At 47.8% G+C, this 288,358-nt stretch overlaps 2 protein-coding genes across 9 annotated transcripts; one reads left to right on the top strand and one right to left on the bottom strand.

The window, feature by feature from the left end:
• Positions 1-22,284: 22,284 nt before the first annotated feature.
• Positions 22,285-87,688, top strand: CMKLR1 (chemerin chemokine-like receptor 1). Of its 7 annotated transcripts, XM_037878964.2 has the most exons (5): positions 48,120-48,452; positions 58,599-58,778; positions 80,082-80,189; positions 84,226-84,310; positions 85,250-87,688. In XM_037878964.2, exon 5 carries the CDS (start codon positions 85,253-85,255, stop codon positions 86,327-86,329), a length of 1,077 nt encoding a protein of 358 aa, XP_037734892.1. In that variant the 5' UTR covers positions 48,120-48,452; positions 58,599-58,778; positions 80,082-80,189; positions 84,226-84,310; positions 85,250-85,252; the 3' UTR covers positions 86,330-87,688. The 7 variants fall into 7 exon arrangements, with proteins under 7 accessions (XP_043385550.1, XP_037734892.1, XP_027676563.1 ...); XM_027820762.3 differs by lacking the exon at positions 80,082-80,189; XM_043529615.1 differs by lacking the exons at positions 48,120-48,452; positions 58,599-58,778; positions 80,082-80,189 and adding an exon at positions 22,285-22,704.
• A 62,579-nt stretch (positions 87,689-150,267) lies between these two features.
• On the bottom strand, positions 150,268-283,689 carry WSCD2 (WSC domain containing 2). 2 transcript variants are annotated; one of them, XM_007058326.4, is made up of 9 exons: positions 283,068-283,689; positions 228,072-229,154; positions 207,888-208,002; positions 203,640-203,824; positions 189,220-189,341; positions 184,768-184,942; positions 173,826-173,990; positions 164,494-164,694; positions 150,268-153,793 (listed from the first exon to the last, which is right to left on the bottom strand). In XM_007058326.4, the coding sequence occupies exons 2-9, from the start codon at positions 228,451-228,453 to the stop codon at positions 153,441-153,443; spliced, it is 1,698 nt and encodes a 565-aa protein (XP_007058388.2). In that variant the 5' UTR covers positions 228,454-229,154; positions 283,068-283,689; the 3' UTR covers positions 150,268-153,440. The 2 variants fall into 2 exon arrangements, with proteins under 2 accessions (XP_007058388.2, XP_037734817.1); XM_037878889.2 differs by lacking the exon at positions 283,068-283,689 and adding an exon at positions 280,499-280,655.
• Positions 283,690-288,358: the final 4,669 nt, after the last annotated feature.

Below are 288,358 nucleotides of genomic sequence, written 5' to 3'. Positions count from 1 at the left end.
ATTCCCAGGTGACCTCTGAAGCGCAGTGTAAAGGATAAGCACATATTAAGCTTCAGCAATTTTGCAGACAACACAAGCCATTAAAGGGAGATCAGTATCATAATTCACACACAACCAAGCAGCGTTAAAATAATGGCTCTGGACTGAGCCACTTGAAAGGCAGGAGATTCGCAGGCAAGGAAGAAAATTGTTCCTTAAACTACCCCATCTTGCATCCATTTTTTTGTCAGGCTGATCCTTGCCCTGGATAAATTCGGAGGAGACATCAGCTCTGTGCTACGTTGGTTATGAAATAGGGAAAAAATTTCCTGTGAGAGACTAGAAATCTAATCTGCACCCTAGAGAAATGATTTTTGGATAGAGCTGTCTGCCTTTGAAAGAATTACCATATACCAGGCCAATTATTCAAATCTGATCTGCTACCTTATAGATCTGATTAATGTCAAAATACCTGATTCTGGCTTGGGCTTTCATAGTATAATTGTCTATTCTGAATTCCTCTATTATACTGTCGTTCAGGTGAAAATGTTTGAGGCACCTTAACGATTGAGGCCCCAACCAGCCCCCCAGAAAGAAATATTATATATGGCTTTTTGAAAGTGAATAGATGATTTGATTTCTTTTTGCAGCTTGTTTGTTTCAGGGAAGGCTTGCTTCTGTCTTGTGTAACTTGGCAGGGTAGCCGGAGGCTTGTGCAATGGGATTTTGTCAACTGAATGACTAGAGCAGGGACCTGGGAAACGGGACTCCTGGGTTCTGGGCCAAGGTCTAGCACTGACGCACCATGAGGCATTGGAGAAGTCACTTAGGCCCAAATTTTCAAAATATCTGGATCCCCAACTTTAGACACCTACCATAGAAGCTAATTGTAGGTGCTGAGTTTTGAGAACTCCAATGAAAGCCGAGAGCTGCATGTGCTTAGTACCTCTGAAAATCAGGCCCCGGATATCTACACTTGGGCAACCAACATGGAGGTGTTAAAAGCTGCGCAGCGAGGAAGCCAGTTTGCAGTGTAACAACAACTTTATTGAACCTACCTATTTATGAGCAATCTCCTGTTCCTATATGCCAATAGATGGCATTCTTCATGTGTACAACTATCTCTATGTCCATGCACAAATGCACACACATATTCTACTTTTTATCCAGAGCTCTTGCACGAAAGCTTATGCTCAAATAAATTTGTTGGGTCTCTAAGGTGCCACAAGTCCTCCTTTTCTTTTTGCGGATACAGACTAACACGGCTGCTACTCTGAAACCTGACAAAATTTGAGTTTATTTTTTTAAATCTGGGCCTTAATCTTTCTGGCTTCAGTTTCTCTCTCTCTAAAATGGGCCTTTCGACATTTTCATGTTGCCCAGCCTTTGGGAAGGACCCTTGAATGAAAGGTTCAAAGAGGCATTAGGATTTTGTACTTGCCTATCCTCTGATATGGTAGACTGTCAAATAACATCACAGATGAGAAGACCAAAGATGAATGTCATGCTGTACAGTTGTAGAATGTACTCTGAGAGCTGCCAGCCATAAAAAGTGCCTGAGGAAAAAGGTTTATGATAATAAATTCCTGTAACAAAAGACTTAGTGATACATCAAATCTCTGAATATTTATGGGCAATTGTTACATGGGTTTTCTACAGATTCATAGGGATGTCCCAAGGTGGAAAAGTAATTTTATATTCACCATTAATCTTGCACAACAAAACACATGGAGGGGACCCTGTTGGGAATTCACATTAATTCATTGTGGCATTAGAAAAGAATCCGTGACTCATTAGAAAGGAGCTGAAATCTGTTGTGCTGTGTATTCTCATTTTGTTCTTTTGTTTTACCACATGGTAGGCCAACAATATGAAGCCATGTACGGAGGCAGCATTCTCTGTCCCTTGAAACTTGAACTCTTGCCTAAAGCGTCATCAGCAGAACAGAGTATTCAGAAGGGCCTGGACAGGAATCGGATAGAAGGTTAAGAGGGTTGTGTTATATTGAAAAAGAAGTCTGATGGGCAGGCTAGCTGTCTGCTATGTAAATGGACTATAGAGAGAGAGAAGAGGACTTGATTCTTCTCATTAGTCAGTAGGGATGGAGCAAGATGGTGTCATGGATTTTAGCTACTGCAGATAAAATTGAAGTTAATTATTAGGAAAGATGTTCAAACAATGTCCCACACGTCTGGAAATTCTTCTTCTCTTATTCTCCACAAAGTCTTTCTACAATCAGTCATCCCAGGGCTTGCCTTGTCTTTGTCTCTTTTTGGATTGTAAACTCCTCTAGGCAGCAAGCTGGTTTCCCACAGAGCTGGCCGAGATTTTGTTTTTCCATCAAAACATTTTTTTCAATGGCAAATGGCTTTTTTACACACATGTAAACATTTGTAGAGAGTATTCATTGCTGTTGTAACTGTCCGCAGTAGTTTTTTGTTGTTTGGTTTTGTCTTTTATGGAAAAAAACAAAAGTGTTTGGGTTTAAAAAAGTGCAGTTTGGTTTCTAAAAAAACCAAATTATTTTTACTGAAAATATTTTTCAAAATCTGTTTTCTTTTCAGGGGTGTGTGTGTGTGGTGTGGGGGGAGTCTTTGTTTGTTTGTTTTAATGTTTTGACTAAAACCTGAAATGTTTTTGGAGGATCATGGTTTTTTTACAGAAAATTTTCAAAATTACCCACAAAAAACTATGACATTTTTTCCCCCACTAGCTTTAGTCAAAGGCCCCAGTTTTGTGTGTACATGTCACCAGGACTGGTTTGCAAGACTGAGAGCTCTTTGAATGACTGCTCCTAATAAAACGTACAAATACCCCTTTCTCACTTGACAGTGCGTGGTTTGCAGGCATCCTTGCCTATCTGTACCTAGACTGGGGTTGTATTTTAGACACTCATGTCTGAAGATACAGACAGTGGCACCGGTGTGGGTTTCTTTGAATTAAGGTGAATTTCCATCTCTCTGGCTGAAAAAAGTGGAGCCAAACAGGATGTGGGAGTGAGAAAGGGAGAAGAAAGCAACAAACGAAAAACAGGGACAAGCTGCAGGTGTTCAGAATGTAGCTACTGTTCAGACAAAGGCAATTTGTATCCCTGTGAAATACTGTGAACATTTGGTTTATGAGGGTGAACAGTTGGATACCTGAATTACTTATAAGGAGCTCTCTGAGTCACAAATGTAAGTGGGTAATTCAGTCCTTTGGAGCTTATAAATAGAGTTTAACTACTGTTTGTGATCTCAGGGGCCGGAGTTCTTAAATAGAAGATATTTACCCAGTAAACAGGGAATTGCTGAACTGCCATATTTCAAAACAATTAGGATGACTGGCAAAGAAGCAAACATCCTCCAGGTTGAGAGAGTCAGGGCAGTCAGCTTATAGGGGATCTTCTGGCCACATTAATTTCTAGCCATTTGATCATCCTTGTGATGCAAATAAGAATAAAGTGTGTAAAGATGAGACACTGTGTTTAGCTGCCTGCAGGGGGTGGAAATATTTAGGAGGGATGAAAGACAAGGACACGGTTTCAAGACCTTTTAAACCCCCAGGTTCAGTATCAAATCAAAAAGTGTCCAGCAGTAAAAGCGGTTGCCTTGTTGGTAGGGCTGTCAAGCGATTAAAAAAAATGAATCGCGATTAATTGCACTGTTAATAATAGAATACCATGTATTTAAATATTTTGGATGTTTTCTACATTTTCAAATATATTGATTTCAATTACAACACAGAATACAAAGTGCACAGTGCTCACTTTCTATTTATTTTTTATTACAAATATCTGCAGTGTAAAAAACAAAAGAAATAGTATTTTTCAATTCACCTCATACAAGTACTGTAGTGCAATCTCTTTATCGTGAAAGTTGAACTTAGAAATGTAGAATTATGTACAAAAAATAACTGCATTCAAAAATAAAACAATGTAAAACTTTAGAGCCCACAAGTCCACTCAGTCCTACTTCTTGTTCAGCCAATCACTCAGACAAACAAGTTTGGTTACATTTGCAGGCGATAATGCTGCCTGCTTCTTGTTCACAATGTCACCTGAAAGTGAGAACAGGCGTTCGCATGGCACTGTTGTAGCCGGCATCGCAAGATATTTACGTGCCAGATGTGCTAAAGATTCATATGTCCCTTCATGGTTTAACCACCATTCCAGGGGACATGCATCCATGCTGATGATGGTTTCTGCTTTATAATGATCCACAGCAGTGAGGGCCGATGCATATTCATTTTCATCATCTTGAGTCAGATGCCACCAGAAGAAGGTTGATTTTCTTTTTTGGTGGTTTGGGTCCTGTAGTTTCCTCATCGGAGTCTTGCTCTTTTAAGACTTCTGAAAGCATGCTCCACACCTCATCCCTCTCAGATTTTGGAAGGCACTTCTGATTCTTAAACCTTGGGTCAAGTGCTATAGCTATCTTTAGAAGTCTCACGTTGGTACCTTCTTTGTGTTTTGTCAAATCCGCAATGAAAGTGTTCTTAAAATGAACAACATGTGCTGAGTCATCATCAGAGACTGCTATAACATGAAATATATGGCAGAAAATAGAGCCGGAGACATACAATTCTCCCTCAAGGAGTTTAGTCACAAATTTAATTAACGCATTATTTTTTAATGAGTGTCATCAGCATGGAAATATGTCCTCTGGAATGGTGGCCGAAGCATGAAGGGGCATATGAATGTTTAGCATATCTGGCATGTAAATACCTTGCGATGCTGTTTACAAAAGTGCCATGCGAACTCCTGTTCTCACTTTCTAGTGACATTGTAAACAAGGGGGGGAGGGATAGCTCAGTAGTTTGAGCATTGGCCTGCTAAACCCAGGGTTGTGAGTTCAAAATTTGAGGGGGCCATTTAGGTTGACCCCCTGAGGTCCCTTCCAACCCTGATATTCTGTGATTCTAAGAAGCAGGCAGCATTATCTCCTGCAAATGTAAACAAACTTATTTGTCTTAGCAATTGGCTGAATGAGAAGGAGGACTGAGTGGACTTGTAGGCTCTAAAGTTTTGCATTGTTTTGTTTTTGAGTGCAGTTATGTAACAAAAAAAATTCTACATTTGTAAGTTGCACTTTCATGATAAAGAGATTGCATTACAGTACTTGTATGAGGTGAATTGAAAAATACTATTTCTCTAAGGTGCCACAAGTACTCCTGTTCTTTCTGTGGATACAGATTAACACGGCTGCTACTCTGAAAACTATTTCTTTTGTGTATCATTTTTACAGTGCAAATATTTGTAATCAAATATAATAATATAAAGTGAGCACTATACATTTTGTATTCTTATGTTGTAATTTAAATAAATATACTTGAAAAAGTAGAAAAACATCCAAAATATTTAATACATTTCAAACGGTATTCTATTGTTTAACAGTACGATTGAAACGGCGATTAATCACGATTAATTTTTTTGAGTTAATCGTGTGAGTGAACTGCGATTAATCGAGAGCCCTACTTGTTGGTTGAGAATGTTGCTGATCCCTGTGTTTGTTGTGACTGGAACACTGTTAAATAGTATTGTGGCAATTGCGTGTGTCCTGGCTAGACACACTGTGTGGGGTGATGTAGGATTGAAGAGGTAAGAGATGGAACAGATCTACTAAATCATTCAATCCATCCCCTGGCTGGGTGAGCTATAAAACGCTGCTCTAGGATGTGTCAGGTATTAAATGGATACTACACTGCTGGCCCTCTGTACAGGGGTGAATTTCATCAGAGCTTCACCGCTACGGAAATCGAAAGCCAAGCTTGTTTCACGATCAGTGAGGAGGACAACACTTTGCTCAGAGGAGAATGACAGATGGTCCCACTGGTGCTGATCAAGGCCACGCTCTCCAGAAACACGGAGCAACCATGCAGGGACTGACAAAGGCAAATAAAGCGCAAGAGAGATTTTGCTGAGTGATATATGTGATCATTTCCAAAAAGCACAAACCAAAGAGCCAGTGCAAAGCAAAAGAAACAAATATGGGGCACACTTTCTATTAAGGTTCCATTTATAGCGGTTAACAAAGAATTAATTGACATTTTAATAAATAGGTAACAAATTATCAATAGGTTGCTTTTATCTGAGGTTATAACCATCCATAATGCGTTCTATTGATCTGTTTATAATACTTAGTACTCACATTTGTAACAGGCTTACAACATCTGTTACTCATGATTAATTCTTTACGAATTGAACTTTAATATACATTGTGACTCATGAGAGTGCTGTGACACACAAAACCTTTCTGCAGACTGACAGCTAGGCAAATGGTTTCCCTAGCTTAGGCTCTGATTGAGGGCAATGATAGCTGGATCAGGTCTCTACTGCATGGAAAACCTTTTATTTCTATTTTGATGGGATTTCAGTTTCCTTTGTTTCTACTTTTAGCAGTTTGAAAGGAAGCTGCATGGACACATTTTGTTCTCACTCTCACCAGGTCACTTGGAGCTGAATCCCCATTTCGCTAATTTCACTGGCTTTGCAAATACCTATGGCTTGAATTAAAGTTAAATCAGCCTCCTGCTGCAGGGTCAGTCATTCTGCATTCCTCCCAGGAGCCTCTCTTTTGCTAAAGAGTCCCCGAATTCATAATCTTTAAGACACACACACACACATAATCAATCAATCACTATCTTGCTCAGTGATATTTCCTCTGCAGTTCCATTTATCCCTGATCTGCAACAAGTCCTCTTTGTTTTCTTCCTCCTCCTATGGAAAAGCATCTTACACTTGCTCTGCTGCTGGGCTCTTTATATGGGGATTTAGATTCACCGGCATTTCAGGTGCTTTCACTGGAGCTCCCTTGAAGATGAGAAATTTTGGTTAATCTTATGTATTTTCCCCCCTGCAAGGTTTCATTGCCAGTCAGTCAGCTTGGAGGGAATAACAGCTTCAGCTTTGGTTCAGTGTAACTGCCGACACAATGCAATGGCTACGAAGCACTCAGGATTGGAAATAAGACCCACCACTGATTAAATACATGAACATCCAGCCCAGTCTGAAGTGACGCAGGCTTCTAGAAACATTTATTTCACACTGGGCATGCTCACAGTCTTAACACAGGAATGACCAATGGCACTCACTCACTAACATCACATCATCTCATTAGCATAACCACACTCATACTATTACATCATCTCTTTAGCTTGTCCACACCCAAATCCATATAAACTCATTAGCATATTCATTAGATCTGGGCAGGAAACTGTCGTCCCATCCAGTGGGAATATTTGAGATTTTGAAAAATTTTCTCATCCCAAACCAAGACAAAAAGTCGTAATCTCAAAAAAGCCCAATAAACTACTACTAATAAAAAAGGAATAAAAAAATAAAATGCCCTCTGGGCCAACCAAAATGTTTCATTTTGCTTATTTTGAAATGTTTTGTTGAGATGTCAACTTTTCCCTTTCCCCTTCCACTTTTTTCAGTGTAAATTAAGTCAGATTTCAAAACAAAAAGTCATTCTCAAAATGAAAACCCACCACTCTTTGTTTCAAAAAAGCCAAACAAGACAGTGTGACCATTTCAAAAAAAAAAAATCAACTTTTTTTGACTTAGGAAATTCATTAACAACTGATGATTTCCCACAAACGGTCTCGGTTTTGGTGAATAGGCATTTTTGGGAAGAAAAAACACTCAGTCCAAATTTTCCCCACCCACTCTAATGTTCATTGCAACACTGGGAGCATCCTCTCTCTTCCTCCAGTTCCTGGGGAGACTACACTTCCCCCACTGCATTGGCCATCTGGAGAGAGAGGAGTGTGTGCATTAGGCCGCTGTGCTATGAGCCATGGCGTGAGCCTGGCAGTGACGGTGGTGCTGAAGCATTTTATAAACAAGCTACATTTTCAGCACCCGAACTACAGTGAGAATTAATAAGTTGTCTGTCTTGTCTTGTCTTGACATTTTACTTTCTAGTGTAGGTGGTTTTACAAAAATCAATTGCGGTGCAGTACATTTTATGCTGCGTGGTCTCTCTGACATGTTTATTTTTAGCCGAGCATCCCACTGCCTTAAAAACGCTACAGTATTCAGACAAACTCCAGTGCAGTGTTGCTGTGAGCTGTTGAGATGGCTGCTGTGTTCAATCCTGGAGGTGGCTGCATTTTGACATCTGGAAAGCACTCTCGGAACCGTTCTAATTCGAGACGTACATGTTATTATCATCCTCGATAATTCATCTCATGTTTGACTACCTTTTTCACTAAAATGGTTCTTAAAATATTTCTAGTAGTGATAGGCTAAAATGGTTTGAAAAACGTGGACTATTTCTGCATGTAGTGTTTTCAGAGGCTGTCAGATAATAACCATCACTTGCAGTTATATATCATTTCAAAGGACTCTAAAGCAGTGTGTAAATTTTATGGAGAAATAATTCACCACTGCATTGCAGCTACCACTAGGATAGAACACAGCAGCCGGTTAACAGCAGACAGCAACACTACACAATACTGCAAGTCAGAAAGGAAAGAAGAACCCTGCATTCAATTGCAACTACAGCATGTAATCACCCAGAGAGGCTTTGTCCAGGGCACTTAGTCTAACAGACCTATTTTTTAAAAAAGGGTGCTATGGGATCTTTAATGACTAAGTGACAAGGGAGATTTCAGTTTACATCTTTCCTGAGAGGCCATCCCAAAATGCCCTCTACCTCCTCAATGAGTCACTGATCTCACGATGACACTTCCTGAATCACTAACTCCATTCCCTGCAGCACCTAGGTTTTCCACTGAAGGTCTCCCAGCCAACTACTGACCAGGATTTGGCCCTATTTAGTGATGCAATGCAAACCTGTAGACCTGCCAACTTTCCATTGACTTCAATGGGTTTTGGATTAGGCCCTGGTTGCTCTATAATAAGGGCTGAACATATATATTGGCAAATGCAAGGAGGGGAAAATAACAGTCTAGCAGTGAAAGAAGTGAGCCATTACCTAGATTTATAATGTATAACACTCTTAAACTTTAAAGCATGCCTTGTGCTCAGTCTTACCTTTAGTACAGCACCATGTATACGTCTAGCTGGAAGTACATTAAAAATTGCAAGCTAGATAGTCTCATCTCCTGAACGGGGATCATTTATTCTGAAGCGTCTCCAGGAGTTTTTGATTTATTGGGAATGGATCAGCTGTGTTCTTAATACAGCTTATGGTTGTGCCATTAAATTTCCAGAGATTAAAAACACGATGGAAAATATAAATTACATACGGGCTTGAAATAGATGTCCCATGGTGCCCATGCTAACAGCGGTTCCTATGGAATGTTCATAAAACACCACCTGGTGATTACAATCGCTTTCTCCTTGAAACGATACCAGAATTTTCCAGAGATAGGAAGTTTGCCAGTGCAGCCTTAATGGATTAGGGAGGAAAGGGCTCTTGGTCGATTAAAAAAAGAAAGCTGTCAGGGGTAGTGATGGCCTTAGAAGAGGAAAAAAAGAATCTTATTTCTACAGCAATCTGCACAGCTTGGCCTTAGTCTGAGTTGCTCAGGGGGAAAAAAGAACGTTTTTATACCACATTCTTCTCTGCTGCGGCTTTGCAGCAGGCTTTGGGTAGCTCATGGTGCATCCAGGCTGTTGGTCACTGGTAAAATAGAGTTCTGGGTGGAAAAGAAATAACGGGTCAGTTCCTCAGATGAGGTAAAGGAGCCTAGCTCCATTGACTTTGATGGAATTACATTGATTGACAAAAGCTGAAGGTTTCAGCCAGATCAGTTGTTTTAATTGTGCCCATTTACCATTTGGTGAAAGGATTCGGGCATGCTCAGTTTTGAAAAGTGGTGCCTGTATAGATCTAATATGTGTCCACATTAGCATTAGAGCTGTCCACAGAGTATTTATTGAACTAAACATTCGATGCATTTTTGCTTTTGTTTGGTTTGTGAATCGCCAAATGTGTGGATCAATAATTCATATATTCGATAATCACAAGCATTAGTGGAATAGTACAGAGGAATCCATTCCAGCCTGTAGCGAGCTGATGATCTGGTCACTACAACATTTGGCATGCCCAATGTTTAGCTAGTCCCCTGGTGGTATTTCAGCTCACTGGTTGGATGACTGAAACATTTTAAACAGGATGACAACCAATGGACAATATTGTCTCCTTGTACTTCCCCGTCTGTCTGTGTCCAGCTGTTGTCTCTTGTCTTGCACTTGAGGCAGGGACTGTCTTTTGGTTTTGTGTTTGTACAGTGCCCAGCACATTGGGGTCCTGGTCCATGACCTACATGCTACAGTCATATAAACAATAATGACAAGGAACAGCAAATAGCAAATAACACACTTCCAGTCCAAACCAGGGACACTTTGAGGTTCATTTATACTTTTAATAAATCCTTGAGGTCATCCGGACCATCGTGAGTACTGAATGGTGCGACCCAATGAATAATAGTGAATCAAATTTGAGTCAGGTCTTCATGCTTCCATTCATGAATGAATCTTCTTTATCATGGGACAAGGCCTGTACATAAAATGTAATTTCAAAAGAAACAACCAGCGTGGCTTCTGTACCTCCAGATATGTGAATGGTGTTGCAGTGGCTCTGTGTCTGGGAATGGCCATTTCATTCACACGTTCCAGCACTGGCTGCACGTTTGATGACACGGGTCCAAAACAGCAGAGCACATAAATGTTCCCATTGAAACCAATGGGACTGCTCAAGTGCTTGAAGTTAAGGAAGTGCGTAAGGGCTTGCCTGGATCGGGGCCAGAGTTGTGAACTGGGAGCTTCTCCCTTTGAAAAGCGGGACTATGTAATGAAAATGCCATCTGCTTGCTAGTGTAATGTGGGGACACCGGCCGAGCCCCTATGAGAACAAGGGCACTTTTGCATCAGTTGCTTCTGAAGTGCGGAGGGGTGTTTCTCTCTGTATGAATAAGGAAAAGATTCTAACATAAACAGAGAGGAAACTCTCAGGAGCCGCCGGCCTCAGTGGAGCCGGACTGGGCCTTTATTGTAAAGAAACAACGTGTGTTCCCTTTAATGTTTAAAGACTTAGCAGGTGCGTGCGTTGCCTTGCAAACAGGCTCTTTGGACCAGGGAGATACCCAGCAGAGGCTACAGTCACAACCTGAGGCAGGCTGTCAGCTCTTTTCTCATTGATCAACAGCTCGGGCTGGGGAAAACACAGACAACAGCACCAGAATAACCCCGGCCAACAAAACACTGCTCTGATCTCGCATGACACGAGCATGAAAGAGGAACTCTGCGGAGAGCAAAGAAAACGGCCAATTCAGTTTTTGGTGTCTCTGAGCAGAAACTACAGCTCAGTTTGTGAGCTGGGTGTTCGGGGCCTGATCCTGTGAGGCACTGAGGGCCCTGCATTAGGTCTGTACCGAGCTGTTCCATGGCTGATTACCAGCCATCTCCTCATGATCATTTGTTTTTGTTGCCTGGGTGCTGAAGCCAAGTTATGGTGAAGTACTCGTTCCCGACACGGGCATGAATCTGCTGAAACAGTAGACTGAGTCCATTCACTTCCCACCCCCATGTGCTCTACCCCATCTCTGCATAACTGCTGCCCGCCACTCCCCCAAACTTCAGTCTTCCTACAGGTGTCACAGGGTGTATGTGTGGCTGATTTGTGTTTGCTTTTGATTTAACTTGTAAGCTCGATGGACAACCCGTGAACCTAAGAGAGGCAAGAGGCAGGCTAGGGCCTGTTCTATTCTGGTTCTTATACTGTGCCCATCACTGTGGTATCGGGGCACCTTTAGGCAGTGCATTAAGTTAATGGAAGTTATACCTTTCTTTGGGCCCACATTGTGCATGCTGCCCCATCACAGTAAGGACCCTTATTTTCCTCATGAGGAAACTCTCCCCTAGCGTTCCAGCTGGGAGCAGGTTTTGGCCCCCAGAAGAGGCTGCATTTCCCCAGGGGACCCTTAGGCATCAAGAACCATCCCCCATACAGAGGCCTGGTAACTCTGAGTTGGCTCTGACCCCCAGCAGCCCACCACACAGCAAGGATCCATTGAGACAGAGCTAATAGGGACACTGCCCTGACCGGGCCGTCCCCGAACCAACAATGACCTGGGAGAGGGAGGTCTCTGGAAAAGATCCTGCAGTAATATGGCTATTAGAGATATCTGGGGGGGTGGGGGGGGGGGAGGAGGAGCATTCCCCCCAGCACTGTCTACTGTCCTGCCTGCTTTTCGCCCCAGCCAACCCAGTCTCCATCGCCTCTCCCTGCCTCTGCAGAGCAGCCTCTGCAGGGTGTGGAGGGGGATGGAGATTGCACCCTGGAGGTGGGAGATCCTCCATGTGCAGGACCCAGAGGAAGGATGTGATGTACATCTCCTTCTGGGTCACCTCAGCCTTGGACTCCCTGCCTCCCGGTCACAGGCTGGGGTAGGCGGGGCGTCTAAGGGAGCGTGTGGCCCTCTAATGTACCCACTGCCCCTGGATTCAGCCCCATGTTGTCATCTGTGGTTGTGTAGCACCAAGCGCACTGCCAGACCTCAGGAAATAACACCAGCCTGTGAGTGGGGAGAGAGCCATCAGAAATGCCAACCAGACAGAAGGCGTGGGGAGCCGTTCAGGGTCTGATCTAAAGCCCACCGGAAAGATTCTTCGAGACTTCCCTGGGCTTTGGATGAGGGTCCCAAAGCTGGGTGTGTTACATCTTCTGGAGAAACTTGTAAGACATTCTCCTTGTCTGGTAAGACGTAGGTCCAAGCCCCACTTCCTACAGGCGTGTATGTCCCATTAACATCTGTGGGAATTCAGCAGAATGATGGTGGCAGGGGGGAGTGAAGAAAGGACACCAGACCTTGTATTCAGACGGTGTATTCTTCACCTTGACTTTCCTCTGTGCTGATACATGCTGCATGGTTCAGAGAATGACCTAAGATTTCCAGAGGTACAGCGGGTGAGGCGATAGCCTCCACTCTTCATAAATTCAAGGCAAGGTGATGGTCTATTTCCAATCTGCCTGAGGAATCTGAGGACAAGAAACAAGTTACTGGAGAATGCTGAAAGGGATGACCTGTTCTGAAGTTAAAAAGTAACAGAACAGAAGGGGTCTGTGGGCAGCAAGCCTTTGTTCTTTCCGGGCTGGTCCTGCTGGGGCACTTGACAGCTACCTCACAGATCAGGAGAGGGCCCCTAGATCCCCAGTGTCTGAGTGTCGATCCCATCCGTGTGATGGCTCCATGCTTACAGGCAGCAAAGGAGCAGAAGTGACTCTCCGCCCCGCCCCTCGTTTCACTCGTTCTCAGACACGAGTTGCATTTCCTCACCCCTGCTCTGTTCCAGGAGCGTCCGCCGTCCAGCGTGGACAGCCAGGCAGTACAGGACGCAGTGACACACCGTTAGAAACGCCATCTTTTGAATGAGCTACCCTGGAGCCTCTATTATCTATCCCTGGTCACGGAGCAGAATGGGGGGAGTAAAAGAGACCCCCCCTCCCCCCCCCCAGCACACATTGAAACAGTTAGATACAAGCCAGATATCCCAGCCAGGACCGTAGCTGTCGATAAAAGAGGGCTGAATGGCCAGAGACAAGCATTACTCTTGTTGTGTGTGTGATGGTTGCTTTATTTTTTACTGCATCCCTAGTATCTAACTCACTGCTTTGCAAAGCCTTTGGGATGCTCTGAAAGCAGAAGGTGCTATATAACCAAACACTGATATAGTAGCTTTAAAGTTCTCTTTTTTTGCATTGCATTATAAACCAAAGAAGTGTTTACCTGCTATTTATGACTGCGTTTCTCCTATTCAAAGGCAGTATTCTCTGCCAGTGTAAAACCCTGACTACAGATGCAAATTCAGCTGCGGCCTGAATTAATTGCATAGCATAAAAACTCGACTTCAGGGAAGGTTTATGTACCTATTATTAATACAAGAGACGAGGAAACCATCTCTTCCTCTGTGAGAGGAGCGCATGCGGTTTTCAGGCCATGTTTTCCTCGCCTTCAGGCCATTCTTTTCATGTCCACTCCAGGGGTCTTTCAAGTTGTTGCTGAATCTCCGGCTGTTTCTGAAAACACTAGAATACCTAGCACAAAAACAGAACGTCATGGTGCAAACATTAGCTGATGTTAATCCGCCAGCAGGTGGATAAGACCAACCTGCGTGAATTTATAGTCATTGTCAATCTTCCAACCACTAGAGGGTGATACCATCAGTCTCACATGGGACTCTGAACAAATATTCCAGTTACAAAATGGCTCTATTTACTTTGACTATATCATTTTTAATGTCTTTTCCTCTATCGTTCTTTAATGGACACGGGACAGGACCTGAAAACAGGACCTTTGTGTTTCCTCTGGTTATACCTCACCAGCAGCCATGATGACCCCAGAGTCATTTCCAAAGCAGCAAGTTCATGCTGGCCTCCAGGAGCAAAAAATACAGAGCCTGTCTGGTATCTCGGCAGACTGGTGTCCTAGAAGAGTGTGTCCTCCAGGCCTGCCAGATCCAGCGACTGTTTCCGGTGGACAGGCGAGCAGCATCTAGGAGGCATGGCCACCTGAAATGCAGGGGGATAAGCCTTCAACCACAACACCTCCTAGTGGCCACGTTGTGTCCAGGTGACATTTTAGTCGTCCAATGCTGGAGCCTATATGGGAGTTTTGCCACTGACTTCAATAGAACCAGGATCTCACCTGAGGTGTTTTCACCTGTTTGTTAGTCTTTGTATGTCCCGCCGGTGCCTGGCCCAAATGGGGCTGGGATTACTACAGGGTAGGGGGAGCAGTTTGCTCTGTGTTGATTCCTGTGATTGAGCTGGGGGTAGCCCTAAGGAGTTTGGAAGGAAGTCACATAAAGCCCTCATTGACTACAGAACGTTACTGGACCACTGGCTGCAGGGAGGCCCCATTCTGAAGAGCACCAGCTCCTCAGACAGTTCTTGCCCTGCCTCATAGAATCTCAGGGTTGGAAGGGACCTCAGGAGGTCATCTAGTCCAACCCCCTGCTCAAAGCAGGACCAATCCCCAATTTTTGCCCCAGATCCCTAAATGGCTCCCTCAAGGATTGAACTCACAACCCTGGGTTTAGCAGGCTAATGCTCAAACCACTGAGCTATCCCTCCCCCACTTGTAACCCTCCAGGCTGTGAGTTTGACTCTGCGGGAGTGGGAAGGGTCTGTCTGTTCTCATGGGCTGCAGTTGAATTAACAGGGCAAAATTAAGCAATTCAATTGTTCCTGATAAATTTGCATACGTTTCCGTTGATGGCTCCAGCCAGTGCTTAATTTGTAATGAAAGAGATGCCAGGGCTCAAGAAATTGCTGGGGTGCAAGCAATTTTTTTTACATAGCTGATGCAGCAGGCCCAGGGGTGCCGGGGCTCCGAACTGCCAGGCCCGGAGGTGTCAGGGCTGAGCCCTGGCACAAATTAAGACTGGCTCCAGCCTTCAGCAGGGATAGCTTTTGGCTGAGGACAGATTGTTTAAGGGAGTCTGCTTTGCACCTAGGTGGATGGTCCGGTGATGGGGGATGAGCTGCTAATTACTTGTATAATCAGTGCCTAAGGAAAGAGCTGAATTCTAGAACTAAGCTGCTTTGGAAAGAAATGGGTCTGTCACGTGGCAGCCTTAACGGTTGCTTGCTGCTGCATCCATAGGACGGTGGGAGCAACAGATGCCTCGTAGCAGCCTACGCAGGCTTGTTCTGTGCAGTACATTTGTTGAGCACAGAAGAATTCAGGGCCTTGCCGGTCCGTTTTCCATTGCAGTAGAAACCAGTGATGCAGAATCAGGTTATTTTCGTTGCGTCATTTATTCATTTACAGAAAGTCCTGCTCTGTCAACAGAGGGGGTGACAAGAAACATGCTGGCAACTCCGTTTGCAGAAACCTCAGGTACCTGTCCTCCGAAGCCACCTGCCTTGTGGTCTCTCAAAAGTATCTCTGCTTAACACAGGATAGGGTAACCAGGTGTGTGGACACCCCTCTGCTGGTGTAAGAGCGGCTTCTCTCGGTGTAGCTTAAACCCTTTCTCAGTGACATAAGTTAAACCAGGAGAAGCGCGTCCACACAGAGATTTGTGGTGGTATACGACTATATTGGATTAAATCCACACCTTTACTTGTCCTGGTGTAAGAAGCCCACAGTCTCCTCTTCCTTCCCAACCCCTAATTTTTTACCGCCTTGCCCAAGGAGGCCCGCCAAGCCTCCCAGGCCTGGAAAGATGACCCTAGGCTGTTACCCCTCTCTGTACACAGCTGCTCTGCAAAACAAGGGACGTGCAGAGCTTTACTTGCGAGAGGAGCGAGGGTGCTGCTCTGGTGGGGCAGCTCTAGCCAGGCTGGCCGTTGGTTGCGTTTTGAGCCGGACAGTGCTGGTGCTTTGTCCCCTGTCTAGCCCTGGTCTAAAAGCGGACGGGGTTTTGTCCGGTATCACGCATGAAGGACGCCATTTTGCAGAGCGGGCCGCTCAATCTCTGCCAACGGGACCTCGTCCTGCCCGCGGGCGCGGGGCAGCGAGGGCTGCAAAATGGCATCTTCCGGGCAGCCTGAGCGCCACGCACTGTACGTGTGAAGTCATGCCGGAGGGGGAGGGGCAGCCGGCTCAGCAAAATGGCGTCCTCCACGTAGCATAGCCCCACATGCATGTGCCAACGGGGCTGAGGTCACACAGGTGGGAGTGGGGACAACCAAAGGGACGTCCTGTATTCAGGGGATGCGTCACTGGCCGCCCTCTCTCTAACTCTTTCTATGGGGAGTTTCAGCTTGGGAACCTATAGATCAGTGACCTTTCAATGGCACCTTCCAGCGTAACGGTAGGGCCTCCTCTGCTTACATCTGTTACGTGCAACGTGGTTCTCATCATGTCCCTTGGGAGATGCCTGCACAGTCCAGTTCCTTCTATTCACTCCCTGCAGACATATATCATATCCCTGTTACTCATCCCTCGGCTAACATAGAGAGAGATGGTTCTTTTCATCTTCCCTGCGCCTTATCCCCACTTCCCATGATCCTCAAGCACACCTCTCATCCAGGAATCCCTGATGGCATCGAAATGAAATCTCACTCCACGCTGCCTAGCGTTTACCCTATCGCCTGCCTGGTTTTGGTGAGCTCAGTGTAGTTCTTAGTCCTTGTGAAGAGTTGACCAGGTACCAGTAGCGTTCCTGAGCAGACACTAGAGCAGCTTGACAAGGAATTGTGTGAACTATGTGGCCAGCTGGACTGAGATCCGAGCTGGGAGCCAGGAAAGGCCAAACTCGAATCCCGGCACTGGTATATGTCGCTGCTTCCTCAGCTGCACAATGGGGACAGAAATAAGGGGGTTGTGAGTGTTTCCATAGCACTTGGCAAGCTGTATAAATGCGAAGCTTTGTTATTAGCCGTGGGTTAATGGTTCTCTTCACACCCGTGGGGCTGAAGCATTGAGATTGGTGTTTCTCTGAGAGATCTGCTGTATAGAATTAGCCAGTCAGCACTAATGGGAATTCAGAAGATGGAGCGGGGAGAGCAGGCCATGGGGGTTGAGTCTAGGAGAATCTGCCCCTCCAGTGCTGTTCATTTGTATTCTTCTAACCCTCTCCTGAGATGTCCCACTTTCCTGTTTGCCTTTTTTTTATTGCTGCCATAAATTGGGATGAAGCTTTCAAGGATTTTTCTTCAGTAACCTCTAAAATGCTTTTCCCAGTCAGTAAACCGCACGACTTAATAGTCACTCTTGCTTTGGGTTGGTTAGCTCCCAATTTTCTCCTATCTGTCGTGCTAAGATTAAGTGCAGAACAAGTTTAGACTGAACATTAAATCTCACCAAATGAGGGTAAATCCATCCTCATCATCGTAGCCTCTCGTTATACTCCACACCTGAACATAGCCATCATATGAACAACATACCCCCATAGCTCAATGCCTGTACTTTGACCCGTTAACCTTTTACCCCCAATTGGGGAGATTGCAGGGTATGTATTCCTTACGCCACCCGTTCCTAAACCGAATTTTGCACCCCTTGATAATCTGTACCTTATTCCCTGATAACCAGAAACTTCTATGCGTAAACTCTGTACCGTTTTCTTTTTACTTCAACATCATCTTAATAAAATTATTAAATCTGATGCATCCTGGCAGAGGGATAGATTTGGTAATCTAATAGGGCTCTTCACTCTACTGGCTATGATCCTGTTTCGTTTTTGTCAGTGTGAAACTCCATTCTCGGTTCACACCAGTCCAGGCACTTTAAAAACCATCCAAGTCCCCTTAGGCAACGTCAACAAACAACGGCATTCCGTGCTTGACATTGATCATCCAAAATCATTAAACGTATGGCCGGAATGGGCCAGACTCTTCCCAACAGAAATGTTCTTGCCATGTGCTCATTCCGGAATGTAACAAACTAGTGTAGCTTCTCAGCAATGCTTCTGAATTAGAGACAGTCACCACATAAAGTGTATAATGTACTCTGTGTGTGTGTGTGTGTGTGTGTGTGTGTGTACACAACGTTGCCTGAGGTCAGACGGACTCTAGTATTGTTGCACAGAAGCTGCAGGACAATAAAGAATCTGCCAGCTAATGGGATTTTATGCAGTGTAGTCGTACGTGTATCCCAGGATATTAGAGAGACAAGGTGGGTGAGGTAAGATCTTTTATTGGACCAACGTCTGTTGGTGAGAGAGACAAAGTGTGAGCTTGGTGTGTCTCGAAAGCTTGTCTGTCTCACCAACAGAAGTTGGTCCGATAAAAAATATTACCTCCCCCACCTTGTCTATCTAATGGGATTATCTTTTAACACAAGTGTTGGAGACCAGTGCTTTCAGGGTTGAAAGCCATATCCCCATGCCCTGTGTGCGGTGACTCGCTCTTGATCATGGTATCTGTTCATGACATGGAAGTTTGACATTGACACTCCAGCATGATCCACACTCCTGTGTATGCGCCAATATATGCATGCAGGTGTGAGTATTGTTAAGAAAGTATTATAATTTCTAGAATGCAACGGTCTGTGTCCTGATTGAAATTTCTCCTTCATTTTCAGTCTGTGACTGTCCCCTCAGACATTCACCATGGCAAGAGGCCAGGTCTGTGTATTAACATGCATTATGAATGTCTTAAATAAAATGCAGAGAAAGCCCTGTTGATTTGATGAAAACTGTTAACTTATTAAAAAAACAACAACTCTTGTCAGCATTTGATCTTTATTTGATCCAAGATGGTGCTAAATTTCCCTCAGTTTCCGTTGCTTGCTGAGATGAAGCTGCATGTTAAACAGTGTTGGCTGCTTATTTAGAAACTGATTTCTCAATATTAATGAAAAATTCCTAGGTCAGCTTCCTTCAGAATCTTTAGAGCTGATTTCTCCTCTCTCTCAAAATTGAACTGTGCAAGGTGGGGTTTCCCATGGTATGCTAATACCAATTAATAAATAATAATAATAATTAATAATCATTCTGTAGTGAGTAAAATCCACTCGCATGACTGTCTCTTTGGTGCATTGCTCAGTACAGAGTTAATCACGCACACTGGTGTATTTGTGTTCATTCCTGAGACAGTGTGTAATTCATACCAACCACAAACAAAACAGTTGTGCTGGCCTGAGAAGCTGTATGAGTATTTCGAATACTCTGTGAAGAATGTGTTTACAGATGGGCTGGAGAAGAGAAAAATCCACTTGCTGCTTCCCCCAAACTGGAAATGAACTGGAACCAACCTCTGAGTGATATTTACAAAAGTTCAGGCCCTAATGCTTCAGAAGGGACGAGTGATTTGGGGCACCTCCTTGTTGGTGTCTAACCTGAGACACTTTAGAGGGTTCTGATTTTCAGAGGTCGGGTGCTTGGCACCTTCTGACAGTCAGGTCCCTTTAAGATATCACAAGCTGGGCACCCAAAATTACTTTTTTTAGTTACTTTTGAAAACTTAGGCCCAGGAAAATATCTTCCCTGCTCTAGTGTCACGTTCACCTCTTCCCCTGCATTACCTGGTGCTGGCTGAGACAGGAAGCAGAAGCAGTCAAACGCCAGAAGAAGGGCTACATCCCATGGCATTTCTGGCCCAACCTGAAATGAACAGTAGCAGAACTCTCTGGACTGATACTGTTCTAGGTGTGTTAACCTGCTGCCTTGACCCCGACTGTTTACTGGAGTTTGCTTTTTGTGGATGGGTCCATTTTTAAAGGAGTTGACTATTGGTGAAAGATGCTAGATGAACTCACAGACGTGGTGGATTGAAGTCCTTTTCTTATGTGCAAAACAAGCATGAGCATACTTCCCTCCTGTCAAGGTTCCTTTCCCATTCTGAACGCTAGGGTACAGATGTGGGGACCTGCATGAAAACCGCCTAAGCTTACTTTTACCAGCTTAGGTTAAAACTTCCCCAAGGTACGAACTATTTTACCCTTTGCCCTTGGACATTCGCTGCCACCACCAAATGTCTAACACTGGTATTATTATTATTAGGAAAGAGTTTGTTTGGAAACGTCTTTCCCCCCAAAATCCTCCCAAATCTTACCCCCTTTTTTCTGGGGAAGGTTTGATAAAAATCCTCACCAATTTGCATAGGTGACCACAGACCCAAACCCTTGGATCTTAAGAACAATGAAAAAAGCATTCAGTTTCTTAAAAGAAGAATTTTCATAGAAGAAAAAGTAAAAAAGAATCACCTCTGTAAAATCAGGATGGTAAATACCTTACAGGGTAATTAGATTCAAAACATAGAGAATCCATCTGGGCAAAACCTTAAGTTACAAAAAGACACAAAAACAGGAACATCCATTCCATTCAGCACAGCTTATTTTCTCAGCCATTTAAACAAACAGACTCTAACGCATATCTAGCTAGATTACTTACTAAGTTCTAAGACTCCATTCCTGTTCTGTCCCCAGCAAAAGCATCACACAGACAGACCCAGACCCTTTGTTTCTCCCCCCCTCCAGCTTTGAAAGTATCTTGTCTCCTCATTGGTCATTGTGGTCAGGTGCCAGCGAGGTTATCCTAGCTTCGTAACCCTTTACAGGTGAAAGGGTTTTTCCTCTGGCCAGGAGGGATTTTAAAGGTGTTTACCCTTCCCTTTATATTTATGACACCTCCCACGCCCCCCTTGACCTGGAGGAGGTGAGAAATTCATTCTGTCTCCAGGCCTATTTTAAGCATTTGCTGAGGCTGCTAACTAGAGGACCACCTATCCACTGGGAAACAGACCCAGAACTATCAAGCCCCTGCACGTATGCCACCAAAGAGCTGTCAGATGGCAAGGATTTACTGTCACTGCTGAGGATTTCACCCACGGACCTAGAGATTGAAAGGTTCTATACCCCTTATCAATCTCATAGGCCACCTCTTTGGGCCTACTTGGCCCACTACATTTGACTCCTAGCCTGATAATACAAGGAGAAACCAGAGCATTAGAAGGGCCCTAGAATCTTCCTCTCAATCAGTAAATTCGACATGTCTCCTCAGATCCCATCCCGTTTTGCTGGCTCTCCACTTTGCAGTGTGGTTTGCAAGCCTCCAAATGCAGCCGATTCAGCACAGACTGCCTTGCTAATGAACTTCATTAAAGACTGCAAAAGTAGAAGTTGTCCAAATGCTGAATAAAGCTTTTCTCCCCCCTCCAAGTCCTTAAAACTGGCATGTCTGAATCCCAGTGAAGGTGAGTCGTTTATGCTATCTCTCCTCCGCAGTTCTCCAAGCAAGGTAAAGGACGTGAATCTCAAAATCACGCTCGTCACTTATATGCTATCAGAGCACAGCATTTAAATATTTCTTTTTAATTAGATTCCTGCTTTTCCAGCAACACGGTGAAGTTTTTTCCAGGTCTCCAGCACTGTTAATTAACTGAGATTCAGAGTTCGCAGCACCCATGGAAGCCAAAATAAGTGCCAGGCACCTGGGAGTCTGTTTTGGGCACAGTTTGTCTCATGTCAGAGCTTTATTTGCACAAGAGAGGGAATGAATTCAGTATTTATTAGGCAATAAGATCCAGAGTTGGACTAGATAAAATGGGGTGGGTGGAACGAGAGTTGTCCTGAAATTTACACCCCATAATTCAACCAGAGCCTTTTATGAAATTTGGAAAACTTTTGTTCTGTTTACGGCAGTGAAATGTCTCTGAAGCAATGACAGAAGGCATCTGCCAAAGCCTATTTCCTAGCAGAAGTTAGACTTTAATTGGTGGCTTAGCACAGGGAACTGTTTCATAGCAATGGCAACAAAACATGCCATTTGCCTATTAGAATTGGCCATTTGTGCAGGTTTCACCATATTTGGGTGTGTCTTCATTGCAGAGTTGACCAGGGTGGGTGGCACCCAGGTGAGCCTCGCCTGGGTGTGAGCAGTCCTCCTCAGTTCGCTGGGTCCTCACTGGGGCTGAGCTCACCCAGGTGTGTTGTTAGGACTTCTGGCGGCATATCCCATGGTTCCCTGTGCTGTGGTGAGCTGAGCCGCTCTAGGATTCTGTCCCAGTGAATTGTGGAAGAACTTGTCTGTCCTGCTGGGCATGCAGGGGGAATTGTGGGAAGGCCTTGGAGGACGATCAGAACTCCAGTAGTTTATTTGGTGTCCTCATGGCAAAGTGGGTGAACAATCAGCCCGAGTGAAACCAGCACTGGGGGTTTAGCCTATAGCCTCAGATGAGCCAGCTCAGATGGAAAGCACCACCGCAGTCAGATGAGAAGACTGTGTGTGTGGACAGGAAGGGAGTGAGGGGCTACACCTGGCTAAGAACCTGAGTTAACTGCCATGAAGACCTATCCTTTGAGTGCATCTATTCTTTGGCTGAAAAATATCTCCAGAAAGGCAATTCACAGCTGAACTCTGTTTTTGTCAAATTCCCTGCCCAGGTAGGTGACACTTCAGAAAAGTATCCAAACAGAACTTTGCAACCTTCCCATGATTTTGCATATTCTAACAGCAGTGTTTATGACATGCTGGCTCTCAGATTGTGATGGTCACAGTCAGGAAAAATGCATTCGTCTGGTTCCAGTTCAGTGGGACATATTCAGGGTGCAGGGTGTCTGCAGTGAAAAAGCCTAGCAAAATGAGATTTCCATGTGCTTCTGCAGCTGCCTGGAGATATCTGTCTGTGTGAGAGACAGAGTGAATCTGAGTCATAATATAGCCAATGTTATCAGTGAAAAAAGTAAGGAACCTTTGATTTGTAGCTACTTCTGTGCCAGTATATAGAAAACAAACCCAGGCTTCTCACACAAAGCACACAAAGCGCACTGAATTCATAGACTGTGAGAAACAGAGTCCTTGCAAAGGATGGTAAGGTCAGAACATCCCAGGGTTGGTAGTGAGAGGGTTGGTACTGGGATTTAGCAGGCAGTGAGGTGTTTGGGGGTCAATAGAGATCTCTGGAGGGGAAGCAGCCCTAGCGTGTTGAGAACAAATGTAAAACAGCCTTTGTAAAGGCTCAAATTAGCCTTATTTTTAATTGGTAATAGAGAAACAATGGGCTGGTGCAAGGGTGGGCAGAGAGTGACCTTTATAATTGGATCACCTGGAAGCGATTGAAAGAGGAACTAGATAAGAGGGACCTTGTGTGGAAGGGGAATATTTTGTAACAGACACCAGGCCCTTTATAAGAAGGGTGGTAAAGCAAACCAGGAGCTACGGAGAGCTGGGCAGTTAGCTGTAGGTGGGAGGTGACAGCTGTGGGGAATGATTGCTTAGGGCCTGCGAGGTCATGTGCTGACAGCTGAAATTAGAAAAGCACCAGGGCTGTGCAGTGCATTCAGCTCGCTCACTCTCTGCTACTCCTGCTGGTCTCAGCTTTTGTTGCAAAGCTCTTAGAAGAGAACTTAGTGCAGCTACCCCCTCCACATGTGCTGAGCTGTGTGTGTGCTCTGAAAGCCAGGGTGTCTAGCCGTATTGTTTGGTTCTCATTTATTTTGCTGCACATGTTGCAGGTGGGGAGGGAATGTAAAGTCCACAGTGAATAAAGAACAGGGAAATGGGAGTCACTCTGCCACTGACACGATGTGTGACCTTGGGAAAGTCGTGCCCCCCCCCCAATTCCCACAACGGTGACTGGGAGATAGTAACTAAGCCTCAGAAAATGTTGACTTTGTGTTGAAAAACTAAGCACCCCAAAATTGAAAAATTTTGACCCAAACTTTAGCGATTTCTGTTTGGAAATGCCACCGTGGTGCCTCCTGAGAGCAGTAATTTGAGGCTTCGCAACTCCATGCTACTGTGTGGGCCAGGTTCCCCAGCTGAACTACATCTCCCATGATGCACCATGGCATGCCTGTAAAGCCCTCTGAGATCCTCTAATGGGTGGGATTAGAGGAGAGTAGAGTGCTACCATTGCCTTAACACTGGTTCTCAGGCCTGCCACTCACCCTGCTCCCCAGCTGGGGTTTGAAGCTTGGTCTCCTCCTGCCAGTTCACAGCAGCGGAAGAGAGGCGATGCTCTTTCCCCACGGCTGCTTTTAGCGCCATGAATAGCACCGCTCTTGAGCAGGTTTCCCTTCCCCACCCAGTGCTCGTGTGCGGAGATTCACAATTGCTGTGTCACACTGGCTCCAGTGACGCAATTTCTCTTTCGGACACCACTTCATTGGCCGAATTGTCTTCAACCACGTAGACTCTACAGCCCAGTCCTACACCGTGCAGGAGGCACTGCACCGTGAAGACCCAAGCACATCACATTAATACGGCGATAGCCACCCACAGGATAGACGGCATCTAGGACTGAAGCTTGGTTTTGGCAATGACGGCAGAACCCCAGACATCCTTGCATGGAGCCCTAGTCAGTTTCCTTGTTTGGTTTCTATTTATAGGCCATGGATTGCACCAAGTTCTAAGGGTTTTTCCTGTAGTTCACATCTTTTACTGTCAAACCAGTAAAAGATGTGAAGCAAACTGTCTCTCTGTCATCCCGCGTGTGGGATTTTGAGGTTTTTTTTGCAATCGTTTTCTGTTTCCATTTGGATCTCAAGGCACTAATGGAATATGTCCCTTTCTTGCCATAGGGCTATGAAGCTAAGAAAATGCCTGGCTTTTTCAGTGGAGTGCACTGGGGACAGATAAAGGTTTGACAGACTGGTGGGCATGACAGACGGTCCTGGGGTAGGAGTCCTGCAGAGTCTACCAGGGGCCAGTGGCAGGTGACCTGCCGTGGGATAAGAACTGGAACACAAAGGAACTTGGGCAAGGACAGACTCTTGTTGCTCAGGCAGAACCTGGGTTTGGGGTGCAGTGTTCCTGGGAATTCTGGGAGGTCCGACCCTTACAGGCAGGGGCCCCTGGAAATGCCACTTGCGGGAGGTGTCCGAGGTGGAGCATTGCCCGGAACATAACCTGGATCCACCTTCTCCCAGAGAGAGGAAGTATAAAGAGCTAGCAAAGAGGTTTGTCTTCTTTAACTGGGGGATGCAGAGCAGACCTGAGGTATCTCTGAGGGTTGCAATAGGGGGTGCTGTGGAGAAAGGCTAGATATGCTGGGGAAACTCTCCTCATCCTGTGCCTTGGATTGCAAGCTCTTTGGGGCAGGGACCGTCTTTTTGTTCTGTGTCTATATAGCGCCTCACACACTGGGGTCCTGGGTCTGGTGGGTGCTACAGTATTACAAATCAGTCATAATGATGAGGATGAATGAGGAGGTAAAAGGCAGCCGTGTGAACTGACTTTCTCCAACGTGTTGCCTATTTGGCCCGAGCCGTTAGTTAATATTCAGGGTCTTGTGAGCTTGTTTTCATTATCTGTGACTAAAGTGGGGCGACTCGTGAGCCGCTCACAAGCAATTTGCAAAGCAAGATGGAGGTGTAGTGAATCACTCACTCTGGTTTAATCGTTCCGTTCTGACCTCAAACCAACGTCACTGAAACGAGAGGCGAGGGAACACCTATTAACCAGCGGCGTGCCATGACACTATTAGTAAGGCACGCAACTGCTCGCTTGCGTGCCGCAGGTGGTCCAAAATGGCGTCCTCCATGAGGTGTCATGTTGTGTGGAGGTTGCCGTTTTGTTTTAGAAAATGGCTTCCTCCATAGGGGCTGGATGGAATCGGCCCGCAGGCTGCCATTTGGACAATGCCTAGCCAGTGGGGTGTGCAATGCACACCTAGACGGCATGCCACTGCTATGAACTCATCTTGTCGGTCTCCCGGTGGCATGGACAGGGTTGTTCTGCCCCACTGCTTATGTCCAGGTCACTTTGAAATGTCCCAAGTGTTGGGGTTTTAGCTATTTCCCTTGGGGGGTGATAATTTCGTGATCTAGTAGCTCACACAGGGATGTTGTTTTTCCTGCTCTTCACCCTGCCTTTCCCCTTGTTTAAGTTAATTCCAAGAGGAAAAACAACGCAGGTTTCTGAACAGTGGTCTATTGTCCTTCCCCCGGTCCTGATGGAGAGGAGCTCCATGCAGTCTGTACACACCAGGCATACAGAACGTACACAGCCACATGGCTTGCTGCACGTTTGCCATAGGCCGTCTTTGCCAAAGGGGTTATTTGAATGAGACGCTCAGCCGAGCTGGCTGCCGCCGAGTTTGGCGGTGTGAATAAATGGCTGCGAGCTGTATAATTCGCCACCTCTCCTGCATCAGCACCGAGCCCACTGCAGGGTATAGTAAATGCTTAGTTATCAGATTGTAGCAATGTTTTCAGTACTAATCTAGCATTAACATTAATTGCCGTTAAGTGGCCATTAGTTCAGCGTTCCACATGTTCCAAGAGCCATTCCAGCGAGCCAGGGAGTTCACCAGCATGGAGAATGGGAAACGCAAACAACCTGTTTCTTTCTCATGCAAATAGAGAGCTGGGGGGAAAAAATTCTCTTGCAGACAATGACTGTTGCCTGCTGTTTCCTGGCCGGGACTTGGCCAAAGAACCAGGGATGGGATACAGCTGTACTGGTGGCTTTGAGCTCATGATGGTTTGAGATGGGCGGGGGGTGTTGGGACTGGGACCTCGGATGATGATGGCGATTTCAGCAAAGGACCCAGCCAAGATCAGGGCCCTACTGTGCGAGGTGCTGTCCACAAATGTAGTGAGAGCTGGGACCTGCCTCCAGACAGCTTACGCTCTAGGTAGAGGGACAAGGGGTAGGAGAAAGTGTTCTGTAACGCACACGCAGAGTGCCCTGGATAATGGTTTGCAAAGGCCACATTAGTGCCACCGTTTTATCTGCTTGTTGAGTAACTAAAAACGTTGCCGGTAAGGCACTTAGAGAGGCTGTTTCTTGAGCGTCGGGTTGTATGTGTAGTTTCAGGTATATAAAAAGCACTGATTTATGCTAAAATCCTTACATGTGTACGTGGCCTTGTCTGAAGCCGATCAATGTGCCACTAAGACTAACAGTCACCGGCACTCTGATCCCTTGAGGTGTCCTTGGGGGTGGGTGGGGATCACTGAATGAAGCCTTTGTTAAAATTCTGCTCCAAAATCGAAAGGAACATTGCGGCAATTTTCTTGTCTTTTTGGATGCGGCTAAACCAGCCCTGCCAGGGATGATGCATCTTGGAACTCCTCAGTATCCTTTTGCCTTTGGAATGGATCAGATGGCACCAAATATCAGCTGTTTTCAAAAAATGATCCAGGATCCATCCATCCCTCCGGCTTGCAAAGTGACCACCCACCCTGCACCTGGCTTGACTCACACAGCCTGGACGGGGTGCTCTGCTAGCAACCCCCCCGGTACGGGCTTTCCGAAACAAAGCGTAAACATCTCCAGGAAATACCTCTGCACAACAGTTTGCCAGGTGGATTTGACTCCACGGTCACAAGAATCTTTTTGTTTGTTTGTTTGTCCTTTCTCCACCCGTCTCTCTGCGAGCAGCTAGATCTTGGGCTGGATCATGGGTAAGGGTGGAAACTTTTTGGTGGTGCCCCTTGTTATAATGTTGGCAGCATGTCACTGAGCTGAACACATCCCCAGGTGCTGGCTTCTTGGTGAGGTTTCTGTTATTTCTTGCTACACTGGCTGTGCAAAGACAAGGAGACTTTTATCTTCATAGTATTACTGCCCTTTCCAGCCAGAACCTGGGAGTGCAGAGGTCCATGGAAAATAGAGAATACGACTAAAAAGTGAATTGAAAATGTCCAGATCTGCAGAAAGCTTTGGGTCCTGGGCTTGATTCTAATTTTGGGTGGAGGTTCAGGTTGGTTGTGGGTGTATCCTGATTTGCCTCTTCTTTTCTCCGCATGTAGGCGAGAAAAGGGCGTTAGTGAATCGTGTTGAAAGTTCCCCCAGCAACGGGAAAGCTCCTGCATTTCTTCCACAATAAGAGCATGACATCTGCTTAGCGATGACTCAGGCTGTTTTTCATCCCAGAAAAAGTACCCACACGAGAATGTGCTCCTGCCAGGAGACGGAGGAGGAAAGAGAGGAAAGTAATGGGACAGGGCAAACAGCCTGCCTTAGATAGGACAAGGCTAATCAGGAATTAGGGCCTGGTGCGTTTGTTCCTTTAATTCCCACATAATGGACCAAGGACATGAGGAGACTCAAAGGAACATTGTCAGCATCATTAAAGGTGATTCCAGTTACCGGAGGCGGTGTGATAATTGCATGAGATAAATTACAGCTGGATAAACCTACAGGTTCACATTATATGCATCTAGAGAAAACAGAGAGTGCTCATTCATGGGTAAACCAGAAAAGTAGCCCACTGTGAAAGTGGGGAGGCTTTTCCAATCATGTCTTAAGAAAAAGGCATCCCCTTGCTGAAGGGATAAGCAGCCCTGAAGACTGGAAGCCACCTGTGGCTTATTCCTGGGACAGCCGTAACGTTGCTGCCTCTTTTGCCTCCCCCGTTGGTGGCCCTGCCGGTCAGGCTGCCAGCATGGGAGGCGTAAGTCAACGTGCCTGCTGCAATGTGACTCAGTGCTGTCCTGCAGGGATCCCACCCACGGTCAGGTAGTGCGGCCCTCCAAGCTCCTTCATTCCTTGGCCTGGGTGGAGGAGTCTAACCCCAGGGCCAATGGCGGTGGGGGGTTCACTTGTTCATGAGGTGCAGCTCACTCTGGCCCCGATCCAGCCCACCATGCATGAATAGTCATGCTGGCATCCGTGGGGGGCTGCTCACATGTTGAGAGTTCAATGTGCGCTTAGGTGCTGGGCTGGATCAGGGCCAGAGGGCTCAGTGCCTCGCTGGATTGAGCCCTGGGAGCTGCAGCGAGATGGCCTCTCACTTCACAGAGCCATCAGAAGGCTGCCATGGGGTGGAGACTGGCCTCCGCTGGGTTCGAATCAGGACCATCTGCTCTCCTGCTTTGTGCGCAACTGAAATAGGGACACTCGTCCATTAGCGGGTCGATCCTGCAAGGTGCTGGGTTCCGGCCTTGGTACAGCATCTCTTGTAAGCATTTTAGACACAACAAATCCTGCATCTTGTCAGGGGGTTAGACGAGCTGGGCCTTATGGTCCCTTCTAGCTCTATGGTTCTGTGATTCTATGTGACTAGCTCCGTTGATGTCAATAACAGCACATCAGACCCAAAGGCAGTTTTACTGAGATCACCCCCCAATCTCAAACACCGCACTTTCGCTGGCAATTTGGTCCATGAACCACTGTGCAGAAACTCGGAGGCTCCCGACGATATTTTTTCCCCCAGTGAGTGGAATGGATGTCAAGCAGTTCCTTTGAAAGCCCACGTTAGACAAGTCTTTCCACATCACCTCTAACGCAACGTGACTGGAGCACCAGACCTTTAAATGTCAGACAGAGACAGTGTGACACAGCTTAGAAACAAGGCAGGTTTCTTTGGAGAAATCAGACCCACAACGATCCTTCCCCGTTGGGAAATACTTGCTCTCGACTGTGCCAATCTCTGTATGTCAGATTAAGGAAATGCCCCCAGCGTCAAAGGGAGGCTGGTAGGTAATCCTGCCGCTGAATTTTGAGGTGTTCTGTCCCAGGTTACAAGGCAGGTTTGAGTAATACACTGAGAAATTGGTAGTAAGATAAAACAAACAAAACCCAAGTCAACAGCCTAGCTTCTCTGATGAATGCATCCAGTTTGGCCGGTGCTCAATCACCCACAGTAGAGAAGGAATCTTGTGTAGAATCTGGGATTGATCAACTGACTCTGCAGAAATAACTAGAGCTTGTCCGGGATTCTTCAATGAATGTTTTTTGGGTTTTTTTCTTTTTGGAAAACGCTGATTTGTTGAAACTGAAATTTTTCTCGGGAAAGAGTTTCAATGGATTCCTGAGTTTGAAGAAATGTTGGGAAAAAATTTGAAATTGTTGAAGTGAAATGTTCTGGCAGTGTCTAGTTCAGAGTGACCTATCGGTTTATAAATGTAAGCTAACTTTGTGGGGGAGGGAATTGAAATGGTTGGAATGATCAGAATAAAACGTTCCGATGAACCCAAACCTATTTATTTTCGGTTCATGAACATTTTCAAGATTTTGATTTTTCATCCCATTTTGGGATCGGACATTTTTTTACAATCTCAAAAGTTTTTGAAGGATGGGAAAAGTCTCCCTCCCGGCTCTAGAAATAACAGTCGTCAGCAAGGATTTCTCTGCAGGAACAAATCTGTATCAGCAGAAATTGAACAACAGCCACAGTCAGCAAAACAAGCACATGGCAAAACTTCCCAACAGCCTGGTTGCTTTATCCAGACCTCAGAACTTGGGTGTGGAATCTTTGCCTTCCTGTAGGCACTTTTCCCCTTCTGTCTCAGCTCCGCTTTTCCTTCCCTGCCACAGCCCTCTCCCCGGGCTGTTTTACGCCTTTTAAGGCAGGAGCGGGTGACCACCCCACTACAGGCTGCCCCTTGCTGGGGCTTGAATATGCCTATGGCAAGGGCAGCTCTAGTCTGGGTTCAGGGGTGCAATTGCACCCACAGAAGTCAGGCCCAGACCAGTGTGGGCTGGGAGCACTTGAGCAGCCAGGCCAAACTTGAGCCGGGGCCCTGTGCCTCTGTCGTGACAGCCCGGCCAAATGGGAGTGAGTAGCATTGCAACCCGGCACGTGGGGTCGCAGCGCCACTCAGGTTTGTGCCCATCATTGATAGGGCAGGGAGTGACCCGCCTGCCCCGCTGGGACCAGAACTGCTGGCCTCCCCATGCCAGACCCAAGGCAAACCACCAGGCTGAGAGCCTGGAGGCAGGACCAGGTTGGAGGTACCACTACCACTGGGAGCTCAGCGAGTGGCTCCCAGCTGCACACAGGGCAGTGACCCCACAGCCTGGGCCCTCTCTGATGCCCCCCACAGGGAGGACAGTGACCCCATAGGCCTGGCCCTCTCTGACCTCCCTCATTCTCTCCTGAGTCCCCCCAGCCCCATGGAGAGGGCAGCAACCCATAGTGCATGCATTGCACCAGGAGGCTGCATCCGCCCCTGGCCCATGGACTCTGCTAGGCTTCTTGATTGAGGAAAAACCATCAGTGCTGATATCTCCCAAATGTCCCCACCTTGTGGCCCCAAAATGAGCCATTGCTCACAGCAAACCATGCAGGTCATCTTTCCTGTCTCCCCTGCTGGACATTTAAATGATAATCACTGGGCAGCTGTATTTACCCCTCACTGGGAGGAATGGGGCAGTCCAGGCCCCTCAGAGTTATTGTTCCAAGCTAAGATTCTGGAGGCAAAGGTAGTCGCTTCAGAGGGGTGCAGGTACGGTGTATGGGCAAGGACTGGCTGTTTCTAAGCTCTGATGGGGTTCACGACTTCATCGCAGAGCAAATTTAAACCAAACTGCTAGACAGAAATGTTTCCAAATGATTGAATTCACTGAACCAAAGTTTCATTTTTCCCTGATTAACTGAAGCTTAGAAAATAGTTCATAAGAATGGATAATAGAAGGATTAATTTGCTAAACCAAAAGTCAGTCGAACCTTCCATTCACTTATCCAGATCAAGATTATAGGGTTAAGATCAACACGTGTACCAGTGTCCGTGCTGCATCCCATTAGGTATCAATAACTGTCAATGCTGAATAAATGCCTAACTCGGGAATTTGCAATCAAACAAGGAATATTGGGACTCAGGTCTAGGTGCTGACACCATAACTAATTACGACTTTTGAAATGCCGAGGGTCTGCATGCACAATGCTCAGCACCTACCACTCCAGCTGAAGACCTCTGGAAGTCCAGCCAAAACTGGCCATTCAAAAATGGAGGCTCCCAAATTTAGTGGATTACCCATCATTATTAATACATGTTTATGCTTCATCCTTCCCATTCTCTTAACCCATGCAAACTTTCATTCATCACCATCATCTTTTAACATCTTACTGCATGTTTGCTTGGTGATAGTACAACGCACACAACAACCGAAGCTTGTCCAACTGCACGCATACCTGTTTGGCTGAGCAAACATGGAGGGAAGATGTGTACATCAAGGACAACTGCCTTCCACCTGTGCTCTGCAGTGAATACGTCTTTCTGTAGCTCACACGGTTTGGTCTTCTGAGCTGTTGTATTATTCAACTCCCTAGAAAGCACTTTGGATTACATTGTTTATGAGAGATGCAATACAGAATAAAGCTGCCTTCTATTAAAAGGTGGCTTTCACTTTAAGTCACATCCTGGAAATAGAGGAGCGGTTTTGACTGGGGTTTTTTTTCTGTCTCTCTCTCTGTTTTGTAACAGTTTTTAATCTCAGAGATGTCTGAACATCTTGTTCGAATGAAAAGCATATCAGCTGTTAGCACTGCTCAGACATGGTGGTAGCAGCCAGGACAGGAAACAGTGAAGACAAGTATAAAGTTGTGGGCCATTAATCTCAATCCTTTGAAATGTGAAAGCACCTCAATCCTTAGACTGAATATGGCAACGGAGCAATTGCTTCAGCTCTGGAAAAAGCCACTGCCAGAGTTTGGAAACAGAAAGCATCGGAGAGGATCAAAACCAGGAGCTAGCAGATTAGGCCAGGGTTAGGGTGTATTACAAGGCTGCCCACTTTTAACCTGCAGGAAAGCAAGAGCATCCGTGGCTGGCAATTGGATACAGGTCAGACTGAGTTCGCAAAAATGCAGGCAGCTCAAAGCCTGGGCCCTTGGGCTATTTATTATGAGCCATATGTGAGCTGAAGAGTTCAGGCTGTGTTCTGACCAGAGGCTGTTCAAAAGTAACGTTGAATTGACCGGAGACCGGTAGAAAGTGCCCCAACCCCTTGCGGACACATTCTCCTTTCCGGCTGCAGCTGTCATGCACAGCTACAGACTTCCAGGCGGGCCCTTTGCTTTGTTCAGCTGCAAAAGCGTTGAGCTGGGGGGCCTGATTCTCATTTATGCTACGGCCCCTTTGCACTGTTCTTGCAGGGTAAAGGGGTCTTTGAATGGGTATAAATGGCTTTTACATCCACTTTAAGGCCCCATTACACACTCGAGTGGTGTAAAAGGGTCTTAGTGTAAATGAAAATAAGTGATAGAGAAATTCAAAAGGTTCACAGTGATGAGATGTGGAATAAGCAACCCAGAATGGTGAAGCAGATTGGGAGGCCGTTTTAAAGAACAATCATCAGGGGCGACTTCTCAGGAGAAGTAGGATGGGGTTTGCTGACTCTGCTTTGCACCGACTAACGTCTAACCTTTGCCCCATTGCCATAAGCTGGCTCTGATCTCGGCGCTGCCGTGTGCCCATTGAGGCACCCGCAGAGCTGTGCAAAAAGTATTATTGGCCAACCTCATCTGAATGAAAGCCAAGAACTCCCTCGGACAGTCCTTGCAACCCCTTTTGTGCTCCTTCTGGGCATGTTTATAGGAGGGCACTTTTGGCCACAAAAATGTTCATGGAAAGAGAAAGTCTCATGAATGCTTGTCCAAATAGGTATTTTAAGAAAGGGATACACACGAGTATTCATTCCACAAGTGTGCACATGGCGGGTTTGGAGGCAAAACAAGCTGAGGAGAAGAAACCTTAGGGTTAGGTGGCCAGTCACACAGCATCAGTAGCAAACATTCGGAGCATTAGTCCTGGTGAATGCAAGAAATCTGTAAGCTGAAACGTGAATATGTATTCATATTGCAATAGCACCCAAAGGTTCCCTACAGGAACTGAAACTATACTGGGCATGGGATTGTACAAACATATAAGGGAAAGCTGGCCCCTCCCCCAAAGATCTTACAATCTACAGAATCTCCTTTTCATAAAAAGTTTTGATAATTATTAGCAATGAATACAGCTGTAAAAATCTCAGCTAGGAGGAAAAGTGGCTAAACTGGTCGACTAAGTTGTTCCTCTGTGAATAGCTCTCGCACTCCAGTCATGCTGGCAGCTAATAAGCAAAATAATTTGGTTAATTAGACAACAGAATCTCAGGAACATTTGGGTGAACTGAGTTTAGAGATTTCACGACTTCACCCAGTGGCATCCAGTGGGTCTGTTCATCCAGACTCAGGGCGGGCTGGAGCGTTAAGCCCGTTAGTGACCCCGAAAGAAAAGCGCCATCTGCTGAGCTTCCATCACCACCAACTAAGAAGTGGCCTACCCTGTTACCAAGTACCGTCATCGTTGCATCTCTTGATAAAACCCTGCGGCATTGAACCAGTATTGATTCAGCCTACAAACCCTCACCGGCACCATTGCCTATAACACCCTGGCTGTTTTGGGGAGGTCTCTTATACATGGCCAGGCCTGGCCCTCTGCAGATCACAGACCGACTCAACCTGGTGCTAGTTATTCCTGTGGAAATTATTCTTTACAATAAAAAAGAAAAGTGTCCCCGTCTCCGGTCAAACATTCTAGATTCAGATTCTCATGTCAATGGCATTTAGTCTTCACTCTATTGCTAAACATAAGAGTTACTGAGCTCTGCAAGGGGCTCTAACTCTTCATGCAAATCTCATGCTCTAGATTTATCATAACTTCTAGGGCAGGACTATCCGCAAGTGCTGTTTGGCTTTCCATGATACGACTGTATCCATTTTTGCATGCCTAGGCCCTGATCCTGTGCTCGTTGAAGTCAATGGAATGGCTCTTATTGACTCCTGTGGCCACTGGCTCAGGCCTTAAACCACACCTTTGGTGTTCAGAGGAACGCAAAAGCCTGGAATGCCAGCATATTGACCTCTGCAAAGACACCATGGTGGGCAACAACCTCTGTGTGAAATAGACCTCAGTCAGCCTTCGTCAACCAAGACCAGAGTCAGACTTTTCAAATTACATTGGACTTGGCTGAATGTGGTTTTTTGGTTTCTTCCGAGTAAGGAATTAGACTGGTTTACATTTCCTCCCACTTCTCTCAAATTTCAGAGTTTTATCGGTGGCTGGAGCATAAAAAAACCAGCATCTAAAAGTAGCCTTGTCATGTGCAGAAATATTGCCAGTTTTAGATCTTGGATTCCTTGTGGCATTTACTGTTCTGAAAGCGAATGGAACTTCCATATCTCAGGATTGTTCAGGTCTTTCCAGGGCTGAAACATTTCCGTCCCCTCTCGCAAAATGCAGAAAAGGTTTTATTAGCCTGAACAACCTGCTTGCCTTCCGCCCTTTATGTTGCATCCTTCTGGCTCCCCTCCAGTTTTCCTATCAGCCTGCCAGATGTCTTTCCTTGCTGATCGGAACAGAACTTTAAAATTCAGTACATTTGCCACCAAGAGTCAATGTCTGATCCAAGAGAGAGTTCACAATAGCTGCCTATGACTTGAAGCACATGGAAGACTGCGAAGAGGTAAAAGAAGATCTCACAGAACTGGGTCACTGGGCAACAAAATGGCAGATGAAATGTAATGTTGATAAATGCAAAGTAATGCACACTGGACAACATAATCCCAACTAGACATATAAAATGTGGGGGTCTAAATTAGCTGTTACCACTCAAGAAAGAGATCTTGGAGAACTGTGGATAGTTCTCTGGAAACATCCACTCAATGTGCAGCGGCAGTCAAAAAAGCGAACAGAATGTTGGGCATCATTAGGAAAGGGATTGATAATAGAACATATCATATTGCTTCTTTATAAATCCGTGGTACACTCACATCTTGAATACTGTGTACAGCTGTGTTACCCCATCTCAGAAAAGATATTGGAATTGGAAAAGGTACAGAAAAGGGCAACAAAAGTGATTAGGGGTCTGGAATAGCTTCCATATGAGGAGAGACTAATAAGTCTGGGACTTTTCAGCTTGGAAAAGAGACGACTAAGGGCATAGGTGCCGGAACTAGGGGTGCTGGGGGTGCTGCAGCACCCACTGGCTTGAAGTGGATTCTATTATAAATAGGGTTTATGGTATGGTTCAATGGCTCACAGCACCACTACTATACAAATTGTGCCAGCACCCCTGACTAAGGGGGATATGACAGAGGTCTGTAAAATCATGACTGGTGTGGAGAAAGTAAATCAGGAAGAGTTATTTACTCCTTCTCATAACACAAGAACTAGGGGTCACCAAATGAAATTAATAGGCTGCAGGTTTAAAACAAACAAAAGGAAGTATTTCTTCACACAACACACAGTCAACCTGTGGAACTCCTTGCCAGGGGATGTTGTTGTGACATTGCACTCCATATGATTTTATGAAAATATGCTAATAAGTTTGAATATAATGTGACTAGAATATGCTTCATGCAAAAAGTATCTTGTAAGGTATCATTGCAAAGCTTATAATCTACTGAGTGTGGTCATCCTATCTGTATAAATGTATCACTCTTGTATCTGAAACTAGAAATATGAAATATAACTCTGAGGTCCTATTATAATTATGCAAAGTGTGGGCCATTAATGGTGGTTTGGAATCTTGATGGCTCCAATCAACTAGGACAATTGACTGTAGATGGCTCTGTTTATTTGTAAGTCTTCCTGTATACGTGTGTGCTAGCAAGTGGGTAATGAAGTCTTACAGTGACATCTGATCATGTCACCTGAACTGCAATCCATCTTTAACCTGGTGCTTTTCCATTTAGAAGGAGGGGTGGGAACCCAGAGAGGGACAAAGGATTCCCACCTTATGCAAAAGATATGTAAGGCGGTGGAACTGAACAAAGTCATGAGAAATCCCCTACTTCCCACCTGAGCTGGAACAAGGACTGTACCGGGGAAAGGATTGGGCCCAGACTAGGAAGGTGTCCAGTCTGTGATAGAAGCTTACTGAAGCATCTCTGAGGGTGAAATTTTATCTGTATTCAGTTTTCTTACTGTACTAGGCTTAGACTTGCGTATTTTATTTTATTTTGCTTGGTAATTCACTTTGTTCTCTCTGTTATTACTTGGAACCACTTAAATCCTACTTTTTGTATTTAATAAAATCACTTTTACTTATTAATTAACCCAGAGTATGTATTAATACCTGGGGGGACACCCAGCTGTGCATATCTCTCTATCAGTGTCATAGAGGGCGAACAATTTATGAGTTTACCCTGTATAAGCTTTATACAGGGTAAAATGGATTTGTTTGGGCCCCATTGAACCCAATATGGCCATTCTTATGAAGGACATGAAGTTAGTTTGCATTTTTTTCCCACTCTAATTCACTTCTTTTCAATTATAGAATCATAGAATTATAGGACTGGAAGGGACCTCAAGAGATTATCTAGTCCAGACCCCTGCACTTATGGCAGGGCTAAGTATTATCTAGACCATTCCTGGCAGGTGTTTGTCTAACCTGCTCTTAAAAATCTCCAATGATGGAGATTCCACAACCTCCCTAGACAATTTATTCTAGTGCTTAATCACCCTGACAGTTAGGAAGTTTTTCCTAATGTCCAATCTAAACTTCCCTTGCTGCAATTTAAGCCCATTGCTTCTTGTCCTAGCCTCAGAGGTTAAGAAGAACAATTTTTGTCCCTCCTCCTTGTAACAATCTTTTATGTACTTGAAAACTGTTCTCATGTCCTCCCTCAGTCTGCTCCAGACTAAACAAACCCAATTTTTTCAATCTTCCCTCATAGGTCATGTTTTCTAGACCTTTAATCATTTTTGTTGCTCTTCTGTGGACTTTCTCCAATTTGTCAACATCCTTCCTGAAATGTGGTTCCCAGAACTAGACACAATACTCCAGCTGAGGCCTAGTCAGCGTGGAGTTGAGTGGAAGAATTACTTCTTGTATCTTGCTTACAACACTTCTGTCTAATACATCCCAGAATGATGTTTGCTTTTTTTGCAACAGCGTTACACAGTTGACTCATATTTAGTTTGTGGTCCACTATGACCCCCAGATCCCTTTTTGCAGTGCTCCTTCCTAGGCAGTCATTTCCCATTTTGTGTTCTACTTTCCCAATTCCCTGAATCTACGTCATCTTCTTAGAAAGTTTGAGATGCAAGTCCTTTCCCTCTGAGATATGCCTTGGCCATCTTCCACAATGAGTTAGGTGAATGTCTACTCAATCACTTCTTACTTCCAGAAACAAACCTCCAATGGGCATTGTGTGTAGCTGATGAATAACTTCACACCTTTCGAGAAAAACGGATTCTTGCCAGTGCTTTGACTGAGGCTGTGATGAGGGTAGGGGACTGATAAATAGATGACCTAATAGCAGTTTTCTATTTTGGTTCTTGCTACTTGAATTTGGAACTGCCTTTAAAGCTAAGAACAATCAGCTTGTTTCTGAGGAGCAGTTTAATTTATGAACTTTCCATTGGCCGGTGCACTGAGTTCTACTTCTATCTAGTCTTATGTGCTGCCAACCTGGGCCAAATGGAGGTGACTGCATCTTGGAAGTAGTCAAAATACAAAGACCATCTGCATTGCTACTTCAGGCTTAAGTTGGTTGTCAGATGGGATCAGGAAGAACTTTGTTTGCCTGGTATTATACTGCGTCATGAAGCACATTGCACATTTTGTGGACTGTACTTTCCATGGACATATCTGTCACTGGCGCCTTCGAGACAGGATATTCCATGAGATGGGCTTGTTGATCTGTTATAAAATGGCAGTTCCTACAACCTCTGCTTTTCCATCTAAATTTGCAGGATCCAGAAGATTTAATCCTTGTACCAGGAGAAATTTTATCAGAAGTTTCTCCCTTAAAATTCAGTCCGCAAGCTTGTGACAATATAACTGCAAATGTAGGGAGCTAAGTAATTTACCAGTGGTGGGTTTGTTGAATTGTAATGCTGGAGGCCCATGGTTTTGAAAAGAGCTGGGAAATCAGTGATGCAAATATTTGATTTTCTTCATGCTCTGACTGAGAGTGAGCTTTGTTTATTAAACCTCATGAATGTGACTCTTAATTAAGTTTCCTCTGTCCCAGTGCCTGACAATGCAACCAGGTCAGGGAGTCAGAGATCCAGGTCTTTAGATACTCAGTTTTTATTCCATCCTTATTCCAGTGAACTCCCATTGAGCAGACACTAAGTTAGGACCTCAGGCTTTTGGTCTATTTAAACCAGAGATAGAAAACCCCTCTTTCGTCAGTTATTTGCCCCTCCCCATTCTGGGAAGGAACCATCCCCTTCATTATATGGTCCCGGGCTTCATTCACCCTTGTTCAAAATGACCCAGATGATGGGGCTTTCAAATGACCCAAGTAACTGGAGGGGGAGTGTTCCACAGTCTGACAGACCTCACTATTAGGAGATTTTCCCCCTTTACATCCAGTCTGGATTTCCTCCTGTTGCTCCTAGCTCAGTGCATTTTCTGATTCCGGAGCACGTCTGTTACTTCTGGGCTGGTTTGTTTCATGTTTGTTCGCTGAGGTTTGCGATCGAGGGATGCTGCTTTTCTTTCATGTTTAGGATGCTTCTTAATCTGGCTGTCCCCTCCAGGTTTGCTTGGGATCCTAGACAGTGGGAGGGGTAGGCAGAATGCTGTGTCGGAGATGGATACTTTAGATGATCCTTTCTCAACCTCCTTCTGCTCCTTGTGACCTTTCTTGTTGTTCTGCTTCACCAATAGCTGCCTCTTTCCATGGCTCCTTAACACTGGCCTCTGTCACTCCTGCCACCCCCGCACAGCGCCCTGCCACCAGGATTTCAATCCTGTAAATTCACCTTTGATGCTTGAGCCCCAGTTCCATAATCATGCTCTAACCCCAAGAAGGTCTTGTTGAGAATGCATGGCCAGAAATACGCCATTGTTAAAACCCAGTAAGGTTTGGGCAAGTGCTTTGGGAAGAGAAAAGAAGAGTTACTCCATGGATCTTCAAGTTGGTTTATTTCCAGCAACAAGAATACATATTCCAACAGAAAACCTCTGTTCAGATACTGCTCAGGCTGCCCCACTAGCACTCAGCAGTCAGGAAATGGCAAAGTTAAGGTTGCACCAGTAACCTTAACTCTGTCCCCTTGTGCACATGTATTACTGTGACAGAGGGCCAGATTCTTCTATACACTAAGGCCCCTTTGCATCACACTAGCAGTAAAAGGGGGCCTTACTATGTTACTGCCAGAGTGGTGTAAAAGGGGCCTTCTTGTAAATGTGAATCTGACCCACAGTCTTTAATTACATGATCACATATTATTTCTTATTTAATACCACAGAAATCATGCAGTCTGTGCTACAACCTTTGATACTCTTTCTGTTCTATTCAGGTTCTATCATGCTCATCACCGTCGTATCTGAACGCCTGCCAGTCATGCTTTAAGTGATGTGTAGCATTTTATGGAGCTGCGTGTACTCTCCATGGGCCAGACAAAGAGAGCCCTGCACCTTACACGATGCACTACAGGTTAAATACAAGCATAAGAGTCATGAAACAAATGAAATGAAAAAAATCAACCTCCTTCTCTCCCTTCCTCCTCCCCCACTAGAAAAGGGAAGAAAGTTACACAGTGAGAGAAAGGGCAGTCACTTTTCTATTCCCCCTCCCCCTATGCTGGGGGAAAAATGAAAAATGTGGAAGTGTTCCCTTCATTGAAACTTTTTAATTTTCTTGTTGAGCCCCCTTCTCTGCCCAATTTTGTGTTCTGAATATTTTTTTTTCAGAAAACTCTCCTCCTATTTCCTGTGCGACTCTGAGGAGTAGCCCCTGCTCTCTTCACTGCAGGGCTGAGCAGGACAGGGTGGGACTGAGCCTTACGTTCTCTTACAGGTTTGGTTGATAAAGGCAACAGCGTTGATGTAATATCCTTGGGCTTCTGTAAGGCGCATGACTTGGTACCGCATGACATTCTGATGAAAAAAACTAAAATGATGTAAATTAACATGGCACACTTTAAATGGATTAAAAACTGGCTAATGGATAGGTCTCCAAATGTAACTGTAGATGGAGAATCATTCTCAAGTGAGTGTTTTTTCTAGAGGGGTCCCACAGGGATCGGTTCTTGGCCCCATGCTATTTAACATTTTTATCACTGACCTGGAAAAGAACATGAAATCACCACAGATAAAGTTTGCAGGTGGCACAAATGTTGGGGAAGTTGTAAGTAATGAAGAGGACAGGTCATTGATACAGAGCGATCTGGATCGCTCGGTAAGCTGGACAAGAGCAAACACAATGTGTTTTGATACAGCTAAATGTAAATGTATACATCTGGGAACAAAGAATATAGGCCATACTTACAGGATGGGGGACTCTATCCCAGGAAGCAGTGATTCTGAAACAAGATTTGGGGTTCCTGGTGACAATCAACTGAACATGAGCTCCCAGTGCTATGTTGTGGCTAAAAAAGCTAATGTGATCCTCTGTAATTGGCACTGGTGCAACTGGTGCTGGAATAATGTGCCCAGTTCTGGTGCCCACAATTCAAGAAGGATGTTGATAAACTGGAGAGGTTCAGAGAAGAGCCACGAGAATGATTAAAGGACTAGAAATCCTGCCTTATAGTGATAGAATCAAGGAGCTCAATCTATTTAGTTTAACAAAGAGAAGGCTAAGGGGTGACTTGATCACAGTCTGTATGTACCTACATGGAGAACAAATATTTGGTAATGAGCTCTTCAGTCTAGCAGAGAGAAACTTATTCCAATAGCTGGAAGGGGCAGCTGGACAAATTCAGCCTGAAAATAAGGCATACATTTTTAACAGTGAGGGCAATTAGCCATTGGAACATTTTGCCAAGAGTCGTGGTGGATTCTCCATCACTTGCAATTGTTAAGTCATGATGGAACATTTTTCCAAAAACATTTGCTCTAGGAATTTTTTGGGGAAACTCTCTGGCCTGTGTTATCTGGGAGGTCAGGCTAGACCATGTGTTACCTGGGTGGCAGGGCAGTGGCAGCCCGGACCCCAACCCTGGGCCCCTGTCGCATGGGCTGGCTGTCTGCCCGCCTGCCCTGGACCCCTGCAATGCGGGTACCCTGGACCTCATGGGGCCGGACCTTGTGGGGCTGGGCAGCTGCCCTGGACCCCTCAGGGCCAGCCAGCAGCCTTGGACCCTGGACCCAGAGCCCGGAGCTCGTGGGGCCAGGTGGCTGCTCCGGACCTGGAGCTCGCAGCGGCGACTGGGAGCCCTGGACCCCAGACTCCCGCCACGCAGGGCAGGCTGGCAGGCCCGACCCTGACCCTGCCATGCTAGGCAGTGGGGCAGCCCTGACCCCTCCATGCCGGACAGCTGGGAACCTGGTGGACCCGAGTACGCAGGCCAGCCTTTAGCACACAGCTGAGCTGGGCCGCAGCTGTGTGCTAATTGGGCCACGGGTTGAGAACCACTGAGCTAGAGAATCACACTAGCCCCTTTTGGCCTTGGAATCTATGAATCTACTACCTTGCAGACCGAGTGAGGGCTGCAGCAATCCAGCCCCTAGGGGCAGGATGCAGGTGAGGCAGTCCAAGGTGCATGACTAATGCAATTTATCACATGGCTGCCCTGTACAAATCATTGAGTTAGCTCTCCTACCACTGCTACCAGTGCCCTTCCTCCCCCAGCCCCTCCACCAGTTGTTTGCTCCCTTCTTCTCTGTTTAGATTGTGAAGCCTGATCTATATGTAAGCAGAGTCAGGGTGGGCTCTACCCTGACATCTGGTGGCGAGTCATGGTAGGTTGTGGAGAAGAACTTCAGGGGCTGATCTCATTTGCATAGGCACACCCACCCTGCCTAGATGGTCACTTTGGCTGCTGTAGGAGCCCCAGTTTCTCTGTTATGGGGCAGGAATAAACTGTTGTTATCCTGATTATGTGAATCAAGGACAGTGGAACTGTACTTGGCCTTTTGTTATGATGGAGGGACTCACCATCAACTAAGCAGCACTCCCTAGGCAAGGGTCATGGGTTCCAAAACCCAGTGAATGGAGAGAGGCTGGGGACAGGTATTAATACTTGGTGGTATGGGCCCCCTGGTGAGGGCATTACATGCTAATTGCACTTTCTCCTCTCTCCACTGTGGAATATCAGAGCTAATTTTGATTCCATTAGGAGCCTAGTTACAGGCTGCTGAGCTGAATTCACTTTGGGCTAATGGTGCACCAGCACTGAGGCTCCCCTACTACAAGCTGAAATCACAGAAGAGCTGAACTGACTAAGAGCTGAAATCACTGAGTGTTGTGTTAAGTAGTGGGGGAGCCTGAAGATATATTGTGGAGCAGAGCAGTTTGTCAGATGCCTGGAGCAGCTCATGGGGGTGGCTGGCAGAGCGGAGCCCCATGGAGAGGTGGGGCAATCAGCTTTGGACCATGTAAGGTGCCCCTTAGCGCCCCCCCCCCATCTCCACCCAGGTTGGGAGTTAAACTCTGCAGATAAACTTTCGAACTCTGGGGCTGCCCTGACCAGGGACAGAGACTTTTGGGTCGTTGGACTTTTGTGACTATGGGTGATTTTGGGTTGCTGGCCTCAAGAACCAAAGGGAAAGGACATGCCCCCATTTGCTTGGGGTGGGTTTTTTGCTCATGGGTTGTGTTATGAATCCTGTTGGTGGTGTTTCCCCAACATAATGCCACATTGTTTCTCTCCTGTTATTAAAAGGCTTTTTGCTACACTCAGACTCTGTACTTGCGAGAGGGGAAGTATTGCCTCTTGGAGGCGCCCAGCGGGGGTGGTATATATTTGTCCCAGGTCACTGGGTGGGGGCTCGAGCCGGTTTTGCATTGTGTTATTGGAATGGAACCCCTAGATACTGAACTTGGCCTTTGTTGCTGCCAACTCTGACGGGCAGAAGGGTTACATATAGATGATGAGTTAATTATATTGAATCCCCAGTTATCACTTTGAGGGTAACAAGTTCTTGTCCCAAGATCAGGCCCAGTATATTTAAATGATTCTATAGTTGGGAACCCCGATGTGCACAGTTGCAACACTCTCACTGTAGGAACTCCTCTATATTTACACATAGTTAATTAATACATTTAGCACAGTCACAACTGCCCCAACTCAGGAAGGTAGATCGAGATACTACAGAATGGATCCATATACTCACAGCATGCCTTGCAGAACAAGCTGAAATAGGAGCCGTCATCTCCCTCATCACCAGTGGCATAATTTTGGCACCTCCCAAGGACTGCATCTCCTTCTCCTACCACCCCTAGGCTGGGATGCAACTCTTATAAGATGTTACGCTGACACCGCTATGTTTGATGCATATTCGGTAGGAGATTTCCCCCTTTTCCTCATTTGTATTTCCTCACCTTACTAAGGTTGGAGTGTCTTTCTTCTATAGATTAGTATATTAATGATCTCAACTTATCACATATGTCAATTCAGCACCATGGCCCCGTTGTGGTTAGGTGTCAGAGGATGTGGCACATGTATTCTTATATATGTCAACTTGTTGCCATGACACTCTTGGGGTTGGATCATGTTCCTGTGGTCAGAAATTTCACACTCTGTTTTCTGCTCCCCAATACTTGGGGTTTCTGTTGGGCTGTTTATCTGCGGAAAGTTTATCTGTTCGAAGTTCGTAGGCCGCAAGCCTTACGGTAACTGCTGAAGCCAATGTCTTACAGGATACGGGCCTGTCGGTTCTTTGCGTTACTGCTGAATATAATAAAAGCAGAATATAATTGTGACGCATGGCCTGAAAGTCTTAAACATCCTGCAGGATGAATGACTCACATTCAACCCTTAAAGTCATGACGGGAAATAATGTTTGTGGTTTTTGCGCATTTACATGTATATGGGTAATGGTCGACAATGAAATCAACAGTCCCTGTCTATGCTGTATTCTGATAATTCAGAGATCAAAAAAAATCCTAGCATTTAAATGAATTGTAAACACGGCATATCTCAGTATTCATCTCTCTTTGAAATGTATAGCAAATCATCTGTGAATGGCGGAGGAACAAGCCAATTGCCTTATGTTAATTCATATAGCTAAGTACTGATGGACCTCCTTCAAAGTCATCCTAATTACCTTTTGTTCCCCGAGGAACTCCAACTTGTCAAAGAGGACATGAAATTGTATAAAGGATCCTTGGGTCCTGATTCTGTTCATCTCAGATCTGCTTAAGCTTCATCAGGGGAAGTCTGAGTTGCAAGATGAGATCCCAGTTATGCTGGTACACCTTGAATATGATATTGGACATTGGACTATAACCTATGAACTATTTCTGAAAGAACTCTTTGAACATAAGAATGGCCATACTGGGTCAGACCAAAGGTCCATCCAGCCCAATATCCTGTCTGCCGACAGAGGCCAATGCCAGGTGCCCCAGGGGGAGTGAACCTAACAGGTAGTGATCAAGTGATCTCTCTCCTGCCATCCATCTCCACCCTCTGACAAACAGAGACTAGGGACACCATTCCTCACCCATCCTGGCTAATAGCCATTAATGGACTTAACCTCCATGAATTTATCCAGTTCTCTTTTAAACCCTGTTATAGTCCTAACCTTCACAACCTCCTAAACTGGGAGGAGAGATAGATACGCTGGAGGTTAGGGATAGGATACAGAGGGACCTAGACAAATTAGAGGATTGGGCCAAAAGAAATCTGATGAGGTTCAACAAGGACAAGTGCAGAGTCCTGCACTTAGGACGGAAGAATCCCATGCACCACTACAGACTAGGGACTGAATGGCTAGGCAGCAGTTCTGCAGAAAAGGACCTAGGGGTTACAGTGGACGAGAAGCTGGATATGAGTCAACAGTGTGCCCTTGTTGCCAAGAAGGCCAATGGCATTTTGGGATGTATAAGTAGGGGCATTGCCAGCAGATCGAGGGACGTAATCATTCCCCTCTATTCGACATTGGTGAGGCCTCATCTGGAGTACTGTGTCCAGTTTTGGGCTCCACACTGCAAGAAGGATGTGGAAAAATTGGAAAGAGTCCAGCGGAGGGCAACAAAAATTATTAGGGGACTGGAACACAAGTCTTATGAGGAGAGGCTGAGGGAACTGGGATTGTTTAGTCTGTGGAAGAGAAGAATGAGGGGTGATTTGATAGCTGCTTTCAACTACCTGAAAGGGGGTTCCAAAGAGGATGGATCTAGACTGTTCTCAGTGGTAGCAGATGACAGAATGAGGAGTAATGGTCTCAAGTTGCAGTGGGGGAGGTTTAGGTTGGATATTAGGAAAAACTTTTTCACTAGGAGGGTGGTGAAAAACTGGAATGCGTTACCTAGGGAGGTGGTGGAATCTCCTTCCCTAGAAGTTTTTAAGGTCAGGCTTGACAAAGCCCTGTCTGGGATGATTTAGTTGGGGATTGGTCCTGCTTTGAGCAGGGGGTTGGACTAGATGACCTCCTGAGGTCCCTTCCAACCCTGATATTCTATGATTCCTCAGGCAAGGAGTTCCACAGGTTGACTGTGCACTGAGTGAAGAAGAACTTCCTTTTTATTTGTTTTAAACCTGCTGCCCATTAATTTCATTTGGTTGCCCCTAGTTCTTATATTATGGGAACAAGTAAATAACTTTTTCTTATTCACTTTCTCCACACTACTCATGATTTTATAGACCTCTATCATATTCCCCCTTAGTCTCCTCTTTTCCAAGCTGAAAAGTCCTAGTCTCTTTAATCTCTCCTCATATGGGACCCGTTCGAAACCCCTAATCATTTTAGTTGCCCTTCTCTGAAACTTTTCTAATGCCAGTATATCTTTTTTGAGATGTGGAGACCACATCTGTATGCAGTATTCAAGATGTGGATGTACCATGGATTTATATAAGGCCAATAAGATATTCTCTGTCTTATTCTCCATCCCTTTTTTTAATGATTCCTAACATCCTGTTTGCAACTACAAAGCTCACCATCTCTGCTATGAATCTGAATCTCAAGAATTGAACTCATGTCTAAATGTATATTGGTCTTTTAACCATACTGTCTCTCTTTTGTTTTTTAATAAAGTTTAGTTTAGTTGATAAGAATTGGCTGTATGCGTGTATTTGGGTAAGATCTGGAATATTCAATAACCTGGGAAGTAATGTGTCTGAGCCTTTGGGATTGGTAGGACCTTTTCTTTTATATGATGAAATAAAATTTTCAGAAATCTTCATCATATTTGACTTGGGTACCTGGATGGAGGCATGAGGCTGGGTCACTTTAAGGGACCTGTATTGTTTTGGACTTCTGAGTAACCAGTGCAGTAATAGAGAAGCTGTTTTATGCTGCCTTGGTACATTTAAGTATTGAATTATCCATCAGCTTTGGGGTTTGTCTGCCCCATTCTTTGCAGTTCACCCTAGTTGAGTGACCTCGGCTGACTCTCCACTGGGACCCCAGTCACAGTAATGCAGAACAGCGAATGTAATAAAGGCAAGATAGCCCACTGGGTTAGAATGGCAAGCGCTCTGTGTTTGTGCAATGCCTTGCAGAATGGATGCTTACTGGGTATGTCCACACTGCATCTGGGAGGATGCAGATGTGCAGATGTTTCGTCTTGGGCTGGAGCTCGGCCTCTCAACCCTGGGGCAGGGAGGAGAAGGGGATGGGTGAGAGCCCGAGCCCCAGTCCGAGTCGCAACGTCAAAGCAAGATCCGCACAGCTATTTTTAGTGCGCGAGTGCAAGCCCCACTCACGCAAGTCTGTGGCGAGAAGCTGGGAGACTTGCTCCCAGCTGCTGTACAGACATGCCTGCGGGTGCCTGGGGGCACTACCATAGTACAAAGGCTAAATAATGACAACCAGAAAAGTCATGTGAGAAAGTCGATCTGAAGGAGGGGTAGCGGAGAAAACTTTTTGAAGTCAGATTTCAAGAGGGGAAGTGACTCAGTGCCTTGGAAAGAGATGGGACAGTTAGGAGACTACCAAAGAGGGGTGGCAGCCTCACACACTGGGATCAGAGATTAATGGCCTAATTCTAGCCAGATTAGAGACGCTGTACACATTCCTCTCCAACCTCGCTCTAATCACATCAGGGGAGGAAGGGGCTGAGGCCTTTGGACCCTATAAGCCACCATCAAACAGAACTCAGAGTATGTCACATTTTTGGCAACAATACATGAGGCCCAGCTGATTTCTGTCTCGGATTGGGTCACCGGCAGGACTCCTGCCAATTTTGCTAGATCACTGTGTTACTTCCAGATGTTGCTTTAAGAGGGAACCCGGCCAAAAACCCCATCCTAAGATTTTGGTGTGGCTTTTTTTCTCTTGCCTTAAGATCAGATCGGAAAGGCACTGCGTGTATGCGTGTGTGTATCCATGTATGTGTATGTCTCTCTGCTGAAGGGCCATGGAATGATTTTCCCCCTGGAGAAGGTACAACATCAGAAGGTGCAAGATAAACCTTAACCGGCTCTTCGCACGGTGCTGCATGGCTTCTCTCCTTCGACGGGCTGAACCTCCCCGGAGCTTCGTTGCAGCCTGAGGGGAGAGCTGATTCCATGTGGCATTCGGTGATGCAGTCGGTGAACCCTGCTTAGTTTGATCCTGTCTTTAATACCCGGCCCAGGCAGTTCAAGGAGAGAGAAGCAGACCCAAGGAGGACAGCGCCAAGCAGAAGGTATCGGTCGTAACTGAAAGATTTTGAAGTTGGACCAAAGGGACAAGGATGGGGTGGACTCAGCTGAGCTGCCCTTCCCACCCTCCTCCCCCCTCTGACTTCCTCTGCAAACCCCATGTCCTCCATTAGATGTGCCAGGGTATTTTACATAACAAATCCTTAAAGAGCTCTTTTACGCCCTTAAACAATTTCACAATAAATTGGTGCCGGCAGCCCAGGGCTCCTGACGCCTAACCCCGCAATCAGCACGGAAACTTGCTGACTGGGACATGGCTATTTTAGGTCGGAAGCTCCACAGGGACCTAATCAAATTGGGGGCGGGTGGGGGGGGGGAGGGAGAATGATTGGGCAGCTGCAATTTGATTTGGAGAGCTGCATGATGAGGAGGAATGATCTAACTGCCTCCCCTGTGCTGGAAGGGTCTGAATGAGCAGGTGCCACGAGGGTGAAAGGAGCAAAGAGGCACCTTTTGGGAGCCTGATGCAATGGCCTGGCCAGTGTGCAGAAGCTAGAGTACAAAATAGGGTGCTCGGATGTGTTACCAGTGGACGGAGGTATTATCCAGCCGTTTATAACATGACGGTGTGTCTGCTGGGGGAGTGTCGGGTTCCCAAGCAAGAGCGGTAAAGGAGATGCTAAGAAACAGTTCAGAGATGCTTAGCAGGGGGTCTTGAGAAAGACACATTATCTTGATTTTGACGTTTTACCCTAAAAGAGGAGAGTAAGAAGTGTCTTGACTAAGGTGTTCACAATATTGAACCCCAGCCGGTGATTCGGTCTAAGCTCCCCTGTAACGTGTGAGCAAGGAACCGGGCCATGAAACGGAAAGGGAGTACATTTATGGTCCGTGCACGACGGCTGGCATGGCCAACCTGTGGGACTCACCGCTACAGCCGGCCATGGAGACGACTGGTGTCAGAACGTGTTTGTAAAGGACTGAATAGGTTTGTGTCTGTTAATAGTATTTGCTGCTACCTGAGTTTGAGCTATGGTGGAAATGTAATTGTGGCTAACGAGTCTGGGCATCTAGATGCTGAGCACCTTCAAAGCCATTCAATAGATCGCCATGCCATAAACCAAGTCCCCCAGGCCATAGCATTGCACCATGGGGCAGGCGTCCTCTGCAGTTGTTTGGCCGTGCTGTGTTCATCCAGCATAAACCTTTGCCGGTGGTGGGGGGTGCGCTCAGATCCCATGGGGCTGGGCGCAGAATAAGAACATGTATAAGATACATGTGAGAGCAGATGCGCCACTGGTCTGGTCTGATGTCATTCCTCTGTTCAGTGAAACAGACAGCGATATTCTAGAGACAAGGTGGGTGAGGTCGTATCTTTTACTGGGCCAACTTCTGTCTGTGAGAGAAAGAAGCTTTCCAGCTTCCCCAGAGCTCTTCTTCAGGGCCGGGAACCTAACACAGATACAACAATGCTGCGAACAGCGATAATTCTGACAGATCTATTTACAGCCTTTTCACAAATGGGTTAAAGACGATCCCTAGGAATCCAAGATTCATCAAAGCAGCAGAGTGAGCAGTTCCACAAATCCACCTCCTGTGAACTCCTCACACTCCTGTCTGTCTCGAGAGGAGCACTCCTTCATCCTCTAATTATTCAGCATGGAATTCAGCTTCCTCACTAGCCTGAACTACCCCCAGGAATTAGCAGAGCAACACCCAGAATTGCTAATGAAGCAGATCATTTGCTCCGCCAGCTAATTTGAGGGACCCCACAGACAGACACTTCCTCCCAGCCTAGGGCCCTCTTCTCCTAGACACACACTTCCTCCAAGAAGATGGACTCTTGTCTTCTTCATACTCTTGCATTCCTTATCGATGAGCCAGCCGAGACCCAGCCAGCTGCTCTGGGCTGTATTGACATCTGCTCTTCTCTTCTGTCTCTAACTTACTGCTGCTGAACTCAGAGCTGGACCCTAATGAACGTGTCTCCGTGTACTCTCATCTACCTGCCTGATGTCTAAGAGGAAGGCAATGTCTTAGGGTAGGGGGACTAGAACATTAGAAAACCAGAAAAGGGGAATGGGAGTGGTTGGGTGAAGAAAGTTTTCAGCCCTTTACCTGAGAAGCAGGTCAGCTTTCAACGGCCAGGTGGTTGCAAGTGAAGGCCAGCCATTTAAGTCTCTGCAAAAGTCTTGAGCAAAATGGTAGCTAGAGGCAACAGGAAGATGTTGACATCATCCTACAGGAAGTCAGTGTATGTTCCTAACTTCCCACAGCAGGTGAAGGTCATTCCACACCTGCTGGTGCTCACTGATTGGGGCATGGAAGTCTCTGTGCTGAGTTCTCGTGTGCCTGTCTATAGATGGAAAAGTCCAATGAGCTCCACGGTCTGCCTAGGGCTTGTTCAGGATTCATTCCCTACTCTCCAGCGTTCTGTCCCATCTAGTTTGAAATGCCCCCAAGGGTTCAGTTGATTGGATCTCACGCCTAAGCTATTCCCTTGTAAATTTAAATGTCACAAGACAACAGTGTGGGTAGATGAGTTTGCTGTGCACCCACTTTGGCATTTCTGTAACCTTCGAGCACAGTCTTGCCAAAATTTTGTTCTCCTTTTTCCAGAAGAAACTCCAAAATTACCGGTCATGTCAGCAACTTTCCTTATGATTTAACTTGGCGTGGTTTTGTAAGAGGCAATTGTGAAAGAATAAACAGGACTGACGCTAGTGAATTGGATTCCTCTTTTCAAGCGCTGGCTCCCTTTGGTTATCTAGGATACGGCTCTGGTGTAAGAAGTCAGATCTTGCTGCGTTCAGCAAGCGCAGGTCCTGTATTGGCAGGAATCTGCCCGGCCCTTGCTAATTGCTGCTTGACTTCTATACCAGTGTCTCATATCGGGTGAAATTCACCCTCTGCGAACGTGACCAGAAGGCTCTGTGCACTGTTCAGGTGGGACTTAGATGAGGCAAAGACATAGTGCAGGCCTTCTGAACGGGAGCGAATTTCATGCACAGCTCTTACATAAATAGTGGTGGACATGAATTACGCAACATGATGCCGCTGATTCTCTCTGGGCTTTTCCCAGTGTCTTTTTCAGTCTCATTGGTTGGTGGCGACGGTTGGTTTGATAGGCAGGAGTATTGGTGTCTGGCTTTCTCTCCATTTGTTTTCAGAATTATTCGCTCCTGCAAGCCACTCCCTTCTGCCTCTGGGTCTCCAAGCCAGGCTCCTCTCCCTCCTCATTTGCAGTAGTTGGCTGATCACAGTGCAATTCCGTTTACAAGGTGTTACACGAAACAAAACTGGGTGGGATCTATTCCCCATCTCCACTTCCGGCAGCAGCCTGGGGTTCCTCGGAGGCCTCCCGGACTTTGCCTTGGGGAGCTGATGAGGCCCAAGGCGCTCACAAGCTGAGATGTCACAGCCGTGAACCTCCAGTGTAAACAGATCGCACACAAACACTCTGAACCCAGGGGCGTGTGGCCATCACACTGCCTACACCATACAGACCCACTCCCACTGCTCTCCGCACAGCCTCCAACTCTGCTGCCTTGAACGTGCTGACTCCCTCGTAGGTGCCACGGCTCCAGGAATTAAAACAAGGTCCTTGAACATAGTCCTTGTAACTCAGCTCCACTGCATTTGCCCACTCCCGCCCCTCCCCATGAGCAACTGAACATAAGAATAAGAACGGCCACACTGGGTCAGACCAAAGGCCCATCTAGCTCAATATCCTGTCTTCCAACAGTCGCCAATGCCAGGTGCCCCAGAGGGAATGAACAGAACAGGGAATCCTCAAGTGATCCATCCCCTGTTGCCCATTCCTAGCTTCTGGCAAGCAGAGGCTAGGGACACCATCACTGCCCATCCTGGCTAATAGCCATTGATGGGCCTATCCTCCATAAATGTATCTAGTTCTTTTTTGAACCCTGTTATAGTCTTGGCCTTCACAACATCCTCTGGCAAGGAGTTCCACAGATTGACTGTGTGTTGTGTGAAGAAATACTTCCTTTTGTTTGTTTTAAACCTGCTGAACAGAGGAATGACATCAGAATGCTGCTCAGTGGGAAATCTTCTATCCCCCGAGGGGAACTATCCCTTCCACCACTAGGTGCTGAGTCCATAGGCAGAAGTCTTTGGGGCACAAATTGTACTATAGAAAGGGCGAGAGGTATGCAGGTCCTGATGCGTGACAGTTGCGGTGTGTTTCTATTACCTCCTGGAGCTATGCACAGGTTGCACATGTTCATGTGCAGATTCTCTTGCTTTGGTTACTTGCTTCTTACTCTCAAAGTTACCCCACCTTTGTCCTGTGTTTGTATTACACTGCCAGTCGAGTGGAGGGACCGTTCTCCAGGCTCTGATCAGAAACATGACCAGCGGCCCTCCTGATTCCTTAGCACTGAGCTTTGGACACAGCGGACACCCTGATTTACGTCCATGAGGAAGCCAAGGCTGGCTAGGGAGTTTCTCTCTCTTCACTGCTAGGAAATCTCAAATGTCCCGGAATTGCTGGCAAGACTTCCGTCACTAATGCAGATCTAGGCGCTGGCTGCAGTCGGAGAAAGTTCCGCGCATGCTATTCCCTTCCACTGCTGTCTTTCGCTCTGCGTTCCTCAGAAGCGGAGACGGGTCCTGGCAGATTTGCCCGGACAGATTCCCTCGTTCCAAAAAGCCCAAGGGACGAAAGAGTGGTTTTGTCAGCCAGCAGCTTTCTGAGTCACTGTTAGCACATCTCAGTCAATCTGCCATCTTGGAATGCTTCCCCCAGGAAGGGCACTTCAAGGAGCTGCTCTCTGGAAAGCTAGTGCAATGTCTGGGAGCCATCCCCTGACCAGATCTTTGGAATAACTAGAGAGAACAGCCACCCAGAGAATCCTCTTCAGGTTTTCCCGGAGCCCTATGGGGCAGGCACAGGGCATTGGTTGTTCGGGAGATAACCCATGCAGTGGAGACATGATTGATAAAATTCATGGTTTCTATAGCTGACTGCCAACCCACCTCAATGTCTTAAGGGACGCCTAATGGGGTGTAACACTTAGTACCCCTGCTTTTATTTGAAATGGAAAATAAAATTAGAAGGGATAAAAGCTCAGTATAACGTCAGATTAACCTGGAGAACTACCTCCCTCCTGATAGTGCTCTGACAAATGTCCTGGTGAAAAATAAAGCAAAGAATTAGGCTCTTTGGAATAAAAATAGCCCTTCAGTTAGGTGCTCAGATACTACGGGGATGAATGCAGTATAAAACCGTAGGTGGCTGGTGTAGTTATACCAGGTAACAAACCCAAGAGCTATTAACCCTCAGACTTCGGGGCAAAGACTGTTCAAGCCCTGGGTCAGGATGTGGATCATGCATCAAGGGAGAATAGTTCAGAATCAGCCAAGGAGGTGAAACTGAGGACTAGGAAAACCTGGCTCCAACGACCTGAGCCGTGGATGTTTTTATCAACCTCGTTTTGATGAGGTGCAAGTCTTGAGAGCTGCCAAGAAAGTAATTATCTTTCCCATTTTCAGCACTGCTTTGGTTTGCATTTGCAGCCCTCACCTGTAAATTGTGCCAAGGCAGCATTATTCCTCTGGTTGTTTTAATCACACTTTAAGATCTTCCCCATGTATCTGCTGGAACAGTCCAGCCCTGTGATGGAAATAGGGCTGGATGATTTAAGGGGAACCCTAATGGGCTTTGAGGATGTTACAATGCCTGGCCTACAGCAGAATGTCTGGGAGGAAGAGCTGTGTGCTGAATGCTAATTAAACAGACACCACTATTGTTGGGAAGGTTTAGGACAAACTCTATTCACTGCATTGCCCAAGAAAGGTTAAATTTGCTTGAATAGGGTCAGATGTGTTCTCCTTCATTTGTCCGTGAAGGAGGAAGGACTGAGGCATGAGACATGAGCGAATGGCTCCTGTGATATGTTCCTCATACACTACATTCAGTAGAAAACAGCATTTTTTTAAAAAATCAGGGAGTCAGATTAACAAACCCAATCTAATTATGACTATTTAAAATGATCAGATTCTTTTCCCTCCCCAGTTATGGAGTGTCAGAGCAGAGGACTGGGAACCAGCACTCCTGGGTTCCTTTCACAAGATCACCCCTGACACATTGTGTGGCCTTGGGCAAGTCACTTAACTGCTCCGTGCCTCAGTTTACCCATCTTTAAAAGAGTTATTATAGTAGTGACCTGCCATCCCAGTGGCACTTTGAGGCTTAACGTTTGGACAGCACTGCAAGTTCCTCTTCATCTCTCTTCTCTTTTCCACTTTTTCTCTCCCTCTCCATTTGTCTTTGTTTCTTTCTATCTTTGTCTTTTTAAAAACATCCATACAGCAGTTGGGGTAGTTTCTTGATACAGTGAAAAAAACACTTTCCTGTATGTTCTTACCACGTTCCTGAGAATCCTGATCAGATGGCACTATATGGGTGGGGACCCTCCCTTTCTGATGTTACCCACAAAATGCACCTTAAGGACACAAAAGAACTCGGATTAAGCTCGGCCCAGCTGCATGCACTCATTGTAGTGTCCACCACTGGGCCAAGATCTCAAAGAGCAGCTTGTCAGAGTTTGGTGCCCTCTGACCCAAACCCGGGACCTACCCTTGGCTTGGCTTGGTTTGAAGACCCAAACTCTGAACCCCAGGCTCAGCCCTATGTGGCTCTGAGCCCCACTTCCTCTTTGGCTCAGCCCCACCATAACTGAAATATGCCTACCATAACTTCACTGTAGCCATGGAGTGCAGGAGCATTGTGGGTAGTCAGATGCAAATGAGCCCACTGAACAAAAACACATTGAACTGCCATGTTTAATGCTTGCTCACACATATAGTGTGGTTCTTTGTCACCGGCTAGTGGCTTGACTATTTAACGATGTTTATGAGTCTGCTGCTGCCTCTCAGCTAACGAACCTGGTCCTTAAACTCAGCCACTTTAATAACACTCCCTAGCTCTTATCTAGCGCTTTTCACCTGTAGTTCTCAAAGAGCTTTACAAAAGAGGTCAGCATCATTATCTCCATTTTACAGATCAGGAAACTGAGGCACAGAGCGGTGAAGTAACTTGCCCACTCTTGCCCAGAAGGCCAATGGCCAAGCCAGGAATAGAAACCAGGTCTCCTGAGTCCAAGTCCAGGGCTCTAGTCCCGAGAGAGTCTTTTACACCTGGAGATCCCAGCAGCAATCCCAGAGATGACTCAGCGGGGGTGTCATTCCAGGGGGTGGAGAACAGCTGCTTCCTTTGCCTTGGTGGGAGGCCTTTTTATTCCATGCATTACTTCAGACCCGCCAATGAGTGGATGCAGCTGGGCAGAGCTCAATCCCACTTCTCTTTTATGGCCCTAAAATACATTTTGTGGGTAACATCAGAAGGGGAGATTATTCCCCACTCCAATAATCCTCCTCCTCCCCCCCCACCACAAAAAGCAGTGAAATAAAAACCAGCTGGTCAGAGAAGGCCGAATGACTGGGGTGAGAAGGTCACCAGATGCAGACAGGCGGCAGACGGAGTCGGCCCGCCCCGGCTCGCAATGCCCTCTGCATTCGTCGCCGCTGAACCTTCTGCTCTGGTTTGGAGGTGAAGCTCCACTGAAAACAACCAGAGTGTGGGGGCTGATGCAGAAACGCACGCCCACGTTTTGCAGGGGCGCCTCGGCTTGCCAAACAGAAGCCTTATTTGGAAAATATAGACCTTGCTCTCAAAGGGATTCTTTGCCTTCACAGCCAGGCCAAGCAGTCCCGGGGGGATTAGCTTCCCCATGCTTTTCACACTAGGGCCCGCTTCTGTCTGTCTCCCATGCCCGCGGTGACGCCCTGGTTGTTCCCCGAGGAATGCCAATGGCTCCAAGCACTGAGCAGACTCCTGCCCAGCCTCTGCAGTTGTGTGGAGAATGCAGTTTTCTCCTTCGAAGAAGGAAGTAACCCGTGTGTCTCTCCGCTTTGGTTGGGAGTGGCGGACAGAGTGCTCTCCTGTCGCTCTGTGAGTGTGACTGGATGGAAGGGGAGCTTTCCACACTTGTGTATCAGACTGCTGGAGAGACCCAGAGCTGTGTGTTACCAGGCCAAACGTCTCCCTCAGCAACAGTGAGCTTTGCTGGCGCTTAGACTGTGTCTCAGCTTCCTGCCGCACCCGGCTGTCGTCTCCTTGAGTCTTTCCTGGCCCGAACCTCACCTAGCAGGTCACAGTTAGTGACCTCAGGCTCCCGAGGTCCTCAGAGATGTTTCTCTGCAATGAAAAGCCTCTACCCCTGTGCATTCCCAGTAGATATTAAGTTTGCTGCTCTGCTGAGTTAGTACATTGCAATTTATTAATTCAACTGGGGTAAACAGACCCTTCCCTTCAAGCACAGCACTGAATTGACTTGCAGGAAAAGTGGAACACTTCCGTAACACTTAAACCATACTCCTTTGTTGCCAAACACAATGGGGTCACAGCTCTGGGAATCCCGGCAGCATGTTATACCTGGCGTTTGGGGTCTGCGTGTATTGGGAGGGGTGGGCGAGAGAGGTGCGTTTTGTTTGTTGTGTGCTCTCCCTTGTTGGTGTGTCAGGGATAGGACCCCACAGGGGATGTGGAGAGCAGAGCTGTATGCAGCCTCGGCCTGGAACGGCAAACGTCCTTAGTCTGAGCTTCGCCGGCATTCACAAACCTCAGCCCCTGCTCGCTGAGTTGGTCTGGGATTGTGTCCCCACTGGGATACCACCCTCTTTTCGGGGTCCCTCCCTCAGTGCCCCCCAAAAGCTCCAGGACTGTAGAGATGAGGAGAGGAGATACTTGCTGAGGAGATGAGGTGGCTGAGAGGAGAAAGGACAGGGTCAATGGCATGGATTCCTTTGGAAGTTCCAGTTAGTGGAGTTATCAGTCTAGGTTACTTATATATCCCCACCACGCCCCTGTGAGGCAGGGCAGTGCTATCATCCCCATTGTACAGATGGTGAAACTGAGGCAGAGAACGTATGACTTGCACAACATCACAGTCTCCTGCATCCAAGGGTCTCTCAGAAAATACCATCTGAGAAGTTTCTTGAGTATCCTGGAAGGAATGGGTCAACCTTCCTCCTGCCTGAGATTTTGGGTGGGGGGCAATGTTCGCTCTCTTGTGAATAGGGCTAGTATTCTTTGTGATCTTTCCATGGGTGGATGGTGCTGTATGTCCAGTTTTGACAGAGGTGGGCTCCATCTGGGTTCTCACTGATTCACCTCCTTAAAAACACCTGCTTCCTTTGCCCAGTAGCTGCTGGGATGCAGTGATGGCCTTCAGAAAAGCATGCGGTAGGACTGTGTATCACAGGAGATGTTCCATTTGGTAGGATAAACAGCATTGGGATGGGGTCTGAGTTTGCTGTTACCACCCAAGAAAGAGATTGTGGAGTCACTGTAGATTGTTCTCTGAAAACAACTGCTCATTATTCAGCAACAGTCAACATTCCTAACAGAATGTTAGGAACTATTGGGAAAGAGACCGAAAATATCATATTGCCACTATCTAAATCCATGGTGCACCCACACCTTGAGTACTGTGCCCGGTTCTGGTCGCCCCATCTCAAAAAGACCAGAGTGGAACTGGAAAAGGTTCTGAGAAAGGCAACAAAGATGATCAAGGGTCTGGAGCGGCTTCCATATGGGGAGAGATTAAAAAGGTTAGGGGTGTTCGGCTTAGAGAATCGTTGACTGAGGGCCGATACGTTCAAATTCTATAAAATGATGAATGGGGTGGAGAAAGTGATTAGCGAAGTGTTATTTACCCTCTCCCACAATACAAAGCCCAGGGCTCACCCAATGAAATTAATAGGCAGCAGGTTTAATACAAACAAGAGGAAGTACTTTTTCATACAACGCACAACTAACCTGTGGAACTCATTGCTGTGTGATGGCCAAAAGTATAACTGGGTTCAAAAAAGAACTGGATAAGTTCAAGGGTGGATCATTCCATAATTGCCGTGTTCTGTGCACTCCCCTCCCAACTCTGGAACCGGCCACTGTCAGAATCCAGATTCTGGACAAGATGGACCATCGTCTGACCCAGTACGGCACGTGTGATGGGATGTTCCCACCCAGCCATGTTCAGAGATGTCACAGTTCTCACCCAGGCACCTATTTTCACTCTTGTGGACAGTTTTTTAAAAATTGAAATAGAGACACCACATCCTATTGCGAAATATCACTTCCTCCTTGTTTTTTCTTTTTCTTTTAGAAAGGAGAAGTGTTGACTTAGCTAAAAATCTATCAACTGTGTGTGCAGAAATTACAGAACCATGAGTCAGTTTCATATGTAACCCTAATTGTTCAGAAGTGCCGGACAGCTGTAATCCTGACTCAATTTGTATGTGGATTTAGAACTCTGAGATTACCCAATTGATCACACTCAGACCAGGTAAATATATCCCTATTTATAATCTAAATTCCTTCCTGATTATTCACAGGATTGCTTCTATCATTGGCTTGCTTGGATAGTGGGTGGGATCTAAGAGGGTACAAAGTGCAACAGTCAAATCCTGGGGAAATGCATTCCTTGCAGAGACTGTGCAGGGAAAGGTTTATGGCATTTGCTGTTACAAAGGGATGACAAGGAAACTCAACAGCATTGGCAGGCGCTGGTACTGCGGTGATGGTTCTGGAATGATTGAGGGGTGTTTTCCCCATCGTCATTGTGAGAATGATTTTGTGGTTAGTCAAGTTTCCCCAACTCAGATTCTTCAGAGAGTCTTTTCATCCTCTCTTTGTTATTCCAGCATCAGGGTCTCATTGTTAATGAATGATTAATTATAGAGGTAAAGTCTAATCCTGATGTGTGGGGATTTACATGCATCTAGTTCTGCAGCAGAAGGCTCCGTGCATGGAGCTAGCACACGGTGCATTGTACAGTCATCGCCTTGCATGTATCTTTCTGCTTGTGTGGGAGAAAGCTAGTTTGCTCACCCTGAAGTTTCTTACAGACTTTCGAAAGCAGGGCATAGAAGAGTCATTCTTTAGAATGAGAGAAGGTGGAGAAACCTCGCCAGAGAAGCTAGATTGGAATAGTTATTCTTTTTGATAGCACTGTCACATCTTCATCGGGGGTGGCTTGGCAGCCTTGGTTAAAGCAAAACCAGACAGGCGCGTGCCTTGGATCAAAAGCCCATCCTCAAAAGTCTCCAGAGCCTTGAGAATGTCCCACAATGTTTATTTTCATTTTCACAAGTGGTCCTGCGAGTTCTTTTGGAAGTTGTGGGACTCTTGAGTGAAAGCCTAACCCCGTGAGCTCTTCAGCCCAGGTTCAGGGCCAAAGTAGTTCAGAAATGCCTCGTTTCAGCTGCCGGATGCTCAGCTGAGCTGAATCTCTACAGCTGGTGAGAGTCACTCATCACAGCGCTGGATCCTTGTCCAGGGGTGATCTGCTTAGTAATTAACACTAATGGAGAAGAGGGATGTGATGATCCCAGACTGAGGCTTGTAACACACACAGTTCTTTGCACTGGATTGGATCTGGATCATGGCATTTTGCCAAAGCCCTGGCTAGGGGGCAGCCTGCAGTCATCTTGACCCAAAAGGGACCCCAGGAAGCCAAATTTCTGCCATAGTTCCGAGGATTGCTTAGACTGCTCCACACCTCGCTGGCCAGCTCTGAAGCCGAGCCTGGAGGTGGGGATGATATGTCCCTCTCTCCTCTCCCAAATCCTGTGGGGGGAATAGCATTTTAGGGGCATGGAAGGAGCAGCCTCTGCATTGCCTTGACAGCCAGGAGGCAAGTGTCCCCGTCCTTGTTTTGGATGATTGGAGAGACTTCTTATGTGCTCCTGCCCCATGCGCTCTAGAGCCAGGGACAGGCAGGCCTGCGGTGACAGTACGTAGCTCTTTGCCTTTCCAAAGCACTCTGTATAGACTTTGGGCGACTCCCAGTTTGCCTGAGTCATAAACCAAAGCAGGACCTCCAGATCTGGCCCCCAATCCTTTCAGATCCTTTCGGAGTGAATTGTAGTGGGGGGAGAACGCCGTAGCTCAGAGACCAGGGATGGCCAGGCAGCAGAAAGCACCGGAGTTCTAGGCCCGGCGAGCGAGTGGTGGGCCCACCCAGCAGAGCCGAGAGGCAGGGCATTGTTTTACCAGCTGCAGAAGGGTGGGGACTAGCGAGAGAACAGCAGAGCTTTTCTTTGCAGTGGTTTGGCAGCGGGAAGCCCCCAGAGCAGCTGAGGAGGCTGCAGGCAGCTGGGAGATGCTCCCGGCTCAACTGAATTTCTCATGACTTGATTGTTCCTGGAGGGCCAGCTCTCATGGGAATTTTTCACCTTGACAAATGGAGTCCCGGGGAGCTATACTGGGTGTCTGCTATAAAGGGAGACATCTCCCTCCCCCGCACCAAACAGTGACAGCCACAGGAATCAGCCCCCAAGCAGCCAAAAATACCACAGAGGATAAAAAGGCCATTTTCTTTTTTCATTTCTTTCTCCTCTGTCTCGGACATCCCTGCATGGTTTGCAACAGACCCTGCTTCCAATGCTCTGCTCGCCTCAGTAGCCAGGGTGCAGTGACGATATTGACTTGTGCTTGGCTCAGCCCCAGGGCAGGACTGAATTCCCCCCGGCTGCCCCTTCCAAATCTCCTGCAAGGCTGAAAGCCTGCGCGTAATTTCTTCGAGAAGCAGACTGGACTCAGTTCGTCACCTAAGCAATGATGTAGATGTGGTCAGGAAAATGGAAGCAGTCTGCATGCTGGTGCCGTTCCTTGCTAGCCTCACTGGAAGAGCTCAGAGGTCTGCACAGGGGCTGAGGCATGGGGGTGGGGGCATGCAGGTAGACAGGGAAAAAAAGGGGTATGTGGGCCGTGAAAATGGAATTGTGCCCACCCTTGCATGCAGCAATCTAAGGGGAGGGTGACTCACTTTGGCATCTACATTGAACTAGCCCATATCCCCGGCCGGCTCTGGCTTGTTACTGCTTCCAGGTGGCATCAGGGTCCGTGCGAGCACATCCGGGTTTGCAGTATCGCCTCCTGATCGCTCAGCGTTGTATACTCTCTTTGCACTGTGTCAATGATGATGCAAGGGACGGGGTGGCGGAGAATCAGGCACTTGCTCATGAACCATCGGGGGGCATTTCCTGACTTCACTGTCTCCAGATGTTCCTGTAAATGTCCTGGGCCAATGAGCCGGTTCGCTAGAGTTTCATAGAATTTGGATTTCATAGAATCTCAGGGTTGGAAGGAACCTCAGGAGGTCATCTAGTCCAACGCCCTGCTCAAAGCAGGGCCAATCCCCAATTTTTGCCCCAGATCCCTAGATGGCCTCCTCAAGGATTGAACTCACAACCCTGGGTTTAGGAAGCTAGTTCTTGGGGAAGCAAACAAGCAGCCACGGCGCTCCAGCACAGTGCCACCAAAGTCAGTCGGCATTTCCAAAGAATCCCTTCAGTGCGCCCGGAGCGCACCAGCGTGGTAGAACGTCACAACAGCTGGGCAGGGGTCTTGGTGAGCCGCGATTCCCAGCGTGACGGAGCCACGACGGTGACCCAGGCTCTATGAGCATTTACACGGTTAGCTCCTGGTCTAGAGGGCTGTCTGTGGGTGCTGCAGCGTTAGAAACCTGTGAGACGCAGAGAGCTCGGTAGGGCTCAAAGGGTTTTGAAATGGGAAATGAACAAGTTGTGGCTGAAATTTAAGAGGTTTGGTCTGGATAAGTTCTTAAAAATTGGCTGGCTTACCCAGACCTTTTTGGTTTAGGATTTTCAGATCAGGATCAAGGATTTTTGTTTTTCTGCAAGCTCTCCAGTGCCTCCTCACTTGGCCCGCGCAGCATGGCCTAATGGCCCTGGCAGTAGATGTTCGTTTCTGCTGTTTCCTAACGAAGCCAGAGGTGCTGCAGAACGAACAGCAGCAGGAAGGCCCAGGTTCACAAGGCCCTTAAGCATGGCCCTGGCTTCGGCCCTGATCCTGCACCCTAGCAGTCAATGGGCGTTTTCTCGCTGACTTTAGTGGGAGCAGGACCGAGCTCTCTGAACCTGTCAGTTGCCTCATCTCATTAACTTCGGTGGTGCAACTTAACGTTAGGCACGTGCTGAAGTACCTTGCGGAATCAGGGCCTGTGGCAAAGTAGCCACCCTAACCTGCCCCCTCCTGACTGGCTGTAGCATTGCAGTGCCTTTTGCCTCAGTTTCCTCCACCTTCTTTTAGCCTATTCCAGATGTAGCAGAGCTCTGGCCCTCCAACCAGGTCACTTTACAGCGTCCTGCCCCTTCCGGGGTCACAGAGCCCTTTATCCAAGTCCAGCACCAATGTATCCAACCCTTCCGCCGGGCTGGGCTCAGCGGGCTGTCACCTCTGCACGGGTGTCAATCTGCTGCTCTTGCTGCTCCCTGGTCCAATCAGTCCCTTCTCCAGGGGCTGGCACGCTCCTCCCTTTCCTCAAGGTTTCCGGCAGGCTCCAGATGGTTCAGGTTCCTACAGACGGGGCACTTCCCACCTGGTCTCCTCTCCCCAACTGAGCTCACGCAGCTCTTGTTGGAGACAGGCCCTGCTATCCCTCAGCTGGGCTTCATTTCTAATTCATCCTGGTCCACTCTCCAGCTTCCCCCCTGGCTGGTTAATTAGTCTACCAGGCCCAAATTCCCCTTTCACAACCTCTGAGGTAATCACTGCATCGTGGGGCCCCAAAGAGTTAACCAGACTTTCTCAGCACCCACAGCTGCTGGAGTTCAGTTCCAGGTTTTTGGAGAAAGGCCCAATTGGTTTAGTCTCACTGAAAAGTTTGCCTGCATCTGGTATTTACTACATCCTTATTTACTTTATGGAGAAAGTAAATAAGGAAGTGTTCTTTATTCCTTCCCATAACACAAGAACTAGGGGTCACCAAATGAAATTAAGAGGCAGCAGGTTTAAAACAAGCAAAGGAAGTATTTCTTCACACAACATACTTTCCGCAGGATGTTGTGAAGGCCAAGACACTAACAGGGTTCAAAAAAGAGCTAGATAAATTCATGAAGGATAGGTCCATCAATGGCTATTAGCCAGGATGGGCAGGGATGGTGTCCCTAGCCTCTGTTTGCCAGGAGCTGGGAATGAGCGACAGGGGATGGATCACTGGACGATTCCCTGTTCTGTTCACTCCCTCTGGGGCACCTGGCACTGGCCACTGTCGGAAGACGGTATACTGGGCTAGATGGACCTTTGGTCTGACCCAGTGTGGCCGTTCTTATGATATATATGCTGATATTTACAGTTATACAGCACTGTAAGTGTGCAGAGCAGCGGACAATAAAATGAGCCCAAAGCTAAAACCCTGCTGCAGAGCAACTAGTGTCTAGCCAGACGAGAAGGTGAAAGAGCCCCAGACAACCACCTGGGATAAAGACAGAACAGACACCTGAGCTGGCAAGTTATGTTATTGGCATTTCACGAGATCCATGGATTGCTGGGGGGCAGGAGGGATTACTTTCTTCTCACTGTAAAACGCTGTCCATTAGGGCATTTGTCCTTGCTCCAAAGCATCAGGCAGTGGCTCCTGGATGTGAAATGATACCAGACTTCTTGGGCCAACGGTTGGATTTAATACGGCGACTCTTTGGTTTTTATGACATTCAGAAATAAAAACTTTGGCAGCAAACCATTACTTGGGGTAGATCTGCAGGAGTTTATTTCTCTCGGAACGGGACTCCGTTAGCTCAGTCACCAGCAGATAGCTGATCCCCGGCTAAGAGGATTCCTCGGACTCCGTATTTTCTAAGCATTGAAGCCTGTAAGCTTGCCTCATAAGCCCTCTCCATCAGCGGGTTGACCCTGCCAGACTCTGAGCACCGTCTGCAGGATTTGGGACTGACCTTAGGTGCATTCGTGAAGGGAGCTGAGTGGCCAGAGTAGCACTAGCTCTGCCCTCCATGTAAATCGCTACAACCTAATTGCAGCAAAGACCACTGGCGTTTGGAAGCAGAGTGGTCGCACCTACTTTCTGCAGCACGTGGTGGGGACTAAAATGACACTACGCTGGGGGGAGAGGCAGATATGCTGGAGGGTCAGGATAGGGTCCAGAGTGACCTTGACAAATGAGAGGATTGGGCCAAAAGAAATCTGATGAGGTTCAACAAGGACAAGTGCAGAGTCCTGCACTTAGGTCGGAAGAATCCCACCCGCCGCTACAGGCTGGGGACCGACTGGCTAAGCGGCAGTTCTGCAGAAAAGGACCTAGGGGTTACAGTGGACGAGAAGCTGGATATGAGTCAACAGTGAGCCCTTGTTGCCAAGAAGGCTAACGGCATATTGGGCTGCATTAGTAGGAGCATTGCCAGCAGATCGACGGAAGTGATTCGTTCCTTCTGTTCGGCACTGGTGAGGCCACATCTGGAGTATTGCGTCCAGTTTTGGGTCCCCCACTACAGAAGAGATGTGGACAAATTGGAGAGAGTCACTAGGAGGCCAGTGAAGCACTGGAATGCGTTACCTAGGGAGGTGGTGAAATCTCCATCCTTAGAACTTTTTAAGGCCCGGCTTGACAAAGCCCTGGCTGGGATGATTTAGTTGGGGTTGGTCCTGCTTTGAGCAGGGGGTTGGACTTTGACCTCCTGAGGTCTCTTCCAACCCTGATCTCTGATTCTTCTGTGAAAAGCAGCAACAATTTGCAGGAGAAAAAAGAGCATTTTATTGGCCTTTTTATTGGCTGCAGAATGCCAGGAGAGCCTAAAATTAATAGCAACCAGTATAAAAAAGAAGAAAAATGATAAAAAAAAGAACTTTTACTATCTCAGAAACAGCCCTAGTCTCTCAGCCTTTCAGCACAGGGCAGACAAAAGCATAAGCATGAATTGCTTCTTTTCCCCCCCAGACTCCCAAGAATTTCCCCTTCTTTTAAAATTAAATCTGTCAAATGAATATGGTGGAAATGGAAGCAAGAAAACAGAATTATGCCTCCATTAAATGGTTATTTTTAATGAGCCAAATGCTCAGCACCTTAATTTGCACTGAAGTCTATAGACCAAATCCAGGGCTCTTTACTCGGTTTTGCCCAAGTCAGAGACTTAGTACAAGCTGAATAAAGAGCTCAGGATTTGGCCCACCAGAAACGTGCCCTTTGAATATGAAGTGTGAGCTATAGGCACATCTGCCATTCATGTCAGTGAGGCTACACTAGGGAGATGATAGTGGGCATTCGAAAGGACTGTCTTTCATAAGGCAAGTGGGAATCCTAGGCCCCAAGGCTTGGAAAGAGTTGTAAAATATGGAGTAAATAAGGGAACACCCAGAGGACAGCTGCCTATGCACATCAGAATGAGAGAAGCTATAGAACTAAAGGCAGTATGGTTCAGAGGTTAGGGTGCTGGGCTAGTTCACTGTGTGGTGTTAGGCAAATCGCTTAAACACTGTGCTTCTGTTTCTCTCTCTGTGGGATGGAGACTGTGATGGTTTGGACTTCCCTTCTGGGATGCCACCTGAGGTACTGGGATTTCACTGAGCCTCTCTTGCTCAACCAGCCAAGGTTCAGTGTCCCTGCTTTGCTGAATTTGGCTCTCCGGCCTCTTGCAGCACACACACAGATAGGGCCAAACCCTGCTGCAGACGCAGACTGAAGTCAGCTCTGTGTGAAAGGACTCCCCCAGCACTCAGGTGCACACCCTTTTTGGGAGATAAACCCAGACTGTCTTGCACTGTATAGAAAAATCTGCACAGCGCAAGCTCATAAAAATCCGCCCTCTTCCTCAATGTGAAGAGGGATGTGCACAAATTCTTGCCCCCCCAGTTAGAAATGACATACACTGGGTTTTAATATAAACAAGAAATAAGTTCATTAACTACAAAGGGTGTATTTTAAGTGGTTCAAGGGATAGCAAACAGACAAAGCAGATTACCTTAGTAAATAAACAAAAACCGCAGATTGATCTTAACACACTAGATAGGCAGGATACAAATTAACAAATTCTCATCCTGAGTGATACAAAGGTGGTGGATTCTTAAGGCACAAGTAGCCTTGGCTTTCCCACGTTTTCTTACACAAGCTAAAGATCTTAGCCTGGGACCATCACTTCCCACAGTTCAGTTTTTGTTCCTCAGGTGATTTCAGGTGCGTTGTTGTAGGGAGAGTGAGGACCCCTCATGTTGTCATTGTCCCTCTTTTATATCTTTCCCCCACTTGCTGGAAAGCTTTTTTGCTGTGACCTGTGTCAAACAGTTCCCATTGTGTAGAGTTATCTCTGAGAGGTTTCTATTGCACACAGTTTCTGGGGTGGTCCTTGTGCTTGTGTGCATTTCTTCAATAAGCCACTAACATTGTTTGGCCTCATCCAGCGTAGCCCATTTGAAATACAGAGACATGGTCAATATTCCCAGCTTCAGATACAGAAATGATACAGGCACACAAATTCGACAAACACATTCAGTAAATTATAACCTTTCCAATGATATCTGACAAGACCCATCTTGCATAAAGTATAACTTAGTTATACCATAGTCCTATCGTAACCACATTTCCATAAAGCATCTGGGGTGTCATGTCACAGAGACAAGGATACTTTCCAAGCATTGGAAAGCCCCTGGAGATTCTTGGAGGGGAAGCACTGGGCAGACATTCTTATGACACCGTTTTAGACTGACGTGTGAGTGAAATGTGGTACCACGCGAACTGTGGGGGCCCAGTTCCACTAGGCATGGGAACCAGCTCTTCACATTGTGTCCGTCTCTGGGACTGCACCAGAATCATTACTTTCTAAAGGACTGGACGCTTCAGCCCACTTCCAGAAGATCCTGGGCTGTAACGTTAGGGTCCAGATTGGGCCCCTCCAAAGTCCAAGGGATGCTCAGAGCCACAGGTTGGGTTCTGGCCCAGCTCTGCCCATTATTTGTCTTCCCATTTGTCTGTGCAGTGCTGGGCTCTGTCTGAAACGAGAAGCCCAGGTCACCACAGTAACCATGAGCATGCTATTTTCAGCCTGAATGGACCCCTCCCCTCCGCGCTCCTCACTCCAAGAGAGAGCCCGGTGTGTAAGAGTCACCTCTGTAGCAGGAACCTCTCTCAGAGCAAAATGGCTGCCCCAGTGTTTAGAAACAGAGACGGCGCAGTGCATGGAAAGCATCGCCGTCTCATAGATGCATGTACGGCCTTTGTTACGCGATCACACCAATGGTTGTTCCCCAACACCGGCTCTCCGTTGTCTACGGCGTGTTGTCAGTTGGTTTGACTGCTAGCCACCGTTTCCCAATGCTCTGGGTCAATAACATCTTGTCTAAAACCTCTTTTGGGGCATATTCCTTTTGCCCGCCTTGTGCCCTGCTCCCCCCTGCTGGTTCACCCTAGGGCAATCGTTTCAATATATGCTGTTCCCAGAATCTACCTGTCCGTCTAGGTGCATCTTCGTCAGGATGGCCTGTCCGGCAATGAGAGGAGATCCCTGACCTGCTCTCTGGACAAAGAATTGCAATGCAGGAAGGGCTGGGAGAGGCTGTCTAACTCTCACGTATTGCCTACTCCTTCCTTAGAATGAGTCCATAGGCTTCTAGCGGTAGGGGCCTGAATGCACAGAGGCGTCACACGCAAGGGACGCTGGGATATTCCAGGATGAATCAGTTCCAGAACGCAGATCCCAGGTGCTGGGACTGTCCCGTCTGGGTCTACCCCTTTGGCAATGACTGATGCAGCGTGGGGATGGACAAGCCATCGCTGAGATTTGGCACCGGCAGCCAAATCTCCCATCCGTGTTGTGTGTGTATTACGGGCACCTGCGTGGGTGAGCTGCCAGAGCTCACGTTGGTGCCTGCATCGTTATTCACCTCCCTGACTTGCTGAAGTCTCCTGGGAGTTTCAACACGTGTTTCTCTCATTGAGCGCTGGACTCTGTCTCCAGGGAGGGAGCGTTACACGTAGCATCCGCGGCGTACCCCATGGCATCACAGCACAGGGCAGAGTTTATTGCACCTGCGATCCGAACCGTGTTTGAGGTTAAACAACAGGGCTATTTCCTCGCAGCTTGTAAGCTCCCCCGAGAGAGGAACACTTGCTCCATCTGTGAGCCTGGCAGTGGGCAGCGCTGCTCACTGACTGGTGTTCATCCAGGGACGTTCAAAACAACCACCAACCCTGACGTCTTTCCAGCTGGCAGACGGGAGGGTTGGGAGGACCGAGAAGTGCTCAGCGGCTGCTGGCTGCGGCTGTACTTGGAGACGGGTGGGGCTGGCTGGTTCTCCCTTCGCTAGCAAGTGTTCCCGGGCAGGGAGCATATGGAGATTTAAAGCCTCCCAAATCAGAGCCAGGCGCAGCGTCAGGACCTGCTCTGCCTAGATAAATTGAACGAGTCCTATTTTGTGCCTCCCTCGTAAATCAGGTCCTCCGTGGGCGAGATGGGCTTTCCAAGGCTGCCTTGTTCATTTATTGTTGATGTTTGCAGAGGCCCGGTTGCTAGTTCCGGAGTGAGTTCGTTGCCACCAGAGCAATCTAATTATGGGTTGGAGTCAGCCGGCCAGGGGGCCAAGAAAGGGCGGCTCTCCAGCTGTTGGGTGGGCCGGCTGAGCAGCCAGGCCGGGTGAGGAGAGCCAGAGCTGCCTTAATCAGAGTCCCCTCTGGGTCCCTGGGGCCTAGGACTAGACGGGGAGCAGCTCTCTGGCAGAGGTGCAGGGAAGGAGACCGAGTGCTGGGTGGGCTGTGAAGAGAACCACAGCACTGAGCTCCTGCAGCTGGAATGTGAGAGAGAAACTGCAGCGGGGGTGAGGGGGTCCTTCTCCTCCCATGCAGCGGCCGCAGCACAGAGGCAGGGGAGCACCTGGCCAGCCTGCGAGCAGGTACGGCTTCAGCACACCTAACCAGCACGCGCCTTTGAGTTGGGTGAAGTCAGAGGAGTGGGACGGTGCTGGGGAAGTGCGGTGGTTCGAACACAGCCTTGCAGACAGGAGCCCAGGGCGCTCTCCTGGATCCTGACACTGGCTCGCTGTGCGAGTTTGGGCAGATCTCAGCATCTCAGTTTCCCCATCTGGAGAAGGGGATGGTGAGACTCACCCCCCGGCTTTGAGGTGCTCAGACCAAAAGGGCTTGATGCAAAGTGCAGTTGTTATTTGTTTGGCTGGCCCAAAGCGCTCATTATCTTCGGTCTTTCCCTCTGCGTTTCTCCTGCCTGCTGGGTCATTTGCGACGGGGGTGGAGACAAGCAGCCATTATTTCAACAGCGTGAAACTAAGAGACTCAGGGGGCCCTAAAGTCTCCACTAACCATGGTGCATTGGAGCCTGATTCTTTCCCATCGCTCTCAGCTCTCTCATCAGCCAATTCCCCCTTCTCCAATGCCCTCCCTTCCATAGGACCATGCTCTCTGCTCCTTGGCCATGAGATTTTCTGCCACTTACCTATCTCTCAGAGGCGGGTGTGTCCCCTGACACCTGTGTGCAATCCCTTGTGGGTCACAGCCCCCAGACTGAGAGCTCACGGCCTAACTGTTATGATTAGCCCCTAGTCCAGCAATTGGGTCTGTGGGAGTGGTCCCTTGTGGGTCCAGTGGGAGGACTAGAGCCTTCGATTTGCTGGTGGTGAGGTGGTGAAATGAAGCAGAACTGGGCAGACATTCAAACTCCACTGGCTCAGTGAGCCTTGAAGGACCAGAGTTTAGATAACACGCGACCCTCAAAGAGTGACAGTCAGGTCTTGTTTTCATACTCAGTATTGATAATTACTGCAATGTGCGACTGGATAAGGGACTGAAACATACAACACTGATGTCAATGCGTCTGAGTGCCCCCAATAAAGCAGCGGCCTGCCCTAAGTTCTTTGCATCCCTCAGACCGGCAAATGTGACCGAAGCAGGTAGGAAACGCTCCCCATCTCTCATTCCTTTGCTTTTAATCTCCTACGTGTTCTTCAGGGGGCTGCACAGTGGCCTCGGAGGACCGTGGCATTGCACAGGGCACCGGAGTGGAATACTCACCAGTCAGTGTTGAGCTCTGAGCCTGGCAGAGGAAATCGGGAGTTGCAGGGTTTAATTAATTCCTGGTTCAGGTACTTCTTGGAAGGGAAATAGCCATTGCCTGCCTGCTGGTCGCTGATGCTGGAGCATCAGGACGGAGCAGTTTGGAAGGCAGGGGGCGGGTGCAGGCAGGGCCCATGTGACAGCCCGGCTGTTTAGGAAGGACCGGTGGACTTTGTTCGTGAAACATTGGCCATTTTCCTACTTGGCCCCGCTGAGCTCCCCTACCACAATGGGCAGGATTTCAAGGGAACATCCTTATTTTCCTCTCTCACTGCCCCTATTTACAGCTGTCAAGCTAGAAATGGGTCTGCCTCAGACCCCCCACCCAAACTTTGGACCTGGACCTCAATATGAACGTTGGAACTCAAGCCACTGGCTGCTTGAACACCAGGACTAAGCACTGTGAGCTTTGGACCCATATCTCCCTAAAGAGGGCACTTATATTGGCCCGGTCACTGCAGTAGCTTAGCTCTGCACAGCACCCCTGTGCATTGGGGAAGACTTACCATCCCCGGGTTCTAGGCAGGGATCTGAGGCACAGAGAACATAAGAATGGCCATACTGGGTCAGACCAAAGGTCCATCCAGCTCAGTATCCTGTCTATTGACGGTGGCCAATGCCAGGTGCCCCAGAGGGAGTGAATCTAACAGGTAATGATCAAGTGATCTCTCTCCTGCCATCCCTCTCCACCCTCTGACAAACAGAAGCTAGGGACACCATTCCTTACCCATCCTGGCTAATAGCCATTAATGGACTTAACCTCCAGGAATTTATCCAGTTCTCTTTTAAATCCTGTTATAGTCCTAGCCTTCACAACCTCCTCAGGCAAGGAGTTCCACAGGTTGACTGTGCGCTGTGTGAAGAACTTCCTTTTATTTGTTTTAAACCTGCTGCCCATTAATTTAATTTGATGGCCCCTAGTTCTTATATTATGGGAACAAGTAAATAACTTTTCCTTATTCACTTTCTCCACACCACTCATGATTTTATAGACCTCTATCATATCCCCCCTTAGTCTCCTCTTTTCCAAGTTATGTAACATAACTCATTAGAACAGTCGATGGGAGAGCCAGGAATTGAGTTCACCTCTCCTAAGTCCCAGCCCAGAGCTCTAAGCACAAGGACATCCTTCCCGTCTCTGGCCTGTCTATTCGATCTATCTTGGGCCCCATGCTGCTCCGTGTCTATTTAGCTATCAATATGCCATTCATGTCCAGAGTGCTGAAGGACCCATCTCTATTTCACTGTTGGCCCAGCCGTCAGAAAGCTGCTCACACACTTCACTTCCAACACAACACAGGGGTGCAGTTAGCTGGAGACTTCACAATTCGATTCTCCTGTGGTCGTTCGACACCGAAGCTGGGAAGGACAGGGACAGTCGCGAAGGTGGAAAACAATGGGAGAAAGAATTTTCCAAACTTTTTGGTGTCTCAGAGAAGGTTCATGTCAAGTTCTGGGCAAAGATTCGGGTCGGTGCTTGTTTGACCCACACCCATTTAGCTCCTGTCTATCCCTTTCCACAGGCCGAGGCCTAGACGCAGTCGGCAATGTGGGACAAAGACCCAAAAGCAAGGGACACATACAAACTATTTCTGACCAAAATGTAAGTTGTTGTGGGGCTCATTCCTTTAGAGTCTCTCATCTCGGCGCCACGGCTCTGCTTCTCAGATGTGTGACGCATGGCTAGAAAGGGTTAAACTTCCTGCAAAATAAATAACCCGCAAAAGACATGTGGGGAGATAATGTTTGTGGTTTTGTGGATTTACATATGTATGAGTAGGGTCCACAATGTAATCAACAGTCCTTGTCTATGCTATATCCCTATAATTCAGAGGTCAAAAGAACATCCTGTCATTTAAATGAATTGTAAACACAGGATATCTCAGTATTCATCTCTCTTTTACATGTATAGCAAATCATCTGTGAATGGTGGAGGAACAAGCAAATTGCCTTATGTTAATTCTATAGCTAAGTACCAGTGATGGACCTCCTTCAAAGTCATCCTAATTACCTTTTGAACTCCAACTTGTCAAAAGACATGAAATTGTATAAAAGATCCTTGGGTCCTGATTCTGTCATCTCAGATCAGCTTAGGCTTCATCAGGGGAAGTTTGAGTCACAAGACTGAGGTCCCAGTTATGCTGGGATGCCCTGAATATGAGATTTGGACATTGGACTATAACCTATGAACTATTTCTGAAAGAACTCTTAGCAACTGCAAAGCTTACCATCTCTGCTCTGAATCTGCTCCCACGTGAATTGAACTCATATCTGTATGTATATTGATCTTTTAACAATACTCTCTCTTTTGCTTTCTAATAAAGTTTAGTTTAGTTAATAAGAATTGGCTGTATTTGAGTAAGATCTGGAATATTCATTAACCTGGGAGGTGATGTGTCCGATCCTTTGGGATTGGTAGGACCTCTTCTTTTATAGGATGAAATAAGATTTTCAGAAACCATCATATTTGACTTAGGTACCTGGATGGAGGCCTGAGGCTGGATCACTTTAAGGGAACTGTGTTGTTTGGACTTCTGAGTAACCAGTGAGGTAATAAAGAAGCTATTTTAGCCTGGCTTGGTAAATCTAAGTATTGGAATGTCCACCGGTTTTGGGGGATTGTCTGCCCCATTCTTTGCAGTTCACCCTAATGGAGTAACCACAGCTGGCTCCCCATTAGGACCCTGGTCACAGTACGGCGGTAATTTTAGGACACCGAATGTGTGTGGCGTTCTGGCCCTACACTAATAGAGGCATCTCCATCCATGCCGCACAGATTCTGCTCGGAGAGCCGGGTTTTATATCCTTGCTTCACTGCTAGGATTACAAACATTCCTTCCATAGAGCCATGATGCTGAGCACATAAATCAGCCATATGCAGGCACTGTGCAGCCTTATCTCTGCTCTGGAAAGGAATGATTTTAGAAAACAAACGGAGTGGCGGGTTGAGTGTATCGGGAAAGATAAACAGGCTTTCTCTGAGAACTGCTTGGTGGCTGGTTCCTGGTGGAGTGAAGGGATGGTGGGAGAAGATGTCACAGAATATAATGTGACCCACTGCTCTTAGGCCGGGTTTCCTAGACCTGGGTGTGAGTTCCATCACTGAGCTCGGGGCTGAGGGACCAGCTCCTGTAGAAAGGAACCTGTCCCCCGGACAAACCTTTCTGAGGGTTGTAACAAATCGGGATGCCCCTATCCCAGGTTATTTGTCCTCGGAGATGGTCCCAAAATAACACCCCCGCCCCAGGTTTAAACACCCTACAGCTTTGGGGGAGAATAAATTCCTACCTGGGTCTGCACTGATGCCAAGCCTTTCCCTCTGTCATGGGTCAAACTGCAGATCTCATCACCCTCTAACTTTGAAGTTGTCCCCTCTTATTTCACATCTTCCCCTGCACTTGTGGGCTCTCTATTTAATATATTCCCTCCCCCCGCCCCTACCCATCTTATCTCTCTGCCCAGCTTCCTGTTTGCAGGCAGGCTTTGCTCAATTCCCCTTTCCAGGCTTAGCTATTAGGAGAGAGATCAACTGGAAGGAAAGGCAGTTGCAGAGTGGAAAGACAGTCTCCAGGGAAGTGGTGGAGGCGACCCTCTCCCTGCAAGGGATAGCGAGAAGGCATTGGCGGGAAGGATGCAGGTGACCTGCCAATTGCATAGGCTGAGGTTAGGTTACCCAAGTGGTCAGTCTTTGATTCATGGCTTCTTCCCTTATGGGAGTTCAGCGTAAAAGGGCCCTGACTTTGCAAGATGCAAGGCTCAACTCTTGAGGCTTTTTCCAGCTAGAGCACTGACATGTGGGGCATGGAGCTGAGCCCAGAAGATGGGCTGAGGAGTAGCCCAAGAGGGGCAGAAGAATCATTTGTTTGTTTGGCCTTTTAGTTAGACTTACCCTGGCAGGGGACCTGGCTGGAGGACAAGGCCCCAGAAGTTGCAGAGTGATGCAGAACCAGAATGGCAGCCAATAGGGGGGCGCTAGAGTAGAAGAACCTCTGCAATGCCTTAAGGGTTTAAGGGGGCGCTCCTGGGTAAGCCCCTCCCAATACCATTAGGCTTAACTTTGAGCATGTGTTTGCATCCCATTCAAATTGAGCATGTATGTAAGTGCTTTCCTGAATAGGGATATTTTCCCAAATCAAGGCCATCGATTCTACAGCCTCAAGAAGTTTGAGTCATTTGGCTGATGGTCATTTAACCCTTGCGAACTTCCATTCCAATATTCCGCAGCAAGGGTTCTTAACACAGTAATAGTGTCAGTGCAACATATTGTTCTTTTACTGCAGTATTTCCCTTAATAAGGGAGCATCTGATCTTTCGGTGCTTCTATATCCCTGAACAATTATCCCTGTCAGAGGTTTGCCTGTTGCTAATATAAACATAACTCCTGTTGTTAATCAACTGCATTGCCAGGGATACGAATAAAAGGAATCATTACAGAGGATGAGATTATTGCTGGAAACTCCGGGTCTGTTGTTTTAACGTATAAATGATATAATTGAAGCATCAATGACAGAAAAGTCTGAGCCAATGGGTGTGAGAGAAGGAGCAACTTCCAGGCCCAAGGCCGACGACAAAACTATTTTCAGGCCCATGTCTGCTCCAGCCATGTCTCCGGCTGTCTTTTATTAATGCTGGCAGAAGCACAGGAGGTTGGCAGGACTCCACTAACCAAATGTTCCCCAAACATCTGTCTGCGATTTCCATTACTCACAGAACTGGACTGGTCCCTCAGCCAATTTCATGTCTGCCAGCAAAACTTGTGAACATGCAAAATCTGGCTCGAACGTCAGTACTCTGTGGGCAGATTTTCCAGTCTGTGGGTGGAAGGCTGGGTCTGTGGCTGGGTTGGATGGAGAGGATTACGGAGAGGAGCCGTGAGATTAGCTCTGTGACACTGCTGGTTATGAGAAAAGGAAAAAAACTGAAGTAGAAGAAATGTCTAACAGGCTCACGAGTGAAGCTCAGGTCGCAAAATACCGCGGGGCTGACCCCAGAGTGCTTTACTCGGTGTTTCCCCAGTATTCAGTCAAGGGCTCCTGCTGAAATCCACAGGAGTTTGTCTAGGTAAGGAACTCAGTCTTGGCACAGCTATCAGGATTTAGCCTGGGGTTAGGGACAGATCCAGACTGTCATTGTCCTCAGCGTCTGTGGATCAGGCCTTTAACTAGCCATGTGCCTTGCTTGAGATCCATCGTTCAATAAAGCACCAGAATTGCGGGGCTGAGGGGACCTGCTGGACTGGCAGCTCTGGAGGTGGAGGGCCTCTCTCTGCAGGACATGCACCGCCAGGCAGCACAAGTTTCTCTCACACCCGTGGGCTGGTGCTTGGCCGGGAAATCAGATTTCGGCTGGGCAAAAATGGGGGTCACCTGTTGGCAGGAAAAACAGACTTTCTCCGTTTCGAAAGCTCAGACTATGGAGACAGCATCGTCGTAAAGGCTCTGGGGAGTGCCCCAAAGCAGCATTTTGCTGTCGGAGAAGAATTTGCCCACACAGCTCAGCCCGGAGTTGCTCTTGCCTTTCCGCAAGCTTTCCCTAAGATGCATGTCAGGAGACGCTGATTGCCCTGAAGGGCGAGTGTGCAGGGCATAGTGGTTTCTCTCCTTCCCCATGGGCAGATCCTGCCCTTACCTTTGCCAGTGTAAATAGGGAGGTGCTCCATTGACTGCAAGGTAGTTGCTCTAGCTATGCAGAGAGTAACTGCACTCTGACCCTCTCCCCTGCTTATAACCAGGGCATCTCTCTCTGCCTGTTCCTGTCGATGCACATTCACCCAGGGATCAGACAAGGTGTGCTGCAGTAGAAGTCTCCCTGGTGAGCTCTCTGCTGCCTTCCACATACCATAGTCATTTGTAACGCACCATCGTACCCTCAGATCCCACAGTCAGACTCCCAGGACTGGCCTTTCTATGCTGCCTGCGTGACGGTCCTTCCAGCTGCATTTACATAGAACAAACTGGAACACCCAAGACCTGTGTGACTAGCAGGGTGTGTGTACCAGGATATACCTTGCATAGTACTTTAAAGGTGGGATCCTGAAATTAAATGTAATAACCCCACTTCCTGCTGCAGCACACCCCCTTGGACCACCTAACCACGGCCAGCACCACCGCCACAAAGGCCCACGGGTCAGCCAGGGCAGCGCAAACCCCAAAAGGCTGATTTAAAAAAAATACCATCACACAACCCAATAGAGGTGTGTGTGTGGAGATCCCATCAACTCGTCTGTGACCTCTTAGTGGTGAATGTCTCATGGACAGGGCTGCGCAAAGGGTCTGGCTTGAACCAGGAGTCCATCCCAAATCAGCACAAACCTACAGTGACCAGCCCTGGTGCATGAAGGTTTGTGAGGAGGTGACACGTGTGTGCGTTTTATTTGTCACCTGTACACCAGGTGTCTGCACCCTGCCGTTCTGTAGCCTGGAATGGCTTGTCATTGCCCACTCAGTGGGTGCCTGGCTTGAACAGAGTGTCTGGTGATGGTCTGCATGCACTAGTAACCCTTGGGAACACAATGGACAAATCCATGGTCTGATTTAGACAGACAAATGGACACACACACAAGTGAAACAAATGAATGAAGCTATGCACAGAGTTTCTGCCCCTGTGTGTGTGTGTGTGTAGACAGAGACACAGACACAAGTTAGATCTCTGTGCAGGCAGCCGGCTAAGACATTTGAAAACACCTACTTATATATTCCAACCTTCACTTAGAATTTTTAGCATCACCTGTTACTTTAGCAGAAGCTCATTGAATGCATCGGCCTAAATCTGTTCACTTCTTTGTATGTGTCTCTCTGGGGCTATCTGATAGCGAAGTGGCTTTTCAGCTGTCGAAGGCTCACTGTTCTCCAGCCTATAGTAATTATTAAATGGCTTTGAACCGCTCCCTGCTGCAAGCTATCATCCTCTGATGCCGAGGACAGAGACATACTGTGCAGTGCCAAATGATGGGGAATGCTTCCGTGATTGCCACTGTAAACGCAGCTATTTAGATAATACGAAAAAAATATTTTCCGGCTAATTTCTTGGATTCTGCCTCCGCTCAGCTCAAGTTTCTACAATCTGCACCAGTTTATATCTAACTCTTTCTCGGGGTGAGCTGTCGAAGGATTTGTCACTAGGCATATGGTTTAAAATGGAGTATACAAACTAGGTATGTGGCTATTTTATTGCAATAACATTTGCGGTTGGAATACACAGTGTACACAGACCCAAGGTGGCCGTCTGTACAGGGGCGAACTTCACCCTATAAGATTAATTTAGAATGCCACACTCCTTGTTGCAAGCAAATTACCAATCAGCACAATGATCCCAGTACAAAGCCTTCCTTTTTCTCCATCTCCCTGTGCCAGTCATGTCACATGTGCACACAGCCATGCCCAAACCAGTGCACCAGCTGAGCCGAATGGGGTGCACCCGTCGAACAGGCTTGACTATGTCAGTCATTCCCACCCGATTGTGCCAGCTACCCCAGTCCAAGGCACTGCCCATCCCAGATGGCGTCAACCAGTCATCCTGGGCTGAGCATTGTGGGAGCATCCTGACCTGGGGTTCCCAGATACCCCTACATGAGCACACCAGCTGTCCCAGTCTGAGTGTGCTAATCTCCCTGGTCTGAATACACAGACAGACCCAGGCTGATTCTGGATCATACACTGCTTCTGCTTTAGACCAGAACAGCAAAGAGCCAGATAATGGTGGCTGCTGGTTTATACTCACATGCTGTTACTCCTTAGATAATCACTTATTCCAAGAATGCTTGCATTACATAGTCACTAGAGATGGTCAACAATTGTCCAGCAATGATTTTTTTGATCGAAAATGACATTTTTGGGTCTAAATGCACCTTTCTTTGGGAAATGTCCATTTCTGACAACTGCAAATTTTCAGTTGTCAAAAAAACAACAACATTTTTGGCTTGCAGTTATACAACAAAGTGCTGAAACATTTTTGCAGAAAATTTTTGACAAAAATGAAAATATTTCCATATTCTTTGAAATTTTTCACAGGAAAAACTCCAATTTCCTGACCAGCTGTAACCACTATCCACTCTAAGAGGATAATCAGCTCATGCTTTATGCCATCAGCTGGTAACTGCATGAGCCAGGGAGTGGTTGCCCCTTTGGCCTGAGTGGTTAGTCAATATGTGGGGCCTTGCAGGGTTGTTTCCATTTGGATGAGGAATCAGTGATGCAAGGCAGGTATTTTCTTTGTGCATTGTTTGTTTTCAAAGAACACACATGAAGTCCTGTTTCTCCGAACATAGTAGAAACAAACAAGAGCAGGCAGTTTCTTTGCTCAGAAATCTCCCAGTCTGACACTCCAGTGAACTCTGTGCCCAAGAAGCTCTATCTCTTTGCTTCCTCTCTGGGTCATGCTCACTACTCCGTCTTCTGTTTCCAGCACCCACAGGCAGCAATCAAATATCCTATCCCCTGAGTTTGCATCAGGGAAATCCCTCAGTCCACATGGCTTAGCTCTGACCTGCCAGGCAGCCTAGTCCTTGGGTGGTAGCATTTATTGTTTGCAGTTGTCTTTACAACATAATGGGGTTTGATTGCTCCTTCTACTGAGCCTGAAGGAAGATCCTTGGACACCCATTGGCCTTAATGAGGTCTGTGACTTCTTTTGAATCCCAGAATCCACTGGTAGCAGCCATTAGCATCTTTCAGCATAGCAGTATCTTTCTCTCCACATATGAAACATTGCAGAACTGACCAGGAGGATATAGGTTTCCTCTTCCTCTGAGAGCATCAGTTAGTTTCCACCAGGCTGGGTCCTGGGGCTGAAAGACTGATTCCATAGGGCTCATCTTACAGATTTTTCAGAAGCCAGTGAGATGCCTTTCCTGGGATATATTCATGCTCACCTCCACCTGCAGTAGCATGGAAGGGATTATCTCCCATTGCTATCTTCATGAGACCAGTCTGACTATGGTCATCACCTGTGCTGAGGGCTGTTATAAGGGGATGGGGATTAATTGTTCTCCACATCCACTGGAAGTAGGACAAGAAGTGATGGGCTTAATCTGCAGCAAGGGAGACTTTCTAATTGTCAGGGTAGTTAAACTCTGGAATAGCTTCTAAGAGGTTGTGGAATCTCCGTCACTGGAGGCTTTTAAGAACAGGGTGAAAAACACCCATCGGGTTTACTTGGTCTTTCCTCAGTGCAGGGGCCTGGACTTGATGACCTCTCCAGGTCCTTTCTAGCCTGAGATTTCTCTCATTCAATGTACATTGTACCAATTCACCCCAGGTGAAAGTCACCCCAGTGCAGAAGACTAGCCACAAGGCCTATGCATGGCTTAGGCCCCACGTACCTGGTGCTGGCTCACTGAGTGTTACTCAGAGTAAATGGAATCTCTCCTATTCCCAGGGAAGCTTTGATTGTCTGACTAGCGAGAGTTTGGGTTTTTTTTTAGTCATTTGCTTTGTACATTCTCCTTTTATTGTCCAAATGTTAATGTCCAATAAAAAGAAAGTAAAAAAGAACCAAATAAACAGAGAATCCCAATAAATAACCCATTAAATATAGCTTTGAAATGTCAAGCTAAATGTCACCTTGGGAACTAGTTGTTCGGAGCAACAATAAAACAGAATTTTTAAATAAAAAAAGACGCGTGTGAGCTCCACGGGAACAAAGTTCTGGTAACATCATAAAACTTCTCCACATGCATTCTCCTAGCTGGGGACTTACACCTCACTATTCAGTGCGGTGTATGAGCACTAATCAGAAGTAAGCTCACCCCAACCAGCAATCTGTCATTTATATTTAAAGATTTCTCCAGCCAATGTGCGACTGCCAAGGAGCTGTTGTAGGAACCTCCGGATCATCAGGTGTGTGTATCACACAAGATGAATTCCCCATCATCACAGAGAGCATTGGGTGAGTTTGATCTGATGGGCCAACCTCAGAAAGGTTCAGGGTTCAGATTCAGCAAAGAAAAGGCCCTAGACATTCTGATGTTTATCAGAACCATCCACCTTTCTGAGGCCTGTGAAATTAGGCTGGAAATCTCACATGAACAGGGACTTTCTGCTACTGGTCAGGCCAGAATTACATCAAGAGTAGCAGTGGTATTTTAAGCGATTGGATGGATCACAGTAGTACAAATGAAAAACAAGTGTATGAGAGAGAGACGGGTAGGAGGAGTTGGTGCGGAGAGTTCAACTGACCACTTCAGAACCATCCTTCTGTTTGGGTTTGGGTTAGCTCTAGAAATGGAGCAGAGTCCATAGGCATCAAACTTTTCCCCTAGTGTTGTGGTCTGGGACTTAGGCAGTTGGACCTAGTGGTCAGAGCAGAAGCTGGGAACCAGGAACTGGAGCTGGAGGTCAGAGCCGGAGGCAGAGTCGGGGTGGGGTGTAAAAGCCCAGGGTCAGAGCCAGAGACAGTAGCCAGGGGTGGGGTGGGGTGGGGGTGTAAAAGCCCAGGGTCAGAGCCAGAGACAGTAGCCAGGGGTGAGGTGTAAAAGCAGGGATCTGGAACAGGGCAGGAACCAGGAAGAGGACTGGAAGGCAGGGTCTAATATAACAGCCGGTCAGGGATTCATCTCATTGCCCAGACAACTTCCTGTGCCTCCTTCTGGCTTAAATAGAGAGTCTGAGCCAATCAGAGAGGCCAGAGGTCTCCTCCAATCAGGAGCTTCGTAGATGGTGCCTGTGTTGAGGTAGGGTCCATCAGCCCACACTCCCTGCTGGGTGGTGGCTGCGGTCTGGGTGCCTGCAGACCCAGATTCGAAACTCAGGATCCCTCAAACCTAGCCAGATCTTCCACCCTTATATTGCGTTCTACACCCTGCTAAAAAAAAAGTACTCCAGACCTGTTCTGTAAGAGTCAGAGATGCTACCGTTTCCCTTAGCGATAAGGCAGTGCCGGGGCTGGGTGTCATGGGGTGCGCAAAGGCGGGTCGGATCATTTGGGGGCCTGTTTGTATGAGGAAGGATGAACCAGGGAAGGCAGCTCCCTGCTCTTTTACTGAAGCCTTCTCCCATAAAACCCTGCAGGGCAAATGAAGCCGGTTTCTGCCATCGAGACCATCTCTGGCTTTGCCTTTCGAAAGGTAACAATGTGAAAATCACTGGCCTATAAAGGGAACTGTTAGAACGGCTCATTAAACAGGAACATTAACAGTCAGCTGTATAACAACCACTTCTGCTGATGTTGTTACTTCCGCTGGATCATCAGCTTTAATTCCTCCTCATGACAATAAAGGGTTCACCAGGGGCAGGCCTCCTTTCAGTTCAGGCCAGTATACAAGCCGTGTCCTAAAATCTCATTTATTACAGTCACTTGGTTGTCTCCCTGCAGAGCGTCACTTTGTCCTGGAGTGAGACTGATACAAGGCAGTGGCTGAGGTGTCATGCAGCAGCGTAAGACCCAATCCAGTGTCGTCACCTGGACTCTGGTTCAGGAAAGCACTTCAAGATGTGCCTAACTCTTGAGGTCAATGGGACTTGAGCGCTGTGCTTAAAGTTAAGCAGGTGCTTAAGGGCTTGTCTACTTCGCGCGGCAATGCACCCTACAGGGTGGGATTTGTAAAGCGCACGCAGGTGTTGCACGTTATGTGGTCCAGGTGCTGCACATTATGCTGGTGTGCACTCAAGGTCCAGCGCACACCACCTTGAAGTGCACTCGGGAGCCTTTAGGAGGGTGGACATGGCTCAATTAATGTGCAACACCTGAGTACGCTTTACAAATCCCACCCCTGGAGGGTGCATCTCCACATCCTGTAGGTAAGTCCTAAGTGCTTTCCTGACCGGGGACCATGAGTAGCTGATGGACAAATGGCCAAACGTTCCTTGGTTCCATCAGCAAATCTCCCATAAATTGAGATTCTCAGGGATGGGCCAAATTCATCGCCCTGGATCCTAAACACTCCCTGACTTGTATTGGGAGTGATGGGGTGTCTCAGAATCTAGCCCTGAGCAGAGCTGAACTGCACAGCGTTGCCGGGATGTTTTCTGAGCGATCAAACTTGGGGAATCTGCAAAGCGAGGCTTAAAAATCTTGTTCTCTCGCCTCATTTTTTTGCTTCTTCCTGCTTCTAGCTGGGCTAGACTAAGAGCAGGGCAGCCTTTCCAGTTGGGTTTTGGAACTCGGGGTCCTTGCAGGGCACAGGGCATGCAGAGCTGAATGACAATTAAAAATAATTAAAATAAAACAAAAGCCAACCAGGCTTTCCCCTCCGGCCCTTTGCGACCAGCATACGCATGAGATGCATCTTCCTCATGAGATAGCGGCTGCAGAGCCAAGGGCAGCATGTAACGACCCTTAGCGCGAACATTGGCGAACACCCTCATTTAGTTCAAGCTTGAGGTGAAGGGCTGGTTCAGTTCTTGCACAAAAGGGGCAGATGATATGTCACTGTATTTTGTGCTTTTATTACTGTTTGTTCTATGTCAATCCAAAGCCAGCTACTCTTTACCTAGGAGAAGAAGATAAAAATCAACAGCTAATACAAAACTCAGGCAAATGGCAAATATTGATTCAAACAGGAACAATTCTTATTGAATTCTGTAAATGAACAGTTGTCTAGTATTATCCTGAGGTATCTAGCTCAGTTTGTCAGACCCAAGAAATTTAGGCAGTTTGGGAAATGTTGAGATGTACAAAAAGACTTATCTGAACCTCCAGACTTATCACTAATTGACAAAGAGATGGGTCCAAGCCCCAAAATTTGCATTTGAATGTAGATTCAGATGTGGAAACTGGCACAGTTCAGAGGTCTTTAGACGGAGTGCTTTGGTTCATCACTCAGTCCTTACACAGGTAAACTTCTGGTGACAGGCGATAGGAATTTTTAACTCAGTAAATGGATGATGTAATCCTATCACACAAGGAGGCTAACGTACTTTCCAGTCCATTAGTAACTAAGGAGGATGTTAAACAATATCATCTAGAGATATATATTTTTAAATTAGCCGGCCTGGATAACTTGCACACAAGAATCCTAAAAGAGCTGGCTGAGGATATCTCTGCCCACTGATGTTATTTTTTAATAAATCTTGGATTACCAGAGAAATTCACCCTCACAAGCTGCCATGTGAGTGATACAATATACAATAGGCTATGTGCATATCCCCTTAATTACACTATCAATGTCTCATTCCTTGCCAGTGTGCAGCAGAGAAGCCAAGTGGTGCTGGTGGTTAGGCAGCAGCAGACAGGACTGATGAGTAAGGTCTTCTATTTACAGTAATGGCATGTAGGAAGTTTCTATCTGAGTAAGACGACTGAGATGTGAGCAGCGTCCATGTGACGACGAAGAATCCAGCCAGCAGAAAAAGATCCACAGGTTTACCAGCCGGGCATGGTGGGGGAAATTGTAGCTGTGGTTGTTCCAGGGGCTCAGAAACAAGATTAAACTTACACTCATTTATCAAGTTTGGAAAATCCTTGATAGAGAGGCTGGAAGCAACAAGAGCTGGAAGGGATGGTAGCAAATGGAACTTTAGGTCAGATACACTAATTAATTAACTAAAAAACACTGCTGTGGCCCCTGTAGCAAGAGTTGCCAGAGGAAATTACTACATGCAAAAATCAGATAAGTTTAACTTCCCCAAACAACCCTTTTAAAATCACAGGTGGCTGTTTGTCTAAAAGGTCTGCATTAGCAATTATTTTGGGGAAGTTCTCCGGCCTGCGTGAGGCAGGGGTCAGACAAGATGATCACAGCAGCCACTTCTGGGCTTGGCATTTCGTAATCATCCCTGTGAGTTTTGTCTGAACCCAACACAAACATGGATTTCCTCCCTTCCAACGCATCTTTCTGAAGGGTGCATGGCCCTAGTTCGATCCCTGTTTTGATATTCTATCTGTGCGCCTGCACGTGCCTCTGAATAGGGAGTGCTTTCAAAGGGAAGAACTGTCCGTGTTGGTCTGGCTAATAAACCCGGTGGGTCTCTTTCCCGTATTGCAGGTGTTTCCAGCTATTCGGTGAGTGGATGAGGCCCCTGCTACAGGGACACTGAGAGTGGAGCTGAAAAAAATACGGGAGTAAATAGGTGAGATTTAATAAACTGCGTACAGGGCGACATTCTAGCCTTAGTCATCCCTGCGCAATGCCACAGAAGTCAGTTGAGAGGCATATTTGCCTGAGAGTAAAATTTGGCCCCAAAATGTGCAATTGAACCAATGCTGAGGAGGAGAAAGAGCAGAGCAATGATATTTTGCACTTATCGGAGGATCTCAAAGCACTTAACAGAGCACCAATTAATTAAGCCTCAGACGCTCCCTTGGGTGGTGGGTGGGTCGTATCAGACCTATTTTGCAACGCGAGGGGCTGATTCCAAACCTTGATGCAATCAAACAGTTTTAGATCATGCCCTGTGGTACCAAATGCAAAATTCTTCACTCGGCCCTACGAGTATAAATCCACAGTAAGGGCTGCAGCTCTCAGTGAAGACGCTACCCACGGGAGAGCTTCTGTCTGCATGGGTATTTCATCTCCCTGAGAGGCAGGAGCTGTGTCGATGGGAGAAGCTAGTGTTTGGACCAATACAGACACTTAAATGCCACGACTTGCAGCCTTTCCTTCATGTCTTTGAGCCAGGATTTGCTCTATTTGACTGACCGGTCCTGGAAGGGCTTGCAGGCAGCCAAAGGCAGGTTTTCCCATAGAAACTGCATGTCAAATGTGTATACAATAGCATCATGTTGGCCCCGTACATGATTTTAACCCCACTTTGTGACACAATAGTGCACATTCTACTCTTAGATACATGCACAGAGTTGCCAGCTTCTGTCCTCACATGCAGGTTTGCAGCTCCCCTGTAGACACATGCATTTAAGGCAGCATGAAGCAATCCATTTACGCGACAAACTAAAGTCTGTGGGACAAATCCTGAATTCTTCACTCCTGTTGATTTGGCCTCGAACAGAAACAAGCAGAGAGATAGTCTATAAAAGAACCGCCTGGTGAAATTGTTGTGATCTGTTTACAGGTAATGGAGAACTACAGTTCCTCTTATGACTACTTGGTGGATTATGATATTTATGATGATGATGATTTGCCCACGGTTAGGGTTAAGCAAGAGCCATCCCATGATGCAAGAGACATTGCTAGAATCCTCTCTGTTGTAATCTACAGCCTCACCTGCCTCCTGGGAATTCTGGGGAATGGCCTAGTCATCACGATCATCACTTTCAAGATGAAAAAGTCCATCAATGCCATTTGGTTTCTCAACCTGGCTGTTGCCGACTTTCTTTTCAACATCTTCCTGCCGCTGAATATCACGTACACTGCCATGAACTACCATTGGGTCTTTGGGGCAGCCATGTGCAAGTTAAACTCCTTCCTCCTCAACCTGAACTTGTACAGCAGCGTGCTGCTGCTGACGACGATCAGCCTTGACCGTTGTGTGTCCGTGGTCTTCCCAGTCTGGGCTCAGAACCATCGAACCACCACTCTGGCATGTTTGATTTGCGTCGTCGACTGGGTGGTTGGTTTGTTCATGAGTTTCCCATCTCTCGTTTTCCGGGACACTGCAACTCACGAAGGCAAGGTGATTTGTTTTAATAACTACTCCTTGTCCAGGAATACGTCTGACCATCTTCAGGGTGTGATGAGACACCAGACTGTAAACATCATCAGGTTTCTGACAGGGTTTGTCATTCCCATCACCATCATCACAGTCTGCTACATGATCATCGTCTTCAAGCTGAAAAAAAACCGGCTCGCCAAATCCAAAAAGCCCTTCAAGATCATTGTCGCCATTATTGTGACCTTCTTCTTGTGCTGGGCCCCCTACCAAGTCCTGAACCTCCTGGAAACACAGCATGACCACATCTCCCATGTGGTATTCATGATTGGGATTCCCATCACCACGGCTCTGGCTGTGGCCAGCAGCTGCATGAATCCCATCCTTTATGTCTTCATGGGCCAGGACTTTAAAAAGTTTAAGGTGACCGTCCTCTCCAGACTAGTGAACGCACTAAGTGAAGAAACCACCCACTCGACTCTCGCTCAGCGGAGCTTCTCAAAGATGTCCTCAATGACTGAAAAAGAGACCGCCCTTCTCTGAGCAATACCTTTGGTACCTGAGGGGCTCACCCAGGATAAACTCCCATCAACTTTTATTTGGATGCAAAAGATAATTGCACTGAGATCTTTGAACATTCTCTAGTGCTTTCAAAATATGGTTGAAGAAGTGTTCCAAGCAGTGCCTGGGTTTTCCCGATCAAATCTGTGCGTCTGCCCACATTAGTCATGTCTGATGACGGGTGCCATGAATCTTCACTATAGATTCTCTGACCCAGATTGTTAAAAAGTGACAGACCATATGCACTCGCAATGCCAGCGCCGGTAGCGCTCCATGTACCTTTTGCTTGCACCTTTTACGCTTTTCTCCTCATGTCTCCTGAACTGCTCAAGAGAAGGACAATACTACCTTAAAGCACCTGGAATCAAAACTGCAGATATGGATTATTATGTCCTAGAGTTTAGAACGCTCTGTGGCCAAAATGCATTTCCATCCATGTGGCTCTTTGACTATTGGACTAGTTAATTCATTTAGTCTTTTGACCAAATCAGATCCTCAAAGATTATACATGCTCACACCTAATAATTGTGTGTTCAAACCCTGCATTAGTGGTGACTGCACATGCAGACTGGTATTTTCATGCACAAATCTCCAATTGCACACGCAATTGCTTAGTCTATGGGCAAATTAGCACCCAAATGTAAAAAATTTTACCTTAAATGACTAGAAGACTGGGTAATGTAGAAGTTTCCAGAGACCAAGGAAATTGAAGAGACCTATCCCAAAGAGAGATAAAAGTGCAGAGAAGAGAAAAACAGATTCCTTCCCACTGAAGTTGGGGAGAAGGTGGAGGAGGCCATGACTTGTAACTCTTAGCTTTGAGGACATCCTTCCAATGCCCACCACTAAGGATAAGATTATGTCACGGAAGTCATGGATTCTGTCACTTTCACAGACTGCCATGACATTTTCCGCGTCAGCCCCAAGGTAGCAGGGGGCCGGAGCTGTCAGCCAGCGGGGGCCCTGGAGCGCCGAGCAGCACCAGGCTGTGAGGGCCCCAGAACTCTCAGCCACTGCAGGTGGCAGGAGGCTCCAGAGGGTGCTGGGAGCACCTGGGGGGCCACCCACAGGTGGTGGGGGCACCCGGAGGGCAGCGAGCAGCAGGGGCCCCTGTCCATGACTTTTACTAAAAATAACCGTGACAAAATCTTCACCTTGCCCATCACACACAGTGGGATCAAAACGTGGTGCTAGTCTAGCTGGGATATATATTGCCTATTATATAAGAAAATGATTATGAATATGTTATGTACAGCGTATGCATATAGCCACTTAACCAACATCTTAAAGGCATATAATATGTTGGTACGAGTATAATAAGTTTTTAAATTGTGTTCTGAACATTCTTTTCTCATCAAGTCCACCTGAAGTCAGAGAGGATACAGAAGAACAAATAAATATCAGACAGAATACTGATAAAAACTTACACTCACATAACACCTGTACTGCAAAGGGATCAGAAAATGTTTCTGCTATACGTACTATGTACCAGGATAACTTCTTCCACTACTACAATGCAGCCACCTCTGGGGTTGAACGTGGCACCGCATGCAAAAACACTACACAACCGTTTCAGACAAGAAGTGAAGAATAACTTGTCTGATTAAAACTGAGCAGGAGCACTTATGGAAAAGTCCTATAGAATCTATAAGGGGTAAAAGTACCAGGGCACTATAGAAATGTAAAAGGGTTATATAGAAATTACTCTAAAGATCTATAATACTTATTCTCTAGCGGAGATATAATTATGGAGGAGAACTAGGTAAGGTCGCACTGAGTTTCCATTCTAGCCTCGACTTTGCCAGCCCTTGACCGCCACATCTACAAAGAGGGGAAATCAGCCTCACAATGGGTGAGTTAGCTCTTCCACCACATCAGAATCGAGTTGGATTTGGCATTCCTGAGTTAGGACGTTTGCTACTAACTTCTCTAGGGGTATGTCTACACTACGAAATTAGGTCGAATTTATAGAAGTCGGTTTTTTAGAAATTGGTTTTATATATTCGAGTGTGTGTGTCCCCACAGAAAATGCTCTAAGTGCATTAAGTGCATTAACTCGGCGGAGTGCTTCCACAGTACCGAGGCAAGCGTCGACTTCCGGAGCGTTGCACTGTGGGTAGCTATCCCACAGTTCCCGCAGTCTCCGCTGCCCATTGGAATTCTGGGTTGAGATCCCAATGCCTGATGGGGCTAAAACATTGTCGCGGGTGGTTCTGGGTCCATATCGTCAGGCCCCCCTTCCCTCCCTCCCTCCGTGAAAGCAAGGGCAGACAATCGTTTCGTGCCTTTTTTCCTGAGTTACCTGTGCAGACGCCATACCACGGCAAGCATGGAGCCTGCTCAGGTAACCGTCACCCTATGTCTCCTGGGTGCTGGCAGACGCGGTACTGCATTGCTACACAGCAGCAGCAACCCATTGCCTTGTGGCAGCAGATGGTACAGTACGACTAGTAGCCGTCATCGTCATGTCCGAGGTGCTCCTGGTCACCTGTGTGAGGTCGATCAGGAGCGCCTGGGCAGACATGGGCGCAGGGACTAAATTTGGAGTGACTTGATCAAGTCATTCTCTTTAGTCCTGCAGTCAGTCCTATTGTACCATCTTCTGCCGAGCAGCCATGAGATGTGGATGGCATGCAGTCCTTCTGCACTGTCTGCTGCCAGCCAAAGATGTAAAAGATAGATGGAGTGTATCAAAACAAGAAATAGACCAGATTTGTTTTGTACTCATTTGCAAAACCCGCCCCCCGTCTAGGGGACTCATTCCTCTAGGTCACACTGTAGTCACTCACTCACAGAGAAGGTGCAGCGAGGTAAATCTAGCCATGTATCAATCAGAGGCCAGACTAACCTCCTTGTTCCAATAAGAACAATAACTTAGGTGCACCATTTCTTATTGGAACCCTCCGTGAAGTCCTGCCTGAAATACTCCTTGATGTAAAGCCACCCCCTTTGTTGATTTTAGCTCCCTGTAAGCCAACCCTGTAAGCCGTGTCGTCAGTCGCCCCTCCCTGCGTCAGAGCAACGGCAAACAATCGTGCATCTGAGTTGAGAGTGCTGTCCAGAGCAGTCACAATGGAGCACTCTGGGATAACTCCCGGAGGCCAATACCGTCGAATTGTGTCCACAGTACCCCAAATTCGACCCGGCAAGGCCGATTTAAGCGCTAATCCACTTGTCAGGGGTGGAGTAAGGAAATCGATTTTAAGAGCCCTTTAAGTCGAAATAAAGGGTTTCATCGTGTGGACAGGTGCAGGTTTACATCGATTTAACGCTGCTAAATTCGACCTAAAGTCCTAGTGTAGACCAGGGCTAGGACTCTCTGCCATAAGGGAACGTTAGGGAGGTAGAATTCCCAAAGTGAGAATTCGGCCAGGACGTCATGGTGCGGCTGGCCAAAGAGCCATGGGATTTTTTTAACGGCCCCTCAGTCTCACGGCTCTCCTGGATGTTAGTTTTAATGGGCATGTTTGCCTCTGGTGCCTGCATTTCTTCTCAGAATGGCATAGCCCGAGAGTGCTGCGAGTCAGACGGTCTGACAGGTTCCTTGGAAATACCCTCCAACGGGTAGATCGGGAGAGAGCTGCCTAGCGTTAGCTAAACAGACAGGTGCAGAGTCTCTTGGTCTTTGCTTCAGAACAGACCCCAGCCGTGGTCCATGCTGTCAGCAAAACCCAGGTTGTTTCTAGCACGCCCAAGTCGGGGGGTTTCCGGTTTCAGCCGGGACCCTGACAAATCACGGCCGGTTCATCTGAGAGTGAAGAAAAGGTTGCCATGGGCCCCTCTCAACAGATCCTGCTGAGTCTTTGGGGCTGGCTCCAGCTCCCATGCTCTCGCTAATCAGCGCCGGGGAATAATTGGATTCTTCACCCACCCCTCTAGGGCTTGGCAAGGCATCTACCGCTGTGGTAGCTTCAGCCCCAGGACAGCAAAGCTTTGAAGCACATAGCGAACTTTAAATATGAGAGTCATTCCCCTGCAGTCAATGGGCTTACCCCTGTGCTCGGAGTTAAGTGCTCTGCTGAATCAGGAAAGAGATCCAGCACCGTGACAATCCGTGACATTTCGGGGTATGCGGGGGGCGGTGATTGGGCTCAGACGCAGCAGCCCAGAAATGGAAAATTCTCAGCAAAATACAGGGAACAATCTTTTTTGCAATTTCTTCTGGGCAAAAATCAATTTGCCTCACAACCAGAGCAAATTCCTTTGTCAAGGCCTGAGGCTCCAAACTGTGGCAGCATCCATCGCCGCTGGGTCTGATGAGTAACTCTGAATGCCTGCAAGGGACGCCCCGTGAAATCAGTGGCGCGCCTCAAGGAGTTTGCCTCTGGACTGGGGAATTGAATGCTGGAGCAGCCTAGATTTACGCAGCCAAACAAGACCCGCAGCAGTGACTCTCAGAGCCTGGGTCAACTGCCGTGAGCTGGCAGGGGCTAAAAACAAGCAGGTTAGCCTTTCGGGCTTGGGCTGAAACCCAGCGAGGGGGAAGAGTCTCGGCGCCTGGGCCCCAGCCCAAGCATCTCCCCTGCTTTTTTAGCCCTGCGGCGTGAGCCCAAGTGGGTTTACCCGGGCCCTGAGACGCATTGCCGCACAGGTGGTTTTGCTGGGTGGAGTTACCCTACGTTTGTCTCACACGGGGTTCTGAGCACGGCCACAAAGAAACCCTCCTAACAGTCCTCCCAGGGATGCAAAGGGTTCCAGGCTGGGAGAAATGCCAGATTTAAAAAAGCATTTTGCTTCACTTTTGCTCTTTTAGGAAAGCCGGTCGCATTGCTGGCTGGGTTCATTTTATCCTGCCCCCTTTACGAGGCAGAATGAGATCACGGTAGTGCAATCATCCAGGCACATTGCCCCATGACCTCTTCAAAGACACAATCAAGATTCTCATCCACGTGGCTTTCACCAGGCTCCAGTAGTGAAATATCTTCCCAGGTACCTCCCCAGCCCTTGCACCCCATCTCCTCACAGGTCACATATCAGGAGTGGTAGCAACAATCTCTCCAGTGTGGTGTGTTAACTCCATTCCAGCTCGATGCCTTTCGATTCAGAGCAAGGCAAAACAAAACTCCTTAATGCTGCCTTTCAGTTGTGCGATACCGAAACAAATTGACCTCCTGACCCCGGCAGTGGGCGGCTTATGTGCAGAGGCCTAGGATTAGATTGTCTCTGCTCCGTGGTGGATCACGAGCCCGGCTCGGAGGGGTTCAGCCCTAAGTGCGGTAGATCAGGGACTCGGCGAATGGAGGGGGAAGAAAAAATAGGAAGACAACCAATGACTTCAGAAGTCATAAACGCCGTGTGAAAATCGATGGGCTGTGTTATTGGCATTGGCAGCCCGTGTAGAGAAGAGAAATCTATCGATCAGGCTCGGCTCAAGCCAGTCGCCGAGCTGCTCTGTTCCGGGGTAAATTTTAATCCATAAATAAAATTAGCTGGAACAACTGCAGTTTAAAAGCTACGTAGGCGCAAACTGAGATCTTCCCAATACCGTAAGGCGCTGTCTGCAGGCAAAAGACGCCTTTCTGAATGACAGCCCAGGGGTTAGCGCCCCTCCCATGCCAAGCTCCCCCCCCCCAGCACAAAAGGGGGATGGGAAGGCAGAGTGGGGGCTGAGGATTTGAGGAGGTCTACTCTCTGCCCTGCCCCCGACATGCCCTAGCTGGGCTGGGGGCACAGCTGGCTCTGCCAACTGGACTCTCTCGGAGAGCTCCAGCCCCTGGGCACAAAGGGGCCAGCACCAAGGAGAGAACCGGACCCAGTATGTGGCTAAAAATACATGTGGCTTTGTTGCACTCACAGAGCGTTTGGGCAGAGCCGCGGTGGCTGAGCAGAGGGGCCTGGGCCATGCCTGGTGAGCTGGCCTGGGGGAGCTGGGATCAATGCACTCTGCATCATGCCTTAAGGCTGGGTAACACCCTAAGCCCCTCTACCAGCAGCAGCATGGTGGCAGAAGGGCCTGGGCAGGGGCCCCAAGCTAGGACTGTGGAGCGCAGTCAGACACCTTGTTAGCACGCAGAGGAATCCAGGTTCCGGGTGCCAGCCTGTAACCACTTCCCCGGCTACAGTGCCTGTTGCTGGGAGCATTCGCTGCAGTGCTAGCAAGGGAGCAGAATGCCGGCCAGCCTCTGTGGCGTGGAATCTGCAGAGACAGGTGGCACCACCGCGGCTGCTCACTTCGGCGTGACATGCTGCGGCTCAGCAGGGCATCCTGCTGGCGCACGGTCGCCCTGGGGCTTGCAAACACAACACGCTTTGCCAGCAGCCCTGTGGTCAGTGGGTGACATCCCCTCCAGGCGTGATTTGAGCAACACCAGCCAGGCAGCTGAGGACGATAGGTGCCCAAAGCCCAATGGCATTGGGCACCAAACTCCCTTTGGCCCCAGTGCACATCCCGTCCCTCCTGCCAGAGATAAATACCCCGCAGCCTGTCACGGGGAGTGAGAACTTAAAATGACATTGTGCATGGCACTTAACAACTACCCACCTACGTTTCAGATTCAAACAAGTTGTCTTTGCTTGTGGTTTCATTGTCAGGGATTAATTGCACACATGCGCCCCATCCCCATCCCTCCTATGTGTGGGGATCGATAGCACAGAGTAGAATGAAGACATATCTCCTGGTAATACGGCAACAGAGTAAGTTTGCAGGATCTGGGCCATGGATCCTCTGCTCCTCTGGGAGAGCAGAACGAACTCCTACCCCTCTCAACGCCCTCAGAAGGCATCAGACACAGTATGAATGGAGCCACTGAGTACGCCAGTGAAGTCACTGCAGTTGTCTCAGCCGGAGTGAGAGATGAAACCGAAATTCCACCAGCTGGGTGCCACCAAAATACCCAGGGCAAATTGGGTAACTTGGATCCACATGGTTTCCCAGTTAATGAGGACCACGTGCTTTGCAGTAGGGATGACAAACCCTGATAAGATTTCGATCCTGGTTGTGTGTTCCCTCCATCCAAGAATGTGTCCAGTTAGCTCAACACTGAGCCTGACCTCCATGCCGGGGTTTCTTCCTTCCTGCCTGTATGCTGGGCTCACCCCAACTCCAGCCCCCCCATGATCCACATTTGGGGAGATGAGGCCGGGGGGCCAGGCCACTTTGCCCCCCTGGTGTCTGCCTCTGAATTGATTCTCAGGAGGGGAAGAATTCCACATGGACAAGCAGTCAGGGGTAAATGGAATTCACCCACTTCTCCTTTGGGGAATACAGCATTTGGTTTAGGGTAGTTTCCCCTCTTCTTTTGTTACCTCTGCAGCTGAGGGATGCATTGTCATTTTGGTGGTTCCCAATTCCACCCCACCCCAGTGTCCCGGGGGTAGTCATAGCCAAGAGGAGTCAGGGGCATGGACCCTGATCCTCAATGGACCTTTGATGATCCAGGTCATAGTTCTTTTTTGCTCCTCTTGGGAGAGTAGAACGAACCCTTCTCCACAGGCTCAGCAAAAGAGAGGTGAAATGCCTGCGGCTTCCCAAGCAGTGGCACCGGCAATCCATGCCTGCCGAAAACTGCTGCATTTGAGATGGGATCGCAGCTTACCCCAGAGACCGTATGAGACGCTGGAGGCTCCGACGGCTCACGCAACGGCGAAGGCCTCGCCCGACTGCTGCTGTGGTGAGCTGAGGAGAGTACGCTGCTCTGTTCCTACGATGTGAATTACAGTCAGCTGAGGGCCAGGATGGGAACACCTAAAGCTTTCGCTTCAAGTGGAGCTGAAAAGCAGGTCCCCAGAGGTGGGGCGAGGACATTTTGCCCCTTATCCTCTCACATTCGGGTTTGTGATATGGTGCAATTGCTGGGGCTCTGTCTGTGTGGCAGGACGAATTATCTGCAGGCGGTGAGGAGTGCACAGTGGTAATTGCCAATCTTTCCCCTTTGCTCTGATGCCAAGAAGGAAAGCGCACACCAGGAGTGTATTGCCACCCTGGCAGTCACTCAAATGGCAAGAGGAGAGAGGGAATGTGTGCCGAGTGGCGAGCCCTGCAGAGAGAGCGGCATCCTATAAACACCCGGCTTGGGTACCGTGACCCACAATGCACCTTTCCAGTAACACTCGACTCAAAACCTCTCCTTCCCTCCCACAACCATGCTGCATGCATATTGGCTGGCCCGGCTTTGTAAGTCAGTCAGTGGTCACAGGACACAGATACAAGGCTGCCAAGCAGGACTCCAGCACGTCATCACTTGAGCTAAGGAAGGATTTCCATCAGTTGCCCGAGGCATTAATGGTGATAACCTCTTTGGGGGCATGCTGCTGGTAGATGCAAATTAAACAATGCTGAGTCAGACCCTAAAATCATAAGACTGGCTTAAAAAGAGCGAGAATTAAAAAACAAAAAAACGAATTACTTTTGGTTTCTTTTCCTTTGCATTCTGGTTGCTGAGCCTTTACAGTCACACTTGAGGTTACTGCAGTTTCTGTGCTTACATAAAGGCTAGAAACCCTTACTATTTCTAAACAAACAAAAGCTGAGCTTCTCACTTACGCAAATACCCCCAGAAGTTGAGACTTTTAAGAAAAACACCAGAAATCACAAGAGTGGCAATCAAATCACGAGAACTGGCAACAATGAGATTAGTTTAGTCACAAAATGTGATTTACCTTTTACATGGTTAGATCAGGGAAAAATACCTGTGGATTCTTTATCAAGCAAACAAAACACCCATAGAAAGTTTTCAAATAATAAATCCCACTTCAAGATTTCTCTCTTTTTTTATCACCCATCAAGTAACTTTCCTGCCAGTTGTGTTACCATTCAGGGAGACTGCATAGCCCATTAATAAATCTTTTAGATAAAAGATGGGCTGAGCCACACTCTCTAGCCAATTTCATGCACAGTTAATTTGGGAGATAATTTATACTTTGGCTTCTTGACTGCTAGCAATGAGCGGAAGCCGGTGACATGCTTATTTATATGTTGATTTCTTTGGATCAGACACAGCTATTAAAGCGATCAGGGAAATCTATGGAAAAAAATCAAGACAGTGATATTTTAAAAATGCAAATCAATGGGCAGATTATTGTTGGGTTAGTGTCCAGGTAGCACGAAGATCATTTGTAAACCACTTGGCCATCTACCATGGTCCCCCGGTGAGAAAATGATAACCTGCCGACAGAAATTTTTAACCTAGAGAATTACCAAGACAATTATTTCCCTGCTATCAAATTCTATTGGATAGTTCCAAAAACATATGCAAAGAAGGAGATTCAATTCTATTGGGTTTTAGATAAATTCCTGTAGAAACCTATCAATTCTGAGGCTGTTCATTTCTATATTATTTTGCATAAGGGGAGGAGTTATGCTTACTGACAAAAGACTGATTGTTGCCTTGGGAGTGAGACATGCTGGGTTCAAATCCTGGAGAAGCTTCCACAAAGCTGCAATGGAGTTGTCCTTTTTTCTGTGCGGCTCAAACAGAATTTCCAGTCTTGATGCAGAAATTCCTGGTGAGGTTCTCTGGCTTGGGCTCTGAAGGTGAGCAGACTGGATGAACAGGAGGACAAGGATGGTCCCTTCTGGCCTAAAAATCTATGAAAATTGATGTATGAAAATCGATGAAGATGAACTATGAACTGCCTGGTTTTGCCCAATTTCTTTTAAAAAAGGCCATTGCCTTAGATCGGGTAAATAAGCAAAGCTCCAGGCGAAATCCAGAGACTAACACCGATTTACTCCCCCTGCGGGTCTGGCTCAAATTGTTCAAACAAATCAACTTTTAAAAAAAAATCCAGTTCTGAGAGAGGTCTAACCAAGAACCTTGCATCCCACCAACCCCACGCTTTGGAGGAGTTTGGATCAGGAGTCAGCACATAGTTCATGTCTCCGTGCCTCAGTTTTCCCCATCAAATGGACATAATGATACGTCTGTCCCTCACAAGGGTGTGGTGATGCTAAAGCTATTAATAATTCAGAGTGAGGGGCCTAAACAGATCTGAGGATCTGGGTCTAAAATACTTTGTTGATTAGACCCACAGAGCAAAGGGGTTTGGCTAAACCTCCAGCCAAGTGTTTCATCTGCATAATCTTGTGAGTGTGGAATTGATAGGGAGCTGGGATGCCATGGCATACACTGATGTAATCAGTTAGATGCTTATCAGAACGATGGAAAGTTCACACCTTGTTATTTATCCGACACCTTGGACAGCGCACTTACAAAGCAATGAGCTAAAATACAATGAAATCAGCAGGTATTAAAACTCAGTGGGAGTTTTGCCTGAGAAAGGCCCTCAGGATCTGATTTTTCCATGATCAGTAATTAATTAACTAGATGTCACAACAACCCCCTGTAAGGTAGGTAAATATTATTACTCTCATTATTCACATGGGGAAACTGAGGTACAGAGCGGCAACGTGATCTGCTCGTAGTCACACAGTGAGTCAGCGGCAGACCTGGGAATAGAATCCAGGAGTTGTGGCTCAGCTCCCCAGCTCCCCCTCAGCTCTAACCATTGGATAAACCAGGTTCAAACTCACGCTCTGCTCGTTGGAGCCCTGGGCGCATGGGACCTCAGCAACGAGCGAGTGTTGAGAGAATGCGGAATTGGTCAGCGCTACACTCGGCTGATGCAGCAACTCATGGTGTCGGACGCCATCAGGTGGTCGAGGGACATCTCCCTAGAACGCATCCCCGGACATAGGCAATACCAGGAGGGATGAGCTGGAGTCCTGATGAGGAGCACAGTGGGGAAAGTAACTGAAATACTTCCCTCATGGATTGTATTTTCTAATGGACAACCTACCCTAAATTCTCAATTACTGAGGGACAATCTTCACTCATTCCTATATTTGCTTGCCATAGCCAACTCTCTCTATAACTTTCCATGAGTGATGTACCCGAATGCTTGGATGCTAACATCTAAATTGTATCGTTAAATTTTTTAAACTTACTTGGGTTATTGCTGATTATGTACTATATATATTGGATTACTTTTAAACCAACCGTTGTACTTTTGAATAATTAAAGCACTATACCAGAGATCAGCAACCTTCGGCACACGGGCTGCCAGGGAAAGCCGCTGGAGCACCAGGCCGGTTTGTTTACCTGCCGCGTCCGCAGGTTCAGCCGATCGCAGCTCCCACTGGCTGTGGTTCGCCGTCCCAGGCCAATGGGGGCTGCGGGAAGAGCGGCCAGTACGACCCTCGGCCCGCGCTGCTTCCCGCAGCCCCCATTGGCCTGGGATGGCGAACCACAGCTGGTGGGAGCTACGATCGGCCGAACCTGCGGACGTGGCAGGTAAACAAACCGGCCTGGCTCTCCAGCGGCTTTCCCTGGCGGGCTACGGGCCAAAGGTTGCCGATCCCTGAGCTATACCCAGATGTACAGACTCTCTTTTCTTAACCTATATATTAGATCATTCTCTTTAATACAATTTGTATACCCGATGAGAGTGTACCATGTGCTGAAGTTGCTGGCTTGAGGGCCACTGCAGTTCTAGCAACCTCCGCAATGATGAATGGTAGCCATGTAGCAAGGTATTAGCTGTGGGACCCTAATGATTTAAAGAGATGAATACATCACAGCCCATACACTCACCGCACTGCACCGGTTTACTAACACGAGCGTCAGAGGGAGGGTCCCACAGGAAAAATAAACACAAAGATTTAATTTCTCATGGAAGATTAGAACAGCTATTGACCTGCCTAGCAGGAACAGCGACCCCAGCAACAGCCATTTCCTAGCTTTACAAATTAATTAGCAGAGATCCGCCGGGCAGGGTTGGTTTCTTTATGAATTATCCCTGAAAGGTGTGGGGCGGGGACGAAGGCACTGTGTTCAACAGAGCAACTCCTGCTCATGGTCTACAGCACAAGGCTGGTTCCAGAAACAAGACGACAGAGTTGCAATTTGTAGTTAGATCTGCTATTTAGACGACTAACTCTTGATGTCACTGTTTGGCAGCTGGAGAAGGTGCCCCCTCCCGAGAAGGTCTTCCTCCCTCTGCTTTAACCTCCCTTGCACTGGTAAAGGGCAAAAGCCAGGAAATGAAGCTGTGGCAATGACCATTGTGTTTATTAAAAAGCCCCCAGGAGTTATTTAAGGCCAATGGCTGTAACATGTTCCATTTCCACTGGGAAGACTTTATATCTTACAGCTGTAGAAAACACCAGACAGATAGCTCCTTTCCCAGGAATTGGGAGCTGTTCACAGACACCTACAGGACCAATATATATTTTTATATTAAAAGAAAAAGTCAATAGGCAGCTGCCTGAAAAGACACTAAGCAATTTACAGGTCTCGTCAGCGGCAGCTCAAGCCAGACCAAGCTGTACACTTGATTCACAAAGCCCGAGTAATTGAGCTGCACTGCCCAGCAGTAGACATGCCGCTGATCATACCAAGTGCTGCAGAGAGAGATTGATTTCCAGCAGATCGTCAGACAGCTCTCTCCCCACCCCCACGCGGCAGAGCTTTTCTAATCCATCGAATGTCTCATTTGCATAATCTTGTTAGTATCAGCTTGGTAGGAAAGTGGGAGACAAGGTGCATCCACCAAAGTTGTCCCTTTCTCATTAGATAGACAGAAAGATACATTCCATGATGTTTCCTGCTTTTGCTCGCCAGAAGAGCATCAGGTGAACATGAGAGTAAGAGCATCCCTGCAAAAACAGGTGTATTACATGAAGATAACAGTCGGGATGTAGAATCCTAGTGGAGACAAGATTCGTGTCATTTTTAGCCTGGATGTGTCCAGGTGACGTGAACCCTATATCCCCACTGGGTCTTGACTAGCTACATCCAGGTAACAACTACTGTCCCCTTGTTTCTCTTAGGATTTTACACCGAGTTAACTGTCTCAATGTAAAAACACACCTTTTTGCAGTGAGGACATAACAGCAAGAAGGGCGGCTGCTGTGCCGGTGTTTTTATCTTGTTTGCTGGAACCAATTGCATTGGGAGATTTCTTCTGTGGGAACTCTTTAGAGATGCAGACTGTGAAACAATGAAGACATGAAATGGCAGAGAAAGGTCAAGCAGAAAACTGCAGCCCGTGGAACTTGGCGACTCCCAGGGAAGCTGCAAACCTCTGCAATCATCAGTTCCAGTGGTTTGTTAATTGTTTAGGAACCTGCAGAACAATGAAAGTAGGCATTCAAATACAGAAGCCCCAGAATGAAATCAAACCAACCAGCCAGGTAAAGGAAGGCCCCGATCCTGCAATCAGGTCCTTCCAGCCAGGCCTTTGCAATCCCTGTGGAACCCAGGAATGTGCAGGATAGATCCGATGGGGGGGTCTAAGGTCCGGCTCCTGCTTCCACTAAAATCAATTGCAAAACTCCCATTGATCTGAATGGTGCAGGCCCTAAATGAAGGACTGTCCAATCCCCTTTGGGTGCCCCCTTTGTCCCAAGTCCTCCTTTAAAGGGAGACAAGGCAATTTAGGAGAGCTAATAGCGAGTACTTGTTTATTCAAGGATTGTTCTGAAATTGCAGCCCTGAAAGTAGCTGTTAATTGACTGTGTCTTACAATGGTAGCTTTGTCCAAGGGCCCTGTGGTAGGTGCCTATCATATAAAGAAATAACACTGAAAGGAGTTATCCACTGAATGCATCCGATGAAGCGAGCTGTAGCTCACGAAAGCTTATGCTCAAATAAATTTGTTAGTCTCTAAGGTGCCACAAATACTGCTTTTCTTTTTGCGGATACAGACTAACATGGCTGCTACTCGGAAAACTGAAAGGAGGGTGTTTTTCCTTTACTCCGTAGGCTGCTGAAATGACAACTAGGACATGAGATGTGCCCATGCCCAGCCACCCTGCTGCCTGCATCCTGGCATTTCTGTTTAGAGCAAAGAGCCAAGTCTCTTCAAGCCTAATTGTTGCAGAAGGTTGTTAATTAGAGCTGGGGTGGAATGTAGTTATAGAGTAATTGGGCTTGTCTACATGTGGAGTTATTCAGGGGTAATTTAATCCACAGCAACAAGACATTCTTGTTCTGCAATGAGCATCCATACATGGAGGTATTCAGGGATAGCTAGTGGGCTTTAAGTTCACATCCTACCCTAATCCAAATTAAACATCCAGTGTAGACAAGCCTGCAATCAGATACATTTACGTGGCCACCTGATTCCGAGCGGAACCCCAAGTGGTTCTGACTGCAGCATCAGGTTAAGAAGCTATTGGGCCATGGTCTGCGGATAAACTACTGCAGGTGAGCAGCTCAGTAGGGTGGTGAGTGGGTAGCCCGTGAGCATAAATGGGGAGTGCAGTGGCTGTGCATGGGGGATTTTGGCTCTGTTAACTGGAGAGAAAGACAAGTGATGGTTTAGGTCTCTGTGTTGCAGCTTGCTACAAAGGGAAATCTTTTCTGTGAGCGCTGAGCAAACTTGCTTTGATCACTAAGGTTCTGCAATGTTCTGGGGGGATAAAGCGCTTTGCAGGCTGGTTTGCAGGTGTTGCTGTGTTAGAGGCTTCCCCCATCAAGACAGTTTGGATTGTAACACAGAGAGGCTCACAACAACAACAAGATTTAGCACTGGGTGCTTCTCATCTGCAGGGAGCTTCGCACATTTAAACTAATTAATCCAAGTGTCACAGACAGCACAGAATCTTCCCAAGGCTCCTTTCTGGCGGGGAGATGAACAATCTCATTTGGTGGATCTGGGTAGAGTCAGCAGGGAGGGAAATCAGGAACATGCTGCTGCTCTGACAATACAGAAAATATGGGATTTAAGACCTGTTGAAGTGGGTGGTGAAATGCCCGGGGGCTTGAGTGGCAAAGGAGCAGTCCCAGAGAGGAAAACACGGTATTCATTGGTATGATTGTGGCAATATGTTTTTAAAGTGTCAATCGATAAAGCATAAAGTCAAGAATTAAAGGGACAGTCTAAGACTGAATCCAGCCCATCGCTTAGGCTGTATGAAAACGAGCTTTAGAAACCTAAGACCCATGGGAAATAGTTCCAGGCACACATAAGAAAAGTCTATTATAATAACAACAGATATTTTCTAAAGCCAAGAGTTGTCCAGCTGCAGCGAAAGGCACCCTGTCTGTGCAACTGACCAGAAACAGAAGGATAGTACAGTATGGGTGAGGACTCAGGAGTCTATTCCCTACCCTGACCCCTGCCACAGACTCCCTGTGACCCTGACCAAGTCACTTAGTCTCTCACTGTGCCTCAGTTCCCCATCTATAAAAATGGCAATAATCCTGTTGTCATCCCCTCCTTCCCCCCATCTTTGCACAGCAGCTTGATGGCTTGGATCCTATGACAGTCCCTGAATTATCATCATCTATGATGTGTTTAATTTCCCTCCCCTCCCCCTATATAGTCCCATATTGCACCTATGGTAAAAATATAACGTTGCTCTTCGTGGCATAGACGGCGTCAAAAGCAAAGGTTCGGTGTCTTACTCCTGCCACCTGTGGGATGCAGGGTTAGACCAAAAAAAGGGATTTTGCTAATTAAGGCCCTTATCCAGGACTCGGGTCTCCTAGCAAGGATTCTGGGGCTGCCCTAGCCCATCAGACCACAGGACTGGCACCTAATTCTTCATTCCCCAGATACTAACTCTGGACTCAGTTGTGCAGGGGTGTGGGAGCCTCTGGCAGGGCTCCTGAGTGTGGCTCTTTGTTACCATCGGCTACAGCGGAGTAGGTGGGAGGGAGCAGGCTGCCGGGCCGGTGAGAACCCTGTGTTCTACATACGCACCGTTAGCTGCTGGCTGGGGGCGAGGCTGTCTCCTGGGAATTGGTGGGATGTTCCCTTCCCATCTCTGTGGCTGGTCCTCATGCCAGGCCCCCACCTGTTCTCACTTTCTCCGAATAGCAGTTCTTTCTCATGCGCTTCCGTCAAGCAGGAATCCCGGGTGGCAGCAGGTCTTAGCCTTTGCATTCCCTGGGTGGCACCTAGACAAGTCTACACTTCCTCTGTTCTCCTCACACCCTCTTTCTTCTCCCCGTCAGTCAGTTCAGGCCTGGGAGTCGGCTCTCCTTGAGAAGCAGCGCATTCATGTTAGTTCGAGCCCTGGCGAGGTGCTGAGCACGTGACGTGTGCTAGGCCTTTCAGCCTGGACGCTGTCTTGGGATTGGGACAAGATCACGCTCGGCTTTTGCCACATCTGGCCCCAGCTTTGTCTATTGCAGCGCGCTGAGGCGAGACCTGCCATTCTGTCCCCTCCGCACCTGGATCGCAGCCTGACTTAATGGACCTTTTGACTGTCGGGCTGGGTCCAGGGGGCTTTTCGCAACAAGGGAGGACAGGCTTTGCCATTATGTTGTGGTCTCTTAAAAAGAAATCAGCGTAAAATATCTGCGCCTGCTAAATGGGAGAGGCCAGAAAGGGGGATATTGCAGACTATGTGTGAAAGGGACTAGCAGGCTTCTGAGAGGCTTTGCACATATCGGGGAACGAAAGGCAAACAGGAAAGGGGTATAAGCAGTGTCTGAAATTAGTTCTTGATTAGGGCAGGTTTTTAAATTTAGAGGGCTGGAATTTTTAAAGCACTGGCCTTGGATCAAGACATGTGCTCTGATGCAAATCCATTTGGGATTCCGCAGTGAATAGTGTTTAGTGTTTCAGTCCATACTGTGGAAACCACAAAACCAGCTGAAGCTCATCGGATCCTTTTCCTTCCAAGCCAGGTGCTCTCCCTCTCCCGCTTCTCACATTATGCTTCGGTGCAGTGGGCCATCTGGACTGGGGAGAGGGCGGAGCTGTCACTGTCACGGCATGGGTAGCCGATCTTCGGAGGGGTGGATTCCCCCACAAGTCAGTGGTTGGCAACATGTGGAAGCTTCCACTGGATTGTTCTCCTTGTTGTATACAGATGATCAGGCAGGTTTGCATGCGCACACAGGCCCCAGGAACTGCCATCACGGATTATGAATCTTCTGGCCTGGGGGCGTATCTTGTTGCTCTACAATTTGTTCCACACACACTGTGTGCAGATTCTCCCACCTCTCAAGCTTCCATCACCTCTCGCCTAGCTCCCCACTGCAGATCTTTCCCCGTTCCCAGTCAAATGAGAGCACGGCTTGTGCTTACACCTATTTCTGCTTACAGCAGGCAGGTTTCCTGTTCCCTGACTAACCCCAAGTTGTGTGGTTTTGGAGGTGAAAGGGATCTTGCATAAAATTCTACATTTTACAACAGCCACATGGGTCCACTCTTTGCTGCTCACCCATCTTAGACAGTGAAATAGGCTGATGGAGGGGTCACCCGTGTTTCTAGGCAGTTCTGCTTTCCATATGTGACCCATTAGTCTGACTCTGCAGCGTTAGGCCAGGGACTTCCACACCAAAGCACTGATCTCTAGAGTTTACACTAAAGGGGCAACCCCATTAGCAGACTGTGGACCAGCCAGTAGAGGGGGGTGTGATGTATTTTACAAGCGTGTCTCACGCACCTTGCAAATAAATGTTTACATCAAAAGTCCCAGCCCTGCTGGAGCTACTCCTGCGGTATCTTCCTCCCACTTGCAGGCTGTTAACACAGAAAGGCTGCTGTCGTTTTTTTAAAGGACTGACGCTGTTTTCTCAATAAACCTCTCTCTGTTCAGTGCCAAGCAAAGACAGGCCGACAGGGGAGTAAGAGAAGCAGGTGTCAGGACAGCCCTGAGGATGCTTTGGACAACCAAGGAAGCAGTTAAACCAGGATGGGCCAATTTGTGCCCAGTGGGAAAAAGAGGCAACAAAGGGAAAGGATATTTGGGAGAAATCTCTCTCCCATTGGGTTACCCACAGCACCTTTCACTGGGGCATGTAAGCTAGAGATGTAGTGTGGTGCACTGGACAGGGAGGACCTGCTTTCTCTCCCCAGCTCTGCTCCTGACCTGTTGTGTGACCTTGGGCAAGTCACTTCACCCCCCAGTGCCTGTTTCCCCTTCCACACTTTGTCTGTGTAGATTATTAGGGGCAGAGACTCTCTCGCACTGTGTTCATACAGCACACAGCACAACGTGGGCCTGATCTCAGCTGAGATTCTAGGCACTATTAATAATATCTAACTACCAAGGTTTTTCTAAGGCACTCATCAGTGCAGGATTCAAGCTCTTAGTCTGCAATGTTATTCTGAAGATGCTGAGAGGCCCTTGTAAACAACGAAGGGGAATAGAATAAACACATAAAACCATATACAGTGATTGACATGAAAAAAATCCCACTCCAGGAGTTTTTGCCAAAATCAAATATCTGTGATGAAAGTAAATAAAACTGCCTCTTACACCTGAAATATAAAGTGAAAGGTTTGTTACTAATAGGAAACCTGCAGCTGTAGATAAAGCCTTTTATCTGATGCGAGCACCTGGCATTGATACACAGGGGCATGCTGTGTGCTAGGAATTCTGGAAATCAGAATCAACTAAGGAGATAGATGGCAATCGCAATAAAATACCACTTCAGGTAAGGGAGAGGCACTCCAAATCAGCACCCTGTTTATCCGGCATCAGGGAAACATCTCAGCCCCGTGCCAATAAGTGAAAACAGGAACCATCTTCTTCTGCGGCAAACGAGGTTGCTGGGTAACACCCTAATCTCTGCATTGACACCCCTCATTGCTAGAAAACACACTTTCAAACAGCATCATGTGGCAGTCTGGGACGGAGAGAGGCTAGCGCTGCTCAGCTCTTCAGCTCAGCTGGTGTAGGGCCTCACATTTAGAGGGGAGAGTTAAGGAGAAAGGGTGTTTTTACTTTGGCCAGGAATAGCTTACCCTTCTGGTCTCGCCTCCCCTTCCCCTCCCCGCTATTCCTGGCCAAAGTAAAAACACCATTCTTTGATACACAGGGGCATGCTGTGTACTAGGAATTCTGGAAATCAGAATCAGCTAAGGAGGTAGACGGCAATCGCAATAAAATACCACTTCAGGTAAGGGAGAGGCACTCCAAATCAGCACCCTGTTTATCCGGCATCAGGGAAACATCTCAGCCCCGTGCCAATAAGTGAAAACAGGAACCATCTTCTTCTGCGGCAAACGAGGTTGCTGGGTAACACCCTAATCTCTGCATTGACACGCCTCATTGCTAGAAAACGCACTTTCAAACAGCATCATGTGGTGTTGTCAACCTAAACTGCACAAGCATGGGAACCAGGAAATGAAACTGACGAAATATTTAGATATATACAGAGAGAGTGAGTGTGCAGGTTACCAAACAAGATGGAGAGAAGGAGACAGTACAGTGAATAGCAGCTACATTGTCTGCAGGGCAGCTTTCATTAAATACAAGACAGGATGGATGAACCACCTGGAGTTGGTCGGGGGAGGGGAGAGTCAAGCCTCTCCGATTATTTTCGGGTGGGTTGCAAAACGCGTTCAGGTACATAACCCTTAAACCCAAGGTTGGTTTCCAAGGATGATTCAAGGTTTTTAAAAAAAACAATCTTGCTAAAGGCAGCCTGTTCTATGTATCCGGGGTAGGCCCAACCCCCCACAGCTGGGGGGTACAAGCGAGTGCCATTCTTAGGGGATACCGAGACACATTACCGTTGATGTTTGCGCTCTCCCTGCCCCATGCACCTTTATTTGCAGTCTCCTCCTGGTTTGGTTTTTCATTGGGGCCCACTCCCTGTGCCATTTTAAACCCTATTTTCCAGTCCTCCTTAGCACAGGTCATGAACCCAATAACACTGACTTTCCATTTTCAACCCTACTGATGCTTAAATGGGCTTGAAATTAGCCACAGGACTTCTCCCTCGAGTACTCTCAAAGCTGGGCTGGATATTCGTTATCGCTGCTGATCCGTTTGCATTAGTCCTACAATAGCTACAATTGCTCCTGGCATCTTCCCAGTACACACACATCAAGGTGTAGTGCCAATCCCCAGAAAATGAATCCAAGTAAGCAGAAAAAACCTGCTTAAATCTGAACCAGAGCTCAATCAACTCAGAATGCCCTTCCAGCCTAGAGTTGCTGGTTGCTCTGTGTTGCCAGGGCATTGTGAGAACATGAGATCTTTATTCGTGTTACTCTCCGGCATTTAAGAATGGGAGGGTCAGGGGGATTTGTATTAAAAATCAGATTTGGTCAGCCTGAACCAAGAAGGAGGATAATGAATATTGTACTAGACAGGACTATAAAGCAAATGAATAGAAGATAGGCTACTGCCACCTGCTGGACAGTTTCCCCAATAACACTGATGGGCTAAAAGCATTTTTATTAAGGCGAGGCTGGGAGAGCTTTAAAAAGGGGGTTTTAGAAGAAGAGTGGCTTCCCCCTAAACCTTCTTATTTGCCTGCAGTTTGAAATGCAAAGGCCTGATTTTTGACACCAGTCTCCCATTTAGTGGGCAGACCTATGGGCTGAGCCCAGAAATGAGACTGAGGTCTACATCCCAGCACTGGCATCTTCTGTTAATTGCACTCACTGTGAAATGTAGCTGCGGAACCTCGCTCTGGGTGAGACTGGAGGCTGAAGAGAATGCGATTCCCTTTAAAAACTGTCCTGTGGTGGAAATCTTCACAGTGCATTTTCCTTCCAGTGTTGGTGTGTTTACAGAACAATTCCTCCAGGAGAGGCAGGTGGGCAGGAAACTCTTAGGGATGTTTCCATTGCTTCTGCCTTTAGTATACCTGAACTGGGGAGAGAAAGAAGGATAAATAAGAGAACGTTACAGGATACTTAACTCTCTAATAAAGAACCCCAAATTCACGAACCTTCCCCTCAAAAGAGCAGTTAGGTTATTATCTAAAGCAGTGATACGCAGACCTCAGTGGGTCAGGAGTCAAATTAGTGCTCAGACTTACCCAAAAGAGCTGCAGTAGTGTGCATTCATTGTTTCATTTACTACAGTACTATTCACATTTAAACAATCTGATGGGGAAATATTTAGTTTTTATATGTATATATATTATTCTCACAGCAAATAAGTTCATACCTTAGTGCAAGTTGACAACTTACTTGGTTAATAACATAGTAAAAGCATCCTGATTGGTTAATAACTGTAACAGCCATGCTGCAAAGAGCTGCAGGAGACACATTAAAGCCACACTCTGAGTATCACGGAGCTAAAGAGAGATTCAGGTATTGGACTCCTACCACTGACATTAACCAGCTGAGGGCTGGACATTATATTCTGTTTGATGCATTGTGGTGCCTCCAAAAGCAAACGGGAGTGCAGTGTTATTTATTTTCAACAGCGATACCCTAGAGCTCATCCTTTGTTAATCCCCTCCCTGCAGAAAGTATTTAAGGCACAATTTACAGAGAGAGCTCTTCATTGTTGGGGTTAGTCAGATCATTGATCTATTGCTGCAAACTGGAACCTAGTCATGTCTTGCCATGTAGTAATGTGCACGCAGAGGGTACACGTCTGTGATTACGACAGGCGCGTTCGCAGATTGGAATCCTGGCAGATCCAGGAGGCTCCACTCAGCAATCAGCTTTGTAGGAATAATATCCCTTAGCTTGACATTTCAAGTGAACCCTAGTCAGTTTCGTCTTCCCCTTTAGGTCACTATTTCATATCAAACCCAAATCACTGCAATAACCCAGAGTCATTGGCACATGATAGCTTTTTGGCAGTAGGATTTTCCTGTTCCCCCTCCACTCTGAAATGGGGTGTAAGAACTCTGTCCGGAGTTGCAGGTTAAGTACAGCTGATTCATGGGGCAGGTAAGCACATTCAACTCCATCCTGAATTATAAGACAAATGGGTGTCACCCTTACCAGAGAGGGAGTTTGGGGTCCGAGCCAGCCCTCTCTCCCTCTGGGACTGCTGTGTTATTTTGGACTGACAGTTTGATTAGGCAACTGGCTTTTTAGCTCTCGGAATAGCGTGCTGTGTGTGTACTAGCAGTAGGGTCGGGACTCTACCGCCTAACAGGTGGTCTCGTGACTTTTTGGCCCCAGCCCAGATCTCAGCAGTCAAAGGCCTTCACTCAAAGAGGTTAGGCAAACGACTAATGTCCTGACCAGCCAATCAGCTAGGACATTCTTTGGACAAGATGACACGCAGAATCACTGGCCAATCCGAAGCAGTGACACCCCAACATTCCAAAGCACGCTTGACCTGTGGAAGGTCATACGAGTGCAGGAAACGATTGACCGCGGAGCATAGTTGCACAAAACAGCCTGCGTTCCTATGCTTATTGCACATCCTGGGCTGTTCAAAAGGTCAGGGCCGAAATCTCTCCATTCAGGAAACACTGGGCTGTGAACATTAATAACCGATCATGGAAATCTGTCATCTATATCCTTTCGTCTGTCTCCTAAAACCTCCCTTAGTTAAATGCCCTAAGGGCTAAGCTGCTCCAAGGCTCTGTGATGCTGTGCTTACATTTTGTCATCCACTAACTGTGTTTAGTTTTGAAACACCTTCCTGTTCTTCCATGGCAGGGGAAAAAATGGGTGTTGTTTTGACAGCTGGAGGAAGTCTTTGTTTGCCCACTTTCTACTGTACATAATATTTAAGCGCGAAGAGGTATGCGTCTGGAATCCTATTAGCTGAACAAGAATAGAGGTTGAAAGTGTCTCTAAATCATGCATCGAGAACAGAAGGTTTTTATAGCTGGTAGGAGAAACAGTTCCTCAGCTTAGCACTGTAAATGTCAATCACAAATACGCAGGTCATCTCAGAATTGATGGCCACCTTGTAAAGCTGGAAAAGAAACGAATAATTAGCAGGAGCAAAATATTCGCCCAGTGCGTCTCGGCACGTGGTGGAGTTTCAAGGGGGTGTTGAGAAAACAGGTTATGCCAAACCCCTGGCTTTCTGGTGGTATTTCAGGCAAGCTGCCTCCAATCCCTGATTCAAGGAAGCCTTTGAGCACGTGCTTAAGTCCATTCCTGTTCAGGAAAGTCAGTCAGGCTTCAATACGTCCTCAAAGTTAAGCACATGCCTAAACGCTTTCCTGAATTGGGCTGTCAGAGTTCTGAGAAATGTGGAGACCAGAAATGGGACTAAGCAGCAATGTCGGAATCCAGATCCATATTTCCTAAAAGGTGGGATGGTGCCAGGCTCCAGGGATGAGTGTGGGCCTGTAGTTTGCCGAGATGTGCAAAAACACCAAATAAATAGAAGGCAATAAGTTACCCAGATGGCTTGGAACCTGCCTTGCTCTGGCTCAGGTTGTGGGGTGAAGCTCTTTTGGATTAACATGGGATCTGTGGGCTCCCCAACTCCTTTTTCTATTTTAATTCTTTGTAAAGGTGTGAGAAAACATCGGGTGTTTAACATAAAGCCGTGGGATTGCCAAGGTGTCTGGGCGCAGTCCCCTCTGTCTCCTGCTTGTGTCCATTGGGAGATATCCTCTCCACTCCTTCTGTGTCTTTGGGCTTGATCTTCTCCCATTGAAGGCAATGGCAGAGCTTCCATTGTCTTCAGTGGGGGGTAGGTTCAGGACCTCTGCAGGTGGTTGGAGGGGCAGCTGGAGGGGTGGAGAAATCTACCCTCCAACCCTACTCTCTGGACTATCAGCCCATCTGTACTGATTGTATGGCGCACACTGAATCCATGTAAAAGTGGATATGGGGCCGCTCCTCTGATCCCGCCCCAAGACCCACTTCTGCAGTGGCCTCTCTCATTGGTCTACATGAAGCCAACAAGGAGGCCCTTTGTGTGCTGTGTAGGGGCTGGGGGTGCACAGGCAGCCCTGTGCCTCCTCTAGGGGGACCTTCATGCAGCCCTTATGCTGGGCTGCAGAGCCGTGCACTAACCATCTGACCAATGGGTGAATTGCACCCTGTACCGTATGTGTGTTTGGTCTCTCCTTGGAGTTAGATGCAGTCCACCTCTCGGCAGCAAAGCACCAGCATGGCTGTGAGCCCCTACAGCTGCACCTGGTTTCTGTTAGGCTGTTGTTTGTTTTATAATGTGACTCTCCCGGAGGAGAAGTTAATGTGGGGAGAATCCTCACTAATCTTCATAGTTGGCTTTTTCAGCCCCATCTAACTGCAAACAGCTGAAAACTGCAAACAGCTTTCCCATAATTCTGACTTGGTACATAACCTTGGCTTAAATCATCATGATAATGACAGCTTTGGAAACCTAATATTTGATTTTGTCTTTGTAGCTGTTTGCCTATTTAATATAAAAAGTCTGTTTTACATACAAATATGGCATATCCGTGCAAAAGCTCCATGCAGAGAGAAGGAAGTCTGGAGGCTTCCAGTAGGCTGTTGTTTTATAATGCTCTAATGGATGTTTCTATTTCTAAAATACAAACGATTCATTAAAAATTAAGGGCCAGATCCTCACCAGGTACAAATCGACATAGTCCCCTTGACTTCAACAGACACAGGCCAACAGACACCAGCTGAGGATCCAATCCTGAGTTTGCCAATCTCCCATCTTAGTAGTTAGACTTCTAGCACTGGTATATAAGCACTTTAAATACTTGACACTTTTTAGCTGTCTGCCATTATGTGACGTAATTGAACGGGACTTTTTTTCTTTTGACTATTTCTCATCAGATCCTACCTGTATTTTATCATCTTCCATCCTCTCTTCCTTACTAGGACATAGAGAATCTCCATTAGTAGATCCTCTCCTAAGGGATGTCTCTATCCGAACCACATGCTTCTCCGCACCTGTCTGCTTTCCCCCAGCCCTTAGTTTAAGAACTGCTCAACGACCTTTTTCAATTTTAAGTGCCAACAATCTGGTTCCATTTTGGTTTAGGTGGAGCCCATCCTTCCTGTACAGGTTCCCCTTTTCCCAAAAGTTTCTCCAGTTCCTAATAAATCCAAACCCCTCCTCCCTACACCATCGTCTCACCTACGCATTGAGACCCTGCAGTTCTGCCTGTCTAACGGGCCCTGCGTGCGGAACTGGCAGCATTTCAGAGAATGCCACCATGGAGGTCCTGGACTTCAATCTCTTACCTAGCAGCCTAAATTTGGCCTCCAGGATGTCTCTCCTATCCTTCCCTATGTCATTGGTACCTACATGTACCTTGACCACCAGCTCCTCCCCAGCACTACACATAAGTTTATCTAGATGCCTCGAGACATCCACAACCTTTGCACGAGGCAGGCAAGTCACCATGCGGTTCTCCTGGTCATCGCTATGTTTCTAATGATTGAATCGCTCATTAATGATACCTGTCTCTTCATAATAACTGGAGTTCCCTCCCCTGGAGAGGTATTCTCAGTGTGAGAAGATACCAGATCATCATCTCGAAGGCGGGTCCCACCTATGGGATCGTTTCCCTCTGCTCCAGTTGGATGTTCTCCTTCCCTGAGGCTTTCATCCTCCTCAACAGCACAGAGGCTGTCAGACCGGGAGGTTGGACCGTTCTACTGTGTCGTGGAAAGTCTCATCTATGTACCTCTCTGTCTCCCTGAGCTCCTCCAGCTCAGCCACTCTGGTCTCCAAAGCCCGTACGTGGTCTCTAAGGGCCAGGAGCTCCTTGCACTGAATGCGCACATATACCACCTGCCCATAGGGCAGGTAATCATGCATTCTGCATTGGGTGCAATAAACTGGGCAGCCCCCATGCTGTTGCTGGACTTCTGCCTGCATTCTCTTTTTACTTCTGCAGCTGGTTCCTTTGTTGTTGTTTTGTTTTTACCAGGGGGTGTTTTGGGCTTTAAGTTTAAAGAAGTTTAAGGAATGGTAAGTGTATGTAGTCCCCCCTCACTCTTTCCCTGGAGAACTCCCTTGCAAAACTCCACTGTTAGCTGCTCCTGTTCACTAGCTCCTCTGGTTGCTTAGGAGGGGCTTTCTAAAAGTCTTCCTGAGTAGCCCTGCCCGCCGGTTAAGAGTTGATGGGTGCTAAAGGGCTTTGGGATCAAAGCCTCGTTAAGAAGCTCTCAGCCTTGCCTAGCAGGCTGCTAGGCTCAGCACCCACATGGTCAGCACACGGTCCCCCAAACAAACAGACCACATAGTATATTTCAGTCCAGCAGCAAGCACACCACAACAAACACAAACCCTGCCTAAACTGTGACCTTCCCAGCCAACCCACTTTACTTTTCTCCTCAGTGATGGTAAACTGTGTAATGGCCACAGTTAATCTGCCACCCAACTCTTCCTAAGCAAGCACACGTATTCATAGGGTAAAAGCATTATAGAGACAGAGCATTACAGACTCTGCCTCTGGGTTCTCTGACTCCTATGGGCTTCAGAGAGAGTGTCTTTTTAAAATAAGGCAGGATCCTTTGTTTTGTGTCCACAAGCTGGGGTCTCCTCTCCTTACCAAACTCACCTTGTGAACACGGCAGGAGCTGGAAATAGCCCTGCAAGGAGAACAGTGTTGGTAGATGGCTAGCTAACTGAGGCCACTGTGGCCCTTTCCTGGGAATGTGTGAGTCACTGCTGCAGGAACTGAACTCCTTGTCACCTCATGGCAGAATACATCCTACTAATCAAAACACAGAGGTACAACACATATCATTCATAAACATATTATTGCTCTCGCCCACATTCTTCATGGGGCCAGAATAGGGAAAGGTCATCTTTAGCTTTTGGGAGTTTCCCCATGACCGAGTGAGAGAAGCACAGGAAATGGACATTTCATTTTGAGAATTTCGGTGACCAAAAAGCAAGTGAGACTCTGCTGAACCTCTGGCAAGAGGAGCCTCTCCAACATCATTTGTCAAAGCACTTTGCCAAATAATTATGCAATAATAATTGATTAATCTCAGAGCTTTTTTCTCTTTTCTTCAGTGAGCTTTGCATCTCAAGACTCTAACAGGGCTTGCTGCTATGGGAATGGTTTTATTCTGTTCTCTGGATCGTGTTCTGCTTTCATTTACACCGATGGAGCTCACGGGTGTTAATTAGAGCTTAACCTTTCCAAGAAACAAACAAGAGACTGCAGGTAGCATTCACCACTGTAACAGCTGCTGCAGAACGACTAGCCCCAGGAAAGCAGGATCAATGTGGTGGTCCCAGGTTTATAAGCAGCAAAGGTTTGAGACTGTGTGAGGAGAGAAGAGCATTTTGAGCTTTGGTTTGTCTTAGAGACACTAAATGGAATAAAGCTGCCTTGAGGACCAGGATGATGTATTTCTTTTGCCGGTACTTTTAGATCCTGGTGTTTCCAAGCCGTTCAGTGACTGTGCAGCCATGGGAGGATTAAGAGAGCAAGGCAGAGAGAGACCCCCTGACAACTGCCTAGCCCAAATCTCTTGTGAGGAAGAGCTTCAAAGTACAATATGTCTGCATGCTATCTTGCTAACCTCAAGATGGCCCTGGGGATTCTTTTCTTTGGTCTGCAGACATTAACGGAGCTAGCAAAATAAAAGAAAATGATGAGAAAGAGATGCACCATAGTAACAGAGCTGCTGATAACCCAGAGTGGGTCAGCGCACACTGTAGGGAAGCGGGGGCTTTGTTCCTTTCCTTAGTTTGGCTCTGAAGGAAAGGATCCAAGAGGCACATTAGGATGATGAGCACATCCTTAATAACAGAATTCCTGCTTGCATATCTACTGAACTGTGCACAACTCTCCCACGGAAGCGGAGAATAAAGGCTACTCACAGGAAAACTCCATCCATTTTGCTCAGCGGCCTCAAAAACTCCTGGGGATGAGAGAATCTCTTTTCCCCCCCATTCCAAACAGACAGCAGAAATGTTTATTTTTTGGCCTTTCCTTTATTTGGTTTAATGTTCTTCTCTTCACGGCTTCACTCCTCCTGCTGCTTCTTCCCCTTCACAAATACTCTCCAAGCAGATGAGGGTGAGGTCAAGGAGCAGAAGTTTGTGACTTTGAGGAAGGAACAGGCAACGTGATCCTCTCTAGACTCTCTGGGGCAGGGACTGGCTTTCCTGTTGGTTGTCTGTACAGTTCCCAGTGCAATGGGGCCCTGATCCTCGATTGTGATTCTGTAGTGATAATAGGGCAGGAGCGCTCTGACAATGGGCTACAGAGAGTCACACAGGGCATCACGTTTCGGCATCGCTGGCTCACACTAAGCCAGGCAAGTAGTAACTGAGAGTCTTTACCACCTCATCACCGTTCAGTGGCGTATGCAAAAGGAATTGGTGGTCTCAGCCCAATTCCCATTGGTGAGAGGTTCACTGCACTAATCTGGACCCTTGTTTTAGTCTCACCAGCCTGTGAAGGCCACACAGACTGAACTGCTTTCCCAGGTCCAGCCCGAGTGGTGGTTCTGCCTGGACAGGTTGAGACGCAGTGGCAGGCAGCCCTTCCAAGGAGAACTTCCATGTTCTGCAGGAATGGTTATCCTACGCGCTGATCCTGGCTGAGGAGGGCACAGTGCAGCGGAGAAGTGGGGAGGATGCAAAGATGGTGTTAGATGCCTTGGGGCTCCCCTAATTCTGGGCCGGCTCTGCAGAATAGCTCGGAGCAGCCGAAAGGCTGTACTAATTTATGTCAGCTGCCAAGAGCCTTACCAAGCAGTGTCGGTCTGGCCACGCACCCGTTCTTTGGCCATGGCCCCTGCACAAAGGAGAAGAGCCATTCTGTGGGTTCTATGTCACGGAGGCTCACCCTGTGCTGGGCTGATACTCCCAATGCTCTTTAAGGTGCAAAGTGTCCCAGTTGAGGGTGGGAGTGGGAAGAGTCTGGGCCTATATCTCAGATTCATGATACTGCGGAGTGCTTGGGTGATCACTGTGGGGTTTTGGTTTGGATAGGGGAGTGTGGGATTGTGCTGTACATTTCCCGTAAGCGTCTTGGGCCCGCCATCTTCCAGGCCGTCACGTCAACCCCTCTGTTCACGTCAACGCAGGCATTTAACGAACCGCAAACCTTGCAGAAGGACGGCCAGCATCCTGGGTCTGCAACAACTCCTTTCTGAACTGGAGGCCCTCCCAACTGTTCCGCAAGGAGTCGGTGGATTTTTAAGCACAGATGATTAATGGCTGAACGGCTCTGTTTGAATCCCAAAAGCAAGTCCTGCCTTCCAAGTGCTGCTCCGCTCTTGAGAACAGCCCGTCTCCAAGTGAGCGGAGCCAATTGCAACAGAAATCAAAGAGAAAGATACGGAGGCTCAGAGCAAAGGAACTGCTGAGAGCCAGGACCCTACATAAAACTCTTCTTGGAGCTAATCTGCTCTCAGGGGAAGCCGCTTGTAAATCCTGCGATCAGAGCTTCCTTTTTGGAAGGAGGGAGTTGAACCTTGAACACGGTCCAGTTTAGTGGGGGACGTACCTCCTGCTAAAGTGCAGTAGCTAGTGTGAAAATGCTGGTGTCAGCTGTGTCTACACAATGCCCTGCAACACATCAAAAGGCTTCAGAGTTTTCGGTCTCTGTTAAAGGGGATCAATTCACGTTACGGGCCGACATATATTGTTTACTAATGATGGCCATTCCCCCCCACCTTTGATAAACCTGCCTGCCTGTCACCCCTGTAGGTTGGCGCTTCTAATGCGCAGCATTTAGGCACCTGTCATGAGAGTTATTACGTCAGTTTGAAGAGGCTGTTCAATCCCTCTCATAGCTACGCCGGTGTTTGTTGTCAGAACATAGCAGCTGCCTACCATGCCAGTGCAAATATATTGTCCCTGCAGCCTGGTGTCCAGGTCTGCTATTTCACAGGAAAGACAGAACAGGGAGTAATGGTCTCAAGTTGCAGTGGGGGAGGTCTAGGTTGGATATTAGGAAAAACGTTTTCACTAGGAGGGTGGTGAAGCACTGGAATGCGTTACCTAGGGAGGTGGTGGAATCTCCTTCCTTCGAAGTTTTTAAGGTCAGGCTTGACGAAGCCCTGGCTGGGATGATTTACTTGGGGATTGGTCCTGCTTTGAGCAGGGGGTTGGACTAGATGACCTCCTGAGGTCCCTTCCAATCCGGAGATTCTATGATTCTAAAGCCCAGCTCACCCCTCTGTCTCTCACACACCCCCTGGACTTAACTTTGCAGTACTATCCCAGGGAGGTGTGTGGAGAGTTTTCTTCACCTCTCACCCCAGGAACATCTTATATCCTGCAATCTGAGGGCTGGTCACCCTTTGAACTTCTAGCTCAGCTGATGTCACCGTTCTTCCTTAGTTCAGGTGGGAGCTGGTGAGCTCCACAGACATGCCAATAATGTTTATAAAAGCCTGACTCATTTGATTAAGGTACTAAACTGTCATCTCAACCCTGGCCTCTGAGAAATATCTCCAGGGTGAAATGCACCCCCCTACGCAAAAGCTCTTCTAGCTGCAAAATATAGCTTGAGGGGTGTGTAGGCCTCAGGCCGGTGCTCTGCACTGGGGTGAATTTGCTCTCGAGAGAGAGAGAGCTGAAGTGCAGATTACAGGCCAGTCCATTTCCAGGTCGCCCTGCCCTGAAACCTCTCTCATTCCTTCCACGTTCTGCCGCCTGCAAAGGACAGACATGGGTCTGCCTACGTGTGTCTAACTGCCTGGGTCCCATATGTATGTATTTTCTGCCTTGTCTGAAAGGCAGACATGTTTGCTGTTGCCCCGTGGAGGAACATCATGTAGGGCTATCACTGTGATGCTGGCTACACACAGATCCCATGGGTTGGGGCTGTTTCTCTCCCCTGCCCAATTCATTAATCCATGCATTGAGTGGCCTACAATATTTTTCTTTGTATTCATGTCAACATGATGTGTTCTCTGTCCGATACGATCTGGCAAATGTTCTGTTATTTGAAAAAGAATTATTAATGACAGCGCTGAGATTAGTATCTGGTTCGAAAGAATTTACATCTTGCTCTGCTCTCACAGGATCAGAGTTGGCGACATTTTCCTCCATGCGGAGTTTGCAGACATTGGGAGAGTTTTCGTCACTGTCTCCATGGCGTGAAATTGATTTGGCATGTTTCAAATGACCTTTCTGCTGTTTTACGGCATTGTTTCCCATTCTGGGATCTGAATGATGGGCCATCTGACTTACTGTTCCATGTGTTCAAATGTAGGCAAAAATCTGTTTCTCTCCACTGCTTCTCATTCCAGTATTGCACCTAATCACTGGCTTCAAATCTATCTAGTCTTAGTTCTTATGTATCTAAGTGCCCATTAGAGCAGCCTTAACCAGTAACGAGAAGGCCAACCATCCCCTTTGCTAAAGGCACTAAACTGGGAGTCAGGAGCTCCACCACAGACTCTGAGTGACCTTGGGCAGATCACTTAATCTCCATGTTCTGGGCACTGTGGAGGCATGTAGAAGAGACAGCCCCTGCCCCTGAGGAGCGTACAGTCTAAATAGACTAGGCACACAAAGGGTGGAAGAAAGACAGGATTATTATCTCCATTTTACAGCTCAGATCCGGATTGTAGGTCCTGGGTAGTGATGGAAATGTTCGCTCGCAAGACCTAGGAGTGACTCCAGCTCTCATGGACACTTTTCTCTCTCCCAAAGCCTGATTACCCAACTGAGATTAAGAGAGCAAGGCAGAGAGAGATCCCCTGACACCCCGAGTGTTCAAAAATCGCAAGTCTGGCTCACCAAAAATCACGAGATTGGCTTGAAAATCCTGAGATGATGTAAAATAATAGCTTTGGGGTTCTTTTTATTTGCCATCTGCTTTCTGAGCCTTTCGGGTGCACTGGGGTCACATTTGGAAGCTTTCTCCACAGCCACGGGGGCTAGAAACTTCATTTGTCTTTAAGAACGAAGGCTGAAATCAGCACATCTCCACTTGACTCCAGGAGCTGGGGCTTTAAGGAAAACAACAATTATCATGAGACTCATAACAAAATCATGAGAGCTGGCAACCCTGCAAATGTCTGGAGGAGCCCAAAGATGGGTGGAAGCACACCTGCTCCTCCTGCTTCTGTTAACAGAGAGAAAACAGGGAAGCTTCCTGATACAACAGCTGCTTTCAGTCCAAAGTATTTGTTCCTCTTGCCAGAATAACTATCAAACACTTTAATAATGAATGCTTAAAATACTCGGTCCATGCCAGTTTTGTGTTGCAGCTTCAGCCGGCAGGTGGGTTATACAGCCGCCATCTCTGGGGAAATGGCAAAGTTAAATGTGTTGCAGTTATCCAGCCCCTTTCCCAAAGGGGTCTCACAGCACTTTCCAAACACTAATATTGAATCCTCAACTCTCCTGGAAAGTGGGGGCATATTATCCTCATTTTACAGCTGGGCAAGCTGAGGCAAAGTGACTTGCCCAAGGTCACACAGCAAGTCAGTGGCCCCACCAGGAACAGAACCCAGGAGTTCTGAGGCGTTGTGCTAGCAACCACATCACTTCTTTGCCACCGTTATTTCTTTTCCGTATTTAGGGCAGAGAAAGCTATGGGGACGGATTGGGCAGGCAATACTGAAAGCTGCAGCAAACCAATTTGGAAGGAATGTTGCACAAAACATGAAGGCCAGCATCTACCCAGAACTTTTCCTCTGAGGGCTTCAGCTGTTCAGCTAACATTTTAGAAACCTGCTCATATGCCTTTGACCTTCCTGGTTTCATGAGAAAGCAGAAGAAATACTAAAATACCCCAAGGAACAGCTAATCTGGTTTTCTATCCAACCTGACTGTTCGAGCACGACTAGAAAGCTAGCAGGGAAATCCTGATTTCACATTATTACTGGTCCGATTTTCAGATCAAAGAAGTTCAGTGAAGTGGGATAGACTCTGAGTGCTTGTAGCCAGACAGCCAGCCCCCCCCTCAGACCAGCATTGCTGGAAACACACGGGAACCAAAATAACAGGGCACTCAACATAAATTCCAGCACAGCCTTTGAAGCTGTGAGAAGCACAGGTGTGCTGTGACAATGTGCCTCTGGGAACATATACAACGATTAGGCTCACAGCAGACAGAGAAGCTGTGACAGACATGGCTCTTAGCCCCTACTAAATAGCGTGATGCACACACCCCAACATCCTAGGTGGGAAAATATTTACCCTGATAAAAGAAGTGTCCAGTAGTCGAAACTTATTGTTTCTCCCTTGCAAGTGTGAACTACTCTTGCGAGAGCTGGCGTCGCCCAGACAGACCAGCCCCAATTTGGCATAAGAAAGGAGAAAGAGAATAAAGGAGTACAGAGGTATAAGTATGGGACCTACAGCACCATGATTTTTGAGTGCTTTTCACTATCTATCTGCTGGTCAGATAAGTGACAGCCTCCCAAGGCTTCTGCAGCTAAGAGGGTCCCTAAGCCTTGTCCCTTATTCGTCTTTCCGCGGAATTGAGTGACCGATCCTGGCTTGGCACCGCTGGAATCGAGAGATGCAAGGAGGGTAAGAAGCACCCACACCTGATCTCCTATCTTTAGTGTACACATATTTTGAAATAGAGCTCTATACTTTGTTTTCTTTCTTTGGGATTGTGGCTTCAGTTTTTGTAACTTGTTTGTGTGTGTAACATCTCTACATTTAACTAAGTAGGCACTAGCAATTTTTGTAACCACATGATTAGAATCTAGTTTAATAAATTTTGGTAACCATTGTGCATAAGCCTGACTTGTTTCTCTGGTTTACTGTAAAGCAGCCAACACAATTAAAGAACCTCAGCCGTTTTGGCTATAAAGCCTGGCCATTAGGTGAGAGTACTAAGAGCCTAGCGTTGAGTTGTGCCGCCTCCACGGGGCAAACTCTTGGGGCACCTGTCAGTCAATCCTGGCTGCCCGCTGCGAAGGAGCTCTGAGCTCTAGCAGTTAAAGTCACGGGTGTGGAGAGGCTCTTAGTGCTGCCATTGGGGCACCTGTCAGTCAGTGTTGACTGCCCGCTGCGAAGGAGCTCTGAGCTCTAGCAGTTAAAGTCACGGGTGGTTAGGACCTTGGGGCATCCGTCAGCCTAGCCCGGGCTGCCCGCCGCGAAGGGACAGTGCGTCCTAGCGGTTAAAGTCACGGATGGTATAAACGGGCATAGCTGGCACCTCACCAAACATCCCTGGCCATCGGCTAACAGTGCTCATTCCAAACCCAGCGGAATCTCTGTATTAACTGAGCTCCCTTTCATCCCAAAGGAAGCCAGATGAAACACACGGTACCATTGATCTCCTAGGAAACAGTGAAAAATATAAAGTGAAATGAAGGGCCAGCCCACCCAAACATCCTACTGCTCCTGGCCCCAGCATCGGTCCAGTGGTCACCAATGAGATGTCAGCATTTGTTAACCGTTACAAAACAACGGTATCTGAGACAACAGTGTGCTTAAAACAGGAAATTGGGGTTGTCACCATGTGGTATGTGTTGGCAAATATTGGATTTTTAATGGCCACCACTTTAATTTATGAAATATCAAAGGTGGCCAAAATGTGATTATTGCATTTGCCAGGGTAGCCCAAGGCCTTCCTCCACTTTAATACGCAGGTGCAGCCCCCGGGAAGCAAAGATCCCAGCATGCAATGCTCCAGCTTTGTCCAAGCAGCCAATGCCTGCAGTCTACTCCATTTTATTCAAATTAATGTGGCCCTCAGTTTGCTGCCGCTCTTGCCAACATAACTTTCGGGTTGGACAAGCTCTGGTCCCCGCCCCCTCCAATCCCTTGAGTGAGCTGCAGTCACAATAAGAATGGGCACCTGCTCTTCTATCCCTGCCAACTTCCCACCAATCATGACTTCCCTACTCAGCATCCACCCGGCTCTGGGCACTGCATCCCGTTAATCTTCCAAGACTGACAGGGAGCATTAGCCGCTAATTACATTTCCACTATCCCAACAGTGGCCAAGATTTATTCTTCTGAAGCTCGTTACTGCAAATTGCAATCCGTGAGAACAGAGGGGTTGGATGCAGAGCGAGGCCTGGTCTATACTACTGACCTATAGAGGTATAATGACATCCACACCCCTGAGCGACATAATTCTACTGACCTAACGAGCTACGCTGGCGAGAGAGCTTCCATGAATCAGGGTCACAAGGAAATAATACAAATGCTTTCCAGTGAAGTGTATTACATGCTAAGGCTGTAGCCTATAGGTATTTGCTATGTAAGGCATAACTATATGTTAAGGCAGTAACACAAGGCGCCGACAAGCCTCCAGGCCCGTAAGACAATAGCTTAGCATAAGCGGCTAACCAGGAGTAACCCTCGCTCATAAGATAGACTGCTGTAATGCGCAGTTCTGACTAAATGGCTGACAGGTACCCCCAAGATGCCAGCTGATATGCCAGCTTTAGGTATTTGACGTCGGAACATCCACAGGTGTCCAGCCACAAGAACGCCATGGTAACTAGTTGAGGCATATGCTAATGAATTTGAGGTAAAAGGCCTTGTAACCTATGGGAGAAGGGCGCCCTCGATATGAATGGAGTGGGGAAGTGCAAATAAGGAAAAGGGGCTGAAACCCCTATTGAATAAGCACGAGGCATAGTGGGCACCAGCACAGCACATTACGGAAGTTGCATCCCGGCCTGTGTGCCTTGGGAGATGCCAGGATGACAACCACTGGTGAGGACGAGGATGATGACTGACACTTTGGGTTGTTCCGCAAGGGATGGTGAGAGTATGTGGATGCCCAGACGCTCATTCGGTATTATCCTCTCCTGATGGTAATAGTTCATCTTAAGTGATCACTCTCCTTACAATGTATATTTTTTTATGGTCTGTGTGTATATATAAAATCTGCTCACTGTACTTTCCACTTTATGCATCCGATGAAGTGAGCTGTAGCCCACGAAAGCTTATGCTCAAATAAATTGGTTAGTCTCTAAGGTGCCACAAGTCCTCCTTTTCTTTTTGGTATTATCTCTGTCTGCCTCGCTGGGTTGGAGCGTTCCTACCTTTGCTAACTGTGTTAATAAAGTTATTGCAAATTCAGAAGGTTTTTCCTATGTGTGAGTCTTGCAACCGTACACGCTGGGGTTCTCAAATTAACAGTACTTCTAATAACAGGGCGCCTGACCTAGGGACGAGACCCTGCCAAGCCTCAGAGTGTTAAATGGGGAGTCTTAAGTGATCAATATAACTAATGCACAACCAACAGCTCAAGCAACAGAGTAGTGCATAGACTAAACTAAGAGCATTTGCAAAGTTTACATTCACAGAAAATAAATCCCTTGGTATCCTGCTGTCAATTGAATTGTCTCGTGAGACTGACAGCACACTTGCTAAGGCAACTCACATCTTTTCATGTATTTATACCTGCTCCTGTATTTTCCACTCCATGCATCTGATGAAGTGGGTTCTAGCCCACGCAAGCTTATGCCCAAATACATTTGTTAGTCTCTAAGGTGCCACAAAGACTCCTCGTTGTCTTTATAAAAGAAAAAAGAGAAGATAATATGAGTAGTAAAACATCCGTAAATAGAAACGCTCGGGAGCTAGACAGCTTCCTAATCTAACTCCTGCTGTGAGTGAGCAATGACGGGCAGTCAGGTACCCAAATGCTTTGCACACGTAGCTTTTTTTTTCCAGGCTAATATTTTTCCCTGTATTTTGATAGGTTTGCCCATTGCACAAATTCCTGCAGCCAATGGCACCTACCTGGGATGTTGAACACGCATCATTTCAGTCACCTTTCAGATGAGGCATTAAAGCTACATCCCTTTCAGCGTCTATTGCAAAGAGGGGGATAAAAATGTTTTATGTTACTCTTAAAAGTACAGGGAAGGTGGGAAGAGCTATGGCTGTGGAGAGTGAAATGAATTCTCCAGTATTTCTTCTGAATAAAATTCTTTTCCAAACTTTGCTATGATTTCCACCGAAGATCGGACCAACTACTGGAGAATTCTAACCAATCACAGTGCCACTAGTTAGTGCCATTTTGACTGTACTTTTAATGGTAATGTGAAAGCTTTTTCTCTCCCCTCATTGAAGCATTTGTCAATTTGATCAAGCTCTGGAAGCTTGCCACTGAGAAGGGCTGCCTAGCAATGCAGGATTTAAATGAGCTGCTTTTGAGCAGAAGGTCTAATATATTAGAGCATTAATCCTCGAAGTCACCATGCTGACCCCAAATCAGCCAATTTCATTTATCTTATAATCACGAGAGTCTAAAAATGTAAGTTACAAGCTGGCCCTTTCGAGGCGTTAATTCTGTCCATTGAATAAATCATATCAAGCGGGTTAATGAAACTGGAGTGAAACCTAAAAGCAAAAATGTCATCAGCATTCAGACTAACGTCCTTGTTCCAATGATACCGAAGAGATTTAGTGTTCTGGGGGCAAAATCCTGATTTTAGCTTGATCTGACCCCAAAAGAACTGAACAGACTTTAGAATTGTCCTAATCCTTGAAAAAAGAGCAGGAGTACTCGTGGCACCTTAGAGACTAACAAATTTATTTGAGCATAAGCTTTCGTGGGCTACAGCCCAATCCTTGGTCCTTAGTGAAACTCCCATTGGCTTCCATGGGAAAGAAGGACACAGGGCATGTCTGGGATTTACTAGCCCCTGGCAGGCTTGAGCCCCATGCCCATGCTGTGAAGTTTTGTAAGTTATGGAGACAGCAAGGACTTCAGGATTAGGCCCCTAGGGTTGGGTACCATCCTGTGCAGTGGGCCATTGCAAGCCCATACATTGCTCAGTCCCACTTACACCCTCGAAAGAGGACTTTTGGCACAGGCATCCCTACTGGTGCCATCTGCTAATGGTTCTGAAGACCTTACTCAGGGCAAAAGCCTCATTGAAATCAATGATGTGAGAATACAACAGGGACCTGAATTTCACAGGTATGAGTGGCCAGGAATTACAGGGATTCTAAGCCCAATCTACCCTGTGTGATGCCCCGTGTCAAGCTGTCTGAACGTAGCTTTTAGGAAATTGTGGGAATGACTGTGACTAGGATAAACTATTCACCAGCTAGTTAGAACCGTCAGCATAAAAAACTTCTCCTCACTGTCAGACCCCAGTGGATGCAGAACCATGATGATCATCCCTGACTGTGTTTCAAAGTCTGGAGTACCCTGCTTATTGGGTACTGGGAACACAAATGCAATGGTGAAGACCACGTCTGCTAGGCCCTTTACAACACGCATGCAGGAAATAAGGATCCCATATTTGCTATGTCACCTTTTATTTTTGGGATCCCAAATAACTTTACAGAGTGGAGCACTTGTTCACTCCCCTGCCACTGGAATGTAACCATCTTCGGAGCTCTACGTGCTATTCCTCCTGAGCCAGAAGCACTAGGGGACAGTTTAGGACAGGAAGTGAAGAAGGTTCTTGTATCCAGTTCAATGAGGTTGATGGATTGTAACAACTATCCCAAGTGGAACTGGGGCAAGACACATATCCTTGCAAAAAGTGCCATGGACCCTTTTAATGATGATCTCACAGGCAAGATGGCACTTCCATTCATACAATACCCCATACCCAATATTGGGTCAACACTGTTCCAGAGAGAGGTGTATGTACTGAAACACTTCCTGTGGCACTGGTCTGTTCCAGCCCTGACTCCTGAGATATGGTGGGATCACAGCCTGAGGTGACTCAGCTGTAGATGGGACCTTGATTTTAATGTTTCATCCCAAGGACTGTTAAAGAGACGCATGTCCGGCCGCCCAGGGTGACTCCTCTAGCTGCCAGAATTCCAGAACCGGGCATCCTCTGATTGGGTCTGGTTGGCTTCTGTTCCCCGCCCTGTAGTTACAAGCAATTCTCCATGTCCCTGCAACTTTGGGGTTGGTCTTATTTCATGCAAGTATTTGGAAAATTAACTCCAGAATCCACACAAAAATCATTTCTGTTGAACATAATGACTGTTCTTCCCAGGGAGCTGTCAGGCGATCGACGTAAAGCTGTGAATCATAGAATATCAGAGTTGGAAGGGACCTCAGGAGGTCATCTAGTCCAGCCCCTTGCTCAAAGCAGGACCCATCCCCAACTAAATCCCTGGTAAATCACCCCTTTTGTTTGGAACTGGATTGAGGAAATAGAAGCAATATTTTTAGCCTGTCTCCTTCCTCCATGCCAGGCTGGTTGGAGCCACATTTAGAAGATCTCTGCTGCATTCAGGCAGATTGTCAACTGTAAATTTTACGGAAAATAGTAAAAGCGATAAACAAACACGTGGTTTTTTTGTAGGGAAAGGATATGATCGCTATTCAGATTTATAACTCTCATCTCCCCTGCATTTCATTGCTTTTGTAAAAGTGGAGCTGTCGGCCTCTGTATTACACTGGCAAAAATTTTTCCCCTTTTCTCATTTAAGTGTCAGCATGAACTCGGTCCACAATTTGGAGGAACATGGAGATATTTTTTTTCTCTGTTGCCTCCTCATGGGGGCAGCTCCATTGGCAATATGGTGGATTTTCTCCTTTTTTACAAGCGTGTTTTGGTGCTGGTGACCAACTGGTGGCGCTTCATGGTAGCCAAAGTCTGCTGCTGTCCCTAAGCCTGGCAAAGTGTGGGCAGTGGCCGTGCACGCTTCCATCAGCGCTGAGGTGTGAAAAGACCAGCTTGAGTTGGCACCACTGAAGTGTTGGGTCTCCTGGGAACCTGCTGGGGAACTTCCTGTAGCAGCTTACTGTCAAGGCCTGTCAGCAGTACTGCTTAGTCATGGACTCAGCCAAAACCCCGCTCCCTGCAGAGGAAGCCTGTGGACAGAGAAGACCAGGAGAGAATGACTGGGGATGTGTGGGGACCCTGCCCAGACTTGCCTTCCATCAAATTGCATGCTTTGAGGACACAATTTGATCAATACAGGAGGCAGGACTTTCCCCTCTTGTGTATGTCATTGCAGAATGTTGGGGTGGACTCGTCTTCCTGTGGAGTATTAAATACTACTTAGAATTTCACATCCAGAGGTTTCAAAGCACTTTTGCAGAGGAAGCTAAGTATGGTTATCCCTGTTTTCAAAATGGGAAAACTGAGGCACAGAGCTCTTGCTGCGATTTGCCAAAGGTCATACGTGGCAGATGTAGCTTAGGGTTCCTGACTCTGTGTCCAGTGCCTTACCTATGCTGCCTCCTCCCTGCCAGGGGCAGGACGCTTGACCGGATGACCCAGTGTTCTCCCATATGAATCCTGTATTCTCATGTTCCTATCCCTTTTGACCTTAGACCCTGGGCCCCACTGCTGTTGGATTGTTTAGAATACAAAGTAGTAGCCCACTTTTAAAATGATCTCTGAAAACTGGAGATCGGTTCGGGTCACCAACTTCAGACCCCGATGCAAAGTTGCTCAAAATGTGGGGGAGTTTGGATGTAAGGTTCTGGCTGAGACCCCTCTCTGCTCAGGATCTCCCAGGGTGAAACGTCCACGTCAGTCCCACTTAAACCCTTTTAATGCTTCTACTATAACAGTTAGACCTGGAAGCTGGAGGCAGCTGGCAATGCCGACCCCAGTAGCTGTTCCAGTAAATAACACAAATCCCCACAAAGTCTCTCTTTATTAAATACCCAAAGGCAAGCTGAAACCATGTCTCTTCAGTGTGAAGAGCTGATGGACGGAGCGCTAGAGGAGGTCACTGGCAGACATCAGCTGATCCCTTATGAGGCGTGGGGTGGCCCTTTGCTCCCAGAGTGTGTTCCAACTTTTGGTGGTCTGTCGCCCAGGGTGTGAAGGGGAAATCTAATGCGTGGCCAGCCATGTGGCTGGCGCACAAACCAGCCAGGAGAAACCAGTGATGAGTTCTTGGCCTAGCAATTCATCTTCGGCATTGGCAGTCTGCAGAGTGAAGTCTCCCAGTGCAAGGGATGTTGAAGAGACCAATCCCAAGTCTGGTAGCTGGTCTGTTACTTTTGGTATGGTAGGAAGTTGGGTCCTTTACTCAGGGCATGGGGGAGTTGTCTACAGGGAGCATTCCCTGTGTTTTTCCCATCCCTTGTCTCACGTACGATGTCAGTCATGTTATACTCCACCTCCCACCCTGCCCATTTTAATATCTTCTTTTCTCAGGTGATCCATGCCATGCCATTTCTTTAACTGAGAGAGAAAACAACAATGTTGAAATTGCAGGCTAATCTGAAGTTAAACAAGGAGGTGATAATCCTCCTTAAGAAAATCCAGGTTTTTAAATGCACCGGCTGAGTTTTGTTCAGCTGCTCCAAAGATGGATTTACCCCTCGTGGCCACTGTCAGGAAAATACTTCTCAACAGAGATGACCCTGGTTTTGTTACCTCTGATTTACAACTGGCTGCAGGGCCGACGGCGCGCTGGGCCAGTGCCAGGGGCACGGGGCTGTGATAGGAATTTCTCTTGCTGCAGTTCTCTTGCTTTCACTAATCCTGCAAGCCCTTACTCAGGCAAGTAGTCCTTACTCATCAGCCCAGTGGCCCTATTGATTTCAGTGGGTCTGTTTTGCATCCCGCATGATCCATAACTGTCTGTCACGGCACGCTGCAAGGCCCTACCTTATTTCCAGTGCCTGGGAGGTGAGCGGTGCTGGCTATCCGCAAGGAGGGGATTTTGTTACATTGGCTCTGGGGTAACTGATGCATCTGTGTGTTGCGAGTGTACTTTTCAAAGACTGTCAGTTCGACAGACCCCATTTTACTGTGGGGTGGTAGAAAGCCAGATCAATGCATATATAAGGTAGGAGAAGATGGGCTCAGAGCCATTTGCTTTTTAAGAGAACAGTCTCAAGGAGCTGGCAACAGGAAAGGTTTGGAGAGTCAGCTCAGAATACTTGAATGGGGATCACGACACGTTCCGGGCCTGGAGCGGGCGAGAAATGTATTCACACAAACATCTAAAAACCAGTGAATTCTCTGGGACCATTCAGGGAGCCAGGAAAATGTGTCAAGGAAACTGCGGCATTCAGCTCAGCTGGTACTCATGGGAGGGCAGATTTGGATGCAGGGCATCTGATACGCTTTAGTCAGCCACAATTTATTGGGCTCACCACAGGAGCAACTGCATGAGAGTCTCTGGCCTGTGTTAGGCAAGAGGCCACCGTAGACAATCAAACGGTCCCTTGTGGCCTTAAACTCTGTAAATCTAGGATGAAACCACTGGGCAAAAGATGGATGAGGTTGCACCAAGCACAGCCAGTTCCAATCCCTTTTGCAAGAGCAGGCGAGGACGGATTGGGACCGTCCCCATTATTCTAATGAAGTCACATCTGATCTCCTGGATCATTTTCTTCTATCTAAAGCAACTAACCCAGTAAGTACAGAAATTGCACAAAATTGGGGGAAATACGGTGAGAGTTTTAATATAGACACTGTTGCTAGGGCAACTGCTTGGTAACCTATCTAGCCTGCTTTGCCTGTGACTCCTGGAGAGAGATCTTGAGAGTATTCTGCCAGCCACAAAATTAGGGAAAGCAGTAAAACTAAAAGCATTAACAGTCTGACAATAAGTGTGAAAACATCCCCAAAAGCAGGAGAGAGAGGGTACTGCCTGCTTTGTGCAGAGACCAGGACTGCCAAGGCCTCAGCATGCTCATAACACTTGTAGTTCTTTTTTACGATAATGACTACAATCTAATCTCATGCTTCAGGGCTTCAGCCAAGTGACCTGCAGGAGTCAGGAAGGAATTATTTTTCCTAATGCACATTTGTAATCTGTTTCCCCCTCCTGCCTTGCTTTGAAGAAGAGAGATCTGCCACAGCTGGAGGCAGGATATTAGTGGTGGGAGACTGGTGTGCCGAGGTGGTACAGAGAATCCTTTGTCTTAGATGCCTGGCTGGTTGGGTCTGGCTCACGTGCTCTGGGTCTAACTGATCACCAGATTTGGGGTCAGGAGGGAATTTCCCCCTGGTCAGATTGGCTGGGACATTAGGAGTTTTTTTTTTGCTTTCCTTGGCAGCATGGGATATGGATCACCTGCTAGGATTATCTAGGCATGTCTCACCTCAGCAATTCCCTGCCAGCGCAGGGACTTCCAGCTCTGAGGGCCCCTCGGTCTCTCCTCTCCTCTGTCTGGGGTACACAAGAGTCTCCTCAGGACTGGAATGCTTTATTCTAATGGAAGCCCTTGGGCTCAGTGTAGGGACATTTGGCTTGTTATAGGCAGGTCAGGCTAGATGCTCTAACGGCCCATTCTGGCCTATGCAACTATGAAAAAAGAAGGTCCTGTGGCGGAATGGAGGATTGATCTATAAGTGTCATGGATCCAGTCCCCAGAACTATCCATTCCCTCCTTATCCTCTTACCTAATTAAAACACCATCTCTACGTGATCCTTGGCTTAGCACCAGCTCTGTCTCTCCCCACCCTGCTTGGTCTTCTACCTCTCTGACCAGGGTGCCAACGAGTGGCATGGCTGGGGACGGTGCATTCCAGGGTGAGCTCCTCAGCTTTGTAATGCTATGACGGGAAAGGCCTGGCCAGGAGTTCGATCGATGGGAGGCCTCTGTGCAGAGCAATAGCCAGGTCCTTGCGGGAAAATGTTGCTAGCACGGCTCTCTCTCTGAGCCAGGCTTGAAGCAAAGCTCAGCAGCACGGCCACCTTGCCCTCTGACTCAGCACCGACTCAGACCCGGAGCATGTTGCTGGAAGATGCTCTGGTGCTGGAGACCCCACCTTTCTGATCAGACGGAAAACCCAGGCACCTGCCACCACTAACCAGCAGCTGACCCTTTTGATCAGAGCAGCAGAGAGGGAGAAAAGCGAGGCCATGCGCCCCAGACTCTGAGCCCCTACGTTCACTCTCCAAGCTGCCCTCCTTCTGAGTCCGTCTCCCTGGCTGTGAGAGACATCCCCCCCGTGGGATGGGTCGCACTGCGCAGAGGGGATGTCAGCCCCAGCAGGGGCTAGTTGCAAAAATGCCAATCACCCTCCGGGAGCGACAAATTCCACTTTGAGCAGCTTAAATGCTGAGAAACGCTGGTGCAAATCCTTCCCCACAGGGTGCTTGAGAAACCGGTCTGGAGGCAAAATAAACCCACACGCCCTCGCTTCAGGTTAGCGGTCTGAAGTGGAATTTTTTTCATTCAGCAGATGAAAGGCACTGACGCTAAACCATTTAGGCGCCTCTCGCTTCCCAGCTCGCTTCAGCTGAAAGCCTGCTGCCCCTTGCACAGGGAGTTGCGTGGAGTTAATGGGAGACAGTGAAACTCATCACGCCCCAAAGAGTAATTGTGCTAATGAGAGGCAGGCCTGGGCCTCCAGATTAGTAAATAGTAAGTAACTGAGCCATGGGGTATCCATCCTCTTGCTGACTGCATCATGCCCTGAGCTACAGCTAACAGAATCCAGGGGTCCTGGCTATCAGTGCCCTGCTCTCAAGCCTAGAGCCAGGTCAGCAGCATTTCCGGCTTCTCCCAGGCAGCCCCGGACGGTGTCCTGTAGGCCTGGCCTGGAACTGACATCACTATCAGTGCTGGGGGAGTTTGGCCTCTGGGCCCATTTAACGCTGGCCCTCTCTGCTGAGATTCCCCTGAAGGGTTCCCCGTTCCTAGTTCGGTGGCTGCTGAGATGAGCCTACCTGCCTGCCCGCTGTGGAGTGAGACAAAGCATTTCACATAGGTCCCTAAATGGCTGTTAAGTGAGGATCACGTTGTGATCCAGGCTGGATCAAGCCCTCGTGCCTTTACCAAAGCACTGAGCCATGCACATGTCTCTGCCCCGGGGAGTGAGATCTCACCTCGCATCTCCTGTTCTGGACACCGTGGCACCTGTCATGGGCTTCTGCTGCGTCAGTTTTAAGATCCCTGTCTTCCTGTTCCGTGACTGGCATGATCTCCTGCTCACCCACACGGCTGCCGATCCTTCCTCCTACTCCCCTTCTCACTCCATGTGCTCTCCCCAGTCCTCTCCCTGGCTGCCTTTCCTGTGCTCAAACCAGTGCTGGCTTTTGTGCTCTATGGGGATCTGCTGGCCTCTCTCCTCTGCCAAGAGGCCCCCTCCCCTTTCCTGTCCGTCACAGATTCCCAGGCCAAAAGGGACCATTGGGATCATCTCGTACAGGGGTTCTCAAACTTCATGGCACCGCAACCCCCTTCTGACAGCAAAAATTACAACACATCCCCAGGAGGGGGGACCGATGCCTGAGCCCAGCAAGTCCCCCATCCCCAGGCAGGGCGGGGGGAGCCTAAAGTCAAAGCCTGTAACCTGCGCCCTGCCACCAGGACTGAAGCCCTCGGGCTTCAGCTTCAGCCCCGGGCCGCAGCAAGTCTAAGCCAGCCCTGGTGATCCCATTAAAATGGAGTAGCGACCTACTTTGGGGTCCTGACCCACAGTTTGAGAACCGCTGCTCCAGTCTGACCTCCTGTATAGCACAGGCCAGGGAATTTCCCCCAGAACTTCCTTAAAACCCACTCCTTCCACAAATCCTTCCTAGCTAGCTCTCCCTTCCCCCGCCCCCCGCACCGCTCCTCCGGCCTCTGTGTTTACCTATGGCAAGCACCCTGAAGATGAGCGGTGCCATATATGCTTAACGGTGATAAGAAATAGCCCTAAAGATCTGAGCCGGCAGTGAAGGAGAGAACCTGCTCTGCTGAGAAATGAGTGGGTCAGTCAGCTCTACCTGGATATGTGGCTCGGGTGGCTGGAGTGTGCATCTGGCCAGAGGCGAGCACGGCCAGAGAGGAAAAGAATTGCTCCCTGAGCAGTGTTGTTTGTGCTGAATGGGGAAGCGGAAGCCAGGGTCAGGATAATTTAGAAGCAGAGGCTTTGCCAGTCTGGCTCAGACGTGGTAGCAGCCTTGATTGATGCTTCACAGGAAGGCAAAGCCACTCGAATGCACCTGGCCAGTTGTACAATGTGTTCGTGGACAATTCCTTCCGGAACCCACGCAGGGAGCAGTGCGCGCCTTGAGGCGTGAGATCGGATGCCCGCTAGCTTCACCTGCATGACTGCCATGGACTAACTACAGTCAAAATAACCCTCAGGCCCAGCCAGATGGAGTAACAGGCCTCTCTCAGTGCAGGCTAGTGGAACTTTTCAAGCATCTTGGCTTCCTCTGCCTCCTTTGCTTTGCCCAGGGGCTGCAGCCGGCTCTGGACAGGGGTTGAATAGGCACAAACGGTTGGTACATTGTCCTCCTTTCCTCTGTAAAATAAAAAAAAAAACGGGGAGGGGGTTTTTGTAGCAATGGGGGAGGTCTCTGGGAACTTCCCCAAAGGTCCTGATATCCTTTACCAGCTTTAGGGATAATAGGTCCAGGTTGCCAACTTACCAAGGGGTGCAGTGGGCTCTCCATCACTGGCTATTTTAAAATCAAGATTGGATGTCTTTCTAAAAGGTCTGCCCTAGTTCCAACGGGGGCTAATTCAGAGCTATGCAGGTGGTCAGACTTGGTGCTCATAATGGTCCTTTCTGGCCCTGTAATCTGTGCATCATGGGTCTTGCAATAGTTGGTGTTTTTTCTTAAATCTCCAGCTCCTGGTTTCATGTGATTAGAGGAAAATCTCTGCTTTCATTCATTCATTCATTCAAAAAAAGTAGGTTTTTAGCCCTCGTGTTTATGGGGGGAAACGTGACCCCTGAGCGCTCTTTAGAGCTTCAGAAGCCAGAACGTGAATAAAGAGAACCCCACATTCATTATATTTTTAAAAGCTCATTATTTTAAAGCAAATTTCCTGATATTTGGGGGTGAAAACTCAAGATTTTTGAATGCATGGGGTAGCAATCGCGTACTCTCTCCCTTATCCTGGTCAGCTCCCTGATTCGATGCTGGCAGACAGCGGCTCTCCCTGTGACGATCATCTGCAGGGACCCGGGCTCAGGCGCTGACTCACTGGCAACCTGCTTTGGAGGAAAAGAAAATGCCCAAGTGCAGCCCCCAGCAAATGGAATAAGCTTCCCGCGCTCCCTGCACACCGGGGTCCTCTTGCTCAGGCGCTGTCCAGCCATCCCTGTCCTCTGCCAAGCCCTCTGATGCTGCCTGCGCTTTGAGAGAGAGCCTTCATTTTCGCTTGGCCTTGCAAGCTTCTCTCTTTCTCTCCCCTCATGCTGGGATGTTAAGCCTCACTAACTTAATGACAGTCATAGACGATAATGTCATCGAAATCTGCTGAACATACATTTCGTGATCTTAATGAAATTACGGGCTGCCTCGGCTAACCATGTTTCCGGAGGGATTGCTGGAAACTGGCACAAACACGCTGAAAGCAGATAGATAATCTGATGTCACTCCTTGCCAATAGCAGACCGATTGTACACGAGCCGCAGCGGTGGCTTGCCCTCTCAAGGCCTTTCCTCACATCCAAATACCAAATGGCGAATCTTAAACAGCTGGATTGATCGGGGTCCAGTGTTCAGCTGGTCTGACTGAGCAATTAGGGTAATGGTGGCGAACCAGCCGCAGCGTTGGGACCGCTCTGGGGCAGGCCACAAAGGTTGGGGCTTGTGGCTAAGCTGGGGCAGCTTTCGTCAGGGGGTTGCTGGAAACGTTGAACAGCAAGACGCCGATGAGAAGCAGAGGGTGAGAAGAGACAGATCACCAGCATCGGAGGAGTGAGATCTCTACACCCAGAACGTGTAGAGCAAAGTCAGCTGCATTCTCCTAGATCCTCTCCCCCTCCCCAATGCATTCAACCTCTTCTCCACAGGCCACCTCTCCAGAGTTGGGAGTTCAGTTCCCACGGCCCCGGGGCTCCCCAGGAGCAATCACATTTCAGAGGGAGGTGGGGCGGGTATGTGGAATGGGGTGGAGGGCCGCTAAATCATAGCATGGATGCTACTGGAGAGCCACCAGCCTAGGACAGTCTTTGCCTGGCAAACCTGCTTCCTCTCCCTGGTACTGTGGGAAGGCAAAGTCTGGGAATCCCATTGTCTGAGAGTTTAACGACAAACTGGGTGAGCACGAGCCCCATTGTTACGTTTGCTCCGCAGCCACCAGCCCCCTGGACTCGCTGTGAGTGGGGCGAGCCTCCCCGCCTCACGGATATGGTCTGTGACATCAGCACCACCTCGCAGTAAGAGGCTGCTAGTGGTGCAGGGTTAGGGGAAGCCCAGGATCTTTCACTCCACTGGGTTCCAACCCAGGGGCCCTCTGGGCGCCGGAAGGCCGGAGTCCGCTACCTGCAGTCGGCTAGCACTCTTCCCTAGGTCTCTTCCTGTTGCTCTGCCCCCGCTTGGGGCACGTTATAGCTGGTGGTTGTCTCTGGTCCATGGGTCTCAGTGGGTGAGGGAGTCCTGGTTCTGTGCAGGAGACCCCCTCCCCGCCCCCAGCCCCCAGGATGCCTTCCTGGCATAGTCCCTTTGCAGCAGTGAGCGTACATCTGCCTCTCTTCGCATGCTACCCTGCTGGGCTAAAGACATTTCCTTTTCAGTCCATGCCCAGCAGGCCTGTGGGGGCCAGGCTTCCTGGGTCCAGCGCCGTCCTGCACCCGGCACTCTCCTGCCCCCCGCACACTCACTTACCCTGTGAGCTGGCAGCCTTGGGCCATGCACTCTCCCTGCCCTGACGGTGACTTAGCTTATGGCTTCACTGCCCCAAACAATGTAAAACAACCTCAGGATACGTAAAGCGGGTTGGCTGCTGCCCTCACTGTAAAATCCAGGGGAGGCCGGGGGGCGGGCAGTTCGCACCGTGATGTAGCTCTTCTTCTTCAGATTGTGGGTAACAGCCCATTGTGCTAGTGCTGCACAAACACGAAGTAGCTGACAGGTCACGCCCCCAAGAACCGACCATCTAAACACACATGGGAAGAGAAGCAGAGGCACAGAGCGGGGAAGTGATTTGCCCAAGGTCGCCCAGCAGATCAGTGGCAGAGCTGGGAGTAAATCCCAGGTCTCCTGATTCCCAGTCCAGTGCCAGGCAAAGCCGCTCCCTCCTCTTATTTTACCTGAGCCATCCCTGGGAGCTACCTGCTGTGTGTGTGGCATGGGAGTCCTGGCCCATCAGAAAATGGGAGAGAAGCAGAGGAAGCACACGAAAGCCAAGACAGATTCTGCGATGAGCTTTAATCCTGGGGAACCGATCAAGGCTTTGATTACCTGTCCCTGTCCTTTCGGAAGCGGCTGCAGGGGAAGTCAGTGACGATGACACTTCTCTAAAAAAGCAGTGTGTTGCCAGAAACCAGGTGTCTATATTTGCCTCCCAGATCAAATCTGAAATCGGTTTGAAAATGAAAGGAGGAGGCTGCAGCTTCCAGGCAGAGGCTTGCTGATAACTTAAGAGCTGGCGTAAGATTTGCAATAGATGGGGGGATGGGAGCAGCAGCATAGCTAGTGCACGTTTTAAATATCGTTATTATTTGCACAGCTTCTTTCCTCTGGAAGGACCCCAGAATGCTTTATAAGCTGTGTCTACAGGGAATCATCGCTGAAATGCAGCCACCTCTGGGGTGGAACACGGCAGTGGGTCTACACTAGCGATGCCGCGTAACAGACTTCTGGGAGGGAAAGTGAATAACTTCTTTGCTCTGGCAGGGGGACCTTGCACGGTAGTCGCCCACCAGGGAATGCTGGCACGTTGGGTGAGTAGCGAGAGAAGCATTGATACCTATTGTATCCCCAGCACCATGTCCTGCAGCCCTGGGATTTTCTTTGGAGGTCTCCCCTTTATGCTTTTCTCACCTCCATCCCTCTTTCTGCCTGGGGCAGAAGATTTGCAATCATTTTTTGGTCTGTGTTTGTACAGCGCCTAGCACAATGGGGCCCTGGGCCATGGCTGGGGCTCCCAGACATGATGATAGTACAAGTAATCAATAATAATAATAATAATAATTGCACTGACATAGCTGCTACTGTCTCCTAACAATGGGTGAAAGGAAAGTGCACATGGAGATGCCCTGCCATGGCTACTGTGACCGGCCATGGCTGTTCTCTTCAGGTGAAATTCACTGTTGGCTCTAGTGGGACGTACGTGGTACATCTCCTCTATGAGTGTGGCATGGCACCTTAGTTAATCCTTTGCTGCAGGCAGAAGAATATCGGCTGTTTAGAGGACGCTGCCTTTTCCCGTTCACACTCGAATCTCTTCTTCTGTTTCATCCTCTCACCTCATCCTAATCATGCAGATGCTCCGCTTCCTGCCTGGAGAAGTCAGACAGGGTTGGATTCAGTGCAGTAACCTCAGCATGGTATTAAACTGACAGCTTCCACCCAAGCCCAGACTGGGTTTCCTTGATTGTGGAGCATTAAGAAGGCTTTTTTCTTTCTTTTTTCTTCTTCTTGTTGTTGTCAGATCTGGGGAGCGAACGCAGCAGCAAACAGCCATCAAATTAGTTATTTTCTGCTTTTGTGACTAGAGCACACTTCAGAGTTCCCTTTATTTCCAGCTAAATAGCCTTCAGAATTGCATTCTCCTGCTCGGCCAATATTTCATGAGAAAATTCGATTGTGAACTTTCCCTGCGTCCTATCTGCTGCAGAGCCAGGCCAGCTCAGCAGGCCTGATCCCAGGCCCCGGGGTGTGCCTAGAACACCACAGGGGGTGTTGATCTACCTGGTACCCCACCCGCAATAAAAGCAGCTTGGTGGCATGGGCAGAACGTGGACTAAACAGCTTAGAAAGGGTGGCCTAGGCTTGGAGAAAGCTGTATGTCACTCATCCGCATTCAGCACCACGGTCAGTGTGTGGGGAGAGAAGTAAAGCAACATAAAGGAAGGAGATACAAGGAGAGCTGGGAGGGAGAAGAGAAATGGTTCTTCTGGGTGCTGGGCACTTTCTCTCCAGAAGGATTCCTCTTCCTCCTTGGCAAAATCAGTCCCCTGCAGCCGGATCAGCCAGACTGGGACCCGGCGAGGCACTGCCTGCAGATGGGTTGGTTTTGTCCACTGCATGCAGGTTGTTTTGGGTGGGGGTGGGAGTGGGTGATATTGTTTATGTGCATACCACTGCAAAGAGGGACACACCATCCCTGCCCAAGGAGCGTATGGGCCAAGTACGGATAAACTTGTAGCGGTATCGAAAAAGAGAGAAAGGGCAGAGACTCCCCATCCCACATGCAGCCCTGGGCTGAGAAGCTGCAGTGAGCTTGTTTGTGTCAGGGTTGAATTTGGCCCTCCACTTAACCCCTTCACGGCTGATGGCACACAGGTAGAGTCCAAAGGCATCTTAATGGCAGGACCATCAAGTGGGACCCAGTTGCACCATGGCACACGTAGGGGTCCCCAGTCAGAGATGCAGCAGCTGTGTTGTTCAGAATCCAAGGGGGGAGAAACCACATATTTTCTGAGAGGAAAGATGCATGGCAAGAAACATACAGTTGGCGCAATACAATAAAATGCTACTTTGCAAAATACAGCAGCCGGAAAAGCACTTGGCTCTGAGAATACCAGTTGCTTCTTTCAGCCCAAGTAAGGATGGCTGGAGCCTTAGGGCTGGTATAAATCACCCTAAAGCTATAGGGGCTATGCTAATTTACACCAGGCCAAGATTTTAACTGAACCAGGCAGAGAGAAGAATTTAGGTGATTGCACCTTTCATGTGAGCTAGAGATGGATTTCTGAGCAACGATGCCAGACAGCCATCCCTTAGGCATAGAGCGCTCACCCATGGAAACCAGAGTCCTCTTCCCATATTCTTTCCTGCGATGGGTAGGATTTAATTTCACCAGTGAATAGATGCATTTTCGAGCACTCCGAAGAGCAGTTGAGACAGATTATTGTTTTCAAGTGAAAATTTCAGGGTAGTTTATTTATTGGAGCTGCTCCTTGTGCTTTATATAACCTGCAGCTTGAGTGATGGCTGGAACACCAGACCTTGGGGCACAAAAAGTCTTGAGGCTTCCCTTGCAAGAACTGGTATCTTGATGACCCACTCGGCGTCCTTGTGCATCTGCATTTCTCTGCCCGTGCTACAAAGCCAATGTTTTATTAATCCAGGTTACTGAGGCACTGGGGGAATTGCAGATCTGTCAGGGAAGAGTCAGAGGCAGCAATCAAGAACTCAAACTTCTCCACTTGCATTTATGTGACAAACCCATCTGGAAAGACAATGAGTCTTGCTAGCTTTGGAGTCTCTAATAGAGTCAGTGTGTTGCAGGAGGGGAGCAGGGGAGTGTTTAGTTTCAGAGGCATGCAGGTTCCTATTTGTGTGGAGAAGAGAAAAGAGGCAAGGAATGGCATTTGGGATCCGTTGGGAGAAATGAACTAATCTGATTGTGGATAACTGTCGTTTTATCTCCCTGCCTTTTCAGCTTTAATCCTCTGTGTTTCTTTTTAGCTTCTTTTTATCTCTTGCTTTTTAATATTTCTGCAAAGCTATTTTTTGTTGGTGGTTTTTACGCTGCCTAGCTGAAATGTCAAAATGCCACATGTCCCTTCACTAGCAGTTGGGAAAAGCATCCTAGCCCCAAGGGAGTGTCAGATGTTCACAGAGGTGCTACTTTGCCTTTCGAGACGAACAACCAGCTATCTAGCAGCCTAATCCTGCATCCCTGGCGAAGCGCGTGTAAGGGGGCTGCTCCACTAGAGGATAACAACCTACTCTTGACACTGCTTCTTTAGCTCAAGTGATCAAGGTCTGGGCCACAAATTGAATGTGCTCGGTTCAAACTCTGGTCACAACCCATGGGAGGAGATCATTATACAGAGTGCCTCAGTGCACCCTAATGCAGGCAGAATCCCTCCGCGTCTGGCTCCTTGTGCCCGTGCTGCCAAGGATGAGCCAATCGGTCTCCAAGACGAGCTCAAATTTGTGTTTTAGGGGTGATTCCTTTTTCTCTCAGGATAACGTGTTTCATTTTACCCCTTCCTATTTTGAACTTTGGGTGGAAACAGAAGAAACAAAAACAGCACCAGAGGGCGGCGTTCCTGCTGGAATCCCAGCCTGGATCTGAAGTAAGAGGGAGCAGAAATCCAGTGAGAGTATTCCCAGCCCTGTTTACAGACCAGACAGGGTCAAGTGGTTTCAATTAGTATCTGAACTTTCAGTTGTTTATCTGGGCTGATCCTTCAGAGGGCTTCAGTCATTGCTCTGCAACAGGCCTGGCTGTGAAATGTACAAATGTGCAGATACCTTCAAGGGCCGCTCAGGACCAGGAAACTCCGAATTGCAAGGAACTTACTGTGCCTGTAACATCCAGAAGACAAACTCCCCGGACCACTGGCAGGACGCTGGAGCAAGCCAAGAAAAGCATGCTTTCTGGGTCTTACACTGAGCGCCGTGTAGGCAGGGCCAGCGCTTGGAGAGTCTCGTCAGTCCGGCGTCCATACCTAGTGCAGTGAAAACAGGGTCAGTGAAGTCCAGCCACGCACTTCACTGCTGCAACTCATTGCCATGAGCTCCTCTTACCTCTTGGACACAACACGACCTGGGTCTGCTTGGCTGATAACTTTGCACTCAGTTGTTTCTGCTCCTTCTTATTGTATTTATATAGCTCCTGAAAATGGACTAGTCAGTTTCCCGGCCCCTGGCCCAAAGATCTGACCCTCACAGGCCAGCACGCAGTCTGTCAGCAGGGCGGGGATGCTGCACGGAGCTATTTAAAATTAGATCATGGTCAGAAAATTGTCTAGGTAGAAATGGCCCCTCCTTACATACAGGATCTGCTCCCCGGGTGTCTCCAAGTCAGAGCCGTCACCTTACTAATAACTAACAGATTTTCAATATGTTTAGCCCCTGCTGGGCTAACCAGCAACACAGGGGTAGTTTGTGACCAATTAGCAAAAGCCGGCCCCTGGCATAGCCTGCAGCCGCCCACAGGAAGAGTCAGGGACTGCTTTGCTGCCTGCTAGTACTTTGCTGACACAGGCAATCAGCTGTTCTGCCGGCAGTGGTCCTGCATCTGTGGGGCACGGATGGACCTTCATGATTCAACACCATATAGCCACCAATTGCAGAATCGCCATTGCTAGTGAGGATGGAAGAGACTCCAAGTCCCAGCTTGTGGCTCTGGCTGTTAGAAAAAACCCCATCTCTCCACTTGCAATTTTGAGCCTATCTGACATGGAATCAGTTGAGTGGGAGCAAACGTGCAGCCCTGGAAAAAGCCTAATAGAGCATCTGGGGATATTCAAACTGTGCAGAGGGGCACCCGGTGGAGCTCACAGGGCCATATTTCAAACATCTACACAATCTGCTGTCATCAGAGTCTCATTCTGGGGACTTGCTTGGGTGGAGCTTATTTTGTGGGTGGAGCTTGAAAGAGGACCACCTCCTTCCCCCCTCCAGTTTGACCCCTGAGTCTCTTTTCACAGTTGCATTGTAGGTAACATCTGAAGCAGTGGACCTTAAGGTCCCATAATGCGTGGAAAGAGGGGTGGTAGTTCCTTTGTGAGAAGGTCCCGCAAAAAGGTGAATCGGAATGTACTGACGCGGCTCTTCCTGGGAACAGCTGTAAGGCACCGATATACAGAAGCAGAGTATGTGCTATCAAACGTTCAACAGGCAATTACCAGGAGGTAATGACTTAAATTGCTCAATTTCATTGCAAAAAGCAATTGCGGTGAAACAAATGAATTAAGCTTCTGTGATCCTTAAAGCCACAGAAAAAAAGGCAGATGACATTGTTAGCATTCGGAGGGGTTCCTCTGTTGTTGTGCAAGCTTTAAGGTTTGGTTTTCTCTGGCATCTGGAAATATATCTGATCTGCTTCTGAAATGCCTCTTTCATCACAGGCTAGGCAAGGCTAGGCTGTGTCTGGATAGGCACCATTTAAAAAATGGTGGCACTAACTCCAAAGTATTAGAGAAGGAGAGGAAACAATCCGTAGGCCCAATCCTGTTCCTATCTCAACAGCTTATCACCATTTTGTGGCTGCTGTATACCTATATTGTCATAGGGTAATTCCCATGGTGCCATGCAACATACATAAAAATGAAGAAGCCCGCAAATTACAAATATTTCCAAGTTTCCGAAGCAAAATCGTCAAACACCAAGGTAGTATTTTGAGAGGAAGGGTGGCCCAGTGGTTAGAGCACTAACCTAAGACTTGGAGACCTGGGTGCAAGTCTCTGCTCTAGGATAGACTTCCTGTGTTACTCTTGGCAAGTCATTTAGCTGCTCCGTGCCTCAGTTTCCCCATCTGTAAAACAGGGTTAATAGCACTGCCCTACCTCCCAGGGGTGTTATGTGGATAGATACATTAAAGACTGGGAGGCCTTCAGAAACGATGGTGACATAAGTATAAGTACTTACAATAGAGCCCATTATACACCTTGCCACGCTCTGATGAGTTTAGAATGGTTTGGTTGGCTCCACATTACATACAGCATAAATGCTTCTGTAATTCAAAACTGATCGGCCCTGCTCGCGGGAGACAGCATGCTGTGTGTGGTGATCTCTTGTGTTTTGCTGAAAGGAAATAACACCAGATTGCGTCACAGATATAAGCAACCGTGTAACTTGTGCGACACTCACTCCAGAGAAGGCTGAGGGCAGGAAGATGCGCAATACCTCAGGAAAACTGTAACTTGGCCAAATGTTTGCAGACAGCCCCCTTAGAAAGGCTGGGATGGAACAAAGATCAAAATCCTCCATATTGGGACAAACTGTGCAACCCCTGGAGGTTAGTGTAGGTCTCTGGGCGTCAGAATTCCTGGGGCCTGTTTCTGGCTTTGCCACTGCTACGTTATAGGATGGGGGTTCTCAAACTTTTTCATAGCATGTAGGCCACGTCTTAATGGGGTGCTTGTTTTATAGCCACGTCCCCTCCTGTCTGTGATTGCACGACATTCCTGCAGCACTTACAGCAACTCTTCTCATGGAAGAACGGTGTCAGGAAAGGATCTAGGGCATTTTTTGCTCTCTCCAGGGCATTGCTGGTTTTCTTCCTTGTTGCTCACACTGTCTGCTTTTGGTCATTTCCGTTCTGCCCCCCAGTTATCTTCCTCTCAGCTGGTAACAGGGAAGAGAACCAGCACCTCTGTTGTACGACCTTGGGCAAGTCACTTACCCCCTCTGCCTCAGTTTCCTCAGCAGTGAAATGATCTTCGCATGCACCTTGCCTCATGAGGTGTTTTGAGCGCGAACTCTTTTTGGTGCCGCATTTTGAGAGGTTTGGACACAAGGGGAAGTAAAAATGCAAGATCATTTATTATGGATTGTGATACAGCATGGCCAGAGGGCAGCAGGAGAGTGTTAGAAGGGAGCCTGATTCCCTGTAGAGGGAAGAAAGTTTGCTATAAATTAATTAAAGTACCTGAAGCCAATTAAAGCACCTGAAGCCAGGCACATGATAACCTCCCCCTGCTTCAATCAGACAAGAGGAGGAGTTGAAGCAGAGTGGGTTGGCGTTGGAGCAGAGAGCCGTTCGGAGGAGTTGAAGCAGAGTGGATTGGCGTTGGAGCAGAGAGCAGTTTGGAGGAGTTGAAGCAGAGTGGATTGGTGTTGGAGCAGAGAGCCGTTTGGAGGAGTTGAAGCAGAGTGGGTTGGTGTTGGAGCAGAGAGCCGTTTGGAGGAGTTGAAGCAGAGTGGATTGGCGTTGGAGCAGAGAGCAGTTTGGAGGAGTTGAAGCAGAGTGGATTGGCGTTGGAGCAGAGAGCAGTTTGGAGGAGTTGAAGCAGAGTGGGTTGGCGTTGGAGCAGAGAGCAGTTTGGAGGAGTTGAAGCAGAGTGGGTTGGCGTTGGAGCAGAGAGCCGTTTGGAGGAGTTGAAGCAGAGTGGATTGGCGTTGGAGCAGAGAGCAGTTTGGAGGAGTTGAAGCAGAGTGGGTTGGCGTTGGAGCAGAGAGCAGTTTGGAGGAGTTGAAGCAGAGTGGGTTGGCGTTGGAGCAGAGAGCAGTTTGGAGGGGTTGAAGCAGAGGGGGTTGGTGCTGGAGCAGAGAGCAGTTTGGAGGAGTTGAAGCAGAGTGGATTGGCGTTGGAGCAGAGAGCAGTTCGGAGGAGTTGAAGCAGAGTGGATTGGCGTTGGAGCAGAGAGCCATTCGGAGGAGTTGAAGCGGAGTGGATTGGCGTTGGAGCAGAGAGCAGTTTGGAGGAGTTGAAGCAGAGTGGGTTGGTGTTGGAGCAGAGAGCAGTTTGGAGGAGTTGAAGCAGAGTGGATTGGCGTTGGAGCAGAGAGCAGTTTGGAGGAGTTGAAGCAGAGTGGGTTGGTGTTGGAGCAGAGAGCAGTTTGGAGGGAAGCAGAGGAGAGTTTGGAGAAGTGCTGTGGTGGGCTCAGAAGACCAAGATCCTCGGTAAAGGGACACCTGGTTTATGCAGAGGGAGGGCAGGAAGCCCCACAAGCTGAAGGGCAGGAAAGGAAAGTAGCCCAGGGAAAGGAACCACTAGTTCTAGTGGTTTACTGCTATCCCTAGGGCCCCTGGGCTGGGACCCGGAGTAGAGGGCAGGCCCGGGTCCCTCCCTCTCCACTCCCCTCCTCTAGGACACTAGTGGGGCAGTTAATACCCCAGTTCAGGGGCAAGAAACGGTGCCCTGAACCCACCCCGGCCCCAAGAAGAGAGAGCGCGAGACCCATCATAGTGGTGCTGGCAATTTGCCACATGATTCACAGATTTTGAAGGCCAGAAAGGAACCATTATTATTCTCTGGTCTGACCTCCTGCATAATAGAGGTCATAGATTTCCAGTGGTTCCTGCTTCAAGGCTATCCCTTCTGGCAAAGCCGCAGTGTATGTTTTAGAAAGACATCCAGTCTCGATTTAAGGACTTCAAGTGATAGAGAAATCCCTGTGTGCCGAGGTCAGTGTTTCCAATGGTTTATATTTACGTTCACTGTTAAAAAATTGCTCCTTATTTATACAGTGATTTAGACTGTGTAAGCCAAGTGGGGCTGCATTATGTATTTTTAAACATACAGAGCATGGATCTGCAAAGAGACAGTAGTCGCCTGTTTGATTCCACGGTGCCAGTGTCTAATCTTGTAGACAGACGTCTCATTAAAGATGGGTTCAGAGTAGCAGCCGTGTTAGTCTGTATTCGCAAAAGAAAAGGAGGACTTGTGGCACCTTAGAGACGAACCAATTTATTTGAGCATAAGCTTTCGTGAGCTACGGATGCATCCGATGAAGTGAGCTGTAGCTCATGAAAGCTTATGCTCAAATAAGTTGGTTCGTCTCTAAGGTGCCACAAGTCCTCCTGTTCTTTTTTCATTAAAGATGGTTACCATACAGGGTATCAGAAGTCCCTTCCTTGACTGCCAAGATGTACAGAGTTCCGGAGTGGTGATGCTAGGAGGCAGAGCGGTTGCGTTGGGTCATAGAGTCAGAGAGAACAGCGGGGTTTATTCAAGTCCCTTAGCCTTAATAAAGTATCCCCTTTGTATTCATTACAACTGAGCCCTGTCTCTTCTCAGCCAGGAAGCTCACTACAGGTTCCGCTTCTGGGCTTTCAGAAAATGCAGTCTCCGAAGCATGATACATCTTGTTTCTTCCAAATATTTTGAAATTAACTTTCAAATGATATCTCAGTGTATTATCAATTTCCTCTGATTTCTGCCCACCGGGGATGCAGACTACATGTGCTCTGATTTCTCTTGCCTGGTAGCTGCTTACCTACACTCGGGGTGTGATGTGAAGGCACATCAGAGCCTGGTGAGCACAAGCACACAGCCTGATCTAAGCCTGAGTGAGATCGGGCGAAACCAGAAACACGGGCAGCAAAGACGTCGACAGCACTGGGTGAACCTCAGAAGGTTCCAGCTTCAGGTTCATTGCGGGTAGCAACTTGCGAGGTTTGGATGTGACCAGATCCTCTTGGGTCTGGTAACCTTATGAAACAATATACTGATACTGCCGAGCTCTGTGCTGCTCAAATGCAGGCAATGCCCCACACCCGAGCGGTAGAAATACGCGGATGAAGAGGAGATGACTGAGGCTCCATCAGGGAGAACTGAAGTAGTGGAAGGGTGAAGTGGATAATTTGGCCAGTGCTCGTCCCTTTTGAAAATCTCACCCATTGTGCCCAGATTCAAAGGTGATGGGAGTATTTAAATTACAGTGGAGAGAGCAGTACAAATCCAGACTCCCAGTACAATGCAGTTTTTTAACGATAAACCAAATCAACCATTAGAACAATTTACCTAGCAATGGGGGGTAAATCCTCCATCACTTGGAAGTCTTTAAACAGAGACTGAGTGTCTTTGTAAAGGTCTGTTCTGGTTCAAGGAGAATTTATGGGCTTGACGCGAGACTCGCTGGGAGAAATGCTCTGGCCTGTGTTATGCAGGACTAGATGATCATTATGGTCCCTTCTGGCCTTGTAATCTATGAACCCATGAATCTTATGGGCCTCCTGGACTCATCACTGATCCTTGACACCCAAATGACCGTGGTAGCTATTCACGTCTTTTACCAGAAGGTTGCACCCTTTCCTTCCAGGGCCTAGCCACAACGAGCCATGCCTTTGTCAGCTGCAGGCTGCGCCGAGGCGCTGTTCTGCATGTGGGACTGAAGGCAAAGTCTGCATGAAAGTTGCAGCAGCCCACTACTGGGTACTGTAAACTGACAAGCACACGCCGGTCCAGTACTCTGCACTCTGCCCCAGCTCCCCATCCAGTTCCAGCTCTCTGCTGAGGTCCTTGTACTGCTCTTCAAGGCCACAGCAGGCTGGGCCCCAGCTGTCTCAGGGATGGCTTCCTGCTCCAGGATCCACAGGGCGGCTGCAAACAGTGGGTCCTTTCCACACTGGCAGAGCCCAGAGCAGGTTTCCAGGTGACTTCTTCACTCCTGAAATCCGTCACTCTTAGCGTTCGTCTACACAGGGATTAAAAAAACCCAGTTGGTCCAGGTCAGCTGACTCAAGCTCACGTGGCTCTGGCTCCAGGGCTGAAAATTGCCAGGTAGACAGGCTGGAGCCCGAGCTCTGGGATCCTGTGAGGTCCCAACCTGAATGTCCACAGAGCAATTTTTATCCCCTCAGCCCGAGCCCTTTCAGCTGACCCGGGCCAGCCATGCCCGTGCCCTGGATCTTTTATCCCAGTGGAGACGGACCCTTAGAGAGCAGGGTAGGCACTTGGCATGAGTGTCCCATCAGTGTTGTCAGCAGAAGGAGGCCTGGTGGCATTCGTCGTGGAGACTAAGCAAGAAAACCCTGCTGAAGAAAGCAGCGTAACTGTTGGAGAGGCGGAGACAGGGCCCCCGGTACACGGAGTGCAGGGTTTGAATGTGTATGTAAAGGGCTGGGATTTCCTAAAGGGGTCAACACTGACCTCACTCTGCCCCCACTGAAAGCAAGCGGAGTTTTAGAATTGGCCTCAATGGGAGCAAAGTCGGCCAAGGCCAACGGCTTTGGAAAACGCTGCCCATTGTGATGGTAGTGATGGCAGTGCTGAAAATACAATCGAGAGAGAGCTAGAATTGTACCCATTTACCAATCCCCTCTATTGCTAATCAAAGGGGATTATGAGGTTTAGATTGAAAACTAAGCACAGGGTATGTTTTATGCATGGGATATTGACTCTTAATTCTTTTATCTCTGAGATTAGCTTCCTTTCTCTGTGTTAATTATTTCCAGTAGGGTTTACTGGAATTTTATCTGTTGCAGGATGATACTTCTCAGAATAAGCCATGCGCTGCATACAGGTTTACGGTGGTGAATGCATCACTAAAAATAACAATTTAAAGAATCGAAAACGAGAGGGCGATAGACAAAGAGAAAAGAAATAAATTCCACCAAGTCCAGAACTTTATTTCATGGAAATAATTATAACAGAGAATGGAAATAATGTTCTTAGTGAATCAGTTGGCTTTAAACTTAGAGGATGCAACAGAAAAGCCCTTACTTTAAGGATATTCCAGAGGTAATAAAATATCATGAAGGAGCTATTTATGTTTGTAATGTGTTGTCATTACCAGTGGCTTATATCTAGGAACAATAATACAAGAAACCCTCTATTTAAAGAATTTGTCCTGAGAAGTTATTTTCCCCAAGATCCATAGATTGGAGGAGGAAGAGCACCGGGGACTCCTGGCCAGCTCCTACCACCAGGACAGACGGGACAAGAGGCAGCATGTAACCCACAAGGATTGGTGGAAGGGTGATAGGTCATTGGTGACCTCATCCCATAGAAGACACCAGCAGTGAGAAAGGTGGGAGCCGGGGTTCTTTGTGAGAGGGAGTTGTGGGGTTACTTGCATCTTCCCCTGACATCCTGGAAAGGGGAGATGCGGATCTGTCATTTAAAACTCAAACTTAATTTGTGAATCCTAAAATGTTTGGGGGGAAAATAGTCAGAGGAGCTGGAGAAACCTCCTACTTGGAGCCTTCACCCTCCCAAATTCTCATTCCATCTTGCAAGCTCTGCCATACAGCATAATGCCCTACTGTCTGTGGGCAAAGGCATTTTGCTTGGACAAAGCAGACCATTGAGAACTTTGCTGTTGGGCATAAAGAACCTGTGTCCTTTGCGCCTATGCTGTGGTTCTTTCCGGGCAGGCCCAATGAAACCCCATTCATGTGGCTACAAGGACGGCTGCGTGTTCCTTGAAAATCTTGCTCTTGGCATGGATGAGTTGCAGGTATTGCTGATGTGGGACAACACAGGCCTGGCCCGGGTAACAGACCACAGGCCTGTGAACTCCTCTGCCAGTCACGCTGGGGCCTGTCTGAAGCATTACCCTGGCTTGACTTTCTCGCCAAGCTCTAATTAAATAATTAGCTTGGTAATTTTCTCCGTTTCACTCGAGGCACCACCGAGTCTGATTCCCATTGTAAACTGCCGGCTCGTGTGTAGGGCCATTAATAGCTTTGCTATGGAGCTTTCACTGTGCAGCGTGAGGAGCTCTGTGTATTTGGGTCTTGGGGTTTTCACTCCGTTTCCAAGAACATCAGTGGAAAGGATTTTATTACAGGGTGGGCCAGTACCAGGAGGGCCTGGGTCGCAGGCCAGTAACTCTGGTGGCTGCCGTCAGGGGGAACAGGGAGTGTACAAGGGTCGTGCTGTACAGTATGGACAGAGAGAACTTTGTGACTGACCTAATGTGTTGTGCTACCCGTCTCTGCCTGTTCAAAGAGCTGCAGCACTGAAGTCTGTATTACTTAACTCTTCGTTTGCTCAGCACTTACCGCTGACACAAACAGGACAATATTTTGTGCCAAAAATGAAAAGCAGGCATGTTTTGCCAGGAAAAAGGGGTGGTTTATCTCTCTAGCCAATGAGTTTTATACACTCATAATGCACCCATCTGTGAATCCACCGACTAAAGCTCAGCAGAACTTTCCTGGTGCAATCGGACATCATGCAAAACTCACCTGAATTAGGGTTTTGTTGCAGATCTGAGTTTGGAGGTGCAAGGTGTCAAACTAATGCAAGGAAAGGCTGTTCTTACGGTCTTTTCAGCCTCACAAGAAGCAAGAAGGACCAAAAACGTCACCTGAAAGCTGATTCGCATGAGTTTCCTGGTGCAATTTGTTGACTCTAGAAGCTGAGCTGTTCATCACAACTCTTGAGAGCTTCTCCAAGCCCAAGGGGCTTGTGAGGCTCAAGTAATTAGTTGTTATAATTTTGATGACGTTGATGCTCATCTGCCACAGGAATCTACAAACATGGGTGTGCAGGACTGCTAGGGAGAGGGCGAGGTGGGGAACATTGGTGTCCACTTGTGTGCAGGATGACCTTTTTTAGATAATGCTTTCCCCCCTACTATAGTGCCTTATGTATTACTAATAGCTTGGATGGGATCTCTCCAGCAGCTGAGTCTGCTCTGTCCATAGATCTGCACGACATCAGCAATTTCAGCAGAAGCACGCTGGTGAGTTACTAGATTGCGCAAACTCTGGAAGCATTGGAATATTGTTTTGCAGTATTTTTCCAGTGAGTTAGAATGATCCTGATATCGCACGTAGTGTCTCAAGCGTACCAGTCACTCCTGCTGCTCCGGAAATCCAGTGACTACTAGCGCTTAGCCTTTCACTCAGGCTTTGCCTACACTACCAAGTTTGGTCGCCAAAAGCTGCCTTTTGGCGACAGAACAGCAAGAGCGTACACAGTACAATGCGACTTTTGTCGGGAAAAACGCCCGGTTTCGGTGACAAAGAACGTCCACCCCTCCGAGAGACTTTTTTCTTTTCCCCTCCCTTTATCGTGGACAAAGAGCCAGTGTAGACACTGCTGTTTGTTTTGTCGACAGAAGTGGCTTCCCCCAGTATCCCACAATGCCTGCCGGGACCGCTCGGCTCACCGGTTTGATCTCTGCTGCCCTGCAGACATGCGCCCCTCCCCTTTCCAAGCTGCGGGAAGTATCTGACAGCTGAGCGCGCGGCTCCCTTGGGGGAACAAAGAGCAAATCGTTAATGTGGAAGGCTCCTGTTCTGCCCTGCACTGGAGCACAGCGGCAGGCAGACTGCGGCTGCAGGGATGGGACTGCTGCGCTGCTTTGACAAGCCTCAGCACGGAGAGCTCCCAGAGCAGCTCGGGATGTCGCTCCCGGCAGCTGAGGGGGCTGTGGGAGAACTCGGTGGGAATCCTCCCCAGATGCGCAGCTCTGCCTTCCCGCAATGCTCACTGTGGGATACATGCCCACGGCGCATTGCTCACCCTGTCGATGATGGTGTCCCCAGTGTGGCCATGATCTTCCGACAGAGGGAGCAAGTGTGAACACCCTTCGGCGATTTTTGTTCTGTCGACTGTTGGGTGTCGACATTTGCCTTTCCGTGGTTATGTACGGATCTACTGTCTACCGATTTCCTGCGGGTCACCCTGGAGAAGATTTCTCTGGATGCCGGCTTAGGGCTATGCTGTCAGCTCCCCGGCTTGTCATTTTTTTCTCTTTTCCAATTACACATGCAGGCTTCCTTTAGAGCATCGATTCTAGATGCCAGCCTGGCATTTTCGCTCTCTTTTTGCAATATAGGGAGGTGTTACTTTTGCTTTCACACTTCTTCTCCTGGCTGCCCCAGTTAGAATTCGTTGCCCCGGCAGTTTGTTCTTAGCGGCATCTGCTCGCGGCACAGAACTGATCTGCCCTAGGCACGGCTGATCTTGAACTTGGCCCATGAGGCTCTCCAAGGACATTGCATCCATAACAAGGGGCAGAGCGCTCCCGCGGGAGAGAGGGATTGTTCCTTTTGCATCGTCACCCGCGGAGCAAAGTGCTTGCCCCAAGGCTGGCGAAACCGGGGAGATTCTGGGTTTGGGTCCCACTGAGGTAACACATCCTTGAACTTCACCAGATGGTTTGTGTCTGCATGGGAAAACTCAAGGGACCTGCCTTTGCAGGCTTTTAACCTGCGTGTGTGTGTGTGTGTGTGTGTGTGTTTGGGAGACATTTCTTCTCCCAGTCCCATGCCTTTGCCCCTTACACGTGTAATATCCTGAGCAATCCCTCCCTTTTTTTCTCATTCAGAGCCTTCCTAAAGCACCACTTATTTTGTGTCTCCCAGAAGAGGCATAAAATATAGCAATAACATTGTGATTTTCCCAGGTTTGTACAGGCGAGGGAGTGCACGCCTGTAACCCTGGCCCTTTGCTCCATCCCCTGTTGCTCCCTGCTTTCCGCCGGTTGCTGCATCCCCTCCTCTTTGCTGCTTTCATCAACGATGAGATTGTCAGCTCTTTGGCCAGGAAACCATGTCACGTTGGAGGATTTGCTCTGTGAAGCACCTAGCCCGTTTTGGGGGCAATATCGTCCTTGTCTGACAGTTGCCTTTGAGCTGTCTCTGTGGGTGACATCTCTGTGTCCCGGGCTCGTGTGTGTGTGTGTGTGTGTGTGTGTGTGTGTGGAGCTGCTCTGCAAAACACATGCCAGCACACTGAGGAATATCAACAAAACTCTCGTTTAATAGGCGTTAACCTGAGGATTGCTCTGACAGAGTTTGGCAGCCCCGGGACTGCCACATACAAAGAAAAAGGAAACCAGATTGCTTTTCTCTATCAGGACACAGGCGTCCGATCTCCTAGAAAACCTCAAATGATTGGCTAAAGAAAGAGTTAAAAACTCTGTAGTTACTCCTTACAAAATACATTCAGAGATGAGACCTGGTTTGTAAGCTAAGGCTTCTGCTTGCACCTAGATGACTAAACAGCCAAAGAAAAGAGAAATCAGGAAGGGGAAAAAAAAACCCAATGAAAGCAAACCCCGCAGCCCTGATGTTGCTGTCATTTTCCATTTGGCTATGTCTTTTCCTCAGACACATTAAAAAAATATATTTATTTAAATTTTTTCTCTTCTCAATGTAGTTTGCTTTGCTTTCCTGGAATATAGAGATATATAGAGAACTGTGCACTGATTTCTATCAAGATCAAGAATTAAAAGCCAACTGTCAAGTAACTAACTATAGAAAAAGGCAGAGTACAATATATGGCTTTTGCATCTAATCCAAAGGGGTCTCGCAGATTATGTTGGCAGGGTGGGGGAACTGGACTGCAGTGAAGCATTGATCCGGGAATGAACCGGTGGTTTGGAATTTGCTGCAGGACCACACACAGCTCCTAGGAACTTCGGCTTTGCAAAATGATACCTTACTGAAATACACACACACAAATCCTTTGGTTTTTGACTCCTTTTTTTCCGCAGCAAGAACTCAGAGGCGACAGAGTGTCTCTCACAGCCCCCTCTTGGTGTGGCCATGGGTTAGTGTCTGAGTGGGTGTGGGGGCGGGTTGCAGGGAGTGGTCCTGAATTGTTTCCAGCTGGAGTAATTTGCTCCTGATTTTAGCCATCTAAACAGCTCAGCCTCGGGATTTCCTCCCTAAAACCCTCCATCCCTCTCCTCGTTCTCTTGTGCACAAGGCATGGTAACGGCTGATGGAAAACGGAGCAACATCCTTGTTGCAGAACAAATTTCAGGTTAGAGGAGCGACAGCGAACTCATTTCCGAGGTGGGTGCTCAAGCCTTCTCGGCAGAGCAGCAGGCTTTGGGAGGAGCGGGAGAGAAGGAGAGTCAAGCAGGCTGAGTAAGAATGGCTGCTCTTATCCTGTTGACTCCAAAAGGCTCCTTGTTGCCTCTCCAGAGATGAAGGGCTTTTTAAAAGGCGGTGAACATCTAGAGTACGAGCTATTCAGCTGCAAGATTTTCAATTACAATTCAGCTAACTAAAGGCCGCATCCTGTCTGCTGTTGCTGTACTGTGGAATCCAAGCCAAATGGGTACCTGATGCATGATTAGCGTAGATCGGTCCAATCCGGACACTGGGGCCTGAACCGTCCCTCCCCCTTGAATTTTGAGGGAGTTTGGATTCACATCAAAATCCAGACTTCACAGCTTGGACACTCTGAACTGGAACCTCAAATCTGGGGACCCCAGACTCTGGTTGACATGAGGCTCAGATCCAAATTCAACAGCTCTCCAGCACTCGGTGCCCAGCCCCCAAACCATTCGCTCATTTGTAATCCTCCAAAGGACAGTGACGTTACCCCTGCTTTACGGCTTACGCGCTGTGGAGGGCAGGGATGGAGGACCAAGCCCTCCATCTCTCCTTCTTGAGAATCATTTTTTCCTCTCCTTCTTTCTGTTCTAATTTTCAGTGGTAATGAATGTCAAATGAGCATGCAGGGGGATCTAATCAGCCTGACAGCTTCAGTGCTAAGCGGCCCTGCAACTACTTCCCCGCCCATGGGTGATTGTCAGCACCAGGGGATGGGTCAGCTGTGAGCGCTTGAGGGAGACCTTGGCTTGCCAGAGGAGAGAGCTGGCGTCTGCGAGGAGGGCAAATGGAAGCGGCTTGTGGTGCCCTTGCACCGACGAAGCAGCAAATATTTGTCTAAAGATAATGGCCCTGTCTGGGATTCTGTGACAAGAATGTCAACAGCCACCGCAGGAGCCTGTCCAGGCCCGGCCGCATCTGCTGCCAAAGCCAGTGATGGGAGAGATGATCAGCATCAGCTAGGCCTTAGGCAGGAGGAGGTGGGAAGGACAAAACAGCTGGGATGTGGGTGGGGGATGGGGCACGTTTGCTCTTGTTTAAGCCAGTGTAACTCCAGTGTCATTCCTCAGATTTAGACTCATGTAACCACGGCCCTCATCCAGCAAAGCGCTTAGGCACATGCTTAACTTTGAGCATGAGAGTAGTGGAATAGGCCCAGTGGGACTGTTCCTGTGTTTACAGCTAAGCAGGTGCCTGAAATCAGTGGTTCTCAGCTTCTTCCATACTCCTTTCCACCCCGATGCCCATCCTATTCAGTCAGGACTTCCCTCCTACTGAGTGATCTAAGAAAATCAAGGTGGTCCTGCCCCCCAGGTTGAGAAGCCGTGCATACAGCTAACTATGTGCGAAAGCACCTTGCTGGATCAGGGCCTGTGAGCTGAATTAGGCCCGGGAAATGCACGGTGAGTTTTACTGTTAATCTCCAGCATTAGCATTACCCCCAAACTCCAAGGAAGGTTATAAATAAAGAAGTAAGTTATTAGGAACGAATGGATCACCGTAAATAACATCAGATGAAATTTTAAATGCCGTGTCTCTGTTCAGCCCCGTTTCAGACTGGAAACCGGAGGCTGCTCCTCCTTCCCGCCATTTCTGAGCATTGTTCGCCACTTTGTAAAGTCTGACAGAGAACGGAAAATGCACCCCGCGCTACAGGAGAGAGAAAACAGTAAAGACAGCAGAGGTGAAGCTCTTCAGGTCGCAAACGCCAATTCACAACAGCACGATCCCCAAAGAATTTAGGCTCGTCGATGTGTTTGCCAAGGCATCTTCTCAGCGATGACGGGTAACCATTCTTTTTTCTCATGCAGGGAATTCATTAACAGCTAATAGCAGCAGGTGGATAATTCAAAGAAAGCCACCCACTGGGTGGAACTAGGTACTGGCTGGGAAAACCAAGCCTTTCTGTTCCGGTTAGAGTCCGTTCCCCCAAGCCTCATCTTCATCATCTCGGAGAATAGTCATCTGGGACCCCTGTGAGGTTTCTGAGTTTCAGAGCCATGTCCACGGTTTTAATGTAAGTGCTGATCGTTTTTCTCATCTCGGGCGTGTAGGGGTCATATTCCAGTTTCCTCAGCCCGGAGCGCTTAAAGTTTCCATCTTTCTGGCCCTCGACACACAAGAGTCTGTCCTCAAACACCCTGGTGCCCAGGAGGCTCACCATCCTCTTCAGTTGGACAAAGAGATCTCGCTTCAGGTCCTCAAAGTGCACCACAAGGACGTTTTTGCCATACTTCAACCAGTCCAGGGTGTGAGTGGCCCACCACGGGGCGTAATTCTTAACGAATTCTGGCCATTCTGCGAGAAGCAAAGGAAATCCATTAACAACAGTATCAGTCACAGCATGTGTGAAGGCACTAGACACTATGTAGGTCTCTTGTTTACCAATCTATCTATGAGTAATATTATTAATATTATGGTGGCACTTTGCAAGAGTAACAATTCCCCTATCAGAACAAAGACCTCGTATGGGATTACAAAGCAAAGGTCAAATCCTGGTCTGTTGGACGTCAAAGAGACCTCTCAAGCAGGGCTGGACTGATGCAAAGGTGAACTAAGCAGGTGCCTATGCCCTAAATTTGGGGGGAGGAGACCCAAACCTGAGTGGCTCTGTGACCCCTATGGTTGCCTAGGGCCCAGTGATGGGTCAATCCAGCTCAGCTCTCAGGCAAGGAAGGCATGCAAGACTTGGTCTAAGGGTACAAACAGGAAGGGTGCAATTAATGTAGGTGGGAGCTACGACATCAGGACTTCATTACAGGGTGAGGTCTTTAGGAGTGGCATGAAGGAGAGGGGGGAAGCAGTGGCACTCGTGTTGACTGGGTCTGGGAGCCTGTTCCAATCCTGGGGACACTGAGGAGGAGGTCCTGGAGCCAGCAGTGGGGGGAAAGAATTGGAGGGGGCTAACGCTTATGCCAGGGGGATGGGGCAGAAATATCTGGAAGGCTGGAGACTCTATAAACATATCAACACGGTGTTATGGACTAGACTGTGTTCTTGACCCTGACTCAGGCTGAAGAAGGGACATATGGTCTTAGTTTCCCCCAGCCCTGTCTGATATGCGTCGGTGTCTCTTCCCCAATAAGAGTAAGGAGGAGGGACAAGTGAGAAAGGATCGGACAGGAAATGGAGGTATCAAATAATCTGGCTTGTTTTCTCCCTTCCTGCAGTCGGTTTGTGTTCCTTTCATTTTCCCGGAAGGACATGCTGAAGCCCCCCTGTACATGGGGACAGACTCCCTGAAATGTCAGCTTTGTGCAGCTGATACCTCCCTTTGAGCCTTAAAGTGAGACCAGCGGTGACGCCATGGTATGGCTTGCTCACTGTGTAAGCTTGGCCAGTGACCTGCCTTCTCTGTGTCTCATAGCCCATTCTGTAAAAAGGGGATATGAATTATACTGGTTATACTTGCCTAGCTCACTGGGGTGTAACAGGGCATAATTAATGAACGCTCCAATGTGGGGCAAAAATCTGATCCGTGCTATGGCTGAGATTTCCACACTCAATTCCCATTCATTTGAATTGCAATCGGGCATCCAAATCCTTATCCAGTTTGAAAATCCTCTGTATCTGGCCCCACTGTAAAATACAGTGAGATCTTCCAACAACAGGCAGGAGAAGTGTGCACATTATGACAATGATGGTGATATAAAATTTGCAGATGACACCAAGTTGGAAGGGGAGGGTGGGTTGAAAGCACCGTGGAGGGCAGGATTCAAATTTAAAATGACCTTGATAAATTGGAGAATTGATTTGAAATCAATAAGATGAAATTCTATGAAGATAAGTGCAAAGTGCTTCACTTAGGAAGGAAAAATCAAATGCAGAGCTACAAATTGGGGAATAACTGGCTAGGTGGTGGTACCGCTGAAAAGGATCTGGGGGTTATAGCGGATCACAGTGCGACGCAGTTGTGAAAAAGGCTAATGTCATTCTGGGATGCATTAACAGGGGTATCATATGTAAGACACAGGAGGTAATTGTCCTGCTCTACTCAGCACCAGTATTCCCTCTAATTTTTTACCTCCATGTGTGGAATTAATTTTGTTATGTGCACCAATATGGAGGTGATGTGTGGGGGAACTTAGCTCAGCACTGGTGAGGCCTCAGCTGGAGTTCTCTGTCCAATTCTGGGCACCACACTTTAGGAAAGATGTGGACAAACTGGAGGGAGTCCAGAGGACAGCAACAAAAATGATCAAAGGTTTAGAAACCCTGACTGCGAGGGACGGTTAAACAAATCGGGCATGTTGAGTCTTGAGAAAAGAAGACTGAGGTGGGGGGTGGGGGAACCTGAGAACAGTCTTCAAATGCGTTAAGGGCTGTTATAAAGAGGAGGGTGATCAATTGTTCTCCATGTCCACTGAAGGTAGGACAAGTAGTAATGGGCTAAATCTGCAGCAAGGGAGATTTAGGATAGATATTTGGGAAAACTTTCTAACTATAAGGGTGGTTAAACTCTGGAATAAGCTTCCAAGGGAGGCTGTAGAATCCCTATTATAGGAGGTGTTTAAGAACAGGTTGAACAAACACCTGTCAGGGATAGTCGAGGTTTATTCGGTCCTGCCTCAGTGCAGGTGGCTGGATTTGATGACTCTCCAGGTCCCTTCCAGCCCCACATTTCTATAATTCGGTGTGATTTTTACTACTGTAAGAGCTGCAGTATTTTTAACAAGTGCGGGGGTGCTTTTTTGTTCATGTCTCTGACAGCTGTGAACTGTCATGTTTCTAAACTTAACGGCCCTCCTTACAGAACTAAACTGATCCCACATTCCTACCCTGTTCAAATGGTGTTTTCTTGCTGTTAATGGCCTCGTGTTTTTCCAGTCATGAGTCACTCTCTGCAGCACATCTGCTGAGGAGGAGTCTTTCCATACAGCACGCAAACTTCATGCATGTCATATGCATCACGACAGGTTTCAGAGTAACAGCTGTGTTAGTCTGTATTCGCAAAAAGAAAAGGAGGACTTGTGGCACCTTAGAGACTAACCAATTTATTTGAGCATAAGCTTTCGTGAGCTACAGCTCACTGCATCGGATGCATACTGTATGCCACAAGTACTCCTTTTCTATATGAATCACATGACCTTGCTGACCTTGCTGACCTTGCCAGATTGATCTTTACCAACATCTCCTAAAACTGGCTTTAAGTCTGACACTTCTCTTCTGTAGCCCAGCATCTTTTCCCCTTGTAGCTTCCCTCGACTCTGCTGAGATGCTGCTTGCTTCTAAAGTCAATGGGGCTGACTCACTTTCTGAACACAGAACTGGTATGATTTCCATGACAACAATGTCATGTGAGCTGGAAATCTCAGCTACTGAGGCAAGGTAATGCTTGCCTTCTTTTCACTTCTACTGTCAGTGGCAACCACTTCAAGTTCCCCACGCCTCCTCCCCTCCAGGCATTTAATCAGCCTCGACTCTGCATTTCTTCAGGCCACTTGGGCTCTCTGGGTTTAATCAAAGTGGCTATTATCACCTGTCACTCCTGAAATTGAATGCAAACAGTCTGTCTAATCACGGAGTTTTGAGGTTGACTTTATAGTTTCAATTCTTTCCCTTGGACAACTGTAAATAAAAATGGGCCCCGTGTGTGTGTGTTTGAGAGAGAGAGAGAGAGAGAGAGATACTAAATGTGGTGTTTTCTGATCCTCAGCACCAGGAGTAGTTCAGCAAAATGGCTCTGAAAGAAATGACAATGGGCCCTGTCGATAAACTTCCACAAAGGTCTTTGGCTGGTGATTGATAATATCCTCAGTGAGCTCAACTAGTCATCTAGTCCCTAGGCTGACTACACGCGCGCCTTACTAAAAATCTTTCCGTTATTCCCAAGGTCTCTTGCTAATTGATCCCCACATTAAAATCAGGTGATAAAAAGGATAATGAAACACCAATAATAAGCTGTGATTCTGCTGAAACTGTAATACACATGTATCTTATGATGCATAAAAGCTCTGGGTATGTGCTCCTTCCTCTTGTCCTCCTTGAGGAACCAATGCCTGATTAATAGCTTAACTGTATTTAATTCCCCAAAGAATCATTAAAGACGGTATCTGTTTCATTAAACAGATACAGGACAATTCACCTTGTGTAATCATATCACATAAAACTTTGCTTTGGAACCACTCCAGGGATATCATAAAATTAATGTCACGGAACAAAATACTGATTTCAAAGAGCCTTCAGCCCAGGCTGGTGAAAAGCCCAGCTGCAACCAGGAGGGAAAGAAAAGACCAGCAGCTATATTCAACAACAGCAGCAGCCAGGAGAGGCCAAGCAAGATCTCATCCCCTGACGTGCAGTTGCTCAGATAATTCTGATAGTGCCTTACATGCCCACTGCATTTGCTCAGCCAGGGAGCTGCCATACTTCCATTTTTGAAAGTTGGGTTGGTATCCTAGTCACAGCGATAAGCTCCCCTTAGACGGGTGGATGTAGATTCCTCTGCCACTCACACCGGTGTAGATCTGGGACACTGCAGTGAGCTGAGTCACTCCAGTTCCACAGTGTGGTGTGACCAAGGTCACAGTCTGGCCCGTTCGACTCAACGGGCCTAGAAGTCACTTGCTGAGTGAGAGGTTCATAGATTGTAAAGCCAGAGAGGAGCACTGCAATCAGCTAGTCTGACCTCCAGCATAACAGAGGCCATAGGACTCTTTAATTCATTTTAAATTTATACTTAAAATTAAAGTCATGTCTGACATGAAATAAGTTGGGTGTCCGTAACTCAGTGGCAAGAGAAAGGCCAATAGCTCGGTCAGGAAAGAAAAACAACCAGTGCCCTACGTGTGGCCAAACTGACAGCCGCGGCTGAGGAAAGGCCACGGATTAAGCTAGCAAAGAAAATGTAATCATCTCTCTCTTCCCATGAAGAGTCGCTCCCCCTTCCTTCGGCCCGGAGGTCATGGCTGTGGGAAGAATGAGCAATGCTACAGCTGTCTGTGCCGCACAGGAGGCTGTGTCGATAAGGGACTCCCCGTTCTTCGGGATTTACGGGGAAGTAACGAAATGCTGGCTCACCCTTTTGTTTTAATCTATGGCTCTGGAGCATTCCAGACAAGAGGCCTCTTAGAAGGGTGAGCGGTGTCTTCCTCCACCTTTCATCTTAGGGACTTATCTGGCCCCCTTCACTGCAGTATCTGAGTGCCTCACAGTCGTTACTGTTTTTGTTGCACAAGACCCCAGTGAGGCAGAGCCATGCTGTTTTCCCCATTGCACAGAGGGGGACCTGAGGCACAGACAGGCTAAGTGAGTTGCCCATGGTCACATAGGCAGTGTTGCCCAGTGGATAGTGGACTAGGACCCACGAGCCCTGGGTTCTAGTCTTGCTTCTGCCATTGGCCTGATGGCAAGTCACTTCTCCTCTCTATGCCTCAGTTTTCCCATCCCTAGAATGGGGATAATCGGATTGACCTTCCCTTGTAATGCACTTTAAGATCTATGGATGAAAAGTGCTAGATAGGAACAAGGTATTATTGTTATTAGTCTATTGCAAGGCAGGTACTTGCACCAAGGTTCAAAGGTTGTTATCCTCAAGGAGCTGGTTCCCATTCAGGATAACAGCCCTACCACTGCTACCAACATATGGAATTATTCCTTTCACGTGGTAGAGGCTTGTGCTTTAGTGGTTACACAGAGTGGCGGGCAGGAGCCGGAGTGGGGACATGCCACTGCTTCCAGGAGCTGCTTGAGGTAAGAGCCGCCTGGAGCCTGCACCCCTGAATCCCCCCCGTGACCCAACCCCCTTCCCCAGCCCTGATCCCCCTCCCATCCTCTGCACCCCTCAGTCCCAGCCTGGAGCACCCTCCTACACCCCAAACCCCTCATCCCCAGCCCTACCCCAGAGTCTGCACCCCCAGCCAGAGCCCTCACCCCCCTGCACCTCTGCCCCAGCCCGCAGCCCCCTCCTGAGTGGTCAGCCGTATAATTTATGGGGACCTAATGGTACCAAGCAGGAGATCAGGAAATGGGGGCAAGTTTTTCACCACTCTCATTCCGTTGCTGGAGAGGGAGACTGGGCTGGAATGTGAGCTGCCAAGTGAGAACTGGACCAGAAAACCGCAGGGCCCCAAACATGCCTACAGCTGACCTTGGCTGATTCTGCAGTTAGAATAGTTTGGAGAACTAGCTGGTATATTTCTCTCCAGCCTTTCCCCTTCAACCCTTCGGGGAAACAATCACATGTAGTAAAAAAGAAAAATCTGCGCTAGTGCCTCGACTCCAATTCCCTCTCTGCCTCTCTCCTTTCCACTGCAGCAATCCTGAGCAGAGATTAATAGAACACACATGGATGCCAATTGCAATGAAAGCAGCCTTTCTTCACTGCACTGTTTCATAGTTATTGACAGAACCATAACTCTGTAATATTAGGTCCTGTGTTTCTAAACCTGCTTGGCACTAAGACATATTTTCCCATTTTTACTGGACTCACTGGTACTCTGGCACTTGGAATCAGCAGTGTGACTGCCTTGCAAATCCCCCATTGAATGGGGAATGCTTTGGGACAGGTATCCAGGAACGGGCAGAGCTGAGTGAATGATTTCCAATAGATAATTCCTATGACAAATGTTACCTTCTTTTCGGTTTGCACCATTGTTAAATTGATTCTCTATTCAGATTTATCGGTGAATTTCTGCAGAGAATAATTTTTGCTCTTCAGGTTATTTGTTAAGAGTTTACTGCAAATATTCAGAATGGGTAAAATTCACCCCTGGGCAGAGGCCACTTATTGTCCACTTCAGCCCTCAAACAAGGGCTTAAGTAATGCTGAGGCACTGTGTGCTGCCCGCTCTGCAGAGGGATATAGTGCATCTGGTTTGCAGTGTGTTGACTATTCTATGAATTCTGGTTTTGTCCTCTGATGGGATGAGTCAGGTAACTAAGCGACACAGTGCTTGTCCCAAAATTCCACAAACAGGACAGTCCAGTAGGAAATGTTGCTCTTCATGAGTATTCATGCTGGTAAAGATGAAGTGCTTGAACTTTCATGGAAAGTGAACTTGAAAGGTTTGCAGTTCTATAGATTCACAGATTTCCAGGCCAGAAGGGACCACTGCGATCACCTAGTCTGACTTCCTGCATAACACAGGCAAAAGGTTTCGCCCTCTATTTCCTGCCTCAGACCCACATCTTGTCATTGATCCATTGCGTACTCTTTAGAAAGCCATCCGTTCTTGATGTAAAGACATCGAGTGATGATGGGGACTCCACCACATCCCTTGGCAAGTTGTTCCACCAGTTAATTACCCTCACTGTTACAAATATGTGTCTTATTTAGAGCACATGGTGGTATATTTTGACTTAAATCCAAATCGAAATTAGTTTTTGCGTTGGAGAGAGTATTTGTGGACAGATTTTTCCCACCTTCTCCTCAGCTTTGTGTGTTGATTGTTCTAACACCTCAGATAAGCTTCTCTGAGGCTTCCTCTCTCCACATTCTCTGTGCAGTATAATTATTGCTAAGACAATCAGTGAATCATGCTGAGCGCTCTACCTGACTGGCACAAACTTACACAGAGAAATATCTGGAGCAGTTGGCTATCCCAGACCAGTATGTTAAAGAAAAAGGTTTCAAGTGTGGATACAGTGAGGGGAGGCATGGAAATATGCACATGCTCACTGGACCCGAAAACCTGCCCACGTGTACATAGTGAAACCTGCAAACGACCCCATTGGTGCAGATCGGGGAATGGCCTGCCTGGCTACCTGTTGACAGTTGCCCTTCCCTGAGCTACACAAACTGAGCAGGGCTATGCAGGAATTTTGTCCCCTAAACATCAACAGTGGAGAGAGAAATGGACAACTGCCTTTGTCCTGTATCCTTCTGAAGGAGCCATCCCATATTGCTTGGTGTGATTCTGATCTCACTTGCGTGGACATAAATCCAAGAGAACCCCAGTGACTTCAGTGGGGGTAGCTCTGGATAATTAAAAATAAAATCCAGCCTGCTATCTCTGACAGTCATTTGAAGGAGAGCAGCAGATGGGGCTGCCTGGATGGGTATCCAAAAACCTACCACTCGCGGTTCCAGACAGCACTGTTGTCAGCACCCTCAGCACAGAGACCAGGGCATGGAGACACATACTCCAAAGAAAGACTCAGCATGCCGTCATGCCTGAATTCCCTCAGCCTTCACACCAGTCCTAGAGAGGGGCCTAAACTGCTAAAATGTAACCCCAGAGGTGAGCACAAGATGGGCAGTTATTTTAGAAGATCTGCTGCAGTTCAAACAGGCATTAATGCTGGGACACTCTATGGCCTCTGTCACGCAGGTCAGGCTAGATGATCAATGTGGTCTCTTCTGAACCTATGAACTGCCCCAGACTGAGGGCTAGATAGTGACTTGGTTCATGTCCCCGCGGGGGGGGGGGGGGGGGAGGTATGGCAGAGCACAAGCCCCCCTTACATACCTGCATGGGCTACCCAGACCTTGCTTCCAAGATACACAAGCCCCGTTTACTCCCCAGTGGCACAAATGGGTGAGGAGTAGATGGAGACAAGGCTCCACCCCCTCCACCTCCCGGGCACAGATGAGCTAGTGTGAAATGGTGTTGTGATTTGTTACTGGCCTAAGTCAACAGCAAATCGCTACTGCCCCAGAGCCAATGGGGAAACAATTCCTCCTGGGACGGTGCCCCTGACGCACCACCCTGTGCTCAGAGCTGTGTCGAAAAAGGCAGAATCTCTCCCCAGGTTTGGCTTGCAGTCAGAGCTGGGTTTTGCTCTGGGCATGTCTCTGGTATTGGTGGCATTGCAAAGAGGCGAGAGAGAGGGAGCATTTCAGTGCATGTGGCAATAATGAAATCCAGGCACATACCAACAACGCAAAAAGAGATCCCCTTAAATAAACTCTGAATTAAGGGTAGCAGATGTTCAATCAAGCTAAATATTTTAACTCTTTCCAATGAAGTCAATTTCACAACAGCAATTTGTAAATTGCTATAATTAACAAGCATCTACAATATGTGTCTGTGCATGGATGGAAAAGGTGCTTTCTCTGGAGCAGCTGGGTGTGCAGAATTAAAAGGCTGCAACTGATTTGTCTAGCAGGGAGGATTCTCTCCTGCTGGGGCTCCCACATGGAATGTCCAGTCACTCAGAGGGAAAGATCATCAGATCGTAAGAGGATAATTAGCCACATGTCATGGCCAGGTATTTTATGGCATCATCCTGATAACAGTGATTTCTGCGAGGAGGCCAGGCCCCTTTCTGAGAGCAGTTCTGGCTTCAGAGGGGAAAACCCTGGAGGATTTCTCCTTCATTCTACCAAGCAGAGATTCAGGGCCATGCCGGAGTGTATTTGGGAAAGCAAGGCCTCCCAATGGGCTCTTACAAGCATTTCAGTCCCACGGGTTAGTAGAGTGTTGAAGTTAGGCTGGGCTTGTGTACAAGCACTGGATGGTACCTGGATGAAGGTGCTTTTGCCTTAATGAGCTACTTGTTTTGGTTTAACACCACAGGGAAAGGCAGCCCTGGCCGGGGCATTCTCCGAGTAACAGGTTTCCTGTTTCAGCTCAGCACATAGGAAGGCTGAATTGAATAGTCCAATGGGAGTGATGGTGTCACCCTCTGCTAACACCACTGTTTAAGGGATAATGTTCCAAATGGAGGAGTAAATGGCTTTGATGGGTGTTTGAGAATCAGCTGCAAAAGCTGTGTGTTCCAAGCCTGCTGCAGCCCCTGAGGGTTATCTTTATTGTACCGTGAGTTAAAAGAAGATAGGGACAATCAATCCCAGCATCCTCTCTGTCTGCCTCTACCAGCCATACCAACCAAACTCTGTGCACCAAAGCTGGGAAAAACATCTTTTCCTTGAATGTTTGCCCAGATTAAAGGCTGAATTTCCTTTCTCCATATCTAGTCCCCTTATGAGTTTGCTCTCTTGGTGAAATGCCCCTCTGTGCAAAGTATGAGCACAAGGCCTCTGATCTAGTGGTAAAAGCTATGGAATGGAAATCAGAACTCTGGGAGAGAGAGAGAGAGAGAGCTGTGAGAATAGTGGATTTTTCAGTTTGCTGGTAATTCCGAAAAATTAGGAAAAAAATTGAACCGAACATAAATGGTTTTGAAATTTTCAGTGAATCAAAAAGTTAAAAAAAAAAAAAGAGAGAGAAGGAGAGAGAGAGAGAGAGAGAAATCATTGTGGGTCAAATGAAATCCGGAAGTGAAATGTTTCATTACTGCGTCATTCAAGCGTTATTTTAAAATGTGCCTGAATGCATTAAAAGAAATTTGATGGAAATTTCAGAACAAGAAGTCATTTCAATCCAAAAAAGTCAAAGCATTTCATTTTGAAAATGTTGAAACAAAATCTTAAGACTTTTTGAATATTGGTTTTCTTTTCCTCAGCCCAAACCAGTCTGAAACCAACACAAATACAGAAAGCGTTTTGGTGTCCCCAAATCTGCATTTTTAACTGAAAAAAAGTTTTGTCTAAAAAATTCCACTTTACTCCTGGATTCTAGTCCCAGGTCGGTCACAGGCTGACCACCTGCTGTGGACTGGTCACCTCAGTGGTCTGTATAGAAATCTGTAAAAGGGGGGCGATTATGCCGCTGTACTAAGTAAGGGCAAATACTATTATTATACATGAGGCTGCTGGCTATGAGAAGGATGATTCATTAGTTCCCTTGCAGCCCTGTAATAGCCTCTGCCCTCGTGTACTGTATGCAGGTGTTACAACTGTCCACTGTACTGTAGCACAGCTCTGAAAAACACCTGCCAAAGGAGCGCTGGGTATGGTAGCCTCAGTCTTTCTTCATACGGGTAGAGGGCAGTGGCATGCACAACTCAGCCAGCCTAGACTGCATACAAGTTCCGGTGCACGTTTGAAGGACATTTCGGAACAAAAAGTCATTTCAATCCAAACAATCAACACATTTCATTTTGAAAATGCTGACACAAAACACTGAGATGTGTTCTGAATGGGTGGGTGTTTTCCCTCCAACCCAAACCAGCAAGTGACACCGGTGCAAAAAGTATCACGGTAACTTGCATACCTTTGCCTTTCCAATGCGCGTGAGACGCGAATCCAATGTGACCGCCATACTTCCGATTGAATTCAGCCATCAAGGCTTTGTATGGGTTCCGGATGAGCAGTATGGCTGAATCAAAGGCCTCGATTTCTTTCTGGCCACTTTCGTGGGTTTTGATGCAGATTGTCCTTCCACTTCGCCAGTGATCCCTTTCACCTTTGAACCCTTTCCAGAAAAATAAACAGACACCAGAGAATAAGTAAATGCAAAAATAATAATTAAAAAAAAATAGACCAAAGAAAAGAAAACAGCAAGCAGGGAGAAATCAGATTGCAAGATATATTTGGATGAAAGCAGCTGGCAATTTAAAATATATTTGCATCCTCTTTCCAGACGGAAATAATGTATTTGCTTGGATTCTGAGCAATTCATGTTTTACTTAGCACAGAGCCTGGTTACCCAGTGCAATGATCTGGTGGGTCAGCATGCAACCTCAGCTTCAGTCCTAGTGACAACTGTCAGAGAGTGGGGCCTAATGGTTACAGAAGGGGATGGGGAGTCAGGAATCCTGGGTTGGCTAAATCACTTTGGGCCAGATTGAGCTCTTGTAGCAATGTAGATCAAGAGTAACTCCAGTGGATTCTCTAGAGCTGGGCAAATTGGGTGACCTCTCTCTCCATGCCTGAGCCTCTCCCATCTGTGAAATGGGATGATGATGCCTGTACTTTAGTGGAAGACAGAAGGCGCTGTGAGATTTAGTTTATCAATGCTTGCAAAGCCCTTGGAGATCCCCATGAGGCAGGTGCTGTAGAAGTGCCAAGCGTCTCCAAGGACAGCAGCGATGGCGGTACCGTGGTGTGTTGGAAGGCAGAGGCTGTCCCCAGCTCCGCCACACTGCGTCGATCTCAGCCTGTGAGTGCCGGGGTCCCACAGCTTGCTGACGTGAAAGCACGGGGTGGCAGTGGCCGTGTTCTCAGGGCATTCCCAGGGACTTCGAGGGAACATGCTGCTCATGTCTGGATTAGCCGAGGCCAGTTGTTGGAGGCATGCTAGGCAAAGGGCCAGCTGAGGTGGTGAACTGCCCCCCTAATTCGCCTCGCCTGGGACTAAACCACGCACACCACAACTGCAGCGACTCTCAGCGAGATCTGGAGCCTCCTCACTGGTCACTGCCATGTCTAAAGAAGGGGCACCGAAAGCCCCATCATTCCCAGGGCTCCCTGGAAAACAGCACTTTGGGAGCCTCCCCCACTCCAGTCCACAAGGACGGGGTGTGTCTGGATTTCATGTCCCCAACAGGGCTCCAAGTCTGGATTCCTGGGTTCTTTTCTTGGCTCATTCACTGACTCACATGGCTACTCAGGCAAATAACTTCCTCTCAGATTCCTCATGTATAAAAGGAGGACAGCGATACTTAGCCAGGTTTTTGAATCCTGTGCACCAGTACGCAACAGGTGGTTCAGTGCCTAGGATTCTCCGGTGCCTCTGGCTTTGTGCTGGTGCAGTGAATTTCACCACTTGTCAGCAGAGCAGTCTGCAAACAGACTGATTTCCCAAATCTCAGCTTTCCTTGAGGCCTCAGTGGCAAACACATTGGCATTCATGAGTCTTCATGGGCTATTTACAGCATTAACCAACATACCTGAGCCCTGGTCTGAACCTGAGGGTCAAGAGCACTTCTTTTAAAGTATAACCTTCCTGGCTCTGGTGTTTGCACTCAACTCAGTGGTGGCGGCTCGTAAAGTGAGAAATGACACTTGACAGCCTGTTATGGGAGCGCTCAGAGTGCCCATTAATGCCACCGGCCTTTGCTGTTGTCTGTAAATTGGTTTCACTCGTCCGACTTTTAAAGCGGTTTGTTTATATATAGCAACAATCCAGCTCAGCCATGTCCCCTGTGCACAGCCAATGAGGCACCACTCATGTTCAGCCGGGGCAGTGCGGGATTTGTAATAATCCCCCCCATATCTCTGACTGAAGATCTCAGCCCTGGACGCTGAGGAGAGGAAAGGCAGGCTCACAGGCCGACGGGTTGAACTCATGTTTGGCCAAGCCTAGAGGTGGCCATCGTGACCCGACCCCTGGGGAGTCCAGCGCTGATTTCCATCCCTGTGCAGCAGGCCAACAGGAGGCTCCTGCACCGCTTCCTTTAGCCCAGTTTGGGGGCGTTAAGTGGTGTAAAAGCATTGCGCTGGTTCTCTGCACCAGCCTCAGCATTGTGCTGGTTCTCTCCACCAGCCACGGCCCGTACAATGTCTGGCTGGGGCTTTCACCCAACACCTGGCCTCTGTCCCTGATCCAAGGTGACTCAGCAGAGCTCCTACAAGGAATAATTTGTCTTAAACAAACTTGCAGGGAGCGGATGTCTCTGGGCATTGGGAATAGGCTCCCCGCCTCCAGGTTGTGAGCCTGGTCCTGGCTGAGTGATTAAAAGTCATTATACTGCCTTTGGGAGGAGAGTCAGTGGAGTCAGTCCACTTCCTGCTGGCCAGGTGTCCACAGCAGAATTGGCGCTAACTACAGCCTGGGTAGGGCAGGCCGGGCGCCAGGAGTGCTTGGGGGTTCCTGTGGAGGAGAGGCAACGGCCCAATGTGTGGTTGCCAAAATCACTTTGCTTTGCATCCTGTGCCATCTCCTAGGGCTAAGATAACAATAGCAAAAACTACCTGCAAACTCATTTTGGGAAGACACAGGTTTCCCTCTCCCAGCTGCTCTGAATTCTACTTATTTTGCTGCTGAGCACACAGGGCTGTGGCCTCACTTTCTTAGTTCACCAGCTGCAAATCCAACTGAGCAGCCAACCAGCTTGCACTCAACCTGCCGAATAGCCTCGTCTCCATGACCCGCAGGCCTAGCTGTATGAAAAATACACACACCATGTCTAAATAAACAGAAAAAAAAAACATGTCAACACATGAGTCAAGCCAGGGGGAGCCAGAGGGTGTAAGTAGACGTATTACATCAATTAGGGATGTGTAATTTGCTTTCCTCTGTTATGCTGTACAACATAGCTACATGGTTGCTAATCTACGAGTTGCCTGGATACATTCTAGCCCAGTCAGATGAGTAGAAAGCCCAGAATAAACATGAAATACTGTTTGATTTTTAGCCAGCAGAACAAAATGGTTTGGATCATTAGTGTGTAGATTTTGGTGTGTGTGTGTGTGTGTGTTTTTTTTTTTTAAACTCAGCGGGATAAAGACGTTTAAATAAATTGTTCTAGTGAACGAACATACTCAAGAACCATTGTGCAAAGGAGAACGAGGGGATGGGCATTGGTTGATATAAGTGAACGTGTCTGGAAACTCTATCATGCTGTATCAGCTACAACTATTGCAAAGACATGTCAGATGGGTTCCATAGAATTAAACTGAGCTCAGCATTTCGATACTGAAATCGTAGAGAATCTTGGAATGCATTTGAAATAGACTTCTCATGGACTTGATCTGAGCAAGGACTGGTAAGGTAAAGCTTACCAGGGAAACATGGTCTCTTCTAATCCTAGGAGTGACCAGTTCTGGGCATAAGCCTAGAGCCCCTGGAGTCACAGGTTCAATTCCCCACATGGTCAGCTTAGTCGGGCATCCTTCAGAAGCACATAAACTGAGTGCCATGCAGTTTACTAGGTGTGAGTCTTTCAGATATCTCCATGGACATGAAAGAATCCTGAAGGTTTGACCAACATTTCCAATGGTGAGCCATTTGCGCACATACTCAAGGAATAATTTATTCATTGACTATTTTACTCATCAACAAAAAAGTTCTTAAAATTATTCACCCAGTTCCAGTGGCAAACACAACGAAATCAAATTTCACGTATGTATTCAAATGACTATCTATGATAACCATTTGCACTGCAAGGCCAGCTCTGGTATGGACAGCATTAGGAAGAGAGATTTTTTCTGAGATTTTGTTAAAAAAAGAAAAGAAAAGAAAATGGAATCTATAAATAAAGGTATTGAAAATAAATATAAAATCTGATCATCATTATTCCTCTTATCACAAGACTGAATGCTATTGAAAGACCATTTCTTGAGCACTAATCTAGATTGCAAACTCTCTGGGTCTTTCTAGTCGGTGTTTGTAGAGCAAAATGGTGTCTTCAGAGTAGCACATTCTGTGGAACAAACTGGCCTCCTCAGCACAGCGTGACCTAGTACATACGGTGCATATGAGATTACGCGGCCTGCAGGGTGCCATTTTAAAATGGCATCCTCCATGCTGTCTGGGAGGCAATACATCTGAAAATGGGATCACGCAGGGGGAAAGTTTGGGAACTGCATGCAATGGGGCCCTGAACCCTGCCTACAGCACTACTGTAATACAAAGAATAAATAATAATAATTTATGTATTTTCTTCTGGAGCTTCATGAGAACATAAAAATTACCAGACTAGATCAGGGCAGTGGTCCATTAAGTCTGGTATCCTGTTAGCCACACTGGCCAGCAATGCCTGCTTTAGAGGCAGGTGCAAGAAATCCTGCAGAAGGAACTGACCAAATAACCTTTTCACAGAGAAGTTTCTTCCTGACCCCCATGAGAGGTTGTCTTATGCCCCGGAGCATGAGGGTTTATAACTCTTCCACAAGTCTTCTTTTGTAACAAATAACCATATTATTCCACTTTGGATACTATTGTTAGCAAAATAAATGGCGACGCCTTCAATGAATCCTACTGATGTCTTTGGCTCAATTATATCTTATGGCAAAAAGTTCCATAGCTAATTGCATAACTGCATGAAAGCTGTTCTTCCTTGTGTTGCCCTCACTCATCCCAGAAGCTATTCCTCTGTCTGTTTCAGACCTTCCCTGCACTGAGCGCACCTGTAGCTCTTTATAGTTCTAGCCAAGTCATACCGTCATTTTTTACCTCATCGGGGCAGTGTTGCTATTGTCCCTCCAGGGGCTTTAGAGGCAGAATGGGGGAAGAGCTCTTTCCCTGTAAAAATATTAATTTCTCCATTTCACACAGGAACAAAAGATGGATATCCGCAAAATCATAACGCCCAAGGAGAAACATGCTTTGCGAGTCAACCAGCAGCAGACCGGCAGGCTAACGTTTTTCTGTTAAGCCATCCTGCATGCCCTAAGCAATAACATTTGCGCTGAAGCAGTCTAATTTGTAACCGAGAGATTGGCCTCTCCCAACATAGGCTGAGGGGATTTACTGCATTTCGAAAGCAGATATATTCTTATTTGGAGGAGGGAGCGCTTTTGTGGAATGGCCTGTTTTGTGGTAGGAACAGGGGGAGCTGAGCCTGACAAAAAGCAAAGTGATCTGACTCCACGCTCACATTTCAGTCTGAACCAAAACATTTTTTTGCAATGGGGAAGGGGAGTGGATAACTTGTTCTCAGACGACTTGCCCTTTTCACGCTTTCCCAAGTTACCAGCAAGACGAGAAACAGAAAGAGAACTACTGGGGCTCGTTAAATTATCCAGTGTGAATGACATTCAAAAGGAACTGACCCCCTCTCTCTGTTTGCAAATCATCCATGAGCCCGTTGATGGATTTCAAATGCAAACTTTATTCCCTGTTTTACAAAGGGGAACTGAAGTCCAGAGAATTTAATTTAATAATTTAATTTAGCGTTATTCCCTGTTTTACAAAGGTCCAGAGAATTTAAAGTCAAGATTCAGCAGAGATATGTAGCATGTGTTTAATTTGAAGAATGTGCTTATGTTCCTCTCTGTTCTGCAGAGCACATAAAGGATCCTGGGGGATTCTCCATCACTGGTAATTTTTAAATCAAGATGGGCTGTTTCCTAAAAGATCTGCTCTAGGGATTATTGCGGGGCAGGTTTCCAGACTGTGTCATCCGGGAGGTCAGACTACATGATCACTTCTGGCCTTGGAATCTTTGCAGCTATGTATAAAGCACGTGTTTAGCTTCAAGCACATGCTTAAATGCCACTAAAAAGGACAAGTGCGCGGCACTTTTTTAGAATCGGGTCCCGTTAAACTGCCTCAAGTTGGGCCACCAGAAGTGTGGTGCTCAAAACCACATGTCCCTTCAGAAATTCCTGCCCAGGGTGGCTCCAGATGGAATGGGCTACTGTCTCTTTCAAGAGGCGTTAGTGGGCCAGGAGAGACGACTCGGCTTGATGCTGTTCAGTGGAGGTGGGCTGCGGTCCTGCTAGCCACAGGACGGTTCGTTTGGGTGACCCCCAGATTGCCTCTGTTTTGGCCCTTCTCACTAGGGGTCTGTGATGTTTTTGGTTAGCAGTTTGTGCACTCTGGAGGAAGACTGTCAAATCCATGAAAGCCAACCCTTTCTAGTCCTCTACCTGACTGTTAACGCAGGACATCGGTGTTTTACCGTCATGGCCAGCCAGCACGCAGCCTTGCTTTGCTGTATCATTAAATTAACTCTCAGCAGTTTTCCTCTCTGCCCGGGAGATTATCTAAGACTGATTGATGTACCGATGCTGTCTTGGTTATTGTTGCGTTTGGTTGCTGAATTCTTCTTGTGCTCTCTCAGAGGATGGAGATTGTCAACTGCGCTAACTTAGTCTCCCACAGAAGTTATTTTTAAAAAAATCCCTAATGAAATGTGAGTTTAAAGGCAGATTTGATGGTCTTGGGGTGACCCACATGAATCCACAGTTTAGTACTGACATACTACAAAATGGGTATCATAAACAGGGGACAAGGCAGGATAAAGGCAGGGTAAAATACCCAGTTAAGGGGGCGGAGGGAGTCTGTTATAAGACCCCAAATAGTTTTTATAATGCAAAACAAAGTGGGAGTTTGCCCCCTGGCATTTGGTCCAGCCACTCTGCAGTCGGCTGAGCCTGGAGCTGGTCAAAAATGAGTGGATATTTTATTTTTATTCTTTTTTGGTGCAAAAATGTGGAATTTGAAAATTTTTGACAAATTCCAAGCCACTCCAGCCAAGACCTTTTATGGGAAGTTTCAGTCCCCAGCATGGACCACAAGTGACAGCTGCAACACAAACATGACATAGAATTTTTCCACGCCAAAGTGAAGGTACCGTCCAAGGGCCCAGTCATGGCATGGCCTCGAACCCCAAGCAACAGGCAGTGTGAGTGGCTTAGAATCTGTCTCCCAGGTTCCCACTACTCCCAGGTCCACACTGGGTGTGGCATGCATCCCCTGGGAGGCCGGCATAGCAACTATAGCTGGTACAATGGGATGGAGGGAGCCAAGGCTCCGCACACTCTCCACCCACTTCCCACCTCCTCCTCCCCCTTGGTCCCACAGAGACTGTTCTTCCTGCTTCCCGCAATCCAAGTAGCTGGTGCCAGGGAGTTACCCCTTATTTACTTGGGAGGTCACGCAAGGCAGCCCACAATCTGGCCCTCAGGAAGGTGCGTGTGGATATGCAGGGGGTGAATTCAGATTGTCCTCATTTGAGCTAAACGGCACCATGCCCCACCCAGGGCTCCGTGGAAATGGCACAGTCCAGCCCTCGGGCCTTTTCCGAGGAGGTGATGCTAGGTGGACCGTGCAAATAGAACTTTATAGCAGGAACAGAAAGGAGTGACGCGTATCATAGAATATCAGGGTTGGAAGGGACCTCAGAAGGTCATCTAGTCCAACCCCCTGCTCAAAGCAGGACCAATCCCCAATTTTTGCCCCAGCTCCCAAATGGCCCCCTCAAGGATTGAACTCACAACCCTGGGTTTAGCAGGCCAATGCTCAAACCACTTGAGCTATCCCTCCCTCCTTCCTACACGGTGGAGATCACACCACGAGCCTGGGGCAAGACTTGGCCCAAAGCCTGAAGTCTTTCCTCAGGCAAAATTCCTACTGGAGCCAAAGGAAGTGTTGCCTGAATAAGGACTGCTGGGTTTGGGGCCATTTGAAATGCACTAAGCGAATCCCTCGTAACGAATCTACCAAGACCTTGTGATGGCTTGAAAGACTCAAAACTCTGTTTCAGAGCAGTGAGGACAAGAAGGGGAAACAGAATCAGCTGTATGTGCTGGCATTTGAGCAGGTGGCTACACTTCTCAAGGGCCTTCCATTAACTGTGGTTTTCAGGTCCCTGTTACTTTATGTTTTACAGCAATTGCTCCTTCATTGACAGCACAAGTCCGCGGCTGCTTTGAAATGAGGTTCCTTTAGACCAGTGGCTCTTAACCTTTCCAGACTACTGTACCCCTTTCAGGAGTCTGATTTGTCTTGCGTCCCCCCAAGTTCCAGCTCACTCAAAAACTACGTGCTTACAAAATCAGACATAAAAATACAAAAGTGTCACAGCACCCTATTACTGAGAAATGGCTGACTTTCTCATTTTTACCACACAATTATAAAATAAACCAACTAATATAAATATTGTGCTTACATTTCAGTGTATAGTATATAGAGCTGTATAAAGTCATTGTCTGTATGAAAGTTTAGATTGTACTGACTTCGCTAGGGCTTTTTATGTAGCCTGTTTTAGAACTAGGCAAATCTCTAGATGTGTTGATGCAGACCTCTGCATACCCCCAGGGGTCTGTGTACCCCTGATTGAGAACCACTGCCTTAGATCATCCCTGACATGCGTCAGTTTCGGGAAGAAGGGGTAAATCAGGAGTAGTTACACTGAATTAAATGGAATTCTACCCACCTATCTATCGATGAGTTTTCATTGCAGGGAGGAGAATTTGGCCTGCGCACCGTTCATAGGAGCTGACTCCGTGGGTGCTCTGGGCCTGGAGGCAAGGGGTGGAGTAGGGCGGGGTCTGGGGCAGAGCCAGGGGTCGAGCACCCCCCAGCACAATGGAAAGTCAGTGCCAGTGACACCCTTTATGTTCTTTTGCTCATTAATAAAGCACATTTCCTTCCCTACTCACAGTAGTGTATTTTTTAATTTAAATCTCCTCTGCTGCCTTTCTTCTGAAACCCTTAAAGTTGTCCAGTTCCTGAGATCCCTGTTGATAAGCCATCGGAAGTCACAGTGATAGCAAAACTGCTGGTGACGCCTGTGACCTTGCATTTTAAATGTTTCCAATGCGCATTAAATTGTTAAAGCTAAGAATGCAATAGACCAAGCTTAGTTTTCAGGTTTGAGCCTCTAAGTCAGTTAGAGACAATTTAATTTGGTAGAGGACCTTGGATGATACTTTGAATGATAGAACCAAATTTTATTAAGGGGAAAATGACTAGTAACAGGCATGCACATTACCATTTATACTATATATGTCCTGTTAAAACCAGTTATAACCAAACACGGCCCTGGTCCTTGCTCACTTGAATGTTCACATCTGACTGACTCCAACTTTTATTTTTAACTTTTGCTCACACTAACGAACTCAATTTCTCATACTCCTCTATTCTTAGGCCAAAGCCTAATCTCTACTTATTTCTTAACCGAGCACATTTTAAAGGCTACCCGCCCCTCTCACCTTTGTTGTAGAGCGATCCATCGAAGTAATAGCTCCCAGTATAGAAACCCGTAGCTAGCTCGATGAGATGGCGCGCCCAAGTGTTGCCCGCCCCGGGAAAGCTTGCCAGAGCTATCAGTTGTTTGGACCGAGCTGGTAAAAACCTTCTATCCATACAACGATTGTCTAGAAAGAGAATAAATGGAAGATGTGTCAAGGTGCAATACATAAGATTCCACCACTGAGGTAAGGGGAAGAGAGGTTTTCAGATCTCAGGGGACATGCTAACGGAGATGTGGAAATGGTCATTCAGTGATTGGTCATAATGGCCACCGTGGGGGAGTCTCTTTTCCTGCCCAGGAGCTGAAGCAGCGTTCGGCTTGTTTTTGTGGCTAAAGCACCAGGTACCATCCAAACTCCCCTCCACTGTGGCCGCCTCAAGGTTTATTACTATTTTCTGGATCTGTGGACAGTGAGTCAAGAAACACTCCTGCTATTTTGCTGCTACGTCCTCAGCCTCGTGTTTGTGTATGATGCATCCCAAACTAAGCACTCTTCCATCAGTTCCTGTGGCCACTGGGGCCTTTCCAGTGATACAGCGACTCTCCTGCCAGTTTCAGGTTCCACTTTGGCAGCAGGGCATATGAACCACATAGCTCTGGCAGTGAGGACAAGAGGGGGAAACAGAAGGAAAATCAGCTGTATATGCTGGTATTTGAAGAGGTGACTACATTACTCAAGGGGCTTCCATTAACTGTGGTTTTCAGGTCCCTGTTACTTTATGTTTTACAGCTATTGCTCCTTCATTGACAACACAAGTCTGCAGCTGTGATGGCTGGCTGGATCCCAGCTGTGCTGCTTTGAAATGAGGAACCTTCAGACCATCCCTGACATGCTTCGCGGGGGGCTGGGATGTGGGGAGGGTGATGGGGATTGCAGGGATTGGAGAACCATCTCCGGGCCGATCCTGCAGGGAGCATCACTTGGACGGGTTTCACTGTACAAACATGAAAGGAAATGATCATTTCCCAAAGGATCCCCCACAGAGTTCAAAGCCGTCATCTAAAGCAAGAATGGCCAACAGGAAGACACACAGATCCATCCCCAAAAGGCACAAGAATCTTTGTGGCCAAGCCAGACACACTTTGACACTCCCGTTTGTTTGTCAAAGCTTTTTCTTCTGCTACCCGGCTCCGCCATCATATAGTGACCCCTTCTGAAGGCAGATGGACTACAGCAAAGGACACCATGTGTGCTCATAACAGTGTGTATGTCCGAGAGGCAGACCTGGGCTGCAGTTCAAACTTTGGCCCCACAGGCCCTGGGATGTTTAGATCAGGGACTTGGGTTTGGCCCATTAGAGCTATGGGGGATCTGAGGTGAATTTTTTGGGTACGGAGCTGGACATCCATTTCAAAGGTGGTTTTGCTTCAAGGACATGTGTATGTGATAGTCTGAGTGTAATGGTGGACGTAGATCTAATCTGTCGGTACTGTGGGTGTGTGCACACAGTGTATGTGTGTGCATGCTTGAGTGTATACCTTTATGGGTTTGTGTGTGCAGATGCCCTGTGCTAGCTTATCTCTGGAATAATCATTCTCATTATAGCTGTTCTCTACTGCCTGGTGACTTGGCCCTTAGACTGAAAATCACATCAGGTCCCCAGGCCGTTCCCTTCTAGGATATCATTGTGCAGCTTGGAAGACGGGCTGGCTGGGCTCCAGGAGAACACATTGTTAGAGACGGGATCAATCCTCACTACCTTTCATCCTTAGCCTCAGAATGGGTCCCAGTTTAACTTTCCCCGGACATTGCCCCTCAGTATCCCCTTGCGTAGTGGGAGGTTGGGTTTTATTAGGGGGTTGTCCCGGGAGTACGCATTAACAGAATATTCCAAGGGACAGAGAGTCGACCCGAGGATTTCCCCGTGGTTTGGAAGCTCACTGGTTCTCCTGTTTTATTCTACTTGTGTCTTTCTTCATCCTCATTGCTAAAGATGCAAAAGAATGCATCACTGGCTGTACTATAGAGAAAACGTGTCAACTCCGTATGGCTTGCTGTAGTCTCCTGGAGCAGACAGAAGCAGTACACAATTAGATGGCTGCATTGGGGAAAGCCTCACTCACTGTAGAAACACTGAAAAGTGCCAGCCACTAAGATATTCTAACTGGGTACAACTGCTCTAGTTCAAAATTCTGCTGCTTTCGAGGAGCAGCTGGCCAACTCAGGTAGGTGACAGGATCACAAAATGCTCAGGAACTGAACATTATAGAAGTATGCGGGTGGATCTCCCATCCTGGTACTGACCAGACTTAATGCTGCTTTGCTTTGAGATCACTGTGCAAGGTGGAATGGGTTTCAGTTAGATCCTTTGTGTTCATTGTTTTCTGACGGTGACATCATTGACCTCGCACAGAATTTGGCCGTTCAACCTGCAGGCATTTTGGAGGTAACATGTTCTAAGAGTTCCTTCCCCTGGTTGCCTCTCTAAAAGATGGGTTATTGCTATTGTTCCTATCCCATGCCCTCCTCCGCTCACCAGAGTCTCCAAATAAAATAAAAGGAACAGCATTATCCTGGCCAAACATCTCCTCCAATGACTAGATCATGAAAGGCAGCACTGAGGAGCTGCGACGTTTGCCTACAGGATGCTGCAGATGGACAGAGGAGTGGCTTTTAAGAGCCAATAATAGATTCTCTGCTCCCACCTATTAGGCTTTCAGCTGCTGAAGTGGGATCAACATTTTATCTTCCCAACATTGATCCCCTGCGCTGAATGCAGCTTATCACCTTCCAGAGCTGGGGATGCCAGCCCAATACTGCATGTCCAAGACTGTTGTCAATCTTATGTAGAATAACCCAGATATAGGTTTCAGAGTAGCAGCCGTGTTAGTCTGTATCTGCAAAAAGAAAAGGAGGACTTGGGGCACCTTAGAGACTAAATTTGTTAGTCTCTAAGGTGCCACAAGTCCTCCTTTTCTAGATATATGTATAGTTCCTAAGCCGGGTATGTATAAATGCATCCTGCTCTTTTATGTTGATTAATGCAAAAGCATTTTTCAAATGACCACAGAGAAGAGGAGAACTGGAGGAATACTGTACAATAAATCCCTGTGCATACTTGTCTGACTTTTGAAGCCAATTCTCCTGGCCTGGCTGGTGCCTCTTTCTCATTCCCATCCCATGAACCTGCCAGTGAACACGAATTGCAAGAATGTTTGTCCAAAGAGCGAAGGCTAAAGAGAATTTTACAGATTATTGGACAGTAGGATGGGGAGCACATGACTTACCTGCCTCCCAGGGAGCTCTGAAGTTTAATGGACAATTAATGTTTGCAGAGTGCACTGAGCTCCTTGGATAGCTCCATGCTAAATGTTATTAACAGGAGACTTTCTACCCTTTTTATTTTCTAGCAAAAGCTAAAACTGCTTGAGAAAGTCCCTACAGGAGCTTTTGTACAGAACACAAGTAACCACGTTATAGCAAAACAATGTGTTGCAGATGTCCTTTGAAGCCTTTGCTTACTTTGGGCCCTAATGAAATTGATAAAAAAAGAATCTCCTTGAATGCAGAGCAGAGGGCTCCTTTTTATTTACTTAACGTTTTTTGGAACAATCTTGACGGAGCTGGGTCGGGAAGGAATTTTCCTCCAGGGCAGATTGGAAGAGGCCCTGGGGGTTTTTCGCCTTCCTCTGTAGCATGGGGCAGGGGTCACTTGCTGGAGGATTCTCTGCTCCTTGAAGTCTTTAAACCATGATTTGAGGACTTCAATAGCTCAGACACAGGTGAGAGGTTTTTCGCAGGAGTGGGTGGGTGAGATTCTGTGGCCTGCGTTGTGCAGGAGGTCGGACTAGATGATCATAATGGTCCCTTCTGACCTTAATGTCTATGAGTCTATGAGACCTTGAATGGGGGCTGGGAGAAGTCGCCTCTAATGAAAAGCCCTTGAGTTTTCTGTTTAGGATTCCTTCCTCTAATTTCCTGGACTGGCTTTTCCTTTTCTCTTTCCTTGACCCACAGTCTTTTAGCCTGTGTTGTAACTTGTATGGATCTACTCTCAGCCTTGCCTCTGTGAAATGCTAACAGAGCTCAGAAGACAAAGGCACATCTGTCACCCACTCACCAGAAGACAAGCATATTCTTGCAGTCTTCTGCTGAGCAATTTCATGTATGTATCTACTTTGCATTGCAAGCTGGCAAAGTCAAAATGGTCTATGGAGGTTTGAGGATATTTCTTTCTATGACAGTAATCCCCCAAGCACCTTTCTGTAACATTTCTCAAGCACTGATGTCTTCAAACATGATACCTCTGGGCTTTCCTCCTTCATTTAGGCCGCGTTTTCACAGGGTAATAATGTTTTGTACTCATAGAGGGATTTCAAAGTACTTGACAAGCATGGATAGATTAATAAAACCTCATCACCCCCCTGTGAGGAATGTTAGTGGCATTTTATGGATGGGGAAACCGAGACACAAAGCGATTAAGTGGCATGCACAGCAAGTCAATGGCAGTGCCAGGAGCTGCACCCAGAAATGCTAATGCTCAGCCTCTGCTTTGATCACCAGACACGGGCTTCCAACTAGGTGCAAGAACAAAGCAGCTAGTCCCACAGATCTGAATGAAGCTGAACCCTAAATTCTTTTTGGTTAGCAAGTGAGAGAACTGAAAAGCATTGTCACATGCGGGGCCTACAGGCATTCAGAAGAGACCGATATGCAACGATCCCATGTGATGAAAGTCAGAACCAGCCAAACAAGAAGAAAATGCTGCAGTGAATGGAAATGAACAGCCTAGTTGGGACACCGGGTGCTTCTTTGGGAAGGAGACTGGATTTGTCACATTTTGCTTTCAAGCAGCCTTCACAGCCTCCTGCACTCTTCCCCCAGGGCAGCAATGGACAGCAGATGCATTGGGATGTCTGGAGGGCTCTGTGACAGAAGATCAGAGACCCATTATTAACCAGTGATTGGTTATTCTGGCCTGTAACTTATTGACAGTGACAAGGAAAAAAAAAAAAGAAAGAAAAGTCTGCTGAAGGCAGATGGCAAACTGTTATTTCCTGTGTCTGATCTAAGCAGTAATTAAAGTCGCATGTTCAAAGGAGGATTTATTTCCTGGGAAATTGAAATAAATGGTAATTTTTAATGAACACCGAATGGATATTTGGAAGCCCGGGTTCTTTTATCCAGGGTGACAGAATGCTCAGAGCTCCACGTATTCTATGGCCAGTTTGGACACGAGTTGAAAAGCTGAAATCTGCAGCAGAGACATATGACCATCTGATCAGTCAGTGTGTCCTTCCTCCCACCTCTTACTCCTATGCCCAGGTAAGAAAGAAAGGAAAAGCTACACAGGAAATACAGCTGGGGCAGAGGAACCAAATGTCAGTGTAATGTTCAGGGCAGCTCCACTCTGTGGCCCAGATTAGGACCATTAAACAATGGAAGTAGAGTCTGCTCCCACAGAATTCCCCCAAGAGCCCCAGCAGAGGCTAGCACCGGGCACTTGGTGTGTGTGTGTGTGGGGGTTAATCTAGTTCTATAGAGCCCACCTGCTGGGCTGAATGTAAATTCACCAAGTCCTGGGGTCTCAGGGTATGTCTACACTACGAAATTAGGTCGAATTTATAGAAGTCGGTTTTGTAGAAAGCGTTTTTATACAGTTGATTGTGTGTGTCCCCACACAAATGCTCTAAGTGCATATAGTCAGCGGAGTGTGTCCACAGTACCGAGGCAACCGTGGACTTCCGGAGCGTTGCACTGTGGGTGGCTATCCCACAGTTCCCGCAGTCTCTGCCGCCCATTTGAATTCTGGGTAGAAATCCCAGCACCTGATGGGGCTAAAACATTGTCGCGGGTGGTTCTGGGTACATATCGTCAGGCCCCCGTTCCCTCCCTCCCTCCGTGAAAGCAAGGGCAGACAATCGTTTTGCGCCTTTTTTCTTGAGTTACCTGTGCAGACGCCATACCATGGCAAGCATGGAGCCCGCTCAGCTCACCGTCACCGTACGTCTCCTGGGTGCTGGCAGACGCGGTACTGCATTGCTACACAGCAGCAGTTAATTGCCTTTTGGCAGCAGACAGTGCAGTATGACTGGTAGCCGTCGTCAACGTAGTCCTAGGTGCTCTTTTAACCGGCCGCCTGGGCAAACGCGGGAGTGACTCAGCCAGGTCATTTCCCTTGTTTTGTCTTGTGGCGATTCAGTCCCGCACTGTCTTTTAATCTGCAGCTAGCAGAAGACGATGGCCAGCAGTCATACTGCACCATCTTCTGCCGAGCACGCAGGTGTTGACGATGGCTAGCGGTCGTACTGCACAGTCTGCTGCCAGCAAGATGTAGAAAGACAGATGAAGTGGCTCAAAACAAGAAATAGACCAGATTTGTTTTGTATTCATTTTCTCCTCCCTCCCTCCCTCTGTGAAATCAATGGCCTGCTAAACCCAGTTTTGAGTTCTATCCTTTGGGTTTTGAGTTCTGTCCTTGAGGGGGCCATTCAGTTTCTCGCAAAGCCACCCTCTTTGTTGATTTTAATTCCCTGTAAGCCAACCCTGTAAGCCATGTCGTCAGTCGCCCCTCCCTCCGTCAGGGCAACGGCAGACAATCGTTCTGCGCCTTTTTTCTGTGCGGACGCCATACCACGGCAAGCATGGAGCCCGCTCAGATCACTTTGGCAATTAGGAGCACATTAAACACCACGCGCGTTATCCAGCAGTATATGCAGCACCAGAACCTGGCAAAGCGATACCGGGCGAGTAGGCGACGTCAGCGCGGTGACATGAGTGATGAGGACATGGACACAGACTTCTCTCAAAGCAGGGGCCCTGGCAGTGTGGGCATCATGGTGCTAATGGGGCAGGTTCATGCGGTGGAACGCCGATTCTGGGCTCAGGAAACAAGCACAGACTGGTGGGACCGCATAGTGTTGCAGGTCTGGGACGATTCCCAGTGGCTGCGAAACTTTCACATGCGTAAGGGCACTTTCATGGAACTTTGTGACTGGCTTTCCCCTGCCCTGAGGCACAAGAATACCAAGATGAGAGCAGCCCTCACAGTTGAGAAGCGAGTGGCAATAGCCCTGTGGAAGCTTGCAACGCCAGACAGCTACCGGTCAGTCGGGAATCAATTTGGAGTGGGCAAATCTACTGTGGGGGCTGCTGTGATGCAAGTAGCCAACGCAATCAAAGATCTGCTGATATCAAGGGTAGTGACCCTAGGAAATGTGCAGGTCATAGTGGATGGCTTTGCTGCAATGGGATTCCCTAACTGTGGTGGGGCCATAGACGGAACCCATATCCCTATCTTGGCACCGGAGCACCAAGCCGGCGAGTACATAAACCTCAAGGGGTACTTTTCAATAGTGCTGCAAGCTCCGGTGGATCACAAGGGACGTTTCACCAACATCAACGTGGGATGGCCGGGAAAGGTACATGACGCTCGCATCTTCAGGAACTCTGGTCTGTTTCAAAAGCTGCAGGAAGGGACTTTATTCCCAGACCAGAAAATAACCGTTGGGGATGTTGAAATGCCTATAGTTATCCTTGGGGACCCAGCCTACCCCTTAATGCCATGGCTCCAGAAGCCATACACAGGCAGCCTGGACAGTAGTCAGGAGCTGTTCAACTACAGGCTGAGCAAGTGCAGAATGGTGGTAGAATGTGCATTTGGACGTTTAAAAGCACGCTGGCGCAGTTTACTTACTCGGTTAGACCTCAGCGAAACCAATATTCCCACTGTTATTACTGCTTGCTTTGCACTCCACAATATCTGTGAGAGTAAGGGGGAGATGTTTATGGCTGGGTGGGAGGTTGAGGCAAATTGCCTGGCTGCTGGTTATGCACAGCCAGACACCAGGACGGTTAGAAGAGCATAGGAGGACGCGGTGCGCATCAGAGAAGCTTTGAAAACCAATTTGGACAGGGTACGGTATGAAAGTTCTGTTTGTTTCTCCTTGATGAAACCCTCCGCCCCTTGGTTCACTCTACTTCCCTGTAAGCTAACCACCCTCCCCTCCTCCCTTCGATCACCACTTGCAGAGGCAATAAAGTCATTGTTGCTTCACATTCATGCATTCTTTATTCATTCATCACACAAATAGGGGGATAATTACCAAGGTAGCCCAGGAGGGGTGGTGGAGGAGAGAAGCACCAGGAGGGGTGGTGGAGGAGGGAAGGACAAGGCCACCCAGCACTTTAAAAGTTTAAAACTTTAAAACTTATTGAATGCCAGCCTTCTGTTGTTTGGGCAATCCTCTGGGGTGGAGTGGCCGGGTGGCCGGAGGCCTCCCCACCGCATTCTTGGGCGTCTGGGTGAGGAGGCTATGGAACTTGGGGAGGAGGGCGGTTGGTTACACAGGGGCTGTAGCGACGGTCTGTGCTCCTGCTGCCTTTCCTGCAGCTCAATCATACGCTGGAACATATTGGTTTGATCCTCCAGCAGCCTCAGCATTGAATCCTGCCTTCTCTCATCATGCTGCAGCCACCTTTCAGCTTCAGCCCTCTCTTCAGCCTGCCACTTACTCTCTTCAGCCCGCCACCTCTCCTCCCAGTCATTTTGTGCTTTCCTGCACTCTGACATTGTCTGCCTCCATGCATTCGTCTGTGCTCTGTCAGTGTGGGAGGACAGCATGAGCTCAGAGAACATTTCATCACGAGTGCATTTTTTTCGCCTTCTAATCTTCGCTAGCCTCTGGGAAGAAGAAGATCCTGTGATCCTTGAAACACATGCAGCTGGTGGAGAAAAAAAAGGGACAGTGGTTTTTAAAAAGACACATTTTATAGAACAATGGCTACACTCTTGCTGTTAACATTACATACATAGCACATGTGCTTTCATTACAAGGTCGCATTTTGCCTCCCCCCAGCGCGTGGCTAGCCCCTCCCCCCTCCCCGTGGCTAACAGCGGGGAACATTTCTGTTCAGCCACAGGCAAACAGCCCAGCAGGGACAGGCACTTCTGAATGTCCCCTTAAGAAAAGCACCCTATTTCAATCAGGTGACCATGAATGATATCACTCTCCTGAGGATAACACAGAGAGATAAAGAACGGATGTTGTTTGAACGCCAGGAAACATACACTGCAATGCTTTGTTCTACAATGATTCCCGAGTACGTGCTACTGGCCTGGAGTGGTAAAGTGTCCTACCATGGTGGATGGAATAAGGCTGCCCTCCCCAGAAACCTTTTGCAAAGGCTTTGGGAGTATATCCAGGAGAGCCACGAATGCCAGGGCAAATTAATCATTAAACATGCTTGCTTTTAAACCATGTATAGTATTTTAAAAGGTACACTCACCAGAGGTCTCTTCTCCGCCTGGCAGGTCCGGGAGGCAGCCTTGGGTGGGTTCGGGGGGTACTGGCTCCAGGTCCAGGGTGAGAAACAGTTCCTGGCTGTCGAGAAAAATGGTTTCTCCGCTTGCTTGCTGTGAGCTATCTACAACCTCATCATCATCATCTTCCTCGTCCCCAAAACCTGCTTCCGTGTTGCCTCCATCTCCATTGAAGGAGTCAAACAACACGGCCGGGGTAGTGGTGGCTGAACCCCCTAAAAAGGCATGCAGCTTATCATAGAAGCGGCATGTTTGGGGCTCGGACCCGGAGCGGCCGTTCGCCTCTCTGGTTTTCTGGTAGGCTTGCCTCAGCTCCTTAAGTTTCACGCGGCATTGCTTCGGGTCCCTGTTATGGCCTCTGTCCTTCATGCCCTGGGAGATTTTGACAAATGTTTTGGCATTTTGAAAACTGGAACGGAGTTTTGATAGCACGGATTCCTCTCCCCATACAGCAATCAGATGCCATACCTCCGGTTCAGTCCATGCTGGAGCTCTTTTGCGATTCTGGGACTCCATCATGGTCATCTCTGCTGATGAGCTCTGCATGGTCACCTGCAGCTTGCCAAACCGGCCAAACAGGAAATTGAAATTCAAAAGTTCGTGGGCCTTTTCCAGTCTACCTGGCCAGTGCATCTGAGTTGAGAATCCTGTCCAGAGCAGTCATAATGGAGCACTCTGGGATAGCTCCCGGAGGCCAATACCGTCTAATTGCGTCCACAGTACCCCAAATTCGACCCAGCAAGGCCGATTTCAGTGCTAAACCCCTTGTCGGGGGTGGAGTAAGGAAATCGATTTTAAGAGCCCTTTATGTCGAAAAAAAGGGCTTCGTCGTGTGGACAGGTGCAGGGTTAAATAGATTTAACGCTGCTAAATTCGACCTCAACTCCTAGTGTAGACCAGGGCTCAGTAAAGGTGGCCACCATCAGGTGACTTTCCCATCCTGGGAGGTCTGCAGACTGAGATAGCTGGAGAACCACTGTCCCAGGCAGCGCTCCAAGCTCTGCCTCTGATTTAATGGTGCTCATTGTCCTTTGCTGGGGTCACATCAAAGCCTTATAATCAAAACATTCCCCTTGCTGACTTTGAAAGGAAATGAACATGCTCAATATATGGCAGAGTATTCCCGCCAGGGCTTGTAACAAAGGCTGCTGTGAACATGCATCGCACTGCATGTCCCATCAGCCCAACCCCCAGTAGAGCACTGACGAATGGGAGGTGGGCAACGGGGGGCCACCAAGGATCAGCATTTGGCTAGGCAGTGGGGAGTCCAAAGCTACTGAGCAAAAGTCTTTGTGAGTCAGAGAGGTACTGGCCCTATTCTCAGCGGAGGGGGGTCGAGCTGTCTCCGGGCAGCCACCTGGCTCTGCTCGAAAGCTGTTAAAGGGGAAGCATCGAGCGAGCAGCTGATGCACCAGCTCTCCAGCATGCACCAGCTCTCCAGCCCCTCTGCAGGGAAGAAGACACCACAGACACATAGCAATAACTATCCAGTATTAGCTGAACTCCAGGTGAGCCGCCGCGCTCGGGGGTTCCCGGCGTCATTGCTCTTGCTGCAAGAGGAGAGTTAGAAACCTCTCTCGCTGCCTCCCCAGCAGACACACGCTGTCAGAGCAGAGAGCCCGGCCCGACGTGCCGTACCTTGCACTTGCGTCTGGTACATGATGAAGTATTCAGCGGTCCCGCAGCTCTCGAACTCCTCGCCGCCGCACTTCTGGGCACACAGCTGCTCGTCCTCGCGCTCGTGGAGGGTGAAGAGCGTGGTGGGGAAGCCGCAGTGGCAGGAGGCCCCCCCCAGGGCTGCCAGCGGGTATTCCTGGGGGGGAGCAAGGGACAGAGCCGCTCAGCTGGAGCCGCCTGAAGCAGGCCAGGAGGCTGGGATGTGCAGCCCATTGCTGCCTGCCTGCCAGCTGCCACCCACCACCCGCGCCCACCTGCTTCCTGATCGCCACCAACTCAGCCCCAGACACAGGGCCCATTTCTGCTGCCATCAGAGTTCAGGGCGAAGCTCCCATCATCTGCAGGGGCAGCATGGTCAGGCCCTTACTTATTAACACTGGGTCAGTGATTGAGCACAATGGCCTGGGAAAGTGTTTCCTTTAGTTCTCCCAAGTTTAGTCATTATCAAAAAGTCCGTCTACACTGCAGCTACACTTCAGCTACCACCCCGCCCAGCAAAACAGGAATAACGGCATTGGTGTTTGGGGCCAGTTCACAAGTCTTTGGGGTGACAGAAGCTTTTTCCTCTCTCTCTCTCTCACGATTCCTTTCTGGGTCAGGAGCTGGAAAAGTGTTGTGAATTACAAGAGTGACTGCTCCTAGCTAAATCCCAGAGGGGTAGGTTTACTCTTAGGCCCTGATTCTGCACTGCGATCTGCATAGGCAGACTGCTCTCCATCTATCCGTGGTACTTCGGTGGCCCCCCTTCACCAGAGCGCCTCACAATCTTTAAAGCCTGCTATTGTCCCCATTGTAAGGATGGGGCACAGAGAGACTAAGGCCTAGATGCACAAAAGGAGTTTGGCACCACTGCAATGTACAATGTGCAATGTACAAACCCCTGCCCCCCCATCCCCATCTGACCCTGTAAGCGCCTGAACTCACTAGGCATCTACATTTCCATGTTAAAAGGTCCGTAAGCACCTTTGTTGGTGTCTCTGGGTGGGCCTTTGGACACACCCCTCTCCTTGGCATCTCCCACTGGCTATCTTCACACACACGCCTCTCCACACAGCGAGGGATAATTCGGTTCAGGGCACAGAGTGCTTTGTAAATGAAATGTGTTCTGTGGGCCAGATTCCATTGTCAGTGGCACCCTGCAAACCAGCAGTACCTCCACTGCGGCCATTAGCTCTGCAGCCATGTAACCATGCTTGGAGTCGAGCCGGGCGAGGGGTTATTACTCCTGGCGACCCCATCACAAAGCTGCATCGCTAGTAACGGCAGCTTGGCTTCGACAAAAACCAACCCAACCAGAGTTCTAGCATTTCCAGTGCCTCCTCGCCCAGCTGTGGCCCTGCATTCCAAACCACGGGGCTGGAAATTGCCGAGCTATTTGCTAGTGCAGGGTGTAATATATCTGGAGCTATGATACTCCTCTTAGAATCATGGCCTGATGCTGCTCCAGTAATTTGTGAGTTTGTCACCCAGAGTAAGGTTACTAAAAGCCCACAGACTGCATCTTCTGTGACCTCATTTGGATTTTAAAGTGCAGAGTTATGAGGGAACATTCAGAGACTGACAGGCAATTTAACACCCAGGACTGTAGCAACGCTGGGTTAATCAAGGGGCTCGGTGCTCAGGATTTTATTTACACCTCCGAGAGCCAAGCTCTCAGGGGAGCAAGAACAAAGCAGGGCTGAGGTGTAGAGCCGCTGCTTTCCTATTTATCCAATGTGACAGAGTGCAGGGAACCTAATGGTTTTTAGTGGGGCTCTCTGGTCCATCAAGCGACTGAGGGAGCATGTTCCCTGGGGTAGAGGTGCAGACACAGCCAGGGAAAGCTGCTGAGTCTAGATATATTGTTTTCAAATCCCTTTCTTAGCGTCCTGTTTGCCAGGCATCTGTTTGAGCAACATCCGTCTATGGCATTGAAATGTGACAGCGGGGAGACCTCCAGTGTCAGCGGATGCAGGACGGGAGGGCCTCATTAGAGGGCAGCCATTTAAGTATACGTTTGGGCATCCTCAGAGCTCATAGCAACCGAGTCCCAGGAAGTGCTGTCATTGCCAGACAATGGAGTTTCATTGGTTCATAACAGCATTTATAAGGAAGTCCCCACACACAGCTTCCTGTTTTGAGGGTGGCGATGTAGCCCTATGTGACACTTGTAAGCTGTAGGGATTGTTTGCTGAGGAACTCCCTGCTGCAGACGGTTTGACCTTTACATGATTAACATCTGCAGTTATATGAGCCATCAGAAAAATGAACAATCCTCATGCTTCAGGACATAAACTGTGACCACAGCTGGGGTCAGGAAGGAAACTACCTTCCCCCATTACTATGGTATGGAATCCGCAGTTTCCTCTAACAATCCTCCTTTTTCCCATGTTGGGTTCAGATTCTTGGCCACAGTCTACTGCTGGAGGTGAAGCATTGATCTGTTATTTCTGGTCAGAGATCTGCCAGTAAGTTTGTTCGTTTGCTTGTTTTCTTTCTTTCATTTTTTAAAAATTAACATTCAAACCCAATAGATTAAACCCTGGTAAAATTCTCACGACACATGTTAACATTTGCATGCTCCAGTATAGTAAAAGCCTGGCATGGAGGAGACCCTATGGAGTCATCTATATGGATCAAAGCATCGAGATAGGTAGTTGACCTTGTAACTGGCTGGCATAATGCTTCTACTTTCCCACCCAGATGTTTCACTGCTCAGCAAGACACTTGACTGGTGTGCAGTTTGGGCCAGAGAGACCCCCACCCCAGGGGCCAAGTCTCAGCTCGTGTAAATGGGGGTAGTGCCATTGACACCAAGAGAGCTACACTGAAGTAGAAGTAGATTCTCCACCCCAGAGGAGCAGAGTTGGGAGAGAGGCTGCCAACTTATCCCAAAGATGCAAGTTCAACCAATTCACCACGCAGGAGCTAGGAACCCTGCAATTCACAAGTCAGAACTGTGTCTGCGCAGGTTGGAAAAGGGCCTTGACAGCATGGCAGGGAGCAGCCTAAGCAGGAGCTGTCCTTGCCCATGTTTTTAGGGCATTAAGAGACAGAAAACAAGCTTTTGTCCAGCCCCACTCCTTCCCTTCTTACTCAGCTGTTGATTGTCGTGAGTGATGGGTTTGTCATGGGTGATATCAAGGAAATGCAGGGCTGAGGTGCAGCACCAGACAGAACGTTGACTGCCCAGAGAGCAGTGCTCAGCTCACCCCCGGTAGCACTCTGGGTGATCATCCTCCCTCCACCATCAAGCCCGTTTACTTGAATGAATCAACTGGGTTTGAATAAAATAAAAACCAACAAGGGTGAAATCTGGCCCCGGTTACCAGCGTGATCAAACTCATGATGCCTAATGGCTCTTGGGTCATGGTGGGCTCATGGTCACCTAAAGGCTCTTGGGTAGCCTGCGTCCAAAAGGTTCAATGCCTAGACAATGGGGCCTCCAGGATTATCAACCCCAGCCTTTGTTGGCAGTGTCAGCAGAAGGGCCAAGGACTGAAGAATAAGCTGTGTGACTCTCCAGTGATCTCATGAAACTATGGGACAATTCGTGGCAAAATTCCCCCTCAAGGTTAAGCAGAGTTACAACTTGTTCTCTTGAAAGTCCTATGCCCCATCCTCCTCTCTTTGGGTCTCTTTCCCAAGGCCCCATTTTTTCTTCAAGAGCCCTTTTCTTTCTTCTAGATCTTCTTTCGCTTGCCCATGCACTTTCCCCTTTCCCCTTCCCACAATTTCTCTGGCCCCAATCCTCCGTCCTCTCTCCTTCACACCTCAGCCTCCCACATGGTTCTCCAGGATCATTGTTTTCTCTGCTCTCTTCCCCTTGGGACACACATTCCAAGATTGGGAATACACACTTTTCCTATTCCCCTCTCAAGTCCAGTGAAAAGAAACTTGCCCAGCAACCTCAAGAACATGGGTAGGAGCTGACCCCGACCAAGACTGTCAGCTGGTGTAAATCAGCCTTGCTGCATTCGCTTCAGTGGAGTGATGGCCACCACAGCAGCTAAGAATCTGGCCCACCATTTTAAAACGGGAAGCAGTTACTTGTTGTTTAGAAACAGTGGAGTCAAATCCTGGCAGGTTACAGATTAAGCGAAAGGAGAAATTTAGTGATCCTCAGCATTGCCTTACAACCTACTTTTTGTATGGCAAAGATACAAACTGTAAATTTCACCTCTTGTAGTTTGGACACAAGCAATTATTCCATTAAATTGGATTAAATTGTATTGAGTATGATTTTTAACATGACTATTCTGAAGCAAATGCAGAGCTCTGGAAGGACTCTTAGCTTGATCCTTCCCCACTTGCACCCATGTTTCACCAGTCACTCCCTTGGCTCTAGTGGGGTTATTACTGATTTATGTCATTGCAAACTGGAGGTGTGTGCCAGGTCCTTCGCTTAGAGCCCCATTCACTTCTCCTACCTACCTTTTCAGTGCAGAAGTCCACACACTTGTCCACAGACATGTTCAGCATCACCCCAGTCACAGGCAAAGCTAAGGAGACGTTGTCCGGCCGGTGGAAGCATCCGCGGAATATCGCACTGCCATCTGGAATAGAGACAGCTGGTTAGTAAAGGTCCATGTGACGTGGAAGACGGAAAGTCTGGTTCACTGGCAATAACGTCTGTAGTGCCAAGAGACGAGAGACGAGACTCTCTGAGAGCCTTTCATGGTCTTCTCCACCTGCCGCCACCCATCCCACTGCAAAACCTGGGCAATCAATCCACCCAAACCCAATCCTTACTTCTGGCTGCAAACTATCCTCAGCAACAAGTAATCCGACCCTCCTTCCAACTGAACAAACCTTCCTGACTGATGCAAAAAGCCTCCACTCCAAATCCTCCTCCACACAAAGGCATGAGAGATAGGTTATAGACCCTTGCCACACACGCCGGTTCCATGTAGTTCCCTAACACCTTGGGCTAGTTCCATGAAGAGAGGGCCAGTATGAATGAGTCTGCAACCACCTACATATCTCTAACAGACCAATGAACAGTGACTGGCTGGTAAAAGGGCTGGCTACCACTGACCTCATCAGGATCTGAATCCATGGTGAAAGGCTCCAACCCCTTGAGCAATTTTGTCTCTTCACTACCACAGATTTATCAAGGACCCTTCCCCTTATTCTCAGGAAACGATCCAACTTTCACTACAATTTTAAGTTAAATAAGCCTCTGGTACAGTAAGGGAGCCAGTTCTAACTGAATACCATTAGCTGTACTCTGAGAAAGCACCTAGAACATCACCCGGAAAAATACTCTTTGCTGCCTTGAATAAAAATGCACCAGTTGAACTAGAAAAGCCTCATGTTTATTCTGAGAGGTTATCCGGAAAACAAACAGCAGCACAAACTCAATGAGAATCTGTCTCCCCATAGACTTTCTTTGCTGTTTAATTCCTTATCCTCTGTTCTATGCAGCTTGTTTCTTTTTTCTCTTGCTATACAAGGAGAGTATTGAGCAGCCTGATTAAGGATCATTGCTTCCAGACACCAGTTACCCCCACTCAGCTACTCTGTGCTTTTCTCCAGCCAGCCTAGAAAGGGTGTCAACTAGAATGCCATTCTGGAGGAGGAAGACCTGTCTCCCTGGGCTCTGAGATGCTGTGCACTGTGGTTGTGGTGTGAGTGCACCCACTGGCATACAGTTACACGTTAGCCTGGCACTTTCTGTCTGATCGCCATCATTTTACGAAGGCAGGGTGAATCTTGGAAAGTCTCTGGCCTGATTTGCTTGAAGCCATAGATGACCCGTGACTGCCAATAGTGGGGCAGAGGGGAAGAGCGAATCATAGAGTATCAGGGTTGGAAGGGACCTCAGGAGGTCATCTAGTCCAACCCCCTGCTAAATGAACTTTTCCCCAACTTTTTAATTTGCCAAAAAAAATTTTAAAAATGCAATTTTGGTTTGACCCAAAGTGATTTTTTCCCCTGTTTTTGAATTGCCAGTAAATCAAAAAATTATAGGGGGTGGACCTAGTCATGCTGGGGGTGTGGCAGACCTCCTGGTTTGAAGTGGTTTCCATCATATACCGGGGTTACAGTTTTGTACAATGGCTCTCAGCACCTCCACTATACCATGCAAAAAATCCATTATTCGTACACTTTTACTTCCAACTAAAGTGGCTGCTAGTTTATATTAAGGAAAAATTCAGTGAGTGAATAAAACTAAACAAGAGAAACAGAGTGAGCACAGTGCATGTGCCTCACGGTAACAGGCTGCAGCAACTCTGAGAACAAAATGGCTGATGTTTTGGAAATATAAAGAAGCAGTACACAGAAAACGAAGTCATCCCAGGTACAAGGCTGCCTATGCCACATGACAGTGGGGTAACCGTTGATTAAAACTGACTTTTTAATGGAACCATGCCATAGGTGTGTATCAACAATGGCTTTGCGCAAAGAGCGTTAGCTTCCCAGAGTATGCTGGCAGCAAAGCACCGCTTGGAGTATTCCACTCCCTCCTGGTCTTCTCAGAGCAATGCCAGTGCCATGAACAATTTGTGAGTGTTCATTTGCATTTTTCTAATTTGATTTCTGCTGGCTTTCCTGTGGGACAGCCTGGCAAAAACCCCAAACCATTCCTGCTGGAGATCTTAGACACAACCAAGTATCACTGTAAATGATCATTCTCCTGACTGGATAGATTCTCTCTCTCTCCCTTTGACACTTAAGTATTTGCTAATGAGCCCCACAAGTCTAGGGGCTTAAAGATGAAGGGAGGCTGCATACAATGAGTATGAAATTACAGACAAGATTCACAAAAGCCTTAAAAAGTCAGAAAGAGATCAAAAACCCATTTCTGACTCATTAAAGAAGACTCTGCATTCACAGATGCCTCTGCCTTTCTGTCTCTCTCTTCTTTCCCTCTCCTTTGGCTGTGTTACAGTTAATCCGCCTGTCCAAACCACTTAATAAGGTTACACCCCTTCCATTCACAACCCTGGCTCCGTTTATGCAAAGTGGGTCTTTATTATCTCGAAGGGAGGTTATGGGTTTTCCAGGCAGCAAAAGTGATCTGCTAAAGTCACCTTGTACTTAGAACATGCACCAGTGAATTACTTTCCTGAAATGGGGAAATTTCCCTCAAGGAAGGAGTCTGTATTTTGGACAAAGTCTGGTGTTTAGAGCAGCAGTGAACTGGAAGGCAGGACTCCTGGGTTTCAAGTCCAGCATCTGCCACTGATTTACTGTGCAACTTTGGTCAAGTCACTAGATTATTTAGGCCCAGCTTCAGGTGTAAAATTGCCACCATCACTGATCACCAGGGGATAGCTATACCCACATAGGAAATATGAGTTTCAAGTTGATGGCATCCCTTTAACAGCCAACAAACAATAACAGACCAAACCAAGCAGCCACTGCGCCTCCAGAACCTTCAGGCTTGGTTTCTGATCATTTGTTTCTACTGCCTCGTTTTAAGGCGCAATCCAAGCTCGACTGTACCTGCCTAACACAGATGTAGGTAGGAAGCTGGGATTTAACCCCAAACTATCACAGCTCTTTTTCTGGGCTCAGCATGACCTTCCTCTAGAGAAGTCACTGTGATGGGGGAGTATCACAAGGAGGTCTCCTCCAGAGGGCACCGAAGGACCTACCATACACCATGACACCCCTGAAAACAAGCAAAACATATACATTTACTGAGTTATTAGATAGTTGGGCCAAAGACAGCAGATGCATTCTTTTAGATGTCAAGTGACTAGCTAATTATAAAACAGGCATGGCCTCTAGTCTAGATCTGAAGCTGCTATCAGTCAACCTGTGGAACTCCTTGCCAGAGTGAAGGCCAAGACTCTAACAGGGTTCAAAAAAGAACTAGATAGATTCATGGAGGATAGGTCCATCAATGGCTGTTAGCCAGGATGGACAGGGATGGTGTCCCTAGCCGCTGTTTGCCAGAAGCTGGGAATGGGCGAGAGGGGATGTTTCACTTGGTGATTGATTACCTGTTCTGTTCACTCCCTCTGGGGCACCTGGCATTGGCCTCTGTCAGAAGACAGGATACTGGGCTAGATGGACCTTTGGTCTGACCCAGTATGGCTGTTCTTATGTTCTTATATAAAACCTACCACCTTGGGAAATCCCTGTAATAACTAGTCCTCGTCAACAAAACCATGGCAGAATGAATCCTTTGTGATATTAAAAAATGGACATCCCTTGAGTAATCAAATACATTTCTGCTCCATTAGAGATGGTCAGCGGGGAAAGAGCGCATTGATCAGCAAGCTGTTACAGGCTACCTGGGGCCAGAGTTATGCTTAATGAATTGAAAGGGTCTAACTTCCTGTGGACCAATCAGCTAGTTCTTTTAGTGACTATCGGCTACTCTCATAATCAGCTAATTCCATTCTGTGTCTGGATTCCAAAGACGTGCAGCACCCAGGTGTACAAAGTTTGTATTCCATATGGAATCAGAATGAAAGTCTCCAATAGTTTCAATGCAGTGTCACTTGCAAATTGCAAATCCCGCTCTTCCTATTGATGGTTATTATGGTAGGTGCCTCCAAGCCCCAGTCAAAGCACCAGGGTCCCATTGTGCCAAACAAATCAAGAAGGCAGGCCCTGCCCCAGAGAGAAGTATCAGGCAGGACACAACGGATGGATCAAGCAATCAGACAGGGTGGGAAGACTGAAAGACTAGGTACCTTGACTGACTACTAGAGCAAACAATCAGTGTGCCAGCTAGGTTATGATTGAACACAGGCTACCTGCACCGCCGAGTGACGGGGCGAGGAACTGCACCTTAACAGGGCATAGAAATCCCCCTCAGAGCCTGTGCTTCCAATTGTTCTGGAGTGCTCAGCTACCTCGGTGGCTGGCACAGTAGCGAAGACAGAGAGCATCGCTACTGCACCGATAGAAGACGGGCCTCTCATAGGAATCTCGCCACCACTCACTCCTGCCTGCTTCCCATATGGGTGCATCCTGCGACCTCCTTGTCTGCTCTGGCACTTGATCTCCCTGCTGGCTGGAGAAGCCAGCTCAATTTTCCAGCCAGCTGAACCTGGCCTCCCTCCTCCCACCGAGATGACTTGGCTTTTGACTGCTCTCCTGAATCGGCAATGACATCTCTCCAGAGCCACCTCCAGCCTTTGCTCTTTAATGAGCATTTATTTTTCCTGAGGTCTAAACCACCCTCTGGAGTGAGCTCGTCAGATTGAAGTTATCAGCAGCAGAGGTGACCAGAATTTTGCATCCCTCTGGAAACTCATAGGCCAACCTCATTAGTCAAGTTATTGATGCATGGCCACTCGGTTAATACTTCCTTTCCAAGCATGGTATGCCTTATCCATGGGAGACTGCTGACGTGAAGGACTCTTAAAGGACACTGAGAACATTCTGCCAGAGAGATATTCCTGGCTGTTGTCAAAAGCAGGATGGTGAAGTGGGGGAGCCTAGCCCTTCTCTTCATGGCATTTCACCGAGGAGACACTTACTGCAGAAGAAAACTTCATACTTCCATAGCACCTTTCATCTCATTCATTACTGCTCTTCTGGTACCTCCTAGAGGGCCCAGTTGAGATCCCAATGTGCTAGGTCCTGGCTATACCAGTAGAGAGAGAGAGAGTCTTTGTCCCAAAGGACTTACAGTCTAAACAGACAGATGAAGGACGTACAGTCACCCCCACGTTATGGGTGAGGCACTGAAACACACATAGATTAAGCAATTTGTCCAAGGTCACACAGGGAGTCTGTGGCAGAGCCAGGGACTAAACCTAGATCTCTTGAATCCCAGCTTGTCTCTTAACCACAAGAATGTCCTTCCTCTCTGCTGCATCCTCAAAGCACTTTATAGCCCTGTGAATGAGGAGAACACCCCACCTGAAAGATAGATAGAATTATCCCCATCGTAAGATGGGGAAACAAAGGCAGAGAAAAGTTACAGAGTCACATTTTCACTGCAGGGTTCAGTCTATCAGCGGTGTCTCCTTCACCATTCCAGTCCACAGACAGGGATCAATTCCTACACATCCTCTTCTATCTGCTTCCCCTCCCCCACAAAGCCCGCAGATTCTGTGTGCCTGGAGAGCATTTGCTGTGTCCTATTATGATAACGATCTGCAGTCGCCTAATGGCTGTGAAGCTAGATTTGCTAATGGCATTTGAATGAGTCATTTCGAGCTGCGACAAAACAAGGGCAAAAGCAATTTGCCGGGAATGAGCTTCATTCCTTCTGTGTGAGGCCTTTCCAGTGAGACGCACACGTTGCTGCATTTTGCTGGTTGCTTATGTCACAAAACAGGAGGGAAAGCCCAGGAGCAAAGTCTCTCTCTATTTTTATCCTCTCCTGGGATACCCACCACGCTGTGCCTGGGGACAGTAGGGCAAGAAGCACTTCAGATTCTGTCTCTTCTCCTGGACCTGCCTTGACCCTTTGTCAGGGAACCAGATGATCCTTGTTCATCTGAATTTCACTCTTTGCTTGAGGGGAGGTTCTTGCCTGAGGAGCAAAGAGATTTCCAGGGTTCCCCCCGACAAACAGACAGTCTGTGTCTCATGTGGTTCTCCCTGTCCATGTTATAAATGCTCAGGAGCTGATCAGGGATGACTAGAAACGCTACCACATTCCACTGCAGTAGAAGGGAAGCTATATTCGCTCTCCAAGGCTGATGAGCAAAGGCCAACAGGGATGTCAAGAGAAAGCTGTTGATTCAGAACAGAGACCAGAGGGGTCCCCGATTGGTGAAGGTGGTGCAGTTTTCACAGAGAATCACTCTCCTAAAGGGGCTGGAGCAGCAGGTGACCTGCTCATCAGAGCAACCTGCTGAATCGGATCCTTAGAGCCGGAGACCGGGTGAATTCACTGTCTGGGCATCCCAATGTCTTTGGCCAGCACAGTCCCGCTCAGTTTGTTACAGACTGGCAGTCTTTGAGAAAGTTTGCATCTACAGCTCTAAGTTCCCAAAAGATTCAGGTTTGCTGGACAGACAGACAATCAAGCTGGTTCTTATAGAATTCAAATGGATGCTCCAATCTCTAACAAAAGTGATGATGCAGAAAAGGCAGGAGGGCTCAATTAACAGTTCTGTTTTGTAATTGTGGGGGAAACGGATGATGTAGTCATATTATCATATGATGATGAAATATTTTTCCTTCTTCCAGTACCTAAAGATGATATTCAGCAACATTAACTCATTAATTAATTCATAATTAACTGAAATTAAACATTCCACGTGCATCCAGTAGTTTTAAAAGAGATCGCCAAGGAACAGTTGGAATCATCAGTGTTGTTTCGATACGTCTTAGAATGCTGGGCAAGTTCCAGAAGTCTGGAAGAAAGCTGATGTTGTGCCAATGTTTAAAAAGGGTAAACAGGATGACCTGGGTAATTATGGGCTGATCAGCCTGACACAGATCCCAGGCAAACTAATGGAATGGCTGATATGGGATTGATTAAAAAGAATTAAAGGAGAGTACTGTAATTAATGCCAATCAACATGCATTTATGGAAAATAGATCTTGTCAAGCTAACTTCTTGTCTTTTTTGATGAGATTACACATTTGACTATAAAGGTGTTGATGGAATATACTTAAGGCCTTGTCTACACTACAAAGTTTTGTCGGCAAAAGTTATGCCACTTTAATTAAAACCGCTGTTGCGTGTCCACACTAGCTTCTTGTGTCAGCCGGGTGCATCCACACTAACAGCTCTTGCATCGACACAGAGAGCAGTGCACTGTGGTAGCTATTCCACTGTGCAACTGGCCACAGGGTGCTTTGGGAAGGGTTTGCAATGCCTCATGGGACAGGAACAGCGTCACATGATGCAGATTTCTCACTCCCATCCTTCCGGGGCATCCAAGTAGATTGTCAGCTGCTTTTCACCCCACTGAAGGGGTGGGGGGAGAGGAGAGTGGTGTGTCTGGGGCGGGGGAGACAGCAGGCTGACTGATCTATTCTGAGGCAGGGGGAGGGGGACACACTTCCACCCGCACATCAGCCCCTGGCTCTGCTCGGCACACTGGTCTCTCCTGAAGCAGCCCGCTCCGCCTGCCTGCTTATGGCTCTGTGATTCCCTCCGAGTTCTCCCACAGCCTCCTCATCTGTGGAGAGCAGCATCCCGAGCTGCTCTGGGAGCTCTCCGTGCTGAGGCTTGTCAAAGCAGCGCAGCAGTCCCATCCCTGCAGCAGCAGTCTGCCTGCCGCTGTGCTCCAGTGCAGGGCAGAACAGGACCCTTCCACATTAATGATTTGCTCTTTGTTCCCCCAACGGAGCCGCACGCTCAGCTGTCAGATACTTCCCGGAACTTTGAAAAGGGAGGGGCGCATGTCTGCAGGGCAGCAGAGATCAAACCGGTGAGCAGAGCGGTCCCGGCAGGCATTGTGGGATACTGGGGGAAGCCAGTTCTGTCAACAAAACAAACAGCAGAATCTGCACTGATGCTCTGTCGCTTTAACTTTGCTGCAAAAAGCTTTATGCCTCTTGTTGAGGTGGTTTTGTTTTGTCAGCAAAACAGCAGAGTTTTGCGGCCAAAAGTAGCTTTGTAGCGTGTCTACCTCCCCTGTTTGTACTGTAGCGTAGACAAGGCCTTAGACTTCTGTAAGGTGTTTGACTTGGTACCATGTGACATTTTAATTAAGAAACTGGAACTGGCCAAAATAAACATGGCACACATCACATGGATTAAAAACTGGATGACTGATAGGCCTCAAAGTGTAACTCTAAAAGGGGGATGACTCTTGCCAGTGGGGTCCTGCGGGAATCAGTTCTTGGCCCTACACTATTTAACATTTTTATCAGTGATGTGAGAGGAAACTTAAAATCATCACGGATGAAGTTTGCAGATGACACAAAGACTGGGGGAAGTGATATGTAAAGAAGAGGGCAGGTCATTGATACTGAACGATCTGGATCACTTGGTAAGCTGGGCACAAGCAAACGATGTGTATTTTAATACAGCTAAATGTAAAGTCATACATCTAGGAACTAAGAATGCAGCCCATACTTGCATAAGGCGGGGAGTCTATCCTAGGGAACAGTGACTCTGAAAAGGACTTGGGGGTTGTGGTGGCTAATCAGCTGAACATGAGCTCCCAGGGTGATACTGTGGCCAAAGGGCTAATGTTATCACTGAAGTACAAATGGGAATCTCGAGTAGCAGTGGGGAGATTATATTCCCCCTGTATTTGACACTGACTGCTAATGGAATACTGCATCCAGTTCTGGTGTCCACAATTCAAGATGTTGGTAATGGACGGGGTTCAGAGAAGAGCCACGAGAATGATTCAAGGATTGGAAAACCTGCCTTATAACGATAGACGGAAGCAGCTCAATCTGCTCAGTTTAAGACAGAGAAGTTTAAGGAGTGACTTGATCACAGTCTATACGTGTCTACGCGGGAAACAGAAATTTGATATTAGAGGGCTCTTCTGGCTAGCAGACCAAGGTATAATAAGATCTAGCGGCTGGAAGTTGAAGCTAGACAAATTCAGGCCTGGGTACACCTAAAACGTAAGTCAACCTAGCTACGTTGCACAGAGCTGTGAAAAATTTCACTCCCTGAGCATTGCAGTTAGGTCGACATAACCCTCACTGTAGACATGGCTGGGTCAACCAAAGGAGTCTTCCGTCCACCTAGCTACCGCCTCCGGGAGAAAAACCCCGCCGGCTGATGTAGGGAGTGGGCACTAGTAGAATTGCAGCATTGTCGCTGTGCCCCTGGGGCGGCTGTGCTGTGGACACCCGCAGACGAGAAATAAGGCACAGAGGGGGATTTTGAGCAGGGGAGCAACTTACCAGCTGGCAATTTTTAAATCAAGGCTGGATATTTTTCTGAAAGATCTGCTCCAGGGCAAAGGGGAATTAATTCAGGGATGTTCACTGGCCTGTGTTGTATAGGAACGATCACAGTGGTTCCTTCTGGCTTTATAAGCTATGAAATAACATCTGAATAAAACACCCATTCCACCCAGGGACAGCTCAGCCCGTGAGGAACATCCTGCTGCAGGCAACACCCGTACAGATAAAATCAAATCTGGAAAGTCCGAGGTATCCTGACGTGAAGATCATACCTTAGCACAACCTCAGCTATCACCTTATCAGCACACTACAAATAAGCTGCTCTTCAGATCTCATGTATTGGCCTGAGACTGTCAGGAGACATGGGTTCTTTCCCCAGACCTGCCGCAGGCTTCCCGAACAAGTCACTTCCGCTCTCTGTGCCTCAGTTTCCCCACTGGAGAAATGGGGATGATCATTCTGAGTGACCTTACTGAGGGGGCTTAGGAGCCTTAATTCAGTAGTACCTGAAAAGCTGTCTGGGATCACTGGATAGAAAGTGCTATAGGACACTTCTGTGCTGTAGCCGCTGCCTATCATGCAGACCAATATCGTCTCATTGTTTACATCTACTCCCCTGTCCGTCTGTTTCCATCTGTTATCTCCTGTCTCCCACTCAGACTGGAAACTCTTTGCAGCAGGAACTGGCTTTCTGAGCTGTGTTTGTACAGGGCCCAGCACAATGGGGTCCTGGCCGATGCCTGGGGCCGCTAGGTACTACAGTAACACAAATAGTCAATAGTATAGATAACTTGTAGGGCCATCTCAAATAATAAGTAGCAACAGCAAAGTGGAATCCATTATCTATTATTATCTGTTGCTAAACCAGTCTGAGTTACAGACGCAAGTCATTTGAGATCCGTATGCTCCATGCTGCTCACATTCCAGCCAGGCACTGTCTGTCCCAAACAAAAACGATTATGCCTCTGTTTTCAATCAGAGAAATTCAAATCATTTGGCATATTTACCAAGCAATCACTCAGGAAGACTTAGGTCTGCCTGGCAGGAATGAACTAATTAGCCAGGCTCACTGCATAGCCGGTGCTGGCTTAAGTATGGAAGTACTGTAAGTATGCAATCCGATTCAGACAGTCCATTTCTCAGCTCTTCTGTAATCCTGCAAATAATCCTGACATCTGCAACTCAGCATTAAGGTTAATGAGATCTGACAGGTCCATGCTGACACACCTTTCGCTGTAAATTAATAACACAGCTTCTCTAAGAGAACGTCAGCTCCTTAAGACTCTCTCTCTCGCTCCCCACTCCTCTGTTTCTGGCAAATGCTAATGCCAGCTCACTGCAAGGGAAAGGCCTTTTGATTATAAGAAGTGTCCTTTCGGTTTGTAACATCGTTAACATTTCAGGACAGCTGCTGAGGGAGACGCGCCGATGCTGCAGTTTTAATGGAGAGCATTTCACCACTTACAGCGGAAGACACAAACAAGCACAAGGTTGCCGCGGATTTTGCTTTTGACAACAAGGGTGGGATGCACCTAAACAAGCAAAGTGCACGTCACTGGGCAATGCAGGAGTTCCCCCACGTTTTCACTGGGCGGACCACATTTCGACACTCAGATTGACTCATGGATGCTTTCCCGCTCATAGAATCATAGAAGATTAGGATTGGAAGAGACCTCAGGAGGTCACCTAGTCCAACCCCCTGCTCAAAGCAAGACCAACCCCAACTCATTCCCCCCCCCCCCCCCCCGCCCCGTAACATACTCTGGCAACCATGTTCCTGTCAACCCAAAAACGTCACAGTAGGGAAATAGTGAATGGATTTTGAGTTTCTTTTAATGCAGGTTAGCCACTGGGAGCCAGTGCCATGCAACTAGCTGGTTCTCTGAGAACCACCAACAAGTGCTCTGCAGTCCATGGACCACACTTTGAGAACCTCTGTTGTGATCTGTAAGGGCTGCTTCCTTGGGCAAGTAACCTGGCCTTTTTTGATCTCAGCCAGGCCAGGCAGAGAACTGGGGGAAAATCAGTGGAAACACAATGAGAGGCAACCTAGTGCCGGGGAGTGGGAGTGGACTGGTATTCAGGAGACCTGCATTCTGGTCCCACCTCTGCTGCTGACCTGCGCAAGTCTCTCACCATTGGCTGTCTTGCCAAAGGTGCATTAGAGATCATTCTGCACTTGTGTCTCTTGTTCTGAGGCCGCGGCCCTTGCCTCCTCTCATAGACCAAAAGGGACCACCAGATCATCTCAGCTGACCTTCTATCACAGACCACCAACACCCTCAACACCCCCACATTAAAACCAACACCCAAAATAAGACGAAAGTTTTACCGCCCTCAGACTTCTGCTTCTACAACTACCCCATGCTACTTGATATTAACATAGAATCTTGTTCTCCTGTAGTTCAAACCCCAGGGCTTCCCAGTGCTCAGATCTACATGTTAGCCACGTACTGCCTTGTATCTTTGTAAGGGTTCCTTTCAAGAAAAAAAATCTGGCATGTAGTTCATCAGAGAAAGCACACAGCATCGAGTTTTCCTCTTTTCGTTATTTGTTGCTAAATTATGCCAGTGAAGTCAATCAATCCTTATTAAAACGATTATGGCAAGACCCCAGTCGGAGTAATTTGACGGCTGCTGCACACTTTACCATCACAACGACACAGTTCTTGGCAGCTTCTGCCACAGAGTGTCAGAAAAAAGGCTTAGAATGGGGGCTAATTACAGTATTATGCAACTTAACTGGAAGCCAAAGGAGTCCCTTTAAGAGAGAGCGGGAGAGAGCCTGTGTTCGAAGGAGAGTGGAATGGAAGTCCCCTCATTCCTTTATGGAGCCCGTGTATATTCTTCATCTCCTAGAGCAGGGGTGGCCAGCCTGGGGCTCCAGAGCCCCAAGCAGCTCATCAGAAGTTAATATGCGGCTCCTCCTATAGGCACCGACTCCGGGGCTGGAGCTACAGGTGCCAACTTCCCAATGTGTCGGGGGGGAGGGGGGGGCTCACTGCTCAACCCCTGGCTCTGCCACAGGCCCTGCCCCCACTCCACCCCCTCCCCTGAGCCTGCTGTGCCCTCGCTCCTTCTCCTCCCCCCCAGAGCCTCCTGCATGCCACGAAACAGCTGATGGGGAGGTGCGGGGAGGGAGCGGGAGGCGCTGATCGGCGGGGCTGCCGTTGGGCAGGAGGCGCTGGGAGCGGGGGAGGAGCTGATGGGGGGCTGACGACGTATTACTGTGGCTCTTTGGCAATGGACATTGGTAAATTCTGGCTCCTTCTCAGCCTCAGGTTGGCCACCCCTGCCCTAGAGGAATAGCAAGTGCCCACGGTCAGTTCTGATGCCTACCCACAGCCCTGCAGACATCATTTCTGCAGGACAAATGGAACAACATGACATCCCTAGTTCAAAGGTCCCTCCCTTCCTGCCGGATGGAGAGGAATTAAAGGGCCGATGTCCAGATTGTGACTTCAGGCCAGGTGAAATCCTGAGTAACTCCCCTCAAGTTACTCCGGATACACCTCAGCGTAACTGAGCTCAGAATCTAGGGCCAGCAATGATAGCGCCTCCTTATCTTTCCTTATGAAGAGGGACAAGAGCAGAGCCCCCCATCAGTAAACTGGGGTTAAAGATATTTACTTTGTGAAGTGCTTGGAGATCCACAGAGGACGAGCACTATAGAAGAGCCAAGTGTCCGGAAAGGGTGAGATTTGCCCCAGGTCAGCGGCACGAACAGAATCCAGGTCCCCTGATTCCCAGTCTAGTGCACTATGTGCTGGACCAGAAGATTAACTGGGGCTTGAGGAAAGCCAGTAGGGGGGTGGCGCCTCTTTTCTGAAAAGGTAAGTGCAATTCCGTCGTCTCCTTGTCAGCTATCAGACGGTCATTCGGCACAGCTAGTCTGACAGATGAAATCAGCTTCAAAGGGGGAAGGTGTAATGAATTCAGTATTGAATTTTCCCCTTTCCTGTCTTGCTCCATGGGCAGCAGCCCAGGAACTATCTGTTTCAGGCGCCTTCTGAATAATTCCTCTCCTAAGTTACTACGGCCCCCGGCATCAATTTGTCATGATCGTCCCTGGCCTTGCCAGCTAGTTTTCTCGAGGTGTGACTGTGGTTACACATCGCCCTGGTTCCAGGGCTCATCCAATTCATTACTGAAAATAATCAACCCCTCTCCCCCCCATTCCTCTTTTCCCTGGTTTATGACTCCAAGTTGCCCAGCACTCGTATGAGGAATGGGAGGGGGGGAGGGGGAAGGCGTAGCTCGGAAAAGAGAAAGAGGACAGGCAAAGCTGATGGGAAGAATATAAAGTTCCCCTTTCTTTATAGCAGAGGGACACAGAATGGCTGCTTGAAGTAGCCCTAAAGTTACCGTATTGTGCACCACAGGAACTACAGGGTGTGAGCGTAAAGCCAAGCTATTGTCCTGTCATAGTTCACTCTTAATCACTCTTGCTTCCCCTGTCTCAGAGGGGGGTGGGTGGGCAGTATGGGCATTGTCCCTAACACTGGAGCCTAAGTCTGTCCACCTTGAGGGCACAATGTGTGCCACGCCTCTTGGCACAAGCCTTCCCCCAAATAAACCCCATCAATTTCTCTGAAAACGATCCCAGTTAAGAGAGCAGCGTGGCCCCTCTGTGCCTGGGATGCCCCTTCCAGAGCTGCCCTCTCCTCACTGAAATCCTCCCTGCAGCCAGAAGCAAGAGGTGCTGGAGCGCTTGCCAGAGAGATCATAGTCATCCACAGCTGGGGAAGTCTGGAGAGTTCAGAGACACCTCTGAACATTGCAGGAAAGCATCAGATCCCAACCAAAGCCAAGCTCCCAAACTGGTGAGGTACTTTGGCTCCCCAGCTGGGTCTCACTATTCACTTTGGGCTACAGGCATCAGCATGAATTGAGCATGAGAAGAGGAGAGCACCCTGTGATCACCAGGGATGAAATGCACCCACCAGGTAAGCCCAAGGAGTGCATTTCACCCCAAAGAGGTGGGCACGAAGCTCTGGGAAATGCAAATGCTTCCAGCCGGGCACTTTCCCTGTTTCCATGTTGCACCTGCCAATCCATTTTCATTAGCTACTTCAATGTCTGACAGCAGCACGGTTATTACTTACATCTCCTGGTGGACTCCTGGGCCAGCTCCAGCCGGTAAATGGAGAGACGGTTCACACCTCCGCAGAAGTTGCTCTTCTCTCCCTTGCACTCCATGTTACATTCAGACTCGCTCACATTTAAGGCCTGGATTTTGTGTCCACAGTAACATTCTGCACCGAACTCCAACCCGGCGTACAAATAACCCCTGGAGGTAGAAACCACAGTCAGAGCAGCATCCCTTACACAGTGAAACAACAGGTGCGGGAGGAAGGAGGAGCCTGGCCCAGGTAAACCTACTGGAAATCAGTAGAGCTACCGGGGATCTGACCTCTGAGTTCTTGCACCTGCTGGAGGGGACGGTTCAAATCCCTAATGAGATCAGTGGTGGGCGAGCAGTTCAAGGCACTGGGAATGTCTATGGAAAGGGTTGAGGTTCCTCAGAGCCCATCGCATGAGACAGGCGTGGTGGAAAAAGTCTCTCCTGCATAAATTCTCCTCTCAGCTCCACACAGTGGGTTGCAACTCTTATCCCCTGCTCTTGCTATCGGCCGAATCCTGAGCGGTGCTGACCTCTCCCGCTCACATTAGCAGGTCTCAAGATTTGGCCCTGTGTGTGCAGATTTCCCACTACTATCCACAGCAGCCCTGTTTATGCACAGAGAGTTTCACGTGCAAACCTGCAAGGGGAATTTTGCTCAATAGCGGGTGGATTTTCCTTCCAAGTACTCTTGGGCTCTTCCCCGTTCAGTCCTCTTCACTGGCACAGACCACAGGGGGAATAGAAATGTACCCATCACAGGCACATCCCATTCCCGGTGGCCCTGGGGAGCACACTGCCATCGCAGGTCTATGCTTTTCAAATCAAGAGGAGCAGCACTCAAAATAGGTGATGCAAAAACAGTTGCACATTTCGGAAACCTCTATTAAGGTCAGTTCGACTTTCCTAAGCCTGGTCCTAACCTCTCTGATTTCAATGGGCTTTGGATCAGGCCCTCAATGGTGAACGACAGGTGCTGGGGAGAACACATTGGGTAACCTCTACCAGGAAGCCCCAAGTCACATCTGTTAACTCAGGCATCAGGTGAGCCATTTAAACTGATCAGTACACTATTTATCCAGTATTTAGCAAAACCAGGCATGAGTCGGATCTCACTTCAACAGGTGCAAATCAGGAGTAATTCCTTTAAGAAAACGGAGTTACACCAGCGTCAACTGGGTGTGAGATCAGAATCAGGCCCATTGAATCAGAATCAGGCCAGCCTGGAATCCATTGCTTGGCTGTTGCATCAGTTAAGCTGGTACACTGATTAAGATACTGATAAGAACATAAGGACGGCCACGCTGGGTCAGACCAATGTTCTATCCAGCCCAGGATCCTGTCTTCTGACAGTGGCCAATGCCAGGTGCTTCTGAGGGAATGAACAGAACAGGGTAACTATTGAGTGATCCATCTCCTGTCATCCAGTCCCAGCTTGTGGCATTACCTGGATTCTGCTGTATTTAGAATTCTCTATAACTATTCAGCCACTTGAGAGTCAATCTAAATTGCTCCAGGTACTGGGCACAATAGGAGATCAGCTTGCCGCAAGCCATTTCAGGGCTCTGGTTGCCACAGCAGTCATGTTACAGCTAAAATTCTCCGAACAAGAGTGTGTTTGATTTTTCTGTATGTGTGTGTCCATTGCTGATGATTTACTAGACACCAGCTGGAAGTAGCATCACTTTAAAAGAAAAAGGGCTCAGTGCATCTTATAGATCATAAAGCAAGAGACAGCAACATTACTTACAGGCAAAAAGGACATTATGTGTGTTGCAAGTGGAATAATAAGCAATGGAGACTTTACAGGGCCTTAGAGTTGGAAAGCTCCACTAGTTGATAGCGATTGGATTTGAAAAGAGGAGATTGCAACATTACCTGAAAGAGGAGTGGGCTTCAAAAGTGAACATAGAGATGAACCCCCTTGCCTTTAGAGACAAGGGTCAGAGCTTGGCACAAAAAATTGACTCGCAAGAGTGGTGACACAGGTTCTCCAGGAAGATGCCAGTCATGCAGCAATTCTGCTGAGTAAGAGAGAGCTGCTGGGCAAACTCTCAGATTATTTTATTATTATTAGTGGTTGAATAGCAGTGCTGAGCTCAATGCTGTGTACAACACAGAGCAGAGAAAATCCCCGCACCTGGGAGTTTACAATCGAAATACTCTGGTGGTGTACTGTGTGGCAGCTGCACATGTGCAAAATTGCATGCACACGAACTTGCATTTGCATTTGTCGTCTGCAAACACCTGTGCACGTACCGATGCTGCATGAATCTTTTCAGTTGTCTAATGGCAGCCCGGAGGGAAATCTTAGCATTTGTACCCACGAACCTAACAAGAGGCAATGTTCCTTTCAAGGGTCCAGATGCTAACACTTGTGGACGCCCAGGTGTGAGGTTGTGTAAAGGGCACACGGAAGCATTAGACGTTTTAGCAGGTGTTTGCCCCTGCAAAGGATAGGCACAAATCTGTGCCCATCCAGGTGGGTACTTGCACAAACAGGCAGTGAAATAAAGGTCCAGCTGCAGCTTTGTCCCTGCATGACCAATATAGCTTGGACCAATGGGGGATCATTCAGTTCCTATTCTGTCTCCCCGCCCTGCTGATGTGGCCATTGCAAGGAAGGACTGCAGTCAGGAACCAGGGGTCAGCGAAGAGGACTCCACTTGCTGTATCAATGGCTGCACTAATGGAAAAGCTCAAGAATATCACAGGCATATGTAGGCCCACGTGCTGGGCTTTGGCCTCTCGACTCTACAGAAGACACAGGAGTGATAAGGTCTGCTACGGAGCCGAGAGGAGGGATTATCTGGCAATATACAGACGCTGTTCAGTGCATTTCCGAGGCCCAGCAGTGAAGGAGCTGGTGCGTGGAATGCTGACTGGCTGGTGCAATGTTTAGAATTCCAAATTCCTTTCCTTGCTCTGTGTTAATTCATCCCTCCAGCTTAAAGTTCTGATCAAAGACATCCCGGAAGGAACCACCACGTCTATTGACACTGTGGATGTGAGCAATTAGGGTTCAATCCCCCCCCTTCCCCATGATAGAGTCCCTGGGTGACCTTGAATAAGCATGTGGGGCCAGATTTTTAAAGCAATTCAAGCGTTCAAAGATGCAGACAGGTCTCTAGTGGGATTTCAATAACTGATTTCAATGGGAGTTAGGTGCCTACTCTCTGTATCTTTAGATGGCCCAATTCCTTTAAAAATCTGGCCCTTAAGATCTCTGGGCCTCAGTTGCCATCTGAAAAATGGGGATAATGGCACTTCCTTACCTCATCACGGTGCTGGGAGGGTAAATCTGTTTGTGAGATGCGCAGATACTACGGTAATCGAGGCAACGGAATCACATTATATATCTGGGGCGATACAGGGGCAGAAGAGCTTTTCCAGGCCCCATATGTAATAAAAGGTTTCAGATGTTCATTCGTCTAGAGATCACTGTATTTTCCCCACCGTCTCCCCAAAACAAAAAGGGATTCAGGGGTGAGCGGCAATTACTGCTATTCAAAGGCAACACTGGGCAGCCTGGAAAGATGCCGGCTGTCTCATGCAAAACCAGGGCGCTAGCCGGTGTCCCTTTTTGTTTCACGATTGTTTTGTTTCACAGGCTGCGGTGCTGAGTAAAGGGTAACCCTGCGCAGAGGGCCAACGTGCGGCTTGTGGGGCACTACACCCTGGGTTGAGGGCGTGTGTGGCATTGAAGTGCCTGCTGCACAAGGTGAATTGCATCCAAAGCAAATGGGAGTAAAACCAGGGTAGTTTTGGGAGGTTGGAAAATCTTGTCAGTGGGTTTTGGTTTTGCGAACTCAGCAAAATGGCAAAAACTCAGCAAAAACTTGCGATAAGCATCCCTGTTCCATTTTATTCCAGGCTCCACCAGGGCCAAATTCCCTGCTGGTGTAAATGGGTAGTATCAAGGGAGCTGTTGCAATGTACCCCAGCAATGAGTTCAGCCTGCTCTTTGGGTGGCGCTCAGCAAAAGGGCCTCAGGCTCCCCTCGAATCAGGACAGCATTTTCATCCCAAATGAGGAACATCAACTGCCCCGGCCTTTTCCCGGTGGGAAAAATAGGATCTTTCAAAACATCCGGGGGGGGGGAGGTAAGGATGGGGGTGAGGGACAGACAGAAGAAAAATGGCCAAGAAACTGGAGTGCTTGAGCCGACAAGCGAGAAACGCTGTTGATGTGTTGAAATTAATGAAGACTCTGTGTTCATTTACCACCCTACCGTTCGGCACAGTTGTCCTGGCAACGGAACACTGTCATCTTTTTGTAGTCGAAGAAGGACACACCACGCAGCGCCCGTCGGCGAGTGCTGTCCACGTAGCAGCCAATGTATTTTGCTGGGGAAAAGAAAGAGAAGACGAATTTGGCTTGTTATGAGACTCCCAATATCTAAGTCACTCGCGACTCCCTCTCTCTCCGAATTTGAGCCTCTGGCTAAATATTATTTTTCACCTCTTCAACATGAGTCAGTTCAGCTGGCCTAGAAATGCAAGTCAAGGGGAGGGGGGAAGGGGGAGCAGGAATCCATCAGTGATGCACCCACGTAGGTGCAAGGAATGAATACACAGGCAAATAAAGCATGTTCCCGAGAAGGAAGGGAAGCAAAATGAGTTTTTCAGAGCCCTGGAAGGCTGAATGCTTAACTCATTCGCTTAACTCCAGTCAGTGCACGTCCGGAAAGGAACCATCACTAAAGCAATAGCCCATATTCCAGCAGGAGGTTCTGCTCTCCTCAGCAGCACCGGCCTCAGGGGCAGCCTGGCACAGGAAGGGGCTAAGGGGGTTGAATTTGGGGAGGTAATTTGTGACGTGTTTAGTGCTTGGGAAATGGCAAGGCTGAGAATGCAGGCCAGGAACACAGCCCACACGGGGCCTGATTCATCTCTGTGTTACTCTCGTTCCAGGCCGGCAGAACGCCATGGCAATTAGAGCCCTCCCTGCTGTGCAATCTGAACTTCTCGGCCCAACCCAGAAGCCTGCTACTCGCTGTGCATCCCGGCACAATCCAGGGATGGGCACAGGGGGCTAAACATCCCAAGCCCAGTGTTGGTTCTCTCGATGCCATCCCACCCTGGGCATCCCCATGACCATTGCCACATGCAATGTCCTCTCTGCGGGCCTGATCCAGAGCCCTGGAATTCAGTGGAAAGATTTGCTTTGCCTTCAGTGGGTTTGGATCAGCTCCTGTATCATCATATTCCCAGGACATGTTGTGACTAGGGGCCAGACTGGGGCAGAATAACTCCCAAGACAATCCAGTGTGCATAGGGAGCTCAGCCCTGCTCCCCTCTCCACAGACGTGGCCAAACTGCACCCACCAAATCTTCTCCTTGCCTCTATGAGGGCCGGAAATGTGACTGGGGCTTAGGGTTGCCAGCTGTCTGGTTTTCGACCGGAAAGTCCAGTCGAAAGGGAACCTGTACAGTGTCCAATCAGATGTACTGACCGGACACCAAAAGTCTGGTTACCACAGGTGGTCAACCCGTACCAGCCCCTGCTCAGCTGGGACCACCTCCTACCTGCACCTCGTGGGCAGGCAGGCTGTGTGCCAGGGGCTGCAGCTCCCAGCCCAGCCCCGGAGCAGACGGAGGCCAACCGGCGTGGGGAGGGAGGTGGAGAGGATCGAGCGAGGAGGAAGGGGGAGAGGGGAGAGCAGCGAGCGACAGGGGAGGGATGGAGAGAAGTGAGCAGGGTGGGCGTGGCCTTGGGGAAGAGGCGAATCAGGGGCGGGGCTTCAGCGAAGAGGCGGGACTGGGGGAGGTTCTGGCGCTCCTGCTGTAGTGTCCGGTTTTCAGAAATTAGAAAGTTGGCAACCCTACTGGGGCTGCTTCTTATAAGTGGAGGATGTAGGAAGACTCCTTATCCCTCCCCCTACACACACACACGCACACATATCAAGGACCAGGCGCAGTGCAACCCTAAATGGTCACTTGCTCTTTGTTTAAATAGAGATGATTCCACTGCTAATGGGATGACGGGCCCTAACACTAGATGTGTAACACAGAGAACAGCTGCAGGCATTGCCATTTCACAGCCGTTGGCTTCGCTTTCTGAATGGGCTTTTCTTCCCTTGGATGTTTTGAGGACAAGATTCCCTTTTCATCTGCAGAATCCCAGCCCTGTGCACAGTCACGAACAGCTCAGCTGCTTTCTCTCCCTTTGTTCAGCGTTGGCTTTTCCCCTCTCATTCTCTTTCAGGGATCAGCTCCTGGGGGAAGGGGAATGCAAAGGGCAATTGACTGGCAGGCTCTGTCGCTTTGCTGCTGGCAAAACTGCAACACTTGGCGGCTGTGATTTGCACTGCTCAGTATTGTCAAGAAATGGGATGTCTTCACACACTGCCCAACATGAGCCACGTAGCTCTGTCTGTCTTTTCCTTTGTTTTGAAGTTCTCCTTGCTGTCCTCTCCTCTTCCCTTCTCCTTTCAGGTAAGGAATTACCTTGGTCACAGAGTTTATTGACAGAACATTGCCTGGCTCCAAATCACTCAGTGGGTTTTCCTTACCCTGATTATGTAGTGTTAAGTGTTTTGCCAGCCAGGCGAAGGTGCAGGCAAAGGGAAAGGGGTCTACCTCCATGATGCACCATGATAACAGTTGGCCTCATTCTCCCTCCTCTCAAGTGTGCTCGTGTAAACCAGGAGTAGCTCCATTATAGTCCATGGAAGTACTGGTGTATGTGAGAAGAGAGTCAGGCTAAGGCCTGTGTCCCAGGATGAACCACAGAAATAGGTCCGGTGGCAGGTGGATGCAAAGCCTGGGATTTGTAGCTCATGATGCAGTACGGGAATAGGCAGGCGGCATGAACACGGAGGGGCCAGCTGAGCTACACTTGGTGCAAGAACAGAGAGGCAGCAAAGGTGGCTTCATACATTGTTGCACCTCCCTCTGTTCTTGGCCTGGCCCCCAGCATGAGTTAAAGCAGCCTCGAGGCTGCTCTAAATTACACTCAACTTCAACAGCCCCTATTCTATTATATTCTATATCTAAGCTTGGAAGGATTAGACTTTTATTGGTCAATGTCAGACGATGCTGATTTCATCATGCACATGCCAACTGATGAAAAATATCTCCATTGATAATCATCTAAATTTACAGAGAGGCAAAGTAAGACGAATGCTGCTTGAGAACTTAGAGTTTGATTTAAGGACTTTTACTTGGTATATTTTGACAGGGGATGTTGACAATTTATGTTTTAACAGTTCTACAGCTTTAACTCTTTCAATTTCAATGTCTCCTGTCATTAAATAATTATTGTCTGAACTCCCCCCCGCCAATTTCCCATGAAAATTTAAATAGATCAAAATTTTATGTACAACTGTGAATATTTAAATGGGTAAAAATTGAAAAAAAAATGCTTACAAATAAACATCAATATTATACACTGAAGTTATATTAAAAAAATTGAATTCTGCCAAGCCTATCTATATAGGTTCTTGTACTGCATTCACCTCTGTAGTGTCTGAGTGCCGTCCAGGAGCGAATACATTGCAGCAGCTGAGAATAGCCAAAGCAGAGAAGTGCTCCAGCTATATCGCCTAGGGCAGAGGGTAAAGAGGAAGGCAGTGTCAGGCTGGCTATGTAAGTGGGACACAATCTGGGAAGGCCGGACGCTCAGGTATTTCCCAGTGGAAAGCCTCTTTGGATTAATGCTGCCGGAATGGTGTGAAGGGGCCATCGGGCTACGCACAGTTGAGCTTTGGGTCCTTATCTCAGGCACAACGTGAGGAGGGGTGTGTAGACAGGTTCGGTATCCCAAGTTTGGCATGTGGCACGTAGCCAGGTGCTTTCTCTTCCTTGTGGGTTTGCAGATCATGCCACAGCTGTACAGGTAGAGCAGGACACTTTTCAAAGCTTGGGCATTTGCATTCTCTCTCCTCTGTTTCCCCCCGTTTTCACCCATTTCTATGGGCAAGCCTGTGGCTACAGGATTCAATTCTGGCTCTGAACAGTAAGTGTGAATTTTGGAGAGTCTAGGGCATGCCCCTGGCCTGGAGAGGGCACTTCCAGTATCTGCAGGCACAAGCCAATTGCGGGTGTTTCGGCTCAGCTTACTTTACTGCTCCCTGCTCTTTCCTCTCTCTAGCAGCCTTACAGCACTATCTATCGGGGGATGAATTCTCTTTTTACCTATCAGCTAGAGGAAACAACACCCCAGGTCATTCAGAGCAAAGGCTCCTTGTATTTGCAGAGTGAACAGTTGTTTCAGGGCTAATTCATAAAAACCATAAGCTATATACTATATAATTAGCACAGTCCTTTCAAGGACTTGCCTTACATTAAAAAATAATACAGCAGCCAAGGCCAGGAAGATGGCTCAATCCATCATGTTTAGCACCAGTCAGTTGATTCTTCGCATCACAGATTGAGGCAGAATACCTAGCGCTTCAAGTGAGAGAGCCGAGACAACAAGGCAGCGATGCTTAGGAAATTAGTGCCAGCAGGCATGGCGAACACTTGGAATCAGATGGTGAGGCTGAGGCTGGTACCCCCCTACTGTGCACAAGCTCCATCAGCTCCACAGAGCTACAGCAGATAAATCACAGAGTGCAGGTGTAACCCTCTGGTGAGCATGTGTCATAGGACTCCCACCGTGCTGCTCTGCCGAGGAAATGCAGTTACAGCCCCTATGGCTTTAACAAAGATGGCTATTTTAGCTCAAAATGTAGTAGCTCAGGCATTTAGCTCTGGAGGTCACCAGTTCAATTCCCAGCCTGCCAGCTAAGAGGGCAGCCGTCACACATGCTTGGGCAAAGACATCTTGGGAACAAGGCCATCAGTGCTAACAATGAAAGAACCCCCACCATTGATGGCAGTGGGCTTGGGATTAAACCCAGGTTTTACCCCATTAAAATCAACAGAAGTCTTTGCCTTAGCAAGGCCTGAGTAAAAACACACTAAGGTCTTCGGGATTTAGCCCTGCGTGTTAGTTTCAACTGCTGCGCTATGGAACTTTAATTTTGCACCTACAAAAAGATCTGTCCATTGTTTTTCAATTTGCATGTAGAAGCTAAATGATTTCCCTGATGGAAAAGAAGCAATTCTTAAAATTACAGTAAAGTCATAACATTTTTTCATAAGTTTAGGCATAACCCATGGCTAACATTAGAATTGAAGTCTCACTAGTAGAAAACATGCTCTTACTTGGGCTTGGAAGAACAAAAATGGGAAAAGAGGATAATGGTGGTGAACCAAACGAATGTTAATATATTGAAGAAGGGTCAGATTCTGAACAAGGACATAAATCAGCACAGGCCTGTTGACGTTAGTGGAGCTATACTGATCTACATCAACTGAGGATCTGGCCCTGACTGTATAAAGCAGCTTTCCATATCAAGGGGCTGAGATGGTAATAAATTGCAAAGAGAAACTGAGGCACCTCAATGTCTTTGCTTTTTATTTTTATTGGTGCATTTGATTGTCACCAGATGCTGCTGTCTCAGCCTCTGGAGGAGGATGTTGTGCACTGGGCAAAAGGGCGAAATTAACCTGATTGATGGGTAACATTTACTGTAAGGGGGCATTTGCTTACTAGTCTTTTCTACCTTGAGTTAACTGATGGCCACTTAGCTCAGGGCAGTTTACACCTTGATAGAAGCAGGCGTGGACACTCTCCAAACATTTGTTCCAGGATACAAACGTGTGTGCTTTACGCGAGGCTTGGGTAGGGAACAGGAAGTCAGGGAAAGGCAACATGCTTCGTGCTCCTTCTTGCACACTGCAGAGAATCACAGAGATGCTCGAGGGCCTAATGCACAAGGATGAGTCTCTGAGGAAGCCCACTCCATCTTGAACTCTGCAACATGGAGCTCTTCAGAAACAGGGAATGGAGCCCAGGAGTTTCTAAAGTGAAAGGAAGTCAGGCCTGGAAGTCTGTTCAGTGGGGCTTTCTGTTGTTGTGCATCCCTACAACAATCTCTAGTCTACAAGAGATGTCCTGAAGTGTGAGGTCTGATTCCCCCTAGCCTAGCATGCACAAGGACAAATGCTATCAATGGACACAAAGTTACTTAGCCTTTCTTAAAACACAGCAACAGCATTTGACTCTGACCTCCTGTGGCAGGAGATGTATTTGCTTTTCTTTGTTCTAAAGGCAAGAAGTGGCTTGGGCAGGTGGAGAAGCTGGAGGCAGCAGGAGCAGGCAGATAGGAAAGGTCAGAATTATTGGACAATGCAAAAGGAAGAGGGAGACACACTGGGCCAGGGAGAGAGAAAGGAGAGCAGGAGCAAATCTGCAGTAAGCAGAGTAATCTCCGTGCACATCCTGTTCTTGCTGCATCATGCAGTGACAATCCAGGGCTTATGAAGCTCTTAAAGGCCTGTCAGGTCGGTCATGCCCAACAAAGGAAATTTGTTCCATGCTACAAGCCATTGTTCGTGAGCAAATATTTTTCCCCTCCATGACTTTAATTAAATGTTTACATTGGTTTTAAGTTATGATGAGCAGAAAAGCACTAGATACTTTTAGGTGCATCGTCTTGTGCATCATCTAGGCTCTGCTCCTGCAAACACGGATTCATATGCAGAACTTTACTCATGAATGAAGCCAATAGGGGAACTTAATGGACATAATACAACTCCTTTCCCCTAGGTCAGCAAACGGACTGGGTAATAGCTTCTGATCATTACAGACCAAGGCCACATTCAAACCAGCAATGTGGAGGTTAGACTTCTTATTCCAGTACAAATCCGCTGAGCCATGAAGTCACCCAGAATGTACTGTCTTTTTAAAAATAAGACAGCTAGCATGGACGAGGTATGGTCACCTCTATATCTCTAGCCATGTGTCTTTCTTTCTGTCATGCATTTTTATGCAGCTGAAGAACTGAGCGGGAGTTAATTTCGGTTCCATCCATAGGAAATTATAGTTACAATACCAGTAAATTGGGGGAAAAGTCTGCAAAGCAGGGACAAAAATGACACTGAGCTAATTTAACAGGACAGAAAATGAGGCTGCACCAATGGGACAATTACCATTTGGTTTGAAGCTCAGCAGGTACCTTGGTCCCTTCGCCTCATCCGTCTGGCGCCCATGAGTGTTGCATGCTGAACCCGTCACGATACAGTTTCATTGAGGTCACAGTGCTGCATTCTGCCGAGCATCTCAATGTGAGCCGCTTGCTCACGGCACGGTGTCAAGGGGAAAGCTGCTCGAAATGGCTGATGGGACAATACGCAGTTCCCTAACACAGTCATTGCAGCCTCGGGGATCTCACAGAGAGTTGCTAGAGCTGGGTCATTGATTTGTGTATCCTCAACGAGGGAGTTCTCAGACCTGCTACATCATCTGTCCTGTCGAAAGGCAGAGTGAAATAGGCCGGCACTATCATAACATGACCTCTGCCTTCTGAGATGAACAGCAGTGCTCCCACACACACAGACAGGGCCCCGGGTGTGATGAACACTGCATTCCGTCTGGATACAGACCGCATTCAGGTCGCTTCTCCTGCTTTCAGTATGGCTGGAACTGTTGAAAACAGCACGGGGAAAGCATTGCATCAAGTTGCTGTAGAAGTGATAGTGTCAATCTTCTATTTGGCCTGAACTGGCTGTGGGGGAATCTGTAAGAGACCTGGCACCTACAAACACTTACTTCCGAGAAATGCTATTTTTGCTCTCTGTTTTTATTTTGTTGCTGTATTTCACAAAACCTTTACTTTCCAACGGCTGGTGAATCAATATATTTTATGGAAATGTACCGATTGTCCCAGATCTTTGTCTAATAATAACTGATGGATTCACAGATCTTAAATTAAGTTGAAAGAGAAACCTTTATTTGAAAGAAAAAAAAAGTTTTAATGGCCGAATGTAAATTTGTCTGTCACTTTAACGGAGGTGGGGGTCCTGAGACGGTGTAGATAGAAAACGACATTTCATGTCCAAAGCATGATATAGGGGAGAAAATAGGCTGCAATATGGCATACAATTTTAACAGTGAGAATAAGTAACCATTGGAACAATTTACCAAGAGTTGTGGTGGATTCTCCATCACTGACAATTTTTAAACCAAGACTGGATGTTCTTCTAAAAGATCTGCTCTAGGAATTATTTTTGGGCAGTTCTCTGGCCTGCGTTACACAGGAGATCAGATGAGATGATCACAATGGTCCCTTCCGGTCTTGGAATCTACAAATATTGCACTCAGTCATGTAAATTGCCAGTAGGTTCAGAAGCAGACCCACCTAGATGATGGAGTGATGTTTGCAAAATCGCACTTGCATCACAAGGAGGACACAGAACAGAGCGAACGTGGCTGGGGTGGATTCATTTAAACATTCAGAGGAATAGTCAGGGAAAATATATTGCACTATTCAGGCAGCTCTAATTATGAATGAGAATATTGTTGAAGACTGGGAAACCTCACTAGCACTGATACTCAGGTAAGACATTGTGCACCAGTTACCCTAGCCAGTCACAATTAAAGCAGGCAGGCACCCATGCTAGATGCTTTGCCTGGGGTACTGTATCACCACTAATAAGCGTGGCCAACATAATTCTCATTGCCTTCACCTTTTCTTTTCTAATCAGATACAAAAATACATGCTCTGCTGAAAAGATACATCGCAGATGAAAGTCACGTGACATGTTTGTTCAGTGAACTGAACCTACAGTCATTTCTTGTGCCGATTTTAAGGAAGAAAAAAAGCAGTTTCCCAAGTGCTGGGTGGGTAGTCAGCTATTTGGTAATCTGTTAATGTAACGTTTATTAATCTGTTTTGACGGGAGATGTGCAGTTTACTGATTAGGACAGGAATCGCCCGAGGCATGCAACTCTGAAAGTATCTCTGATTTGCTCTTGAATGTGCAGAAGTCAAATGGTTTCTTTAAAACACGTTCCTGAATCGTACCGGGGTCAAATCTCTTTTATCTCTGGGTTTGTTTATGTACCACTTACTGCAGGGTGTCAGAGCCCCGTCTTGGTCCTAGACCTAGAGCAAACCTGTTAGCCTCAGATGACCACGTGCCCTAGTTTTCCATCAGCAGGGATGTGACCACAAGCATGGGATTCAAAGACACAGGGACAAATACAGTTTACCTTCAGTGTTTTCTTTCAAGTGGAGCCCTTAATCTTGCTTATCATAGAATCATAGAATCATAGAATATCAGGGTTGGAAGGGACCTCAAGAGGTCATCTAGTCCAACCCCCTGCTCAAAGCAGGACCGATCCCCGACTAAATCATCCCAGCCAGGGCTTTGTCAAGCCTGACCTTAAAAACTTCTAGGGAAGGAGATTCCACCACCTCCCTAGGTAACACATTCCAGCGTTTCACCACCCTCACAGTGAAAAAGTTTTTCCTAATATCCAACCTAAATCTCCCCCACTGCAACTTGAGACCATTGCTCCTTGTTATACTCCTTGACTTATAGCCAAGTCTCAACCTCCTCCTAACAATGAATTCCCAACTGTATCTCTGACATAGGAATCCTGCTGTGGTGAGATTATCCCATGTCCAGGCAGGTTGTTAGAACCTGTTTGACAGCAGTGGAATTACTTTGGATTTGTTCCTGTGACACGGAGATGAGAATCTGGCCAAGTAGTAATAGTATTCATATGTTTATTGGCTGCCAGGGGTAATCGAGATGATTTACAGGGTAAATTAAAAGACAAGAAACCTATGTCTGGTCTCAGACTGGTTTTAAACCAGTGCTGTCTTCACTGGAGTTACTCTGATTTACTCTGAATTAACTGATCCAAATCTAGCCCCAGTCCTGAGGAGCTTGCAGCATAGTGTCACAGACGACAGATCCATTGGACTAGAGCCTCACAGGGCGTAAATTAGTGTGAACTCAGCTGAAGCTGATGGACTGAATCTGGCCCGTAAAAAGTGGAGACAACTGGGGGCAAATCACAGAAGGGGGACCAGGTTATTTTTATACATTTTCCCCCAATTGGAGCAGCGGAGGCACACACCCTAAGTAGTCTGAAGATGGAGCTTGATACATTTTTGAACAGAATTATCAGATCTCTTTGCCTGTGTTCCTGTATACTTCCATATTGATTTGACCCCATCATTCCCATGCACCAAACTCATATTCTTATTGACTTCAGTAGGTATTGGATCAGACCCATAGAACAGCTTCATTATGGGCTCACTCTGGCTTGGAAAGCAATCTGCACGTTGCAATGCACAATGTGGGCCTTTCATTCTCTCTTTCTTCATCTGTCTAGATCCATACGCCAAATCCATCACCTGGGTATCGAATGCGGCAGCAATGAACTTGCTAATACCAAGCCGTCCCGTGCTCCCGACTGATAACATTCTTCAGCTCCTGCTTGGAGTCTGCAGCCCTCACAGCTACCTAAGCCAAAATCCGTACTCTCCACACCCCACTGCCTGGGTGCCATCCAAACCACAGTGCATCCCAGGAACAATACTGACTGAGTTTGGTTTTTTGGATTCAACTCAAACAGTTAAAGGTTGTCGGATCCTCTTAGACCTCTTAAAAGAACGTCTTAGAAACTATTAAAAGACTTTTGGAGGATGAGGAGAAGGCTGGAGGAAGATTGAGGGAAATGTGCCCTGATAACGGTAACCACGGAATAGTCATAGCTCATTGCTTCCAATTATTTTCAGCATAACTTGGCATTTCCACAATGCTTTACAGGTCTCAGAAGGTCAGCGAATTTTGTTCATGATCAATCCAACTGGTATGGGATTACTCCAGTAATTTTTAATGGGCCAGTGACTGATGTGCATTATGTTTAGTACACTGCTCTTGACATATATGAACTGCAACTTATTAGGAAGTCTACTGAATAATTAGGGAAATGCAAGGATAATGAGTTAACAAGGGGCTAAGAGAGGCATGATGAGCATAGTACAGCCCAGTTGGAATAGCAGAAGCTCAGAGTTAATAACACAGCTACCATGATATAATCCTGCTAAATAATGCATTTGGACAAATTCAGACCTGGTGTAACTCTACAGATGTCAATGGAACAGAAGTGAATTTGGACCGTGTTGACTTGCTGGAAAACGGCCATCCAGCAAATATGTATTAAATCACGTTCCTACTACTTCATTCTCATCTGATGGCTTTGTTAGTGGTTAAGTGGCATTAGCATTGTAAATATAATGGCAATATTAAGAATAAATGTCGTTTTGTATAGATTGTGCCTTTCACCCCAAAGAATGCCAAAGCACTTTACAGGCCATGCAGCAAATACACTTTGTCCCCCACTGAAATGCAGCCACCTCTGCCCTGAAATATAGCAGCTGAGCATGTAGTGTAGAATCAGGGCCAATGTCTTTTTTGCATGCTTGGAGTCCCACCTCCAGTGGCCACGATTTGGCTGTGCGTAGACATCTGTTCTGTCAAGGAAGCCAAAAAAGAGACTCATCCAGTTGGTCAGAACTTTACCGAGTTATCCTTAGCTGGAACTACAGCCTTTGCATATCTTATCACTTGCAGGAAATCATGCTGCTGCTTCCATCTACCTCCAACGCCCCTGGGAAACGGCATTTGGCTTTGCACCGAAAGCAGCAGATGTCGGGAGGTTCATTCTTCCTCAAAAAGTGGATGCACTGCAGCTAGCTTTTAAAAGGAGCAGAGAGATCTCCATGGACACATTCCTGGGTAGGAAGGCTGAAGAAGAGGCAATCACAAGAACAAGCATGATTGTCCTGTGATCTCCTCTGAAATAAAAAGTGACCAAAAGGGTGCACTTGTGCTTTACGAGCACAGAATAATTATTACACCCTTGTGAATGTCGCCCTTCTTAGCCTGTTTGGAATGGTCCATAGACCGATCCTGCCTTCCGTGGGTGTGTTCATTGACCAAGCACGTCAAACTTGAGGATCAAATTCCCTGCTGGTGCAATTCCCTTGAAGTCAACTGAATTAGGCCAACGGAGAAGTGGGAGCCAGGAGCCTCGTATTAGAGCCCCTTTGTCTTCAATGGGAGCTGTGGGGTCTTAGCACATATGGAAACCTGGGCACTTATTTAGGAGCCTCACTATGGATTTGGGGAAGAAGGGGTTAAAAAGCAAAGGCAGCATCCAGTTCTCGTTCACCTCCAGTCCCTTTGGGAATGTGACTGTAATAAAAATAACAATACCTATATGGTGATTTTCATCCGCCTGGAATAACTCTCCCTGGTGTTACATCCCGTAATACAGGATCTGAGGGGCTCACACGGAGAGGGCCTGCTCTCCACAAGCCGCTCCTCTCCCTGCCCCAGAGAGCCATCGATCACCTGGAGGAGACAGCTGTGTCGGTGGCTAGTGATGGATACTGACAGCCTCTCTGCATGGGGCCGGTGACTTAGAGGGGCCTTTGATTTACAATACCAAGCCCAGAGTAAAACTCTCCCCTCACACAAATAGCTGGCCTGGTCATTTTTGCGGCACAGCTCAAGCAGCATATGGTCTTACTCGGGCTTTGATACGCTACCGTGCTCTCCTCAGGGCCGAAGGTGAACCTGACCGCCTGCTGTCACTCGTATTGCGAGGTGGAGTCTCAACCCCCCAGGCTCTTCCTATCTGGCTGCTGCCCCCAGAGATTTTTCTGCTGCTCCAAGGAAGGGCTTGCAGCAGGCAAGGCTTTTCAGCCCAGATTCTCAAAGGTATTTAGGTGCCTAACTCCCATGGGGAAGGAGGCACCTAAATAGCTTTGAGGCTCTGGGCCTCTGGGCCTAGCTACTTGGCATCTGGACATAACAACACGTGACACCATCTCTGCTAAAACGAACTTGCGATGTCCAGGAATGCATTCAGTGGGATTGACTACAGCTGAGTCAGACAGTTCACTTGGCCTAGGGATCCTGGCACTGGGAATGGAAAGGGTTCCTAGTGGTTAGAGCAGGGGACCTGCAGTCAGGACTCCTGGGTTCTATAACCACACCCAGGAAGGAGAATATTGTAGTGACTGAAAGAAGAAGCAAAACTGTGTGAGTCAAGGTTGCTGGCTTTGCATACCCTGCTCTGGGTGGGGTATGGAGTTTAGTGGTTAGAGCACTAGGGGTGGTGGGGGCTGGGCAGCAAGATTCATTTGTTCCAATCTCAGGTCTGCTACTGACTTGCAGTGTGACCCTGGATCGGTCACTTAACCTCTCCATGCCTCACTTTCCCCACCTGTATAATGGAGCTGTGATATTCCACTACCTCCAGGGAGGATCATGGGGCTAGTTCACTAACGGTTACAAAGTACTTTGAGATCCCCAGACAGCGGACGCTAGGGAAGTGCAAGGCGTGGATACTGCCAAGGCCTGTGAAGTGGAGCAAGAGCCTGCTGCCGGGAGCTCTTTCGGAGCGGGCAGAAATCACGCGGCTGCGCTGGCTTCTGCGTCTGCTCCTCCACATTCTCTCCTGGCTCACGGGGTGTTAACTGTCACTTTGTTAGTTAAAAGCAGGATGAAAGAATTTCTCCGGGCTTAGCTTTAGGGTGGAATAAATATCTACCCTTATCCTGAAGGCTCCAGATCAAAGGACTTGCATATTTGGTGCGCAGTTTCTCCAGCCTAGATAACGTTCTGTTCTAAAGGGTTTACACACTAATTGCTGTATGCAATGCTAGTAGGATTGCGTCCGATGGCTCTTGGGTAGCAGAAAGCTTCCAGCAATGGGGCAGGAGTTTAGCTTGAGTCTGCTGTGTTTTCCACCACTGAGTCTGAAGAAGTGAACAGGGGCTGGACTGAACTGGTTGTTTGTGATTTTAGCAGGAGTGTCACCAAGTTACAGCCTGCGGACATCGCCGGGGGTGCATTTGGCCAGCTTGTTAAGGGCGTTTTTCCTTTCCTAAGGTCATCCTTAGTGTCATTAGCAATTCGCTGCGGGGGAAATTCACCTCTGTGGGGAGGTCCACACAAGGACTAACCCTACAAAATTGGTCTGAGGTGAGGCCTAGGCCCTTGTGCTGTCACCTCTGCCCAGTGGTGAATTTTGCCAAGAGTATGCTATAAAGGCATAGGGTTCAAGGCCAGAAGGGATCACCAGATCGACGAGTCCGAGCTCCCAAATATCACAAGCAACTAACCCCACCCAGCCACCCCCCAAATGCCAAACAGACATAACAAAGAGACAACCCCTGAGTGAGGTGCTCAGACATGCTTGGACACTCAGACCACTACATACTTTACAGGAACACAGCTTGCGTCTCTGAAAAGCCGCACAACTGGGCAGTGAATGGCTGAAGAACAGAGGGACACATTTTCAGTGGAGGGCACAAAGGAAGCACAGAATCATAGGACTGGAAGGAACCTCGAGAGGTCGTCTAGTCCAGTCCCCTGCACTCATGGCACGACTGAGTACTATCTAGACCAGCCCTGACAGGTGTTTGTCTAACCTGCTCTTAAAAATCTCCCATGATGGAGACTCCACAACCTCCTTAGGCAATTTATTCCTGTGCTTAGCCACCCTGACAGTTAGGAAGTTCTTCCTAATGTCCAACCTAAACTGCCCTTGCTGCAATTTAAGCCTGTTGCTTCTTGTCCTCTCCTCAGAGGTTAAGGAGAACAATTTTTCTCCCTCCTCCTTGTAACAACCTTTTATGTACTTGAAGACTCTAGGGGGATGTCCGCACTGCCACACTGGACGTATCCTTTGCAGCTCGGATAGACACACACACGCTAACTTTGACCAAGCTAGCACACTAAAAAGAGCAGCATGGGCTAACAGTTCGAGTATAATCCCATCCAAGACCCGAGGTGAACCCTTGGGCAGCTCGTCCACGCTGCTGCGCATTGCGATGCTGCAAACAAAGCTAGCACCGGTTTGTCAACCCAAGCTGGAAAGGAGGAGCGCTCATAGATTAGGCAGTAGGGCCTTGATTAAGAAGGGAGCATGGGCACGCACACTGGGCCCAGTTCTGTCCTCCCTTACACCTGTTTCACACTGTGGAAGGCCCTTGAGTAGGGTGTGGTTACTGCCAGTCCATACTGGTGAATCCGCCCGATTGTCTTTATTGGGTCTACTCAGATCTCATTCAGGCTCCATTTGTTCACAAGCATCTCATGTGGGCCTCGCCGGCTCTCGCTTACTCTTGTTAATTACGGCCACAGCTGCTTATACCCGGTCTGAGCACTGAGTCCCGTGCAGTTTGATTTTTTTGTCCTGAGTAACCAAATCTTCTCGTTCCATTATAAAACAAACAGACAAGTAAACTGCTAATAAATAAAGTAGCAGGTACAATATCTGCGCTTCAAAATGCAGGGAAACTTATGAAGATGAGTCGTTGCCAGAATGTACTGAATACAGCCCCAAAATCTCCCTCTGTCTCACATGCAGCCCCGTCTCTGATTGGGCTGATTCTCTACTGGTGATTTCGCAGAAAGCCAGCAGAGGTTTCTTACGGATGAACTGGCTTTGCTGAACTCGAAGATTCTTCTGAATATGATTTGGGCCGGTTACTTGCTGGGAGCTAAGGTATAAACCGAGTGGTAGCAGCATCTGCTTTCCCTCTGAACACAAAGTAGCCCCTTTTCTAGGAGTCGCTAACGCAAGTGTGGAGTCCAACTCTTGTCGCTCGTGGCCAGTACCAATGTGCACTGATAACGATAGCATCTCCCTGCATCAGTCCCCATCTCCATCGTTAGGAATTAGAAGCCATTTTATCAGCAGTTAATTGCAGTGGACACATTACATATGGCCAGGAACAGGAATGCTGCATGTTTTTTTATGGTGACAGACAGCTGATTCTCGCTAACCATCTGGTCGAGATTCTCTGTGTGTCAATCCAAATTAATCTAATGAACACGACCACATGCGTTTCAGAAGTGGGTTTCCACAGATTCCTCTGTTGTAAGTATAAGAACACCACAAGGCTGGAGAGGGAAGGGCAGACTATTTATTTGGGCATTATATTTCCCATCTCCTGTTATATGACATGAAAGTCACTTGACTGGAGGGCATTTACTTTTTTCCAGCTTTGGAAAAGCCTATTTAGTAGGGGATTGGAGCATGCATCATACACAGGTCTCTAGCGACCTGAAATGACTTAGCTGCCACTACAGAGCATTGCAATGAACTGTCTAGAGAGCATTTTCATCATTGTCCTCTACTAGATTAAATAAGAAACATTCAGCTGTGATTCATAGGCCCTATACTGCTAATTGCCAAAAGTGATCCAACTTGAGCTAAAGCAGCTGGCGGATGTGATTTTGGAAACCGAGAACCTGAGAGGCAGATCCGTGGTGCACAGCATAGTGACAGCTGTGAAATTCCTATCTTGCCACAGATTTATTACAGCATTCCCCCCCACACACACCTCAAGAAATACATACTCAACCTCTCAGTGGAACTTTTCCATGGAAGGTTATTTCTGTGCATAATTAAATGTTTCACTGGTTACTTATCTGGCACATTAATGTGAAATCCCGACTAACTGGGGGTATGTTGTCATCTACATAGTCACTGTGCCTGGGCGTTATACATACAGATTCCCATGCACACTGATGAGATCATATTCCCATCTGCACACCTGGCAAGATGAAAGGTAGCGGGGGCAGCATGCTCAGCGAATGGCGCCAAGCGAGGCACCTGCTTGCGAGGGAGTTGTGCGCGTCTGTCATCTCTTTGCTGTGGCTTTGTGTGTGGACATTTTACATAAGCTCCTTGTTGCGTGAGTGACAGTTGCTATTCTAGGGCAAACGCCAAGTGCAGGGGAATTCCAAACGGAACACAAAATATCAGCCAATTAACAATCATTTCTGCACCCACGATGCAGAGGTGAGTTCCTGGCTGGTTTCAGTGCTGCAGCCATTCAAACACACAGCATACAGCACCTAGGAGTATTGTTTCAGGCCTAATCCTTTTTGGTGCAGAGCATTTGCTGAGGGGGTGCTGCGCGCCACAATTCCCACCCACACCACTGGGAGCTGAGGATGGAAGTTAATCGGAATTAGCCTGTAAATTGTTCAACATTTATTGTCCCTCGATGCTCAGATTCTGTACAAAGGGGCTGATGCTGCAAAATGTCCAGGGATTCAGAGGTAAAGCATAAGCTTTCATGGGTAAAAACCCCACTTCTGCATCTGAAGAAGTGGGGTTTTGACCCACAAAAGCTTATGCTCAAATAAATCTGTTAGTCTTGAAGGTGCCACCGGACTCCTCGTTGTTTTTGTGGATACAGACTAACACGGCTACCCCCTGATCCTGGAGAAGTAAAGCAAATACACAGGGATCATATTGTGCGAACGGATTATGAGAAGCCATCATCTCTTGTGTATCTCATACATCCCACCTCCTTTATGTTCTTTCCAGTCCTCCTTTGCACCTCCACAGCCCAGAACCACAAACATTGATCCCTGCAACCAGAGCTGCTTGACACAGTCGCTGCAGATGAATTAAATCCGTTCATCTGTTTGCCAATTGTTGCGGAGCCTTTCTCGCCGCTTGTATGGGCCAGACGCCAGCCTGCGACCTAGAGGGGAAATGCCTGGGAAGAGATTACCTTGCTACCTGCAGGACACTCGCCCATTAATGCTAACTCAAGAGGGACGCTCACAGAACTATCCCGGGGAACAGAGAGAGAGAGACTGAATTAGTTCACAATAGGGGGACATGTGAATGCTCCCAACATTCCTTCACATGCTCAGCTTCCTAATGGCTCACGATGGGTTTGTCTGGTTTTGCAGGAGGTCTCGTCTTTCCTGTGGACGTGGCCCATTTTTAACTATGTGTTTTTGCAACAGAACTGCACCAGCAATTAAATACCACTGGTGACGATAATATGGCCGTCCACATTGTTTAAGGTCCACATAAGCCTTCCCTGGGAAAAGCTATGGAAAGAAATCATCTTCAAAAATATACCAGGGCTTGAACCTGCTGCTGGAGCCATCATCAGTAGTTACTGCTGCTATTTCGTATTTCATTTTGGGTTCCCATAATGGATAACGCTGCCGCTATTTCCCTAAATACCAAGGCAATCTATTATGCTGCTGTCACAGGTGCACTGTACTGTAGCAGCATGCTATATTGCTTCTTCTCACCAGCCCACTTTATTAATGACAACAAATTGTAACAGCATTCACACTCAACCAAAGACGCAAGGTAGTGCTTCAAGGGGGAAAAACCAGTAGATTGAGAACTCAAGGCAAAGTGTATTTGCAGAGTCTAACTGCCTTGTAAATGTACCGTTCCCGTTCATCTTCCGATCTGGGAACACTGATTGCAGGTAATTTTGTGTCATCATTGGGTACTCTCCTGACACCTCATCCTGTTGCTCTCATCTGATATTTAATGCCATCAGCCTATGTAGGACAATTTTCTAAAGCGAGGCTTATCCCGGGTCTGAAGCAGTAACCCTGGCATACTGGCCTGGATTTTCAAAAGTTGCCACTAGTTTCGGGTGCTCGACTTGAGCCATTTGGGGCCTGATTTTCCAAGGTACCAAGCAGCCCCCAAGCTCCTGGAGTAGGCCCCAGGACGGAGAGAGCCAGATGCAGCGAGCACTTCTGAAAATGCAGCTGCACACACACAACCTGAGAGCACCTCAGAGAGTGTGTGTTTGTCTGCGTATACTCAACCAAAGGGTCAATAAGTGAGCTTTTAAAAACCAATGAGAACTACTAAATTAGCTTATCCTGGGTAATTAACAACATTTTAGCCGATCCACAATATGTTGTACGTTATTTACCGACAGAGAGAAGGACAGTTGGTATATCAGGACATCTAGACATCAAATCTGAGCACCTACTGCAAATGTAATTGGCTGTACTTTAATTTCCCATTACTTCAGAAGGAATTTGCATCCACCCGTTCACCCAGAATGCCCACATTAAGTAGGTGAGGCATACCAGAAGTATTAATAACAACAAATATTGGGAAGGTGTCTTCATGATGAAAGGCATGTCTGTGTCTTTCTGGGCGGGCAGCCTGGCAAATGTTTCAGGGTAAGCAACAAGACCGCTATAACTAAAGCAACCGAGCGAGGTGATCGATTCGTCTCCCAGTTCGTACCGACGGCACAAATGCTTTCAGAGACTCCTCGTGGAGCAGCGGGAATGTTCAGAACAGGAGGAGGAAATCAGGTAGCTCTGGAAGTAGGTTTTGGGTTTCTTTGGCTCTTGCAGTCTGCTCCGCGCAGCAAACATCCATGCAGGACAGTGTTAAGCAAAAAGATGCAGGATGCCTTTTCTTGCTAAAGAAATGGATGACGCGCTGCCTCTCTGTGACACCCTCTGGCACGAATGGAAATAATGACTGGGAATAGAGAAAGCCGGCTAAGCCACCCTGCTCAGTAAAGAAACAGAACCTGTGATTGCTCTGCATCCCTCATAAAATAACTGTCCTGTCAGGTACTGTAAATTAGGTTCTCAGAGACGATAAGCACATCAGAAGCCACGCAATAAGTCACCACACAAAAGACGCTGTCAGCTGAGGGTAAAATCAGTAGCAGGTTTCATTTAAAACTGAGATAATATATGTTTAAAAGGGGATTAGGAGGGGCTGACAAGTGTTGGTCTGTCCCCAGTGCCCTCTCGGTCCCCCGTCATGGTGCCAAAGCTGAACCGCGCAGGGATGTATAGTTCAGATAGACACAAAGAGATTGAGGATGCTGATTTTGGTGCAAGCTCTTTGGCTGGTTTAGAAACATCACTGATCCACTGCAGTGCTGCCTTATCAGCTCCAATGCACAGAAAGCTTGGGAAACAGAAACTCACTTGAACGTGTGGGTTTCGGTCTTTCTCAGGCTTTCAATTAGGCATCCAGTGGGACCATTAAAAATGAGTGGATTTCAACGCACCCCCATGGGAGAAGCTCAGGTTGTTTTCAGATTAGCGTTCCCACAGGCAGGCGCCAGTAAAAATACAGGGCAAGATGAAGATCCTTGCTAATCTCAGTTACACCAGTGTAAATTGAGAGTAACCCCACTAAAGCCAATGGAGACATAAGATAGTGTAACTGAGATCAGAATCTGGCTCAAGGTGTGCCTAGCAAATGAGACTCACTCAATGCAGGAGACACAAGAGCATATTCAAATCCGTAGGGCCAATGGGACATAAATTGGACCTAAGATTCAACTTGTGTTTCTCTTCGCTTGCCAGTTATCCTCTTGAAAGTTCCCTGAGGGTTAGTTGGATGTTTGCAAGCACCACTTATCAACACCCTAGGGGAGGCAGATTGTTTTGGTCTGAGGCCCTTGGACGTTCGAGATGAAAATGAGCAAAGGAAACTTCAGGCTGAATATCTGGGGGGCAGGGAGGGGGGATTCTACTGGCTGGAGGCATCAATTTCCAAAGGAAGTGGGGGAAGCTGGGTTGAGTGAATTATGGAAAACCAGAATCGCTAAAGCCCTGGAAAATGCCCTACAAGGGGATGCATGAGCAAATATCAGGGACAAAACTCCTCTTGACTCCTGGGGGCCAGGATTTTGCCCAGGAGGTTTGCTATTAGTCTCTGCCATTTCCCTGCTGTGAATATATGCTGCTATTCAGCCTCTCTTCCCACAGCCCCATCAGAATCTTACCTCTGTCCTCCTCTTTCTCACGGACCTTCCTCCCTTTGAGAGCTCTGCTCCAGGCCCCGCCATAGTCCCCCATTTTGTTCCTCTCCGGCGTATCCTTGGAAACACTCTTGAACCAAGGCCCATACCTCCGGACAGAATTCCGAGCCTCCGAGGTCTCTTTGAAGCCCCTCCCGAGCTGAACCACCCCCAGGTACTGAAACGCCGTCCCTTCGCTGGTGCCATCCATGGGGTTGGGTTCATTCTCTGAGATGGTGGGCTCCCCCGCAAACCCAGAGTGCAGAAACACCAGGCTCCCGGCCGTCAGGTACAGCGCGATCAGAGTGAAGAAGCGCACGGGTTTCCGCCTGAAATAACGCTGGAACTTTACCAATAATTTGGCCATAGCGCCTTCATTACTCGCCTTGTGTTGGGTGGGATGTCGCCGAGCAAATTCAGCAACTCTAGTCTCACCACTCTCTCTTCAAGTGCACAAGAGTGGGTCAAAACCGGCTGATATAAGAGAAGTGGGAAAGGAAGGACAATGGCCTTTTGTCAGCCGTCCCGCTGCGCTGGTTCAATTGCTGAAGTATTCTCCCCTGGTGTTATTTTGGGATCAATAAGTACCCACTAAAGCAGAACGGGACTGTGTACAGAACTCATACAGAAATATGTTAGAATTCGATAAAGTCCGAAGGGGCTGGGGTAAGGGGATGGAGAGTCTATTTTTCAGTTCCCGTTTTGTGCTAAGAAAACGAGGTATTTCTCAAAGCAAATCACAGTAGCTCCCATTTTATTCTTCTCCTGTTAACGTTCCTAAGGGGTGCTCTGGAGACTCCACTGATGGCAGGATCATGTTAAGAAAATTGAGTGTTTGAAGGTGATTTGAAAGCTGATCAGCTGACACAGCTCCCCTCACTGGCTTTCTCTGCTTTCAGCTCCTCAGAGCTGGTTCTTGCAGGCATTTCTGTAATGGAAATGGCACCGTCTCCCTTTCAGCGAAAGAATAAAAGGTCCCTGGATGCATCTCCAGGTACGGAATACTGACTGGAGCCCTTTGTTTAATGAATCTCCATTCATTTCGGTCTCAGGAAAAGAAATCTCTACCTGCAAGTCAAAAGGAATGACAATCATTAGAAAAGTGTTCAGAAGGCTTTAGGGACAGATTTATAGCATCTGAAGCTGCAAACCCTCCCCCAGACAGATCCCAGTCAAGATAAAACACAACTCCTCTTCTTTCCTTTTGAAGCTTAGCAGTCTGGGATATTTGCAAATTAACTTATTATAAGAAATCCAGGACTGTCCAGGCATGTCACAGTTGTCACTGTGTCATACACTGCGGCCACTTGGAATTTCCTGGATTCAGCCAGGATAGAACTCAGATTCTCTTGCTCTGAAAGCACAGGTCTCTGCTACCTAAGGGAGAATCCCTATTAGCTATCAGCTAACTCTTTCAATCAGCTGGCAGAGGATTGCAGCATTTCATACAAAGTGCATCTTTGTGCATCGCCTTCCTGTCATGGTGTGTGTAAAGCCACAGCCCCAAACAGCTGCCTGCATGTGTTCCCGTCCCAGCCCGAGCAAAGGCAGCCTTCTCGGAGAACATCCAGTCAACCGGCTGATGAGACCCGGTTCAAAACACATGTGTCTTATTGTTCCTACAAATTCCCTGTTGGCTTGGCATATGGTTCCACATGGAGGAATGATTAGCTGTCTTCATTTTCACCAACATTGTCTTGCTAAAGGGACAGCTAAACCTCCTTAAACTGTGCTCATTAAGAGCAGCATGGATGGGAAGGGCTCTCCAGCTGAGCCTGAGGTACAGTGTAAGGTGTTGCTGTGAAACCTGCAAGGTTTTTTAAACCACCTCTGATTTTCAGTCCCTGGAGAGCATGTGTGAGCCTATGGTGGCTGGAGACTGGAGTCCAAGCCTGGTTTGTTCAGGTCGTTATGAAGCCGGTAGGCTGCTAGTCCTATGCATATCATAGCAAATCTCCACACACAACGGGCAGTTCCTTCACAAGAGAGTCAAAGGAGAGCGGCAGAGACCAGTGTCCTAGAGCCCAGTCAAAACTGCGGGGTGCCAGCAGAGCCAGGAGGAAGGAGCTCATGGCTGGCATAGCAGGGGAGCTGCAGGTCAGGGCAGAGGGGTGTCATCGGCAGAGCCGGTGCAGGGAGCATCCCAGGGCTAGAATGGTGTGTGGGGGGGGGAGTGGGGGTGGCTGCAAATGTAACGGCAGAGCTAAAATGAGAAGCTTGCCTGGCACCTGCCTGCATCTTCTTTGGATCAAACCTTTGCTATCAAGCCATTCGGTTCTTGAGGATCAACTTCCCTCAAAAATGTGTCAAGGCAAAGCACCCGATCCCCGCATCGAAACCATTCGCCACTTTGAAAAGTCCTGGCTGACTCAGACGGATTGTCTTTTATCTCAGCACCTGACTGCCCCCCACCCCCAAGGCGAGAGGCCTCAATGGCAAAGCAACATGAAGGCCCCAGTTCTTAGAGCATAACCGCTGGAAGCAACTAGGGCAGACGCTTCTGATGCAATTCTCATGCACTTGATGATAAAACCCCCACTGACGGCAGAAGAAAGATAACCTAGAGCTGGGTGAATAATTTAGTTACCGCATAGCAGCGACCCAGCTCTGACTCTGTCTAAAGGGGCCGGTCCATGGTCAGGTGACCAGAATGCAAATGACTTTTTATGCTGCAGGCTCCCAAGGCACTTTTGAAAATCGCTCTCTTCATATTAACACCCTGCTTCATTAACGGGTTCAGGATCTCGAATGCCCCCCCCCCCCCCGGCCCAGCAGTCAGAGAACCTCAGTGTTATACCTCTCCCACGGCTCCCATCGGCACAGCCCCTCCTGCCCTCCCCAGGATCAGGTGGTGGCATTGGTTCATAGTGGCTCAGTTCAACTGCTCCCAGACTACCACCCACTGGACCCCAACCACCACGTGGTGCAGACCCCAGAGATTTCATTGGAAGTCTCCCATCTCAGCGCTGCCCAGCCTGGACTCGCCTTCGCTTGCTAAATCAGACACGATCGTAAGCCACGGTGGCCGAGCTACAGGCACCTGTTCGACTCCCTCATAATGGCAAAAGAGACGGCCTGTTTCCCATGCCGGAGTTGAGGGGGTGGCCACAAAACCACCCCCCAGCGAATGTACCGGTTCTTTTGTGAACAACCTCAGGTCTACACTCCAGACCTATAACAGTATAATTACGTCACTCGTGGGCATGAAAAATCCACACCCTGAGCGACGGAGTGACACCGACCTACGCCCAGGTGTAGACAGTGCTGTGTTGGCGGGAGAGCGTCTCCTGTTGACAAAGCTACCGCCTCTCGGGGAGGCAGATTAACTACGCCGACGGGAGAAGCTCTATCAACGGCGTAGTAGGGTCTTCACTAAAGCACCACCGTGGCACAGCTGAGAACTCTGCACTGGTGCAGCCGCCCCACTGTAGCGCTGTACTCGAAGACAAGCCCCCAGGTGCGCCTGCAGGGGAAAACAACAGGTGAAATTCCTGGCAGAGCGGAGCACCTGCACTAGGCTCTTTGCACACGCAGGGTTTAAACAATTCATAGGGGGCATGCAGGTCATGTGCACAGACTGCGTAAGCACAGAAAAAGGAGAGTAGGACCACAAGCGAAGAGTGTGACCTGAACAGATCAACCCTGCTTCTTCTCCTTGTGCAAATGCCATACTCACTCCTGGGCTCCAGACAGGTGGTTCTGAAAAATGGACCACTGCCATCAGGCCAGATCCTCAGCTGGGCTAAATCTGCACAGCTCCCTGTGCTTCATAGGTCTTCCCTGGTGCATCTGGGAAAGCACGGAGCTGCTGCTACCACATGATACCGGGGAGCCTTGTCTTCAATGGATCAGCATCACTTTATACCAGCTGGATGTCTGGCCCTGTGTAGGGATGCACTAGCTAGTTCACTGAAAAGCAGAAGTGACCCAAACCTCTGCCTAAAGCTTTCCCTGAACCCAAACCTGGGGGGGGGGCAGATTTGTTGCAGTTCTGATAACTTTGCACCCATTATTTCTTTATTGAATGTGTTTCTGTGCCCCTAGCTTCATTGAAGACTAGAAATATTGAGGACCAACTTGTAGCTGGCTCAGCTGTTCTTCTGGTGTTTCTAATCCAATGCAACCCAGAAATAGGTTATTTCCAGACCACAAAACACCCGGACCTGGACAGCCCCATGAAGCTCTCTTTAAATGTGGTCGTTCTCCTGCATTTTCCAGACTGTTCTGCATGACAGATGAGAAGCAACCATCGGAAACCTCTCCACCACAAAGCCATCCAGCATTGGCAACGAACTCCTCATTGCAGCCTGCCTAATAGAGCACACATCTGAGTGCAGAGGGAGGTTTGGTCACGGCCACTGTTTCCAATTAATGCTCTCCAACCAACAGATGTTCCTTGGTTATGTGCACTTAGAAAAAGAATGGATTTTACATTCATATTTCCCTCCCTAATCAAAGTAACATGCAACAGACAATTTGCGCTTCCGGGGTTCCTGCTATCTGAAGATCTCAACAGGCTTTACAAATATAAGCCTCATAAACCCCTGTCAGATAGGTTGGTGTTATTAGATGGAGAAACTGAGGCACAGTGAAAGTAAGTGATAGAATCCGGCTCTCCTGATTGCTGCTCCACAAAACCGGCCTTCCTCTCAGGATTAGCCAACCCAGTCATTGTTCAGCGACTGCCTGTCAAGCTGCTTTAGCTGTGTGTCTACTGCTCTGTTGTGCAAAGATACCTGTGTGAATTCCTTCAATGCCCGGGCCCCTTTCCAAGCTACTTTCCCCCATGGGAGGTCAGGTTTTCGAGTCAGCTCAGCCCCCACAAATGAGGCCAGATTTTCAGACTGGCTCCGCTCCCAGCAGCTCCCACGGTGACACTTACAGCGAGATTTTCAGAAGAGCTGCTCAGCACATGGGGCCTACGCTTTGCTAGAAGCCTGGCTCTTAGCCTTTGTATCTCTGTTGCCTCGGCTACCACCTCTATACTGATGAGAAAGTAGCCTTCTCCAGCCCTTGCCCCGGCTCCTCTCTGGCCACACACTATCCGTCTGGACCCCATACACGTCTGGCACCATCTCAACTTTCTTTGGCCGCACGTCCCAAAAGGCACAAGTTCTTATTGTGGGCAAGAGGAACGTACCCAAGGGCAGCTCGTGCCAGGAAAATTACCCCTGGAAATGTCATCATCAAGCCACAGAACCCTGAGGAGTCAATGTAATTTGGAAAGGTCTAATTACATTGCAGCCCTTTGCCTTGCTGTGATTGAGAGAGAGAGAATATCTGTATACAGAGGCTACTGCGTGTCTCTAGCTAGGCTTGCCAGACCCCTCTTCAGACATTCTATCTGCAGCTCTGGGTTCGTCGCTGGGGTTTGCACTACTATTTAGCAGCATTTACAAAGGGGTGAGAAAGACTTTTAAGATGTGAATGAGACAATTAGTAGCAGACTGAAAACGTGGAGAGAAGATTCATGAACCCTGAACTGCTCATGCGAAGGAAAAAGGTGCAAAACTGACTGCTAGCCTCCCGTAAGTGTCTCAGGAGCTCCCCCTAGAGTCAGGGCAGCAGGCCACTGTGATCTCTTTCCTTTTCCAGCCTTTCTTTCTGTTCATTCAGGTCTTTCCCGCTTCACGTTCCCTCTTCATCACACTGAGGGCCAGGCAGCAGGCACAGGCACATAGATTAGGGGCAGGGATAGCTCAGTGGTTTGAGCATTGGCCTGCTAAACCCCAGGTTGTGAGTTCAATCCCTAAGGGGGCCAGTTAGGTCAAAAATTGGGGGTTGGTCCTGCTTTGAGCAGGGGGGTTGGACTAGATGACCTCCTGAGGTCTCTTCCAACCCTGATTCTATGATTTATGCTAATTATCATTGCATTTAGCGTACTTTAATGCTCTAATCAATTTATATCCGCTGCTCTCAGCCCTATATCTGAATGAGCTCTTATTAATAATGACTTAGGGATGGGCCAGTAACTCACAACAGATAACTGATCACTTTTTCTGCTAAGTGTTCCCGAGCAGATCACAGTTTCCTCTGGTGTATTTGTTACTGAACACATCCTTTTTGCATTTTATTTTAAACTACCCAGATTGCTCACAAACAATTCTCTGAACGTAGCCAATCCTGAGTAGCTAAGAGTGGTCAGATCAGTCACATGATATTGTTCCTGTTCCCTGATTGGATGAGTGAGCAAGTGTGACCACTTCCTTGTGTGGATTTAAAATTCAGCTTCTCCACGTGACACTGAAATTCGCTTTACAGGAGCCTTCGTGCTAGTGAAACCCACCTGTAGGATGGACCAAAGGGGGCACAGGCCCATGGTGTGTTACAGGACTAGAAGAGCTTTATGCCTGGTAATAAGGGTGACGAGTTAGAGTGACAACATTTGTTTTTTAATGCCATTTGATTGCTAGGGAAGTTCCACTGAATTTTTCTAGCAAGAATAGAGTAACCCTCTCACACAGAGATATACACAGTCACACACACACACTGATATGCACACTGCCATACGCACACAGACACACACCAGTGGCTGCCCAGTGTACAACATACACGTACGGACAGCATCCATTTTCACTCTTTTCCCCTCCGCTTCTTTGTGCCACACTCCCTGCGCATTTCCTGTTCGCTCTGCTGCAGTAGGGTCTGTCTTTCAACAGTTTTCCCTTCTCCTCCCATCTCCTCTCCTGTTTCCCCACCCCCGACCCCATCTTTCCAGAGCCGGACACAAATGCAATAACAGCCTGGACGTTCGGCTGGGTTTGAAATGAGTCGAAGAGTTTCCTGTCCCTGGGAGGCAATGAGGCCTATGCAGACTGATCCCCAGGGTCGCCTTTTGCACCGTCCTGTTAATCACAGTGCTTTGAGACTGTCATGCTTCAGTCCAGACTCCCACAATCGAATGGAAAGCAAATTTACAGCTAAGTCGTCAAAGGGGCTTCAGGAATTCCCCAGCAGCAACCCCAGGCAGACTCTTCTGATTGGCTGCTAATTCAGAGTCACATATAATGAGCCGGCAGCTATTCAGTCACAAAGGTGCTGTGGGGAAAATGTCACCGTTAATCGTGGCCTTGTCGGAACAATGGGAGAAATCTATGAAAACCCTCAAATTCAGAGGGTTCTTTGGTTTAACTTTAACTTTTTGTAAATTGCATCTTTGCTGCTGGGAAGTGGCCGAGTTCTAAATCTCCGATTCCCAGCCTTCCAAAGGCCACACCCCAAGGGTTTCCCGTAGATGAGAATGGCTGCATGTCACTAGGGGGGTAATATGAATTCACCTGGTCCTGATGTTGTCTGCGGCAATGCATTGTGAAGGAGCGTTCAGGCCCTCCCCCCCAAAAAAAATTTTTAAGGTGGCCTAAGGGAGAGCAGCAAGCAAGCCTAAAAGTCTCTTTTCTGACTGTCACAAGAATCAGAACCACCTTATACAACATTTCCCCTGTTATTTCGCCAGTCAGGCGAGTGCGCCACTTGCATAATCACAAGCCCTCAGCCTGGATAATGACTGTGGCAGAATCTGTCTGCCCCGTTGTCTACCCAAGTCAAAGAGCCAATAAAAGGGGTACAAAAGTGTGCATACAAAGCAGGTAATGGCTCGTCTGTGCGTACCCATGCAGTGGCTTGCAGGCATCCGACGTTCCTATGCATCCTTAGGGATACACCCATTATGCCCACACATGAAAATCTGCCCCACATGCCATTAGGCAGGCAGGGGACATGGCCCGAACACGCTGCCCATTCTGCTGGTACCCAGCTTGCTGACCTGAAAATGATTGGCTCATGCATGAGCTTCTGTTCTCCCCTTTGCCCTGCTTGGGGTCGGTGAGGAGAATAAACAGGAGAAGGAGGCACTGAAAAGCGTCACAAATAAGACAGGCCTTTGCCCTTCAGTGATCCGAGAATGCTCAGTTTCTAATGGCACCCCTGTTGCCCCTCTTGCACAAAGAGAATGCCATGTAGTGTGCAGTGCAGATGGGTCAGCAGGGGCCTACACACAAGCATACACCCTCACAGGCCCAGCACCCAGCTCTTGCCATGAGCAGATTGTACGCTGATACTGTCTATCAGGCATTCCCAGGCAGGGCAGTTACGCTAGCTCAGATACAAGCCACCAGGTCAATCAATCCTCATGCCTCAGGGCGGAAACTAATTTCCAGCTCGGGGTCAGGAGGGAATTCTCCCCATCACCCACGTTGCAGCATTGCACGAGGGGTTCTGGAGGACGGCACGAGAATTGCTCCTCAGTCTGACTCACTAGCAGATTTTCCAGCCTCCTCTTTATGTGATGTGGAAGACGGCTTTGCTCGTCAATAAATGGGATCAGGTCGTGTAATGGCCCCCTCCCTCCCGCCCTCCTTCCCACCTGTGTTTCAGATCAGCTGCAAATTCCACAGGGATTATGTTCTTGGCTACACACCACAGCTATTTAGGATTCCGCTGACTAGAGGAGGAGGGGAGAGTGGAGGGTTTGGGGGGGGCCTGTGCACGAGTATCCCTTATTTCCCCAAGTCTGCAGGCAGCGCGGACACTAGGCATCTTGCAGGACAGTATCTTTGTGGCATTGCATCCAATGCAACTGCAAGGCAAGAACACGGCCCTCTCGACTCAGCTCTGGCTGATGGTACAATAATACGCCAAGCCTGTTGGAGCGAGAGGCATAGCAGTAGCTGTGGCCATTAACTTTTTCTTTAATACCATTTTCAGCATATTGGAGAGCACTGTGCCTTGCTGGGAGTGGGGAGATCAGGCTCCTGGATAGACACAGAGCCCAGTGAAAACGATTGGCTATTTCAGATTGCCATCACCACGGTCCGTTGGGGCGGCCGCTCGGGAGGGGATGGAATTCAAACCCTGATCGGGCATGGAAGATAGCACTGTGCTAACCTCGAGTTCCCAGGCATCCCGAGCAACTCAAAGGAGAGAAGGGGAATTACAGTGTTTATAAACCACGATCGTATGGGGATGCTCACCGGATATCACCAGCTCAGACGCACGCACATAAGGAAGCTTCACACTTGAAATGAACGCTCCCCAAATGACTCGGATCTGGTGCAAGTGCCGGACAAAGGTTCAAGTCGGTTTGCCCATTCCTAGTAAACATGCACGGGGAGGTGTCTGTGCTCGTCAATGTGTGTATCTATTCAACAAAACCCTCCTCTGAATTTCAGTAAGCATCAGAGCGAGTTCCCGCCTGGGTTCTACTTCTGAGTCTGTTCATTTCTTATTTTCTCCAGACTGGTTCCCCATCCCTATTGCAGATGAACCTCACGGTTCCTTACGTGGTGTCAACACACTGTGGGAAATAAATAAATAACAATGGGCCTGTAGCAGGGCCAGGGGGCCAGGCAGAGCCCCTTGAAGAACCAGGGTTTGGGCCCGGCAGAAGGGATGATACGACCCAGCTGGGCAGGGGTCAGGTGACTGCCTGATGAGCACCTGGATCCTAGAAAGGCTGATAGAGCTCAGATAAGGAGGAGAGCTTGAGGGGACAGGTTGGTTTCTCGGGCAAGGGAAAGGCCGAGGTAGATGGTCCATAGGAGGGATGGGGAAGAGATGCCAGGAGCAGGGAGGTGTGAGCCAGGTGGCTGTTGGAGTTATGTTGAACTGGTTTATTATGGGGTTTGCAGGAGATTGTAGGTGGGAGTGGTCAATGGTGTCCTGGAGAAAGGGTCTGAGCAGACTCTGGGGCATGGCGTTTAAGCTTCCCTGGGCTGGGAGACAGGACAGCAGCCTACAGGGTCCTGATGTGAATTTGGACAGAAATCAGTGGAAGATTTCCCTGAGTAATGACCACAGGACTTGGAATAACAATGATTGACCCTGGGGCTCACTTGTGATGAGCCCTCTAGTTACTCACATGGTTCTCGCCACCACAGGGCCTGAACACCTCCCAGTCAGGAGTGGATTTTATCCTGGGAGGCCGGACAGTCTGATTCTCCTTTTGCAGAGGGGGACCAAGGCACAGGGTGGAACAAGTGACTTGTCCAGGTCACAGGGGGATGTGTGGCAGTGCAGGGAACTTTTGCGTCTAAGTGCAGTGATCTACCCACTAGCCCACCGTCCTTTCTCATGAAACCTCGGCAGCTGGACAAAATCACCAGGCCTGTGACTCTTACAACATTGAAGAGGTCTAGATTTTAGCTGCCTTTGTTTGCATATGGCACATTCTTACCCTGTTGACTGAATTAGGAAGGGGATGGGCCCCTGGATTTCAGTTGACTTCACAAGCAGAATGGCATTTAATTTGTCCAGGATTATTGCACTAGATGCTGACCAGATTAGAACCACATAGTGTAAAATGCTGGTTAAGGCTTAGCAAGGCCAGTTGTCTCCAGATAGGCAAACTGACTAACTGGTTGCTGAGGGCGTAGAGAAAGATTAGAGACTTCTCACTTCAGATCCAGCCTAGGATTTGACTCCCACCTGACGGCTGTTCAGTGCGCTCATGACAACTGTTTTTCTACCGTGCTCCTCACCAGGTGACGTGACATCTATCCACTCACTTCTTAAAGGAAAATGTGCCCATCATGACTGGTGTTACTAGGCCCCTTTGTTTGCAGAAATATCAGAGACTGAAGGGGCCCCGTTGTGTTAGGTGCTGCACAGATGCATAAGAAGGGCCCCTGCCCTGAAGCACTTGCAGTCTAAATAGACCAAAGCAACAAAGAAGAGAGGTGAAGTAACTTGCCCAAGGTCACAGAGTGAGTCAGTAGCAGAGCTGGGAACAGAGCTGGGAACAGAGCCTCCTCTGCTAGACCCACTGCCCCTCAATGCTACCTACTTAGAAACACTCAATATTAATAGTGGTACAACTATTTTAGTACTACCTTTGTTTACCAAAGCTGCTGCCACTCTTCCGTTCACTGATCACAGTTGACCCTCTGGCTAATACCCCCTCCTTCGTTAGGCAGGTGTAGCTGGTGTTCCTCAAGGAAGAAGATTTTACAGGACATGCTGTGTCGTCCATATTCAAGAATGCCCTGTAATCGGAGCACTTTGCTCTCCCTTATTACAACAAATATCTTTTCCCTGTAGAAACTGCTTTGTAGCTGTGTGAGGTACTTACGACACGAGGTGCTAGAAATCAGTTTTGTCCAGCTAGCTGCTTTGATACCCCTCTTATTTTGATATGGGGAAAAAAATCCCATCTCTAGCCGAAATTGTTAGTGTAATAACAATACCTAGTAGAGTGCAACAGGGCTTGCTTTATAGTTAGCTCAGATGCCAGGGTGGCGAGTTAAAAAAGCAGGTGAATTTACAGTTGTGGGGAAATGGGGGGAAGGGGATATCAACAAGCAAAAGAGATTTCCTAGTGGCCTAAAAAGCCAAATGGCAAGTACAACTTCAACCATCCCACCCCAAAATATCCCAGTCTTCCCTTCCGGGAGCTCCAGGACACAACGCTGCTCACACAACGCAGCAAAGGGGAGAGAGCCTGGAACTAAATAAACATCGAAATCTCCCACTGATGAGAAATAGACTGGGGGGAGGAAACATTGACCGGGACTGGCCGTGGGAAGAGGCCGCAACGGCCCACCCAGCTGTGGGAGGGAGAAGCTGTGGGTGGAGGAGATGTAGCAGGATTTCGGTGGGTAAGGCAGAGGAATATGGGCCGTGGGGAGGAAGGTGGTGCATGGTTGTGGGAGCTGGCTGGGGGGCGGAAGAAGCAGCTGGGAGCTACCTGATTCCATCAGAACCTAAAGCAGATTGTGAGGCTTGAGCAGCAAGACATGACTCGTCTGTATTTTTGGTGTCATCAGGCTGCTCGGATGTTCAGGCCCAGGCAAGAAAAGGCCTGTTTTTCGTATTTCACGGAGCCGTTGAGGGGGAGAGACGAGAGTTGCTCTGGGCCACCGTTGAGAGAGGCAGAGTGGCTCCAGGTTTATTTCATCTGCCCTTGTCCATCACAGGAGCTACTGGACTGAAAACATACCTTTGCCTGGGATGTATCCATGGTACTTTGTGATACCACGGGAGGCTCAGAGACAGAGAGAGCAGCCACACCTAGTGAATGGGTGTGACAGAGTGGGGCTGCCGGGAGAAGACTGCAGAGCTCTGCAGAGCCAACACACGCCAGAGTCCAACAAGAGCAGGGCACTATAGCCTGCTTCTCAACCATCCCGCCCCAGCAGCCAGGTCACAATCTTGTCTTGACCAGTCAGACTTCACAATATCTCCGGGAGGCAGCTAGTATTGTGACCCCCCCCCCCCATTCTAATGAGGGGGACCCTTAGGCACAGAAAGGTGAGTCAGTAGCCAAGGTCACGCAGTAGCAGAGCTGGGGTTTGAACTCAGGACCTCCTGTCTCCCAGTGCTCTACTTAAAGAGCCAAGGCAGGTGAGGGAATAACTTCTGGTGGTGAGATAGCTCCACTGAGCTCTTCTTCGCTTGCTTCTGCAGATACCAGCAAAGTGCTCGCGGCTGCCTGAACTGTGTCCAAATCTGCATATTTATTGCTGGATGCTCCTGTTGCTGGGAGAGGCAGATGTGTGATTACCTTCCATGTCTTATCCTCGTTAGTTAGATTAGGCCTTTTAATGCCCTTTCTAAATTAATTGTGCAGCTAAAACAGACAGAAGCTGTTTTGATTCACCCCTGGGCAATAGACCAGCGGCACCAAAGCGCCTTATTGCAGAGGAGTTTGCGAGGAAATGGAGGGTGGCTTCATTCAGCGAGACCAGGTAGCTCCTTCCCGTACATCCGTGCAGGAGAGCACCCGCCTGAGACAGCCTCCTTCTCAAGAGGCTGTTGCAACGGATCTTCAGAGGGGGCAAACCTGGCTCCAGCTGCCCCAGGGAAGAGATTCAGCGGTTTCAAGGCCAGAAGTGACCATGGTGACCCTCTGCTCTGACTGCCTGGGTAGCACAGGCCAGAGACCTGCCCCACAGTCATTCCTGGAGCAGGGCTTTTAGAAAAACACCCAGCTGCTTCTTCCGCCTCCCTGCTGATTGTCAGTGACGGAGAATTCACCACGACCCTCAGGAAATGGTTCCGGTGGTTAATTCTAGATTACTCTGCATCAGGGACTCAAACCTGGGTGTCCCAGCCCATCCTCTAATTCCCAAGCCTTAGAGCAAGTACCTGCCTTGGTCTCCCGCTCTCCCCTTCCCAGACCCAAAAGCCGATAAGTCTCTGAAAAACATTTTGGCTTTCACGGAAAACCATATTTTAATGAACACGTTCCGACTGGCTCTGGTTAGGACGCCCCTCTCTGGTCAGGGCCTAGCCTTTGTCATGAGCCTGAGCCTTGCTCCTCCCAGGAAATGAGTGTCTCCCATTGAAACCAGCTGGCCATCCCCTCCTTCCTGACACAGACCGAAATGCTGGCCAGCCGGGGCCCATATGTTACATCCGTGCATAGGTTTAGCAGCACCTCTCTTTGGGAGCTCTAGGAGGAGCTGTCTGCTTCGGACGCAATGCCTCTGGGAACTGCTGCTTGGGCCATGCATATCCACCCCACCCCTGATGTGGGGCTGGGCCTGGAAAGCACGGCATTGCTGGTGTGCCCCCCGTCACCTAGTCAGTGTGCTAGCCGGACTCTCCTGTTAGCACCGGACTCGAAAGATAAACAGTTTACCGCTGCCAATGGGCCGATCCCTGCTAATGGACCTTCTTTGCCTGAAAGTGTCTCTTTGTCCACCTAGGCTTAGAGTTCTTCCTATGCTTCTGCAAACGATGGCGACTACTACCTAGTGCAGCTCTCTGGGGGCACAGGGCAGAATGGGGTGCCAGCATCACTCTGCATAGAATCATAGAATCATAGAATCATAGAATATCAGGGTTGGAAGGGACCCCAGAAGGTCATCTAGTCCAACCCCCTGCTCAAAGCAGGACCAAGTCCCAGTTAAATCATCCCAGCCAGGGCTTTGTCAAGCCTGACCTTAAAAACCTCTAAGGAAGGAGATTCTACCACCTCCCTAGGTAACGCATTCCAGTGTTTCACCACCCTCTTAGTGAAAAAGTTTTTCCTAATATCCAATCTAAACCTCCCCCATTGCAACTTGAGACCATTACTCCTCGTTCTGTCATCTGCTACCATTGAGAACAGTCTAGAGCCATCCACTTTGGAACCCCCTTTCAGGTAGTTGAAAGCAGCTATCAAATCCCCCCTCATTCTTCTCTTCTGCAGACTAAACAATCCCAGCTCCCTCAGCCTCTCCTCATAAGTCATGTGCTCTAGACCCCTAATCATTTTTGTTGCCCTTCGCTGGACTCTTTCCAATTTATCCACATCCTTCTTGTAGTGTGGGGCCCAAAACTGGACACAGTACTCCAGATGAGGCCTCACCAGTGTCGAATAGAGGGGAACGATCACGTCCCTCGATCTGCTCGCTATGCCCCTACTTATACATCCCAAAATGCCATTGGCCTTCTTGGCAACAAGGGCACACTGCTGACTCATATCCAGCTTCTCGTCCACTGTCACCCCTAGGTCCTTTTCCGCAGAACTGCTGCCTAGCCATTCGGTCCCTAGTCTGTAGCGGTGCATTGGATTCTTCCATCCTAAGTGCAGGACCCTGCACTTATCCTTATTGAACCTCATCAGATTTCTTTTGGCCCAATCCTCCAATTTGTCTAGGTCCTTCTGTATCCTATCCCTCCCCTCCAGCGTATCTACCACTCCTCCCAGTTTAGTATCATCCGCAAATTTGCTCAGAGTGCAATCCATACCATCCTCCAGATCATTTATGAAGATATTGAACAAAACGGGCCCCAGGACCGACCCCTGGGGCACTCCACTTGACACCGGCTGCCAACTAGACATGGAGCCATTGATCACTACCCGTTGTGCCCGACAATCTAGCCAGCTTTCTACCCACCTTATAGTGCATTCATCCATGCAGCAATAGCCCTCCCCCCCAGAACCCAACGGGCCGTTCTCTGCTGGGGTTATCCCTTGATGTGACTTGGGGTCTGGAGCAGGGTACCAGCTGCTCACCAGGGCATCACCCCAAGCTGATATCCTATTGGGGTTCTCCGAATGCCTAGCCGTGGGGGCACCGGGAGAGAGGCAGCTCGGGGTGTCAGGTGACGCTGACAGAATGTCAGGACGGCCCGGAGCACATTATCACAACATATTTGCTGTAGAAACATTCTAAATGATTTAATCTGTGCAAAGCACTGTATCTCAGCACACCCTCCAGACCGGCTTGCTGACAAGCACACAGCCCCTTTCTGCATGCATACTGGCTCATTTCCCATCAGAATGTAATTTTTAGTCAATCTCAGCTTTCAAAAAACACATAACAGACTGTCTGCAGCACTCTCCTGGCTTTTCCCCCTTCCTCTTCCTTCCTAAATTCAAGTAGACAAGCTGAGTGATTACTTTTTTTTTTAAAACACACTGTAAATGTTTTCCAGATTCTCTATCACTCAAATGTCTCTCCGAGCCCACGGGACATTTCCTACCCTCCGATTTGAAAAGCAGCAAAGATTACTGTGGCTCCTAAGAGCTCATAAATGTGCCAGCCTTCCCCACAAAAGAGCTCGGTGACAAGTCAGTCAGCGCCTCTCTTTCGTGGCTTGATGACCTGTGAGTATCAAAAGTTTGAAGGCCCATTACTTCCTGGGGAGGGCTCAGCATTTGTGATCAACCTCCCGTAGCAGGTGGGGGCTAGCTGGCTATGTGGGATTGGTAATAGCATTTGGAGAATTTCACCTCCAGGCTGCTGGGTTTGAATCCAGCCCAAGCAAACAAAGGTCCAGTGGCACCTTACAGCGGTTTGATGGCCTCTGCAATATAGCTGATGGTCTCAATCCAGTGGCTGATGGAAAGGCAATTGTTCCAACAAGCCCCACTGCGGGCAGTCTCAGCAGAGCGACCAAGAACTGATTGATCCCTTGAGACCAACGGGTGGTTTTGCCGAGCAGTGAGTTGACTTTACATCTCACGGATGTGAGATGTTCCCGTTGCCTGGTCTGAAAGTACCGTGAGACCATCTCTGATTCGCGCCGCTGATGCCGTGCCAGCCAAGGCTCTCTTCCCGGCCACTGCTATAGCCGAGTGTTCTTGTGTGCAGGCGGCCCTGGCATGCCAGTAGATTGGGTACCAGGTGCTCAGCTTGGTGAAAGGCATGTTGAGTTCTGTGCTGCAAGAGGGGGATTGTTGATGGCACCAACGAAGAGTTGGGAAGTTTCAGTAAAGTCTGATCCTGACAGATGCTGAGCACCCATCCAAGGAGGCAATCACTTGTCAGGAATGGTCTAGTTATTACACAGTCCTGCCTTGAGTGCAGGAGACTGGACTAGGTGACCTCCTGAGGTTCCTTCCAGTCCCACAAGTCTATGATTCTAAGCACTAGAGGAATGGAGTATTGGAGGGGGAGTGGGAAGGAGGGAGATACCACAACCTCCCCAGGCAACTTATTCCAGTATTCAACCACCCTGACAGTTAGGAAGATTTTCCTGATGTTCAACCTAAACCTTCCTTGCTGCAATTTAAGCCCATCGCTGCTTGTCCTCTCCTCAGAGGTTAAGGAGAATAATTTTTCTCCCTCCTCCTAGTAACAACCTTTTATGTACTTGAAAACTGTTCTCATGTCCTCCCTCAGTCTTCTCTTCTCCAGACTAAACAAACCCAACTTTTTCAATCTTCCCTCATAGGTCATGTTTTCTAGACCTTTAATCCTTTTTGTTGCTCTTTTCTGGACTTTCTCCAATTTGTCCACATCTTTCCTGAAATGTGACGCCCAGAACTGGACACAAAACTCCAGTTGAGGCCTAATCAGCGCGGAGTAGAGTGGAAAAATTACTTCTCGTGTCTTGCCTACAACACTCCTGCTAATACATCCCAGAATGAGGTTCACTTTTTTTTGTTTTGGGTTTTTTTTTACACTGTTGACTCACATTTAGCTTGTGATCCTCTATAACCCCCAGATCCCTTTCTGCAGTACTCCTTCCTAGGCAGTCATTTCTCATTTTGTATGTGTACAATTGACTGTTCCTTAAAAGTGGAGCACTTTCCATTTGTCCTTATTACATCTTTCACGTGAGCATCTCTCTTGCCTTCAATCAGAGGCGTAGCTGCAACGCTGAGCTTCAAGCTACCCCGCTGAGGAGTACTGTAACAGAGTTCCTGCACGGGCTGGCCATGCAGGGCTTCCTTGGCCCACCGATAGACAGCCCTGGGCAGGTGGCAGGGAGGGGGAAGGTTCCTTCATCTCAGGAAGTGTTTCTGTTCTTCCCGCCACTGGGAGAAGGGAAAGTCGCGTGGTGACAGCAACCCATGCAGCTTGGAGGGAGCTGCTCCTGTGCCCTTTCAGGGATAAACAGCCCCTGATCTTTGGTTCACTGAACTCTGGGCTGCACCGTTATTCTGGGGGCTGTGTCTGCTACTGCCAACCCGCGGCCTAGTAGCTGGTGAGTCTGCATAATGGTGCAATTGGTCTGATTCTGACCTCGCCCCATTTCTACACTGGAGGAACTCCATGGACTTCCGGGCAGAAACTCCAGCTGACACCAGAGTAAGTGAGAGCACAATCCGACTCAAAGGTGCTAAGGTCAGAGCTCCAGATGGCTCAGCCAGCTCGCCCAGGCAGGAGTCTGCCTTTTAACTCGGAAGGGCTGATTCGCAATCACCCTACACCCAATGGAGCGATTGCCACCAATTCAAAAGGGGGGTCAATCCTTCCCACTCCGATCTGGCAGTGAATAACTGAGGGGGTAGAAGGCCAGCTTTGGGAGCATAATGAGCCTGATTCACCTCTGAAATCCAGACAGAAGTAACCTCACTGAAATCAACAGAGCTAAGAGAGATGGCTCTCGCCCAAGGGTTCCAGCCGCGAGGTGTGGGAAACCAGTGTGGGAAACCAGAGACACTACAGGCTCTGTCATCCTGCTGATGTGCAAGAGAATTATGCACCAAGCTTCCTGCAACATTCGCATGTCTTGTCTCTTCCCCTCCTGCCTCCCAGAAAGGCTGCTCCCAACAAGCCCCAGAGGCTGGGGGCCTGAGAGTTGCAGATTGAAGGTTTTAATTTCTGCTTTAAGAAGAGCAATAGATTATTGCAAACGTTAACACCCCCAGGAGCTGTTTATCCAACTGTGAATCATTTTCATCTTGAATGTGTACTAACAGAGCGGGGTCGGGGGGAAGGCTGGGTTTTCTGAATGCAACAGGAACTATAAAGAAAACCGTTTTGATTGCTGCCTTTCGTCACGTTTTCTTTTTAATACACTATTTTTCTTCCCCTCCCTCCCCCTTTAAGAGTGAATTTTCATGCAGCTGAACTAAGCCAGACTGACAGCCCCGGAGAGTGAAGTCGGCTTTGTGTGCACAGAACAGACAGCAACAATGCGAGGCCGAGTAGTTTACCCTTCTGAATCCCAGGAAGAAGAAAGCAGCCTAGACAATAGGGAAGTTGCAGGCGCTCTCTTCATTGTCTCTTTCAATAAATGGGGCGTTTGCAGCACACATTTCTTAACACACCAGCTCTTAAATAAGCAGGGTCAACATTTGGGCAGAAGCTGTTACCATAGGCTTCGTGGATTGTGTCTTAGGGGGGTTGGGAGCAAGCTGGCAATCAGTCACTGCGGTGCCTTATAATGGTCTGGGTGGAAGATTCTAAAACGCCCACGTGATCTAGGAGGCCACGACTTTCAGTGGGGCAGCACAACAGCACAAACTGCTTCACAAACCAGCCCGTTGACTTTCACCGGTACTCGGCTCCCTCGTCACCCAGGCCTCAAAGGAGGAACGTAATTTCCATGGGAGTTAGGCATCTACATACATCAAAGGGTCTGGGCTGTAGGTGTTTTGAAAATTCCACCCTCCATGCCTGTCTCTGGCACGCAAGTGTGAAACTTTTGGTCTAAGGACAGCCTGCTGGGAATTTTCTGATGAAACATTTTTTCATTGTAAACTGCTGATTCAGTGAAACCAAAATGGTTTGATTTGATGTTTTGATTGACCTGATCTGATTTTTTTCCCAGCTGATCAGGCTGTGAAAAATTTTGAGATTTCAACCTTTCCTCCCCGTTTGGAACAGGACAAAAGTTTGAAAACTCTTGCGGGAGAAGAAAACTGATTCCTGCCCAGCACAGCAGACCTCAAGGCTAAATGGAACTGATCTCTATTGTGCAGCCAGCACGTGGAAAACCAGTATTCTTCTCCAGTATGGTGTCCCAGACTGGCCAAAATTAGAGAAGAGAGCTTCAGATACAATTCAAATGCTGTACAATAATTCAGTTCCTTCGCTGAAATGCTACACAATATCTGTGCTGCAGGCACATTCATTCCCACACCAGCAAGAGTTCTGCATCACCACTGGAGGATGAACGAGCATGCCGAGTTAAAGACACTTTTGCGTAATCCATGCATGAGTATTACATCACATGTGTATTATCCTGGCGTGCGTGGTTTAACACTGTTTCACACGAACTTCCCCAGCAAAGCCCCTCCAAGGTGTCTTAATCCTGCCCTGTCCTGATTACCTCCCAGCCAAGAAGAGAGCTCCAATCACTACCCAATCTCTTCGTTGACACTGGAGTGTCATTTGTGGTGCGGCTTGCTCACTAGGAACTGGACTGTGAGCGCCAATGTTCCTCAGAGGATGGTAATAATGTCAACTGACTGAGGCTGGATGAGAACTGGTGACCGATGGCTCCAGAGTACAGTACTGATCCCAGAGCCACCTACTGCCTTTTGATAATGAATGACTAAAGGCTTCATTCTGACCTCAGATTGGTTTAACCCAGGAGTAACTCTTCTGAAGTCAGTGGGGTTAAACCAGTGTGAAATTGGTGTCAGCAAGACAGGAATCCAGCTCTATTAACTTCAGGCAAAACCTGTCACTCCTTTCTCTGGTTCACCCTCTAGCTCCACTTGGCCTTTCCGAGATCAGAGCTCACTGACGTCATTCAGTTTCATGTGTCCACCAAACTTTTTTCCACAGGAGAAGAAAATAAATGGAAAAACTAAGTGCCATTAGTTTAATGGCCTCTAATGTTCTGCCATCTGTCTTTAGTTGATTAAATACAAAATATTGGTGGAACATACGGTGTGAATTATAAATAAATATTTTAATTCTGCTTCCAGAGTAATTATTCAAACACCTCTTGCTCTATAAGTGTGAACTTTGTTGCAATTAGCATCAGGCCGCAAATGAGGGAGGAGCATTAGCTCAAGAATCAACCTGACATTAGTTCAGAGACTTCATCATGGGCCTGCTTCTGAGGTCCTTACTCGGTGTTTACTCTGTTCTTTACTCAGTTTGAGTAAACACTGAATAGGTCCCTCAGGATTGGCACCGTTGGCTTTAATGACAGTGGCAGGTGCTAAGCACCTCTCAGCAAGCCATATCCTGAAGTCCCTACTCAAGCAAATCGTCCGGGGCTCAATGGGAATTTTGCCTGAGTAAGGGCTGAGTAAACACTGAGAAAAGATTTCAAGAGATGTTCCAGCACTTGGCTCTTGTCCCCCCTCCTCCCACAAGGACCCCTTGTCAGCCTGACCAATCGCCCTGTTAGAGAATGTGTAATGCATCATGTTTGTCATATATATATATACTGAGCAATGTTAGAGAAATGAATAGTCCATAGTGTATTATAAGAAAATATAAAGGAATTTTTGTTTTTCATATGTGTCTCTGCTGATGCAGCATTTCAGAACTTAGCTGAAACAGCTTCAGGGTTGGGTAAACCAGAAAACTGGTTTGTGGGTCTTATCTGTAAAATTTGTGGTCTGTGCAAACAGCAGGCTGAACAGGGAGAGATGGGGCGAACACAGCAGGGACCAGAGATTTGAAAAGAGTTACCTAGTCCCCCGGGCAGGTAACTTGATCATTTATTTTTCTCACCTTATCTGGTTTTGCATGCATCTATAATTCATAGGCGATAATAGTAGTGTCTTAAAACTGTAGCTAATAAGGGCTAAAAAAAGCCCTGTTTAAGCCTAAATTGGGGTGGATGTTATCTTTCACCCAACAACCCCAATCAAAGAGGGTTGACGCTGCTTATCTCATCCACCCCAGTCCAGGTAAGCTAGAGCAGGATACGGAGAGGTTGCTCCCTGCTGTTCCCTCCAGGGGTAGAGCGTGCTGTCTCCTTTCATTCCTGCACCCTGCCAGACCTGGCTACTCACACATTCCTCTTTGGAGAAGGTGGTTCGCCCCTCAGATACAGGCCAGAGGGCTTGCCAGCTGCCCAAAGCAGGGACAGCGTGAAATTCTCATTTTAACCATTAACCCCTCCACTCCATCCCCACACCCCCTAGCTTGCTATAACTCCCAAGGAGTTTCTTTTTCAGGGGAAGGGGGATACATAGGTACAGCAAGCTTTGGGGAGGAGGAACCAGGTGCCAGGAATCACATTATTTTGGGAGGCGGGGGGGAGAAACAGGAAAAGAGACACATCAGCCAGATAACAAAAAGTTTGGGGACATGCCCGTACACCCCCTGCCCATTGTCCTGACTTTGGAGGCTGGGTTTAACAGCCGAATGTTCACGAGATTAGAGGACTAGATAGGAGACATAAGTGCAGAGACAGCCGCCGACAGCAGGGTTTTTTTCAAAAGATCCTGTTCCAAACTTTCTTCAGCCTCGGAAAAGTGCTGTGGTTCCAAGCAGGAGGTGGTGTTTTACACACCCTGTTTGAATCCAGCACTGAATCGATCCTCCCAGGGTGGAAACAAACGGTAAATGACCAGAGTACATAAAATAGATGGTATCTTCTCAGGCAACATAAATGACTTGTGCATGTACACACATGCGCACCACCTCCCTCTGCTGGATGGAATTAGAATTGCTTAACTGTGTGTCATAGGCCCTATGCTACTAAAACCAATAGAGAGTCAGTCTCCTTTCACTCATGTGGCAGGGGCTTGGGTTGTTTGGAGCAGGAGGATCTGCGGTCTATCCCCGCTGTACCCCTAAAGCAACAAGTGGCCCGTGGATGTGTCACAACAATCTCCAGCTGCACTCCTCCCAGGGTAGAATGCAGCCTGGCTTTTCTTAGTTCTTTTGTGGCTCTGACATTCTAAAGAGGGGGCTTAAATTACTCTTATTAAGCCATCTGGAGCTCATCCTTCTCCATTGTGAACTGAAGTCTCAGGTCAATTACTGCACATTTGCATATATTCCATTAATACTTCTGCTAATTGTCTTGAGGAGATAATGTCCTCCTCTTATTGTTCTCCAGCCAGGGGGATATTTACAAACAGTCTGAAAGGGAGGCAGCGCTGTTCTTCATCGGTCCCTTTCTTTGCAGCTTTGGATGAACAGATAATCGATTAAAAGGAGGAGGAGGAACCCCCTAGCTGTTCTCCCTCTTCCCCCAGCCAGCACACACAAAATAGCCATGGTGATTCCAATTACATGTTCACAAGCCATGAGCTCCACTTTATGCGGTTGCCAGGGGTAACTGGGGCACCTTTCAACTTTGATTCCTGCCGCTAAACATCCTCTAAAGTGTGAAAAATTGACAGAAATGTAAAACAAGTGCTGAATCAGTCCTGTGTGCTGGAGGTCACTCGCTCCGAGATGTAATTATCTGCATTCTCTGCAGCAGCCGAGAGAGGATGGGGAAAACCATACGCTGGGACAGAGTCTAGGAGCAGAGTTCTTTCTTCTGGAACAAAGTCATGGTGACCCCAGTTTCTCCTACTCCAGAAAAGGCTCAGGGTGAGGTCCACATTGCAACTTTGGGTGCAACTCATGGGAGATGTCTTAGTGCCTACAAAGCCTGGGACAGCTCCAGAAAAGTTCAAGCTGTCTCTGGAGAAGTCCACCAGCTCATGGGAGTGCTACTGAGAGACAAAGCTCTCAACAGTCAAGAACAGAACCAGTTCAAGGCTCTTGAAAAAGAATTATCGACCCTCCTCCTCCACCTCTGCTGAGTTGCAATAACTCTCAGTCTGGAACTGCCTCTCAGGACCAGAGCTAGCAATGTAGTAAAGCACAAGCTTGATTTTAAGCACCTGAGAAGGCCCGTTGAAATCAACGGCCTACCCTCCAGCCACTAGGGGGCAAGACTTGTACAGCTTCTGAATAGTTTGCCAGCAAAACTCTTTGCAGACTGACTGCCGAGCCCCTAGTCCAGTGGTTCTCAAACCATGGCCCAATCATCACACAGCTGCGGCCCATGTGACATCCTCAGGGCCATGAGGTAGTATATATATTGTGCGGATGCAGCCCACATAACACAGAGCTGCACACGTGGCCCACAGTGGTAAATAGGTTGAGAACCATTGCCCTCGTCTAACATGGAAGGAAGGCAGACAGATGGGCTGGTTTAACAAGGCGTCGTGCAACATGTCACCAAAACACAGTATTTTAGTAAGACACCACAACAGGATCAATAAATTCCTGCCAAGCCCTCACCCTGACCAGACAGTGGTGAAGCCTAACGCGTCACATCCTTCCAGCCAATTCTGTCTGCAACAATAATACCAAGAGTAAGAACAATATTGGTGCAATGCCAACGCTCCGTCCTTTCCCCCCCTCCAGCGCAATTGCTGTCAGCTCAGGCTGAACGGGACGAGTGCAGAAACAGAAAGAAGGGGCCCTCTGGTAGCACCGAAATCTCTCAGAATTTCACTCTAAGAAGGCTTAATCCCAGATGAAGAAGGCAATCCCCGGTGGGAGGGGCTTACAGCACCATAACCCTCATTGAAGGAGCTCTGCCATGCTAACTTTCAGGCAGGATAAAAAGAAAAAAAACACCAGAAGCAAAAGATCCAAGGTAACGCTAGAGAGCGTAAATAGTCTCTGCACAGGAACATCGGCTCTCTCTCCTTAGCCGGAAACCCCAAGTACCATCAGGGAGATAGAAACTCATATTTGGACTCTAGAGCATGCTCTTTCTGCATCGCCTGGATGCTGAATACGCTACCCCCGTGGTTCTTCATTCTAAAATGAAGCAGCGCTGCTGTTCCTCATTACCGGTCACACTTCCATCAAAGCTGGGATTAATAACCCAGCCAAAGTCATCCTCCAGCTCTTTGTGCTGCTGTGCAACAAGTGTGCGGTGGTGGCCGGGGCGCTCGTGGGTGGACGACACAATGCGTCCTGTCACGCACGGCGAACTGTCAGACCTAACCTGCTGTGGAATTTGCCTTGTGATCATTCCGAGGCAGTGGGAGAGAGATGGACGACAGCGGGTAGGCTTAGTAAAGCGACTGGAGGTGTTTTTGACTTCATGGCCTTCCAAGAAATTCCCTATTCAACCCCAAGTGATTTCATTTTTGAGCTTTGTCTTGTGTGGGGTAGGCACTGCAGACACCGTGTATTTGGGGAGGTTCATAGAATCATAGAATCATAGAATATCAGGGTTGGAAGGGACCTCAGAAGGTCATCTAGTCTAACCCCCTGCTCAAAGCAGGACCAATCCCCAACTAAATCATCCCAGCCAGGGCTTTGTCAAGCCTGACCTTAAAAACCTCTAAGGAAGGAGATTCCACCACCTCCCTAGGTAACGCATTCCAGTGTTTCACCACCCTCCTAGTGAAAAAGTTTTTCCCAACATCCAACCTAAACCTCCCCCACTGCCACTTGAGACCATTACTCCATGTGGTACCACTGAGAACAGTCTAGATCCATCCTCTTTGGAACCCCCTTTCAGGTCTGAGTGTGTCTGGCGTCGGGTCTGGGGGAGGGCGTGAAATGATCTCGGTAGTCTCAGTCCATCTTCCAGTGGACAAGTGCCCGCCTCCTAAATCCGCCCCCACAGATGGCTCTGGTTGGCACACTCAGCCAGGAGGCTGTGAAGACTGAGCCATGAAGACTCACCTACTCTCCGTGCCAGGTTTGAGCAAGAAGCCCATGCTGGACTTGTTCAGCGGATGAACCGTGCACGGCATTTGTCAGGAGCTGCCAATCTGGCACGTTCCATGGCCTCTCCGTTCCCATGCTTTCTTTTATAGAGTAGGAAGCCTGAGTGCTTTTAGATGTCAGAATCCTACTTGGCTCTCCTAGATCCCTACTACTGATGTTAAAGACGACATACGCGGTCACTTACTTTTATTCTGCCCCAAGGTGTCTGCCCGCCCTCCTCTGGGATCTCCAGCTCTCTCTGCCAGGAACGAGGGAGAGTGTGCGTATGTGTGTTTGTGCGCACACGCAAGTGCTCTTAAATAATATGTCATCAGAATGACAAGTGTGCGGGATTTAATCTGATACCTAAAGTCAAACGGCACTCCCAGCAGTGGAAGGCAGCCCTCTGCATTGGAGATGAGCGCTCATCTGAAGAGCTGTGTGAGAAATACCACGGGAGGCTGGGAATTGATGTGCTGAAGAAGGCTTTATCTTCATCGTAAAGGGAAAGCAGCTTCAGAACATACTGCTGCCCAAGCATCGCTTATTTGGAAGCAGAGTTAATAAGCGCCAGCCAGATCAGCATTTCAGCCAGACGACAGTTTGTGACATGCTTTACCAGTCAAAATAATGACGCTAAAAGCAAGAGAAATTCATCACACATTTCAATGCAGTGGGGCAGGGTTGGAAAAGTCAGATTTTAGAGCAGTGGCTTTCATCAGTTGTTCTGGGCTACGCTCCACAAATGCCCTTATTAAAATCTCAGAATCACCTGGGTTGGAGGAAAGCTCTAGCAATGGCTGGTCTCACCCATCTCCTGCATTTGGAGAGGAATCATAATTGATTTTTATTATGCCTAGATTGTCCCTTGTTTTTTGTCTAGCCTGGAATATCAGCAGTGCCAGCTACTCCATCACTTTCTTTGGCATTTGGTTCCATTATAGGGTTAGGGCCAGATTCTGCTGTCAGCTCCCACCTCTCCTAACTTTAATGGATTCATATGGGTGGAAACAAGCAGAATTTGGGCCAGATATGATTTATTTCCTTCCTAATGCTCAGCCTAAGCTCTCCCTCCTGCAGCTTAAACCCAATGCTTGTTAATTCTCCATTGGCTAATGAGAATAATTGATTTAATTGGTCTGAGCAGAGACATGGTGTTAGCAGTGGCCACAGCAGCTCCTTTCCCCCACAGTGGGCGGTTCCATCCTAGAAGGAAAGACAGAGGTCCTGGGTAGTAGTCCACCAGCTCATGCTGGTATAATACTGCACAGCAATGCAGGCTAAGAGCCGGAGTTCCTCCTCTCACTGCCCAGCACCATGTGCAGTTATTTGCACCTCTGCAAAGTAGGCGTAAACTGCTAGCAAATCGGAATGGTGGCGGGCCGGGTTCCCCACGGCCTGGTTTATTTTCTAGGCATTCTCGCTTGTGCAAAGCGTGTGAGAAACGTTCTGTTGGAGGTGAGGGTGGGAATTCTGATTTGCTAGCATTTTACACTCACTTCTCACCCTGTGCGAAGCAGGTGAGATCAGGATCTCTTCATTTTAGGGTCCTTTGCTCATTTTCGCTAAAGAGGAAAACGTCATCGGAAAGTTCAAAGTGATTTAGTGCAGGGGACTGGACTAGATGACCTCTTGAGGTCCCTTCCAGTCCTACGACTCTATGACTTCTTCCCTTTCCAAACTAATGCCCGGGTGTAGGTAGCCAGCCACATGTCCTGATGGCAATTGTTTTTGTACTATAAAAATTGTCTCAGTAACTGCCTGTGACCAGGATGAATAAAGCGCCCATAAATTATACATTTGAGTCGTGTCTCCAAATTGCTCTGCAATTATTGAGCAACAAGGTTCAGTTGCCTTCCAGCACCACCTAGCACGTGACCACTGCAAAACACACCGAAGTGCTCACATGGCTTCCCTGGGATGTGCAGAACAAGCAGGCCATTAAAACCAGCAAATTAGCCAACACAAGCGTTCCATTAGGAGAAGAAAGGCAATTGAACTATCCAGTTACTTCATATCAGAACCACTTCTTATCGGGGCCTAGGACAGAGCAAGAGAAAACGTCTTTAAAAATAGAGATGGCGAGACTGAGGTCTAGGGTTTAAAGCGTGGAAGCAGGCTATCTGCTCAGGAGGCTCTGCCGGGAGCAATCATTAATTCTTGGTTTCCTTAACTGTCAAACAGGAATCATGATCTGGCCATGCGCTAACTGGACGGTATGGCATGTGTATATGTCCTACTGACTGCCCCCTCCTGGGTGGAGTTAACAGTACACAGACGGTGGAACATTTTTGAACAGTCTAACAGTTCATGGCAACTCTCCTGTAGGTCCCTGTGGTTTGGAAGCAGGAGCATCTGGGTCCTATTCCCCCACTGCTACCATGAAGTTTGAAAGTGGTTGTGATGTGAAGCATCGTGACAGTTGTGAAGTCCTAGAGAGCCACAGGTGTGTCACTTACCTACTTCACATGAGGCCAAAAAAGTTCTGTGAGATCTTCCTGTGGACAATGCTGTAGCTGCAATGCACAAAGGCAAATTCTGCTCTCACTTTTAGTTCCTGGCACTAGCAGCTTGAATGAAGAATTCATCTAGCGTTTGCAAGAGGAAGTACGTGTTTGCACTGATTACATCAGCAACAGTCAGATCTGGTTCATCCACGCTCAGTTTAACCAGACGCTTGGATAGCTGAAAGCTTTTGTGTGCAATCAATCTTATAGAATGCATTTTTGAGCTGGTCTCTCTCTCTGTCAAAAAAAAAAAATCAACCCACAGCTTTTAAATTGGATGCTGCCTCACCATATTGATTACCATCTAGTAATTTGGCAATCCAAAATCTCTTGATGTTAAATGATCAGCATATACATGTCATCTTATGTATGTATTCTGCAGCTTTCCTAGCCTCTCACTTACACAAGATATATGGGGTACCATTGGCAGATGCTGCAATCAGGTTGTTCCTGTGAATAAGAATTTACACTGTCACAATTCTTGGGGAAGCCAGGAGCCCTAATTCCCAGCTTCTGCTCCATCCACTAGACTCAAAAAGGCCCAGGGTTGCAATAGGGATCATTGCAGATAAAAGGCGAAAGAGAGAGAGAGAGAGAGGTGCACTGGCTATGTTAGAAGCTTGCAAATCATCCGTCTTAGATCTAGTCAGTGCTAGGAGTCCTTCACTCCCATGAGCACTTTCTGAAAATATGAGTCTGGTTATCAAACTAGACATATGTTAGGTGTGTCTCCGTGGTGACATGAAATGCGGACTTCACTCTGCTAAAATCAGAATGGGCTCTTCGGTAAATCATCCAGCTGCAGCACTATCAGTGAAAAGGTATTTCTCCTTCTCCCTGTCCCCCAAAACCTCCCACCAAACAAAACCAAACCAGAACCAGAACATGAGATGCATCCAACTAGATTTAAATAATATTACCACTGGGAGAGAAACTGAGCAAAGCCAGGACAGTGCAAATTAAGGTTTCCATTCTGTCCTTCGGTCAAACACAGTAGTGCAAGGATCATTTGATGCCCAGTCCCTTGAGCCACTAATACACAGGGGTCGTGAATGCCACTGGAAATGAGAAGAGCTTGCTGTGCACTGGGCTGCTTTTAAATCAAAGCTAAAATTCTATTTATTCAGCTGGGCTTTGATGCAATTTTGTTGCTGAACTTGTTTGTTATCTTCTTTTGTTGGGAAGCAATCTGGTCGGGTGTGCGATGGGGAAACCACACTAAGAGCCATATACATATAAAGTGATTGGTTTTGTGTATCAATAGGTGGAACATGTTTTTTCCCCACGCAATGAAAACTGCACACACTGAACCAGCTCATGGTCTCCCATAGGTCTTGGTCCTGCTCCCATTCAAACTGATGGAAAGCAAGCTCAAGCCCTTACACCAGCGTGGATTCAGAGTAATTCCATTGGCTTCCGAGTAAATGACATCAGAAACTAGCAGAGGGTCTTTTCCTGGAAGGAATGCCCGTTAGCCACATTGCTTTTTAGAAGAAAGCTTTTGGCAGAGCTGGCCTCTTTTTGCTCTGGTAGCAATAAGAGACGATGCCTTGGCACTAATCATTCAGGATTTTCACGAGAACACAACTAATTTCATAGGGACATTTCGAAAAGACCTCTGGCACTGGCTGCGCTGACTAACGCATGGACTAGTAGTTGCAGGAGTGGGGACTATAGTATTAGTGCATCAGTGTGTGTATTAGTGTAAAGATTTGTGTCATCCCAAACAGCCAGGAATTTCCTTTGTTAACGTCAGATTCTGGACCTAACTCCCTTTGCGCGGATGCCACTGGAACTCTACTGATTCCAGTGGCATGACTCCTGATTTTACACCAGGGAAAACAGGGCTTCGAATTGTTTTCCGGCAGAAGGAGCGCCGTTTTGCGAGTGTGTTTTGCTATTTTCTCCGCACAACATCCTCCCTCTCTTCTTAGATTTCCTCTCTGCAGGCAGCCTCGTCCCATGCTGGGTTTACATCAAAACACATTTTACAAGTGTTTTGTTTTTATGTGTCACTCCACCTAAATTCTATTAGACCTTGGTTGCAATGGTTACTGGAGTAACAATTTCTGGGAGATGAATGAAATCTCATCTGAAAAGGCTGGGACTTTAATCGAATGATTTTATCAACAGGAACATTATTTATTTAATTCGTCTGTTTCTAAGGCACCTTTCAATGTGCGTTAACCATGCAGTTTCAAAACTAAAAATAGCAATGGGAGTGCAAGAACTTCCCCAGCCTACAGACACACAAGCAAACCTGTCAGATGTAGATTTCAATTGTTTTGTTTGTTGGAGACACTGAAAAGAGTTCCTTACTATGGGGGAAGTCCACCACGTGAAGAGGGCTAGAATGAAACCTATGCGCCAGTTAAGGAAAGAGACAGTCCATCCTGGTTTTACTGGGACAGTCCCATGATTCCCTGAATTCTGTCAGGGGTCATGAAATGTCCAGGTTTCTCATTGCACCAGTCTAAACACTTGAGTTTTTTATAATGCAGAATATTTTTTCCAGATGTAGTGCTACCCCAACAGTACCTGCTTTGCCCACAGCTCTGGGTCACTCGCATCACGCAACGAACATGTTTCACGACAGCCACTGTGCTGGGTCAAAGCTTGTCAGAACTTCCTAGGCAACAACCTTGCAAGACGAGTTGATGACCTGCTCTAGTTGATGCAAACCCCCAGCTGTGACCCCCTCAGAGGAGAGGGGTCAGCGTACACCTGGTGGTCTCTCTCCCTGTCACTTCCTTCCACTCTATGAGGGAACACAGAGAGGTGAGGTAGAATTTAGCCTTTTTCAATCTACGTCATCCAGGCAGGGCTGATCACAGAAAGGAACCAGAGTGGGAGCCCTTGGGCATGTCATGAGTCTAAGCCATGTGGCCATAGAAGTGTCCTATTTTCTGGTTTTGAAAATAGGGTCAACAGTTAAGTCCCACTTAAGCCCTTCAAATAGGCCTTGTGCAGATTCTGTGCCCAAGAGTGAATTGAATCCTCAGCCATCGGCCTGCTGCATTCCTGATTGGCCCAGAGGACTGCGGTGTAAATCTTGATTGAAAAATTGTCAGTGATGGAGCTCCAAGCTAGCATGTGTGTGTGTGTGTGTGTGTGTGTCTAGATCTATTGTCAACCTATATTTCAATCCATTGGTTAGGTTTTCAAAAGTGATACTTCAAATTGTCTTCATTTCGCAGAGGGGAGGTGCTCATCCCTTTCTGCAAATCAGACCCCAAAGTACGTAGGTTATCAGCTCCCTGGGGCAGGGGCTGTCTTTTTGGTCTCTGTCTGTACAGGGCCCAGCACAATGGAGGCCCAGTCCATGACTAGGGCTCCTCAGTGCTATGCTAATGCCAATAATAAATAATAAGCTGGGCTCCGAAAAGGTGAGGCACCCAATATCACAAGTCACATTTGAGAATGTACACTAGCTAGGCAAGGTCCTCAGCCGGTATAAATGATGTAGCATCATTGACTTCGGTGGAGCAATGGGAATTTGCCCCAGCTGTAGATTTGGCCCTATCTCGATATAGTGATAGTCGGAAGGGAGTCGTGTCTATCGCAATAAATATTCCAAGAGGCATTGCTGTAGATCTAGATAGAAATGATATTGCCATAACACAGGGGCAGATTTGTCGTCGTCAAGCGCAGCAAGTTTTTGCAGGCCCTTTTAAGCTAAGTAACCCGTTCTGAGCGCAGGGTGTGGGGCTCGGAGGGGAGAAGCTGTAACAAGAAAGCACGTTGGTCTCATCCACACCACAAACAGACGTCAGCCCAAACCAGAACACACACTCCACAAAGCCATTCCAGGACCGCTGCCAAGCTAAATGCACCACCTGAAATGTTAGAGGCAGTTAAAATAAATCTAACTTTATTTTTTTTTAAATGTTTTATTTGGCTTGGCTTGAGTTCAGAGTCTGTTGGCAACACCCGTTGCCCAATATGGCGCTATTTTCTGCTAGGCGGTGGCAGTTTCTGTTTTCCATCTGTCTGAGGTTTGGCAGTATAACTTAGTTCATCTCCTAGTTCCTACTTCAGGTCTCTAGCTAGTTTCCATTTCTTGGGTGCACTTTAAATGGGGTCGAACTTCTGTATAAGTCCATCAGTTCCCTACAGGAAGTGCCATCTGTCTTTTTATTTCTACAGACGAGTCTGGGCCGTAGAGTTCAGTTCTAGACCTGGATCAAAACTTTCTCTAAGTTTAGATCTGGCGGGTTGGTTCATTCCATGTTTGAGTGGGGTCAGGTCCAAAATGTGGATCTAGATTGAAACTTCCCAACTTTTTAGGGGTGTCTGGATCTGGGATTATGGGTCATTGCCCTCGCTGCTCACCACTAGCGCTGGGTGACATTTTTCAACTGAAACTTTTGTCAGCGAAAAATGCAGTTTGGGATTGACCGAAACATTGAGCAAATTCATGTCGTTGTTGCTGAATTGTTCCTCGGCAAAATAAACATTTTATTTCTAAATGACTTTTTGTTTTGAAATTTCCTTCACTTATAGATTAAGAAAAGTTAAAAATTGCTCAAAATTAAACCAACATGACCCAATAATTCCCCCCCCCCTTTGATTCGTTGAACATTTTAAAGACTTTCATTTTGGGGTTGACCCGAAACCATTTCTTTTTTCAGAACTGTCAGCTCTATCCATCATCATGCTTCAAGGTGGTTTTGTGATAATGGGTTATAAATTCCTCATATAACTCCGTTCAGCCAAAAATCTCAAAACGCCTTCCTCAGATATAGTCTCACAGCACTCACATAGGATGCTGTATATAAGTATGCCAGGTTTGTACATGGGTAAACTGAAACGCAGCAAAGTTAATTCAGACACCCAGATTCACATAATGAGTCAGTCTGTGGTATTTTTAGGAACAGAACCCAGGAGACTTGTCCCTGCCCTCCAGCCTCCTACTATAACCACTAAAGTTCACTCTCCCAACATGACGGACACAGGAGATGGACAATCTGGTTTGGATCAATGACGAGTTTAATCCTTCCCCAGTTCATGAAACCAAAAAGTTTGATCATTAAAAAGTATGGGTCAGATTTGGCACTCGTCTACATTGCTCTCTGGAGCTCTCTCTTCTTCTGTGTTTGTATATCAGTCAGCGCAGTGGGGCCTGGACCCTGGCTGGGATCTTTGGATGCCACAATGCTACAAATAAAGAACGACGCCAATGGATGTAAATCCAGAGCGTGACATTGACTTCAGTGAAGTTACTGCAGACTTTCATTGGTGTATCTGAGAGCTAAATCTGGCCTGGCCTGGGAGAGCCTGTTCTCAGGATAAATGTAGACAGACATCCAAACCTTGGACGGCTTTCCCCCTTTCTGTTGTGCAACCCCCCAGAGCTGTGTGACGTGATGATTTTGGTTAACAGGGACCATGAGATCCTTTCCTGTTCTGCATCTCAAGGGTTCCCACCCCTTGGAGTTTCAACTTCGAGTGAATGCAAAAATTCAAGGTGAAACACAGTCCAAAACACCACATTTCAGGTTAAAAAATGTGTGAGGTTTCCTCCCAAAGCCAAGCAACAGCTCCAACCTTCAGGACCCCAGGCTCATCTCCAGGACCGCAGCCTCCTTCAATTCAAGTTTGCTAAAAAGTTTTAGATCTCTTTGCAGTTTCCACAGGGCATGCTCTACCCAGGTATACCCTGTCCTGTAAGACTCAGCGTGACATCCCTGCAGCACCTCTCCTATTGTTCATCAGCTCTCAGTGTCTAGCTACCCCCCGCTTCCTGAAAAACCATAAGCAACGGTATGTACAAACGGAGGCGCCCATAAGAGCTGCAGGGGCATTTAAATGCCAACCCCTTCCTGATTAAACCTCAGAGATTTTCCATTCAGCCTCCAATGGAAATAAGTGGGGTTTTCACTGGGCCTCCGACTTGGACTTGTTGCTGGCTGCGAATAGAGCTGATCAGAGGTCTAAGATGGAATTTCTGGTCCAAACCAGAGAGTAAAAGAGAGAGACCCACCCCAAGAACCGCCAAAAGCCCAGCAGCCGTGATACTCACTTGGGATGTGAGACACCCAGGTTCAAGTCCTGTTTTGAAGCAGGGACTGGAACCCAAGTTTCCAACATGCAGGTGCGTGCCCTCATCACTGGGCCATTGGCTATTTCAGGGTAGGGAAGTTTCTCTCCTTCCAATTTTTTCACACCAAAAAAAAATTCAAAGGGTCTCATTTTTGTTGCATATTGGAACAAAAAGCAAATGTCAAAGCCTCTGAATTTTTGGCGAAATGGAATTGTTTCCCATCAAGCCCTCAGCATGAGCACAATTTCCCTACTTTAAATATTACAGGAGGGCCACAGCTTGTATCCTCTAATGTATCTTTGAACTGCTTTATCTGAGAAGTAATTACATTCAGATTAGTATTCCTATCTCTGTATATCTGCTACTGCACAGCTGTTCCTCCAGAATAGGTGCCATAGTAGCTGAAGAAGGGTCAGGCTCAATAGCAACCTTGTACCAGGTTCACAAGAGAAGGGAAGTTCTTGAGCCCTCTTATGCAGATCTTCAAAGATGGAAGAGTTCTCCACAGGCTGAGATCCTCTGCTTCCAACCAGACAGGTGTGGTCACTCTTTGGATTACCCTCCACACTCGGTCTCCTTCAACAGCTCCCATTCTCCTGAGAAGGGTGCCCAGATCAGTGACTCAAGAACGCCTGGTGGGTCTTCTTAGCTGATCCCTGTGTCAACATGAGCGGGTGCAAAGCAGAAAACCCAGGCAGTCTCCCCATCATAGCACCTAGCCAATTAGTATCAGAATGAGAGAAGTAGGCCCCAGCACCTCTAGCTCTAAGGCAGTGGGGGAGTTGATTGAAGATGGAAGAGTAGCGTGTCAGTTAGAGACGGGGCCTGATCCTAAGCCCACTGAAGTCAATGGGAGCCTTTCCACAGACTTCAATGAGACTGAAATCCAACTCTTAGTCACCAAGTCCTGCCGCTAGACACATACATGAGGCTGCTACCGACCTCAGCGGAGGTCAGACATGTGCATTCGAAAGCATATCATGTAGCTGTTGGGAAGACAGTAAGGCACGGAGATGTTGAAACAACCTGCATTCCAGGTGGGCGGCCGCCAGTATCTTACCTGACCCTGTCCAGGAAGAATCACGTCATGAAAGTGTAGGTAGGGCAGGCTTAGGAGCTCCAGTGTGTTGGTGTGAGAGAAGAAGCACAACTACACGGGGGTTGTTAACTGGGAAGCCGGTCAGCAGAAATAGAAGGTCAGATCCTCAGCTGGTGCAGATTGATTGCAGTGTCAGAGCTAGCCAGTGGAGACCAACTGCGGATCTGGGGCCACCGGTACAGACAGCGGGTGGTGGAACTTTACTGGTGGGGGAACAGTCGGAATAATGAGATCTGTAAACAGAAATAGCGGCAAGCGGATTGCCTTCCGTTCTGTATGTTTGTGACACTGCAGCGTGAGGGTTGCCCAGGGTACGGTGCTTTCCTGAACCATAGAGAAGAGTCAGGTACAGAATTTTCTCATCCAGCCATTTTCATGGACACTGTATGTCTAGTGGCTTGGGCTCCAGAGTCCCTAGTTAATAGTTAAGTCCCTTCTCTAGCCCAACTGCAAAAAGATTTGCAATGGAAAAACCTCTTATTTGGGATTTATTGGCTTGATTTGTAAATCCAAAGGAGGATTTGTCCATCTGATTTTTGCAGGGTTTCCAAATCGGTTTTAAGGTTTATAAATCTATTTCCTTGCTGTAAATCAAAGGAAGGCTTGAGATTTAAATGAGACCCCAGACGCCGGTGCTAACAGGGCTGGGGGAGGAAAGGAATTTTTAAATATTCTTTATAAGATTTACTGACGCTCTGTATAGCGTACGACTACGATACAGGAGACTGGCTGTTCTGTTGCTCTGGGTATGGCGGGGAGCATCTAAGGCTGCCTGCTTGGTGAGGAAGGAACCTGAAAGAGAGTTGGCTCACAATATTTTGGATGCTCAGCTGACCTCTCCGGGGGAATGCATTTTATTCCCGCACGTAACCCTTCCTCTGTTTCTCTCGCTTTCACGGGGCCTGGTTGCTACCATACACAAGCCCGGCTTTACAAGTCAGTTATAAATAAACTCTGAAATGCTGGACAAGTTTCTCAGTGCCGCTTCCCCTGGCACTATGCCAGCTTCCACCAGCTGAGGATCTGGCCTGATATTCCTACACAGAACAACCTAGAGATGATTTTCCGCTGCCCGTCCACATTGATTAGTTCCGCAGATGGATACCTGCCGGAAACGTGTTTCCTCTGCTGTACACAACAGCCTGGGTCAGGATAAGTCAGCTGACAGCTGCCCAGACAATCTTTCAGTACACGGCTGAAATCACCGCAACATGATCTGTGGCGAATTGAGGGGAGTTCTTTTATTTAACTGAGCTGATGTCTTAAGTTTTAAACATAACTGACATTTGGAGTTGAGTGGTAGCAGATTAAAAATTCAACAGGCTGCTCAAAAGCCCCAGTCCCAAGCTCTCTAGAGATTCCTGCCTGAGCCACTGTGTTTGGCTTGTGAAAGGATAAGATATTCATGGCTTTGGAACATCTGAGGTGGAAACGGTGGCACAAACTCTGCTGCCAAAATAATAGCGATGATTGGGTCAGAAGTAGAGGCGACCAAACTGCGGGGAGGGGAAGGGGGCATGAATTTCGCCCAGGCCCTGCTGAAAGCAAACACAGCACAGAGGATTTCTACTGTGAGGCCTGTTTGAAAGGTGGAAGAAAAATGCACGTTACTCCACACTGCAAAGGAAAAGCTCGTAATGTGATGGCACAGAAAATATTCCCAAGATATTGAATTCTTAAACCCATGAGAATGCCAGGGCGATTTTTGACTAGAAAGAAGTCCCAGACTGAAAACAAATTGCAGCCAGAATTTTTCACGACAGGTTTGCAGCAGTAACGCCCTTTGTATTGGAAGCAGTGCAAAAACCATTTGTGAAAGGGATCTCATCAAGGGAGAAAGAAATCAGGGCCTACAGCAGGGTTACATCTTGCATTCAAGACTGGAAACAACGTTATTAATTATTATTATTATTATTGTCGTCTGTACTGCAATAGTGCTTAGAGACCCCCCCCCCCCCAGTGTGCTCGGTGCTGTACAAACACACAACAAAAGATGTACCCTGCCCCAAAGAGCTGACAGCCTAAATAAACATGCGTTTCTGCCTCTTTGTTATTTAGGGGAGAGGGGATGCATTGCTACTTCTTTGAGTGCCTAGAGCAGAGGTCCCCAAACTGTGGGGCATGCCCCCCCTGGGGGGGCACAGAGGAAGGTTCGGGGGGGGCGCAGCTGGGGCTCGGGCCAGCCCCCACAGGGGCCAGGAAGGGAGCATGAAGCCCCTGCTGCTGCCAGCCCCGTGCCCGAGGCTCCCCAGCTCCGAGGGGGGGATGCAGACAGGGTAAGTGGGGGGTGCAAGGTAGAAAGTTTCGGGACCACTGGCCTAGAGCACCATACGCAATGCTTCCCCTCTGGCTGCTACATGCCAAAAGATCTATTCACACGATCTTTTCCCATAAGATATATACTGACCCTGCACCTTGTCCTTGACACCAGAATTACACAATATCTGTAACAAACCAACTCCCCCCTCTTAGCAGGTGAGATGGAATGTTTCATAGCTTCTGCATTTTCTATAGTCTCCCAGGTCCGAGTTTTGTGCAATAGAATATTCCTTGCATGCGGTATGCATGGGGAAAGTACATGCGCCTACATACACTTAGGAAGAAAGTGGCTTTCGGAAAAGAAATGGCCCTTCTTTCTTATCCCTAAATGAATACACAGGTGGGTAACTATGGGTGACTCGGTTCATACAAGGTGTAGCATAAAGGCTCTTTGTGCTTTCCTTTGTCTTGTGCCTGCAGAAGATCAGCTTGCAATGCAAAGAATGCAACCGAGTTTGCTAGTAGGATGTTGTTACATTCCTACACCCAGAGTGGAAACCTGACACCTAACTGGGCTGCTTAATTCGGTAGACCAGCAAGCCCAGTGTCGGCCTCACACAGCCAGTGCGTAACGGACCAAATCCAGAAAGCTGCTGCAGGTGCACGGCAGCAATCAGGAAGTGACCCTAGGAGCGCGCGAACTACTTTTTTAATAAAAAGAAAAGGAGTACTTGTGGCACCTTAGAGACTAACCAATTTATTTGAGCATGAGCTTTCGTGAGCTACAGCTCACTTCATCGGATGCATACTGTGGAAACTGCAGAAGACATTATATACACAGACACCATGAAACAATACCTCCTCCCACCCCACTCTCCTGCTGGTAATAGCTTATCTAAAGTGATCATCAAGTTGGGCCATTTCCAGCACAAATCCAGGTTCTCTCACCCTCCGCCCTCCCCCCCCCCCAACTCACTCTCCTGCTGGTAATAGCCCATCCAAAGTGACCGCTCTCTTTACAATGTGTATGATAATCAAGGTGGGTCATTTCCAGCACAAATCCAGGTTTTCTCACCCCCCCACCCCCCTCTGAAAACCACACACACAAACTCACTCTCCTGCTGGTAATAGCTTATCCAAAGTGACCACCCTCCCTACAATGGGGGGGCGGAGGGTGAGAGAACCTGGATTTGTGCTGGAAATGGCCCAACTTGATGATCACTTTAGATAAGCTATTACCAGCAGGAGAGTGGGGTGGGAGGAGGTATTGTTTCATGGTCTCTGTGTATATAATGTCTTCTGCAGTTTCCACAGTATGCATCCGATGAAGTGAGCTGTAGCTCACGAAAGCTCATGCTCAAATAAATTGGTTAGTCTCTAAGGTGCCACAAGTACTCCTTTTCTTTTTGCGAATACAGACTAACACGGCTGTTACTCTGAAACCTACTTTTTTAATATCACTGAACTAGCCCCTCTGGTTAATTCCAATACTTGCCGCATTCTCTGCTTGATTCTGCAATAGCTTTTCCTTAAATGTGATGCTCACTCACATGCTCCTGAGTGACACCCCCAAAAACTACAAAGACAGACACCTTTGCGAAAACAGCCGGCCAAGTAGGGCTCGTAATCAGTGACAACAAAACAAACATCCTTGAAACCCGGTCATCAAGCAGTAACATTCCATTAAAAGGCAAAACCATTGAGAAACTAGAACAGTTCGTTTACCTGGGCAACATCACACTAGCCAGGGGAGACCTCAAGAAAGATGTGGCATCGAGGATAGGAAAGGCATCCACAGCATTCACTAAACTCAACAACGGATGGCAATCAAACCGGAGAATTTTCTACTCAGTCCTAACATACAGCTGCAAGGGCTGGAGATCTAGGAGACGTTAGATAGGAAACTAGATGCCTTTGAAAATAAGTAATTGGAAGGAGACACTATCACCAACTAAGAGACCTGAGAAATTGGAAGGAAGCATCGGGCATATATGGGGCATGTACTGCGGAAGCCAGCACACAGACTCCCACATGAAGCTGTCAAGTAGAAACCAACTGGTGTGAAGAGACAAGGATGCCCAAGAGAAACCTTCAGAAGACTCCCTAGCAGGGCGGGCAGAACAGTCGAGCTCAAAACCATATCACAGATGGAAGCAGCAACCAATGACAAAGAGAGATGGAAGAGATTTGTTTCATCACTGCGCTCCACCACTGGTGGGAGAAGGATGTAATAATAATCAATGCTTACTTAAAAGGAAGATCTGCCCTGAATTAGCCACCAAGTGAATCCAAGCCTGGCAATGTAAGAGGACTTTGCTCACGAGGTGCCCAACCTCGGAAGGTTCCGGGTTTACTTTGAAGACGTACCCTAACACGCAAGTACTTTTTCGGAGCCTGTGCAGTCTGGAACTGTGGGATCTCAGTTCTGACGTCAGCCGTAGCAAAGACATGCAGCAAGGACGTGTGAAATATGGGATGAAACGCAGGGCAGACATAGGAAATAGATGGTGAAATTCAACACGTGTGAAGAAACTGTTTCATTTGAATCAGTCCCATGCTATTGAATTTCTCCAGCAACCCAATGCCCCTCTTGTGCACAGCACTAGACACTGGCTGTAGGTATGTCTTCACGGACCAGTTAACCTGGGCTCCTACCTGGTTTTTAGCCCAAACCCACTATCATCCACACAGACAAACCTGTATGCTGGGTTTGGAGGTGCTTGAAGCCCAGGCTAGCTGGCTGGGGGTATGGGTTAGACCCCAGGCTCCCATTTAACTCAGGCTGGAACCCGCCCTCTTTGAAGTTAGGACGCAGGCTAAGTCACCCAAATGCTGATCGTCCTCCAATGCCTTTCTCCGATTCCCTCCAAGGACAGACAAGTTTTCCCACAATTGCCTGGGAAAGAATACTAGAGCATCTCAGCACAAAGAACCCTGGGAGATGCCCCCAGACCTACAAGGGGAACCGCAGAAACAGTGAGGACATAGTAGATGTAAGTAGGGCCTTGCTGGGGCGGGAGAGGGGGATGCTCCCAACTGGGCTAGCTAACCCGGCCCTGGCTAACTGCAGTGAAGACAGACATAGCAGGGTGCCAAGCTGCAGGCTGAGGACAATGGACCTCCAGCTGTTACTCATTCACTCAGGAAGCAGCAGGAGAGGTTTGTTTGCCATGGCTGGTGGGGAAGAATGCAAAAGCAGCATCTGCTTCAAAAGCTTCCAGGCAACTCTGTTGTGCGAGTTATATTGAATTTTTCACACCGTCCCCCTGCTCTCTAGTTTGGGCCAGGACTGGAGGGGAGGTGCTGGTCTGCTACAAAGCTTGTTCTCAGGAGATCCAGCTCTGTAGGCACCAAGGGTCCCATTAAGGATCCAAGTTCAGCTATGAAATATTAACTAAAACGACTCTCCGACCTTATGATGTGCAGCCCTATTTAGGAAATAGCCCCACTGACCTCCTTATCCAGTCAGAGAAAGGAAATAGAAATATAAAGGGCCAGATTCTCCATGCTGCTCCAGCTGATCTGTGCCACTGTGGCAGTAACAAGAAGCCTTACAGCCGGATTCCCTTTGGGGTGGAAGGTTGATGTAGTGGCTCTGTGCAAACCTATCTCCATGCCCTGTGTAGGGGGTGTTGCCAGAGGTTGAGGGGTCCCTACACTCCAGCAATCCCCAGTAAAGTCCTGAAAAGCCCTGGGGTGCTGCTTGCAGCTAGCACAACTGTGAGTGCTGGGAGAATGGCCTTTGCATACGGGACCCTTCTTTTAGCTAAACCGAGCATAGGGCCTGAAGATTACATGCCAGTCTCCCTTTCCGTGCATTCTAATTTGCTTTGCAATGGGCTGAATTTCATCAAACTATCTACCTGCCCGAAGGTCTGGGTTTGGATTGTGTTCTGTTCCATTGCCTGCAATTCAATGCAAGCACATTGCATCCTGCCATACGATGAATGCACCTTGCAAGTGAAAAGGTGGCTCATAAAGGAAAAAGAAAATAGCCAGGTATATCCAGAATGTTATACAGGATACAATGTATTCAGATCAGACGGTCTAAAACAGCCAGGGTAACAGTAACACTGAAATCACTGTAGTAATATAAATAAGAATGCATTAATTTACAATTCAAGCCAGGGTCGGCAACAGGTAACTGTAGACAGTCCATTGTAATGTACCAATATATTACTGTATTACTATTTTAATTACCCAGTAACAACCACAAGCTGGTGTTATCTGACACTTTCCATTAGTGTTATCTTAGCTTACAGTACTTGGGTTTCCTTTAACAGGGCCTGAAAATGTCTCTGGAAAGAGCAAAGATGCTCTATCATTTTCTAAGAAGGGCTAATTGCATTAAACTAGCAACCTTCCATTGTGCTGCAGTGGACAACATCTTAGATCAATGTTTGTTTTCATTAATGTAAATGAATAACCATAATACAAATATAATATTAGCAGGCTGGAATATGAAATTGCAAACAGGACAAGTCTCTCTGTCACATTAGCCGAAGAACAGCCTTCCTGCTTTCTCCAGCAAGCAGCAGAACAGAGCTTCACCGGAGCAGAATGTGTCCAAATTCTCCCCTACTGGAGAGGACAGTGTGTGCAGGTCTGTGTTCCCAGGCCTGTTTCCACTTGCCCACACAGCAGATGCCTGGCTGTGTCAGCAATCCCAGCAAGCCTGCCTCAGGAGTGAGGTGCACTCTGGGATGCAAGTGGAGAAGCACTGTTTGTCATCTCCCTCTGATGGCATATGCTTCCCTGCAAGGGGGCTGCTTAGACCCAGATGGGAGCTCCTCAAATGAGGCAGCTATTGAATCAGATGGGCCGTCCGTCTGCATTTTTCCAGGCTCCGTGGTTTTTGCGGTATCTACTCTGTAGGCCCGTTAGAATTTGCATGCACGCTGCATTACAGCTGGATCTCAATTGGGAGAGACTGTTGCTGGTTAAAGGATAAAGACAAAAAACAGCATTTTGCAGAGTTGCCCCTAGTGTTTCTTCAGCTTTCTCTTGTCAGAAATGGTTTCCTTTACACAAGCTAAAAACTCCTTGGGTGAAATCCTGGTCACATCCAAGTTAATGGGGGTTTTGCCACTGCCAGGATTTCAGCCATATATATATAAAAATCCTGTAACTGACAAATGCAAAACCAGCCTGTGGGACCTTTCTCTACAATGTGGAATCAGCCCTGTAACAGGGTGACTCGCCCCTTTAGGGCTGGGGCTAGCCAGCCGATAGCAGAATAAGCCATGCCTGCGAGTGATCAGGGTGACTGCCCTATAAAGCACAGCAGAAGGCTGCAATGAAGGGGGAAGTTTGCAGAGTGAGGAAAAGTCCTACAGGGAAACTCCAGGACCAGGGGAGTTGCCCCAGGCAGGGAGGACGGGGAAAGATCATGACTAAACAAGGGAGGGACTGCAAAGCTCTCCAGGCAGGGAGGTCTGGGAGATACCTGTTGTATTAATTTAGATGGAATAAATGGCCCAACATAACTCAGCCACGGTCCAACATTAAACAGCGTTTTAGGGGATTGGTATCCAGAGACCCCAGCCTGCTCAGCACCATAGTGTCATCCCATATCTCCCAAAAAGCAGGGCTCATCCCTGTATTGTTAGCAGATGTCCGGCTATATTGACGGTAAATACCAATGCAAATGAATTTCCACGCTGCCGAAAAGGAACCGATTCTGTATAGATCTAAGTACTTAGGTTGCCTCTTCACCTGAGCGCCTCCCAATTATTAATGTATTTATCTTCACAATGCCCCTGGGACCCCAATTTTACAGACAGGTTACTGAGGCATAGGGTGGACTAGGGCCTGGAATATACTAACCATTTAGATTGACAAATTCACACCCCTGAGCACCGTAGCCTGGCTGAACTCAGTTCTGGTGTAGACGCAGTTGGCCAACGGAAGCATTCTAGCTACTGCCGCTCAGGGAGGTAGATTACCTGCAGCAATGGAAAACCCCCGTCGACCGCTGTAGGATGCATCAACGCTATGGGTTTGCGGCAGCATAGCTACCAGCAGTCCCCATAGTGTAGACAAGCCCTAACTGACTTGCCAAGGCCACAAAGGAAATCTGTGACTGAGCCAGGGATTGAGCTCTAGGCCAATGTCCTGCCGATATGACCGAGATGGAGACACGGGCCCAGATCCTCCAACGTGCCACGCCCATTGATTTCAATGGGAGTTAGGTGCCTAAATACCTTTGAGGCCCTGGAGCCTGGTCTCACTCTTAGCCAGTGTATTAGGCCTAGCAGTGGAATTATTGCCTGGGTCTCCAAGCCGCTGGTGAGCACAAATATCTCATGCGCTCCCACATTGAGCCTCCTCAGCACCATGGCTACAGCACCAGTCTTGCTTTGGAGTGACTAGGTTCCATGTGTATTAATCAGACACGTACGCATGTTTCAGCTGTTTACTGTGTATGGATGGTTGAGAGAACACCATGCAGGCAGCGTTCCACCTGCCCGGGGGAGATCAGAGAGACAGCCCTCCTCCCTGACGGACGGACATCCTCAGCAAGGGAACCTCAGCGGCTATCCCAGGGAGCCCACGGCCTGTAAGATGATGTGGTGAAATTCCTGGCCACTGCAGTCCCAGCGACCCCTTTGGCTGTCTTTCAAGGAGAGGATGAGCAGAGGCATCGCTGTTTAAAGCTGATGTAAAGGTCTCAATGTGGGAAGTACTGATGCAGAACAGCCAGCTGTGTTGCATCAAAGAGAGAATTTAGATTGCAGTAAGCAGTGGGCGTAGTGAACGCTGGACACTTGTGCAAGAAGTCAAGGCACAAGAGCAAATTGCTAAACCGAAATGAGACGATCCGCACGCAGCAGTTAGGCATGCAGGCAAGCGGGAAGGAGGTGTTTATCTGTGTGAGATCTCACAGCCAGATCCACTTGGAGAAGAGAAGGCAAAGTCCTGAGGGGAGCTGGCAACCTGGGAGATGCCTCTGGACAGATTCCTTTGTAGAGGCAGTGAACAGTGCATACTGGAGGGGGTCTGAGTCACTCAGTCTTCCCTCAGCAGCCAAGGAAAAGAAACCACTGGAAAAATCAGAGAAAAGGACAAGGGGCTGGCAGAAAACTGTGGCGAGAGACCAGGAAAAGAGCCGCCCTCCTCCAGCAATCGTTGCTATGAAAGAGGAGTGAGCCCAGGAACCGGAGGATGCTGGGAGGTGACGTTGGTGGCTCACCGAGCGCTCCAGCACTCGGAGGCGTGAGTGTCTGCCCGTTTGCCTGGGCCACGAGGGTCAGAGTAACGTGCGCAGTAGACAGAGTACGTTAACGCTAGGCTAACCCACAAGCAAGCCTCTTACACAGGGAGTCAGGACTGAGCTGGGCACCAGGTTAAACATGCTGTTTACTGTGTAACGGGCTCTGGTGGACTGGAAGCAAGAGGATTAAGAGAGAAGAGCCAGCATCTCCCCGACACAACGCCAGAGCCAGCCGGGGAGGAAAGGACGCGGCAGGCTGCATCAAGGCCCACAGCAGGCAGGGCCAGGCCCCGGGCTAGCGGAGGAGGAGGAGAGCACTTTGGGGCCGCGTCAGCAACAGCAGCCAACCCACTGATAGCAGCAGAGTGGGCCGGAGCCCAGCCGTCAAACAGGCCGCACAGCACCATACGCCTCTAGATTGTTATGTAAGGTTAGGCCTCAGACACCAGCTGGCTTGGTCGTTGGCCTAGTCATCGTATGTCAAGGCCAGCAGTAATGTCTCTGATATCTGGCCTCTAGCACTCAGGTTTGGCTAAGCGGGAGTGGGACTGGCTAGCCCCGGGTTCCCTTCAGTCTGGCTTTGTCATGATAGCGCATCCCAGAGGCCTTTACACATCATTTCATTGTGTCATCCCTGGGACGGAGATGGGCAGACATAGGCTCCCCTGGTGGGATACTCACAAGAGGGCTGCGGTACACACCATGGTCAAAGAGTCATTGTACTGTATCTCCTCAGCCTTGAAGTGAAAGAAGCAGCCATAGAGAAACAGACCAGATCCTCAAAGGTATTTAAGCACCCATCGCCCAATGAAAATAGTTGGAGGATCTGGACCCAAGGGTCTTCACCCTTCAGCTAGGGGTTTGCATTGCCCATGGCCATGGGCAGGCTATCTGGCTTTGAATGGCCTGCAGAACCCGCAGGAGGGTTACTCTTCAGTGCCAGACAGCCTGAGGTTTTCAAGACTTCTTGCTACAGTTTGTGAGGGATGAGTTGATCGCTGAGCTGGCTCTGCTGGGAGACAGGCTACAGGAGCCGAAAGAGCTGACATCAGACTGCTCCCCGGGCTGCAGCGCAGACAGGTCCTGTGATTAGATGTATTAGAAGAGTTTAAAGCTAGAAGGGAACTGTCATTGTCACTACTGAAAACTCCCCAGGACACATTTTCCCAGGAAGAGATGGCAGCTCTCCCAGGTTACACTTGACTATGCTCAATTCCAATGTCAGATATCTGAGCAGATACTAAACGATAATTCTGTCCTTGTCAGTTCATCACGGTCAAGTTTCTAGAGGAAGAACCGATTGTGCTATGGAGATCGCACTCTTCAAGAGTATTGCCAGCTGGAAGGACGTGATGGTGTCCTTGATTTCTATGTGGTGAAACCCAAGCATGTCAAATGTGGGCAAGGCCTTGATGGTAGACTTTCTGCTTGCTCCTTCAGTGCTGCGGAATGAACTTCAGCCTTTCGTTGCAGCGAGGGTGACCAGATGTCCCGATTTTATAGGGACAGTCCCGATTTTTGAGTCTTTTTCTTATATAGGCTCCTATTATCTCCCACCCCCTATTCTGATTTTTCACACTTGCTGTCTGGTCACCCTAGTTGCAGCAATGCTGAACACCTCCAACAAGTCAGAGAAATCAGGGATGTGAAGTCAGGGTATTTTCTCATTTCAATTGATTATTGTACACTGTATACACTAGTCTTTGAACAGAGGTGGTGATCAACGGCATGCAGGCAAACCTCTCAGCCTAAACACCATTGCTCAGTTCTGCCCCAGGGACTGACTTTAGTTAGATAGATTAAGGCAGAGAACAAACTTCCTTGCAGTTTGCAGCAAAACCTTTCCCCCTAAAAATCCACATCCCCACATTAGCAGCACAACATTTCTTCCAAGACTGAACATTTGCTCACACACTAAGAAAAATAGCATGTAAAATTATGTGTAAGAGTGCCCCCGCCCGGTGACTCCTTGCCATGACAATAGAATTGGGGGAGGGACAAAAGGTGGCTTCAAAAGACACCTTTGTTCCCTGCCACCTTGGACTTGCACCACGTGCTCCTTGGGTACACCATAGAATCAGGACCAGAAAGTAGTGTAATATTGTGTGTATTAGAAGGAATGAGGCAAAACTTGCGTTGTCTAAGAACATAAGAGTGGCCATACTGGGTCAGACCAATGGTCCATCTAGGCCAGTATCCTGTCTTTCTACAGTGGCCAATGCCACATGCTTCAGAGGGAATGAACAGAACAGAGCAATTATTGAGTGATCCATCCCCTGTTGTCCAGTCCCAGCATTCAGCAGTCAGAGGCTTAGGGACACCCAGAGCATGGGGTTGCATCCCTCACCATCTTACATAGTAGCCACTGATGGACATATCCTCCATGAACATATCTAATTCTTTTTTAAGCTCAGTTCTACTTTTGGCCTTCACAACATCCCCTGGCAAGGAGTTCCACAGGTTGACTGTGTGCTGTGTGTAGAAGTACTTCCTTTTGTTTGTTTTAAACCTACTGCCTATTCATTTCATTGGGTGACCCCTGGTTCTTGTGTTATGAGAAGGAGTAAATAACATTTCCTTATTCACTTTCCCCACCCCAGTCATGATTTTATAGACGTCTGTCATCTCCCCCCTCAGTCGTCTCTTTTCCAAGTGGAACATCCCCAGTCTTTTTAATCTCTGCTCATTCAGAAGCTGGTCCATACCCCTGTTCATTTTTGTTGCCCTTCTCTGTACCTTTTCCAATTCTAATGTATCTTTCTTGACATGGGGTGACCAGAACTCCATGCAGTACGTGTGTACTGTGGATTTATACAGTGGCATTATGATATTTACTGTCTTATTTATTATTTGCTGCTGGTTTCTCTTCAGATCATATACATCTTTCACCATATTGTCTAAATATCCAACAAAACTTCAAGGCGTCCAGAGCCCTCATTCAGGAGCACCTACCTCCCCTACAGCTGGATACAGGTGGCCCCACCTCCCAAAAAAACACTTTGTTTCGGTTCTTTTCCCCAGCCTCTCTCTTAAACCATACGCACCTGTGACCCAGCTGACCAGGGAGGGAAAACACTTGCACTGCAATTTTATATTGGGAACTGTGTCTCTGCAACAGGTCACGTGATCTGTGCAGCGTTGCCAACTCTTGCTGTTTTATCGTAAGTCTCGCGCGTGGTTGGATGTTTTTCTGAAAGCCCCAGTTCCTGGATTCATGTGACTAGGGGAGACGCTCAGCTGCCATTTTAAATAAAGGACATTTCTAGTCCAGAGAAGGTTAAAACCGTGACTCAGGTGCACCCTAAAGGTCGAGAAATCAGAAAAGGAATAAAGTGAGCCCCAATTTTTTTAATTCGTCATTTCTAAGTAAATGTCATGATTTTTGGAGGCCTGACTCATGGTTTTTTAATGCTTGGAGTTGGCAATACTGCACCTATGGGGTCCACTCAAACAGTTTGGACCTGGACTATCAAATATTGAATGCTCATAATAATAATACCTAGCTCTTAGGTAACACCGACAGACCGCGGTCGTCTGTGGGCAGGATTCAACTTGGGATCTCTGGAGCTAAATTCATGAGCCTCTTCTGCATGAGCTAAAAGCCACATGGCTCTTAGCGAAGGCTGTAGCAGACTCTTTCATCTCTAAGTGGTCTTGGTGCCTCTAGAGGAGACAGAACACCACACCCAAGAGGTGTGTGGGTTACGCTCGCATAGGCCTTCCCATCGGTAGATCTCAAAGTGCTTTACGACAGAGGTGAGTATCATTTTATAGGTGGGGACACTGAGGCACGGAGCCGTGACGTGACTTGTCCAAGGTCATGCAGCAGGTTAGCAATAGAACCCAGCAATTCTGCTCTTGCCACTAGGCCACACTGCTTCACAGCAAACTGCCGGCAAACAAACTACAGACCAAGTCCTTTTCCCAGACACTATGTTCAAATAACAAATAAATTCAAGATCTGGTCTGGTCTGATCTGCTCTCGACCAAAAAAAAAGACACTTTTAAAAAATGCATCTTGAATTAGTCCCCTCAACGGCGATACATCTCTAGCACGCAGTCTAGTTAGGCTGCAGTGATTACCGCAGGTGTGAACCTTGCCCAAGGCAGTCGGACCAACTCTCCCATTGGATTTATTATTTAAAGACTGATCTCTCTTGGGTGGGGTGGAGCTAGCTGTCTGTTCTTAACCTAGCATAAGGAGGCATTACAGTGTCAAGCTTTCTAGTAATGATACTTTCCTCTTCTGCGGCCTGGCCGATTGGAGACACTGGCTGAAGCAACTCCAGTCTCACCTGACAGTAATTCAGCCTTAAAGAACATGTGGGGGTGGGGGGAACCCCAGCACCTCAGTCCCCTTGGTCAATCTGATCAGCTGTTAACACGTTGGGTGACATGGGAGAGAGATGGCTATATCAATGCTCTACAGACTTTTATGACCAAAGTTCCGTTCATCGTCCAGGGGCGTTTGAGTAGCAGAGACTTCAAAGCAGCTGCTCGTGGTTCCCAGATGACACGGTCAGTGCTACGTCTCAGGACTGCTCTGAAGTACACCAGCTGGCTATGGCCCAGAAGGGGCTGTTCACCAGCTGGGAACCACCAGAGCACAGTGGCCTTCTGCCCTCCTCCCTGACCCAACTCTCATGCCAGCAGCTGGAGGGGCAGGACCCCAGAGAAATATCTGGAAGATCTGGCTGCTTGCTGATCCCTTTGCTTGCATCACCAGAATGGCGCAAAGGGCCCCTCGCAGAGGAGAGATCCTGACCCTCAAAGTGGAAATGACGCCTGGTTATAGCAAGAAAGTTGAATACAAGGACGTGTTGCTAGCATCGCCAGGGGTGGATGAAGTAGATCTGTTTTTTAACTAGGAGCCAGAGCCCATTGCTCCCTTGGCATTCTTTTTGCTGGGTCAGCAGCCTGCTTGCGTTTAGCAGGCTGCAGAAGAGAGAGAGAGAGAGTGGCCTTTACCTTTAACTGAGGGTAGGCAATGTAGAAATACAGGCATATAGAGCTGAAAAATGGAGGTCATTCTAGCCTGGCTTGTTATCCCTTTTTCTGGGTTAATGGACACATTGCTGGATTCTGAGCCATTGCACCATTCCCTGCAAATCTCTTGCTTTCTGACTTAAAATATCCAGATAGAATTCTGGAGCTTTCCCAATTCCCTCCTCCCTACAGGAAGGGAATAATTTGGGGGGTTATTTTTGCAGGACCTCAGTGTTATTTGATGCAATTCACCCCACAGGGCACATGAACCCCCTTAATGCTCCAGGTTTGTAAATACAAATACTGGCTGTTTTAAGGATGAAAAAAATGACAAAGTCAAGGACAGATTCTTATAAAATACACCTGGATTCCTATAACGTGAAAACTTGGTTCTATTTTATATAGGTTATATGAGAAATACATATGCAGCCAGATCCTCAGCTGGTGTCAATTGTCATAGGCCCATCAATTGACCTATGACAATTTATACCAGCTGCAGATCAGACGCATGCTTTATAGACATCAGGAATCAAGGAGCAGCACCCTAATATGGAACTGACAACAAAACAGTAGGCTAATTTGTGGTGTTCACTTTAAGACCCGATGCTGAAATCAAGCCACTAATGTGTATCTAAAAATAACATTGTTTTGTTGAGCAAACCTTGGGCAAGTTGGAGTATTGGACTTTATTACTAAGGAAGGGGAGTAAGCCATTTAATGGAAGTTCCAGTAGAAGATGGTGGAAGATTTTGGTTAATTCAGCTTCCTACCAGGTAGTAGATGATAAATCCCTTTCAGTAATCATGGAAATGTTCCTCCTTAAGACTGCATGTGAAGGTCAAATGAGTGGTGTCTCCAATAGACCCCAAACCTCTCCAAGTGGAAAGGAGACAAAACTAATCTCACCTATAAAACCTCACTTCTCTAGTTCTCAGACGCAGAGTCTTTCCCCAGATTTCAGTAATCTAAGATTATGAACAGCACTGTGCAAGCAAAAATGCCATTTCAAGCAGGAGACGTTCTTTTTATCAGTGTTTTTAAAACTAAAGTAATCAGAAGAAGAGTTTCTTACAGACTAGATTTTTCTTTAAAAAAAAAAAAAAGAGTATTTTGTCTCCCACTCGAGTGTAGCAGACCTAACAACGTGTCAAGTTGCCTTCGGTTTACGGACCACTGTGAGTGAGAGTCTAGGTTAGCCCCGTGTTTTTGTTGTTAGAAGAGATCCATGATGGTGATGAATCAGAAGATTTGATGGTGCATGACCCTGAAAGGAAAAGGCATCACTCACAATGACATATTGATGAGTGGTCCAATTGGGTTCTTTTGCTAATGAATGTGCATTTTAAAATGTATTTAATTGAGATACAACATGAAGAGAAAGAGTGTACAATTGCTGCACAAAAAAGAATTTCTTTATTAAATATATGGTAAGAAATCTGCGGCCACCACAGAGCCTTATATTCATTACTGTGCTTCGCACCAGGGATCGAACTCCTCCAAAAGTACCCGGCCCTGCTACTGGAGATAACAAGGCCCTAGGTGAGCAGTTCTGATTCCTCCAATACAGGGCTCCTGCATGTTAGAATGTTGATCACCTTCTTTTCCTGGTAAACAAAGCACCTGAAATCCAGGGGAGTTCAAATCTCATCTTTAGCACCATTCCAAAAACTCTGGCCACACGTTTAAGATGGCTTCCAAATAAGCCCTATTTTTGCACTAAAAGCTTGCACACTGTAGTGATGTATGGAAGTGGGCCTCTTTGCTAATGCACAACAAAATGGGGAGAGGAGGAGATCCAGTTTTGGAAGAAATTTGTATTTTTTATGACTCCTTCTGACATCCGCTAAGTTTGGATTTCTATCTCATCTAAAATACAACTCCGACAGCACAGTGCCAGCTAATACCACAGTAGGGCTTTTGTCTAGTACTGACTCAGACACATCCTGGATAATACGTGGGATCTTCCTAGTGGTCTCCTATCCAAGCATTAACCTAGTGCACCCCTACATAGCCTAGAAGATTTGACAAGGTTAAAGTTTTCAGTGGTAAGGCAGCAGGCTCTGCGGGCCACCTTTCCCTATGGAGTGAGGTGGGGTATCTCCAACTCCTGGTGACTAGAGCTTTATAGCACCCCAGGCGGGTACGACTGTAACATGCAATCATTATTTATTACACCTAGATCAGAGGCCAGGTTCGCTGCCTGGGTTCCATCAGGGCTGGTAGTGGAAACTGCATTTGAAAGGGAGTCACAGTAACCCCTCTTTGTGGGGGCCCTGAAGCTGACTTATGCAACGCACAAAGCAGCCACGGTACTACAGGGCACAGTCAGATCATTGCATCTCCTCAGCAGCCTCCATCAGGTGGGGCCAGCTGGAGCTGAAAGCTGCTCTCTCCCAGCAGAAGGCAACAGCGAGACTGTGGCGGGGCTCCCCCAGGGAGTGAATTCCCCTTCTCTGCAGCTGCTCTTCAGGTACACAGAGGTGCAAATTTGCACCCACAGGGGGTACTCAAGCCCTGCTTGTGTGTCTGAGCCACCTGAGAGTTGCTGTGAATCCTTTGCAGCACGATGTGATGTACTGGCGGGATGAGACCCAGTGGGGCGCTTAGCAACTGACAGTTTCTTCTCCTGATTTGTTTATTTAAGCAAAGCAAATTCATTCTAATTAGAAATCTTTATGCCAAGGTGTTGCTCTGTATCTTGGGCTGCCTGTTTCCCCGATGCACTTAATCAAATTATACCTGAGCTTTCAGCGTCCGTGAGTTTATTCAGCAATTCCTATAAATTGGGGCTTCTTGCAAAGAGGAGCTGGAAGAATGGAATGGGAGAGAGCCACGGAGTACCGCGTGCATTAGAGCATCGCTTCGAGTAGTGCCAGTGCAGCACTGTCCCAAATTAACTAGCTGAAAAAACACCAGGTTAGAGCATTTGTCAGTTACAGTCAGGCAGCAAGAGATGCACAAGCTGCAGGGATTATTCACTTTGGAAAATGAGTCTGTCCAGGAATACTAAGCCACAAGGTTCAACCAGTACCAGCTGACTGCCTTGCATGACACACACACAGATACGTGACCACCAGGCAGCAGACTGTACATATCACATATGCAGCCCCCTCTATGTCCGTCCAGGGGTTTCACCGAGTTTATATAAATTTGTACCAGGGACAGGCCCAAACGAAAATCTGAGCCCAGACGCCTCTAATCCCTGAAGAAGTTCAGATTCAGACCGGAGCATCGTGCCTCTGTCTCTACAGTCGGGCAAATCAGAACCAAACAAACCTGAAATTTGGGGACACAGACCTGGATCCAACATAGTTGCTCAGGCTCACCTCCAGCGCTGTCCAAATTGTGCCAGAAGTTTTCTCTCCTCGCTGACAAGTGACTTTAACTTTGACAAGCCCATGCAAACAGCTGGGCTGGTGGCCAGGCCCTGAACTGCCCTGGAAGCAACCTCAAACCTTGTGGAGCAAGGGGTGTATCTAGCAATACGAAATGTATGCACTCACCAGCCAATCTACCCCCTTTCCACTGCACCCCAGGGTAAGAGGCTAATGCACCCTACCTGGGCATTAACACAGCAGCTGCCACTTGTTAAAGAGGAGTCCAGGGCTGATTCTGATATCTCATTTTCACCAGCTTTCCAGTCACTTCAGAGGAGTTACTCCAGATAGACACCATTCTGAGATCAGAATCGGGCCCCAATGTGTTTTGATTAAGGCCTGAGGAAGACCAAAAATTAAAACGGTTTGTTCGCCACCCGAAAGGTCGCTCCCATGAAAAGTGAAATTCCATGTCCCTGCCTGCAGGCCCTCCCGCTGCCTCCACCCATGTCACAGACTGGTACCCTGGGCTTCTGCAGGTGGCATTCTACCTCCCCATCTCGTATCTGCTCGCTACAAAGCGGGAGGAGACTAGCTGCCTTCCTGCTGCGTGGCGAGAGCTGGGATCCCAGCTCTGGCTGTAGCATATGGGTAAGTGGTGAAATGGCAATAGCAAATGACAGAGAACATGAACCCCCTTGATCCCTATTTGGCAGTAATGGGTTAAGGCTAAAAATGTCCAGGTGGATCATACACACAGGACCTGAAGCCCATTCTCTGCGGGGAGATCAATTGTAACATCGCAGAGTCGGTCTCAGAACATGCAGCCCCAGCCATAGCCTTAGCATTTCTTGGACCAGCCACGGCTACAGGGCCAACTCCTGCAGGCCTTACACAGGAAAACCTCCTCTTGAAGTCATTGGGAAGATTGCCTGGATATGGCTGGAGCAAAAACGGTGGCAGTTCACCTTTAGGGAGAAGACTGCTCCCGTGCCTCATGCCCTTGCTGGGAGTGAAGAGGACAAGGGTTCATGTGTGATTTCCGGGGGACCTTCAGTGCAGAATACAAGACAAGGCAAGTGGTTGGGACCTTTACAACTGTACTGGAGACATATAGAGACAACAGAGACAACCCTGCAATTTGCCGGGGGGGAAGTAGATGCTCTTCTATCTCACATTTCTCCAAGGCTATATTTTTTGGCTCCCTAGGGTCAGACAGACATAACGCTCTAACCTTACATATCAGCATAGCTTCCCGGTGCTTTGCCCAAAACTTGGAGGAGAATGTTCTTTCACGGCACAGTTCTTGCCCTCTCCTGAGCACTGAACTGCATTTGCCATAAATAATAATAACCATCAATGAAAATCCAGACTGAAGGAGGCTAAACTCAGGGATGGCAGATGAATGGAGGGCCAGCCACCCATTTGCAGTGTAGCTTGTCAAGCTAGTTTTTTCACTAATCATACAAAAGGGGCTGCCTATTAAAACAATAGCTCAGCAAAACTCTAGTGGAACTTAGAGGGAAAGACTCTTCCATTTGCAATAAGAGCAAAGGAATTAATTTGGGGATGATGCTTCCAGACAGGTGGTCCCTGTAGAACCCTGTTCATGTTTTGTTAAAATAATCTGAGCAGAGTAAACCAGGAAGTGGAGATTCCCCAGTTTACAGCTGCCAATGGTGCCATAGGGAGCAATCTGGACTGGAAGGGTCACCGAAGTGTATCAGACATCTCATGCTTCCAAGGGCTCCAGCCGGCTTTTTAAGCATCTCTGCTCTCTGCCCTACAACGTACTACCCTCTTGCCTCACCTCAGTCTCGTCCCTTCTCCAAAGTTTGCCCATCCAAATATTTCAGTTCAAACCCATGATGGGCTTACTGCATTTGCAGAGAAAGTTTATTAAATCGTGCCCCTTTGGAAGAAGCAGAGACTTCCTTTTATTTATTTTTTTCTAATCTTAGGCTCAAGGTAACCTTCATATTATTATTTAACTGTCCTGCTCACTATCCCCTTTTTCTTAACGTATATATTTAAAAAATTCTAAGAAGTTATCATCCGGGACGCAGAATGAATCAGGAAAGTTCATTTGAAAGGATTACCAGTTTTTTCCAATTTCCCATGCTGCGAATGTTCCCGCACAAAGTCTAAGGAGAGAGATTTTTTTTTTCCCCTTCTCCAAGTCTAGGAGCCCTTTTTAAACCAGCAGGATATGGTGAGAAATCACGGACAATAATAGAATTATTAACACCTCCCTGCAAAGGATCTTTAACCCTTTCAGAGCCAGGAAGCTCTCACATATCGATTTCTAACTTAATTACACAGACAGCATAAAACGCTCGTTATAGATTAACAAATGATTTGTCTCCTCTCCTTCCCCACTCCCAGCTTTGAGAAGCAGAAACAGACACTCAGGTCATTTCCAGTGTGGTGTTTTTTTGTTTTAAATGGGGACAACTGTGAGTAGAAATGCAATTGTCTGTCCATCATTTGTCACGCTTGGCATTTTTAATAAGGTCCTGAAAGCGTCTCCCGTAGGGCTAAATGCAGATGGGGGAAGATAACGGAGCAAATTGCCCTTCCAAAGAGCAGCTTATTGGCAGCCCGAAGTGAAACTTTGTCAGTAACCCTCTGGCCTCTGGTAATCCCTGTAACCCGGCCTCTCCTGCTTCCCCGCAATAGCCTTATGTACATTTTTTTGGCAAAGAATCTTCTGTTAATGCTTTCAGCATTAAAAATAAAATAAAATAAGCCACCTCTCCATCAGCCCAAGCATAACCAGCCCCAGCCCGGCTCACTTTCCTCTCCCCTTACCTGAGCGCTGTGCAGTCACTTCAAAACTCCACAGAGGTCAGTAGCCAGGGCGCCAGCTTCCTCCCCTCCGGGTTAAGTCCACGGCTGCTTTGTGTGCCCCCTTGGTCCTTCCAACAGCATTGTACAGGATCTGCCTTTCCTACCGGGACCCTGTCCTCCAGCAGCTCTCTTTCCACTCGCCGCCCTGGTCAGAAGGGCATTTGCTTTGCGTTCCACCAAGGCGCCAGCGAAGTAAGCGTGTGCAGGAGGGAGTGAACGTTCCCCCAAATGCAGCAGCCCCAGCCTGTGCGTGTGTGTGTCTCAGAGTCCGCGTCTCCAGGAAGGATGGCAGTGCTGGAGTAGCTGTCACTGCAATTCCCCCTCATGCAACCTAGACGGAGGCTTCCCAGAATCTCTGTCCATCCTGCGACTCCTGCTTCCCCCCCGGGATGCTTTTCATGCCAACCGCTGCCTCTGATGTCACTGGCTGGGGTGGGAAAGGGGGGAAAGCCTTGCCCTGTAGCTAAGATTCCAGCTACTGATGCAGTTGAGGCTTTCTGAGCTCCGTTACTTAACATCTCTATCCAGCTCTCCTTGCTGCGGCTGCACACTGCTATTCGCAGGCCTATAGCACTGCCTACTGCTTAACTCCTTAAATGCCATCTTTCCACTTTTTTAATGGGGTGGCTGTTGCTTCTAGATTCCCCCCCCCCCCGCCCCGTTTATTCACACTCCTCCGCCCCCAGAAAAAGCACACCCAGGCAGCCAGCGTTTAAAAGGTCACTTGGAGTGCACGGTCACAGATGGAAAATGCTCCCTAGAACGGAGCAATGCACACACAAACACAGAGCCCGCGCAGAGCTGGGATGGCTCAAAGGGGGCCAAAAGTGGGCTGGAGTTTGCAGCAGCAACCTGCAATTATTGTTATTGTTTGTGTTAGTGTAATGCTTGGGGGCCCTAATTACAGGCCAGCAGCCCATTGTGCTTGGTGCTGTACAAATGTAGAACAAAAGATGGTCCCTGCCCCCAAAAGGATGCAATCACTACCATTATGTTTTGGCAACATAACACTCACTATTATGCGCAATTATATCAGATTCCACTAAATGCACGTTTTCCCTTATTCCAGTTTGCAGGCCCCCATTTGCTGCCATGGCTTATTTACCAAATGTCACCAGGAAACAAAAAACTTTGTGACGGGAGTAAAGAAAAAGAAAGAAACCCTTTGCTTGTTGTAGTTTGTGTCTCCCAGATAAACACCCAGGGCATGCATGGCTCTAGTTACATACACAGTACAGGCTTTGGGTTATTTTTGAGATTGATTATTATTTAATATTTCTATTGCGGTACCCCCAACAGGGCAGCAAGGTGAGGACCCCACCATGTATGCAGCTGCACATCTAGATAATAAAGGAAGGCCCTCCCCTAAAGAGTTGGCAATCTAAAAGTTGAGACCTAACAGGGGCATGCACAGAGTTTCACTTTAGTACAATTCTAGTACAGTTCTTACTTCTCTGCAGCTGTTTTTTAAAACCTGGTGAAGAGCCAACTGGGACCAATGGGAAGAGTAGGACCAGAGTTTAGCCATAGATACGTATTTACATCATTGATCCACTTATGGGCCAAATGTCCTAAGGAGCTTTCTAAATGCCACTCTCAGAATTTGCCACCATACCTGTTTCGGTGAAAAAACACTTGCATTTGTATATGCAGAGAGACACTGGTGTACGTAAACTAGAGAAGCGCATGAAAGAGTGTCCAGGAGTCTGTGCAAACCCAGGGGCTTGAACGTACAAACGCTGCATGGGCACAGAAATGCTGGGGAGGAATTTGGAGGCTCTTTGAAAAACGCATCCCTTCGTAGTCATCATACGTGCTGACAGTGATGTCCACCCCTAGGGGAGCTGCTTGTCTGCACACAGCACCGAATGAGAGCACCAGGCCTGGGGAAGTCATGGGGACAGAGAGATGTTTCTTAATGACTTGGTCTTTGCCTGCCTTGAACAGGGACAGCCCTGCTATTCTCCCCTGGGCCCTGTTACCTCAGCCAGACCCAATGGCCTGTCCTGCTCCCTGTGCATTGGGGCTGCAGATTTTGCACAAGCCACTAGGCCCATGACAAGCTGGCACCACTCTGAGATGCAATGCAGGGAGCATGGGGCCATGGCCCTCCCTCTTCCCCCCCTTCTGTGTATGGTGGGGGACAGCAATGCAAGGAGCACAGGAACTTACCATCACGAGTGGTAGCTGCTGAAGGGGAGGGGACAAGCTCCTACCTGTATGGCTGCTCAGGGGTAGTTCCAGCTCTGGCCCTTCCCCTCAGCATTCCTCAGGATTAGGTACGACCTCCTTCCAACAGCCCCGCTGAGCAAACATGGCAGGATTCACACCATGTCCAGTGGGAGCCTGTGCCTTTCCCCTACCTGCCATGCGCTCACAGTGCATTAAATGGCACCCAAGGTGGGATGACTCCCGGGGAACTCGGGAGGAAATAATCTGTGAGACAGGCTGGGAAGGGGAGCTTTTTCTCAATCACTTGCTTTTCTTCCTCCGTAACTTTCCAGCAAGCGGTTCCATTACTCAGTTTAGGCACTTGGATTATTATTAGTTGTAATGGCTGAAGAGATGTACTTTGTTCCTGCTGGGTAAAGGCAGGCAGGGCCCCCTTCTCAAGGGTCTCAGGAGCAGAGCTCAGCAAATCATTTCCATGGACCTCGTTTACGTGGGGAATTTAGCCCTTTGTCTAGCTACCAAGTTACTGTTATGGCCCCCATTATCGTAGTTTCAGAGTATGGCTCAATCTTTATTGTATTTATCCTCGCAACACGCCTGGAAGGCAGGGCAGGGCTGTTATACCCATTCACATATGGGGAAGTGAGGCCCAGAGGGACTAAGGCCCAGATTTTTAAAGGTATTTAGGCCTTTCGTAACTGACGATGGGCTTGTCTACGCCGCATCGCAGTGCGGACTACAAGGGTGTGACTTGCCAAGCACACCAAAGTGTTGCTATTTAACTATCTTGTGCAGACGCAAACCAAAAGGTACCATGTCTTATTGACTTTCCTTACCTTTAAACATAGGAAGTCTGGCACAGAGCAACAAACTCCCTACATCCTCACGCCCTGAGCACTGGAGTATCCTTGTCCTAAGGAATTTCCCTGTGTCCAAAGTGTTCCATTTTTAAGGAATTTATTTATACTTCCAAATTTTCTGATGAATGTTTTGCGCAAATGAATTTCATGTCATAAAACTGCTTGGTGCAGCTCCTGTTTCAAGGATTGGATATTTGCAGGACATGCTCTTTTAATTTGCTACGTTCTCTTAAATCCCCTTTTGCAAACACCCCCACTAGCAAACTCACTGACCGGAGAGATGAGAGCATTCCTAGAAAGGGCATCAGCCGACGTGAGGGAAATCAATTTAAGAATTCAAACACATGCTTGTGGGTTTTTGCAATGTTCACTCAGCCATAGTAATAAGCATCTGGCCCGGAGTCTGGTCCATCTCGAATGGATCAGCAATTTTTAGCCAATTCAATTTACACGCAGGAGCACGTAAGGCACTTGAACCTGTAAGAAGCAGTTGTCTTAACTTTCTGGGCTAACACAGTGTTGCTAGCCCTCATCTCATCACAGTTATACAACATCTTGAGACAAATCGAATATCCTTTCCCTCATTCAAAACTATTTAGCATTCAAAAAAATAAATTAAGGGACACTGTCAAGATAAAAATAACTTCTTTAAGCCCCTACTAACACATTAAGCATTAGGTTGTGCAGAAAGGCCCAGTTCAGCAAAGCATTTACTTCCGGGCTTAACTTTAAACATTGATGTCTCCAGGACTTAAACTTAAGCTCCTGCTTAAGTGCTTTGCTGAGTAGGGGTGGACTTTAAGCACATGCATAAAGTTAAGCATGTGTTTAAGCACATTGTGGAATTGGGGACAAAATACGCAGCCCCATATTAGGAGGCAGTGCAGAGACACTGGTTGCTGGGGTGGGGGTGTAATTTGTGACGTCCCAGGCCAGAACATGGAGGGGTGGGGGTGGGGGGAACAGAGCCATGGCTCTGCCTACACCCTACCCATCCTCAGTTTCTTTTTGGCAAGTTGCTCCAAGGTAGAGGAACAGCAGAGTCGCAAACCCTGCACGCCCTTGAGTTGTACAGGGTAGGTGGAATCCCCTCGCTCTGCTGTAGAAAGCGCGTCGCAAACTCTCCCTACTGGGAGAATGTATTACACTAATTCACTTTACACCATCCATGCAGTTTGTTTACTTGTTGCACTTCACTCATTCACACAAAGCCAGTTAGTTGCCCTTTCTGCTTAGAAGCAGTTTCACTTGCTGCTTCTCAGCACGGAGAATGTTTCTTTTTAAAAACAAAGGGAAAAAAACCCTGTTTTCATCAAACTTTTAACACTGTCATGAACATCCATCCTAGGTATATTTGATTTCTTTTAAATCCTAAATCACTGGCCCAAAACTGCTTACTAAGGGCTGTTTAAACAAACCTATCAAGCAAACAAAACCCGTGTGATTAATTTGCATCATTGCACAGAGGTGACTTTTGTTGCATAAATGTTCTTTGTGGCTCAACCCTGAAATGTGCTGACTTCTGTCCCTTGATAAGAATCCCTCTCCTTACATTTTCCTAGGTTCAAACTCAGTGAACAAGTTCCTTTCCTAGGAGCAAGATAATGGAGAAGAGAAGAGAGTCTAGCAGAATCCATGTGGTCTCCCTCCACAATATTGTCTAGTTGTAGCATTAATTTATGGGAATTTTCAAAAACTTCTAATTACCAAGGTTGTCTCAAGAGGACACAACAGTGGGAGGGGGTGACATAGGATGCAGTGCCTTGTAATAAAAAGGCTTTATAAAATCTCATTTTGAGGATTATGAAGTGCCAATATAAAAAATCCATAAACAGGATGTCTGAAAAGATCTTAAACGTAAAGGTCATAATCTACAATTTAAATGGGGCCCTTGTTGCTTTCTTGTTATGTGCCACTAATGAGCTTGGGTGTAGAAAAATTAAGTTTGTTTCTGAAGCAAAGTTCGGTCCTCTTGTGATTCAAAATGTCAACTTTTTATAAGCAAGTTTTTAGCTGGGATGTGTGGGTGGGGGGCCGGGGGGGCATGTACGGCTTAAAGTGCTTCTTCCCTGCTGGTTTCTCAATCATCAGATTGTCTCTGGACAAGGGCAGCTGGGGCTCAGAAGAACAGCCTTGTACAGGAGTAGGTGCAAGCAAGGAGGGGGGTGAGCCTGTGTGAGAACATTTCAAACCTACCTGAACCCCGTGGCTTTGACATTT

This window comes from Chelonia mydas, chromosome 15, assembly GCF_015237465.2.
Source record: "Chelonia mydas isolate rCheMyd1 chromosome 15, rCheMyd1.pri.v2, whole genome shotgun sequence".
Taxonomy (NCBI): Eukaryota; Metazoa; Chordata; order Testudines; family Cheloniidae; genus Chelonia; species Chelonia mydas.
Note: the sequence above shows the minus strand (reverse complement) of the source record. Positions and strands in the feature narration are given on the sequence as shown.

What these genes read in the sequence shown, in the direction of transcription:
- WSCD2 (XM_007058326.4), bottom strand. Translation starts at nt 228,453, where the DNA reads ATGGCCAAATTATTGGTAAAGTTCCAGCGTTATTTCAGGCGGAAACCC. An exon ending in TGAGAAAGAGGAGGACAGAG is followed by an intron (nt 208,003 to 228,071) that starts GTAAGATTCTGA and finishes TCTTTTCCCCAG; the next exon opens with CAAAATACATTGGCTGCTAC. An exon ending in GTACCAGACGCAAGTGCAAG is followed by an intron (nt 173,991 to 184,767) that starts GTACGGCACGTC and finishes TTCTCTTTCTAG; the next exon opens with ACAATCGTTGTATGGATAGA.
- CMKLR1 (XM_043529615.1), top strand. Translation starts at nt 85,253, where the DNA reads ATGGAGAACTACAGTTCCTCTTATGACTACTTGGTGGATTATGATATT.